The sequence below is a fragment of the Calliopsis andreniformis genome, chromosome 9, assembly GCF_051401765.1.
Source record: "Calliopsis andreniformis isolate RMS-2024a chromosome 9, iyCalAndr_principal, whole genome shotgun sequence".
NCBI classification, from domain to species: Eukaryota; Metazoa; Arthropoda; class Insecta; order Hymenoptera; family Andrenidae; genus Calliopsis; species Calliopsis andreniformis.
In genome coordinates, this window is record NC_135070.1 from 16979179 (window position 1) to 17267536 (window position 288358).

Here is a 288358-nt window from a genome sequence, read left to right on the forward strand (position 1 = left end):
CTTAAAGAGCTGAGCGTGGTTTCATCTCCTTCTTCTTTAATGATAGCGGCCGCTTTGTAATATTATACTTACACTAGAAAAGGAGATGGTCGTTGAAATGCTACTGATTTATAGAAAAGTAAATTAGAAAAGAGTTTGTAACTGGATTCGTAAGCGTTAAGATTCACATCCAGTCGCGTCGAATGGACGACAAAAGCTCTGGCGGCGATTTAAACGCCCGTACTCTTGGGTATTTTCGGGGCGTTGGACACTCTTCGGTTCGAATTTTAGAAAAACACGCGTACGTCAGAATGTGTGTGCGCACTGCGGAGCGAGAATGAAAAATGGACTTTAAAATCGAATAGCTGCTGTCATATTATAAATTGAATTTCGGCTTCGCAGCGTGTACTGCTCGAATTTTTTTTTCATTTTTTGTTGCTCCTTCCCACCAGTCGTCGGTTTTCTCTTTTTCGACCCCCTCTTCCTCTCGTCGAATTTAGCGTTTTTCTCCTATTTTTTATTTTTATTCCAACGTTGACTGAAGCCATATCGAATATTTTTGACGAATTGATAATGAATGCCATGGAAAAGAACGAGCTTCTCCGAGGTTGGTGCGCGGGAAGCTGTTCGAATGCGGCGATTTTTCGTTTCTGTCGATGCATCCAGTTGAATTTATTGCGATTATTCGGGGGGAATTTAGATACACAGGAATGCGTGCTCGAAGGGTTGTAATTGAAGTATTGAATGCTCGTAACAACGTGGAGGAAACGTGACGGCCCTTATGTATAGCGATACTTATTGTTACTTGCATATTGATAACTTAAATGCCAGAGTTTAGAGTAGGAATATTTTATGTACACATATATCATTTAAAGATAAGTTCTGAAATGATGAGGTTAGACTAAAACTGGTCACAGAACTGGACATAAGGTTATATAGGATACTTCCTCTGTATTACTTGCTCTAGATTTATCATCTAAAATGTCGACAGGCAATTAAGAGTCACGCTATGTAATTACAGTGAGTCTCGAATCACGTTCTAATAAACTACCAGTATGTATTTTGTGCAGGGATTGAATTAGAATCATACGGTGTGTCAGATAAAGGTTTATTTATTGCAGCTTCATTAGTGACGCAGGCATAATCGGTTTGATAAGCCTTTTAGCTTGTTCAGTTTTCTAAATAAGACACAGATAGTATTAATTAGTGTAACTTTCAAACGAAACGCTTGTCGATACAGTGCCTGTATTAAATGCAAAAAAGATACAGCTTCTACCTTGTCTGACTATAGACTATCCGTTTCTGCTTTGAATCCGTCCTGATACATTTTTCTATCAAATTATTTTATTTGCGATACGAAAAATTCCTTCGCGCAAGAGAATTTCAACAAAAAGATTCAAGCAAATAACGCAAATAAATTGGTTAAACTTTTTATAACGTAATTTTACATTTTCAATCCAAGAATTTTATTAAATTGGAATCGTGATGCATTGCTACGAAACTATCGCGTGTCTACGCGTAATTAATTCTTGTTACCGCCATGAGTTCAAATAATTCAGCGCGATGGAGTCGATAAAAAAGCAACAGATTTAAGGAATCGCAGCAATTGTAACTTTCCAAAGTGCAAATAACGGACGGTTCGTTTCCTCGTTCCACAGGTCAAGGAGGTGCACACATAATCTTAGCGTGTCTGCGATACCAAATAAGAGGGCAATCATTCTCGGCAACCCGCGATGTACTTTAATCCGAACGGCATACATTAGTGCGCGGTATGCTTGGTAAATTATGTTAATTAAATTTCTGCACGTGATAGTATCGGACCGAACGAACGTTCCACGATATATCGTAACCGGAACGAATGGGACACCGATCCTAAGCAGCAAAATAATTACTCGAGGAACTCGGCATCTCCTGGATTAGTTACGCGGCTTTACCCTCCTGCAAGTACGTTTAATGTTCGCGTGTTTTGCAAAATTACATATATTGGCCTTTCTGCGGCTTGTTAAGTCACTGCACTACTTCCATTTTCGGTATTTAATTAATTTAATACGTTATCCAACGTTGGCGTTACTATCGACCTATCTAATTCTTTATTAATGACAGCTAATTACACTTTTAATGAACTTAGTCGAGCTTGAAGACGTTTGAATTAGGTAAAATAAAGTTGCTTAATTCAGAAATAAAGCTTGTAATTTAAGGCAGCAACTAAAGCAAAGGTTTTAATTTCAATGCATGACGTGCAGAAGTTTTTTAGAATACCATGAACTCCTTTCGCTCAATAATGTTGCCCTTATGCCGGCTTCGTTCCAGTTTCTTACACCTCTTCTTATAGAAGGAGTTTCAAAACACTGGGTCTACTTGTTTACTGAACTGTATTGCAAGGGATGAAGTTCATGAAACCCTAAATTCACCAACAATTTTTTCTTCATTTTCGTATACTCTATTATTCACTGCACTCTTGACTCACAATTTTGGTACACCCTGTACAATTGAAACTTTCCTTCATCCGTCTAAGAGGAGACAAATCGATCTAGACTTTAAATGATTTATAGTCGAAACGCATTTAATTAGCAGAAGGACACCCGCGTGGTCAACGTAGAATTTACGATCGCTTCCTCTAGAATATCGTGGCCGTTATCGAGCATCAGCCGGCCTGATTATGCTAAGCACCAAAATCGATAGCATTAGGACGCGAACGTTCTCCCGGTCCCCTGTGGCAACGAGCTTCTCGCCGGTCGATTCGAACCCTTTTCGTTGGCGCGCAATCACGGCGACATAATCAGTATGCAAAGTCCAGGCTGCGGGTCCGGTGATTCGACGAACTCGCAGCAACGCGAAACGTTTTGAAGGGAAAACGTTTCGCGCGGCGTGCATACGTTCGATTTCCTGCCGGTCCGTACGCCAGAATCCTGATGTTCGGGCGCATTTGTAAAAGCCAGTCCGAAGAGAACTGAGAAATGACCAATTTATCATTTCGTTCGCGCGGCCGGTGCACGGTAACCGATGCGCATAAATTGCATCCCGAAATTCCGGCGTAACGCCTCGCCCCGTAATCCGACAATATGTGGAATCGACCCGGGAATAGATCATAATGGAATTTTAATAGCATTTTTACCGTCTTCCGCGCTGTATCGAATCGCTCCCGCGAGTATTCCGTGCCTCCTTCAAAGTCTGTGCTCGAGAAAATTTTGCTACACCATATTTCCTAAGGTATTGACAGGTGCTTGATTAAGACTCTGAGTTTCAGCGGTGGCTTGTAAGTAAGTTGGGTTTCTGATTGGTTTGAGGAGGAACGATGCAATTTTTTACCTCCTAGATCTTTGTGCGTTCTAAGACATGAGGCAAGCTTGAGAATCTTTGGACAAAATTTCTGCCACGCGAAGGAAGCGAGGGTAGCGTGAATGTAGAATAAATAATATATGCCGAAGGGTAACGAATGATCTCGAAAGCACCCTTGTTCAAGTAATTCTGGTATAAAGTCCCCCTTCGACTTATCCTCGTGAGCAATAGGAACCTTGGAATGCTTGAAAGAAGATCGTTCTTCATTCTGAAGTGCTTCTCCCTATATCTTCTTTCCTCTACCTCGGTCAGTCTTACATTCGGCTTAGAAATACAATACACAACACTTCTACTTCTTGATACCACATAGAAGCTACCATAATATCCTCACTCAACAATCTTAGGAGGGCATCCCTCTCTCGGCAACTTTTTCACCGATAAAATCTTGAATTCTCCTCGAGAGCCAACACTGGATGACCGCTTTACGACCCACTCTATCCAACCCTCTCGAACAACGTTTTACCCATCAGACCGGCCGTTTCCAGGGTCGGCTATGCGTTTCCTGTCGTTAGAGATCTTAACGTTCTAATCAAGCATCCTAATGTAGCCACAAATTATTACAACCTCTCGTTGTGTCCTCGACAGTCGTTGAAGATCAGCGGCAAGCAGCCAGGTAGCTCGAGAGGGAACCGGACATAGCGAGGGACATTTGCATCCAAGTGGCGTCCGTTAGCAATCCTAGCCCAATAATCCCTGTTCCACGTCGTCTATCGGCAGACGCTATCGGCTAATGACAAAACTACAGGCTCTGGACAGCGGCGCATCGAGCCTGTGCCGTTGCTGCTACTGCCTGCTGTACGTCGGTATCAAGTTGTTGCCGGTCCAGTTCAGTTGGACCCTCGCTCTCTCTGGCCGAATGATAATTTGCAAGCCCTCTTCCCTTCAGCTCCGTCCACCTCCGCAGCGTCGACCACCTCTTCCAGGACCCCCTTCGTCCTCTCCGTTCCATTGCTACACCCCCCCTAGAACCCGTTCTGTCGCCCCTCTACGTTCGTGTCCACCCTTTGATTACGTCATACCCCTCGCGTCGCCTGCCCCCAATCCTCTAATTATATTCACTCGCCGCCGCTCCGACTCTCCGGCTCCAGGGGGTCCAATTCCGTTCACCTTTCATTACGAACTGGCTACGATTCCAGCGATCGAACCAGCCACGCTGTTTTTTTCGTCCTTCCTTTCGTTCTATCTCTCGGCAGCGTTCACTTGTATGCAAGCCAGCCGCCTGTCCGTCTCCGTCCCACGCTCCCGCGCGCTCTGTCTCCGTTCTATGCCTGGACTCCCTGGATCTCTGTTACCGGCCGGTGCATGTGCAGCCCGCGACTGGAATGGTGCCTCGGAATTTCCGCGTGCGTGCTGGATGTCCCCGCGCGAGAGGGGCGGGATTAAGTTCCCCGATAATTCGGCCGCGGTGTCGACTTGACTGACCGGGGCCGATCGGATCTGGGAAGCGTTGCCTCGCATACGGGATGCTCGTGGTTTCTCGTTCCGTGAAAGTCTTGCGAGCCTTTTTGCTTGCTGGCTCGTTACAGTTCCGTGGGAAACGCCGAGACGGATGTTAGGGTAGAGTGTTTTATAAAATAGATTGCTGGAGACATGTATATAGTATTGATATTGGTTATTTATATGAGATGAAATGCGATAGCATTGAAGTTTGTAGAATTGAGGCAAATTTAAATTGCCTTCAACTGTACGTAAGATGTCTAGTCAGTGGCGACGTGGGGTTTGATAGAAGCAAGGGAAGATCAAGAGAGGTATTTGTTTCCTTCTATCTTCTACGTCCTATTTTAAGCAATCCTCGAGCAATCTCAGCCTGTGTAATCTAAACTCCAATAATCCTTTGCAAGAGTCGTGTACGTGGGAGTAGTTGGAGTTTCTTTGCCAGAAACTAAAGATAGGTTTGCGCGTCTTTCTTGAGAAATAGAATCATTAACATTTTCCATGACGGTTAGCTCGGAATTAGAGTGCACAGTTGGAAGATTGTCAAAACGCCCATCGCGTTTAAGTGGCCTGGTTCAAAGCATGGTAGTTCTACAGCGGATGGGCCACTTTCCAGAGCAGCGGCGTCGTTCTTCTGGCAATAAGACATTCGGAGATTTAGGGTGGCGAAGTGTTGCATGTTCCTCAGCGCTTAGACATAGTAATATTCAAAAGAGTAGGCGTTCCCACGGTGGCTGCGGCGTTTCTCAGCATTGGTCGTGCTGGACGTGTTGATTATAAACTAATGGGCTTTGAAATATAGAGATATTATACGCGACGGCCACTAGTTATTACTTCATAATTTCGGGAAAATTATTAAGGAAGGAAGTGGCTGTCTGCTCGCATAAGAAAGCTTAGCTATGTTATCTCTGGAAGATTTAGGGGGATCGCGCGCCACGAATAAGCCGCTTTATGCATAAGAGCGCTTCGAACACACACTACACCGGTCTGAATGACCCGACGTTAAATTCCTACACCACTGAATGTTTCATAATGAATTTACATAAGTACGACGGAGCTATTTCGGTAACGATATATTGATTTCGCTCGGTACCCATTCATTTCAATCTTACGTCACCGATATCAATTCAGTCGGGATGTATTAAGCAATTTCCTATCGGTATGCATGCACCATGTTCATATGGGTCCTGGACGTATTAAGTATTTTCAAAATAGTAGTACACAATTGTTGCAAAATATTCTCTAGCGAAAAATTACTTTAATTATGTTCAGATATTCACGGAACATTTTTTACTTAATTTATAGAGAAATAAAAAGTTGTGAAACAATGTGTATTGCATATGCAATAGTTGTCTATACTCTTCTTCCTCAAAAGACTCTTCTAAATTTGTTTAGAACAGAGGTAATTACGCACCAAAAGAAGGTGTAGAAATTTCGTCTAGATACTTAGGAAAATGTTCTGCAGGAGCCCACTATGTCAGAGACAAACAGCCGATAGTCGAACGATAGGAGCATCCCTGAAAGTTCTGAATTATCGTCGTCGGAAAGTTCGAAGAATTCACGCTTAATTTTGAAGCTACCGAAAAGCGACTTCGTAACCGAAACTATGCTCAAATTTTCTTATAATTTATGCGGGTACACACCCAACCACTGCCAAGACACGAATCGCAAGAGTTACGATGCAATCCATTATAAGGCCGCTATCGATACTCTTTTCCTTTCTCCTTTTCTTTTACAACAGCGGTCGCGTTATCGTTTAATGAGTATTTCAATCGACTCGCGTCGCATTTGCCTCCGACCTTCGATACATTGGTGTATAATTAAAACCTGGTAAAATACAATTAGACCGCAGGAACGAATATTTTCATAAAAAATGTCTCGTCTGAATGGCGAACGGCCGGTAACGAGACGCGGAAACATGGTAATTTAATTAATAATTCAATTTCATTGAGACTCTAATTAAAAAGATTGATACATGGTTAAATCGCCATTTACCCGGTACCGTGCAAAAACGCGCGTGCGTGCGTTGCCTTTTCTAAATTGAAATAATGCGTTCTTTGTATAAACTGCCAGCCACCGCAACCAGACGGGGTAGTAATTAGTCGCTGCATGATGTTCGCCTGCCACTGAAAACTTCGACGTTTTTCGGGATAAAATTTATCGCTGATGAGAGTACTAGAGGGGGTGGCGTACGTTAGGTGGACGCTGGAGGGATGGATCCATCGTCGTTCGGCTTCGAAAATGATTTTCCTCTCGTCCATTGTCGAGCCACTGTTATCACTTTTCGTGATAATACGAGTGAAAACGATTATTTGGCGCATATGATGGAGCATAATCGATGCATTTTGTCAGGCGCAAGCCGCCGTACGAACACGATCCGTGGTGTCACCATAAAACTAACTGGCTGACCAACTAACCGCGCGTATAAATATGCAATTAGCGACGATTGTAGGCAATTTTCGCGGGATTTACGGTGAACCAAGTGATACCTGGCCACGTTTAGCATGGCTAATAGGTCGAGCATGATTGGCGTAATAAATAAGTAATTATCGACCGTTTACGCAGAATTATTTAATCAATGTAGAAGGAGTCCTTCCTTTCGATCGCGTTCCCTTTGCGATTTCCATATAATCGTCGTTCCCTTACCTCCCCTTTAGATACCACATGTATATTAATATTCCGAATGCACTGAAGATGCCGAAATATTTTAATCATGGCTAATTGGCGAGTAATAATGGCGTTCCATGGCGGCCAGGGTAACCGGCTGCCTCGAGTTCCTTCGAATCCTCTCTCGCTGAAGGAGCCAAGGAGAAGCTCCAACTGTTGTCCACGATTCCACCATTGAATTCGGACTATCCTGACTCCTCGGGTGTCTGGACACTTCTGGCATTTCCACTGTCGCGTAATAATTTCAATGCTTTGATTATACGCCTCGCTTCGCGCACTAATAACTGCAGAGACGTGGCCGCAATATTTAGTACTCCATCTTGTATGCGTTACCTCGCTTATCGTCTTACCTCAGAGACTTTAAGTGAGTGTTTTTGACTCATTACTGCTTCAGAAAATATAGTGGGAAAACTTGAGCCTGAATACGCATAAGGAGAAATAGGGGATGTTGCTTCTTTTAACCCAAGCTTGAATACTTATTTCAATATTTGAAAATTTAAAAATTAAAAAATTAAAAAATTTGAAAATTTGAAAATTTGAAAATTTGGAAATTTAAAAATTTGAAAATTCGAAAATTTGAAACTTGATATTTTAGACAAAACTCCACAAGAAAAGAGTGTTGACATATTCAGCATCTCTTTGCAGTAAGGATGAACAACTCCGAGGAAAACGAAGTAGAATGTAGGGATGAAAGTTGACCACTGAGATTGAATAATTGTTCGATTTACAACGCTTGACCAAACCCAGGAACATAATACTATGTGACGCGAGTGCGTGGAAAATATTTATGCAAAAGTATCCCGTTACCACCGCCGAGGTCGTTTCAATCCTTGTAATGGAGGTCCAGTGGTCGAATTTAATTCGAATACGGTATAGCGGCTAGGGTGACGGTCTGGCCAGGAACAGAACCAGAAGAGGGTTGCTAAATATTCAGGCATTACGGCTCTGCATAAATTCATTTCATTATAGCGCCACCAAACATTGCTTTTGATGCTTTCCCCTCCATCCCCTCGCAACTAAGCCACCCCTGCGCTTCGGCCCTCCGTAGTATCGTTCGCAACCGCCCACGGCGCTCTCTACGCTGCATTCCGCTTTCTCACCCCCTTTTCTTCTCACTCCATTCTTCCCGATCTCACCCTTTCTCGCAGTAAGTACCGTCAGGTCCATTCGACGTCCGTTCCGTTGAACGATTCCGGACGAGCTGGCACGAGAGATCGAAAATAATTTCGTCGATATCGTATTCATTTCGCCCCCTCTCTCAACCTTATCCATTCCTTCTTCACGCTTTTGGTTCTTTGTGCTTGGATAATCTTTGCTAGCCCATTCGATGCGGTTCACCCAACTTGATGAATTAGGTGATTCTTCGTGTGATTTGGTCGGTCCCTCGTAATGGTACCAAGGAAGGGGAAGACAAGAGAAAGTAGTTAAAAATGGTTTTCAACAGAATTGATAGGAAAAGGTAAATTCACAATATTTCTGATATTCGTAACTCCAATTTTCGAGTACTCTGTATATTTCTTGAGTCACTGCTGAAGCTTAGGGTTGAAAAAGAGTTAAAGGTTAAAGAAATAGCTTCACCGATGAAGCTATGATCAGGAGACGAGGGATTTTCGATGAAGTTTAATACTTGAAAGAGAGGGAACCGTCAGTGCATCGAGCGCTGCGACCCGTTTCGGTTATAGTGACTAAATTACTGTTCGCTGTCTCCTCTTTTTTCCTTGCACCCGTCGGGCGTAGAGGCGCCATTATTCTGCTCGTAGAGACGCTCGATCTGGGCTCATCGAACTCACGATACGTCAGTGGCACGCAGAGAAACGCGGGGCACCGTGGACGTAGTATGTAAAGCGGCAGGCTGGCCTCTCTCATGCATATGGAGCGTTTCATTATATTAAACCCTTTCAATGTATAATTTACTTTTGCGTGAGTCATTTGAGATCCGGCCTGTGCACCGCCATAGGTGGACAGAGGGTCTCTGTAACATCGCCAGAGCCTGAAGATAGCGTCCAACAGGACCGATAGAACGCTCGGTATACATTATCCTTCACGTGCGATTTTCACGGAAGTTTTGCTTCCTTCACACCTTTATTGCGACAAGGCTTTTTTGCATACTAGTTAGCGCGCGTCCGCGTGCACATAAAAACGCGCACCCACAGACCGTATCCACGTTTCTTTTCACATACAAAATTATCGCGTTGGACAGCTCATCTGATAGACTTTGATTTTAATTATTCTCAAATGGTAATTTTATGCTTGAGCTTCGCGGGACTAGCTGAAGGAAAATTGAAGAGCGTCTGTGCCATGCTATTAAAATGAAGTTATTAAAGTCATACAGGAGCGCGACTAGCAGACCATACACGAGAGACATTTACTTGCTACGTTAAACCATTCTATTCTTTTGTATTAACATTGTAGTGTTTCATGCTTCTTTCTCCTTTTTCCAAGAGCAATGAACTCTGCTGTAAAATACGATCCTTGTTACATAAGGGGTACATAACTCACGTTACTAATAACTCATCAAGACTTAAAGAGAAGCTAAAGAATAAAATAAGGAGAATACTTCACTTCATCTACATAAAAAGCACAAGTGAAACTTTAAGTCTCCAACTAAGATAGATCCTGACCTAAAAAAGGTAGCCCTTATTTCTTTTTAACTTGTCCCAATTTGAGGACATTACAAACTTTTTCTTTTTATCATTGAGAGCATTTATACACGATTATCCTCTTAATGTGATTAACCCCCTTCTCTGTCTCGAGTCAGTCAAACGCGAACACTTCGCGCATAGAAATATGTGTTATTATTCCAGAAACTTGTTAATAAGTCAATCCCGTATTTTCTTCGCGCGATTATGAGTCTAATTAACAGCGGCCTTCGTTCATTATGCAAATGACCGTAACAACGCATGAGCGAGCGCGTAATTCTCAGCGAGGGGCCCCACTTAAAACGTAATATAACAAAGTGAAGTGCAATTAGCAGGGACGCAAAGGTATTGTTAATTAGCGCGCCGACTTCTGGCTCCTTTATTATTTAACCACGTATCCAGTTACCTTGCCAGCCACAAAGGAACAAATAGACGGACTTTGTCTACTCCATCCGCGGAAGGCGCAACGCTTCCCGCGCAAACATCGCAACAGGGCAATATCTCTTATTTCTATTGTAATTATGTTTTACAGCGAAATCAAATTTCCACGGGCGGCCCCTACTTATCATTAAACGCCCACTTTCCAAACCTTCTGTTGAAAGAGAGTCTCTTTGCACGCGAAAAAGAGATAATTTGCAATTCGTAGGTCACGCGGAAAATTTCCCTTCGGTTGCCAAGTAGCATTTCGTTCAATTATACGACATTCGTCAGATTTTCCGCGGATGCAACGTCTGTAGGGCATCAACAGTACGATCACAGGAAATTATTGAAATATGCATGAGTCGGATTGTAAAAGCCGCTGGATTAAAACCGGCAGGAATTAAAATGAAATGTAACGTGTAATTGTGTTCCCGGAGTTCCCTTTTTTCCATTATTCTATACCGAGGAGACCGTATTAAAGCGGTTCGTCAGAGATCAAACGCCTTTAGGACGAATTTAAAACATCTCTGGACAATGAACGAACTTCAAAAAATTGTTACTTCGTCGGGGACGCGTGATACGTTCGAAGGACTTGAATGGAAGTTTATTTCTATGGTGGAAAATTGTCACTGGCAAAGACAGAAAGTGTGATTTTTTCTTCCAGAGAAACGCGGAAACGTTTAGCTTCGCGACGAGCCGTCGCGCTTCGACGGATAAAAGTTACATTAATTCTGGGGATGTTTCGCGGACGTTAAAAAATATGCAAACCACCCCTTTTTAGCCGTCAGAACGCGAGAGCCGTATTTCGGTTTCTGTCTGAGCAACGGTGCTCCTGAGTCCGCTGGGTGAATTGGACATTCACAGTAACACAATTAGACCAACAATCGATAGGAGCCGCTAGTGATGAATATGAACCTGTTCTCGCGTCGCTGAAGAACATTACGCGAAGAAAAGGGAGTTGAGCAATTTGTGACATTGAAATTTTCTGGAGAACGAAAGTACAAATATTGGAAAATATTCCTAGTCTTGTTGAGAAATACGTTTTATTAAATTGAGAAAACTGATGGTGGAAAAATATAGATATGATTTAAATGTTGGAAGTAAGGAAAAATGTATCATCCTAGTCTTCTATGCATTTTGATTTCCGTAACTTAATCTTTTTAGTTATTTACTACCATTCCTAGTAGAAAAATTTCTATTTAATATTATTCTTCGGACAGTTTAAGTTTCATTTAGTTTAAGTTTCAAATTTATACATTCCCAAATTATACCAGATGTAGCGCATCAGTTCATTATTCCATCCCTGTAATACAGGGAGAACGTTAAATAAAATATTTTTTCCCCGTTCATGAGATACAATAAATACCGTCATTCAGTGACGGGCGGTTTCATAAAGGAAAAGACTAGAAATTAATTAATGCGACATACGCTTGATCCGCGCGGATGTTTCCCTGTTCGAGCTCGGGAAACGTTTGAACTTTTCGCTAGGAGATACCCTGACCACCTACACAGTCGCCTTTCCCTTGTTCAGTATAGGATTTCGTCCCCCATCCACGACTCACTCTCCTACACCCTTCACCCTCGCGAGCCATCCCCTATCTCATTTGGCCTCATTGTGCCTTAGCATCCATTGTTTTTTAAATTACGAACCCCACTTCTGTCAAGCAGAACTCGATTTCATTTTTTGTTGGTACTGTCACTTGCCTGAAAACGCTTCTCTCGCGGTCCATTCGCGATGCCCCTCGCTCCGTCGTGTAACCTGTCTTTGCGCGGATTAGTTGAAACGTATGAACAAATAATCAACTAGCCCCACGGAAATGTCAGAGAAACGATACATCGAACTACATCGAACTATTAAAGAACGTTAATAAGTACAATTTGCACGAGGTCAGTAACGCACGACTGGTCATCGATATATAGAATCATTGTTTGCGGAACTGAAATTATTGCGGAACGCAATAGAATGGGAAATATTGCGTCAAATTTTTTAACTGGTGGTTAACGTTAAATTGATGATTGCGCGCTGTTTCCCGGAGGACCTTGATGTATGATTATGCTTTAAAGCGCGAGAGTGAATCGCTGTTGCGAGTGATTTTAGTGAAATGCTTGTGTCAAGTAATCATTAAACGTCAATAGCACCGATGTAACTGGGGTTTTCGGTGGGAAAGTAAATTAACGTTCGCGATTAATATTGGTGATGATGGCTACTGTAAATCTCTGAAATAGCTTCAAATGGGTCTTAGAAGCTTTTAAATTTTCGAACTTTTAAATTTTCAAATTTTTAAATTTTCGAACTTCTAAATTTTCAAATTTTTAAATTTTCGAACTTTTAAACTTTCAAATTTTTAAATTTTCAAACTTTCAAATTTAAAAATTTTTAAAGTATATAAGAAATTATTACTTGTATGGTTCCAAGGTGTATATTCGTGCGTTCAATTTAACGAGTTCTGTAAGCTACCATCGTCATTAAAAACTGGACTTTACACTTGAGGAATTTTCCTCATAACTTAACAACTAGTTTGGTTTCTAATGCCACTTGAGATCTAGGCTAATTTGGACTCTACGTATAGCACAGAATACTAATGTTTAGTCTCGCAAAAAATGAAATAAGACGACTACCCCTGACTAACGACTCCTGAGATTGCCTAGACTGAATTCACTCATGCCAATTGCAAACAAGTATCAAACTCATTCATTACCAGCAGTCATTCCCTCTTACCAGAAACCGATCCTTCAGCAAGTTGAAAAACACTCGAGTCACTCTAAACGCCCCAGCACGCATAAGCACAGGAATCGAGACTCAATGATCGCCGCAATAATCAGCAAAACTCATAAACCCCTCGCACCGCAAAGCCAGAGTATCACCGCATGATTTTCCCGCGCGGCCGACCATTGAATGATTCCCAGCTGGGGCGGACGGTGCAGCGCGCGCGGCCAGTTACAAAGCCGCATTCTTTCGAGAAGCACGTACTCGACCTTCCCATCGATAGCTGTCATCGATAACGCCCGAGCATGACACTTTCACGCGCGCGCGACCCATTTGCCAGCATAAATCATTGGAAACGAAAACATATCCCCGCGGCCACGCAAATTTGCCAACACCCGACCGCAGGTGAGAGGAACGGAGAACGAGTGAGAGAATGACACAGTCCTCTCGGGCGGGAATGCCACAGAGAGAACGATCACTGACGAGAGAGATAGGCGCAGGGGATGAAACGAGAGAGCGACTAGCGAGAGCGCGTAAACAAACGCGAAATCATGACACGGCCTCGGACCACGGGCTCCTGTGTGGGTCCCGTGTCGCGTGTACGCACGGTCACGGACACTAGCTCGCGGCGGCGTAGGCGGAGGGCGCGAGAGCGAGAGGCCAAACGGTAACAGAGTCGGGGAGTCAGCGAGAGGAGCGGGAGGACGGCAGCGGTGGCGAGGTGTCCTAGCGTGGATGACTCGTCATTGCCGTGGGGCGCGCGTGCCACGCACACCTTGCCGCGAGCTGACGCGTCTGTGCAGGGCCTACGCGAGCGTGTGTGACGCGAACCGGTAACAGCGATGCACTGCCCGTTTCGCGCTGATCTGTATATATCGCGGCGTACATAGCCCCCTCGGCCGATGCACGTACGCCCACGCACACACGCACGGTGGCCGGCCGGTGCTCTCTGGCAGTCATCGCCCACACCAGCACCACTCAATTACTCGCGGCACGCTGTGGAATCATTTACCCAATCATTTAGTTACATCAACGCAACGCAACGCGACTGCCCGCCACCACGGTCAGTTTCGCGGGCTTGCCGGCTGTTTCGAACGCGTGCCGCGGAGGGTGAAGGGGGCACACACGCGGGCTTTCCAGAGACCAGAGGAAACGTTAGAGGGACAGAGACGGCAGAGGGGACAGGTCGCATGCGGAGGCTATTGTGTTTCGCCACGCGGGACCCGGTGTGTATCGTTACCCTGTTGATTTCGCGTTATATCGTTATGATGACGATATAATAGCTTCGCTGATGTTCGTGCCGGATAGAATCACTTTGACGCGGCTTAGCGCTCGGACGCGGGACTGATGACTGCGTGGACTTGGGTTGCTGGGATAAGGACGAGTTCTTTGGGCTGTTTTCTTAGACTTAGGTTGGGGGTGATTTAGAAGATCGTTGGTATGGATTATCGAGGGACATGTGAATCGAGAGTATTGATGTCATCGACTGATTTATTCATCTGTTTAGGAAGGGATCTGGGTGCCTAGCATCAGGCTTACTTTCATTTGATGATGAAAAATAGTTGTATTCTACGTCTCTGAGAGGTAAAATCTTTGGCAAGTAGTTTCTTGATCTTGAATTGCTAAAATAGTAGAGGATAGTTATCTTTAGGAACATTATTCTACAGTTTTTCAAGCACAGAAATCTGGATGATGTAAATACAAACCTGAGAGTGAAGTAGAATATTTAGCAGAAATTTCAAGTGGCAGATTACACACAGATACGTTCTCTGTCTTCATTACCAACCTAAAATGCATTAAAAGCCCCGCTTAATATGAGCCGCACGATCCTAAGCATCGAAACACGTAAAACACAGGGAAAATAGCCGGCGAAAATGGTGAACAGGTCATAAGTAGATTAAATTCTACCTGAAGCAATCTTTCCAATTTTCAAGCACCGGTAGCCAGCGACGCGATTAAATATGAAAGGGGATTAAGCCCGGCTATGCAAGACGGTAAAGGAAAATCGTGACACGCTGGAACAGCGAAGTGTAGCATCAGCGGTTGTTCCATCACGCGGGGCCAATCGTAGCAAACTTCCATTCCCCGGCAAGTCCGGATACATCCTCGAAAAGAGGAAAAAAATCCATCGGTGTGGGTGGGGCTGGGACGGGTGGTATATTGCAGATCAATACAATTGCACGTTAGTGCTAATAAATAATAGGCGGTGGGAGCAGAAAAAAGCGCGCAATGCAGCAACGAACGCAACACACAAATAATACGCAATACATCAACCACGCTGGTAGGTAGGTACGTACGTGCCTTCTCTCGCTCCCACCCGACTTTCTCTGTCTCCCTTCCGCCTCCACCTACGCCAGTCCCCTTTTTTTCTGCCCCGCACCTATAACCGTGCAAGCACCACCCCCGGGGCACCGCCATTTCCGGACAAATAAACTCTAGTCGACGTAATTTTTACGCTAGCCGCCAAACGCGACGGAAAGCGAGGACTGCCAGCATTGTCCGATGAAACAACGAGAAATTACATCCCCTTCTTAACTGTTTCGAAAACTGTTCCCGCTCCGAGTGGTATCCTCTTGGAATCTTAGCATGTATACAGACTGAGGAATAGGATAAAAGAAGAATTACTTAGAACTGGATGAAGATCTATGATATTATTGTATACAAAAGACGATTGCGAAAGACGGATGGGGTGACTAGATTTATGATCGAAGTAGGCGTAAGAAGAAGAGGAAGACGAATGGGGTTTCGAGGAGGGGTCGAAAGACACGGAGATTCTAGAGTAGCAAATTAAGAAATGGACACTGTTCCCGAAGAACGAAGACAATGCTAGTAGTCCACGCGTCTCTCCCATTAATTAAGAGTGATTAATGTTATGCGGTCGAGGGCGAGGGGTCAGCGAGGAAAGGCTTGGCGACGGCGTGGCTGTCGAACATTAGTTAATTTTGAAAAATTGCGCTAAACACGCTCCCCGTGAATTGGCTTCTGGGGGGCTTTGGCAGGCCAATCGGGAAGAGACATGCACACGTAGGTGTGTACCCTCTCCACCTTTCACCCCCCGTGCAAACGCGACGACCAGGGGCTGCTGCCGGTAAACCCCTTTCGCGTCCCTAAAAAGCGTTTCCCCGCGTCCCCGTTTCAACCCCCGACTCTTCAGCCAGCAACGACCCCATCCCACCCACGCACACGTTAATGCCTGAAAAATGTACGGCAATTTTTTATTTTTTAATACGCTCCTTGTCGCTCTCACTCCTGCGTCGCCTCTGTTCCTCTCCCAGCAGCGAGGCACCGCTCGCTCGCTCGCACTCTTCCGGTCGAGCTATGCGTGATGTAGCGCCTCGTTCGGGTTCGGCTCGGTCGGTCTCGGCCTCGGCTTTTTTCGCTCTATCGATAATTTGTTTGGATAATTTCCAATGCTATTGATCTAGATGTACATCCTGCAGGATGTATACAATGCCTATATGGCGTCGCGCACAAAGCACGGATAGCACGAGCGAGAGGAGAAATAAAAGAGGGGCACGTAGAGGAAAGAGGAAATGGCAGAGGAGAGGGTTCAGCCTGATCGTGAGTTACTGACGTTTTAGTATTTATCCATCTACGAACTCGTTTTCCGCGTATCCGCTTAGGCGGTGGAAAGACCTGTACGCACGTTATACGGGGTGTATAGTAAACAATGGTACTCTTACATTTTTATTCTTGGAGTATATTGACAGTACCCTGGTTAAAAAGCAGTACCAGAGAAATTCTAGTAGTATTCACAAGATTCAGACTTCGAAGCATATTAAAATTTCTTCTTCACAATTTAGTTTAAAGAATACAACGTATAATATTTTTCTGGAAGATTTTCAGGTAGAATACATTTAGTATTTTTATTTATAAAATAAATAGCTGGCCATAGTTTGTACTAAAGGTAGTCTGGTTGATGACTACCAAATAGAAGACCTTATTTCCTGCTTCTTCACTTTTGTATTAGTTGCACCACAGTTTATTGAACACCTTGTACATAGAATGAGTGGGATCCTCGTGCAGGGATAACTCTGCACGGATGTTTTCGGCCGCTGCAACGTAATATTTCGTTAGCCGTAGGGCCGCGCGGATCAGGCGGGGGTGGCAACACACTTTGATGAATCGCCCTCGTCGCCGATACCGCAGATCGACAGATACGATGGCGGTACTGTCGTTGCACGGATTTCCGGTGACAGCCGATGAGAAAAAAGAAAGTCGATGGGGTCGACAGGTGCGCCGATCGCGGCTTCAAGGACTGGATGATCCTGTCACCGAGAGTCGTGTCGTCTGAGCATTTATGCATGCGTGAGAAAAGGCCATTCGATGGTCAATTTGCCAAAGCATCTTTCTCAAAATGTACACGTACTAATGTGATCAGTATAACTACTATTAGGTTCGTGGTTCTTCAATTATTTTCTGAGATACATTTTATGACACTGAGCCAATGAGGAAATACTACTAATTATTAATTAGTATGAATTAGTACATTATTCAACAATTTGTTTGGTCTGAGATACGTTATAAATGATATATCAGTGCATAACTGTATTTATAAGGTTCGTCTATTGGTCATTTCAGTGTGTCTGACTATGAAGGAATAATCTACTGACACCGTTCGTATCTTACTCCAGAATGTTCCAAGTTTCAAGATTTTCTCTTCTAATTATTAGATTCGATATCTGTCCCCGTTGTCCTTTAGTCGATTATACTTTGCATAATTTCCTACAATAGGAAAGTTTATTAAAAATACTTTTCAAGAATGTATTCTTCCTCGATCTAATCTGATGGACACTTCTTGCTTCTCAAAGTGGAAGGAGATGTACCAAAGTACGACGAGAAAAGAAAATGTTTGTGATCATAAAGACAATGCGAAAATAATCCTGGAAAAAGTAGCGGAACGGGATCAGAAGGATAAGAGGGTGGAATGAGGTGAGACTTGTGTTCTCTCTCTCTGGGTTTGGTTTTCACCTCACTTAACCCCTCATAGCGGTCGGCTCGGTGACCGAGGGCGTTTCGAGAGCCGCCGACTGCCGCGGATACGCCTGCCTTCGTACCTACGAGTCAACTTTTAATTAGCTTTTACGAATTACCGATGTAGCTGAGCTCGATTCACCGTTTCAGACTTCTTTGCCGGGCGAACAAAGAGAGAGCCTTGGGTGGCGGGCTAGACCTTCCCCTTCGCTCGACCGCGGTCTATCTTGGACAATGGCCAACTCGCTGATTACGGGGACCTTAATAAAAACGTCTCAATTAGTAAATAAGCGCGATTTTTAAATTTCTCTGAACTTCCTTTCGGACGGTGTCTCATGTTAATTGGCAGCCGTCGAGTAATATAGACAGTCTTCAAAAACCTTTCTAAGAGTCTCTTAGTTCGAGGATTAAATAAATAAATTTTTAGATGACCCAGCTACAAATTCTAAAGTTGAAAATTTGATTTACGAGGTGCGATCGAAATTGAGATTGCAAATGTAGTTACTAAATTACATCTGTCTGGAAGAATTTCTATTATATAATCAAGAATACTTTAGTAAAAGCATTAAAGAATCATTTGCATTGTTCTATCTTGTTATGTAAAATTCTGTTAGAGAGAGTAATTGGCTGAACCTGCAAACTTCATTTAATCGTTTATCGTCTGAACTAAGATTCGTTGAGTATCTGTCTCACGAGCAAATATAGCATTCCGTATATCTTATTTAAAGGAGGAATGAAAAAGCGCCAATAATAGTAAGTTTACTAAGTTGCAGAGAGAGGAACATATAATAGACGCCATTAACATCGTTAGCTGCCTATACATTCTTCTTCAAGGATAATTCATTTATAGTGTTTCTAAGATTTGGAATCAATTGTCCAACACTGTCCTATCCTACGTAAAATAGATGATGGATGTAACAAAAGGATGATGTATGTACAATTTTTATAGGTCATTAATTCTTCATTACCATTTAGGGTACCAACCTGTGGAATCTCTATTTTTATGTATAAATGCATGGTGTGAAGATTTTGAAAATAATTCGAGGCAGACCAATCAATCGTCATTTCGAGTCTGCAGCACCCGTGCCCCATATTCTTCAGATTCTATCGAATATTTCGTCGCGATTTCGCGGGCACAGAAACGGTGGAGCTTCCCAGAGGAGGCTCGCGCGTTGACCGTTCCCCGAGCTTCCCCTAATGAACATTCGGCAGCGGGAACAATCGTCGGTCGGTCCTCTAATCACCTTTTTCACATGGGTAAAATTCGAAGTAACCCAAATATCTCGCAGCCAGAGCGCAGCTCTCATTCCCAATCTCGCGAAAGCCGTCGAATTCGTTTAACGAGAACGGCCGGAGTGGTGGAGGCCTGTCGTCGAAAAAATCGTCGCCACACCCACACCAACACCCCCGCCCGCCACCCCGCACGTGCCCCACTACTTCACCGCCTCGTGCACCTCTTCGTCCTCCGGCTGAAACGTTGCGGAGGGGCACGCTAGCCATCAAGGTGCTCGATATTCCGCGCATTTCGGTATTTCCCAATTAATAGGAAAGCGAGCGCGCCCGCGCGCACGTGCTTTCGCGATCGCCCCTACACGCCCAGAGAGAAAGCACCGAAAAGACGGAACACCCCTGCCCGTCGCTGCATAAACATATCTCGCATATTTCTCACCCGAATAAATATGTTTCACGCAAGACACGCGCGAGCAGACGCGCACGCACGCTCGACCACGCGCTGACGCGACTCTATATATTCGGCACAACGGATACATATGTACACTTATACTATCGCGCACGCGTACTCCGACAAAGCTTCTAACGCGGACAAAAAAATCGCGAAATAGAGGAGTACGTCCGAACGTTCGACGGGGAGAGAGCGAGATGCCGCGAAGGGAAAGGCGCGATTGGGGAGGCGGTGGCGAGCGGGACATTGCGAGAAAGAGAGAGAAAACGATAGGATGGAATCAGCAGTCTGCGAGTAACAATGGGGGGTTCAATTGAAAAAATAATTTAATGTGTCCTTTTAATTAAACAGAGAGGAGTGGGACAGGCGAGTGAGGATCGGATCAGAGGAGGAGGAGGAGGAGAGGGAGGGAGGGTGGGAGGGTCGGGTGGGTGGACGGGGGGACGAGATGTCGTAGAGGACACCAAAGAGGGGTGGGTGTGTGTGAGTTTGTCTCTGTGTTGCGTACATGTGTGTATGCGTGGAGGAGCAGGCTGCACACAGTAGGAGGAGGCAGAGGCCGGAGGAGGCGGAGGAGGAAGAGGTGGAGGCGCGGCTCGGATGGACGCGGAAATTTAAAACCTGATCAATTGATAGGACGGAATGAAAAAAGTAGGGTTGTGGGGTTGCGCGGGTAGCGGTGTGTGCCGGAGGAGTGGGTGCCACGGCGCATCGACAGTGGTGAGGCGGGTGAGGCCGTAGGACGTTGGTAGGTGGTTGAGGGTGAGCGGGGGTGCGGCCGGGTACACGGGGGTACGCGGTGGCCCACGGCCGCGAGGGACGCGAGGGGGGAGGGCGAGCTGTGAGAGAGGCGGGTAGATGGGATTGCCGGGCATTATTCTGAAACGCGAATTTGTTCATTTGTTTCTTCCCTCTGTATGCGCCGCGGCGTGTGTGCATCCTTTTATCGACTGAAATCCAGGCTTCGAATTACCGTGCAAATGATTTTTTTTTCGAGTGCGCACTCGCGCACCCCCTGCCCACCCCTGGCCCGCCTCGCCTCGCCTCGCCTCGCCTCGCCTCTCTCCTACGCCGCTACTCCTTCCCTTTTCCGGTTCTGCTCGTCTCTGTCGCTCGTTGTTCCTCTGACTACTCTCCCGATGCTCTATCGTATAGCGCTGCCCCGCAACATCCGCGCAACTGACTCAAAAGGAATTTAAAACCCGCTGCTGGGCCCCGTTGCCACTGCCGGCAACTGTGATGACGCGTTGCCCGACAAACAAAAAGAGATTTCAGAATATTCTGGTGATCTGATCGTCTGAACTGCTTGTGTTACCCGAGACAACACTCCTGAAATACCGCGAACAGGCCCTTCGGTTTTTTCAACGGGTCTGCGTCTCTACGTGGTTGTCTGGCCACTGTAATGGTACTACTAGTGTCTTTTTATTGCTTCACAAATGCAGAGTAAGATCAGTGTTCTCTTACCGACTTTAGAGAGCCCGGGAAGTGTGTCTGACTTAAGGGGTTATTCTACTGCCGGTGTGTATTAGCCAGATCAGGCGTAACGGGGTCAGTAGAATAAGCCAGTAGAATAAGGTGAGTCAGACATACCGTCTGCAGTATTCTAGACAATATTTCCACAATTAATAACTCGAGAACGAAGTTTTCAACGCAGTTTTGATATTCTTCATCTTCACTTTTTTCAGATTAAACCTAGTTTCACTAATTTAGTAACAATAATCTCATTTAAATAAATCTAGCTATCGTGATTCTTGCTTTTTATGAAGTAAATCTTCCAATTCTAACCCAACCTTGGTCATAAGAGTCCCTAAGGGTATTTCAAATCCAAGCGAAACGTAGATCATCGTCATTTCCAATCCTCTAACCTTTACCGAAGATTGCCAGTCCTAGTTTATTGCTTATTCGGTCCCTATCTCGTTAAACGGCATTTCCATCTTTGGAAGTTGCTCCGGTCGTGGATGCTTAAATATTCCATGGTTGAAACGCGGGGCCACTCTGTATGGCGGAGTCCAGCGACGATGAATTGCTACGATGTCGTTAACGACGCGATCGCGAAGAGTGCAGCCGCTTCAGGCGGCCACCGTCCCCGAATGGACATTATTACGAGACGAACTGAAGCATAGATAAACTTCCGGCGCACGAGAGATCTAGAAGCAGCGCGCGGCAATATGAAACTCCTCGATCTAATATGGCTTGAGGCGGCGACGAAGCGTGACGTCACATCCGTCCCGTCCACCCGGTCATCTTGAATATTGAGTCGACCGCCGACGGACCGGAAGTTATGAGATTCGGATTTCGACCCCCCGATGTCCCGATCCGCGCGTTTATATATCCCGTTGACTTCGTTTCGGCTCGATGAACGTTTCTGGACCGACCGACATTCTCTTCCCCGCCGCACCCTGGACACCAGCAAATGTTGCATTTCATCGAATTTCGTCGGATCGTGGGATGCAATTTAATTATGCGGCAAGACACTGTGGCTTGCTGGAATAAACCGATCGTGAGTAGCACAGACGCTCCGAAAGGTGGAGTATTTCGAGGATACAGAGTGCAGGGGGAGCTAACTAAGACAGGAGGTAGGGTTGAACGAGAGTACTGGTATCAAGGGAAAGACTCAGTGTTCATTATTTTGTGAAAGTGTGAAGTTGCTTAATACTTGGACCTCTCTTTTGAGTTACCTAGTACATTGAAAGTATTTTTACTATTCTCTTTAAACAATTTCAAGCTGGTATCAATATTTGTATAGAATTACCACTCAAACAAGGAGGTTATTTACAGGTATCATAGAATAACGTAATATTTCACCACTAATAGTATGTCTAAAATTATCAGAAATAGATGGACTTTTATCAAACTGTAGGATATATTGCTGCCCTTCATAGTTTGTTAGGGCGCTGCATATCGAATGCAATATAAACAGGACGAATTTGAAGTCTCATATTTATTAATTGGGATTTTGTAAATATAAATGGTTACGCGTTAAAGTTAAATTAAATGCAAAAAATTTACATTCAGACTTTTTTTCTGAATACATTTTTCAATCTCGTGTGTAGCTGACAAAAATTTGGTAATTTTCAGTATTTTAACTGGAATTCTTTGTCAATTTCGAAAAACTCTCGCCTGAAAGAAGAAAAGTTTTACACGTTTCGGGTCGTGTACGCAGGATGGGTCGGGGGGTTTGTAACCAACCTAATCAAACCTAGCTGATTGCAAACATCGTGCCGATTGGAAAGGCAATCAACTGAGTAACGTTAACTAAGTGTAACTTTGCTCGTTACTATGGCAAGGGAAAACTGAAACTAGCCTCCTGAGCACAGAGTTACCGTAGGGACATTAGGGATCCCGTAAATATTTTTGCGAATTAGCAAATTCGTCAATCACAATTTTCTCAAAAATTTGTGGCAAGCCCATAAATCCAATTGCACGATTCTGCTACAGAAGACAGAAAACCATCATCGAATTTTTACACTTTCCCCTTCCCGTAGGAATAATACTTGAATCATTACGGTAGCTCCCCCAAACGAGGACGCAATTTTCATGCTAATTTCAGGGACTCTTTAACGCCGCATTGGCCGATGTATTTAATAAGAATCGTATAACTGGAACACGGCGCATTAGTAATAACCTCATCGTGAACTGCTATCGGAGCGAAACAATCGATAATTCATTTGTTGCGTCAATTAAAAATGTAATTTAAAAATATATTAAAGGGGGTAAAGGCCGTGGGACAAGAAGGGGACAGGCGAAAGGTATGCGGTCGAATGCAAATGAATTATTAAAAATTTAATCAATCGAATCGCCTGTGCCTTGCCTCCCATCTACGACGTAATGATTATTCATGCTGAGACGGTTTCGCGGCCGGGCGAATATTTATAATTTGTTTATTTAAATTGCTTGGCCGTGCTCTCGCCGCCAGCGCGGCCTGTCCTCACGAAATTGCGTTATTAAGTTTACCGTTTCGTATAAATCGCGTTTTCAGCCGGAGATTATTGGAAAGCCCGACAGCGTTCCCGAGACTTTGCGGGCTTTTGTGTCGTCTGGCCGACGTTTCGTCGTTGTTCCTTCTGACCGGTGTTTGCGACCAACGTAGAAAAAGACGCTGACAGAAGGTCGACTCTACGGTTCACTCATTCCATCATATTTTTGCGTAATCAATTCAACAAACAGCGGGCTGCGAGGAGAAATGTTTAGCGCCTGAATAGACGTTTCTTGGGCAATCTGAATATTTCACTTGTTGAACAAATTTAGCATACATTTTTACTAGGTTCTCTACTCTAAGCATTTCACAGGTTTTAAATACCAAGAGTATTACATTCAAGGAATTCACAGTTCAACTCCAAATTTCACTAAATACGAAAACCATAGTACACTTAGAGTACATTTGACTAATTGCCAATTAGACCACCTAGCCAGAGAACATTGTCCATACGCGCAAGATAATTAAACAAAACATATTCGGGGACTTTATCAACTGAGATGAATCAAAATTGTATCGAGATTCAATTTCTCTGAGCATCGAGCACCCGATGACCAAATCGCTCTAATTTCTCCCGCGAACAAGCTCTATAATTTAACACAAATTTACGCTCGACTAAAGTTCCCGGAGAGCAATCGAACTGAACGTCAGCCAAGCTCTTTGAGAATCAATGTAGAAGCTACAGAGATGATCGTGGCCACACATAAACGTAGCCTGAATTGTCTGGAAGCCTTCCTTTAACGAAGCTGTCGTCCCTCCGTAATAGAACTCGAGTATTTCGTCCAGCGCCACTAATAAGTGGGAGGGCTGTACGATTCCTCGAGAAAGGCCAATGGTAGGGTTTGATGTTCCTTTCGAAGGGACCCTTACGAATTCGAGAACGTCTCATTTTGCGACCCCTTGAAGGCCTTCCTCCGTCCTGCCCGGGAGCTCACGGCTGACCAGCTGCATCTTCAACTACTTCGCCTCATATCCCGAGGTAATATCGATCGATCGGCTCATTTGAATGTTGACCGCTTCAGTCGATGTAAAATTCAAAGTATCCTCATAGGCATTTTTATGTACAGCCTCCCTTGGTACCTTCGACCCTCTTTTCGTCTCGTTCTTCTGGGATACTCGCGATGAAAACGCAGCCTAATGTATTTATGCAGGAATATGCGCATTCTCCATACATGAGAATTTTCTTGGCTCCTTTTCTTTCGCGCCGTGTTTTCGTGTGGGTGTTCGTGCATAGAAGATTAGGTACTTTCAAGCTGAGTCTTCGAGTTGAGTAGCTTTTTGGGTAATTGGAAGGCATGTTTTGAAGCATTTTAATTTTTAGTGGAATCTGGATTTCCTTTTTACGGAATTTAGGTATTCCTTAAATGATAGGTTTAGTATAAGTCTGATTTCATTTTATCCAGAGAGTTTTGGAATAAGAAAAATAGAATGAGTGAGGAAGGATATGGAATGTTTATTGGTATAAATATTGCCTTTTGACGCGATATAAGGGAAGCGCAGGTGCGGCAGCTCAAAGTCTTACCTCTTGCCCATGCAGGAGTAAAATTTTCTTGCAAATTACAGCCTCGTAAAGTTGCCGGCTTGCGCAAAAGGGTATTCATTACCTGTTCCGACAAATACTATGCAGACATATGGCTTGTTCAATGCGAGAGTAATGATTATACCAAAGATTATGCTTATCTTCAATACTTCGTATGGAATGAAGATTGTAGTAAGCTTAAAAAGCACGACTATTATTGAACTCTAAAGTAATTTTATACATTGTCAGACATAGGACAATAATCTCTTCTCTTTTCCTTCATCTACATCGGGTAAAAACTCGAATTGACATTTCAATTCCTACAAAAATAGTTCACAAAATAATTCTATTAAACAAGAACGTAACTTACAAAATTCATGGGTTTACTTTTTACATCATTAATTTCCGGAAATTAAGAGAAGTCACACGACGAGGTAATGAAATTGTAGCGCAAACAGCATTAGGAATGACTATCCTCTTTCGTAATTCCCAAAATTTGAAACGTTAATGGAGAATAATTAGCGTAACAGCGTCATTAAACAGGATTTAATTAAAGTGGATCGATTCCCTTTAAATTTTTCATGTAGACGGCGACAGTAGGAAACGTAAATAGTTCGTGAGCTTTTTAATCATTTTCTCTCCTCGTCCAGGATACAAAGTTCACCGCGCGTCCATGTTGCTCGAAGGGAACAAAAACATTGCGCGCGGTACAACGCTGTCAAAATATACGTTCCTCGCGCCCCTGTCCCAGTCGGGTCCCACATTACGCGAACGTTAAATATTATTTTTAGGGGGACACATTTATTTGCGAATAAAAAATAGAGCTGTCTCGTGAATAAAGTGGAAGCTCGCGAAGCGTATTTCGCTGAAGCGCCTGTTGCTAAATATCCACGCAGTCTCTCGCTTCCCCTGGTATTTCGTCTGTACTTACGCACACAATAACGCCCACGTATACGCGTGTGCGTGTGTGTGTGCGTGTACATGCGTCTGTCATAATTACTCGGTAAACAGTAACCATTTTTGAGAATATAGAGGAACAACCTTTTTATGGAACGCAGACACAACGATGATAAAACGCGACACTGCGATTAACATTTTAAACAATAACGCGTAACTGGAGACAGTTAATATTCAGCGAGCATTGTGGCGAACAGTTTTGCGATGTAACGCGACAGAAACACGCTTTTTTATGTGAACATGTTTTTGGGTTTAGTAGGATTGCCTGTCGTCATTATGTTAAAAGTTGTTGAATAGCGTACCAAGTATTTTATTAATTCTATTACCACAAATGACGCTTTTAATGTTGGGAATATGATACCTCATAATCTCATGTTATACGAATAATAAGTACCCCGAAATTTGATGACTAATATAAACTCCCTTACTAAGAGAAATTCAGGGAGTCACGATTCCAGTCCAGCTCGAAAACCACGAGCGTTTGCATGGTTTGAAAGACGCGGCGAAGCGGTCGGGGGTGCTGTTTTGCGGCGTTTATTTAGGAGTTTTGGGTAGTAACAAAGGAACGCGAAATCAAAGAAAAAGACCACAGGAAAGGGAAAAAATCAAATTTTTTTCGGTGGAGCGACCAGTATAACCGAGTGCATTTACAGATATGTAGGATAAACGCGTATAGTGGCGTAACGATGCGCGCGCGTTCCAACCCCGTACACCGCCGCGAGCCACCCTTTTCGCCGCGTGTATGTATACGTGTACGGGCATCGAGACTACGTAACCACGTTAGCGAAGAGAATCTGGCCGCGGGGTACTTTTTAAAAATTCGTGATTTTAAAATTCGCGTTGGCAAACAGCCCCCTCCCCCTCCTCGCGGCCGGCCGAATCGGAGAGTTGCCACCCCTAGACCACCTATGCACCCTCTCCCTGACGGCTCTCTCCACCTGCATCCCAATCTGCGCCCCCTCGTCACTGTTTCTACTCTTTTAGCCTGCACTCACGCTCCCGACGGCGCCAATGGATGACAAAACATAAGCTCGAAGCCTGGATTCAATCAGAAATGGCGACGCCCCGCGCGGCACATATACGCGATGCCTCGGTTTTTTTTATTTTCTATTTTTTTTTTTTTTTTTGCTTCCTTTGTCGCGGCGAACGTTTCTGTCGGCTTTTCCGAGGGTCGACGGCTCGATAAATAACCATAAGAACGCAGAGACTCACTTTGTAGGCGATATGAAGCGATCATACGTACGCTCTTTTCCGCCGTTGCTGCTCTCTGCTTCTCCTTTTTTTTCTCGCTTTCTCTTTTTATGGGGTACCGGATAATTAAGCGATTGCCCGCCAATTCCGCCGCCCCCGATGCTCTTTGACGGGGGAAAGCCTTTTAAGATCGCTTTTTGGACGCGCGGCTTTGGTACGGCGAGTTTAGCTTGCGGCTGCAGGGATTAGGGACCGGAAGGTGGCAACTGTTGATACACCAGAGCGGAAACGCGGCAACGATCGTCCCCTCTCGCGGCAACGCGCGTTGTTTCTACATTGTTGTATTAAAATGATTATCTTCGACACGCGCGCGGCATTCGATGACGCGGGTATGTACACCTCGCTGACCCATTTATCGCGGGCCGCGTGCCATTCCCCTCCTGCCTGCTCCATTTCACGCGGGAATCATTTCCACTTGTTGTGAATGCCGAATTTGTGAAGATGTTACTTTTGTTTCTGTGACATTGTGATTTTCATTTTTCGAAAATTTCTAGACTTACAGGACGTCCTAAATAGTCAGATCGAAATGCTTTTCTAGAATAGTTGAAAGGAGAAACAAACTGGGCTGAGATAAAACAGAATGGTTTTAAAACGATGTCTCCATTTACCTACGACTTTTTACTCACTTTTGTGCATTCGCGTATTTTTACAAGGTACCTTGTATATTTCATATTTTTATACTGTAGGATAATCTGTCAAATATAAATTTTATATTTCTCACTAAAAATAACAGTTACTACAGCTGTATTGGAGTCTAACGCGCGTCTGACCACAGACTGTCTGTTTCTACTTATTCGCTTAAATTTCCCTCATGTCATACTTCAGTTTAGTTATGCTCGTCTACACTGTATATTTATGAAAATTTCGAAGCGCGATAACCGTCAAAGATGAAAGCAACTCGAGGCAGAGGGGAAAAACCGTGGCCGCGTTGTAAGTACTAAGTGGCATTTTAATGTCGTTACAGAGCATCCTGAGCGCGAGAATTCGCGGCGGTCGAGATTAAAACTGGCTAACGAGGGAGCGAGGCCACAATGGTGATTGCAAATAATAAAATCTATTTTGCCGGTTTATTAAATCCGAGTGCGGAATAAAAGTGTTCGCGGATTATTGAATTATTCCCGCGGTCCCGCAGCGCACGTGAAGACCTCTCCGCCGCGACGCTCGTCCGCGAGCGAGAAGACTAACAACTTTTGCATCGACCAAGGCATCGCTTATGAAATTTCGCGGCGGATATTACAACGAATGTTAATGGAATTGCCGGAATGATTTCACGATGTTCCGCCGGGACGATTCGACCAAGGGAGTGTTATTTAAAAATTTCACGAGAACTGAGAGGCGGAAATGGTGTATCGCATTAGCGATGTCTGGTCAGTTTGCAAGTCCGCGCGCTTTTTTAATGGAATGTTGAACGTGACGAAGTATATTCGTCCTCTTAATTGATTGTTCGTTTTAACGCTAGCCTCTGGCCATATTTTTAACCTTTCATTTAGAATTCCCAGGGCACTTATTTTTAAATACTAAATTTCTTTCTCGTTTCTCAACAGTCCAACCATTCGATCAATAATTATTTGACACGAATTTTTTTCTACAAAGTAATTATCGCCTAATTTTAGGGAACAAACTATTGGTAAAAGGCTCCAGTTTATCACAAACCGGAAGTATTTCAAGAAATCAAGCCCATTGACGCGAAAATAAAAGTGCAGCAACGTTGAAACGTCGCAGAATGACGCACCGCTTAGCCGCTGATATTTTCCCGCGCGTGATACCCGTCGCACGAAACAGCCTCATTCATCCGGTCCATTAACCTTGAGTGCGAGCATATTTTTGGACGAATTCCGAAAACACGAACGCGCCGCTTGCCACCCAAAATGAGGGCCCACTGGAGGTCATTCACACGGCGCATTTTGTTAATTGAAATCGTTTCATCGATCACGAACAACAGACAGGCCCTTAAAGTGGCTGGGGTGAGGTTTCGCTAACTGGCTGACCGAAGGAGGGGATGCAAAGTCCACGGGGATGAAAGCGTAGGGGGAGGATTTGAGCTCGTGACAAATGCTCCTACGTCACGAATCGTTTTCCTAGGCGTCGTATAAATTAATAATTACCCTGTGTCGCCATTACTGGGATTAATGCTGTCCGATATTATGCTGGCTGTTTTACCGATAATTCATCGGCCACGTTGATACACCTCGATCAGAAAAATCGGATGGCTACCGCCTGGGCAAGTTTTGTCCAGATCAATTCCCTCCGTTTTAGTAATGTAGACCGCTTGACGATAGATTTTTAAAAGAATTTCCTTCAGGAAATGCGTACTAGCTTGATTAGTTTGTATCCTGGTTGTAAAACTCTGTCGCATATTGCATTGCGTCGTTGGTTATTTAATATTCGTGCAGCGGCAAGTGTCAATAAAATAACGATCTCCCATCAGGGTGTCACGAGAGATGAGATAAATATGGGTATTTGAGCGCGGCAGATAATGCAAACAAACCCACGGTGAGTTATGCTTCCCGCTCTATATACGGTTTGTCCGCAATTGCGATACGCTGCGCGTTAAATTTGCTTTGAATTACCGCCGATAGTGCGACGCAACCTGGATTATTATTAGTCCGTGATTCCCGTACGGTCCATTACCGTGACCTTGCAACCCCACCGTGCTCCGATCCTTCCCGACGATAACCCCTGGCCGCAAAAGCGAAGGAAAATAACCAACCACCTGCTCACCCCTTTCCGTTCACGCCTATCGGGTTTTCCTTGGTCAAAGGGAACACTCGTACGAGTTTCGTTTCATCGACTCTTTTGTATAGACGATAGCAAAGAGCAGAAATCTCGTTCCTCGTTTTTATTCCTATTTATTTTGTAAGCAAATGGTGGGAATTTTTATATTTGCGTTCGAATTTAAACTATACCTACTGTTGTTCGAACAAGATTTTCTCCATTATTTTATTGTTCTGTTATTGAAGAGAGTATCTTTCTCGCTAGCTCTCTATTTTTTTATACCGATAGTGTAATTTCAATACTTGACAATTTTTGCATGTTGTCTATTTGTTTTTGTTATTAATCATTTTAAAGCTAGTATTGCATTATACGAAATTACGGTGATTATTTTGAGCTAATCTAGCTGCACCTTGTATACTCTATAGTTCTTCTTAGCCTAGATAGTTGCTTTTGTGCAATGAAGCTTGCAGAGAGTAACCAGATAAGATCATAGTAGCTATCACAGCCTCTTACAATTGGTGCTGATCAACACTGTAGTATATCTCTGCACTGTCATCTCTTGGTAAACATATTTATCATCTCTCCAGTGACACCAATAGCTCTAGAGGTCTGCAGATCAGATTTACACCACATTTTTAACTATCTCCCACTTGAATAAATTGTAATTACACATAGTAGCAACTGCAGTACATTCATTGCAAATCGACTATCTGTAACATTAGTTTTGCTCATTGTCCACACTTCGAGCAGCAATCTTCTTCCTCGCCCCGAATGGAATGCGATAAATTCATACAATCGCGAGCGTGTCACGACGAACGCAGCGATCGAGCGATGTCTTAGCGGTGGGGAAGAAGGATAATCTTACGATCCACGATGTCAAGTGATTACAGCTATTTTGTGCCACTTGTACTTATTAGGGGTGATACGCTGGTTCAGCCGGCCATTATGAGTGCCATCTGAATCTCGGCCTCTTGAATGCCTCCATTTACCATTAAGCACATTACTATTATCCTATCACGCGCCCGCTCGCTCGGCCAAAGGGACTTCTTTGGTTTGTCCGTGATGCACGAAGCCATTTGTGCAAAGTGGCCGTTCATTACTAAATTATGCCGGTTTTATAGCATTACATTAAACCACGGCCTCGGTCCGCCTGTTTCGACCGACCTTCGAAAAAAGTCCCTCCGCGAGGGATCGACGCTGGCTACGCAACTCGCCACTCGCTCTGTACGTATTTTTCTCTCGTTCTGTTTCTTCTTTTCTGGACCAGGAACACACGATGCCTCCCTCAGACCGAAAGGAATCGAAAGGTTGCGCGTTTCGCCTGGCATCGCGAGCTTACGCGACGAACTTGTAACTGCTACACTGTTGCAGACACTGGTGGTCGTAATGCGCGCATAATTAATGATAATAATGCGGTTGGCGTGCGGGCTACACTGCTCGGGCCGCTTTTTGTTAGCGCGCGAGCGCGCGCCATCGTCCCGTAATGAACCACCGAAGATGTCAGAACCAGTTCTGTATCTCCTTTCGGTTGCAACACTTTCGGGCGTAACGACGTGCCCGTTACGATACTGATGCCGAGCGTTTACCTGCAGTTTAGCTCCGTAATGAATACTATTATCGTCGGTTTCTTCTGTCGAGAAATATTTTATATGAATGTAGATTGCCCCTCGAACGACCGACGGGGACGGCCGACAGCCGCAAAAAGCGGTCGGTGATGGTCCTCCCTGCCGTCCCTAAATACGCGCATCTTCGATTAACAATCCCGTATGACGTTTATATGCTCGCCCTCCAGAGAAGCCAACAGGCTTTTTCCGCTGAAGGAATTGCTTCTATTGCTCGTCGTTCGATGTCTCTCGCAGTTATCGGCACCTTTTTCTAACGTTATGTTTATTGAGGTCGTTAGCCCGTGAATTAAGTTCTTACGGCTTTTTTTAGTGCAGTGATTTCGTATCCCTCGTAAGTTCTTCTTAAGAGGAATGTATGAGAGTGGATTGCTGGCTCTAATATCGAAGATTGCCGAGTCACAAAGTTTTACAGGAAACTGTTTATTTCTAGTGCAATGGCATCGTCTATGGAGCTGGATGTCGTTAATTCAGCACAGTTGCCAATACAACTTTTATTTGCAAGATCGACGGGGAGGCTGATTGCAATCAGGCAAACGTGACCGAAAAATCCGCGGTGTTCGCATGAAGACCTAGTTTTCGACATCGCTGGCGTGGCGGTTGTCTGTGTCATCCCTTCTGATGGCTTTATATATTGCATAATAAACATGGTTCGATCGCATTCGCCTGGTGGCTCACTCTCTGATAGATATTAGATTCAATATTATGTGCTTTGAGACAACATGAAATATATTGATGAATCGTATCGCTTCAATGGTCAGAGGTACCTTGACTTCTCAATAAGGTTGGTCTGTAATATAGTGCCATTTGGAAGTCAAAGAACCGTAACCAAATATCTCCCATACCTCTCACGCATGTAATTTAAGTACAAAGTCAAATTTTCGTCAATAACTACGAACAATCATACCGTAGGCTGGCAGTAATATCGACAGGATCCCTGTAGGGACTTCCTGTACAGCAAAACGGTCAAAGCGTATTTGTATACGAGCTGCTGGACGACGATAACCGAACCTAGGGTATCGCAGTGTCTGAAACGCGGGGGCGAGGGGTGTTTCAGCGGCTTTTAATAATATTTCCGAATTTTTTTCACTCGTCCCGCGACTCATAGGCGATTCCCTGTGTGATATTTTTCTCTCCCTCCCTTCGGGGCTCGCTAATCCCAAAGTATTGCGCTCTTTTTGAAAGCGATTTGTGAAATATAAATAAACGGCAGCGCGTCGAAATGACTTTTACCTCCGTCATGCATTCGATCCAGCATTTTTGATTCGGTTTTTTCCCCGTCGGCAGCACGCGGATGGACTGTCTTTGGCGCGAGTCGCAAGCGCTATGTGCTTAGCTGAAATGGAGGAGACGGACGCAGCGCAAGGGGGATGGAAATGAAATGTCAAAAAGAGTAATAACGAATGCTATCGATGCGATACACAGGGGATAGATAGTTTTTCGTTCTTTAGATACGGAATCGACGAGTAATATTTTGTTCGACATTTTACATTTCCTTTTTGTGTTTTTTCGATCGACCTTCCGTAATTATTTTGTTCAGGAGCGAATGGAAATACAATGCAAAGGGAGCCAAAGGTGCGAGTAAAATTCTGATTACACTCACCGAAAAAATAAATTGTTTCCATGAAAATCCATTATCTTCTAATGATTCTATTTATCAATAAATTTATAAAACCCTCCATAAATAAAATCGTTCCATAGAAAAATTTGCCGTTATGAATAGCAGAGTTAGTGTAAGGGATTAAAAAGGAATTAATTCGAAATGCATTATCGGCCACGTTGACCTGTCAAATTACGTTGCTCTCGCCATAGAAACCCTTCAACAATATGCTACATCGATATATACATATATTGCAACGCGAGTGCATCCGATCGACCGCGCTTTTCCCACGGGAGAAATATCGCGGATTATTATTTAGTCAGTTTATCGCGCAAATTAGTCATGCGAATAGGGATTCATTAGAGCAGTCGCTTAATTATCGCAGCTATCGACGTTACACAGACGATGCTGAAGTGAGAAATGCGCGATACAGCGCGCACGTTCTAGGCGAATCTGATTTCTATCCGATTGTTTCCTTTTCGTGCCACCACTGATATCATGTTTCTCCCCATATGTAAATATTAATTTTCACTGGTTAATTTAGTCAATTGGAATATGTGCTATTTTATTAGTTATTTTAGATTGCACCAGATTCTTTTTGACTGCTGTTATGTTGACATCGCTGACATGGAACAACTTCAATTTTGATGTACCTATTTTCGTGAAAACACTATTTCATGCAAATTAGATAATTTTATACCTCTCAGCGAGTATAAAAAATTAGTTACCAAATATCCAAATTCTGAATGTTTCGACCTTAAAAACTACAGGACTTCCAAACGCGTTCAATTCTTGAAAAACCTGGAATGAAATAGAAGTTTTAGAGTTGAAAAAGAAGAGACTGCTCATCTTGCACACTCTCATTATAAATTAAGTACATCATGCCCCTATCTACAGCTGGCAATTCGTGCCGTCTTTAAGTATGAAGAGTGTCTCGAGATCGATCGTCCCCGATATCTTGGCAGCGGCAATTTCAAAGTTTCTGCGGGCCGGGAGGGTTCGACCTAATTAATTTCCACGGTTAATCCCCGAAATTAGACGGGTCCTCGCGAGCGGTGATTCGCTAATGATTCAAGGCTCTCACCAAGCGTGGATCCTGCTGAAAGTTTTTTTTTTTATCTCCGTGGTCGTTGCCGCGAATCTCCGCATTAGCCGCGAGGGGGATCGAGATAGTTTCGAGGCGCAAGATAGCGCGATCTCATTTGCATGAGAAAGGCGAATGGAAACTTTTTTCCCGCGGACTTCAACTTTAATTCTTAATGAAAATGAGACCCTCATGAAGTCACTAGGCTGGCACAAGATGAGATGAGAGCGAGAAGCGCGCGGTTGCTCGGCGAGGGAGGGAATCCGACGCTCTGTGGGGTGGTCGACAACCGAGCCGAGGGGTAGGAGAGGACGCTGACTATGAACAATGAACACGAGAGGGCCGTTGCAGCGCCTTTGGCCACGCGGCCCACGGCCATGCACTTAACGTCGTAGCTATGGAATTGTCACTGTCTTCGCGATGCATCTCGTGTCCTGTAACTTGACTCTCTTTCAGATTCAGAAAGGCGATACAAAGTCTGCTTTGATAAAAATCTGTCTGTGGGAGATATGGAATTCATGAAGGGGGTGGTTACTGGACCTTTTCATAAGATTTTTATTTTTAATAAATCGTCACAATCGGCATATTTTCCTCTGTTTGAGTCTTTGAGAATTTCTTCTGCTGTTACATAATAATAAAACTTTATTATATTCTACTTTTTATCTCACTTTTGAAGGTATTCTTCTTTCCCTAATATAAAATAAAAATCGTAAAATTGACAGTTCTAAAAATATTGCCAGAATATTAAATAAATGTACCGAATAAAAAAATTATAACTTGTAAGGTATGAAATGAATTTTACAACAATTGTTTTCTGCAGGTAGAAAACAGCCAAGCAGGATCGTGGAGGATCTTATTATTCGTCGGACAAAATTTTACCAGCTGAATGCAGAAGAATCTGGACGAGTATATGTACTCAGTAAGTATATGCAAGCCTTTATCTTGCGGAAGAGCCCTTAGAACCTTACCGCGGGCGTCATACTTGGCGAGTGTACGCTCTCTTTCGAATGCAATATTGCTTTACCCGGTAGGCAGTCGGGACGCTCGACTGCCAGGCTCGAAACAATAGTAATCGCACTCGACTTCATACTTAACCGAACACGGTTGCGGCACTGCTAGGGGGTACGTCTCAAAATCAGGAGCATAATCGTTACCCGTGCAACGCGTGCAATTAAGCAAGCTCACGTCCCTCTGACCTATGGAACTTTCTCTTCAAATTGTTACATTTGACATAGTTTCATTCATTTTTTAAAAAATGCAAAATTCTACACGATCTTATCCTAATCAACGCAATATACTTACCTTTTACTTACGTGCAGTGAAAAGATAGTCCACATTAGACACAATTAAATTTTTAACTGCTGATAGAGTACTATCAGGCACCTTCTCTTAGCCCCAAGCCACAATGTTAAAAAATTGACTCGAACATGTAGAATTGTCACCCATGACATATTAAAAGCAGTTCAGTTGCAACAACTAGACAACTTTAACAAGGTGGGCGTTCATTTTAAAAGAACTTACCCTTGAAAAGAGGGGACGTTCCCATCGGTCTTAAAAGTTGCGTGCCATGCAAGGTTCAGTAACGCGCGGGCGATCAATCGATCGGCCCAAATCGACTGCAACGATGCGTTTCACGGTCGAGGTGCAAGCACTGTTAAAAAATCTTCTCCGAGAAAATCCCTTCTGTTACCCTCTCCACGGTGCTCCCCCCGACGAGGCTCCTTCTCCCCCGCCTCCTTTTCCGCCGGCTGCTTCTCCTGAGTTAACAATGGGCGAGGCTCACGTGCGCGAGGAATCAAGTGTTCTCACACACTGGCGCAGTCCACTAGACCGAGGGCGCATGCATAATACAATGACCCTGCTAAGTACTATTTTAAAACAATGCTGAAATTGCTTTAGGGGATAAAAATGAACGAGGTAGCTAGGTGTATTTTTCTCCCCCACTTCTTTGACAAGGGTGCACGTACACGCTGGCCCATACACGGGGTAGTTACCGTCGCCCCTTTTGCGCGCCCCCTCTCCCCCTCTTCTCGCCCCCTTCCTGCTGTGCCTGCACATAGGCACAGCTTCCACGTACAAAGCTCTAAGCCTTTGAGTCGCAGTCTCACCGGCGCACAATAAGGCGTCCCACTTTTTTGTTTTTACATTCACTTCGAGAGAAAGGAAGGCAGAGAAACGGACGGAGACAGAGAGAGAGGGAGATCGTCGGACAAGGGGAGGTGAAACTGACTAAGGCAGGGAAAGAGAGAGCCGGAGATGTAAAGTAAGTACGGCTATGGGGAAACTATGTGTTCTGCTAGTTTTCTTGCGCAGTTTTCATCTTTTTAGGGAAGATAAGGTCACACGGGACAGCTGTTTACGATTTTTTTATGAGTTTTACAGTTTTTAAGTTTGTTCTGGCTGAAATATGAAATTGACTTTATCCCATTTGGTGTAGGGTGTATGTTATATGAAAAATTTGTATTATTAATAAATAGATATGCTCTTACAGAAGGTAATGGAACCGAGAAAGTGAGTAGAAAAATTAGAATCCATATTGGCTTCAAGGTAAAGTAAAAATTGAACGATCCATAATTAAAAATACTTCTCTTACTTTCTAATATAATTAAAGAAGAGACCTAGTTTTTACACATTTTTTTACTATAGAAGTTTCATCTTCAACTGAATGAATTAATATCTACTAGGGTAGTTTAGATACACAAACAGTACCATTGAAACTAATTCTTTTCATTCAAACTCCCGTGTAAAGACCAAGTAGAGTTAACCCCGTCGCTAGACAGACAATTCACATGCAAAACAAAATAATATTCTACGCCTCCGGTTTTTTCTTACGCAATTAATGTCTCTTGCGCCAACCCCACGGTTCACTCGCTATATACACTCGCTATTATACGGTCGCAAAAAACTAATGACAAAACATAGCATTCAAAGTTCACCGTACTACCTTCCTCACTCGCGTCGAACGAAAACTCTGTGCAAGCCCCCGCGTTTCATCTCCACCTTTCTCTTTCCTTTCGACGCACTGGCCAAAGTTAGTTCTCCGCGGTTGAATTTATGATTATCGTGTCGTGGGAACTTGACCCTCGTGTCCACCGCGTTATCGATCTTCGAAATTGCCGTTTCGTCTCGGCGGTTATGGCCGTATCGCGAAAGGGTGCACCGCGAACGAATGGCCACTCTAGCTACGCGCTCGGATACTTGGGGTTCTTAGACTCCCGGTTACTTTGACATTTCTAATTACCGACCTTTGTTTCCAGCAAGCTCACTTGTCTGTGCTTTGTGTGCCGCCGACTACTGACATTAAAAGGCGACTTCGACGTGGAGGGGGTCGAGCACCGCCAGGTCCAACTCGAATTAGTAATCGTCTAAGGATGCCAGGAACCACCCTGTATGTGAGTTCATATTTTTTAGTATCGCTTCTTTTATGCACGTCAATTAGAACATGTACATTGAATCGGGTGCAGAACTGGTTGATCTTCCCAGTGACTGCGTTTGCGACAAAAACAGAACGCAAGAAGTTGCATTGACTGACAGCTCAAAGATGTAGAACCAAATTTAGGAAGATTCTTTCTGCTTTCTGCATATCGTAAGGGAGGGTATACATTTGTGAATGTAAACAGTTTCAGAGAAAGTTAATTCTTGAGAGACGCGTTTATTTATTGTCGTTTACACAGGAAACCTTTGAGCCCTTAGTTTGTCCACCCATCGATCCCTCATTAATACGATTCGTCGGTCAGAATTTTATTAAGTCGATATTAATAGGTTTTTAGATTCGTTTATGAGCGCCACTCTGATAATAGCGTTATTTTTATTGTAAATGAAACGAAAAGCAGGGAACAGAGGCGGCGAACGAGCGTCCGACCTGTGTCTTGCGCGCTCCCTTTCATCGTCTCTAATACAATTTTTCAATGTCGTTACTGGGGAACGTTTGAAGGTAAGTGGAGGCTTTCAGGGTAAACTAAAATTTCGGTGTTTTTTACAGATGACAATGCGGTAAAATTAAGTTGATTACTTTCGGAGGTTTGGCCGACGAATCGTTGCCAGATACTTAGCTGAGGGTCTTTTGTACAGGAAAGTGGCTTGCGTTATAGAATTTTATTCGCATTTCGGCCCTTCAATTTACAATTATTACAAAGACATTTTGAGATTGAAGGAGAGTATTTTAATATACAATTTCAGAAATTGTCAGACATTGCCAGGTATTATATTGCAATTTGTCAAAAACGTTTTCTAAAATTATACACACAAGTAGGAAACATTCTGTCAGAATAGCATTCATAGAAACAATTTTTTACCTTCATAAAGAGAAACAATTGTACTGTCCACGTTTCAATTCGTACATCTATCCTATATATGATGAAACACTCCAAAGTATTGTATTCGGCTCGTTATATCCATTTTCTGCAACACAATAACAAATCTCACACTATTATTCTGAAAAGTGAACAAAGGTGAAGTTCTCCATTGACTATCAACCGAAATTCGGATCAAAGCGATCAGTACACAGTCGGTCCAGATAATCGACTACTGATTCGGAAGCGGTGATCGCCGGCGCGGTGAGTTATTTATAATCGCGGCTCGGATTTGCAGATTAGAAACACGTGCATTTCCAAAATTAGCGTCACCCTGTAGGCATAATGTAGATAGCCGTCCTCGCGTGAAACCAATAATCGCGTGGCACACGGTTGGATATAGATTAGAAGGGTGAGTCGGCATAGCTAATACACGCGTTAATAAGAGCCCCGTGTTCCACGCTCCGCGCTCTGTGTATAAGCGGCAGCCATGTAATTTCTAACCGCATTTCCCTGTGTTCGCTTCAAACCTGTACGTACACGAGCGAACGAAGGTGGCTGGAAGTTACGAGACCGTATACTGTGTGTCCCGATGCAGAAGAGTTCCAGCTGATCCGAGGTTCCCGTTTCCCCGTGTCTGGAATTATTAGAATTACCTGTAGATCGATCACCCCTTCCAAGCAATATACAAATTTCAAAGTATACTAGGCTGTAGTTAATGAATACTGATAATAAATCCAGTAAATGAAGAGATAATAGAAGAATTATTTAATCTCCAAGTGGTTAGTGATTCCAGAGCAGTTCCTCGTAAACTACTGTATTATTTGAAGCGTTGGAGAATAAGTTTCTCCTTAATGTGTTGATTGAGATGTATAAGGTTCTTTGGAGTCGGCACGCAGGGTCCTCACCCAGGATCGAGAGGACGATACGGACGGACTTGACTTCCGGTCGCGTTCCATGAAATGTTCCGCTCTTTAACCGGCATCGGGCAGCGTATCACCCGTTACAATTCGACTAGACGAGTACTTATACGGCCACAGAACGGCACACGGTAGCCATGCACATTCGCAGGAGGCAGAGGGTGGTGGCTGTCCGTAGCCCGCAGCCTGTAGTCACGTAATTAGGTGATTAAAATTAGATCTCGCATCAGCCAGAAACTCAATTAGCAATTAAACGTGGCATTTTCTCTAATTACGATACGTTCTCACTAATTACAGTAGCTAACCTTCCCCTGCCACGTTCTGCATCTCTCGCGACTCGTACCCTCTCCCCCCTCCGCCCCCCTCGCTCCCTCTCTGTCTATCCCCTAATTCTCTCGGCAATCTACGCAGCTTGTTCTCTTTACGCCGATGCCATTCCCTCTTCCTCTTATCCTCCGTCGAACCGTAGCATCGTAGAGCACTCGGGGAAACGAACCGCATCTGACTCGATGCACGCGTCGACCTATCGAAAGTATCGATGCCAATTGCCTGCCAGGGTCTGCCTGCTGCCTGGCTTCCAACCCTCCGACGACCATCGACGCACTCGTTTATCGAATTACGACAGGAGGAACGCGTTTTCTCTAACTCTTTCGCGAGCCATTGCAATCCCCTGGCTTACCTTCCACTTCGTTTCTGGCGAGGGCTGATCGCGGTTCAGGAACGAGCTCGTGAACGAACGCTTGAGGGTTGGTGTCGCTTTGAGCGTGCAAGAGGATTGAGTTGTCGTCTGCTGTGTGTCTTGCGTTTTCATTTTCTGCCGCGTTTTAACAGTGTTTATGAACTTAGTTGGCTGGATAAGGGAAGAGGAAACTGGAATTATTATATTAACTTGATTTTAACTTTAGAGGGATTAACGTAGTTTGTGGCGTGAGAAGGCGAGAGTATGTCTAAAAATGATATAAAATTCTGAGGTACGTGTTCTGGTTTTCAGGAAATTCATTTTGGATGTTGTCAGAGTCGGAATAAAATGAAAGTATATCTTGATGAAACGCTTATTATCATTTTATTTGGTTTACTAACCATTTTTTATATTACCGAGGTAATATAAATTAGAAGGAGGAAATATGAATCACGGTACTCGGTTGACAATTGGATACTGCAGTTTACGAATTTTAGGTATGTAACACTCGATGCACGGTTGGTTTCTGAGATCACTTCTCACGCAACCATCCGTGGCGTCGTAAATTCTTGCCTCGAAAATTTCCGAGAACGTACCGATCCGACGATAAACTAGACCGGATGGATTCATCCATTAGCATAATGCAGAGAATGTCTGCATTACAGTTTTCGGTTGAACTAACAACTACCCTGTGATTAAACACAATAATAATTATTATTCTGGGAAGGAGCGTTCAAAGCAAACACATGCAGATACGAGCATTAACTTTATGAAGTACAAACCTGGTATGCAAAATTTATTGTTCAAAGAAAGTAATGATTACGTCGTCGAGGTTCAGCAAACTCCGAGATTCCAGGACGTCTTGGTTAGTGACCATCTACTCGTCGAAAAGCTTTCTCGGATGTAGACCAACGTTTCTCCTGAAAATCGTGCAACGTACCGCGACGGTGTCAACAGATGAAAGCGTTTATTATCAGTGGGCTAACAGAAACGCGATGCCAGCGGGCACGGTCACGGGTGCCGATTATTTTAATCACCATGGAATTACCGTCGCATTCACCTGTCCCAATGAATAATCATATCGAATTACACACGAACGGCTCTCAATCGTAGATACGATTATACAGCGTAGGTACCTACGTTACGTAACACCAGCCGACTTAATTATTGAACGGGAGTCAGGCGCGACTATTGGGTTTGGTAATTTGCCACTTACACGGATTGTCGTATATGCATCGAGAGACAGGGCACGCATGTACGTGCCCCGAGATTGTTATTTCGGATATCTGATGATGAACGCGAATCTGATTCTCGTAAGCACGTGTTGTCGGCAGCGGCTTGAATCATTGCCATTGTCGATTAAATGGATGACGTTACGCTCCTACGAAGCGATCACTCCTATTCTTGACACCACTCTTTAGCCGACTGTAATTAATCCTGCCACGCAGTTATGAAATTTTGTTTGCTGATTCGCCGGTTGGCTGGTCTTCTGGGTTTGTAGACTGATAGTCCTGAGCAAATCATTGTAGCTTCTTCTTAAGTAAGTTTTTCTCATTATTCACTCAACTTTCTATCAGTTCATCATACAGAGACACCTCCAATATAATGACATAGACACATACTTACTGATTAAGTAGTTACAGTTCTTGTACTTGATTTTGTTATTTTTATTGACTAATTTGTCTACCCATAAACATGTTAGAAATTGTTTATAAGTATTAGGAAGATGAAATTCTGTAAGCTGGAGATCCGAATAAATATTCGTACTCCGTATTTGAACAAATGAGTCGATTTTCAGAAATGAAGAACAAACACGCGCACCGCGATTCAAGCTTCGGCTGACTGGCACCAGAATTCACAAAGCAGAGCATTGTTAGCCCGTTAATAAATTACGGTAATCCGGTTAGTTAGAAGGGGAAAGAATCACTTTGATAGCACGTTACAAAAGATACTAATGACGCGGTGCCAATCGATAAAGTTAGCCTAGCATGACGCTCATCCTGAAAGCCTCTCTCGGACTGTTGAGATATATGATTAAAGCAATATTTGGACTTACGTAATTACGGTTCATTACCGACTCTCCCCAAAACACTGGACTCAATAATTATATTCGAACGAATTACGAACGAATTACGGTCCCGGTTCCAGTAGCTGAGTTGGAATAAAGTTACCGATCAATAGGCACTGGTACGTTGGCTGCGCTTATACGTACAAACTGATCGCTCTGAAGTTCACTAATCACGTGCAGTAAAGTGAATATTACGTTAATCTTAACATAATTTTCCTGATAGCGTCAAAGTAGATGAGTCCTCAGACGTCAGTAATTACTTCTATATCTACTTAAATTCCCTTTTCTTCAAATTCTCAAATTTAGAATTAGTACCTAATTCTTAGCCTGTTTCACCCAAGATCCAAGATCGCGTAGTACCCATACGAGATTTTTTTTAATATCAAGAACATATGTATTGTACAGTTTCTTAAAATTCACTGGATAACGTATTCCATAAATGTAAAAGGAATACAATGTTTCTCCACATTTCCTTAGCCCCATTCCAAGCAGTTCATTCATTCATTAAAATGGCATTTTCGCAGCAACACATACTTATTCAAGAAGTATCACATTACGAACGTAACGACACGTCCCAGTATCGACGACAACATCGAATCAGCGCAACAATAAGACCTTATGAATAATAAACCTCTCGACGGGTCACGCTTCCTCGGCCCCAGTCGCGATTATTTTGTAGCGGCGCACAAATTAAACTTCCGGCCATTAGAGGATTGATCCAGCTCGGAATGGAATGTAATATCACGGAAGGTGGCGAGCTAGGAAGACGCGATGGGGGTGTCGGGGTAAGGCCGAGAGCGCGCCACGGTGCAGGATCTTAATTATAATTCTTGGCCGCGAAGTTCCGACGAAAGCCTCGTAAATGAGGTCGGCGCCCGTCTGACACAAACGATATCGTGCACGAGACCGCGAAAAACCTGACATAGGCCTCCACCACCGAGCAGTGCTCGCCCCCCATGTATAGGCGTAGGTGTGGCGCCGCGAGGAATTGGGGATGAAAGGAGGGGTGGGACTAGGCCACGCGGATAGTCGGTATATTCGAGCAGCATGGGGAGCAGAAGAGGGAGAGGAAGGTATCGCGAAGCACACAGGTACGAAAAGGTGGCGCGAGAGCAAACCTCCCCATTGCTATTCAAAACGTAAAAACCATTTAAAAATGTAATACCCGGGCAGCCTGGGGAAAAAATGCGCGCGTGATCCAACGTGTGACTTTGTAAGTAAAATATACTGCCCGGCTGGGGAAGCCTCGGTCAAATAATCGTGATTTATCGGCGTAAGGAATTTTCGTCGGGCGAAAAAAATGCTTTTTCCGAAGCGATCCTCCCCCTGGCTGTCGCGCTGTAGCATTGGAAAGGGTAATGAGGGGTGTCACGCGATTGGAGCGATACGATGTTGAAATTTAGTTGTGGTGCATTGTAACTTCTTTCTGTGATACGCTTGCTGCTATTCGCATGTTGCACGAACAAATACAGATATCTGTAAATTTTCTACTTTCTGCTTAATAATATTAGTGATGGATTAGTCTTTATGATACAATTCGGAACAATGTATGTTCTATTGATTCCATTGTATGTCCGTCTCTTTAAACTTTTACGAGAATAAAATCGAATCACGAAAGTCTACAGTACCATATCTTCTCATCGTCACGCTGTGCCAGAAATCCATTGAAAAATCGTTATCCAGTTTCGGTCGAGTGAAGATTGAGACTGGCGAAAGAATCTGTGTCTGTCGAATTAAAATCATAAGTGACCGCAACCGCATATTCACCTCATAAACGTTCCTCGTGTAAAAAACGTGATATCCCTGGAAAAGAATTACTCTTTCCTAGCATGAAATGCGACGGCGGCGGCAGATCCCGCAAGTGGAAGTGCGGTATAACGTTAATTGAATATATCGGATTCCTCGAGAATATCGTGGTTGCGGCGATAGAAAATGGATGGAGAAATAATTGTCGGGAACCGTTCGGGAACGTGTCACACTGGTAAAGCTTCGTTTTTACTGCAATTATATTTGTTGAATTTGATACGAATTCGATCGAAAGCGGTAATCAATTTCCAGAAGTGTCTCGATACCTTTCCTTCGGGGATGGACATTCCGCAAGGCAATTTTGTGTGTAACGACTAATCCTAAATTGAAAATTTCAGAAATATTATTTGACTGTGGTAAAGTAATGTATTGAAGTTGTAAAACTGTAGGATCACGGTTAAATGGATCTAGGGCAGCTAAAAGGATAAAGATAAGTTTGAGGATTCTCTGAGCTCGAGGTATAAAAACTAGATAATTGCAAACATTTTGACTTTTTATGAAAGTTATTACACTGAATTTATAAACATCATCACTTCAGTAAATTGATCTTCCGGTAAAACGTTTACTTAAATTTTAATCAAATATTACCCACTCGGTTCGTACTATTGGTTGAAATCTAGTAAAGTCTTGAACAGTATTCAGAAATATCACTCTAAATCATTTTCTATATCCTTTTAATGAATTAGTTAATTACGTTATCTCTTGAAGAGATGATACGGAAAATTGCAGAAGTCTGTAACCGGGGATTAAACGTGTTCATCGCGAATCACGATGCACTTGAAGCTATACTTAGACCAGAGGCATAATCGTTTAACAGTCTCAGCAATTTACCTACCTGGTACGAACGTTCGTGTCTCTGAGAGTGCATCGATTCAAAATCGGCCGTAACACCGGCTAAGGGGAAATTTTTGTTCGGTGAGCAGGCATAATTTGTTTCGTTGCGCGCTTAAGGACGTTTTAATCGCCGTGATTACCGGCAGCTGCTTTAAATGCGTCTCATTATGAATTTAAGTAAGGCCGTGGTAAATTACGAGGTTCATAACTTTCCAGATTATTTCGCTGGCTGCGATACTGTACTCCATCAATTTTCATTTTAATGCTTTTTCCACGGAGTTAATGTACTCTGGTTGTTTTTAACGCGTGAATCGATTCACCATTGAACTCGTCGTAACTTGATAGTGTATATCTTACGATTTCTTAATCGCTCTGTACCGTATTTAAATTTCTTCAGTATTTTCCGTTTCCTTAGGAAATGGAAATTTTTACATTCGTCTACTAAAGTATACTTGATTTCCGAATGCCATAATTTTTCTATTGCCTTTGTAAATATCACATTTACGGTCAATAGCAGTAAGTAGATACCACTACGATTCCTCCTAAATTAAAGCAACACAGGAATGAGGAAGTTTTAATATTAGTACACAGATACACATTTCGCTTCGCTAAAAGATCGATAAATATTTCATGTAAAAACTTGATTCAGATTCCTTCATAAAAATTGACCAAATGGCCCGTAACGATTCCAAGCCACTACTATGACCATCGGAGCCCCAATAAACTTCTTTCGCTAAGATACGGAAACTCGACAAAGGGGGATGGTTTCCGCGCGAAACAGCGGGAGACGGAATAAATTCGAAATCGTGGAGGGTCTAAAAAGCGAGAGAAAATATTTTTCGTTATTGATCGATCAGCGCGCGTTGGTTCAATTGATAGGAATATTTTTCTTCGATTAAAATCTGAAGAGGTTTTTAATCGTGGAGGCGAAACACTCGTCGAAAAACAACAGGGCTACGTAACGAATAATATTTAATTTATTTGAATCAACGCGTTTAGAGATAGTGACGGAACAAGAGATGCTTCGTTTACAGATAAACATCAGGAGGGTTGACGGGGGTAGCGAAGGAAAAAGAAAAATCTCGCGCACGATCTGCATTCAGAATCTTGTTGAGGTCGATCGATAAGAATCGACCAGTCAGATATTACAAGCGCTACGTCGGCGGACGTGAAACGGCGATTCGAGAAGGAAACTGAGAGAGAGGCTCATCGCACGTTTTTCCCCTGTATTATACGGACGTTTTACACGGGACCACGGTAATTTCGCGGGACGATTCGCGCGTCGAAAGTTATTCGTTTGATTCGTTACCGACGAAACGAGTGCTCGCTCTCGCCCCATCGTGTTCGCTGAAATGCAAAACGTTTTCGTATCACTACGCCCGGAGTCGAGATACATTTTTTTCAAAGCAAGTCCCGCACCGTATCAGGCGGTGAGGGCGGTGAGGGCGAGCAAGCGGGGAGGGAGGGCTGTGGGGCAGAGAGCAGAGAGAGCCCCCATATGAAACCGTTATCTGCACCGATTCAGCAATATTTTTACATTTACTACCCCCTCCCGATCCTCCCACTTTTTACACCCATACCCCTTAATCTGAAACCCGCAACCTAACGAATGTACGAGTACAGCGCGGCTTACATTGACTGTCGCAGTTTTCCCGCGGTACACAGACCGAAAACCCGAACACTTTAGATTCCGTTTGTTATTATTACGAATTCGAATTGCCCCTCCGTTCGCGTATGGATTTTTTTCGCTCTGCCTCGTCCCTCCGCCCCTCTCCCTGTCCCTCTTCGACGTCCGTCTCTCTCTGTCTTCGACTCCTCGTCGCAGCTGGATTCCGTAATAATCCTTTTCGATAGATCTGCTGCTACGGGCGCGCTGGTTCGGGATCATCCGAGTAATGTCACCAGATATTTATGGCCGCGTTCATTCGCATGCCAGAGAAAAAAAAATCGTTATTTTCGAGATCCGTAGTAAATAAAATTGCAGATTAATTCGGGGTAAAATACTACGCGGAGGAACGCTGCATCGCGTTGTTATCGTTGGGATACAGGGAAAAAAGGAGGGAGGAGATGGGAGGAGCGGCGGAAGAGGGTGGGAAAACAGAAACTGTTGTACGTTGGTATGGTTATCGCAAAAAAAGGGGAAGGAACGGGGGAGGGAGAGGAGAGGAAAGTCGGAGGCGGAAAAGTGACGCAGACGAGGCACGATTTCGTTCGGGCGAGGAGAAGAAAGTCATCGAATCGGACTTATCAAACGGCGGATGGATCGAGCCTACAACGGTGGAACTGATTTTCGCGGTTCACGTAACGAGCACGGTCGAGCTGTTGAATCGAGGGTTCACGCGCAGTTGAACCGCTGAGTGGTCGTGAGTCACCTTAGAATACGACAGTGGTGCTTCGAAAGGGGTGAAACGTACGGAGCGAGGCAGCGCGCCGTCCGCCTGAAAAGAGAGGAAAAAATGGAGGAAAAAAGTCGCTCGAAATTGAAGATCGCGAGGATCGCGAGGGAGAGAGTCATTTCAGCGTCAATTGGACGACTGGATTTTATTTCACGAATGCGTTGACTTTTACAATGCGTGTAATCGTTCGAGTGGGTCTCGATTCGCTATCGACATCCGCGCTCGATACTTTTCACAAATATTTAGACTGGACAATTTTGCGATACGCTCGTTATGATAATTTCTGTTTGCCATCAACGAGGGCTCATTGATTATTGAAAGAACTACCGAGGGTGAGAGCCGCTGTCACTACGCAACGAACCCAGACCAGCGCAGCCCTCGTATAATTCCACCCTTACAATTATCCCCGGCATTAAAAACACGATGTTAATTTCTCTGCGCAGAACTTGGGGAACCCCTTCGATTCAATCGATTTGTAATTCTGCGCCTAAGCGTTGCCATCTTGCTCGATACGGTACCACGATGAATTCGTTATATTCAACCCCTTGCCACGTTCTACGGGAAACGTTCTCTCGTTTTCAAATCTTTCCACTTCAGTTTCTTCTCTTCCACTTAAACGAACTATTTCGCCCACTAATTTCCTCTAAATTTATGCGATGAGACTGAATCGTGAAATAGTTCTTACACCCATACGTAGCTAGTGAACCGTAATAAGTGGTATGATTTCAAAGAGGGTGAATTTTCATGAGAAAATAACCAGAAACGTGCATCAAAATTCGATTAATTCAGTTTACCTTTTTCATTTGAAAAACATTTTCAATATTTATTAAAAAACACACAGTTGTAATCAAACACAATAAATTTCCCTAAAAACGAGTACCCACAAGAGAAGCTCTTATCCCACATTTTTAATTTACTATTTCACACAGAATGATGTTTCTCTCACTACCAATCACCAGGTCTTCAATATTTTAATCATCAAAACATCTGTCACCAGCGACAATCGAGTTACATTCAATTCCAGGGAACATCAGCAGGGAGCGTCACGCAGGTTTATTTCGTCGCGAAAGAAAACAGTTTTCCCTAGGAGAATATGCAACTAATCATCCAGCGGCGAGACGTTTCGCCGCTCGTTTCCCCTATTGTCTGAAATTTCGGGGCGACTCAGCCCACTGTCTCGAGGGCGTCTTTACGCTCGGGCACCCCTTCTTCTCGCCGTTCCCGCAGTCTCGTCGCGGCGGGGTTTGCAAATGTCATGAAAAAAAAGTTTAGATTCGCGCGTCTTGACCGTCGTTCGCTCTCGTTTCACAAGGGCATCTCCCCTTCGCCCCGTGCGTGCCCAAGTGGTCCAGACGCATAATGCAGACGCACAGGAGGGCGACTCAGGGTGGCGAGGGGCGAGGGGGCGGTATAATTAGGGACTTGAAGGGGCGGCTACCAGGGGAGAGGAAGTAGAAGAGGCTGACAGATGTGGGAGCATTGTTTTATGGGGTGAACCCTCCCCCCGCTACCCTTTTCCCCACTCTTCCTTTGCGCCTGTGTCTTCTGACTACACCCCACAGCGCGTGGCGTGCTGTGATTTAAAATAGGAGCGACGATTTCGTGGATTCGACTACGAACGCGATATTTCCACGGCTCGATGGGTCATGATCCTGCTACCGTGTGAATATTTCCTGGCTACCTCCGCCGAGAGGACCTCGTTTCATGTTTAGCGATCACTGAATCGTTTATGCTCTTTTCTGCGTTTGAGATTCACTTTGTTTGGACGCTGGGGCGAGTATGAGCTGTTTCGTTGAGGGGTGACGAGAGGATGGCCGTCCTTCTTATTTGTGGCAGACGATTTTTTTGCTCTATATCTTTTTAAAAACTTCATTGGAAATGTAGGGAATATATGAAATTGTATAAAATAATGAGTGATAGCTTCTTAACATAACAGATGATCTATGAAAATTTTTCAGGTGGGAATGGGTATTCGAAGTGTGATAGATCACTTGAAAAGCAAACTGGGGAAACTTTATTCCTCATATTCGACTTACCTTTCTACATTTCTATCACGATTTTCCCTGCATTCTGCATAGTGACGGGAACTCTCGGCTTTTCAATCAAGCGCAGTAAAGCTCTCACAAAATGTAACTTCACTCTTTCTAAAATTTTCCGAGGATTAAAAGATTTACCCTCGAAAGTTCACCCTTTAAATTATGAATCGATGAAATTTCATATTCCTCATTTTTTTACATTTTTTATTTATAAGCAGCCTTAGTATTCCACCATTTAATATTCAAATAAGACAGTAGAGTGAATCAATCATTTCTCTGAAAAATTCTGTCTATCTAGACCTTCTGTTCAATCCCGAATCATTTTAACAATTATTATCGTATCTCTTTTTATCAATCAGTAAGACTGGCACACTTTCAGCACCATCGAGATTCCGTCTGAATTCGAAACAATGCTTTCCACCAAACTTTTACTGCGAAGGACTTTTCAGTTTATACGCCAGATGAGTCACGTCTTTGAATTTTAATTTCTCTCAAAAATCTGAGTAATCACGAGAGAGGCCGGCGAACATGTGCAGTCACACCTCTCATTAGGTTTTTGACAGCCCTTCATACGAGGATCAACCCACCCTGTGCATCCACCCGAGTTCCCAACCCCCCCACGGTCGTCCCTACAACGCTTCTTTGTTCTTTGTCTCACTGAATGCTAGCAACCCCTCTGCTGTGCGGCTTAAATCAGTCGAATGTCGAATATGAGCACGGAAATTCACGAGTCGAGCGGCAATTAAAATATTCTTTACGGTCGGCCGTGTGTCTAGCCATCGTTTATTCCCACAACGATAATGAACGATCAATACGAAATTCTAGGATTCTTGTCGAGACCGATTAAAAAATTTCCAGCTGTGCATGCAGGCTTTATGCTCGAAAACGAGGAGAGCATGACGTCAGTGGCTCCTTCTTCACCGAGAATTTTGGAAATGATCATTTCTAATTACTATGTACTGTACCTCAGATATGATAGAAATGAGAATAATTCATTTTTTTCTGAGGCTCGATTCTGAGTAACTGAGGAGGGTTTGTATCGAGCCCCATCTCTGTCAATAATTTCGATTCATAAATATTCCAGTGTCGGTCGATTTATCATCGAGGGCTGATAGCCTCTCATTTACTAGCTGCAATTAGCTATCATCGTCCACCATCGACTATTAATAAAGAAGAGGGAACGATCTAATGTGTCCCCTGTGTAGTGTCTATAATGCGATGCAGGTACTCGTCACCCAGGTGTACTCACCAGCATGCAGGTAGCTGGAAAATAGCCTGAGACAGAGCCAGTTCTCCGATGATCGAGAAACACTTGCCTGCTACCCGTATCGTTGGTTTAAACGTTTCCAGCGAATACTCTGAGGCTTCGGTAGCTGAGACCTGTCACAGGATGATGACGCCTTGACACCTATCATTATTGTCACACCTATTAGAGATATTACACGGGCAGTTGTTTGGTGTTCTTCGATGAACGTGATTGATGATGTTGAGATTCTTGAGAGATACCAGCTTAATTGGACACAAAGTAACTCGCATAGCCGTGGCTATTTTTCTTAATCATGTAGAAATTGAAAGTGAAATAGCAAGTAGAAACTAAGATAACAGACTCGAAATCGAATACAGAATGATGATCGAAATCAGTGGTGAGGGAAAAGAGCAAGAGTGGGACAGAAAGAGGGAGAAGGTCGCAGAATGAAGCAAGTGCCACGCCGCGAGAAGCGAGTGCGTAGCTTAATTTCCTGCTAAATTACTACTTTAATAGGAAAGATGAACGCCGTTGATGAGGAGGGTGAGCCGGAATATAAATAGGGAGTACTCTCCCTATCCTTGTCTATCTGGCCACCCCTATCCTTTTCCTCTGTCTCCCGACGTCCCCAGTCAGTCGCCCCCGCCCCTCCTCCCTTTAGCAACCCCTTAACGTGAGGCATCATCGTCGCTCGGTTAACAGCGTGACAGCAGAGACGGAGGATGATGATTCACGGGCGTGACGATTTCACAAAGAGTTTTTCCCTCGAAAGCTGGCCAATTTCATGTGACTTCACGACGAGACGCTGTCGCGTGATTATAAAGCGGGCAAATTAAGGGGTCCTCGTGGATGGAAGTGCGCTCTCGGATTCTACGGGCCTCGTTGACTTTCCCATTCAGGGAGAACGGAAGAATTGCGAATTGATCGATCGATAATTGAGTTATGAGGGGTGCTGTTCCAACAGGGGAGGTAGATGGTTCCCTTCGGGTTAAATATTAATTTTTTTCGAATATGATTAGTGAGCACGCATACTATTCAGGCGAGGTATGTTCTCCGAACTGTTTCACAATTTGTGTAATTGAGTTTCGGTAGGTTTATCAAAGTAATTAGAAGCCTGGGTTTCTAAAAAGTATATGCTAAGTTTCAGCACTCTAGAATGTCAGATTAATCATTAATTCATTACATCGCAAGATCTACTAATTACGAAAACTTGAATTAAAAGTTTCGAAATATCCCCAGCTCCTTGATCACGTAATAGGTATGAATATTCGATATAATTAGCATTTGTCACAGAGCCTCCACGTGGAGCAGTCGAGGACAACGATGTCTGCTAAAATTCAGAACGAGGAGGTGAGGGGATCGAACGCTAAAGACACGGGGAGTCCTTCCCATTAATAACCAAGCAGCGCGGCTCGCAATTAAAGTTCGATATGGCGATAAATGAGAAGAGGAGAAAGGGCTCGGGGTCCCGGGCAAGAAATTCGCATAATAATTATCGATCGTCCGTTAATCTCTTCTTTGTTCCCCTCCTCATCACCCCCGCATTTCAACAGAGGAAAACGAGCCGCCACAAAGCGGATCGCTTTAGTCGTCTTATACATCTCGTGGAAGTTAACAAACATTGTGTTCCTTATCTCTCCTCGGCACAATTAATGCGAGGAACCCTTTGCCCTCCCCCCCTCCCTTCCTTCTCGCGGCCCCGCCACCCCCGCCAGCCACTTTCTTCCTCCTCTTCTTCTTCGTTTCAGCCGCCATCCACTACCACCTTTCGAGACGCCTTTGGTGCCTTCCTTAACGCAGTATTACTTATGTAGATGAGCCTCGCAATTCCTATACATTATTTGCAAAGAGCTCGACCCCGAAGGGCGGTGAAACGAACGCGAGCGCGAAGAGGGGAGGGTAACGGAACAGAGAGGGTGAAAGGATCTCGAACTTTCGAGATTGCAGGGCGGTACTGTGCAAATTTCGAATCGCGTTGCCGGAGAACAAAGGGAAAGGAGAACGTATTGAATCGTGGTCGGTTCCTTTTTGCGAGACGTGTGATGTTAAATGCCTTCTTGGATGACAGAGATTCTGAAGACTTCTTGAAAAAAAAGGAATCTTGGAGAAACTTGTTCTTTGTATCTCAGAATAATGGTTTATCGTTAGTGATTATTGCTGCTTTTTTTTACTGTCTTTGCAGATGGAAAATTCTCAGGTTCCTTCTTGAGGCTTTGCTTGATTTATGTCCATAGCCAGATGAAAGTTGGAAATGGATACTGCTGTAGAGATGCATAAATAACTATAATGATAGACTTGTCAAGGTGGCACTATTGAGCTATTCTGGAGAATTCCACTTACAATTTCTTCTTATCCAATGATAGCTACTCTCTGCAGATTATATACAATTATTGTCATAACTCGCATGTGCAACTTTTGTATGCATTTCCTTCACTTTTACTTGCAAATGAACCTCCGTCTATTCAGGCGTGTCTTCAAGATAATGTCACACGTTACGGTTCAATTTTATTAAAGACATGTTGGGGTTTAGAACTTCTACCAAAACTGCAGACCATCTTCTCCAGTATTGTTTTATTTAAATTTCACATTTCTTTGATAAACTGCTCACTATTGTGAATTGCAGGATCTAGTAAGCCCACTATTCTTTTCTTCTTTTCTATTTTATAACTATGTTTTGCAAGACTTAGCTTTCACATTATCCGGGATGAACATATTCAGATTTCTCCTCTGCAGTGACTACAATAGATAAAGTTCGAACGTTTTCATTATAGTCCCTCTATCGCACAGTGGATGCGTTCTCTGACCAGTTGCCACTTCGCCGCGAGCCTTCTTATTGTAAACTCGTGTCGTTTGCCTCGGATCGGTCGTAATCGCGCGAAAGGCCTTAATGGAAACACGGCGGCTATGCGGTGCGGGTCATTTAATCCGCAACGACGCGCTCGGTGGACAAAATGACTACGCGAACATTTCGTTTCCCTGTTCTTCAAGCAAAATCTTATCCGCCCCGTTTACGTTCGATTATCGCGGGCGTTCGTTACGCGTGTAATTGCAGTATATTCACAAACGGGTAAATATTATCGCTACCCCCTTCAGGCGTTGACTTTTTAGCCGCAGCCTGGAGCCTCGAAGGGAAATAATCGCGAGATAAAGGCGTTTGCATAAACTGGCCGCGGTGGTCTCGGGTTAAAAGAAGAAGCTAAACACCACGGGTCATTTACTCCGTTGCGTTACATAAGGGGATGAAAAACGACTGGCCAGAGGAGAATGGTACAAAGTTTTCCTTGGCAAAATTAAATATCTCGCGCTGTGTTTAACTATGTTAACCATGTAAATTAAGGAGAGTAACAACCCTCGCGCCGAGCCTCGGTGTTGCTTGAACCACTGTTATACTCTCGATCCTTAACGCTTGCCTCGTACTTCGAAATACTTTTTAACGTAACGAGCAAGGTGAATTTCGTAGGAAGGATAAGTGAAACACGCTTTGTTCAGCTGGACCTGAACTGAGGTTCTTGGGTTCCTTTATCTTGGGAAGAATTGCCATGGTGAATAAATTTCATGGGACTGGTGGTTGTTGGCTGCAGTTATTCAGAGACAGAAATTAAGCACTTGTTGAGTACCTAATAAAACTGGTATGCGGATCTAAGAATGTAATGAAATTAGATTGACCTTACATAAAATTCTGAACTATAGAATCAAGTTAGAATCATTGCCAGGGGATAATAAATTAAAAACTTTACTCCGTTTGCGCTCTAATAGGGGATTTAAGATATAATCGTAGAGGTTCAGAGGCAATTGCCATAACAAAAGAAAATCATAACGAAAAAGAGCAAACCAGACTCTTTTCGCTCCATCTTCAGTTTTATTTGTCCTGAAGTTTCACTAAGGATGCTTTTGGTCTGCGAATACACACGAGGTATTCGGAGAAAGGCTGACTGCACGCTGCGACATTAAGTGCAAGAATATCACTACTAAAATCGGTCGTAAACCAAAATATACCGCCTCTGGGCATCGTGCTGCAAACTAAATTTACATTTCGATATACGGCTCGATAAAAATGTCATGCCCGTGGCCCGTTGTCACAGTAAGGTTCCCAGTCAGAGATTCAGCTGTATATTAAGAACCCTTCAAACCTTTTACGAGTAGTCGTGATTCCATGTAATAAGGATGTATCTGCTGCAAACGTGACGTAGTTGCATCTTGAAAGTCGCTTATCGGCAGTACCATATTTGTCTCTTAGGGACATCAGGAAGGACAACTTCTATGAAGCCCAGCAGAATCTTTCTCTGATAGCCTCGAAACCTACTTCTCAAAAAACGAAACAGTTTTATCCTAAAAAAAAAAATACTCGATCAACTCTCTCGCGGGACGAACGCGTTTAAGAAGATTTATCTTCACAGCATAAACGCGACCATTTTCCCTTCGGTTGTAAAAATTGTCGGGCCATTACTAATCGTCCCGTGTAATTATTTCATGGCGGTAACTGGTAGCGCGGCGGGCAGCATTGCCAGAGGATTCGTCGTAAAAACCTCGGTGCATCATTCATCCAAATTTACTTTGCAACGCGGCTAAATAATAAATAATGCACTTTGTCACGCTGCCTCGTAACTTCCTCCATTTTTAAAGTCGCGCTTCATAACTATTGGATACCACCGTGGGCCGTTGCATACTTGCCGTTTCCCCTTGAGTATTCTACTTGCAGCGAGGGGCCGATTACTGGGGTGTTGGTCAGCCGACGATACACCAGCCAAGTCGTTCGCTTTAATTTCGCGTAACTGGGCTAGCATCGGCCAGCCACGGAGGTGTCCAGGTCAAAGGGAAGACGCGAGGTGCATAAGGGGCGCGACGTCCAACGGCAGGAAGTTGTTCGTCACGTCGGTTCTTATTGAAACATTCACAAAAGGGCGATCGTAGCTTTATCTGCAGTTTGATTGTAGATTATTGATGTTCCTCCCCGTGTTCGTTCATCCAGGCAAGCGAGGGCCGTCGCCCGTAAAAAAAAGCCCCGAAAAATCGACGGCAAAGGGTGGACCACCCACGCCACCCCCCGCCTGGCCCCCTACCACCAGCATCACCGTTTCCCTCCGCCCTGGCCAGTCGAATGCATGTCTCTCCCTGCACTCTCTCTCGTTGCACGTAAAAAAAATATCTACGTCCTCCCGGTACGGCAGCTCGAACCGCTCGCTTGCTCGCCCGCGCGCGCGCCGGCTTTTTTTCACGCGTGTGCGTGAGTGTGTGTCCCGCGTACACGGGCAGAGTGACGACGACGGTGGAAGCGTGAGAAAGGGGGGCAGAAAGAGAGGGAGCCATGATGCACGAGCGCGCTGGGTTGCCCGTGTGCGCGTGTTCCGATGTCGATGGACGTGGACGCGTAGACACGTACGCGCGGACGTAGACAGCAGCGACGAGCACGTAGGACGTAGCCCCCGGCGTTGTTTTCGCGTATGTAATCTCGATTCACAATGATTTCACATACTTTTGCCATTAGAGCCGATTCACAAGTGAGCAAACAATGCGTCCCATTCTTCCGATCGCTACAAAAGGGTTTTTGGCACACTTTCGCGCGCGCTCGAGCATACGCGTCTGCAGAGAGGGACGACCAGGGAGGAGGAGAGACCGAGAGGAAGGGAGAAACGTGACGCGAGGTTGGACGAGGTGGAAGAGAGAAAGTCCGAGCGAAAGAGGCGCTGGGGAGACGGAGAGGGGGTGAAAAAAGGGGTGGTTACCCACCCGTCTGAATTGCATCGTCGATGCACCGGCGCATCGGATTTCCATGCGATTCTTCCCGACAATCGCCGCTCCTCTCCTCGCTGGCAAACGAAAACCTCTGCCTTGCGCGCGCCCCGTTACGAGGAAAGTTTGGCACACGCTCGCCGAAGCTTATCTTGTCACGGGGCGATTAGCGAATCGCAGATAACGGATAGGCCGTGCTGACCACCGTTGGGGAAAGGCTTCCACCCTCGGACAAGAGGACGTTTCGAGTCGACGATTATACCTTTACTCCTTTTTTCTTCATCCTTTTTTTTTTTCTATCGTGTGCCAACGCGATCGTCGCCCGATAGAATTCTGATACCGATAGGAATAAACGGTTTCGAAAAAAATATTTGTTGTCTTTCCAGACAACAAGTACATGGGCACCCATAGGCTCGTGGCTGTTCGCGGGGGATATGTAGCCACGCTGTAACATAGAAATCAAAATGTAGAAACACGCGCACCACTTGAATATGAACTGAATTGGATATCGAGAGCCCTCCCCGAGAACGGGTGCGGAGCTGATCAAATATTTTTTTTTTTCCTCCTGTACTTGACGAAAACACGCATCTGCGCCGGACTAATCGTTAGTAGTGGATCCTGAGCACCCGTGGGCGGAGAGAATAGACGCCGTTGGATAGGTAGTCGTTCATCGTTATGCCCGTTTGCCATTTCAAAAATGTATATCCTCGCGAAACGACGCGGAGCTGGGCCCCCTTCCACAGGGCTAGACGATAAATCCCAATACTCGGGAATTTGTAGAAGTCGTTCCGTCGATATCCATTAGATATTCTCGGTTGCCATCGTTAATTCGCGACTCCTCGAAAGGTACGCCTCCGAGAAGATGGGAGGAGAATCTATTTTCGTGACACTGGTGAGGGAAATTGCTCGTAGATAACTGGAGAATTTCAGTTCGAGAATCTTTGGAAACATTCAGTAGAGGAGTGATAGGTTTGATAGTATTTGAGGCTTCGATTTGATGGAGTGGTCCATCACACTTTATTAATGGAACCAGTGGAGGATTGTATTCGAGATTCTTCAAACTTGAGCTTTGAAAATTGCTAATTGTATTTTCTGTATTCCACACGACATGAATTTCTATCTCTCTTCTACAGCAATGTAAAATTTTACTTTGCATCTCCTTTTCTTAATTTTATTAATTACTCATATTTAGGAAACTCCTAATTACTTACATAAAATCCTACTCAGTCTGATCAGAAAACATTAGTTTTTCGAATAAAATTTTCCCAACGCCATCATAAAATTTTTCTGAAGAATGTCCTCTGTTTAAGTCTCGCCCCATTATTCGAGAAATCTCGGTCATCGAAAAGCGTCGAATGTGTGAAACGATAAAGGTAAGCCGAACAATAGGAGACGGTCAGTTCAGCTGTCGTAGGCCGTTCGAAATCCTAAAATCCTGCCTTGAAGGGTCGTTAGGTTAACGCGGTGACATCAGAGGTAGCCGAACGCTGGGCCGTAATATATCGAATGATGAATCCGCGCATCGCAAACCCATAAAAACCCGTCAGCCCCGGACAGATACGAGATACGCCCTATTACTGTCCACCAACACCCAAGCGCCCCAGCGCCGTCCAGTTCGCAACGGCTAACTAAATTACCAGTTACATTTTTTACTGTCCGATCCCTGGGCGTTTTTTACCATCGTATCGAACGCAATGAAATGCTTCCCTAGGTCGTCACGGCGGCGGCGGTGGTGCACTGAAAGGCACCGACGCGCTCCGAAAATGTTGCGCGCGTGCTTTTTTCCCGGGCTGCTCCCGGTCAAAAACGATAGATTCCGGCTGGAAAAAATAAATACGTTCACGTAACGGGCGTAAATGCGCCAAAAAAATAACGGTGCACGTCGTACAGGCGTGTGTTTTCGAAAATTTTCCGCGGTGCACTCCGACCCCACTGGCCCGCGGGCTGAAACATATTTTTATAGGGCGCAGAAAGGTTTACTAATGTCATATAATACCACCGTCGCGATCGAACACCGCCCTCGGCGTTCTCCACGGTTTCCACCGCCATACTGGCGCTCGCGCGACAGCGACATCAACGACGGAATAATTATCAGCAAAGCATTTAATTGATGGAATTAGATCTAGCTGGCCAGTATTAATGCCGACGAACTCTGCTACCACACGTGCTCGGCTCTACTTACGGGTAATCATTGCACGTTATTAAGAGAATGTCTCTTAAGTGAGTCAAATTGAAGGAAGAGCTATTTAGAAGCTTATTACTAAGAAACCAGTTTTCAGTTTCACCCCTTCGGATATATTACCTATATATAGTGTCTTCTATCATAGCTACCTCAAAAAGGTCAAAACTCGGTCTTTCAATGTGTCGTAGGTAGGTATTCTTTCCCCTCAGCTTGTTATCTTTCCATTAACATCGTTCCTTCGATGCATGTCGAACCGACAGATCCCTGGAACGCCCAAAACCGCGCAGGAAAAATTTATTAACTGTGAATCGTAGCGTGCGTGCGCGCACGAGGTCGCTGCGGCAGCGGCGGGTGATTTTATTTTACGAAGAATTTTATTAGGCGCTCGCAAAATCAGCAATAACTAATATTTTACTATTGCCCGGCCCGCGGACCAAGGGGTGTATAAAATAAAATGTTGCGCGCGTTTATGCAACGGTCGAGCCACTCGTTTCGGAAGTGAGACGGTGTAAATTTTACAGTGCGCGGACGATAAACGTGTGCACCAGATGAAACATGGTCCCGACCATTTTTCTTCGCCATCCATTTGCGCGTAAGTCACTGTATGTGCTCACTTTTTTTTAACTGGATCGTTATCCTCGGATCATAATCGTTTTCGATCCCTCTAGGTATCTGTAAACGTCCCCTGCGCTCGTATTCGAAACGTTCGTCGAAAAGAAACTTTGGCTGGTGAATCAGTGCAATTATTGGATTTACCAGACAGTTGGGAAGGTCTTGCGATTCCCGTCAGTGAAAAAAGTGTGTCTACGATAGTTATACATAGGTCGTATGTAGAGCTGAGTATAAATTCCATAATTTTTTGCTACGATTTGTTTTGCTCGTACAAGTTGTTCAAGTCCTCTATGGAGGGACCCTTTTCACTTAGAGTGAAGCAGTATCTTAATACCTTTTTTCACTTACGTGGGAGTAATCTTGTGCAGAAGAAAAAGCAGGATAAAAACAATTATGCAAGTCGCAGTATTCTCTTCCTAAGAATTTATTAAGAAACTCTGAACAAGAATGATAATTCCTTCACAGAAGGCTCTTAAATGATGGGAAAATATTAGTAAGAGAAAAACGAGTAGAGCTTCCTGACAGACCCAACATTAAGACTCAAAAATACTGCACGCACAGACCCTCCTCTCCTTCGCTTTCTGCAAGGAGGCGCCTCCTTCTTCGGAGCGAAACTTTGTTGCGGCCCGCCATAGAAAACGACAATTTAATTCTGGAGGAAGGCGGCAATTATGTATCGCGATAAAAAATTATGCCCCCGAAGCCGCGGCGTGTCATAAAAAATGCAACGGACTAAACGCTCGTTTCGTGCTTATGCCAACTTCCCGGAAGGAGTAAACCGTGCAGTTAACCTAATTTATGCCAATATCTGGCCGCTTTCGAAGAGGTTAAAGGTACTGCATCTTGAGAACCATCAAGTCGTAACGGATAGTCCGTATTCGTGGCTAAGTTACGACCTTGTAGGGCCGACTTCATCCCTCGTAAAAATGCCTGGACAGCCTTCCGAAACGAGGGAGTGCGCATAATTATCCGATGCGTCCCTCACTCGCGCTGGGCCCCTCTTAACTTTACTGTCCCTTTGGACCTGCACGCCTGTCGAAACTTTCGCTGAAATTACGCGCAAGTCGAATCGTGAGCGATTATGCACGGATATTATTCTCCTTCCCGTCATCTGTTTGAAGTTTTGTTGCCTCTATGGCGAATCTCATGTGCTGCTTTTTGCCTCGAAACAATTGGTGGTGGATCACCTCTTTTGACAGTGGAGAAATGTGAGGTGCATTTTATGAGCGAAAGAAGTAGCGCCTGAGATGCTTCGTGAAGTTAATGTTGCCCCGTGTGGGTTTCAATTTTGTAGGTAATTTCTTTTAGGTAGTTCTGTAATCTATGAGCATACGTTAGGAACTTTAACTTTTCTTGGAAATACATTCTACAGGGCTTCCTAATTACATTTGAGTTCTTGAGTTACTGACCCATAACTGAGCATTAAGGTCACTTTGCAAACTCATTTCGTCAATTATTTGAAGTATTATATATGCTTTTTAACGATAATCCTTGATCCTTTAATTAAAGCAATCCATCGCACAATGTTACCCTGATGCAGCAAGCTATTTCTCGTAGATGGTATCAGACGTATCGATATTCTTGTTTATGACGACGGTAAAGCGTAACACTAAAGTATCAATTTGCCAAAGAATCTATATTAAAACACGCTCCAAGTAAATTTATACGTTCATAAACAGTCATCTTTCTGACCCGAGAGCCGCTTACGACCAACGATTATGTCGATATCGATCAACTTAAAAGGTGCACCAAGATGCACTCGTCCTTATGACTCAATTAGAGTCGCGCAAGGTGCAGAATTCCCAAGACAACCGGAAGAAAGAGGCCTCGGGCCGACACCTGCTGACTGGAGGCCAATGTAGAATTCTTTTTGCAACGTACAGTCGTCAAGAAATCACAGCATCGTAAATCATTGACTTAATCTACTTTGACCTGAAATAACTTACAAATATGGTTAAGGTTTCTACAGTTCTACTTTGAAGTTCTTCAAATTCGATGACTCTAATTTCGTGAAGGTTACCAGTGATCCTAGGAGAGAAGCTGAACAAACGTAATCCCATGATTAGCGAAGACCCACCATTAGGTGGGCAATTTCAAATTGATCCTCGCGTAATCGATGCAAACTGCAAGTCGATCGTCGAAAGGATACCCCGACCACGATAAAGATTAACTCTTCAAGCACCGTCGCGCGCACGTAATCAGCAAGGCGGGCATAACCGTACGGAGTTATCAAATTGATCAAGCCAAAATAATCTGTGCGAGCGACCAGCCCCGGTTATGCGCCATAAACGCAGTGTATGAGCAATACCGCGTGCCACCTAACCATGTACACCAACGTATAAACCAGCGTCCACGAGGCGGGCGTTCGTGGGATCCGCCAACACAACCGTGAAGAACATAACATAACCCGGTGTCACGCGCAGGACTTTACAACTCTGCCATCTCGTCGTTGGTCCTCGCCTCCCTTCTCTCCGCATCGACTAGTCCCTTCGCTACATCGCCCTTACACCGTTCTTCAAATCGCTCTCTCCTCGTCCATGCCTATGGACCACCCCTTTTGGCTGCTCAATTACTCTTGAAAACTTTGTTGCGTGCTTTTTATCGAGATGGAAAAAACGTACTACTTTTGAAAGGATTTATTTGCATAGAAGTTATCTCTGACACGTCTTAGAAATCATCACTATGATTGCTTGAATATTGAAAATTGACATGGAGTTTATTGAGAAATTACTTACCTAGTTTATCTACTTGACTACAAGAAGATTTGAGTAAGTACTAGATGTGCCCTAGAGATCCTCGGCACATACGTTAAGGAAGCTACGAGGAGAACTCTAAAGTTACTTTTGTGAATGGAGATTGCTTCCCATGAAATGCATGCAGAGGTAGACTGAGTGTTTGAAACTGCAAACTGTCGAGTTAGAACATAGATACTAGTAACTCAAGACTAAAAGGAGCCGAAGAATCCTAGGAAGCTTCACAAGACGTGGATGGACGAGAAAGGTGGATGTTAAAAAGGTAAGAGTTCATCGAAGTCTCTGGGAGTGTCAGGATGATGGCCAGAAATAGAGGTTAGAGGAAAAGAAGACAGCGGCCACTCGCGGAACTGTTGGCCATGGTAACGTCGAAGAGGTAGTGAACATCCGCTGGGTGCTGGCAGATATTACTATAATGCAACTCTGGACATAAACGCGTTTACGACGCGCTGCGTTGTCATTACGCGGCCCCTGCATCGTTCGCCAGTGGCTTTAACTTTATCGGCACCACCACCGACACCGACGCTGCAATCATTGTTACCACTACCCTAAAGCGACCGACGGCTACCAACCACCTTCCCCATCGAAGAAACCCTTTTTCAAACGCCTCGTGTCCCCACACCTTCTCGCCCTTAGGAAACACCTGTCTGTTGAGGTTTACGGGCCTCTCGTAAAAATTAATTACCTGTAATTAGAAAAATCGGGACTGTGCCACGCGGGGAGATAAAGGACCCAGGATTTGGTAGGGCGACGTTCGCAGTAACTTTAACTTTTTGGAGTACCTGTAACAACCAGGGGACGTTTTATGACTCCAATGTGAAACAGAGATTACTTGCTATATTTTTACTTGGTTATCTTTGCGTTTGTATAGAGGATGTCTCTTGTGGATAGTGGACTTTTACAAAGTTTTATTTAGCTTCCATCTAAGATATCCAACACTAGAATCTCTCTACTTGAAAGTTCCCATGCATTCCTATTTCATGTGATTAGAAAATTCGGTTAAGGAAGTATACAACTTCTCTCCACTGGAGGAGGAACTCAGATTGCCTACATAGTAGCTGGTTGTTGCAAAGGAGGCCGGACAACGTATTCATATAAAACAAGCCATGCGAGAGGGCACGAAACGACCAGAAGAAGACGAAGTATCTGAATATGTATTCGCGCGTGCGTTATATCCATCCATACACGTCCATAGTACTGTCCTACACGCGTTCACCGGGGTGTTGCGGCAAGGAAGGGTTTAACGATTCGCGTAGCTGCGTCGATTTACGACCCCTAAAACACATCGAATGCGCTTTATATGTATGTAAATTAGGTCAGCCGCTTTTGCTTCGCCCGGAGCCCAATCTTCGCCGCCCGATGCATCGAGTAAAATTGAGCTGAAGGCAAAATTACGACGTTTTCGAAACTTGCACGGCCATCTGTGAAGCTCTGGACCGGTGTTGCTGAAATTTCGAAGCATTGCACGTTCACAGTAAATCATCTCTTCGAAAATAGATCCAGACTCTTCTGGATTCGTCAGAAGATCAAGCTTTAATACTCCTTATGATTTTTGCAACATGACCTTACCGAGAATCTTTCCAGGTACTCTCCATAGTTTAAATTGCAATTTAGTGTTTGCTTAAAGTAGTAATCAGCGTACAAACTGTTGTACCTATAGCAGTAACGATTTCACGAGTCACGAACTAATTATCATTCCTCTCGCCGATCACCTTCGCACTTGTTTGCCTTGTTGAAGTCGACCAACGGCCTTGAGTCACGAGCGAAGGGGGCACCGGCCGACGTGTCGTTTCTTTTGCGGAACCGCGGCGTTTAGTCGGCGATAAATCGTAACAATGCAACGACGAGCGGCGAATTTTGATTTGCGAGCATCAGATTGTCAGTAATTTCGGTAATAACTTACTCTCACGGTCTCTCAGGAGCACGGATAGCAACGGCTAAAGATGCCAGAGATTGGATGTAACCGCTTTCGGAGCAGTTTCTCTCGTGGCAACTTCATAAAAGAGCCCCCCGCGTTCAGACGATTCCCTATAAAACAGTATATCTCAATTCTCAGGGCACTGACTCTCGCACTTGTAACGGTCTCTGCGAATATAACTGGTGTTCCTGAGAACTATTCAGAGCTCTGCTGGAGCTGGGTTCTGCGGTAATCTTTGGAATCATGGGAAGATGAAAGGGAAAAAACAAAACGGAGTAAAGGGATTGTGACTGAAATATGGAGTGTACCTTGGGAAGCTGGAGTACTTTGTGTCAATTCTATTTCAATGTATGTAGACTCTCTAAAATAGATTGGAGATTATGTATTCTGATAAGAAATACGCCAGGATTTATATAGATTATGTAGAAGATGTAAAAACTGAGTTAAATATTCTGATAAAATTAGAAGCTATAACCCATTATCTTTTCACTATTTCTTTATTGTACCAACTTTTCACAGCATCAAAAAGAAGAAATTGAAATTTAGAGAACGAGAGTAAAAAGCTTCAGAAGAATTCCAAAAATTGTATATATTTATTAAGCCAGATGCAGAATCTTCTTAAAATCAGTAAAAGAACAGTACTCTGTATCTAATGTAGGACAATTCCGACGATACAGTTCAATAAGCAGCGAAACGCATAATTGCTGATCTGCATAATTACCCAAACACCGCTCCACGTTAAACTCCAAAATGGAAACAGTGTGGAACACTTAGGTGTCGAGGGTCGAGGTTGGTACAGCGGAGGGAAACAGTCGGGCGAACTTTATGATCACCCAGTACAACTTGAACCGGAATAGCACGTTCTAAAGGCTCGGGCTGCCTACGTAGGTTGCAGTTTGAACTATAAAACGACGTAAATTATGGCCGCGGATTGCAATATTATGAGGCTATATACGCACGTTTAATGATCGAAGCTACCGGGCAGGGAAGCGCGGCTAAATATTGTCCGGAAATGGTGCGAAGGCATAAGCCGACTCGTCTTCGACTAACTGGCAAGTATTGTCCGATACCATTCGCGACGGTACGGATGCCAAGCTTTCCGTCCCTAGAAATCCTAAGAATCCATGAGAAAGAACCTGGAAATGGCTGCTGAAAGACCTACTATGCTTTAGGCTTGAAGATATTCAAAATTCCCCCTAGATAAGGAATCTGGAAAACTGCGATAGAGCTGGCTATAAAAAGTATCTGAAAATTAAGTTCTCAAACTCCCTGTAATCATCTTCACTATCTCTTGATCGTATTTTATAAGTAATCCTCTAATTTCCATGATCCTTTGCTTTGCGAAGACAATTATCAGGGAACCGTGGGACGTTTCGCTGGATCCCAAGAAAGCTGAAGATGCTCTTTAAATACAAAGACAAGAGAGTCGTTTGGAATCCATTCAAACGAGAGCGAAGCGTTCCTTGTTACCGGATCACGGCGGGAACTGTAGTCTTGCGATACAAGGCGTAATCTTTACGGGGGACACGAAGATGCGGGTGAAATATCAAGTTCGTCTTATGAGACACGGTGTCACGTTTAGGCTGTATCCAAGTTAAATTGCGCGAGCCTCGCTCGGTACGTGTAAATTGTAAATCCATTTTCGCTACTTTTGTACATAAAAGCAGTGCTCGCCGTCACCCCTGGGATTGCATCCACTGAGATCAGTAATCGTAAATCTTGAGGGATAGCTGACGATAATAATTGTTAATTACGGGGCGGGATGTAAGAACGAGCGGTTTCATTTAAATACAGTATAAGTAAGCAACAGACGGGGGAAGGAGGCTCGCACACCGTCGCTAACGAATCTAAACGCCGGAAGGGACGAGATCTGTTTTATTATCGAAGCATAAATTCTGCAATAAACAACGACATAGGACAAGATAGTATATTACAGGATCGTAAAAGGCGAGAAGAGGGACGGTAACTATCTTAGTACTGACGTGGCTCATTGTTTTGTTACATTTTGAAGGAAAAAAGAGGATTAGGATGATTTGCATAGAACCAGGAGTCCAAGATATTTCTCGCGAAAGAAAATGAATTAACAAGTTTATCGGTATTCGAAGCACCGTTTAAAGGACTCGAAAAAACTGAAAATTTACGGTCCTTTTTTTGCAAATTGGATCACTTACAGTCAGCTCCTGGCAAGCAAGGATTCCACCAAATTTATAAATGAATTCGTTACTCTGTTGACTCTTTATTATCCCCGTCATTCAAAATTCACCAAAAATTGACTCTACTCCGTTTCGTGCCCTCGAAAAAAGACGGTATCATCATCGACAAAAGACGGTAAAAGACATCGTGCAGCAACACCACAAAACAGGAGCATTGTTGCTTCTTCCGGCGGAGTATAAAAAGTCCCCGTGCCAGACGGGTGCAGTACCACAGAATATCGGGAAGCAGTTATTATCCTAACAATGCTACGCGAAATTATCGATCAATGGGAAGTTGATACAAAGAGATACTCCCTTAGATTATTTTGTTGCGAGTATCCTTCCCCGAACAGGACAATATTCATCCTCGAAATATCACCTTCATCAACCACCTGCTCCCTCAACCTTGCGTCTTCTTACTCGATCTGAATACCCCCGCAACAAACGAATATTTGGACCATTCCATTTGGTAAAGGGATCACGCGACAGTAAAGGGTATATTCCTTTTTCACCGCCTCGATACGTTTTCGTTTTTCTATTTGACGCGATCATCGCTGGCTCCCACAGCTGGCCTCCATGCGTACGAAGAATAGGGCGCGTGTGGAAGAAAGGAACAATGTTGCAATAATTGTTGCAAGGGGAATTCCATACCCCTTGTGCATCCCTCTACTTGTTATTATCTTGGTCCTACTCCTGAGTTCATTCTCTCCACCTTTCTATTCTCCAACTCAATCTTTTCATTGTCTTCTTGCTTTTCATCGGACCCGTCCATCGACACTTGCGGAGCAACGATCACGCGAGGGCTGAATCGTCGCTCTCGCATTAATTAGCCCCTTGCAAATCGCCACGAAGCCGCGTGTTGCACCACGGACCCGACGAAACAGAGTTTCGAACGCCACGGTCCTGGGCTTTACACTTCTGAGAAGATGCTCGTAAAGACTGCTTGGCTTTCGCTGGCTCTGTTATTAGCTGTGTAGCTGCGACTTGAAGCGGGCAACAGGCGAGGGAACCTGACGGGCCCGGGGATATAATCGCGCCTCGCCACTCACAGCCTTTCACCCAATACCACTAATCTTCTGTAGTCGACTACTATGCGAGAAAAGATGCGAGGCTCGGCACGGAATTAAAAGGGCTCGCCGTTTAGAACTATGTTGCTGGCGGGATTGAGTGATTGAGCCTTGAACACGCTGCATTCTCAGTTAAACCGCAGAGGAATTTGGAGAAGTTGCTTGCCCTCCGAGAAAAAAATTCTTTGAATTAAGTAATTTAGAATGGCCGATAATAATACAAATGAAGAACTTTTTTCTGTCAGGTATTGAGGATTTGTTAGAGATTCATAACTTAAGACACTGATTACAACACCAAAGAGTAATCAACCTCACACATCGTCTCCCTCATTTACGAAGAACCTATTTCTCGACGACTCTGATCCACCTGTCTGACCAAAAACTGACCTCAATTCACTTGCCTGAAAAACAGAAGAAAGTTCGAGCAGAGGCGACGAAGTCACGACGAATAATTACCATTCGATTGGAGGGGGATGGGTAAAGACAGAAGTTAACGTTGGATCTGCGGCGGCACGCCACCGAGGAAAGTAGAAAAGGTCCCGATGGTCGCGCGCGCAAAGGCAATCCCGTCGGGACAGAGAAGTTTTACGCGGAGATTATCAGGAAGCGGAGCGGACGCCCATGAATACGGAGATCCACCGATAAAAGGACGAGGTGGAGAAAAAAGGAGGAAGGTGAGAGGCAGGTAGCAGGAAGGCGGCAAGAGGGAGCAGGACTGGCGCGAGAAGTGAAAAGGGGGATGGAGGAGGGAGTCGGGAAAGAGTTGGTAACCCAGTGCTGCTAGGAGAGTACCGGAGCAATGTAGTCGACCACGAATGAGCGTACCAACGGATGGAGAGGCAACACTTTGTAGTTTTAATCGATCCGGTGGGACGGGGGAGAAAGACGGAGCACCCCTGGAGTAGAGGGTGAGCCGGCATGTGCGGCAAAGGAGAGCGAGGGAGGCCGTGGTCGAGAGGAGCGAAGAAGAGGGAGAAGGAGGTAGGAAGTATCGGCGCAAGAAGGACGAGCGTCGGTGGTCAGGCGCGAGCGAGGGGTGCTCGAAGCGGAAGAGGGATGGAAGGAACACGGGGAGAGAGTAGAGACCCACATCCTGCCCGACTCCTACAACTTCAACCACCAGCTGGCTACACCTCCTGCCTCCAACGGGGGCCGAGTTATATGTGAAAAGCACGTGGACCTTCGAGAGGAAGAAGGACAACCGGATTCATTCATTTCCTCGTATATTTCGTGACGAAAGACCCCTCCTTTCTTTCGTCAATGTCGCCAGGCTTTCCTATGCTGACCAAGTTAAAAATGGTTTGCGTTTCATAAGCGCTGTTTGGAATCCTTTCTTAGGGAAATTGAATTATTATCTTAATGATTCAATAGGGTTTCCCTATAATAATGGAATGGATATAACCTCAAGAGATCTTAAGTGGAAAAACAGAGGGTGAAAATTCTTCGATTGGTTTCACAAATTTATATGGTACAAAATCTAGGGAATTTTGTATAGTCTTGGAACTCTTGAGATCTTGAAAGCCTTGAACATCTTCAAACTTTAACTTTAACAAAAATGATTAAACTTTTGTCAAGTAGTGGAGACATCTATCTGACCAAGAAAAACAGTTGCTCATCTGTAATCGAAAGACACCTAAGAACCAGATGCGATCGAACCCCAAAGACCACTACCATTCCAATCAAATCGAAATCCCTTCGTTAGCAAAGTCCCCTAATCAACGTTTTAACATTCTGAGCGATCGATAAGAACACTGCTGGAGGAAATTAGTGGCGCGCAAATGAGTACAATAATTTACTGTCAGCTAGCGTGACGACGATGGGAGACAGTCAGTCGCTGGTGGAACCGTAAACAAGTGGCATCTTCGACTGATGTTTCAACCAAACAGAATATATCCGTGGCAGAGGACGCGCCTCTAAGGGTCGAATCACGACAGAATATTGTCGAGGTCGATGCTGGAGAAATTGAGGGGAGAACATTAAAACACCGAGGGTGCGGACAGTAATAGTGGCGCCGACGAGGGTGGCTTGTCGTTCGAAAGGGGTAAAATTTGGACTTAATAAACGTTCCCTGCGAGCAGCGACACACAGTTACATTTAGTCACTGCTTAAGAATATTTTCACGCGCATTAACGACAGGGGTATCTTTCAACGAACAAGAGATAAGGTTTACAAGCAGATTGAATCTGGAGTTAGATTTCTGCGATTTAGAAAGCAGAGGCCTCGGCGTCCGCGGCGGAAATAATTAACATCTAAGTTCCCGCGAGGCATGCACTCATAGTCAAAGATAAGATGCAAAAACCATCGGGTAATATATTCTGGCGTGAACTCAGCGAGCCACTTCGCGCGGCTGTGCAAAAAGATCCTGAAAGATTTACATTCTATGGAAGCGGTAATGCTTTAGATTCGTCGAGCAGATTGACGCATTTTAATATGTATTGCGCCGCGTATTTCTTTCCAACTTCGCTCGTTCTCCACGTACCAATGAAAATTCAGGCTCTGCGTTATTTCATTCGTCAAAACCGCGGAAAAGGCAAACGAGGCGATTCGGATCGCATTTTTGATATCGCTCGTGATGAAGCTCTACGTTCCTATTCGAACGAATCACACTTTCCCATCGGTCATATTTCTCTTCCCCAATTTTAACTCGGTAGATGTCAAAAGGATGTAATTTCACCCAAGAAGCTCAATGTGATCACAAAGTATTCAAAAGTCCATAATTTCTTGATGCACCTGTCACCTGGTCCCCAATGTTCCAAACGTGTCCATTCGTCTTATATGTCGCTTAAGGTGATATTCGTGGATGTTGTCGTCGATCGGATCGAAGTCCCTGACAGAACGAAACGAAAATGGCGCGATATCGATGCGTTGCGTTGCAATTACCAGCCAGGGGTTCATCGCGCCCCTGAAGATAAATGAGACAGTGGATCAACGTCGACGAACTCCGACTTCTGTGCACGACGATTCATCAAAATTAATGACTGTGAGCCTACTGAACCAGCCATGTAATTGGAGTGCATCTGTGAGTTGCAACTGATATGGTGTTCGGTTAAGGAGTAAGGACTGTGATGATAATTTGGTGAAAATTATCGGGTGTTGCCCAGGGAATTGTGAAAGTTAGCGATTTGCATAAATATTTGCATTATTGATGAGATATGCGTCGTTTATCTTCAAATTCTATACTTGGGGAGAAAGGATCAGAGGGTAATTTAGAGAATTCGAATGGTAAAGGAACTTCTCAAGAAATGAAAAATTTCTTGTTGGATGTTGATTGAGAGGGTAGATTAGTGGATTCTTCGAAGTGAAGATTACATTTATAAGTACTTGTAGAATTTGAATGGTCTCTCATGAGAGAGCTAGAAGAGGGTAGAAAAGGTAGAAATGGGATAATTGGAAGACATTCTTTCTTTAACAATTTTAGAAGTCTGCATCGAATTACATGGTAACAACTCTGAGAAATGAAAACCAAGAAGTGATACTTTATCTCTGAAGACAGGATTCATGGTCTACCTTCTACTTTACCGTAATCTCATAAATCTGTCCAACTTGAGTTTCTGTAACACAGACTTAGTCTACATACAAACTATTTCTTATACTCTTAACAATTCTCAAAACTACCAAGAAATAAGCATATTCAGACTTCGTAGAACTGAAGAATCACTCCACAAAAAATCACTATGAACGGAACACCCGAAACCATGGCGATATATCCCTCAAAATCCACCAAACCCAAGTGTACTTCTAGTACACGTACCTTCACACTCTCCATTCTTCAGCATCAGGAATAACAGGCTTCCACAGAAAGAGGTCTCTAAAGCACTGACTCCAAGCTCCCAAGAAAAATCACCATAACTGTCCCAAGAAGCAGTCCAGAGCCAGCAACGACCTCCAACCCCCTACTTACCATCTCACAGCCCTAGAGACAAAGTACCAAACGAAGCCCTCGAAGGGTCTTCCCATTCGCTTGGCCAGTCCTTAAAATCACATCTCACGTAGCGTCGGCTTCAGCCTTGGCGTCCTTCCGAAGGAAGATCGGTGGATCGCTCCTTCTGAGGCATCCCTGGCGAAGTACTCTTCAACCCCGTCGGGCTGATTTGCATCACGGTTACGAGCTCGTTCGGGCTCTCGTGCTGGTTCTATTACAGGGCGAGGGAGAGAGGGCCAGGATGGAAAAAGGGGGACAGAGGCGCGGGTGCCTCTCGCGCGCGTTTCCACCCCCAAAAGCAGCCTCGCAGGAGGGCAGCTCGGACACTCATAACAATCATAACAACGGGGATCCCGCGAGTAACTCGCGGCCCACCTCCGCGCATCGGGACCGCCTCCAGCACCGCCCACAATGCCCCTTCCAGTCGCAACGAGCATTGGCTGGCGGCTAGGCGGGAGAGAATCCACCGGCGGGTCGCCTTCCCTCGACTCAACACCGGGGCCACTACGCAGCCAGACTGCGGACCGTCAGGATTCAGGTCCAAGTTTTCGCGCCGAGCTTCGACCGCGCAACGTGCACACCACGCTGCCAGGGACACGAGGTCACGGGACCCCCCAGCCGTGATTCTGAACTCAGTGGAATCGATCGACCGCCCCTTGGATCATCCCTGCGTCTCACCACAGAGGACATCCAGCTCGTTGCAGTTGATCCTGAAGGATTTGGGAGGATTTGATCAGGAGGAGGACACCTAGCCATCCGAGTGGACCCGTCCGAGTGGTCAGGAAGTAGAAGACGCTTGGAAGTAAAGAAAGGGTGTGTGTACCCACGGTGATCAGCCAGTGTATTACTCGAGAGTGATCAGGGAATCAGAGCGTAGAGGTGCGTGCGCCGACTTTGTTCGTCACGTGGACCGAGAGCAACCGTGTTTGTGTTCCAATCTACTGACACTGTCTTTCGATAGTGAACCGTCGGGACACGTCCGTGATTCAGTGGAATAAGTGCGCACCGGCTGTCTGACCACCGCGTTCATAGACTACTGTGACGTCGTGCGACTGACCAGTGACTGTCTGTTGGGGTACTGTCTAGCAGCAACATCTACTTAACTTCGTCTCGGTTCTTGGTGCGCTGCCGTGTTGTATCACGTGTTCAGCAAGGAGACTGTCGAAAATATATTACTGCGAGGGCCACGTGCGGGAGGCATTAAACGTGGCAGGTGCTCGGGACAGGTGGTGCCAAGTTAATTGCACGGCAATAAGCGTAGACGTTCCGCGAAAGATTGATCAACGCGAGGACTGTTGGGTAAGAAGGAACGTCTCGGTCGTATGCAACCGCTCAACGACCAGCTAGTGATGATACAAGGACTCGGACTTTAATAAGCTCCTAATTATCGCTCCAAGTACCTGGTGTAATTACGACACGCACGTGACCGATGTCGTTGTGTTGTCCGACGTCAAATTGCACGATAACCACAGGTTGTGCGCGCACCGCTGACAAATAGAATAATTAAAATCGCATTAAAAGAAGACTCCCCGTGCCGTGCGCGTTATCTCGACGACGAGCGGACATCGAAGCGCATTTGGACAGTTGGGACCGACGAGAGGAAGAAGGTTTCGGTGGACACATCGTTTGGAGACAGTTTGCGCCAGATCGTTGCACTACTTCCGGGTGCTCGGAGGAATCGAGCGACGCTCTATCGGGCAGCGAGCAATTAACTGTTTGCTTCTTAATCGCTCCTAATTACTCGCAATTACCAGCTGTAATTAAGTAGGCTGATGTCACCGGCGGTTGATGTATTTGTGAATCGTTTGTCCGTTGACGTCGGCCCACCGCCGCCATTCAGACTGTTCGTTGTTGTTCGTTGTTGGAAAATTACCGGTGGGTCGTGAAAGAAGGACGAGACACGTGTGAAAGGGTGTCCGAAACGAGCGGAGAGAGACCGCGGTCGACTTGTGCCAGCTGAGAACACTCGACGGCGTCTGCGATACCTGGGATTGAGATTTCGTTCGATCAAGCAGCTGGCAACCTTCAGAATAAATCATAACAGTCGGCAGAACCTGCGCCAGGACGACGTCCCACGTACAACAGTCACAAGTCACCTCAGGTGAGTGTCGTTGGACATTCTTGTCTTCCTAATTGAGTGAGTCGTCTACATATGTTTATCCGATAGTCGATCTTAAAATCAATCGAAGTAGAAGTTGTAAAAATCGCGAATACATTTCCCACGAACAAGGGGTTTCATTATCGACCGACGAGTTCATTGAAAGACGTTGATAAGGGTCTGATTTTATCGTAGCATCAGAAGCCTCTCCTCGGAGAAGGCTAAAGACTTATCGACGAAGCGTTAAAATGTTTCCGTCAAAACTCCGGCTGAAAACTCCAAGCATGTATTTATATCCCGGCTAGCAATTGCGAGGCTCGCGAGCGATAATCGTTACTCCGATACCATTAAGTTAATCTCAGTAATTAAGAAAGTTACTCCGGGGCCAGGCCACGCGGGAATGTCGGCTAGCGAGGGATTGAAACCGACGTCGGATTCTACGCCGTTCGCCTGAAGCTTGGCGATAATTCCCCGCGGCTACTTAGCTGTGTTCCAATAATTAGGGTGATAATTATGCGCGATCGTATGTACGTGTTTCTACGTCGACTGTGACCTGAAAATGCTAATTGGAGGATAGGTGGAGCAGGTAAATGCAGCTCAGTCGCGGGGAGAGGTTTCTTAGCCTTCATTTGTACGTTATCCTGAAATCGATTTCCTTGTGCTGAAGATAATAATTTGCATTTGCGTTATTCTTTTTTGTGGGCGTATCGTAATTAGTAGGTTCTTTGAAATTAATAATAAGTAATGTCAGGGATCAAGTTCATACCAAATTATTTAGGGTAGGATAATTAAAATTAGTTAAGGGCATGTAAGATGATATTACTGTAGGTAGTGATCAAATCGTGAAGGATGTATTATAATAAGTAGGAAGAGTGCGTATTTCTTCAAGTCTCTCATTCGATATTTTTAGTCCTAAAAAGTGAATTCTATTTGATATAAAATTTTATCTCAAATTTCTCTTCTACTATTTTTCTTTCTCTTCACGACAAGTACATCGGTAAATAAGTTACCTTATATAACAGTTTTTCCCCCAAAATCTCCAAAACTCAACCAGAAAAAGGAATTTAGTCTGACAAGAAAATGACGAAACTACTAACCCTTCAGTAGCAGATATTCTTAAACCTCCGCTCAGAATAACAAATGAAAGAACTATCGAAAAATCTTGGCTTCTCTTAATACGTAGCAAATTGACTAATTCCTTATCTTTATGCTTGAATCAATCTAACGCGCAAAACTTGACAAAACAAATGACCAAATTCCTCCCGAAAAATTCTTAAAGAAAAGATCCACAATCTCACCAAACACAAATACAAAGCACATCAATCCCATTCGAATATCAAAATCTCACTCACACTAAACTTTTCGCATCACCATACCACTGAAAATAACTTCGGCCCCTCGACAAGGAGCCACAGCTATCAGTTATATCTAAATCGTGCACGAAAATCCCTTTCGACCGCGTCCACGCAACGGGTAGCGCGTGGAGCGCGCGCACTCGTCATGAATCCAATTAAACGAGCGGCGCACACGCATCCCGGATATATTTTCGATGAAATGACACCGTCATTGAAGCTAGCTGGCGGTGTCGGCGCCCCGTACCATGTGATCAGAGAGGTAAACAGGAGCACGTGTTGGCAGCGTGACTACGAGTGACGCTGTGGAGTTGAGGGTGGATAGCAGAGGGAGGAGGTGAACGAGGGAGTGTGCGGGGGTGGGTCGGTAGAGGGGTAGGGTGTTGAGGGTAGAAAATCAGTGCGAGCAAGCCGGAGGGTAGTAGGAGAGAGTTCTTTGCTTGCCGCCTAGGGACCATGGTGAGTCGGTGTAAGAGAGGGTTGGAGGATGGTCGGAAGAGGGAGAGTGGCCGTTTTACTCGACTCGAAAGCGGAAGGGAGAAAGAGAGAGGTAAAGTGGCGGTTGATGGAGAGTCGAAGACGGAAAATCCCAAAGGAAGCACTCGAGTCGCGATATCGTTGGGACAGTCGCTGGCGGGAAGGAAAACGGGAAGCTGACTCTTCTTAGTTGCGCTGAGATCCTGCTCGACCTGCTTAAATTGATATTTCAACGCTAGAAATTTCGGAAACTTGGGGAGTGGAATTTTTTACTCCCGTGGGTGTAATAATGTTAAACTTTGCTACCTGGCATCAATAATAAAGTTAGTCATCTTAACATCTGTTCAGTTTTGTGGTAGCTTGTTATTTAATTTTACATAACTGAAACCTATTTTATCGCACAGATAATAGAGCAGCAATGATATAATATCGGCAAGGATACGTCTATTTAGGTAGTTATCTAACAGCGCCCTTTTGTACTGAATAAGTAATTGATGAGGGACACATGAAGTATTCGTGAGCCGTAGAGGAAACATGGATATTGTCGAGGTCAAGAAAAGTAATCGATAGCTTCCCCTTCTTAAATCCTTGCACATTTCTCCTCGTTCCTCCGCGTTTATCCTCTGTCTCTGTTCTCCTTTTCCCTCGGCTCGTCAACCCCCGTTTGCAGCCCCATTCAGGCTCCCTCTTACCCGATTCAACCCCTGCCGACGATCCGGCGCGCGATAACATTTCGCTCGACAACTTACCCACTTCCAGCTCGCTTTGTAGCCTTGCTTCTCTATTTTCCATCCGGCGCCCTCCATCGATTATCGACTCACGATTCACCACCGCCTAAGCAAGTTACGCTGCCGTCTTCGGAGCGTCAAATGTGAATCGAGTGTTTCCCACCCTTTCCCCCCCGTGCTCCACGCGATATCGCGCGCTTAATCGACGACACACGTGTCCCCCTCGTTTGATTAACAGACAACTCGATTTTCTGTGTTCATTTCGCCTTAGTAGCAATTTTTGACCGTCGACTGATCCTACAGATGTCTGAAATATAATTGTTTTGAACTGGCTGAACGGCAATGAAATCTGCGATTCATAACACAGAAATTGTGATGAATTGATTTTATTAATTTTATAACTGATTTTTCTGCTTCAGACGTTTTTTGTAGAATTCAAGTTTCAATTTTGTATGAGGTTGATGAGATGAAATATTTTAGTCCTTTTTGCTCAATTCTTCCTTTTTCTACAGTATCTCAATTTATCGAACAACTGTAGAATGTAGATGAAAATGACTTTTTTTGAATGCCTTCTGCTTAAGTAGAAAACCATCTCTCGACTTCGTTCACACAATTGTTTATCATTGCCTCAAAAACAGTTTATCCCAGCTTCACTTAAAACGACAAACTCTTCCACTAGAACAACTGAATAGAACAATCTAAACTTGAGCCTATGACCTGTGAATTAGCTTTCTGGAGCAGTCTCCAGGGCAGAGAAGGAAAACGGGGAGCCCTTTATCTGTGGATGTCTTTTCGCCTTTGAACCGCGTCCCCAGTTTGTATTCGCAATTGGTCGACGTGACGCCCCGTAGCGCGAGACGATGCGTGCGGTGTCATTAATTCTAATAATTCATAAAGAAGCACGCACGTGCGTAACGGGGCGAGTAAGCTTACGGTCTGGCCGAGGGACACAGAGTGATGCCACGGCACGAGTGTTTTTGTACGCCCGATGCTCCCAATAGACCTAATTTGCGTGTAAAAGCACTCTGGAGATTTCTCTGCCTCGTCGCCCTATTGAGGACTTCTTCTCGTACGATTGTCGGCTAGGAGGGTCCCGGGAAGAATTTAAATTCCTCGAAGAATGGTTCGATGCTCCTCTCACATTTTATGCCTTCTCCTCTATTCTTCTTCCTTATTCTACCTCTCTGGCTAGGATAACTGAACTGCCTTAAGCAAGTAGCTGATGCTCGACTTATCTTTGTCTGTTCTTTTTAGCGCTTAAAAAGCTGTCATCGCCTTGAAGAAATTAATCAATTTTTTGAATTTGCCAAGTTCAGTTTCTTTAAAGAAAAAGGTAGGCTAAAGGAACGCTAAAATGCAAATTAGTATAAAGCAATCGGTACACAGTGTGCACTTAGTCACCAATCAAGCACTCACCCTTTGAATGTACTTGGACTGAAAGTAACCATCATGAGTGGGACGAAGAAACAATTTTATTATTCAGATTGGAACACGTCCTAGGTTGTTCGATTGATGAGTACAAGCGCCGTTCAAGTAGGACGGTTAATCTCGTTGCACGGGGGAGAGAAAAAGGGTCCAATGAACCGACCAGTGCGTTTTTGGGCCAGATGTTAATTCCAACGACTCAGCGTGAGCCGCGAAGGCGGTTTAGTACGTAAATACATCTTCAGCAGGGGGTACCATTATAATGGGTATGTGCGGTTGAAGTTCTATTTGTGGTAATTCGGAGTTTAATGCACTCCATGGCTCTGATTTAGCCCGCGGGCTGACACTTTTTTTGTCCGGCGCAACCCCAACGACGCTGGCGCCGTAAAACATGAAATATTCTTCCTGCGCCTCTGTGGATCGCCTCATGCTCGTCTCTGTATCGTGATTTCCATCTACCCCACGGATTTGACACCATTTTAATAGGCACTATCTGTTTTCCTGTTAATAGGATTATTTTAGACTTGATGGTCATTTTTTGCCTAAAATCAACTTAATTTATCAATAAATAGCCTAGTCAGTAAAATAGGTGTGACGACATATAGGTACATGAGTAGTAAAATATTCCAGCATGTCATTTTCTCAAAATTCAGAAAATTGTTTATCGGTAACTAACGATTTAAAAAATTCCAATATAAAAGTAAACATATTTTGGCTAGAAGTCAAAAGTTCAATCTTCGCTTTAATTGTCCCCAACACCAGAAGCTAAAGGTGGTGGCGTCTGCTATCGCGGAATGTGCAACCATGAATGTAACGAGGATCTGAAATCACGGCATCTTGGACAGTATAGGAACGGCGATTCGGATTCCCCTTTGGTGCCAATTTATGGACACTCGTGCGATCAGAGGTCCAGTTGCTTTCACGCACACTCGTCCGCGGCGGCTGTGTATCCTCGACGAGGCGTTCGCACAGTCGCATTAACGGACCGCTGTTCGGTTTAATCCTTGCGTTTCGTGACTCGGGACAAAGCCCCTCGGATTTCTGACGGAATGGTATCGCACGAAACGACCATTACCTCGGCCGGCACTTAGCCGGCGCGCTTACGTACGTACGCGCGTTAAAGATTAATTCGAATCACTTCGATACCGCTACGGTCCTCCATTCGGGGCCAGGAACTTGTCCTGACGACGTTTAATCGAATCGTTGCTGCCTCAGACCCGTTCTCGGCTGTTAATGGAAGGTGGACAGTGCCAGAAGGAATGGATCTCTTCATTCTTCTTGTGTTTTATAACGCATACCCTTCTACAGCGAAGGGGTAGTTGAGAGCTTGAAGAATTAGATGGTAGTTTCAATAGTAGTTCGAACTGTTGACGGAAAACTGAGAGGTTAAAGGTTCATGACTTGATTTCAGTACCAAAACAAAAAATGGTGAATTAGTTCTTCATTTCTGCCACCCTCGGATCCAACAAATCGGTTGGCTTCGACTCTCTACTCCCCAAAGCATGTTCAAACTTCTTTTCTGCACTCGGTCTCTTAGCATTTATGGAGACCGTTGCAGGCGCCACAAAGCCGCGATTATGCATTGCCATTAGCCCGCTCGATTGATTACGGGATCGTGAAAAAAGGACTCTGCAAGGACAATGTCGCGATGGGCGGTTGCCAACTGGTCCCGCTGGGATCACATTATTGGCTGTGTTTCAAGTAGGAGGGTTACCCATACTGCCTTCTTCCACTTTCGCCCTCTCGCTTACATCTTTTGCTTTTCTACTAACCCCTCGTAGACGGCCTTGCACCTTCGTCTAACGACTCCAGCAACCCTTAGCAAAATTTTGGCAGCTGATGTTGCTGTCCTTATAAATTGAAATTTCTGAACGTCTCATTAATTCCTATAAAAACATAATATTAGCAATTCCATCTTCTAAGAACACTATACAGATAAATAGACTTTTTTCCCCTATGTTAAGATTACTCTAACGAAGAGAAGTAATTATCACGATTAGAGTAGTATCCAGCCAGGTGCCGTACCTCTTTTTACGTACTATGTAATCAGCTAGTACCTTTCAGGAGTTCTCAAACTAACTCCACTCTAATAAACAATTGCTACCAGAGTAGCACGCTTCTAGAGACTGTTACCCATTTTATGCACCGTTTCAGTACTCCGTGTCAGTTGCACTTCCAGGAAGCGTAGATCTCTATTGTCGTTGGCGGCACGGTATACCAGGAAATCGAACCGGCGCGTGAAGCGGGCCAACGTCTCGAGACGAAGCAAGGGGGTAGTCCTCGCGGCATGCGCGGCCATATGGCGATTATCCGCGTCCGGTTATTTATAGTGTTGGTTGGCGGGCGTCACAGGAGCGACTCTCGTCCGCCAGAAACGGAGCGCGTTTTCGCGGTGAATTGGACCGAGCCTAAAATTCTAAAACCGCGCCGTAGTCTTGCCGGCTACGAATCGCTCTCATAAATCGTGGCAGCGGACTTTGGCTGGTTTACACGCACCTCGGTGTTGCCCGAAGCGGTTGGTCGAAGCGCGGGAGCGAGACGCTGGCAGCGGGAGCGAGCGGGAGCGAGCGGGAGAAGGCGAGCCGAGGCTACATAGAAGCTAGCTGCTGGCCAGAGGCGCACGGTTGTTTCTAAACCCACCTTATCTACTAGCCCCTATAATAAGCTGCGATCTGAGACCGTATATCCCACCCACAAGCACGCGCTCACGCAGACAGGCGCAGAGGCTTGCAGAGAAGAAGCCAGTTGAGTATAGACACGTCCGTACGTACACAAACCGAGTGGGAAGGGCAGTCCAAGGAGCTACCCGCAATTCCCCGGACGCTTATACGCGGTGTTGTAGGCCACGGAGCGCTTGCAATTACAAGCTGGTCAACATATAATTATCCTCAATGACCATAAATTACCCGATTTTTATGCGCAACATTCTTAATTACCCTTTGAATTAACATCAATCAACCCCCTTAATTGTACGCTGCTGCTGCCGGCGTCGCTGACGCTGCGCTGCCTCTCTCGCTCATCCTCCTCCTCCTCCTCCTCCTCCTTCCCTAACTTCTCCTCGATCCCTGTTGACCAGGGCAGGATGGCTGGGACGATGATAATGCGAAAACACGATACTCGCCCTGGAGCGAGACCCAGAAATATCGCAAAAGGAAGAAGGAGGTAAGAGTGGACGAGGCGAAAGTCGAGGGACACACGGGAGTCCGGACTAAGTCGCCTCGAGGGTGGCTTTCAGTGGTTAAACGTCCGATCGTGGGACGAGTCGAGGAGAGGGAAGCTCGCATCAGGCTCGTGACGGCTCGTCGCATAATGCACGCGTTTTAATTGCCTCCCTAGACACTCGAGCCGTTCTCGTATCAATGGTTCCGCGGTGTTTTAATTGCATATTCGATTACGTGGACTTTCATCGGGTGATTCCATCGGCAATTATCGCTGGAGGAGACACGCCGGGATGCACCCAGTGAAAGCAGACGCCCATTGCTCGATGAGGAGCTCCCCATAATAGCTTGCTGAGAAAATTGACCGGTGGACCTCTGTTTCGAGCACCATGATCGGGCATTTTGTCGAGGGTCATCTTGGGGACTCGGAAGATACTTCAGGAAACACTGAACCGTGAAAGAAGGACATAAATCACCTGGAAATCTGTCTTGGAATCTATCGATTAGAATTAACCACGAGAAGTGAACCTTTTGGGTGGTCTAAGTATACGTGGGCCTCTGGCTGAACCTGATTACCAATGACTCGCCCCTAAACACTGTATGCTATAAAGACAGCTGTCTTGGAGTTTATAGCCCAGTGGTCCAAAATACTTCTCTACTTAACTTATACAAGCGTACAAGTCGACGCTGATCATCATCCAGTATGAAAAATATTCGGTGCAAAATGATGATGAATCCCCTCCTAAATGCAGAGTCCAATGATCACCGGCAATCGAAAGTAGCAATTTTCAAATATTAAGGCTCAATGACACTTGAAAGATCGCGGTTGTAATCATTGCTGACTTCTTCGTCCCGATGGAAGGACCCTCCTTCACGTTTCACGTATCACGAGATCGAGAGACTGATGCGATACGCTAATGAAACCGCACTCTCATTAAACCGTCCAAATCGACGATACTAATTGGCTAGCTTTCGGAATACCGGGCATTATACCTCAGGACGCGATATAATAATCGTTGCGGACGAATTCGGCTCGGACAGCCGGTGGTTAAAGCGTCTAGTAATTTCACGGACGCGGCCCTAGAGCGATTAATATGATTCCGACGGAAATTAACGACTGCGAACGGGGAAAAAGTTAGGCTTGTTGGAGGCCTCCAAGTGGCCATCGTCAATGAGCGATCCTTCGAAATGAGAAGATCGTTTAAGACGCTAGTAATTTTTATTTCTTCAAGGCAAATGCGCTGAACGTTCTTTCTCCCTTTTCTATCTCTTTTTTGGTAATACTTTCTGCACGGAGGTTGTGGTTCAAAAATTTCTTTCTCCTGGCGAACGAGAGTACTGATGGGTGGTTGAACTTTAGTATTTAGATAGATTTGGGTTGAAATTAGGATTTCTAGAGGTGGTGGGGAACTGTAGTTTTTGCAAAATTAATCTATTTATGAAATAATAGTGATACCGTTGTTCTGTATAAATTAGAAACCATAGAAAATTGAAGTAGGTAATCGGTAGACTCTCCCTTCTTGAACTGTCATCGGCAACTTTCCAGCATCAAGTTTAATTGCACACTACAAGAATCCAAAGCACAAAATTATTACCTTCTTACTGAAATTGAATTAATTGCTTCATAACACGAAGCCAAAATCGTGATTCAGAAGATCCCCAAACGAAGGTTGTCAATATATCAATCTCCATCAAATTTCGAAACGCATCTTCGCAAATTTCTCACGAAAGATTGCACACGCAACAATCTTCTCCTCGCTCGATCATCCAGCCACATTTTCCCTGATCAATCATCTAACTAACAGTTCTCGGAAACTCTGAAATGACGCAAGGTAGGCGACACGGCAGAAAAGCAGGCAATTACGTGTTACGTGCCGTGTAACACGGTGTCAAGAGGCAGTGTTCAAAGCCCGTGAGCGTGTCTCGTTGCGATCCAAGCGGCAGCAAGCTGGAGGCCTCTTCGGCTGCTCCTTTCTGCCGTGAACGGTCCAGTGTTTTTAAAAACCGGGCGAGAAATATTTGCGCCGCGACGGCCATTATATAAAACGCCTTTTACGAGGAACAAAGTAGCTGCCGGTGGGCAGAAGGCGCGCTCACGGCCCTTTGACAATAATTTGTCCAGAATAACCGGCTCGTTTCTCTCTACCACCCTGGGCTTCCGCTCGATGATCCATCCAGCCGTTCGTCATAGGCGCACCGCTTTTAAAAAAGTGAACCGCTGGACTCGGGCCAGCGCAAAAATAGAAGCAGATGTTGTTAGTTGCGTTCAGCAAGTACACGAGCCGCGGCTTCGACGATGGATCCCCCGGCGGCGTTCTGGGCTGAGGAACGCGCGGAGGACGAGGCGGGAAACGATCGGAGAGAGCGGTGGCCCCGTCGAGGCGACGCTGATTTCATTGCCCTTGAATTCTTACTAACGGCCCGTTTAGATTAAAAATAATTAGCCAGATAAATGCGAGGTGCCTGTAGGTGCCGCGCGATTTTATTCTGGAGCCTGCGTGACGTTGAGGATCTCTCCCCCCTTTCGTCTCCTCTTCGACGCCTACCCCGGCCAAATGTTTTTGCTTTGAAGTCGGAAGATGAACGGGCCTCCTCCTAATTTCCACTGTCTGCATTCTTAGCGGCTGCACGTACCATGCTCCGATACGGCTGGCGAGAATCCCCGCGTTTAATTAGTATCGCGTTTATGCGTGTCGTTGAGCCCTTTCAAGTCCCTCGTTCTGGGGGGTGCTTTCGTGTCGTATCGATCGTGGTGTATTGGGTTTTCTTAAGGGGAGATTTTGGGGGAAATTTTTGGGTGATAGTGATCTATTGATGTGTATGGTCGACGTGGCGCGGTAGGTGGGGGATAGAGGGAAATAAGCCAATTGAGTCGATAGTGGAATTAGGGGTTCATTTGTGGATAGTATGTGTTTAGGGTATGTCTAGTTTACCTTTTGCGAAAGCTCTAGGCGGTCTTAGGTATTGCGTAATATACTTATTCAGACTGTTTTAATTTTTCTTTGTTATACTACGATGACTAGTACTATTGTGTTTTTTGTTGTGCGATTAAAATCAAATGAGCTGGATGTACGTACTACCGCAAGTTGTTTACATCCGTAGGTATATCTAATCTTATGCCGTCTTGTAGTTTCCAGTATGCCACAAATGTCCACTATTAAATTTACATTTATTTATTAACTATCTCATAGGCTTCTCCTTTCAATTCAACTTCTACTTCATTATGAAAATTAGAAGTAAGATATTCTAAAGTTAAACCATACAGATATAAAAATTTCTCATACTTACCATTTTAGTACACACAAGTTCAAACTAATTTCTCGATTCACGATCGCTGAAAGAAATGATTGAACGTATCAAAGCGTCAGCGTGTTCCACGTCACCACTCCGGTCTATCTGCAAATTATATTCCCGACATTACGGGATTGCGTCGGGCAGACGAGCGAGAGCGCGCGGCGACTTCAACTATTAGATCGGTCCTCAGAGAGTTTTGGTCGATTCGCAGATTACGAGTCCCCGGGATGCAAGGCTGACATGGCGGAGGGTTCGGCCGAGGAGGAACAGAGCAGTACCGCTGCGCCCGCTTCCCCGCCAGCTGATCTTCGCACTCTGAACACCCAATTGTCCCCGCCTTATCACCACCAACCCCATCTCCAGCCTCGTCTTCACCATCTACAGTCCAACATGTTGGCGACCGCCATACCGCCCAGGCACAGCCTCGGCATGCTGTCTCATCAGGTGAAAACGGATGCCGAGTTGGACGCTCCCTGCGACCTGCCATTGAATCTCAAGAGCGAGGTAAGTCCATGAATCTCTATGAACTACTGCGCGCTGATCGATCACCATTCGTTCCTAATCAGACGGGAACAGTCGCTTTATCGATTCACGAAATGTTGATTAAAGGAGAAATTGATTAATTATACAGTAGAACCTGGATTGATAGAGTATCAATTATTCGTGGTGATTTTTATTAAAAATTGAGGTCATTTGATGTCATGGCTACGAGAGAGTAGAATAGCAGTTGAGATTTCAACTGTAATTTAATAGGAGTCTACTGAAAATAATAAAATAAGGTATCAAGAGAGTGTTTGAAGTTTGACACTCGCGTTAAGCTGGTTAATCGAGGTTCTACTTCACTTGAGCCCCTTGAGGATTAGATCTGACATGAAGTTGAGGGGATAGACTAAATTTTGTTAAGACTTGGGTTCAAAGGAGAATGAGGGACATTGTAACTAGTAGGGTCTGAAAGTAGACATTTTCCTATTGAAGGATTCCAATCTTATTCACTTAAAATTCGAAACTTTTTTAAAACACTAAAAAATAGTACTTACCTTTAAGATTTTAATCACTTTCCTGAGCTAGTCTAATATCCACGGGGTCTTCTAAATATTTTGAGCTAACAAAAGTATTTATATCTCCCAGTTACAATGTCCCTCAGCATCCCCTTCGCATTCGTCCCCATTGGTTTGATCAGTTTGACGACCCGCATTAGAACTCGTCCCGAGTACCGCGCACAGGATTCTCTACGAGATCCGTGGGTCGTCCCAGATGATTAATAAGAAAGACCCTCTGCGTCGAAACGATCGTCACACTCGTTACTAACGGTTTTGTGTGTCAATGACAACCAATTGTCCGCTTAAGTAGCTGCCGCGCCGCGTCCCAACCTAAATCGGCCAATGGTCTCTCTGACCTGTATACGATTAACGTACAAAACAAAGCGTGTCGAACGACTTCCATGTGGCTGATGGGGTCAATGCACGGGTGGTTATTCTTTCTGAGAAGATTGCATAACGCGTGACTGCTCCAATCGGAAATCTAAAGCCAGAGCCAAGGTGTCCAGCGACGCTAATAACAACCCAAGGAGCTAATGTAAATACGAGTTTCTCATTTAAGATTTTCAGAGAATGTCGCAACTCTCGGTTGCATAATTACACACGGTTGCGAGCACGATTTCTGTTTGAAAACCTTACCACTCGTAAATCACGCGATTTTACCCGATTACGAGTACTTTCTATGACTGGTATCGCGAACGAAAAGGAGACAAAGGCGTTATCGGGGACACGCGAGTGGCTGTTGTGCCAGCCTAATCTCCATACTTGGTACTAGTTGGTACACAGTTCGTTCGTGCATTAAGCAACTAGGAGAGCACTATAGCAGCCTCGTGTTGTTACCAGAAAGTGCCAGAAAAGGCTGCTCCCGTTAGAAGATCGAGAGTCGTGGGAAAACCGTATGGATAGAATGTCAAAGTTTCTAACGGAGCTACAGCTAGGTCTACGCGCTAGCTGGCTCGCTCGCGCTAACGCGTACACGACATTTGCCTGAGCGCGTTTGCACGAAAGACTTCCGCGTTCCAGCTACAGAGTAAAGTCTAATCACAGTTTGCAACCCGCCCCTCCAACTGCGAACGCCCGCGTCGATCGTTTGTCAGTTCTTAATCTGAATCACAAGATCAACTTGCTGGATCGCCTGTAATCTGGCGTTACGACTTTTCCCTTGGATTCTTATTTATTAGGCATAATAATTGTTTATTATGATCCTCGGAACCATTCTAGATTCTATTTTCTATCGCGGAACGGAGTTGTCCGAGTGTAATGCGCGGAATTAATATTTATGGGAGGTTATCCCGCGGAATCTTTCGTTCAGATCGTAAAGGAGGAATTATCTGGCCAGTAGGCTGGCATCTAGTCCCGTTAATCATGATTTGGAGTCACTACGCGTGCACTATGAGTGAAAATCTTAATGTTCTGTTTGCTGCTATGGTTCAGTTTGGGGGTGATTTCTGCGGAACAGTTCTAATATCTGATTGAAGAAGGCTGGGAAGTCTTTTCTTATTGTTAGGATGCAAATAATCAGTATCTTAATTTCTTAAATACAGTATAATACTCAAAACACTATCTCGAATCGGTCCAGCTTATCCACTATTTATAATATAAAAATTTCATTTTTGGGAAATAGTCTAACTTATAAAAAAATCGATTTAGAGTCTACATAGCACTAAACCTCCAAACGGTTCGCCTCCCTCTTCCGTGAGAGGTAGTCTAGGCTCGCCATCGATGGTGAGCGAGCTAAACACCGTGTGGCAGCAATTTTTGCGAAATTCCCGCGAAATAATAGAACGAAATAGGCAGGTACAGTGACCAGCGTAACGGCCTTAATGCCGCTGTAATCTCTAATCGGCGGTGCATTCATTCGCGCGCGAGCACGAGTTGGGTGTATTATTGAAGTTCGACAAAAGCAGTTTTCCGCGGACAGCTGTTGATTCGCGCGGCGAAAGAACCGACAATTCGTCGTGCAACAATGCACGCAACAATGATGCCAATTAGCCGGCGAAAGAGAATAATAGTGCAGCAGAGGATGGTCGAGGCGGCAGCCTCAGACTGGAGTCTCGAAAACAGCAGTCTCATCCGCGTTAGTCCGCTGTCCCTGTCCATCCATTACACTATTATCCCCTCAGCAAACACACAGGATCCATCCTGGACTGCTACGCGTGGACTTAATGCCCTGTGCTCGCCGAGTCTGAGGAGAGGGAGCATGCAATTTACGCGCAAAAGAACTAGGATGTATCGTAGCAGCCTGGGCTTGGTCCGTGCAAAAAGAAATGCCTCTGCTTAACAGGGTACAGCATACATAATAATGTCGTCCCCGGTTACGCTTAGAGTGGGTGGTGAAATATGAAGAGCGCGAGGAAAAATTGCGATCGTCCAGGCACGGGCGACGATCTTCTTATTTATCGGTATTAACATGTCAAAGCTGCTTAGCGTTCATCCCTTCTTGGCGTCCCTTTGCAGGTGCTTAAAGAGGCGATCAGAATTTTCAGAATCTCTGCTTCCGCTGAATATTTAGATGAAACTTTAACCCCTGATGGAGTGAAGAAGAAAACTCAAAGTGATCCTTTTACTTGAATTATTTACTTCTGTAGACTTCAGAATTTTTTAATAGTTCAACATTTATTTTGTTAATATTCTTCAGTGTCTTTAATTCGTAGAAAATGCCTGTTTAGTAGGGATTACTATCATTCTTTCGAATTCTAGAATACACGGTAGACATTCTTATCAAGAACATGTTATGTTCGGATAATATACAATATCAACAGAGGCCATTCACGTACTAGAGCGTTCAAGTAACGGAGGTTCCACTGTACTTCATTCCACTGAAATTACTTGAACCCACGTGATCAGTTCGCGATCTTCACAAGAAAAGTTTACCCACGCAGAATTCCAATCCCTGCAACTCTTCTATCCAATGATCATAAATTATTAGACCTTTGAGCGGCGCATTCTTAACGATCCTCCTCAATGCCATTAGCCGTTCCTCTTAATTGCGGAATATCTTCTTCGCGCGAGAATAATGGGTATTCAGCGGTGCTAATAAGTACACAGGAATACAAAGATACGTTCTTCAAGGATTTTGTCGGAGACACGAGATCGTTCGTGACTAAACCAGACTCAGCATGAAAAAGACTTCGGGCAGTAAAACTCGCCAAAAGTCAGGCGCATAACCCGACAAACTATTTACTGCTATCGGTCACGGTTCTTTCACGGCCGTTAAAAATCTCATACTTTGTTACATTTGCAATCCAGCAAAGGATGTAATTGCAGTGTTTTATTATTAGGCTTCACTTAGATTGGACTGCCAGATAGGGAGACTTCATGGTCATTGATTTCGCTGCCAATTACGGTCGCAAAGCAGGGCTACAATTTTACTATTAGATCATCACATGAATAATACTACCTTGTCTTTTGGATCAGAAAAGTAGAAAATAGGTTCATCAATTATCCAAGGTATCAGAGATAGATCTGGTAAGTAGTTATCTCAATAATTAAGTAACTCCAGAAATGAACTTCTGAAAAACAGAATATTTAGATACATTATATGTATAAAAGATGATCTACCACTGTTCTAGGATCCTCTATCTCATACAGTTTTTCCCAGACTCAAGTCCTTGAAGAATACTCTAATGATCGGAAATCAATCACAAGCGTATTTTCCCCATCCCTAAAAATATAGAAGGACCGCACGAGCAAAGTTTCATAATAAAACGTCTATCGCAACTATCGCCTCGAAATCCAATTTCTAGGCTCTCTCGTGAGCCCAGCAACGAGGGTGCGCGTTGAACGAGCCCCGTATAAATACAGCCGCGGTCCATCGAGTGCCTTTGACGCTCCCAAGAACTGCAGCAATCGGCCGATCGTCGATAGGTATCCGCGCATCCGAATTCGTTAAACAGTGGATAGATGCATCGTCACGAATATTCCGGTGATTCTCTAGCAGATCTCGACGAGAACCGTACGAGGAGGCTCGCTCTCGCGAACAGTCGCTCGGCTCTGCCAGGAAGCCAACAGCCTACGTGCAGCCACTCGACTGCAACTGCCGCAGAGCGTCGACTTCGACGCGGATTCTTGGGAGCAGCTCGATGGATCGATAGGTTGCCGGTGGCCACGCGGCGGGCCTTAAGGCGCATTCCACCTTGACGGTCACGCGGCTGGACCGTAAATGCATCTGTCAAGAAAGTGATTGAAGGCAAACGAGGGGTGCCAGCGCAGCAAACCGGCCCGTTCGGATCTCATTACCTCGGTGGTTCGTTTCACCGACTCAATCGGGTTTCGATCGAATTTCACAATTACTACGACAGCTGTTGCGCTGGACCAAGATTGCTGCCTGGCATATTCGATGCTTTCGCGGGAATCCGTCTCGACCTATGAAAAGAAGAAGGAACTGTGCAGAGAATAGTGGTGAGCTGATCGAAGGGGTGGCGTGGAAGGGTTACCACGTTCGTCTTCGTAAAAGGGAAATTGATAGAGGAAAGTTTGAGAGATGTGTTTTATTATATAATGAATGCGCCGTTTAACCTCTTGCATTCAACTTGCCACGAACTGACGTTACTCTCAATTATAAAGTGAAGCGTACAATTTGCGAATGTTCTATGGGATGACACGTCTAGGGATAGCAAGATGTGCATTCAGATACTATGGTAATTTCTTTGCAAGCAAAACTTATAGGTTGTACCTGTTTCTTCTGTCACTCTGGGGGAAAAATTACTACAACCGTGAACTGTTAATCGTAATTTGATCGACGAGGAGAAATCGTCCTCCCAAGCACCTGCTTTCTCGTACCTAATATAGTATTCACCAGAATACACCTTAATTGATACCTTCTCTCTATCAAACCTAACTCAAACGCGACAGTCTCCATTTAGTTCCGCAATTTCCATCGTTCCGTTTTTCCACAAAATTCTGCCGCTTGGCAAATACCCTGAAACTCGAAATCGTATAGTCAGAAATCAATTCCTTCCCCGCTATCCTGCCGGTTCAAAAAATTCATAAAGCACCCGCCGCGGAACGTACGTCGTTTTATGGATTGGAAAATCTCCGATTTTATGACGCACAATCATACTTGCCACTCCGCGAAAGGTTTACTCAGCTAATAGAAAAAAACGAGGAAGGAGGGAGGTTCGCCGGACAAGCGCCGTCCGTAAAAGCAAGGCAGGCAGCGAACGACGTCGACGAAAACCTACAAAATAAAAAAGTCGTGGGGGAGAAACAGAGCGAGCGAGAGAAAGAGAGCACGGGGGTTGGAGGAAAGGGGGCGTCGAGGGTGAGAGAGAGTGAGAGGGAGGAGGTGGAAGAGGAGGAGAAGGGTGATATCCCGTCGCACGGACGGCTCGTCTATTTCTCCCGCTTGCTATTCGCGGAGTGATGGAATGTTTATCAATAGATTAATCTCGGAGATCGGCGTGCGGCTCCGCACAATCGCTGGAGCGGACTCCTCGATTGCGATTAAACATAAAAGTATTATTTCAATCTGGCCCCTCCGCGTTTGCCGTACATCCAGACACGCCCGGCTATATATACGTCCCCGGCGAGCATACATCCCGATAGATCGGGCATTTTTCCATTAGATTGGAACTTGATTAAATTGAAAATCTGTCAATTTAGGAAAAAGCATCCGACAGCTTATATTGACGGTGGACATTATACGCCAGTGGCCAGGCAACGAGGCAGAACTCGTTGGCCTGACAACTCGCGCAGATAAAAACCCATCGTCGCGGGAGAACCGACCGACCTACCGATTCTGCCCTGCCTCTACTCGGCCACGGGCCGGTTCCTGCTTTTTGCTTCCTTTTTACGCCCTTGTAAAATTAATTGCCGACGCTCTTTGAGAGCGACGCCTCCCGTCGCGGCGCGCCGCACCGATCCCCGGAAATTTGCTCACGGTGTGTGTCACTCTTCAATCTCCACCTGACGAGTCGAACGACGTCGCTGCTCCAGGGAACGATTTTTCCCCTGAATAATTCGATCTCGGTCGACTCGATTATCTGCGATCGATCGTGATAACGATAGTGTACTCTGTCGGTTGTTCTAGATTTGCAGTGTGTCAGTCATTCTTTGGAGCAATAGCCCCAACTGGTCCTAATTTTCAGGACGATTTGTAGAACTGAAAATTTGAGAGCTTTCAAACAATTGCTTGCTTTCGAAGAAGATGCTTCTAGTTTTAGAAGTCTAGCTTCTCTGGAGCCTAGAGTTATGGTTGTTAGGTTACCTCTAAAAAAGTAAATTAAGAGTAGCAATTTCTATGCTTTCGAAGCTTCTGATCACCGCAATCATCCTCGAATTGGTTCATTAATGTTGCACAGCCTCACGAGCTGACCTCGTTACAGCGATAATTATTCTTTCGTGAAAGCAGGCATACGCTGCTGGTTGCACTTCAGCGTTTTTCCATTCGTCACATTTGATACCGTCTTTTTGAGCATAGCCAATCAACCCTCGGAATTAATCTCCGTTGATCACGCCCATATCGCAGATCAGGGCAGTGGAAGCTCTCGATTCGTACATATCAGTCGATAACGAGCTGGTTGTAACGCCACGTCGCAATTATACCAGCGCATTAGGTGCGCGTCCATATTTTTCAGCAAACGGGATCTTGTATGAGTGCCGATTACAGCCAATTAGCATTGTCGTGTAGAAGTTAAGCATCCGACTACAAGATTTTCCGCCACTTTGCTCGGATCACCCATGGCACCAGTCGCCACGGATGGAAGCATTTAATTTGGTATAATCAGCCGAGCGTGTGTTCGTGGGCTACGTACATACTTAACCACAGATCGTTTCTTAACGAGATTCTAAGAATCCACTTAGAAAATACTTATTAAAACCATGATTCCCCTCGGGTGTATCCGACTGCGCGCTGGGAGCGCCCAATCAATTACACGTTCGTACGGCTTCCCAACATCATCATGAGAATCATTTCGGTACATAGTAACAGAGTTCCAAAATTATTTACTCTGTTTCCTTCTGTAGTAATTTTTTGCGGTACAGTTTTCGCCCTTATCGTACATCTTTTATCGCAGCCTCCTTTGTTTATTCTAATTCCGCTTGTATATCTGCGGCGGAAAAGAAGCTCATTCGGGCAGGGCTTAGCCCAGGTGGTAGTCGAGATAATTCGACGATTAGGTAGAACATAAGCCGGATAACATTATCTCGACTGATTTAAAACAGTATCTTGCGAGGAGGTACGCTAAGCACCACGGGAAACGTGATTGCAATTCGCCGTTGCGGCCGTATATGGCGCCATTGTCCGAACCAGTTCGATGTTCGCCGCGCAATCGAGAACGTATTACGCTCACGATAAGGCGTCGCGATTGCGGCAGATATATTTAATTGAAAATGCGGAGACCGCCCTAACGATAGTGCCACGTAGAAATTCCACGCAAAGCCGGGGTCATTATTAAGTAATTTAAACGCCATGATTATTATGCGTGGCTTTCCTTATGATAAGTAGAGGATCGCGTGTCCTGAGCAGCCACGTGGTTTTAGTTCACAATTTTCTAAATTTTCTTCGACATTTAGAGTCATTCGTGAGTAAACAGGAAGCCATTGATTTTTAATTTGATAGAAAATTAAGGTGGTACGATGTTCCAGAAAGGGTAAAGGTAGTTCAGATTTCACATAGTATCTCCCATAAGGAAGAATAATTAGCTGCATGGTACACCTCAACATTCCCATGCCACTTCCCCGACTACTGAATTCACTCACACGGCACGGCAAAACACTATCTAAATTGTCACGATCTTACTCTGATAACACGTTACGTAATCCACATCAGATCCTAGTACACCTCATAATACCGCATTCGTACCAATTATTTCGACTTCAACCCAGTCTTATTACTCTTTCGCCACACTGTGGTAAGTGCTCAAGAAAGTTGTTCTTGCTGACTGTCGCGACTAAATCTCCCCGTCTCGTGAGTATACTCTTATGTCGGGTTGACTAAAGACAATCATGGAACAGGAAGAACCGCGGATAAGTCACGGCGCAATCGCGCACCGCGACACACGGCCTTTTAAAGTAGGAAACTCGACGGAAACTAGCGGCCACACAGTACCTAGAACTCTCCGGTGCGGTGCCAAATAACAATGTTGAATCTCATAAACAAGGAGACAAGACAAATACCCGGCTGGACGGTGGTCCAAGGGCGCGGAGTGGACAGAGTCCGTTCCACCCAGCCACCCCCACGGGGATGGGAGACTCTGCTGGTAATTTCACGGTGTCTTGCATCTCTGAGCCACCCCCTCTGGCACTCTCCCTTCTCGCAGCACTCGCCGTCCGAAGCCGCGCGATACGTTTGCCATGCTCGTGCGCCAGTCCCACATTATGATCGACGTTCGGCGCATTAATCGAATATGATCTAGCTGCTGCGACGCGTTCCTCGGATGCCTCTTCCTTTTCGGTTCAGACGTCTTCATCTCGCGTTCGATATATTCGCTTCGGCGCTCGCTGGGGTCGGTCAGTGGAAACGTTGCGATGCTTCGGACACTTGTTGTCCGAATATGGAAGTCTGTTGTGAGTTATGGACTAAATTAAACTGTTTTGTTCCATGCTTGCTTCTGGGGAGGTGGAAATTAATTGTTAATGAATAAATTAGGTTGCAAGATGTGTCGTATTTTTGTATTGAGTTGTCAATATGTGAAGAGAATGGAGGAAAAGTGGTTCATAATGTAAATTCAGGTATAAACGTTTTTTATAATAATTTTATGCAATCTCATTCTTGTGAAATGCAGAAATATTTCAAATCTTAGATAAAAAGTTGAAAAAAGGGTTTTCTAAAAACAATTGAAGTTTCGTAAACGCGATAGGAATAATTAAGGAACGTTACGTAATGGAATTGTGATTCGACCAGCTTCGTACAAAGCAACACGATGTCTTCGTCCACAGGCGGACGATGTCTGGAAGGGTCACCGGGATTTGCGCGAATGGCCGACGACTTAATTGATCGAGGGCCATAAGCGAATTAGGGATGACCAATGTTCCACGTGCGGAGCTCAGGACTAGAGCTGGGGGAAGACGCCGAGTTAATTCAATTCGAGGAAGGCTGAAGGGGTTTCGGGACGTCTCTCGCGAGACGTAAATTTGCGTACGACCATACCTCTCCCTTGCACCGTCTCCCTTGCACCGTCTCCCTTATCCCCAAGGCCGGATGGACACTCCAGCAAATTGCAAATCGGTGACTTGGATCCCTTCTTTCGTCCTGCCCACTGTCTTCTTCTCCTTTTTTCGACCGCTTCCGAGTGTCCGCGAATCATAAATCAAATCACCCTGAGTGAGATTAGATTTCTGTTTGGCCGTGTTCGAGTTTGGGTCCCGTGGATTCGACGAGGATAAGGACTTTGTGCTGCGGTACCGTAGAACCTTCCCTCCTCCACCCTTTTCTCGTCATAGCTTCCCATCCGCCCTCCCCGTCGTGGCACGGTGTTGCTGGCTAGCGATAGTGGTGGTGGTGGTGCACTACGAGGTCCAACATTAGTTAACGATTAATCAAGGCGCTTGTAGCTCAACATATATCATTAAACTAGTTAGCGAAGTAGGGTCGGCCAAGTGTGCTGACCACTGGCTACCACCACCCACCCGGTCGACCTCCCTTCAACCTGACCAACCCCCTTGACCGAGCCCCATCTTGTTTCCGCGGCCGATCCAACCCTCTGGCGACGTGCTCACGTACCGAACTGAACTCTTAGAGACTCCTGAGTTGAACCCCGTCCCTGATGTTTAGCCCGTTCCTACTGCCTGCCAATTGCTCGTTAAACCTCGGCAACGAGCAGGAGTTTCACGGAGTTGGGAACGAATTCGGGTCCAACACGATAATCCCCCAACGATGCGTTATCCTTTTCCATAATGAATCGTATCGATGAGGTTTCGCTATCCCTCGGCACCCTGTAAAACCGTCTCCACTAGAGACGTCACGACTATCGTCTGACGACGTTACGGTGAAGCCTTTCGTTTCTACCGGGTAGCAGTGTTTGCGTTAACCCTTGTAAATTGTAGAGAAATTCAGCCCAGGTCGAGGTAGTAAGAGAGAAATTCAACGTAGCATAAACTGACCAGTGCATCAGATGCACACGTAAATATTCTCGTATTCCAGGGAACTGAGACCCGGGGATCACCCTTTCCAGGTTGACCCCTCGTCCTTCCACTTCGATTGGACTCACTCTCGCGTCTCACCTTCGCCCACCTCCCTCTTTCCTCTCTCTCCCTTCTCTCGGCCGGTCGTGATACTTGCACACAGGCGATCTCACGCCCCTATCCCTCCGTCTCTTCTAGTTTTAACCATCGAGAGACGGCCGCATAGCCTCCTGTGCGCCCGCGGGCGCCCCTTATAAATCCTGCAGGACTCCTGCAGGCACTAATGTACGACTGTTTGCGGGTATAACTTGGCCCCGACACGAAGGATAGGGGATGGTGTTTCCAGTACATGCTAAGCCGGGGCTAAAGGCTCGCTAGACCGAGCCATTCCTCACTGCCCTACAGACTTACACCTCCACCCCCACCCCCAGTGTGCTTGTCTTTGCTTCTTATCCCTAAGCAAATGTGGTCACCGGCGAGGAGGGCGCCGGGATTTATTGATGGATTTACGACCTTGATGTTTAGATCTTAGAGTAAGACGAATGGAATCTTGAAATCGTGAGTGTCATTCGTGTTTAATCTTCGTTTGCGTCGTCCTCCCGTCGCCCATGGCCGAGTTGTTTGTTCTTCTTTTGCGTATCGACATCGGGCTCCGACGAGAATTTTCAATTAATTCTAATTGTGACCGGTGACTGTGGACTTTTGACTCGCTCTTACGCTTCTGTTCGTCCAAGCGATCACAGTCAGTTAATTAAACAGATGTAACTAGACTAGACAAGAGAGAATCGATATGGGAAACTGAGTTAACAATTTTTGGCGACTTGAGAACCGTTCGTGGGGTAGCTCTCGGGCGTTGAACTTAATGACGCTGTAGGGGCTACCGTCTTTAGATTATCGACATTTCGAGATGAAGCAGAAGCCCGAAGGGACTGGACACATTAATACCGTCGCAGGGAATCACTTGGCGAAGTTATTTGACCACCACTGTTCATCCTGGGAGATGGTATTAAATCCCTCCCCCTTTCCTACCGCCCACCCTCTGGACCTACCTTCAGTGGTTCGGACAGACTTGTAGCAAGGACCAGAGCTAGCTAGGCACCAGTGTCCGGCGGTGTCGTCGGCAAACGTTTGCTCGACAAACAAACTCAACTCCCGTCCCAGCTTCACCATTGCGCGACTCTGTTTTACTATATAAATGAGATGGTCACCCTAAGTACGAGGTTGAAAGGGATGATACTGTACGTGTGTGCCACGCCGCCACCCAGTCCCTTTTCCACCTTGATGACCGCAAGCACCGATCCTTCATCTCTGGTCCTCAACCTCGCTCGAAGGGTTGAAACTGAGGAGTAAGAAATTGCTCCGTTGATTGCGAACCACTCCACAACAAATTTCTGTTTATCACTGCGGGGTCAGCTTATGAAGAAAATTCTATGCTGGTTTTCTTGTAGTATTCATTCAGCCTTCGAGAAGATAGGAGTATTAGAAGTAATTGATGATTTGATAGGAAAAAATTGAAAAAAAAAAAAAGAATTTATCAGAGGTACTCCAGTTTGCAGAATTAAATTTAATTAAATCATTACTCCAGATGGCAGCGAAGTTCTCTTCTATCTCTTCCAACTGTTCCAAGGACCAACGAAATCGGGTAGTTCGTTAGAAAGTCACGGATCGTTCCACAATCTAAGAATAACATAATCCTCCAGTGTGCTCGCCGAAGCTACTTCGTATTAATGTTTGCCCCGATATCTGTAAACAGGCATTACTTGTATCTCCGCACGGAGGTGTATCTATCTGCTCGGTGAGCTTGCCGTGGGTTTGAACATTAGCTGGCCACAGGGATTAGGAAGTTCCTTCGGCTGGCTCACCGTGCACAGTGTTTGCGCTACCCTATCGGTATATCGCGGAAGGAAAAGAGAAATTCGTGGCTCGATGGTTCCCAGTCCGTGTTGATTCGAACGTTTCCATCCTCGAATTACGAAATCACCGATGATCGCACATCCCCCCCTCAAATTCGAAAAATGAACTGTACCTCTAAAATTGAACTTATCAAACACAGATCCTCCGCTCTATTCCCAGCTAAACTCTAATCTATAATCGCAAAACAAACGGTAATTTATCAAGGGAGGGGAGGAATTCGACGCGAGAGGTAACGCATGGCGTTGAACGGCCCATGAAATATGCAATACTCTGATCTTGCGGGTCGTGGCGGGCTTATCTGGCAGCGGGAGCCCTAAATCGTGACATTTTTAGCGTATGTCATCGGCGAGCCCTGCAATCATCTATATTACGCTGTTTGCTCAGATACGCGCGTAGGGTGGGATTAAAAAGGCCGGTTTGCAAGGATTCATTGTGGACGATAACGCGCTGGTGAACGATGACACACTGGCATTACCCGTAGATGACAGAGGCGGCCGGTTTCATTCACACGGCCGCACAGCACGCGTGCGTGTACGTACGTGGACGGTGGTTAACTGACGCGGAATATTTACATTGTGTGGCGGTGCAATTAAGCCTCGTATCCGGCATCAAGCGTAGGAAATTCCGTGCGGACTAACACCTTGCTCCCTGCTTTCATGCTGCCTGTTCCTGTCCTTGTGACAAGCCGACTGTTTCGTGCTCGACGGAAACTTCCAGGGACATCCTTTCCCCCTCGGTTCCTTCACTTTTTACGCTACTTGCTTTCTCCGATTCTTATATCTTCCCTACGTAAAATTATTCTATCTAGATATTCCGCCTTACAAATTAGTGTTTTCGTCAAGGTTTGTAAATTCTGAAGAGTTCAGTTTTGTAACATTGTATTCCGTCTGTTCAGTTACCGTTAAGCAGGGTATAAAGATAGAAGCACACGCATAGAATCATGGAAGCGCAGTGGGAAACGAACTTCGATCGTTGAATATCGATCAGCACTTTCTAGAGAGGGTATAACTGTTTCTACTGCTCGTAAGGGAATTCCAGGCTTGCGTCGGATGGGAAACGCTCGAGGAAACGTTTCAGAGAATCGTTAACGTGCTCTTGACTCGAACACGCCTTACGAATGATTGTCCTCTGGGGTCCTGAACACCATTGCACGTGAGGATTTTTCACTTCTTTTCCTGCCATTTACTCGAGACAGAGGAAATGGCTTGTCCACACCTAGCGATCACAATGTTTTCAGATTCTCCGTCAACAAAAAGTCTCTTTTAAAGCTGCTCTATATTTGATCACAGTTCCACGTTAATTATACCTGTCGTCCCATTATCTGAGTACTTAATATTTCTCAACTACAATGCACCCCAATTCTAAGGACTGACCATTAAACGTTATCCACGTTTTCTTGAATTATCGGTGTTCACCTAGGACAAGTAATCAATTCTCGTTCCTTCGATGACGTTGGTCACAAGACAACGACGATCCGTCAGACAATAGCGACGATAGTATGGGAGTGGAACGATATCACGGGCAAAGTCTCTATCTAGGAGGTTCTATCTTTTATTAGCATCCCGTGGAAGCTATTTCGTGGCCCTTTCTCTATCGGCCAACCTATCCAAGGCAGTTTCTCTCGAGTCCCGAGCGTTCCGCAGCCCCGAGCCAGAGTACCAGAAGTGCGTATTTACGAGCGTTCCCGTCCATAAAGCAACCTCGCGCCTGATTTTGATACATTCTCCACTCCCAGCACTATCTCACGCGCGAATACGACCCTACGTAGCCCATACACTTGGGATTTATGGTGATGCCACGGAAGTGCCGCGATAGAGTTTTGTTTCCTGCACGTTCGCGGGATTTTTTTCGTTGCTGCTCCCGTTCGCCAGCTGACGCTATTCTGATTGGCTTCTCAACGAGGTCGTTTCAATATAATTGCGAATTATGTTCGACATTTACGTTAACGATAGGCACGCAGCAAGAGGGGAGAGGGGATATGAAATCTATGGCTTTTGATGTGGTAGAAGAGATAGTCTTTGATACTATCTTGGGAGGCGGAGGCTGAGCAGAGGACACCAGACGTGCGAACGTCCTTGATTACGCAACAACTAATTCTCTTTCTATTGTTTTCTGAATATTCCATTCGCAGAAGTGTAGAGGTAGTGCAAAAAAACGTGGACGTAATTTTAGGAGTCGATTCGCTTATATAACTTTCAAATTTTCGTGTTTCTAAATATAGAAATTTTACTTGCTCCAATTTGTGGGACAGTGTCACCCCTAAAGACTTAAAGAATATAACTATAACTGGACACTCCAGTATTTAGTCTCTAAAGGTATTCACGGTTTCGTCATTCAGAGAAGCGGAAGCGCGTGGAGGAAGAATAGTACCGTCGACTAGGTAGGATGAAATTAAAGCGGAAGAAGATAGCGCGAGCGCGCGTCTGGAGGGGAAATATATTATTAAAATATACATTTAAGCGTCGGAGGAATAATGACGTGAGAGGTCGATTATGCGGGAATAAATGTGTACGGGGAACGTGGCGAAGGGCGATACTGATATTGGGTGTACACTGGGCAAGGGACATTCGTTGGGACCTGCGCGGATATATAAGCGTCTCTGCATATCGTAATCACAATATTATGCTGAAATTGGGAGGGCCGAGTTTCCCATTTCTATTTTAATGGCTTCGGGGATTTCAAACGGGTCTGAGCCAAGCGTCGCGTAATAACTTGTATCACCGTCCCCCTCCTGACCCCTCTATCTGCCGAAAAAAAATATCGAAAGGCCCTGGGACTCGGGCTTTACGATTCTCGTTTTTCATTCGGAGAATTTTATTAAACCCCTCGCTCGCGGCGTGAGATGAAACATTAAGCAAAGTACTTGGCGTTTCAGACTTGTGAGTGCGAAGTTGACCGAGAGAGGAAGAAAATTGCTTCATGAACGAAGGGCTTGGAATTATCTTCTCTTCGAAATCGAGGCTTATCAACCACGTAGATACAAGGCATTTCATAATAATGTCTGGTTTTCTCTTTAGTTTTGATTACATTACAGGGATTGAGTAATAGAAATAAAAGGTATTTTCACCACAGAAAAACAATCGTTCATCGTGGCAGGTTCATTCTGTGAAAATTTGTGAACTGCTTTTTTCGAGAGTTCTTCGCCCGTTTCACGTGAAAGTTTGCCACTAAAGGCTGGCAACGGGAACTCACAACATTAGCATAATGTATATCGCAATTACAGTCATAATTGCCCAAGTTGTTGGCAACTTATTTCAATCTGAGCCCACCCTTCGCCACCCTCGGGGGAAATGAGGCGTCTATTTGACGACAGACTTTCCACAGCGTACTTTATATTATAAAATATGTACTGGGGGATTACTGCAATTTCCAGAGGTAGGAAGAGAGTCATAGATCATTACAATTGTGATATATCGCGATCGTTAGAATTCGGTAAAAAATATTAACACTCCGCAAAGTAAAGCATTCCATAAAATTTCTAAACCCTTAAAAGGACGCGTCACAATTCAATTTATAATATTTTCAATTTCCTAATATTCAGAATTTTCCAGTAACAAATTTACAGTAATACAATGATTCAATAACTGTTCAGCTCATCTCGAAGTTACTGCTGAAAGTGCTTCACTCGCAGTCCAAAGCTTCAGTAGAGGGACAAGAAGGGGAGGAAGAAAGAAGGTGAATGAAGAGGTCTGCCAGGATTCAATGCCTGCGAGTTATCGATCGAATTATGCCGCGGCTAATTGGAAATTAAATACATTAGGTGTCGATGGTCTTAGATACAGAGTGGCGGTGTCGTTGCCGGCTGTTTTACGGGAAAGAAAGTTCGCTTGAGGAGAGGGGGAGGATCGAAAGTTTACCTCGGCCTCGATGGACCAGGGGCGCTGAGGGGTTGGAGGTCTGTGAGAATGACTCCAGGAGAAGTTAGATCCATGAGAAAGGAGTCTGTAAAGTTGCTGGAACTTTTTAGCAAGAATTAATCACCGGAAGATGGTGACTGGTCCTTATTAAATTGCGACCTCGCCATTTATTTCGATGCGGTTAGCCCTAACGATTCAATTCGCGCCGGCTGGCATTATGCGAGTAAATTATACGGAATGACGTCTCCTGTTACTTAATCGCGGCTAATTCCCCGGGGAAAATTTCGCGCATCCGTGAAAATTTTGTTACACGAATTCCACGGGGTAGTTAAAACTTTACAGAATATCAAAATTCTAACATCCTTTGACCATAGCATGTCTTCCAATTAAAACAAACAAGAATTGTTACTAATGATTTTCGTAAGGAACACTAAACTTACTTTCACGATTTAGAAAATAAAAATTGCTCAAGTCCAAGCATAATTCTGACAATCAGAACATAACTAAAAACTACCTTTGCATTCTGTAAAATTTAAGCGTTTTCTAATTTATCATCAACTTCAGCATCAATATGATTAATTAATAACTAGCATGCTGCATCATTGACAAATTTTTCGAGCATTTCATCAAGCTCAGCCTCTCTACTCCGAGTGCTGCTCACGATTCTCGTCCGCGCGGGTTTCCAGGCCGCGTTCAAAAATTAATTAACATAATATGCGCGAGTTACCCGCGAATTTCGATCGATTTCTCGCCCATGGCGTTCCCATTTCGCATCGAAGTCGTTGAAGCGGCTGACCGGAAGCGGCTCGAAATACGGTGTCGTTTATGATGCTATTTTTATGCCGCGCTACGTTCACCCGCCTTAATTCGCCCGCATAAAACCGCTCTCGATGTCGAATTTAATTTCTCCCCTCCTGGGACGTCTCCTCCGAGAGGGAGCACTCGAAAACAAAAAAACGAGGAAGAAGGACAAGAGGGTGAGAGGGGAAGAGTAACGGCTGCAGAGGGATAGAGTACGAAAGCCAACAGCGATCGCGCGCGTTCGAAGAATGCGCGCGAACCATTCCCTGGTTGAATTGAATTAATCCGGCGCGAAATTAAATACACGCATTCTCATAATTACCCAGCACTCGTGGAAATTCTCGTCACGCGTGTATCGCGAATCCCCGCGGCCGCCAGGACCGCTGGCTGTGCACTTTTTACCCCGAAAAATATTTTTATCCCCGGCCAAAATAAATTATCCGCCGCCGTTAATGAATATGCACAAGTAAAATCGCCTGGTGGACGTTTCGCGATCGAACGGTGTTCCCCTGGAAAAATTCGACGCGACGTTGAAAACGACCGCCAGGGGCTTTTTATTGAGACCCGGGATAACGCTCTACAAGGTTTTTAATTTACAAAGGATTTCAACGTGTCCATGGGTCTCTGTGAGTTGAAACTGGGAAGGTCTGCGAGGGGTACTGTGCTTCTCGCTGGGTGCTTGAGTGGAAAGTAATTATTAATGATGAAAAGAGAAGGAATAATTTTATTTGGTACTAGGACTCGGCAACTACCTCGATACCATGTACTTTTCTTAGAGATTTACACTGATATCGCTTACCTGAACTATTACCAGAACCTCTAACACTTGACAAGCAGTCTAAACAGTCACAGGAAACTTATCGACACGCAATCAGCAAATTTCATCTACACTGGCTCTCCCACATCGAAGAACCATGCATGCACTCACAAGAAAACACCACACCACTCTCAACTTCCCTTCACTTTGTCACTAACTTTTGCTCCAATCCCTTTCCCTTTCGATTTCACGTTTTCTTCGGTGTGATGTAGCTTTCCTGCACATTTTTGTTGAAAAACTCAAAAATTGTTCACGATTGATCCTGATATGGATCTTATAGAAATAAGGACTGTTCTAAAGTAAATGTTACAACATTTGTTATTAAATATATAGTAATATATTTTGTAATAGAAAATATATCGTTTTAAGTTTCATTTTTGCTCAAATCTCAAAGAAGTGATATGTCGAGGTGTTCACCGTGCAGCCACTGCACTAGAATAGTCATTCCACTGGAAATGGATTAATCAGTCAATCTTCCATTCTATTTCCCTTTCCAAACTGTGTCAGTCTCTAAATAACTTCTATAAAAAGGTGTCTGCTGATTGAGGATTAAGGGAAGAAGTCAATTTTATCTTACTCACCTGTTAGAAGCTCGTAGCACCTAGCTTCAATTTCGAAACAAGCTCTTAATTTTCTATCTTAAATGAACTCCGAAAGAACATCAGTGACAGCCTTGACAGACGGCAATTGAATTATCTGGATTTACAGCTTATCGTTGTCAGCTAAGGTTTCATCGTCTAATACTACTAATCAGAATAAGTGGTCAGACTAGCAGGCTAACTTTATTTTTTTCGCTTGGATTTTATGTACTCTTGTAACCTCGCTAAAACATTTACACTAGTTTATATTTCCTAAATATAATGTACACAATTAGGAATTAACATTCTCCATATTACGTTTCTGATGATATAAATTCTACGCTGTTGTTAGTCGCTTTACTAGCCACTAGGGTATATTCTCATAAAAAAAGTCGTAAAATATGAAAAAATTTTCAAAGCCCCATAAAAACTACCATTTCCATGCAGTAACCTTTTGCAAAACATCCATCACTGTAGTTATCGTCCTGACAAACCAGTCCGTCCACAAACGTCCGTTTCTCCTTGCGTCGCACAAGACAAGGGAATATCGAGCGGCGGTAGGAGCCTTCGCGATGATGTCCAGACACCTCATTACGTCGCTATTGACCTGGATCCTTTATTGCCCCTCGAACGCGCAGACGTAATCCGCGAGCACGCGGTGGGAGCGACTAGCGCTCATTATAGCGCGGAAAATAATCATTATGCCTATTGACCGGAGCGCAGGGCAATTTTATATTTTCTACGTACGGAGTCGTCGGTGAATACGTCTCTGATGACGATTAGTGGCCCCCGGCATCCTTAATGACCACTCACACGTTCGACCCCACGTCCGTCCGTGGGCTGTTGTGCCTACGCTCGCATGCACGGTGACACGCTGGATGATATCTAGATCGTTCTAGCCAGCTGAATATCATATTTCGAGCGGAGAACGTTTAATTAGGCGTCACGCGAGTCATCGCGCGAAACGATGGATATTGTTCTATTCTTTTCGACCTGCTAGAACGTTCTTTACGTGGAACATTCGCCTGGGGACTAGCATGGTCAGTTGAACAGCGTAGTATGCGAAACATTGTTTCATTATTTTCGAAATCATAATGAAATTTACTATAAATAATAGAAACATTCATGACTCATGTATGTGAGCGTTTGAAAACAGTTCTGGCAAGTTGACGTTTCTGCAGAAAGTATAAAATAGAAGTCAATGCAATGTTTGATAAAGCTAAATTAGGAGCACTGCTTTTCTGGAAACTAAGCTTCGATAAATTTCAATCTTCTGAATATTTCATTACTGAAGTTAAATGAATCTCACTACCGAGGTGAATATTTTTAAAATTAGATATACTAATCTAATATGTTAGTCTAAAAATATCGACGTTCTGTTACATGCTGCTTTACTGGTATAAGTATAGCTTTTGAACTATTCGCGGGACCAAGTTTTTCTTACTCAAAAATAAAATGGAATGTAGCTCCAGTCGCTCTGGAGCCGCAGACGAAAAGAGTGGCAGGGGTCAGAGAAATTGGCCCAACTAGTGATTAGTTGTTCTCGGTATTCTTAATGATAGATCAACTGGCAGCGTATACTTACTCGCTGATTCCCGTTTCCACTGCTGAGATGGATGGGCTTCAATGAAACAGTTCTTCGAGAAAGATGCTATCAAGCTATTAAGTAGGAAATTAAAAACTGAATAAACATGATAATTGCTATAAATATAGACACAACTAATTCCATCTCTCCAGAAATTAACACCCCCAATACTCCAGAAAAAAGTTCCCGCAACAAAGCAGCCCTTTAATAACAGCCACGCGCAGCACTCCACAAATTAAACACAATTCAGTGGATAATAAAGCAGCTTCCATGCAAAGCAATTCATCCGACGATTACGGTGCATAATGACAAACAACAACCCTCTCTGAAACGGAATAACTAGAAACCGAGTAACAGCATAAAAATCACGGTAATTGATACGCGGAGGAGCAGGGTCCGAGAAAAAAGTCGGCATGGAATCTTCGCCTTTATCGCGAAAGAACTAAAAGAGCCGGAATAGTCGAAATGAAGAGGGCAGGGGGTCGAAACGAGAGCGATTAAGGGGAAAAAAAGAGCCGCTGATGAAGCTCGAAATTCTATTAAGCGGAAACTCAGGTAATACAGGGAGGCCGCGTAACCTTGAATTCCAAGCACGAAGGAGATCAAGGGAGTAGTAAGGGGGGAAGGGAAACACGAATCACCTTTACTTCGATCTCGAAAGGCCTACTCGAGATCCCCGTAATCGCGGTTAAAAGCCGAGAACAGGGTGGAGAGCGGAACGAGCGAGTCGTGGGGTTGGAAAGAGCGCGCGGGCGAAAAAGAGAGCGGGACGGAGGCAGTGGGGCAGAGCGGGAGCGAGGAGAAAGTGGAAAACCGAATAATCGTCCAGCGTCGACCCCGGTGTCGGTTAGGAGCCGACGAAAAAGAGGAGATGAAATGGACCGTCCGACTGACAGGAATTTACATCCTCTCGTGCGCAATCTGCGTGAGTGAATTGTGTCGTGTTACCGTCCGGAGAATTAGATCCGGAAAATCCGTAATAATTACTCGAGCGACGCTCGCCGAAGCATCCTCTTCCCTCCGACTTTGCCCGCCTACTACGCCCCCGTTCTCGCCCTGCCACCCCCTTTCGCGCTGTCTCCGTCCGACAGGTCGTGTCAGTCGGTCTCCGTTCCTGCTTTTCTCTCTTTTCCCGGATCCTCCGCAACAGGGGCCCGTCTCTCTATCTCCCTTCCCCTGTTCCACATCGGTCTGCCTTCATCCGCTGGCTCCCCGTCGCGGCTCACTCGACGGCGTGGAACACAAAAATAAATAATGATTCACAGCGCGGCATCACCCTGGAAAGAAGCGTCCCTCTCTGACCCCCGACGAAACGCGCCCTGTCAGAGGAACGGCCACGGCAACAGACTCGGCTTAATGTATGCGCATATATGGATACGCGCGCGACGTCGCCTGTTTGAGAGCCACCGCGTATGAAACGCAATCTGCTTTCGGATCTCACCCTCGCGTCGTGTTTTACGCCAAGCTTCACGCTGCCGTAATTCGTGATTATTAACTCGGAGCGTTTAGTCGCTCGAACAGGAGGCCTTTATCAATTTTCCTGGGAAGTATGTTGGCTGAGAAGCAAAGGAGGATCGATGGTGATCCTGGCGGAGACGTTGCGTGTTTCTGCGTCTCGCATTCCAAGAAGTCGTTAGGGATCCGGGGGTAATAGGCGCGCTAAATTCGTTTGCTCTTCCTGGAACAACGGACCAGTTTAGCCCGCGGCAGCCGTTAATGTAGCTGCTTAGAGACAGTCGTAATTAGCGCGCTTAATGCCTAATGATTTATACGCGGCGTTCTTGCGATTTGGGTTAAACGGTGTAGCACGTGTACGCGTTGGACTGTGACTAACCCCCGCGCGAATACATTCGCCAGCTGTGACGTTATAGACAGGGTCTGGTATCAACGTGACGATACGATCGTGTTTTAGACGGTGGTATCTTGTGCCGTTTATGGTCCATGCGTCTGCCTTTGTACGTGCCATTTGGATCTTTGAAGCTCTGTGGGGTAACTATGGATCTTCCTGTAGATTATTAAGTTATTTAGAGCAGCTAATTTTTAGATACTTTCTTCTATTTTTCAACTCTCTCAGATATTCCCGATAGCCATGTTATCTCATCGATTAATACTAATTAGTAATCATTAGGTACACTTAAATATCCATGTATAAAATAGTCGAAGGTATTTCTGTTTCAGATCGGTATTTCGCTTCAAATTATTATAGTTCTGATTAACGTTTGGCAGCAGTCAAAGTCAACTAACAATCACGACTAAAACGTCCGTAAACAGTATCAGACTCGTGGATTCGAACCAACCCATCTCACCGCGTAGATCCTCTCTTGCTCGTTCGATTATAATCACGTAATTGGATTACGAGAATCCAATGACGTGGTTCATCGAATATCCAGGCGATCGTTTAGGAAAAGGCCAGCGAGGGAACGCGTCGAAAAACGTGTGTTTCCGGTGGCGAACTGGTGTATAAATAGTTGGTCGATTCGCGAATCCGGTAATCGTGGAAGAACTTGCCATTTTGAGAGAGTGACTGCGGGGAGTGTGATGACTGGTACGGTCGATTGGTTCGCACGAAATTCGAGTTAATGGAGCGCGCGCGAGTAATCAGGCTGGAATTCGAGTTCATCACTTTCTCGATGACTCGGGTCATCGATCATCGGTTCGTGTCACCAATCGAAAATAATAATTTCTTCGTCAACAGCCGGACCGCTGTTTTCCCAGTACTTGCATGTTTGCTGTTTGTTCGTTAATTGATTGTCGATCTTGTTACTGACTATTTATCGCGGTCGCGGTTCATCGTAGGAGTGTTGTTAACATCATCGATCACTCTTCGTGATCCAATATTCTTAACTATCGTTGTATATCGATAGCAATCAACGAGTGTCGGTTACAATCGGTGTATATATATGGGCAGTCGTTGATCGGTATTGATAGTGGATGATATATGCTTGCAGAAATCGATACGCCTATCGATAACGATCAATAGATATCGACACGCTTCGGAACGCATCGACAACCGATCGATGGCTTTTGATATTTTAATTTTCTACTTTGTTTTTTGGTTCGCATTATGTATGCTTTATTTTTTTCTTTCCTCTTTTTTATTTTTTAATATAATACTCTATCTAATATGGCTTTTTGTACAAAATTCATTCACGCAATTTTCCGATAATTGCAATTTCTAACGAAGGCCTATCGCGAAACGCATAAAACGCGACGATCGCGATTAATAAATCGCGACTTGTTGATACCTTATCGATAACCGTCAGCATCGTCCCTAAGCAATCATTGTCCATCGATCAGCCGGCAAAGCACGGCCGCTTTCATCCCCCAGTTTCGCCATTTTAATATCACGGCCCCGGGGACGCGACGCGAGCGCACTTTTAATTGGCAATTATCGATTATAAACCACTTAATACGACGTCGCGTCACCGAGATACCGTGTCCCCTTTCGCGGACCGCCTCGACTTTGATTTCAATTTTAATTCTGCCGCCATTCACGCGACTTCTCGGTAATGATTCCGGCGAATTGCATGTCCGTTGGAACTCTGACTCTCTCGTCACGTGGATAGCGAAGCCATCCTCGATAGGACATACGACCTCTGCATATGGAGACGGAACGAACGGTCGCTCGCGCGTGTCCCCGAGCTAAAGGGAAAGACCGTTCCGGGCGGGTAGACAACGACGTGAAGGGCTTTTTTCCTGTCGGACAATAAAATTAATTTCGTTCGATTCAGATTAACTTCGTTTGTAATCACGCGAAAAATAAACACGCACGAGCAAAGATAATTCCTATCGCTTCCTCTCTCGCGCCGCCACCCTTCCACGATCGACCCCCTTTTTTCGGCGCAAGCAGTCTAGCCACCCCACCACAATCCCCACCCATTTGTCCGTCCGTCCGTCCATCCGGAATGGTGGCGAACGTACGGCGGTCGCTTTACTTTTTCAACAGATATATATTTTCTGTGTCCGGCCGCAGCGGACCGCTCGCGGACCGAAATGCAGCGTATAAAAAAAAAGAGGGACGAGAGGGCGGGAGGGTGGCGGCGGGACGGCGGGGGCGAGGTGGTCGTGGGGAGGGGGTAGAGGAAAAAGGAAAAAACGGACGCGGATGAACTATTAAAAGGCACGTTCGGTCGGGGCCGATCGTGGTCGGGGGTTTTCATTAAAATTCTTTCGATCTTTTAACATTTCCAATCGGTGTTTGTCGGAATATCGAGTTCTCGCGCGCGCACGCGCCCGCCCGCTCGCGCAGCCCCTGGTGAAAATGTAAAAGGCCGCGCGTCCTGCCGCGATGCACCGCTGACAGGGCGCGCGCGCCCGCGCTTATAAGCGTCTAGCCGTGTCGAATCGAAATACCTTCGCCGCGATTTCCTATTGTTCGTCGCTTTTCGACAGGAAGAGCCCCGCTGGCCGGCTCGTGGACGGGGTCGATGGGAAAAATTTTCGAGCGGCGGCCAGCGTTTGCACGATTTTTCAATTAACGACGGAAAAAATGATCGAGCTTCGTCTTGCACAAATATCCGATAATATTTTCATTGTAGCCGTTCGAAACACGAAAGATCGTTCGTTTTAATTAATTCCGCACGCGCCTGGCTATATCGACTTCCGGTCCTTCCGGCCCACCCCGACGATTCGCGAAAACTTGACCCCCTCTCTTTGAAAATCGATGAAAGTCGCGCTATTGAATCCCCGCCCCTGGAGCGTGTCAGAGGATCTCGCCGAGGAGTCCTCGCGATCGCTCAAGGAGGGAGCGCGAAACCGAGCGTGAACGAGCCGTCGAGGAGGCACGGAAACGCGTTTTGTTTCGCCAGCAAATACTCGTTCGTGCGTATCGTGCCTTCCTGCGGCCTACTCTCCCCCCTGCGATCACTCTCCTCTCCTCTCCTCGCCTATCCCTCTCTGTCTGTCTCTTCGGGAGAACGGAGCACACGCTCCAGCTCGACCACGTGTGTTACTCGTACGATCTCGCGTATACGACGAAGAGTGGCCAGCCTTTCATTTCCCACCCCACTTGGAGAGCGGCCGCCGACCAATCGGACCTCACCCCGCGTAAAAACATTGAACTGCAACGCGCCGCGGACAGAGGGGTGCGCGAAGGACGCGTCACGGACGACGGGGGCTGGGAGAAAAAATCGTTGGAAATTAAAACAGCGAAGCAGACAAATAATCAGATTTCCTGCGTATATTATTAATGATGGCGCGGTGGCGGAGGCGGGACGAGGGGATTGCGATCGACTGGCTGCAGCCACCCCTGGGAGGCATCCCCTGATCGAGTCACCCCTGCTACGAACAACTTATTATGTTTAGTTGGGATTGTTATGCTTAGTATTCGAGGAGGGAGAATCTTGGGAATCTGGGAATGGGTCAAACTTTGGTAGTCAATATTTTTTGAAGCACTGATCATTATCAACAGGAATATGTATTTATCAATAATTATTAGTACAGAGGAGGAATTCACTTCCCTAGATAGCAGAATTTAGCACCACCTATAAATCAAGCCTCAAAACATGCAATTTCTCTTCTAGCATCACCTCTTACTATCACAACTAGTACAGTGCCTAGTATAACTAACACACGTCAACCTATTATCCACCAGGCACACCTACTATTTTACGGATTTATCCTCTCACCAATTAAAATTGCAGATTCAACCTCCCACTGTCCCCCCAAACGTCCACCGAGCCCAAACGACCACGCACATCAGCGCAGGTCTTCGATAAGTAGAATGAGTCCTGATAGAGTTAGCCCAACTTGAAGTAAAATATTGTCAGGATTGAGCGCGTTGAGGGTGTGGTGTCCATGTGTCGCGAGCAAAAGCATCAGCCGAGAGGGTGGCCAGTGGTCGAGGAGGTTCGCTGGGGCGCATGGGGGCTGGCTGCTGTCCGAAGCAGAGAATTTATAATGCGAAAAAAAGCGCGACTGGGCACCGCAGCGCCGGTTGTTTAAGCGGCGTCTCGCACCGCGGAGGAGACGCCGACGGGCAAATGGTGTGCGTAACGCGGACTCGGAATTTATATTTCGAAAAATCGCCGCGGTCGGCCGCGTGAATGGAGACACGTGACTTTTTGATAGCTCGACTCTCCGCCACCGTCCTGTTCCACCGCTCTTTTTTCGCAGTCCGTAAATTATTTTCTGAGAATCGCTGCTCGCTTTTCCCCGTCACCGCGCCTGTTGGCATTGTTCCGCTTGCTGTCGTGGTTTGCCCTGCAAGCGTGCTCTTTTTTGGAAGGGAAATTCGGACGATCTTGGCAGTCCATGTTTTTAAAATTTTTCTCCCTTTTTGGATTATCGCTCGAAGATGTTATGAGAATCTGGGATTTTCGACTGGACAGCTTTATTTTAGGTGGCTCTGCATCGAGATAATGACCATGGGTAAAGAAACAGGAATTTAGTTTTTCAGTAGATGATGTATATCATGGCCAGACCTATAGTAAATGGTAGAACAGTATTCTCAGGAGAAATATAAAAGCTATTGAGTTTTAGGTATTCTATGAATTTGTGTTCAACAGGAGCAGTTATAAATCGTACGAGTTTGAGGCTGATTGTTCAGGAACTTATAAAAATTGCAAACGAAAATCGGGTTCGGCGACATCATCAGAATAGGGGGCGCGATATCGATTATCAAGTGTAACAGGATTTTTTTCACTGGTCACCGGTTAAAGTGCATTCGGCCAATTATCCGAGCCGATCGAAATTTAAATTTTCAACGCTCGACGTGTTCCGTTCCCCGTGGCAGACGTGAACGCGAAGTTAATTCCGACATCCTTAATCGAGTTCGATTGCATCTAAATAGAGAGCGTGAACGAACTTCCGGCAGTGGAAAATCCGGGTCAAATGTGTAAACAGGCGTGACAGACAATACAGGCGGGACGGATACGAGTCTCGTAGTTCCCCGAATCGAATCGTTACTCGAACGAACACCGCAAGCACGATGCTGGACAAATACCTTCGTCGAGGTCCTTCAGGAATCTCTGGAGTTTCGGCGGGTAGCGGTGGAATCCTTCGATACTCTAATTGGTGCATTCACGCTGGTGTTGGCCCTGTATTCCGCTCGCAATCTGTATGTACCAATTCGATTTTCGGCCCCTCGTCCCTGGACCTGTGAACGTCGTGCTCGTGACTCCACGGAACCAATTTGAATTATGCCGATAATCATGCGCGTATCTTCACGATCGAAATTCTTCGTTACTCCTAGTCAAGATAATTAAAGGTGAAATTGCTTATCGGGCACGCTTGGCATTTCCCTCGACACGAATGTCTTCGTGCATTGCAACTCTGTAGGTACGTATGCTGAGTACGTTTATATCAAAATTCTCACCTTTGCTTTTATTAACTAACATTGACTTCTAGAAATCTCTGACTCCATTCATTTTTTCCTTAAAAGTAACGTGAAACAGTCTATAGTGATTGTCATCTCTATTCGACAAGATAATGGTTCGTCCAGACGATCGGTTAGATTAAAAACGATCATCTTCAGACCCAGCACACCTCGCCCTCGTTTGTATCCATCGAGGATCTTGTCGTACCGAGAGCGTTCTTCCTCTTTCCTTTCCGGAGGGTAGGTATATCGAGCACCAATCACCACGCATAATCTGCGTGCTCATTATTACTAGGACTGCAAGGGGACGAGCATGCATGTCCCTGTACCCACGTTCATTATGGAGACGATATGGAGCATTGTTTGCAGAACGAGAGGGTGAGCGCCACGACGACCCTCCTCGACGTCTCCAACCCCCGCTGACGGCCCCCTTAACACGATACCCGCTCTCTTTCCTCTCACTCTCACTCTCTGCCACGTCCTCTCTTGGTCTCTTTCGCCGTGTCTCGCTGACGAGTCTCGAGCATTCTTCTTTTCTCGTGCACTCGCGCTTCCTGAGCACCGCGCCGTTCTGCGGCGACACGCGTACAACTAAACTACTTATCTCGAATCGAGCGTGCGTTTTTTATTCGTGCCGCCGGAAAGATTTCCATGCCACGTCCAACTCGCCCCTCGTTCAGCCCCGTCACCGTAGACGCGATGGGCGGCCGCCGTCACCGTCGACAAAAGGCTCGCAAATTGCTCGAAGTAATTAGAACACGTGCGCGGATACTTATTCCGAGGGCGATGCCATCGAGCTTGCATCGCGATCGACCTCCAACCTACGCTCGTCATCTGAAGGGGGAATGAGGATAGATAAATCGGTGATCAGATTTTTGAATAATGTTCTTCAACTCTGTACTTTTTAGTGACTGTGATTCAGATCTTCGCTTCCATATTTAGCCTTACTCAGATAGTACAATTTTTCTATTTTTACGAATGATACTATTGTGAAACTATTTCGCATAGCCAATTTTATAATTTATTCTTCGGTTTGTCTCTCGCATGACAGAAGTGGAATGAAGCTATCTGCACAGCCACTCCATCGATATCAATTCCTAGGATTCAAAGATCCTCAGACAGAACAGGGCAGGATGGATACCCGCAGCGATTGCAATTGACGGGTATCGCTAATTTCACCAGTGTGGTCTACGAGTTTGCAGTCCACCACTGCCACGATGGCGAGTGGCTGCTAGCGACAATAATGAACGGCTGGCGACTGTACCGCGACGCAATCTGCACATACTTAACGGAAGAAAATACATATTCATAACCAGATCTGGGTGTGCGCGTTCTCCGTCGCGCACAGAATCCGCTTCCCTCTTCCGCTGTTTGCGTTCTCGAGCCGAGCGCAACGTGGAAAATCGGCAGGTTTAGACTATAATCTACCCGCACATAACCATCAGACGAGGAATAACGAGGAAGGTATGCATGTTGAATATCACGATCGATAGTGCAATTTTTCTCCAGTGTCAGTCTGATGTTTAATTTGTCAGAAGGGAGACTTCTGGCAGGGTGAATCTTATTACTCTTTCCATTAACGAATTATTTCAAAGTACTCAAGCTACCCTTTTAATTACACATAAATTTCAAAGAACGTTATCATGCAAGCACTTTACTCCGTGCTTTAAATACAAATTTTTTCATAATAATTTGCATTAGATTTCAAGCTGGAAGTTCAATATTCTTCCTACAAATAGAAATAATATTATCTAACTTTCTTCAGATATCTGAATGAGCAGTATTCCACGTTTAGGGGGTATTCCCAAGTATCAAAGGAGACCAGGAAAATATAGCACACGATAGAAAAGCAATTTTTCTTCGATGGAAAGTGGAAGGCGTCGCTTATGAAGTGCCAAAATTCAAAAGGGTGGTGTTACTCGATTCCAAACGGTTGCCCTCGGTGTAGCGAGTCCCTTGTGTGCCAAGTAACCCTTCCGCGAGCAGGATCCCTCGGAGGGCGAAGTAAATGGGAGGGCAAAAGAGGTGGAGAAGTGCGTGTGCTCGGAGTCCTCTTGTTTGTAATTATTCATGAACAAAGGCCCTGATAATTGCGCTGCTTGATTGCACACTCGCGTACCGATGAGCGGCAAAGACTTCTGCAACGTATGGAAATGTACGACCGTGTGTTTTTATTGTCGTCGCGCGTGCTCCTCTTTCAGAATAATTCCCGAAACCCGCCCGAGGGTTCCACCAACGCGTTCCCTCGTTTATAGACGAAATCCGTCTCTCCTCGTTTTCACCTTTGACGGCGGACCTCGGCTCGATATCCCATCGCGAACTGTATTTCATAACGCGGCCATATTAATAAATTAGCAGGAAGCATTTACATTTACATGTGCATTACCATCCACTTTCCTTTCTATAACTCTTCTAGTTTTTTAGAAAGTGCATCGCATCGATGGAATGCTTGGGTCATTCAATACTTATGGTCGCCCTACTCTTGCAAACGGACAGGATGGTAAATGGAATAGAAAATGGGAATGAAGCGTTTTAATGTTGCAGGCAACGACAGGCCAATTAATACAATCCATAAAAGGAAATGAAGTAATTAGCATAATTATAGGTTTGCAATATGTAATCGTTCTACTGATGATTCTGACTTTTAGATAGTTGACTAGTAATCTATTACATGGCTATATATATATATAAGCTGGACTACAAACTTTCCTGCACGACTATTATATTAATGCAATACTAGTTATCGCAATAATTGCAAGTTCTTTCCGCTTCACAGTATTATTGGTTGGGCTAGCGATGCAATTATAGCAATAGTACAAATATTCTTCAACCAAATAACAGAAAAAAGTAATGGAAAAAATGCAACATAGTAGTTTTCACAATCGTTCAACGTTCTGAATACATGCAAACGAGCCTGTGAGTCGCTGCATATCTCTAAAGTAACAACATGAAAAACATCAAATTCCTCAGGCCACAGCAATCTGCCGCGTACAAGAATAAAACTCTGCATTAATCTCCATGTCTTTCACATTTATCAAAGCCAGAATAACAAGGATAGCAAGTTCAAATAATCCATCTTTCAAAATCTTCGCCCCAATTACACGTCAATAATTTTCACGCAAATAGGCACTAGCTCCCTCGATTTCAATTTCACATTCCTTTCCCCCACGTTTTCAAATCTTTCATTTACTTCCATCCTCATTACTCCCCTCAATGACACCAGGGTCATTACGAGCGCAATTTATGAATGGAATATTAGCGCGCATAGCGAGGGAGAATCGAGGCAAATCTAGCGAGGATAATACGACGTTGCGAGCATGGCTCGACGATGGCACGTTTAACCCAGTGACTCGGCTGGTCGTCAGCGACGAACGACGGCGTCGGGACGCAGGAAGAAAGGAGCGTCGCGACGCTAGAAATAGGCGGTCGAGCTTTCGCTCTCGACGGCGGAGGCGCCGCTCCAACAAGAAGAAAACGCGCAACTTGGCGGCCAAGTTCAAGTCGGTGCCATTCAGCGGGCGAATGCCTGGGACTCTTGAAAGTGTGATCCCGATTTGCATTGCGTGCCTCTGCCAGCGCGAGAATCTCGTTCTCGTCGATACTGTCTCGTTCGTTCGAAAATAATCGTCAATTACCGCTCTTTGCATTTCTGCGTTCTAAATATTTCTATTGCTTTGGACAGTTCCTATTGGCTAAGGTATCTAACGTCTTTCGCGATTCAAATGTAAAGAGACTATAGTTACTTATCGCATTAGCGAATAGCAGTTATTCACGGCGTCCCACTTAGAACATTCACCGAAAGAAACGACAGAAATCGCGTTCTAGCTACCGAGTCGTATCGCAACTTTAAATTACGCCGTTTTACAACTCGTTTCATAACTAGCATCAATTATTCCGGGCGAAGCGGGTGACAAGGAGAGTTCCAAACGAGTGGTTTCCCGTACCATGAAAACTCACACGTCCGACTGTCCTGCATTCTGCTCTTTCAGCCAGCATCGTTACACCCTTTCACCCTTTTAATCTCTTTCCTTTTGCCACCTTCCGTCTCTTCATTCTACAGTCTCTCTCACGCCCCCACCTCGCGCTCTGTCGTTCCCTCGTGACCAAACAATTTATACCATTTTTTTCTGGCCTTGCCAGAGGCGAGGAGTGTCCTTTTTTGGCCGTTTCGAACGGTCGAGCGAACGGGGACAGAGGGTGTTATGCTCGAAATTCCTTGAACAATCAGCACGGTAAATTCCCGCGCATATTTAATCGACCTCCGCGAGTGTGGAACTCCGATAAAAATACGTGTAACGTCGGGTCACGTCGTCGTCGCTATTGTCTCCCGCCAGGCTCTCGTTCACCCCCTTTTTTAACTGAGTAACCGCGGTGCTGCCGTGCGAAAATCAGTTGGACGTAAAACAAAACGGTCAGACTGACCGTACTTGCTCGGCAGGGGATGGAATACACCACGGCTGTTATTATTTTCGCGCCCCTTCGAGGGAGCGATGAAGATCGATCTCTGCCCCAAAATCGCCGTTAGTCAGGAGAAATTGATAAAAACGAATTTATCGAAGCTTTTCAAGTTCATAGACGCTCTTTTATTCATTCTTTCTTAATAAATTTGGATTATCAATGGCATTTTTTTGGAAATGTTTTTTTTTATGTGAAATTCATAGAAAAATTATTAGAGTATTAGTTAAAATTTTTAGAAATTTTCCCTATCATTATCAGAATACAATATATTAAGTAAGCTGATAATTATAAGTAGACAGTCTTTGTTTATATAACTTCATCGCAAAATCAGGTGACGTCTCGTTGATACGAAGTAACGAAACAGGTTCTTGAAGAAGTGGCGCGGAAAATGAACACCGGACATACTCTCTATCATATCGCAGAATTCATCGAGCTTACCTTCTCTTTCTCCTTTTTTTCTGGCACTCGACGAACGAGTGCTTCTGGATTCAACGGTGCGAGCGACGAAATCAACGCTCATCTGTTTGCATAGACAACTCTCGGATAACCAGTTAGTTTCAAAATTGTTGGACGACAGACATTATTCCCTGACTGTCCAACAAAATTGAAAATCGCTTCTCCATCTCTCGACACTCCTACACAGATGCACATCGAACAGTGAGAAACTGTTTTTCTGGTGTTGCTTATTAATAGATTCTATTAATACTCTTCCAAATTTTATACGACTTCGCATAATATTAAGAATTCTACTTCAAATCTTCTCAAGATTTCTCAGAAATCTTCTTCCCAAAATCACAGTTAGAATTCAAAGCTCTAAGAAATAAAACAGCGTAAAATTCTTAAATAAATGTAGTAAACATTTAACAGTTCCCATTGGTATTCTTGACAGCGGGACCGACAGAATTAATTTGCAGATAACCAGCAATACGTTCTTCAATCGAAATATTCCATGGAAAAGAGTGTATGAAAAATAATCGTTATGATCGTAACCGAAGCTCGAGCACGCTATTCCTCCTCTTTTTCCGTTTATCAGACGCCATAGACGCAAGCATAATAAGCGTTGATTCCGGCTCAGAAATTGCTGTCCCTCCAGTTCCACGTTTTCCTAGTAAGCTACGATCGCTGCGCCAGACTGTTCGCCTGGTTCGCCTAACGAAATACGTATTTTTATTTAAATTACCGATGGACAGCAATATTTTCGATATTATTAACCTCTCTCCAGATTGGAATGCACGGGGACGCGCACCACCTCTCCCGAACAAATGCGCCTGTGTTTTTCTCCCCCCCTTCGCTTTTTAAACGCCGCACACACGTGCACATGCACGCTTCCGGTGTACGCTTTCAGACGCAGAGAAAAATGGAAGCTGGCATAAAGCGAAATCGAATACGAGGTGACCCTAGAAACAGATCTCCATTCTGCGCGAAGAAGGGCTAAGTGTAAGAAAAAAAGGTAAGTTTGAAAAAAGAGTAACTTTTCGAGTGAGTACCCAGACACATAACTTAAGATATGGTTCAGGAACTTTACATCTTCTTGATGCAGAGATATACTTACAAACCACAGCTGAACTATATTTTGCAAGAAGTTATGTTTGTGCATATACATTCACATTTATTTAAAGAGTCCGAGCCTCCTCTTTTATTCCGGGCGGATATCTCACTCGGCATATGTTCAGTTCCATTTAAAAATAACCTCGGCGCATCTCTAGAAAAAAGTACGACCGCAGGAAGTCGCGAACTCGCTGTACCCTCTCCCCGATTTCGCTATCTTCGCGTTGAAAAAAAGGCAGGAGCCCAGTTTCCAGGATCACCCTGTACACGTGTGCCTGGCGGCCTCGGTGTACGTTCTCAGGCACGGAGAAAAATGGTGGCGGGTAGGGATAACACGATATCATATATATCCAGGGTAAACGCGGCGGCATCTCGCCGTATGGCGAGGGTGAGACCTATGGCTCGAACGAATGGACGAGCGAACGGTTTCGCATCGGTTCGGCTCGGTCGTCCCTCGTATAAATCAGCTATGCTTATCGGTCTTTCATCGAGCCGGAGGTGAACTCATTTCGTTCTCTCTAAATACGAACTTTTTTTCGGGGCAAAAACCTATTTCGATTAAAATGGCGCGCGCGTTTCGCATTTTGCCGGATTATAAAAGGTTGCCCTCACCCCCAGGTCCCCCTTTCCTTTCCCCTCTGTCCGGACACGCCGCGTTTCTATCCACTGACCGCTCTTCGAATTCACCCCTTCGTGCCCCCTCTGTCCTCCCCCTCATCGTCGACGATTCCCTTTTCTCTTCGTCTCTTTCTTTTTTTTTTTTCGTGATTTGGCTTCAATCGAACACCGCCTATCCGAACGACGACTCGAAATTTTTGCGCCGCTCTCTTTCGGTTCTTTCTTCGTCGGTCAGACAAACGGCCGTGTTTCGCTCTCGATTCTCGTCGGCGCCCGATTTTCGATGGGCTTTGGGCTTGTCCTGGTGATTCGCGATGCTGCTCGCAATTATTGCAACGATGCACGTGTGTCTGCGGCGGGGGCGACTGTTCCGTGGCTTTCTAGGCGCAAACGAATTTTTGGAAGAGAACATTGCAGCGTGGGTGGTGATTTATTGATACTGTGGTTGGAGAGGTACGAGATTATCAGCGTAGAAGAATTTCTCTAATATTACACGCGTGTCAATTGAGTAGCCTATGGAAGATGAAAGTGTTATACGTGTAAGGGATGACTTTTAGAATTTCCTACAAAGTATTCTTCTCCCTTTATCACAGTACCCCCACAGAATTCTGCATAAATCTTCTCTCCCTCCTTCGTGCTTCCCCACAGGCTGCCGCTTCCGAAATTACAGAAACAAATGAAATTATCGATCGCGACTATCGTTCAAATAATCGGGAGTAACAGAGTGGGGCCATAATACGAAAAAAATTGGGCAAAGCCTCCAACCACTGCCACTACCACTCACTTCGCAGTTTTATTTCAACGTCGCCCGCTTGGATTTTTTTGCCCGGCCACCGTGGTTTTTAATTCGTTTTATCTTACGCATTATAAATCGTAATTTGTTGCCGTTTTTTTTTCCACCCCCGTCCGGCCGCCCTCCCATCGTTCGTTGTCGATGTAAAAAATCGAATCGGAAATTTCGCCGGGCGGCGAATTTTTGCTCGCCGCGCCGCCGTTAGAGACGCATCGGTCGGCTGGGCGCAGCCTCGCGATAGAGATAATAGAGCGACGTAAATCCAGTTATATTTTCGAATACACGGTGACAGGAGGGCCGTGTGAAGTGAGCGCGAGCGCGTCGAAAAAATTGCGCGTTCGCTAACGAATCGTGATTCTCGGCCCCGAACGCCGTTTCTGTCCTTCCGCGAAATTAGGCGGCATTAACGATCCTACCTGCAATTAATTGCGAGCCGTCGTGTCCGCTGGCACAAACGAGGACGCGCCTTCGCTGTTTACCCAACGCATCAATCTCGAACTGCTCCGCGCCTGAGGGGAAATATTCGCGAGATCGCTCCGCGATTCGATTTCTCGTCGAGAGGGATCTGTTCTTGGATCGGAACGATGTGTTTCTTTTTCGAGCTATTCTGGGGGTGAGAAATAAGTTTCTGTTTAAATTGGCTGCTGGATGTGGTTGTTTGAGAATTTTTTTTTATCGTTAAATAGTAATGGATATTTTTGGCAGTGTTTGGTGGGGTTTGGCATATTGTGTGGTAAATTGTATAACTTTGAAATTCTCTAGTGTAAAATGATTTTCAAGATTTATAAAAGGTCGAACATCTTTATCACTAACAAAATTATAATTACTTTTATGGTAGAATATTACCATTAAACATATGACAACAATTTCAATAAATTTTTTATAATAGATACTATCGTAGTTCCAGTGGCAATTGTAATCGTGTTGATAAATATTGTTTTTCAACTAGTGAAGTACAAATGGGCCATGAACGTGCAGGTAATTCGAGAGGAGGTAATTAGATCTTAACTGTTCCGTCTCAATCGACTTGGCAGCGAGATGATAATGGAAGAAATGAAATTGGACTGGACGATTGATTGAAACGGGGAAATGAGAGACGGAAAGGTGTCCGTAGATGAATGCAAAAGAAGAACTCGGACGATGATGTGGAATGACTCAGCTCGGATCGCCTATCGAGTCGGCGATACCATCGTCTTATATTGTAGATTGCTTCAGCCGTGAAAACGATCGAACTGAGCAGAAATATTCTTTATTCGAGCATTTATAGTAATCACTTCTGTTCGTGTAGTTACGTAGCCGTTATATTATTTTGCATACGATACTCTGGTTATTCGTCTTTTATTCATTCTCCAAATAAGGTTCGTTCATTTAATTTTTAGTAAAGGATGATACGATGATTGCTACGTCACTGGATAGTACCTATTAATTAACGTAATTATGAATAATGGAGAAAGGGGCCATAAAATGAATGTAAAAATTATTTTAAAGGTCTGCATTCAGACTGAAATGACTAATAATTAGTGCACATAAATTTAATTCAAGGAAATAAGGTCTATTCATACTTTTCTTTAATTTTGTTAGAACATACGTTTAAGCAAATAACTTATGAAACCTCTTAGTTAGTCTTCATTACACTATATTTCCTTCCTTTTACGCACTTTGATGACGATCATGACTCCAATAAAAATTTGCAAGTTACAACCCTCTCGATTACATCGTTAACGCCCATTTGAGACGCAAAACACCATCAGTAGATCTTGCTACTGATCGCACGGCGAGAAGGACCGTCGTCGTTGTTATTTCAGTAGAATAGAACGAGTTGCCAACAAAATGGGTTATTCCGAGCCGTTGATTTTCTCCTGGCAGGACGAACGAAACGCGGGGAGAATATCATTATAAAACGCCAAGTCACGAAACCGGCCATTCCGGCGTCCTATTAAAATATTAAAACACCTCGTCCAGCCCCTGGCGAGTCCTGGCGGCGTGGGGTGTGAAAAAAATAAATCTACCTTGTCATGCACAGCCCCTCTCCGTGACTCTCGTTGTCTCTGCGACGCGGTGTTTCAGGAACAGGTACGAACGGCCCTTGAACACGTCCTATCGATCGAAGGGAACAATTCGTCACGCGCCATTCTAAGAACCGAATTACTAGCCGAGCTTCGATCGAACCTCTCAAACTTTCTTAAACTTCTATAGCCATCCCTCCAAAATTCGGCCCTATTTCAACACCCCTCATTCCAAGAAGCTACAACTAATCTCTTCCATGAAAGAAAGTTGTACAATCTAAAAAGAGTAATTTCCTTCCTCACAGAATAACGCGAAAAAACGCAACACGCTGACAAAAAAGCGATTGCATTGACATTGTCACATCCTAAAATGAATAGATGGTGGAGCACTGTTAGGAACTAGGTACAAGCGTCGAACAGGGAAAAAAGGAAGAGCAAATAAGTCGAGGTGGTAGTTCGAGGCCGTCACCACTTCTACGCTATTCCGACCTGGCTGGACTTGTCCGGCCGCTCATCAGTCAGAGTCATTACCGGGATAATTAATTACATTTGCCCCCTCGTCTCTTCAGCCCCTCGACGTCCACATCCCGCCTCTCCTGTTGGCCGCCCCTCGACCCTGATACGACCAGTGGGCGAATCAATGGAAAAATATAGGATTAGACGGGCACAGGTTGACGATGTCGCGACGACGGGACATGCTGTCGTTGGGGTAGGAAAGGGGCAGTGAGAAAGGGTAAGTAGTCGAGTTTTCCTCCCTCTGTTCCTCAGGGGAAAAAAATAAGAATCGTTCCAGTTGAAGTCTCGTCTGCTGAATCTGTCCAGCCCTCGGAGGCTGAGGAAGGGGGGAGGATCTCGAAGGCTCCTCCGTCTCCCGGCGAGAAGGCGCGGCACGAAGATCTGTTGAAAACTCGACTCCTTCTTTAATTAATTATGCAAATGGCCGCCGGGCACCACGCTTAAACTTTTCGTTCGAGACCTCCGCGGTAGCTCGAGCCACGGCGTTAATTATACACCGAATAATAACAATTATTACAATTATCTTGAGCCGCTCTGCCTGCCTGCTAGCCGCCTCGCAAACTGGAGTACATCTACTAGACACGAATATGCTTATAACTGCTCTGCTTTTAGAGAGACCCAGTGGCATTTCATGAGGGTGTTATTGCAACGCAAGTCTATCTCGATTTTTAGGTGAATTCTATTTTGGGAGTGGTAGTGGGAAATTGATTACTAATTTGAAAAATTTAGTGATTGGAATTGACTCCTCTATGCCTGCACCTAGATGCAGGAAATCAAATTTCTTAGTACTTACGATGAAAATTATTTTCAAGTAGCATATTTACTATAAGAAATAATCTGAAATGAGTTTTGTCGTGGGTTGAAAGTCTCTTCACTATTAACTCCCAATTTCCTCCTTCGAACTTGCAACAAAATCGATCCGTGTTCCATGTACCCTACTCCTTAAACACGTTTGCTCTGACGTGGCCACAGAGCTAGCGTTCATAAATAATGTTTCAGGCTAATACTCCCAAAGACTAATACGTTCCCAAAATTCGAACAAACTTAGTACCCACCGCGATATCCCACCATAATGGAGCAAAACTGCGGAGAGGTACTGTCCTTAAGCCAAATCCTATCGCTAAAGCGTGCCTATTATACCAGCGATTTTCGCGCAGCCGATTCAGCATAGCAGGAATTTCGCAAAATTCAATTCCACCGAGCGGGAAAAAAAGTCAGGGAGGAAGGGAGACGAATAAACGACAGGAGAGCGAAAATAATGACCGCCTTCTTTTTAAGTATAATGAAAAAAGCAATTAACGCGTGATAGAGTCAGCGCGCGCAGGGAACCGAGCGGTAACGAGGCTAACATCGATTTTTATCGTCAGCCGGTGTGTGAAATATTCAAAAATTAGTGGCTCTGTTTCTCTCTGTCCGCGGCTCTGTCACCTCCCCCTTTCACCGCGCTGCCCCTTGCGGTCCACGGCGCGCGGTTCGATGAATTAGTCCGGCTAATTTACGGAAATGCACTCGCGTCGTGGCGTGGCGCGCGTGAATGGACAAGGACGTAAGAATAAAACGCGTGACGTTTCTCTCTGCGCGTTATCGTGCACGCTTACGCAATATCCCAGGCCGCAAATAAAAATAAGCAACGACTCTATGGTCGAGCGTGGAGACAGACGGAGAGGGAAAACGGTTCGCTCTGATACAGTTTTATGGGTTATGTCATAGACGTTCGCTCAAGGGTCAGCGTCAGCTGCATTCGTAATGCGAAATTATGTTCACGCAACCAGCCGATTAGGATCTCTACCCGCGTACGATCGGCTGCTTTTGTTCGGGTACCGGGAAGTAAACGGGTATTCCGAGAAATGCCTGCGCTCCTTTTAATGAGGTTTTTAATTTGTGCTGGATAGCACGGTTCGCTTTCCTCAAAACGTGGCTTTCTGTATTTGTTTCTCTTCCCTTTGCTCTCTGCGCTGCTGCAGCGGATCACGGATACGGAAAGCTTGGTATCCGTCTGCTGATGATTTTTATTGGTTGCTGAAGAAATTTGAGGATTCTTTTGAATTTAATTGTATGGAGTCGGTGGAGGTCGGAGTAAATTGAAGTTTGCGAAATTTGTGTGGGTAAGTGTAGACATTTCTACGGGAGACAATGAAGTGGTAGAATTTAGGGAATTGTTTATTCTGAATAATTTTTGTGTGAAAGAATTTTTGAATATTTTATGTAGAAAGCAGTAGCGAGGTGTATCCGATCTCGTGACACGCGCGAGTAGAGAAAGAAGGAGGGGAAAGTAGTAGTGGAGAGAGCGCAAGGGGAACGGGATCGTTTGTTATCAGACGTCTAGCAATACAACCAGGAATTCTATCCCTAACTTCTGATAAGAATTTAAACTTCTATAGTATTTCAGTAACTTCTTTATGAAGAATTCTTGCGCTAATGGTCAATTTATTTCGTGTATGTTTGAAAATTAAAAAATTAAAAGTTTAAAAATTTGAAAATTTAAAAGTTTGAAGCGCAGTCATGGTTTTGTTGACTTCTATGCAGTTTTCTTCCAAATGCGCTCAATACAACTTGATAAATGTATAATACTTTAGAGAAAGCACTACTGGCTGCATTGAAATCAGCAAAGTTGCAGGGCACTGAACATGGTCAGATGCATAAGTTGATGGCGATCTAGAAACTTCAGCGTACTGTTGTCGAACCGATGATTCCAAAATCGCTTAAAACTGAACATTCATGAATAATCATCACAGCAACAAATATTATTTTAAGATAATGCAAGTTGATGCTTGAGACTACAACCCAAGAGAAACAGTTACAAAATAGAAGACTAGATAAGGGGAACAGGGCAGTCTGTTGTTAGTCACAGCTTCGCTTCCTTCCAACTTTCCCTACGTTAACTATTAAGAGAATTATTTTGAACAAATGTTATTTATAGCAACATCCGCTTTAAATTTGCAGAAATATTTACTTGAAACTCTCTCAACTATTTTAAATATTCAACAGTGCATGGTAAAACACTTTCTTTCCTAAATGTAATACAAATTGCAAACGGGGATAACGCATTATTAATACTGTTACGAAAAGGACTCGTAATGTGAGTCACTCAAACGTCCTGCATATTTAACCCAAGATGTCTACATCAGATAACCCCTTCTCAAGAATTCAGTCCTCGAGCGCAATATTGCAAAATTTAAGGACGGCGAGCATCGTAAAGAGGCGTTAATGCGATGTTCCCAGTTACATTCGTTACGAGTAATTACGTTCACGCGAGCCACCTATAATCTCACGTGTAATCGAAGCTATCTCGGTGTTCCCAGAATAAACAAAACTTCCTGAAACTCATGTTCGCCCCGAGCTGGGTCGCCTGCTTTCGCGCTCGCGCCTCGACTCGAAGCTACACGTTTCATTTATATGCAATAATTTAACCTTTTTATAATTGAATTAAGAGTAGCGTTTCTTAACACGCCACGCGGCCGTTCCGCGCAACAAATTGCGACTTTACGTAATAGATAAGGAACAGCCGGTCGTTTCACTTAGAATTATTGCAAATAACCGGGGCGGTCGTGATGTAATGAGCTAAAATATAATTGGCCGGAAGATCGGCGTCCGTGGCGTAACGTTACACTGCCTGGCCGCGTTCTCGCTTTCTGTGTTCTATCCACATAAGCGCGAAAATAACCGTAATCAGTCGCCACCGCGCGCCACATAATCCCACCGCATTACAAGTGAACATAATTTATTTACTACGCTCCAATTAGCCGTACAGCTCACCTCATAGAGTATCGAATTTTACTTGTTGCGTTTAATCACTGCTTGGTATTGCCCGCGGGACGGCGACGCGCTAAATTTAATCGTTTATTATTGCGTTAACGCGCTCGCGATACCTTTATCGTCTTGACGAAAAATTTCATCAGCGTCCTGTTGAGAATAAGATCCCAAGGATTCTGTGCAAGAAGGGAGCTTCATATTACAGGAATACTTGGACAGTGGCAAGTTGAAGGTAGAGAGTAAATTCTATTTGCCTTCGAGAACAGTGTTTATTACGGTAGCCATGATACAGGTGGGATATTAAAATGTTAATTATTATTTCCAAGGGAATTTCATGGAAATATTTTTCTCTGAGAAATCTCTGACGAAAGATATTCTGTTGTGCCGTTTCTGCTGAATTAATTTCTCCTTTTTCGATTGTATCGTCAATTTATACCCATTCTAAATATTTGTGTACAATAATAACAGGTTCAGTTGACATTTGAGCCAAATAGTGCTCAGCGATGCGATGAAACATTCACAGAATGCCGGAAAAATCCTCTCTGCCACAATAATTGCGCGTTCGAAACAAAACGCTCAGCAAAGGTCTTGGAACCAGCGAGTACTCATTTCCTTTCTCATTTAGGTCTGTAAAAACCGCTCATGATATCGCGTTACTAATTAGTAAATGAAACAGGTCGAGATAATGCGCGATGCCACTGCGAAAATATTGCACAATACATTATGGCTGGCAATCTCTGTTGGTGAGCCAGCCTGACTGGAACTTTTTTGCGAAAATTTTTAATCATATTAGTCCCGTATAATGACTTTATCTGGATCGTATTTTCCATCGACGTTCACAGGACTTCGACTTCGTTGGATGTTAACGCGATAGCGATATAATTAAATTTAATTTAAAAAGCATTGGTGCGGCATTGCAAAATTCCATGACGAACTAAAATTTTAATAAACGACGCGCATAATAGTCTACAATAATATCAGGGAATAATGATTTATATTGTGTTATACATAAAGACTACACAAACTTACGAAATTCACTGAAAATTTGTTGTGAAAAGTTAATCAGAGGTTCCAGAAAGTGGGATTTAAGTTCTCCGATTTCAATCGGAAAATACAGAAAAAATTATCCACAAATTTTAAGGAGTGCATATACATTATCTACAGAAGATTCATCGACGCACTTCGAGTGCAGACATCGCTGCGGGCGAAATAAAACAAACTTTTCCCCTCCGAATGGATCGATGGAAATTTGCATATCAGCAGCGAGGTAACAGTGCGGTTGTTGTCGGCTAATAGACCGAATGACAGCAGTCTGCAACTTTCATAATTTTTTCAAAAGGAAACAAATTCGACTCAACAGTATCAATCGTTCGGCTAATGCCAGCAGGAGGGTAGAAAATTGCAACCGATACTGTGCCCATGTCGTCCGTCCGATTGGAACCAAATTTGGCACGAAATCATGTCTCCGTGGCGCTACCAGCGGCGGCTCATTCAAAAATTTATACCACGCGCCCTGTAAACCTTCCACCGTTCCATTTCCATCGTTGCTCTTTGCTCCGCGCGAGTCCTCCAGGTACAGACCTTTAACTATTATCGAGTAATTGAACTATGGCATTATAAATTAGTTCTACATGACAAACATTAAAAATTCCTGATGTAAGGAATTTCTCCTAAAATTTCACTCTATTTAATTCTAGTTCCCCAACACTCTAATTTCCATAGCATAAACGAAAACCTCGAGCATTCACCGCAACACGATAAAATTAATTCTAGTTCCACGCGGAACAGCGCACCGACACTCAGCATTATTTTATCTCCGTCAAAGCGGCTGGGCATAGGAACGCAAATACGTTGGCACGCGCGATAATCGTCGCGGTGCGTCAAATTAACCGCTAAATGATGTCACCGGAAACCGCGCATTTTACGTGAGCATGGGCCACCGCCGAGCTCGAACGCTCGGAACAGTCGCCTCGGAATCGATCAAGTCCTCTAGAGCCGAGGATAACCGAACAAACGATCGACGTTAGGCCAGTTGGACCCTGAAACGCGCGGCGCCGAGCATCGTTTCGCGCGGCGGCGTATGAAGCACGTCTGGGGTCGAGGTGGGCGGGTGGTCAGAGTCGAATTTGTTTCCGAACAATTTTCAGTGTTCCAGCGTCATTCGAAGGGGTTGGTCGGCAGGAATAATATATACCCGAGGTTTCGCTGGCTTGTCGGGTCGTGGAGCCGTTCAAAGGGCAAGGGGCGAAGAGAAACAGAGGGCTCGGAGGAACGGAGACAGTCGAAGCGATAGAGAAAGAGAAGAAGGGTCTGGGGGAAGGGGGAGTGAACGAGCAACGAGGGGGTGAGCATGGGGAGAGGGGTGACGGCGATACTTTTTTCGGGTGTAATTTTTTATCAGCACCGGCAACCAAGCGCTTTGACCAATCCCTCAACCCCCTCCGACCCCTATATAGCACGCCTCTCGGCATCCCCTACCCCTCTACACACCTGTACGTACCCCGGCTATGCGCCCCTTGAACCCCCCCTGGAGCCACTCTCTACCTCGCCGCCCTCCTCCGCGGCTACCCCCTCGCCCCCACCTGTCGACCAATCTCGCCACCGTATCGGTGCTCAATCACATTTGCGATGCATTTTTTTTCCTTCCTCTTTTTTCATAAAGCTGGATTATAATTGCATCGCGAGTTCGAGTTGCGGGATAGCCGGGCGAAAAAATGGAACATTGCCGGGGTATGGGGGTTGGTGAGGCGGGCTGGGTGGACCGCGGAGGATGAGGAGGCAGCTGGGTCAGACAGAGAGGGACGCGTAGGAGAGGGAGAGCGAAAGGAACGGCGGGGCGAGGTGGGGCTGGGGGAGGGCTCGACGGACGATCGGTTCGGGAGCGGGTGGAAAAAGGGGGCGGAAAGGGGGATCGAACAGGAGGAAAAAACCGATGAGGTTTCGGGGCCGCTTGATTGGTAGCCGAACGTACACCTACTCGCTATCAACGAATCCGACTATTCGTGTCCTCATCTTCACCCCTTGCGTTATACCCCAACACCCTCTCCCCCCGCGGATCCTGTACCGTCGATACCCCTCTTGATCGTATTCGACGCCCCTGGTCTATGCTGTTCTACAGAGCAATGCTCGGAACTGGCCGCGGCATAGACTCTTGATCACGATCGTGTAACGAAATCTGGAACGCGTCGTTATCGCATTAGAATGGTACCTGCTGATGCGACTCGTGCCACGCTGGATATCGGAGGTGAACGGGGAACGCTTTCGTCAGGCCTGGGGGAAATGCAACCCCCTGGCTGCGGTGAGGATCGAGTAAGTGGAGTGAGACTGAAATTGGTATTCCTTTGTGCTGCGAGAGGGAGATTGCTCTTAATATGAAAGGTTCAATGTGTTAGGGTGGGGAAGAAGGTGCGTTTGTCGCGGATTATATAAAATATTTGTTACTTTACGTCTGCAGTACTGCCTTCTGGTATTGACTGTTTGGTATTTGTACTTCATGCTTAATTATCGTTTAATGAATTTAATGTTTTCGTTGCTGTATGTAGAAGTAATAACGATGCACATTGTTTGTACTAGTTTATTCGAAAAAAGTCACGCTTCGTTGTAGGTCAACATTGCAAGTAAATCCTTTTATGAAAATGGTATTTATAAATTGGTAATAGGGTAGGAAGGGGTAGTTAAAGAATCAGAGTAAAAAGTGTGTTAAATTTATTTCGAAAAAGCGGTAGGGTTTACTGACCCATTATGTATCTCTGCAAAATATTAGAAAGGAACTTAAAGCATTTTTCAACCAATTAATACCTCAGGTATCCTAAATTTTGTAATCTAAGTAGCAATATTAAGCCACGTTTTATTGAATGAGGATCCCAAATTAGTCAAGACTCAGAATAACGAGGGTCCTGAGAGTCCAAAGATCCAATACCGTATTTCTTCATAGAGCCACACCTCATTAATTACATTTTCATACCAAATACGTATAGAATGGTTCCAGGAATCCAGTCCCATCTATTCACGGTTCGAACTAACGCGCCGATTAAAAGCTCCCGAATATCACCTATGGATAATAATCGTGTATTAATGGTAGTCATAAGTCAACAATGCGCGCTTTTAACACACTTTTGTATCGCAAGCATAGTATTTCTTTGCAGTATAATTATCGTTGCGTGAATGGCGCCGCGCAATTTACAGAGAGCAAACGTAATTGATCGCCGATGGAGAGCAAGCGAAACGAAACATCACGATTCAGACAAATTAGCAAAAAAAAAAAAAAATACGGGGAAAGAAAACAAAGAATATCTATTAATTTATTCTTAATTCTGTGCGTCCAATTACTTTCACCGGCATTGTATAACTAATTACAAGCTTCTGTCTCTCTTCCATGGCGCGTCGATGCAATCCCATTTTTCCGACGGTCGTTTTGTAACTTCTTATACAAATTTATTATACCATAATTACATGAATATTTTATTCCCCCGAAGACGGGACCAGCCACTCGTGCCTCTCACTAATTAAAGCCATTCTTCGCATCTGCTTAAGCTATCCCCGATAAACTCCGTTACAGAATCTCGCAACACGAGACCAGCCAATAGAAGGGGTGCTCGAGTGGGGCGGTATTTCGCGGACCACCCCCTCCCTTTGGCGATAAATTTATCGCGAGAGAAGGCGACGCGGGATAATTAAACAAGCGAAAGAAGAGGAAGAATGAACGTGGGGGTGGTTACGGGGTGGGCAGAAGTCGTCCAATTAAATCGACGCGATAAGGGGTGAAGGTATCTGGAGCAGGGGTGGGATCTTCGAAATCGACTAGTTCAACAGCGTGACGGTGCACAGCCAGCGAACGATCCCTGGAGCCTAAACAACAAAGATCATGCAGGCGATGATCGGGCGGCGATATCGCGCCGTACATCCGAGTGGCACGGGTGTTTTATCTGGCGCAGGGCGAGGGGAGAGATGGGAGAAGGACGTCCTTTGGACGACGTGCAGGCCGTCGATAAATAGCGAATGCGATAAAATGCCGCGAATTTAAAATACGCCCAGGATTTTACAGCGGGGACCAAAGGACAAAGCCGCTCTCGTTGTTTCGACAATACCCGCTCGTCGAAACGGGGGTGGCGACGGGCGACAGAGAGAAAATGCGAGGGCTGGGAAGGGAAAAAAACAGGGAGGATCGGTAAAGAGTGGAAGCGAGAGGTGTATCGAGGAGAGGACCGAGCGAGACGAGGTGAGGGCGAGGAGGTGGTGCGGAGGAGGCGCAGCGAGGGCCGATTCTTCGGGCAACACACGTTCGCCCACACGTTCACGCAGCAGCATCACGCGCCGGCAGGCGTCGCTGGTTTTAAAAATGGGGGATTTTTTCACATTTATCAGTGCACGCTCAGATCTGGCTTCCGTATCAATGTCCGAACACACGTGAACACCCAGACAATCGAGCGTTTCACACGAATACATTGTCCTGATCGGATTGTATGGATTTTTTTCCGGGACACACACCGCCACCCTCCACCCTCCCCCTACCTTTTCCTCTTCTACCATCCCCCTACGGCTCTCCACCTCTCTCGCCCTCCTCCTCCCCCTCCCTCCCGCCCCGCCGCCGGATCTCTACCTGTCTACACGCCACCCCCGTACAATACCACCCCATCAGCTATTCCGCCACCCACGCGACAACCGTAATTTTAAGCTGAAAGGACCGATTTTTGTGCATCTCGATGCTGTTTGCTGCGTCGTCGGCTTCCAACCCGCCCTACGACTGCCGATATCAACCCCCTTTTTTCTACCCGTCTCCCTCTCCCCTTTGCTGCTCGCGACCGAGCCGCGCCGACGTTCCAACAATCGTTTTGTGCGTTCATAATGTTTTGATTCCTCGCACTGCCTTGCCTGGGATAATTGTTATCGATGGCGCATTTTTATTGAGCAGCTTAGCTGGCGGGGATTCTCCGCGGGCATTGTGAATCACTGGACGTTATCTTTGGACGCTGGTTATCCTTTGATTCATGATAGATGCAAATTTGTATGGAGCGAGGTTTTTTTTAAGGTTTCTGAATTTTCAGAGAATTTTTTGGGTGTGAACTATTCTTCGGAGTACCGTTCTTTAAGATGCTAGTGTTTTAGTAGTGGTGGGCGAGCTTCTATGGAATGCACTAATGTGTTTCATTTAGGTGTCTCTAGGTGAAGTCATCTGATCAATTTATTAAGAACTGATGGGGGACTGAACTTGACGCCACCTTAATTTTTCCATTCAGAAGAATAAGCTGTCGCCGTGAAAGCGCTACAGCGCTATATTCCTCGCGGTGTCGCGGTCGCAAAACATCGATATCGAGCACGAAACCGCGGGGGCGCACAAAATATAACCGATCACCACAATTATCAAGCCGAAACGTCCGAAATACACTTCCAATGCCCGCCGCCCATCCCCCACGACTCCCTTCGTCGCGTATATCCGCAACGATTCCCGAGGCTGTGGTTAAAGCCACCCCCGACATCTGCGGAATCAAAAAGCTCTTCGATGAATAGAAGACGATCAGTCGTGTCTGCTCGCATGCTCGAATAAATAAATAGGGATCCGCCATTATCTGGAGAACCAGCCCTCGACGCTGCTGGACTCCTACCACACGCCGAACGGGTCAATGGAATTCATAACGTTTGCGCGGATAAAAAAGCTGGCTGGCCCAGTGCAGGAGGGTGGGGCCACATCGGAACATTACTCATGCCTCGGCGTTCGCGCAATTTTTAGCTCTGAAATAAATCATCATTATTGCGGCCGGAGGGATGCGCATTATGGGGGCCACGGGGGTAGATTATCGTAGGTGGAGACCACCTACACACCCTACTGCTCCGCGACCACCCCCCGTCAACCAACCCTTGTTACCCTGGCGAGGCTAAACGTCGATGAAACGAACACGTGAAAAAGAGTTTCGGCTTCGTGGAAGCTATGGACATCCAGACTGATATGGGCTGATGGAATTAATGGGAAACATAGGGACTTATTTCTAATGACTCGGTCTAAGGTACTAAGGTAATCTTATCGATTACCAAAATTCAAACGCCATGAGTAATTAACGTTTCCAGAATTATGTGTTTTTCATCGAGGCTTTGGTCTAAAAAAGACACTATTCGAACTTAAAGAAGACTGTTCTAGCGACCCGTCATCGTTATAAATCTTCTTCGAATCTTTGTCGGGGGTCGTCGGTGCACGGTACAGTCGTCGATTAAGAATTAGATAATTAATTACAGGCGGACATGATGTAGCGATGCCGCGACGATATTATCGGTGCATATATTTGGCTACAGGTTAGGACGTACCAGGCGGGGTGCGAGTGTTGAGTTGATGTTTGCCAGCTGATTGATGATGTAACATCATCCCGCTCGCCCTCCCACCGATTTCCGCCCTTTCAGCCACCCCAACTGCCCCTGCCGCCCTTCGCCGTGCCTCTCACTTTCTGTCCTTCCGCGTTGCGTGCGCGAATATCTGATGCTGAACTGGCCGATATATCGACTGCGTTAAATAGATTTCGGTGTTCTAATCCGAAATTAGTTAATTAATTTATCGATCGGCGTGATACAGCCGATCGAGGCTCCGATTACGTCGAACCGCATGTTTTACGGTCAAATTTGAAATTCGCTGGCCCCTGCTTATCAGTGGCCTATGCATATCGATCGCTAATTATGTGATAAATGATGAAGAAGGTGACTAATGGTCACTGTTTATCTCCGATGAATGCCAACTCGATGCTTATAATTAGAATAGACTAAAAGAAGTACTGGAATCGAGAATTTCGTGTAATTTGCGATGTAATTAGATGGAGCAAATAAGGATGCTGAGGCTTGGATGAGGCTTAGATATACGAGCAGGTAATTTGTCAATTATCTTACATTCTGCTTTCGATGGTATCGATCGACGATATCTGCTGCATCGCCTTCGAAAAAGAATCCAGATTTACGGGAACGCGTGGAACGTATGAATATTAATCAGCCCTCGATTATGCCGTTCTGATCGTTCTGTGTATCGCTTCGACGATGGCTCGATAACTAATAACCCCGCGATCGTTCCCCCTCAAAGGAGGATTATTATAAATTGGAACGAAAGTTTCGTGTCAAGGCGAAACGATGAGAAATGGGTGAAGGCTGGCGAACTCGTTACTTCCAGCCTCGTGGATTCCTAAAAAAATAGGAAATCCTAGTTAAAGGGGGTGCTGCAATCGTATCAGTTCGATAATCGAGGAACGGACACAGAATGAAAGGAGCGATTGATCTGGAACGAAATTGTAATTTAAAAAGGTATGAAAATGGCTGCTGCAACTACGACGATCATTTTTCGATGGACTTTTTTACAAGGAAATAAATTTAAAGTAATTATGGCAAAAATTCTGCGTACAGAATTCGTGAACGCGTGTAAAGAATTTTCACATAAATACCAACATTTTTTCAGAGTTTAATTTTTTTTTCAGCCGACTAAGTAATTAAAATCCTAGAAAATTGAGTACTCAAACTATTGCCGAATCGGTATAAAATCCTAACTCTTCGTGCACTTGAGCATTTCTCTTCAATTTTAAGTGGCTCTCAACATTTTAGCGAAGGGTAGAATTTTTTGCTAGAAATTATTGCGTTTGTGTTATACTTCTAGCAATATTGATAGAACTAAGTGCGGATCTAATAGGCGCACGCTCTGAGTACTTTCCAAACCGATTTTTACGTAAATGAAAATGGGTAGAACGATTTTTATTAAAATACTTTGTGGTCTATTTTTTATTTCCCTCTTTGTTGCCCACTATTCTACACTGGAGTAATATTTGAAATAAAATTCGGAAGGCCTGCACGCCAAAAGAACGAATCAGACAATTTCAGCTTCAAAATTAATTCTGATACACATGTCAAATGAGCTTCAATTGCTAAAAATGGCAAAAAGTGAGGTACCTTTCATCATCTATTCACATTCTCGATAGATCACAAGTTCTCATATCCTCAATCATCCATAAATTCCAAACCATCCCTGCCCATTACATCACTGAACGTTCCAATCAGGGCACAATCACAGGCAAGCAAAAATCGACACAAATCGAGTCGCAAATTCGTCTCGAAGGCTTGGACGAGTCGACGGTTAGAGAAAGAGTGGGTTAAGGTTGCGCGGCTCATTAGCGGAGTTAAGCGCGGCGCGATGCGCGTCGTGACGAACGTCGCCGGTGCTCTGGCAATCGTCAGTAATTGTGACGATCGATCTTGATCGAAATGCTCATTTCCTGTTTGGCCTGACCAGTGGATGAGCGTTCGCTCGCTCCCTCGCGCGCGCTCGGGGGTTGATGGCAGCCGGGGGATGGAGGGGGTCGAAGGCTGACTAGCCGGCGCATCATTAACGTGATTAATGTTGAAATAAATCAGGAGCTTCGAAACGGTAGTCGATAAATCCAATAATTGCGGTATAATCATAAGTAAACAGGTAACGTGGCTCGCGCGTTAGCATATCGCTGCTGGCGATCGGTCGGTTAACGCGCGCTCGTGGGCGCACGTACCATTACATATGCATTGACTTTTGATTCTCGCTAGTGACTTTTCGTGTTTAGCCGTGGACAGTGTGAATCCCCTCGCAGTATCGATCCTCGATCTAAATACGAACGGTGCGAGTCGCCGCGGTCCCGCGCGTCCAAGAAGCGCAATTATTCAGAGTAAATGAGTTATTAATTACACGCGGGGTTTAATTATATGCTGATGCATGATTTATGGCTCGCAGAGACGAATCCCTTCGCTTTCCTTTCACAGAGGGCTGAACAACGCGCCGCGAGAGATCGATGAAGTCGAGTCCTCTCGTGCGTCGACCGCGAGATAAGGCTGATTTTTCAGCGACGGTTTATGGGTGGATTGCGCGGAAGAGGCGAAATAAGAACGGTGATTGGTGATCATAAATTGTCGACAGCGAGAGGAAAAAAGGAGACGGGGTCTGTTAAGAGGCGAGACGACCGCCGCGTTTTAATTAATACGAGAATTATAATAACCGAAGTGGTTCCGCAGATGTTTACGACACTGGAGTGATCAACCTCGCTGAACCGGAAGCCGATGCCACTGATGGCTCTTTCATTATTTCGATTAAAGGGGGCTTGTCGAGACAGCGATCTGTAAAATTTTTGGCACGTAATTAGTACGTATGATGGCTCGTAATGAACTCTTGTAATGACGCGGATAACTGATCTTATCGATGATTTACAACACACCTGTAAATAAGACTTGAAAAGGATCGCACTATGCAGTCGAATGTTAATGCATTAAGCCTATAATGTTCTGTGATATTTTCTCACAGCCAAGAGAAAATTTATGTTACTGAAAGATGAGGCTGAAAGACATCAGAGTAGTTCTCTTTTATTAATTCATCAAAAATCAGCTATTGTTCTATCCTATATAATAAGGGTATGCCAGTATTCACTGAAATAGTTCCCCTATTTATAACAATCCAGTCTCATTCAAAAAAAGACTAACGCTATTTAGCTACTCAAAGCCTACTAAATCAACCTGAAAATCTATCACAGCTACAGACCTATTAAATTCAATATTCAGAACCTCCAGCAACCCCAACACGCCTACCTTCAACGTAGACCGAGACCACCAGTACCAGGCACCTCCTAAGTATCCAGTATCCCTGTCAGAGACGAAGGTGATCGAGAGCAGGTCGATCGATCGACGCTTTCCTCCTTTTCCCCGCGCTGGTGGTTGCGTGGCGCACAACAGGGTACAAGCGTGGAAATTCAACGGCGCAGCGAGGAACCGTGTCGGCTTTAACACGCGCCGCGGACAATCGCTGGCCGATAGATACATAATAAGCGTGGCGTTGTACGCGTCCGTCTAAGGCCGCGGCAGGGCTAATGAAGCCTGGGCTAGTTAGGCGCGATGTTAATTAAATGATATGATCATTAGTCATTATAACGTCATTGTGTTGCCAGCGACTTGACACTCGGTGTTGTTGGCTCTTGCTCCTGGGACCAGCTGGTACACGGGCATGCGGAACATGTACTGCACGCGCGAGCATGCCACGCCCGATACCGCGACGTTTCTATGAATACGCCGTGTCCGAATGGCCTGCGAATAATCATGTTCGCGAACTGGGATAATTAGAACCACGCGATGTCATGGGGGCCATTCCGAATAGGCGTGATAAGGAGGAAAAACTGGCAATATTGAATCTTTGATGCGTAATTTTGTACGTAGTGTTCGGTAGGAATGTCTTTCAACATTTCATAATGTTTAGTAATGAGTGTTGAAGGTGAGAAGATTAATAGAAAATAATATGTTACATTCAAAGCACGGGAATCCATTTTTTCTTCCAGCTAAATCAAAATTTTAGAGCTAAGATCAGATGAAAGAGAGATACGGGGTGTCTGTCTATGACGGTGCGTATTCTACTTAGACATGCTACTCTACAGCATAACTAGTTTCTTCTTCATTTTTATAAGGATATGCTCTTTAGGGTTTCCAATGAATTTGTTACAATCGTAACAGAGGTATCTAAATTCAGCTTCCACTTACCACTTATAAAAAATTCTTTGCATTTGCATATTATCTCTCTCGATTGCAACCGAACGTTTCAAAAGATAATTCAACTAATTAAAATGTAATCTCAACTACTTCCTACGCCAACTTGAATCCCTGATAATCACGTATGAATGACCGACTAAAAGTCGAGAAAGTTGTATATCCGCTTTGCTTTCTAATGCTTTTATGAATGTAACAGACGTACGATTGACGCCGTCTTTAAAACTCGTAATTACCTTATTTTATCCTTTAATTCGGTACCAGAAAATTCTTTTAACAAAATAAGGTTCAGTAACCTCTTCCTGCCAGTCGGTGCCTTTTAACTTCGAAATGGGATCTTATTATATAAATACATCCCGTGCAACGTACACAGACACTTACTGGCGCGCGTATGAGTGGCCCATAGTTGGATCGAATCGAGCGGTTTCGCGGTTTACGCGAACGGCGAAGTTTCGGGTCTCGACTGGGAAATACGGCTCGCAACCGGAAAAACATTTGGTTGCAGCCGCCACGTCGTCCCGGAGATTTAATGATGCTTGGTAAAACGACACGGTGATTTGTGCGATTCCTTAGAAGGACGGAAACTCGAGGACTATTCACGTCAATTTCCTCATGTCCTCGTTTCTCTAATACCAACGATTCAGATAATTGAATCTTCCAAGAAATATAAAAATTGTAAAAAATATCGCTACCGCTAAGTATCTGAAAAATATAAAAAATGTAGTCACTACAAAGTCTGAGCTATATGAAAGTGAATGAAGTTTTTAAGAAGTGACAGTACAGCCAAGAATTTAACATTTCACCTCTTTTTCTAGTGATTAAATAAAGCCCATAATGCAGGACTAATTATTCATCAGTAGTTGAAACCTCAGAGTTCAGACGACGAGTAGAAAGGTCCAAATTCAACACAGCCTGACTGACAGAAAATATTTAATTAACAAGCCCGGGTATATTATACTCCCCATCGATTTCTCGCACTGAGAATTTTCCCGTAAACAGTCCTCCCTGGTCGTGGATATTCATCCAGAAATGAAAATGCTGCAGGGTGTATAATGCACGTTGTAATTAGATTTATCTTCCGGACGTATCTAAAAAGTTGACCGCGCTGTACAAGCGTCGCGTCGCCAGAACGACGCAAGCGGCGGAACGAATCGCGTTCCTCTCGTGCAAACAGTATCGCAGGATAATAACGTCATTGTTGAAAAGTCTTCCTTTTTCCTTCCTTTTTCCTCCCCCTAAATTACGATCCAAGGTACGGCATTTCGTTCGCGCTTTAAGTGGCCGTTAAATACGTGAACGCAGAGGAGTGGCAATTGACGACTCGAGGCTTAACAGGCGACAGTCTCTCTTCTCGCTCCTCTTTTTCTATCACCATTGGCCCGCGAGCCGCTTAATTTCAATCGAGACACCGAGAAATGCTAATTAGATTGTATTTATAGCGCGGTTTAAAGCGCGGGCATAACCGAGCGTGGATCGGTGTGAACCGCGTACCAGCCAACGCATCGCTACGTCGCATTTCGCGTTAATGGCCACAATTAGGTGTTTTAATTAGCGCCTCCACTCGCAGTGGCAGCTGCAGCCTGCCAAATTAGGGCTGCCACGAAACAATAACTGCCGATTGAAGAACCTAATTAACGGAGGTTCTCCGCTCGAATCCGAGCCGCGCTCACATAGCCGCTTATAAATTAATAATTGCCCATGATCTTGACAGATACGATCACCGTTGCTCTTCGACTGACACCGGATGGGTAACCCTCGCAATTAAACCTCGTGCCGCGTTACTGCGTCCTTTGCATATCCCGCGGCATCGCCTGCGGGGAAACGTCTTACAATCATATTCGTATTCAGACTCTGCTTTCAAGCGTTGTTTTTCATCTTCGATACCAGATTCCAAACCGAAGTATCCTCTTAAGAGCTCGGATATTTATTTTCCACCAGACTGTTCTTAAATTGTACACCGCGTTCTAAATCTAGGTACCGCTGTAGTCTTATCGTCGGCGCACCGGATAACAAGCATCTCAGACAATTAAGTCTCGGTTAATCAAGGCGCTACGGTAAGAGTACGTGTTGTCCAGGCGTTGCATTCTTAGCACTGGTTCAAAGAAGAGAGGCACAAGTTGAATCGCAGGAATTGTTGGTGTAGTTAATTCAGGAGGCTCAGAGGGCCAGGTACGAAATTTAATTTGAAGTTCTTCATCCGTAGACCATTCTCTCGCGGCCCAAGTGTAGAATGAATACCCCCTTTTCTCAGCCTTCTACTGCTCCTGGTCTCGCATGTAGATAACGCTGCTCGTAAAACGACCGTTCCGAACTGGCTCGGTTAAAATGCTCGCAGAGGAAATGAGATCGCCGGTTAACCGTAATTTTTTCCTCATCAAGCGACAAACGATCCGATGGGTCAAGCGAACGGGAAACTAATTTAACTGTTTACTTTGCTGACGGTAGGTACGTGCTTAATGTTTATTATCGCGTTACATTGTAAGCGCGGTTAATGCGTTCATGATGATGTCACGCACACTGAAAGTCAAATAAATTATCGGTCGAAACGCGGGAGGGAGGAGAGCGGCGGAACCGTGAGCACACACCGCACTCTTTCATTAATTTCTCTAGCGTTTCAACTCTTGCGGGGCCTCTCATGAGGGAAGTTATATTTAAATACGCGCCTGTGTAGGGACCGGGAAAGGGATGAGCACGTGAAAAAGGACTACAGACGGAGCGCAAGTAACACGAAATATATTCTATCCGTACGTCACACGTAACCGCTGCTCCAACTTCAGAAATGCACTATACTGCCACTTTTCCTCTCTCGTTGCTTTTCTCTTCTTACCATTTGCTGTACACCTCCTCTCGGATTCTGTTGTGAGAAACAGCTTTCAATAGATTACCTTTGACGCTAGAATTACTATTTTTAAGAAGGTAGTAATGCTTTTATTTTCTTTTAAATTTGTTTTCTGCGCTGGTCTGACCACTTTGAAGGGAAATAATTAAGTAGATAGCTCTTGCGATAGTGTCTCTTATCTAGGTACTTAAATACACGAGATAATTAGACGAAATGAATGACAGGTTAATAGAAGAGTCCTATCCTTCCTAGAAAGTTACTTCTCAGAAACAGATTCAGTTAATTGAGGTTAGTAGTTGTTAATTAATAGTCTAGTTCAATTGATGGCACAGTAGTTCAAGAAGCCATAGACTCAAACTCGAATCCCACATGCACAGGGTGCCTGCCTCTTCACTGACATAGACAGCCGCGAATATTATACATTTTTCTACTCCTATACATTTTACTGCAGAAAGGAACCGTATTACTCGATCTAAATAACACGGAAGCCTGAAATTTTCCAAAGTAGACAAGTAGTACCACCACGAAAAATTCCCTCTTATTTCTCAGAATTAAGAACTTCCCCATAATCAAGCGGAACATAAAAAATCTCTGAATGGACCAAGCGCCAGATCATCGAAACGAGTCCCCGATTGTTCGACTTCCGCGAGCCAATCCGCCGACGCGAATACATATTATCTCGTTTGGGGAGGACGACTTCAGCTAATCCTCGAGTGCATCTGCTCTCTTCCGTAATACGTCTGCTGGATGCGTTCGTCCTCCCCCTTTCTCGTCGAATCGCCTCGCGATCTCCCCGCCGCTGTAATTTAATATACGCACCGAAAATGGAGACAGTAATGACTCGTATGGTTTCCAGCTTAAAATTAAATGCGACTATCCGAGTTAGTAAAATTCCTAATTCGCGTCCGTCCCGGATTCTCCTCTCCGTACGCTGTACGGAAGCACGTAACATTTTTCGTGTGATCTTCCGGGGCTTCGTTTCCTCTGGTACCAGTCAAGCGGCCGGAAAGGTGCAACTGGACGCGTTCCAAATTAAATTTTGGCCAGGGAAATGAAAAAGAAGCAGACGGGCCGCCGTATGCTCGCTCGGCCCGAGATGGCTCGCCTCCTCCTCCCGTCTCCTCTTCATACTAGCTCCCCTATCTGGCTTATTTTCGCTGGCAGGGTGGAAAACGTGAATGATTCTTAAATAAATCCTTTCTGCTCTGACTGGATGACGTCTTCGCTGAAATTTACACGGCTGTCGTTTCTAGGCTCTCGCTGCGTCTGGGGATTTTAACGCTGATCGCTGCATGTGTAGCATATCCTTTTTAGTTCTCTGTCAGTCGTTGGTAAGGGGAAATTTGGAAGAGTTTTTCTGATATCTGAAGAGATACATGTTTTATTCTTATTTTTTTCAAAGTGTAACGCAGACTAGGTTTAATTTTATTACTTCCTGTTAATTTTGTTATTATTTACTAAAAACGGAGTTGTGTGTATGGTGAGAAAAAGTTTGTTAGAATAAGTAGATCATGATTGTTTGAACATTTCGTATAAGTGGACCATGCACTGGAGTAACTTAGCTTTCAGTTGAAAGTTGCAGGTGGCTTCAGCAGGGGTCTAAGTACTCAGAGATACCGAAGACTTTCCTGTAGCTCTCCCACTGCCTCAACGTTGTAGTACACAACGTAATCTAATATATCTCTCCAGCCACCTTAGTTGCCCACTCGCAGAACGTATCTAAAGCTACCTTTATCTCTGCCTGGAATATCATTTCATTATGACCGCTAATGAGTACTGTACAAATGCTCACTAATGTGTATCCACCTAACAAAGGATATTAAAAAAAAAAAAATAATACATGCGCATTTGATCCCCAGTTTCGCCGTTAGATAAGATCAACGCACGCAACATCAGGAATGTAAACCTCGACCACTATCGAGCCTGTCACTGCCTCTGAATAATACCTTCACACGAGTCTCGTTCGGAACCGAGGTTTATCTACATTAGATCTACATTCTGTCGCGCCTGGTACGCAGGCCAACAAAATCGCCTCTACCTGCTCGTTTAAAAAACACGGGAATGTTGCGGATTAATCGTGTCATCTCAAACGAGCGGTCAAAAGTTACGCGACCACCTGAGTTGCTCATCCTACAGATCATAAATTATGCATCGACGCGACCAACTTGTCCATCGCTGCGTCAATCACGGTGTCCACCGTTTTCGTGACGCTGGAAAGACAGTAGAGGCAGGTGGCAGCCGTCGTGCTCCCTCTGAAGGATCATTTTCCTCAAGACAGCCGGATCGAGCGACTAACCGTAATTTCCTAAGCAGTCTGTCATTCAGCCAGGACCAAGGGAAGTCGGGGGACCCGCGAGTTTTTCCTCATCCCGAGGAAGAATTAGAGAGAGTGCACGGGCGGAAAGGTGGCAGTCGTTGCTGCTGGACATACGCGGGGCCGTTTAATTAATGTGGCTTATTAGCATATAAACTCGTGCGTCCCGTGAATGTAACCAGCCCCGCGGCGTTCAGCAGATCGTTGCGACGGTCGTGGAGACGTAGTCGTTCACGGGCGGTCGTAGACCCACTCGCTATGGGGAGTGGCCAGAGAGATGCAAAATGTCGTGGCGAGCGTACTCGGGGCAGTGGGCATTACGAAGCCCCTGGAGCACTGTATCCGGCAGCCGCTAGTTACATTGTCTAAGGTTTCAATAACCTAATGAACCCCAATGCTCAGACCAAACCGACCGAACTCGCTCCTGGCTGAGGGAGAGACGACCTGCTCAGAGACTTGGCTAATTAAATACAAATTAGAGCCAAGAATTGCGTCCGCAGAGGCGATTCAAGGAGGATCGTGCTTGTCCAGGTTTCTTTGAAGCTGTTCGCCTGAGATATGAACACCGGAACGCTGTGTGCTCCTGGCGAGTTGACTCTGCCGGAATTGATGCTCGTCTGAAGCAATATTCTCGAGTCCTTCAGATTGTACAGCGTTGGGAGACTGTTTCGTGTGGAGATCTTGTGGAAAAGAAATTATTGTGGCAGGGGAATCAATGGAAGAGACTAAGAACTGGGAGAAGGGATTACAGGTACTTACAAGCATCGGTTACATTTTTCAGATATACCGCAAATAGAAATTGAGAAAATTGATATTAGGTACTCTGTTTGGTATTCTTCGACTAAAGTGATTACTGCAATGGGAATTGGAACAACGTTGCCTGAAATCGTATACTAACTCATTGCGTGAAGCAGGAGTAATTAAATCGATGATACTCCTTGGTCGTTGGATGACTGGAATTAAAAGATACACCGAAAGTACTGCAAATGCAAAAGATGAACACCCACGCGCTGAATATAAAGCGAGTCATTAATAGAGTGATTAAATTAAAATATCCTCCTTACCCTTCTCTGCTTTTTTTTTCGCCTCCGTGACGATCCCTCCTAAAAATCGGTTCGCGCACGCACGCCCGATCGCAATTGACCAGGCGTACATTAAGATAAAACGCATTACCAGGATATTTACGGTTCCGACGATTAAATTCGAGCGCCTCGTGATCCCTGCTACCCGCGAAAATTTATTTAAACGAGTCGATGAAACGCTCGCGGCCGTCGGGAGTCGAGCAGACACAATTAAGTCAGAGATTTCATCGTCATCCGCAAATTAAAAGCGCTCGTTCCACGATCCCGTGCGTGGGTGTTATTAAGATCGTCAGTCGGAAGAATTCGAGGCTTCATCTCGGTCATGCCTTTAAAACAGAGATTTCACGCAGTAGCTGATTGCTGGACTTTACGAGACGCCCCGAGTTCACTACTGGTACTCAAACTTGCAAATGGGCTCACGGCTTATAAAGTACCAGTGTTTCCTCTCACTTGTCACCTTCTTTGATAATTTTAGAGCTGCCACTGATGAGAAGGTTTACAGCAGCTCGAGTCACTTATCTCATTAATTTATAATCTACTAATTTTAAAATTTCAAATCGAGGTCTACGGTTCCTTCAACGCTATCTATAAATTCTAGCGAAATTCATTAGTAGACTTGCAAAATTCAACTTTTGTCTATAAAAACTTAGAAGCTACTATTCTAGAAGTCACATGTATCTTTATCTCTCATAAATTCCAAATTCAACTCCTACGACTGCATCTATCTCTAAGAAGCTGCTATTTCAGTAATCACAGATATCTTCATCTTCCACCTTTCTAAAATACATCTTCCCCAAAGTAACAGATCACCCGAAATCTTAGCCTCTCCCTGTCACAGTCGATTCCCAGCCCCTGGAATGGACATACGACCGCGATACCCGTGAACGAGCATCCATCCGCAGGTTTCGCGTATCCTGCTGCAGGGATACACATAATTAAGTCACCCATTGGGCTCAGGCACGAATTGAGTGGTAGCACGGGGCGCGATGGCTGGCTGAGCCCAGAGCACCCACGTACCGAATGTAAGACGGATCATTAGTAGAGCGATTAAATTAAAATATTTGATTGCCAAAAGGGGGCCTGGTGGCGGGCGGTAGTCGCGATCCGCCAGCAACGCGGTGGCTCCTGTATCGCGCTCTGGCGTTCTCTCTTGCCGAATTTGAAATGCTAAACAGCAAATACGCCTAATGAACACGTATGCCTGTCCGTGTCGGTGGGTATGTTTGTACCAACGGCGACATTACTGCCGGCGTATTTACGTTGGCAAGGCCCCCGCGGATAATAGATTCATCCTTCACGCTTCTTAATTAGGAGTTAAGTTTTATTGGCCTCTGGCTCGCACACACTCCGCACGCTTTTCGCGGCCGTGTGCGTCACGCACACGAGGTCCGCGCGAGGAGTGTTCAGCCTGGCCGCGCGGTGATGTCGACTCGTTGATGTTCCACCCGACTGACCTTTTCGCGAAGCGCGTGAAGCCGAGCGCTGCTATATTGCCTCTTGCTCTTGAAACGTGACTATGAATGGAGGAACTTAGTATGTGCTGGGAGCCTTGAGGAAGAGGGGCGTTTCAGGTTCACAGAAACGTTGAAAATTTCCTGGTAGGGGAAAGGAAGAGTCTATTAAGAGATGATAAAGTGGAGAGATGTATTTTAAGTGTTGTAACGTTTAAATACTTCTTGGCACTTTGACACCTCTCGGCTTGGAATTAAAAGTGTTCATTTTGTAATCTGAGATGTTTGAAATTTACATATGGATATTAAACACGTATGAGTTCTAAATATGCCTTCCAGTAGAATTGTAGAAGTGCTTCTAGAATAGTAACAATACCTATAAACATTTAAGGGAAGTATCGGAATATATACTGAATAATAAATGAATGTATAGTTAGAGTTGATTAGACAGGGAATTGTGAATACATTAGAAGTGTCAACCAGCAGACGTCTGTAATCAATACTTCGACAACAATGAAAAATTCAGAAATATTATTACCTCTAACCTGTAATCCATTCAAAATTAAACAATTCCAATAGAAACTAATTCCTGCACCTCCGATCTTTTAAAATTTGATGAACTCGCTAGCTATCAATCGCAGTCGATTGCATCTCACGTTCTTCGAACAAAGATTACCAAAATGTCCCCTGTATAGTTATTACCAGATGCTCCATAACGAATGTTCAACTTCCGAACACAGACATCTCGGTTCGTCTTAACGCCGCCAGACAAACGGGGGTGGTATCGTCCAAGTAATTGCTTTCTCGTAACGCCTTTCAATGAAACGTATAATAACACAAGGAACCAGGTGAAAAATCGAAACCCATTCGGTAGACGTTATCGTCGGATCCCCTTGCTCCCGGCGTGCGGTTCCTTTGCATTCCGTTCGCCTCGTTCGGCGTTTCGTTTTTGCAGGAAGCATCAATATTTATATTGCATAATGCATCCGTAATTGCCGCGTGTACGCTCTATTTGTTCCGATTTTGTAATGCCATGAAAATGTATGAAGCGATAGCTATTATTAGAAGCGGGGATGCAGAACTCTGCCGGGTGCCCGGCCTGGTTAACTAGGTGTAGACAGGTGGGGGACAGAAAGTAAATGAACCGGGGAATGAGATTGCAGAATTATCAAAGAACTTTCTTGCGTGCGAACTTCTCTTCTCTCCTCCGCTTCTCCTTCGTCTTCCTCTTTTTCTCGCTTCGTTTTTTCATTCGGCGCCCGGCCACCGATGAATCGCTCCTGATGAATGAGAACGCCTCTATCCCCGATGCTGGTCGCGATACGCTATCGAGCACGTCAAGGGATCAGAAAGGACGATTGCGCCCGTCCAAAAGCATTGTAGCACGGTACGTAACGATATTCCCCTTTTTCCACTGCACTTCGTGCGCCTTGTGATTTTATAAAATGAATCCTTTACGTTTGACAACGGTCTTTACGCTTTATTGAAGCCCTGAGAGGCGCGGATATTTAGACACATCCGTTTGGGCGTGTATACCTTGTGAGAAATGATTGGCTTGGTGTGAGAGAATCGCGAATCATCTTTGGTATCGTGTGCTTCAAATAATTGGTCTGAGCTTTATTTAAACGATAATTGGTTATTTTATCGAAAGCAGACACTGTCACATACTCGTATCATTTATGCTTCAATCTCCCTTTATATCGAATAAGTAGCAATCAGTTTTCCATTCAAAAAACTCTCTCCCGAAGTAGCATACAGCAGCCTCCAAGTCTCCACCTCTAAAACAGTCTCAAAGACATTAGCCAGCGACTCTATTGATTCCACACCCTTTACAAGCCCGTTCATAGCTAAAGGTCTCGAGTAACGAACGGTTGATTCAAAGCCAACCGACGTCGACGCATCAAGCGGTACGTGTCTTTTCTTCGCAAATCCCTCCGGGTACTTCGCATTGTATCGTCCAAGAGGAACAGGGGTTCGCTCTTCAGCGGTAACACGCGTCAAAGAATCATCCCCCTTTCAACGAATCATTTCGCGTCGGTGCTTCCTCGAGTGCATCCTGTGTTTCTTCGACGTTCCAGCAGGGCAGATCGGTCTGCCCAGGAAAAACTCTCGGCCAAGAGCTGTCCAAGGCTGGCCAGCAAGTAGATCCAGGCAGGTGTCGGACGTCTGTCAGCCAGCGGAGGCGTTCTCGATTTATCGACAACCTGTACCGACGGTGTTGTTAAGACCTCGTGGAAATGGCTCAGAGTACAGATCCATATTACGAGGGACCGGCAGACAAGATGACCGCTTGCTCGCCAACCCAAGATCTGCGCGAGAGGGTTCCGACGGAGGGTGAGTGGTCAGCCGGCGAAGCTGGAATAAGTTATCTGCAACTAGCAACCCTTCGGCTAAGTGGACGGTTCTCAAGCGGCAGCATCTCACTCCATTGTCCCGTCATCGAAGAGACGCCGAGGCTCCTGTTAGAATAGCTGGTCAATGATGAGACTATCAGCTGCGACCAGTTGCATAATCCGAAGAAAAAGTGAGAATGATTCCTTTATACTCCTTCGATGATTAAGAGCTGTTTTAGAAGCTGTTTGATAAGGGATAGTAAAGATATAGGATGATGGTGGTCGGTGTTGATCGTGGGAGGATTAAATGTGTTAAAAACTGTGTCAATTTTTGATTGGATCCTCGGTGAATATATCCAGCAGCTCGGCGTTTCACTGCAACGAGTAAAGGGTTCTGGTTGGGAACCTATTTTCCCAAGAGGGTGGAATAAGGTGGAAGGAGAGGCTGAGGAGGGAGTCGTTGTGTCCAGTGTCTCGGCGTGCGGCCGCTGGGGTGGTTGTGGCCAGTCACGAGGGCGTATGGGATGGGGTTAGGTCCCTCTTGTACACGAGGCGAGGTTCGGACTTGAGAGATCAATAAACGACCCTCCAACCTGGACACTCGGCCCATCCCTCATTCTACCACCGCCAAGCTACCTTCTCTGCTAGCTACTCCATCTAAAGTCTGTTGCAATTGCCTTTTTTCTACTTCCTCTGCCTTTCTGGTATCAACGAAAATTCGAACTCTCCTCTTTTCACTTGAAAATGATAAAACTTTTGTAAATTTATAATTTTAAATTCACTGCTCTGAATAATCAAGCGAGCTCTTACTAAATCTAGACGATATTAACACTTGAAATCACATTCGAATATCTTTTAAAAAAAAATTTATAGGGAAAAAGATCGTTGTATTATATTACTAATACTTATCAATGAAATACTTCCACGTCCCAAGGAATAATTAATGGCGCGACTAATTGACCACAGGCACACGCGAATGAACGAGATCAGCTTCGCAGAGAGATCACCGCGATAGGTACACGATACTCTGCGTGCTGTAATTTTCGGTGGGTTACGATGGTGGCGCACGTAAGGCCTTGAACAGAGGGTCTAGACAAGGGACAACGGTATATCTTTTCCTCGATGGAGGGCTGAAGGATCGCATCGGTGTACTTTGTTTCGTATTAATTTGCATAAGGGTGGCTAATGTAAGCAGAGACTGCTGTAGGGTGCGCGTCGCCTTCGGCCAAGCATAATGCAGGACTCTACTCTCAGATCGCGAGTAGATGTTTCTTAAGCGATGTACGCTAAACACGGCATAATTGAGCGAATTAATTTTCTGCCAAGGCGCGACCGCCTCGAAATAAATACAAGCCTGAGAGCCTCAACCGGGGCAGCACTTTGAATATATTCAGACGTCTTATCTCGTCAAGTTTAAACCCGAAACCGCCTGGAGCTGAACGTTTTCCATGAAGGTGTTTCCCCTGGTTAAGTTAAATTTTCATAGAATAAGGCAATATATTCCTTGGCAGATTTCGTTTTTTAGAAAATTAATATATTATGAATTTGTACTCCTAATCTTGTTTCACAATTGAACACTGTATTAAAAATTAAGTAATCTTGCAGACAAAATGTCATTCTCAAAGAAAGCGAAATAATTGTAGTCCTCTTTCTCTTTTCTAAAAAAATGTCGCTGCAAGAAAGCAATAAAATCGCACAGGCATAAAGTTAGAATACTGAGCTCGCAATAGTTCCAATTTCAAAAGGTAGGAATAATTTCAGAGCGGAGAATCGATGTAATTGTAAGAAGCCTCGAATTGGCCGGCCTTGAACCATTTTCAAACTGTATCCAGGACGAACAAAGCCGAGTTTCCGTGCTTTTGCGCAACTTCTGTCGACGATTCGAACGAAATACGAAATCGCGCGGGATCACGGAATCAGCGCCGCTTTCGTTCCCCTCCTTGCAATAGACCGCTCGTTGGTATTTCCCGTTTCAGTCTCTCTAACGCAGTTTCGTGGCTGAAGAGAGTCTGAGGCCACGAACGGGCTGCCGCGGGACGAGGGCGGGGGTGGAAAAGGGAAAAAGAAGAGGACGGAAGCCACGGCGGTAACCGAGAGCTTCAGACTTTTACGGTAATGCGGCGTCGATTCGAGTGGGGTTTTCTGCTGGCAGCAACTGGTGGCTGAAAAAAAACTACCCCCTCGACGAGTTTCTTCGAAATCTTCGCGTTCGCTTTTTATCGGTTTACGATTACGCGTTGACAACAGCTATCCGAAACTCTCCTCTACATCCGACTGGCCTCGTTTTATTCTGCTACGTTTTGTCGTGGAAAATTGGCAAACTATTTTGCGGTTCTTTTTCGACTCAGTATCTGAATTTTTATTTTACCTCGTTTTAAGGTGCTCCATTTCTGTCGACCATAAATGTGAACTCTTTTTAGGTTTCTGTATGACGTAAAATGATTGATGGCTTCAAGTATTTAGTGTCCGTAGTAAGTGAATGAAGCAGGTTTTAAACAGACATTATTTCCTCTACTAGTGTAGCTAGTAATCAATTACTATTAATTATCACTGAATTGTAAATCGCGTCACATTTGATTGAGAAAATGATGACACTGTTTTAACGGAAAAGCTTTAGAAAACAAATTTCATTTAAGAATTGAACGTTATAGGAGTAATTGATTTTAATTACGTTAATGCAATATTTTCTATGACTTTATTAAGACTGCATTTTCATTATCAGGTGCGCTTCTTCTAGAATAAACTATGTTTTAATTAGTAAAATGTATGACCGAAACAGACAATCACACACTATTCAATGTAAACTTTGCTAGCCGTGCCATTTATTCAAAGCAAAATTCAAGGTTTCCCTCATGCTTCGTCTACTATATATTCAATAAAAATGCGCACAGAAATACCCAAAAAATGAAGAACAATAAATGTCAGAAAATGAATTCATTCAAGCGTTGTCAACGTTTCCGCCGCTGGACGTCCATTAATCTAGATTCCATCATCAAGCATCGTCGCGTTCTCCTTCACGGTCGTTACGCCGATGCGTTAAACCATAACAGGAGTTTTTTCGTGTCCGCGGGCGTTCCTCGTTACGCCCCCGAACCTCGATGTGTATCGAGGTCGAAGAGGTCGAAGAGGGAACAGGAAGCGGACGGCAGAAGCGAGTTTGGGACTTTTATGGCCCGTGCGTCCGTCCTCTTCGCCTTTCCCTCTTTCCTTCCCTCCTCTCTCTCTGTACCATTAGGATCGAGAGGCGTTTGCGAATGCCGCGAGCAACTGGTGGTGGAAAAACACCCTCGTTCGCTCTCTCGCCACCCCCTTAGCACCCTCCTCCAGCACAGTGCGCCACCAAAGCTCTCTTCCGCTTCCTTTCCGCCTCATCCCCCAACGATCCCTCGGCGTATCGTTTCTCCTACGAGGCAGAGAGCGCGTTGCCCGACGACTCAAAGCGATCCTTCGAGATTTATGAACACATAAACGCCCCGGGCCACGCGGGACCTTCGTACGTGGCGCGCGAGTGTGCGTGGGTGTACGTGCACGCTCGCACACAGCGGAGGAGGGATCGGGGGTGGGCTGGGAAGGAAGGTTAAACGTCCCATCGACAACTTGAGCGTCGCTGGAAAGGGAAAAAAGGAATCCGTGCGAACACTTTCACTGTGGACGACACCGTTCGCTCCCTCGGGTCTTCTCTCCCCGACCTCGTCGATTCAAACGTCGTTACCCATTTACTCCCACGCTCGGCTATTCCACTTTATTGTTTCCCGGTTTATCCCGCCGTCTCGTTTCAGCTTTCTTCGGTTAACCGCATTCCGTACCCATTGTGCAAGCGACACCTCTATATCTCATATCGTGGCTTTCTAACACCCTCGCGTGGCAGTTTGCGACGATGCTTGGCCCAGTGGCGACTTGTCCTGTGATTATTGTCTTCCGGCGAATGGACTTCTGGGGAATTTCGGGAGATTCTTATTTCGTGTTGATATGAATTTGAATTTGTATCTGGATTCTTTTAAGAAGTCGTTTGAATAGAACGTTAGTTATGTTTTTTAACATCTTAGGATCTGATCGCTACAGTCTCTCAGCAGTCCAATAGAAGAAGGGGCTTGAACCCAAAGAAGCAGATCGATAAATGGATTCTTTTCTTTCAGACGTTCCAGACAGAACTTAATTCTGGAGTGTTCATTAGCCTTCGCAATATTCACGGTTTAATCCCTCAGATCAGTAGGCCAATGCCTAAGCTATCATTAAGACTCGAATAATTCTAGTTAACAGCTAGCATGGCCGGGAATAATCTCGATTTGCATTTCGTTGTTTGCTTGGCGCGGACCTGTCCACGTGAGAATAAACATTCTGGGAGGGACAGTAGCCTCTACGACCATGTTTCTCAATCGTTGCTTCTATGTCTATCGAATATGCAAACATCACTCAAAGTCTCCCTAAAATCATAAACTTTCCTCGCAATTAACAAATCCAGGTCCTGCCGCAACAGTCAGCCCTATCCTCGGTAGCTCAGCAGTCTTCAAAGGCTTCATTAACATTTTCAATGGTCAGCCCATCGCGGCGGCAGAACTCCAGACAACCGTAGGTAAAGTAATTACCGAATTCGACCAGGCCAGGCTCGGCCAACCGGAAACGAGGACGATCTCGTCTGTCCGGGTATCGATCAACCGGGGCGTATCCTCCTGAAGCCTTAAAACAACGACCTGTCTAATTTGCCTGTCCATTCGAAATTGCTTTTTTTCGAGGCGGCCTTGGACCAGGTCCCTTCTGGACGATGGTCAATCGGTCGAGTCGACCGGGTGGCTTCTTGCAGACTCTCGCCCCGAGTTTCCAGACTCTGGGGCCAGTTACAGAGCTGGCCGGGCAAATACAGGCTATGCATAACAATCGATCTCCCAGGAAACTATGGGGGTGGTTAGCGAACGGGCGGATAAAGCAGGGTAGCTCTCGTCGTAAGGGGGTGAGGCGGGCACGGGGGCGCAGGCCGGCACAAGATGAGGGAAGTCTGAGATAGCCACTGGCCAACACCCCATCTGCTGCCCCTTTCGAAACCAGGTTATCTGTTCAACCCCCGTTAGAGTCGAATGAGAATCGCCTAGGAGCTGGAAACTACGTTGCGCATCCCTCCGTGTGATCGGGACAATTGTTAATGCTTGAAAGACTCCCGAAATTATGCGAACCCTGTCGGTTTTCTCCGCTGCCCCGAGGGTGTTGCGGCATTTCGATCACCGCGGAAGAAACTTCGGAAATGAGACTACTGATTTGACAGTACCCTTGTTATCGATTTCGTGGCGATTTTATTTTAAGAGGAATGGGACCTTCCACGTCAGGCATCCAAATTGTGGGAACTATCAATGGATCTATTCTATTTCTCGAATGTTAATTTCTGAAACTGTTTGATGTCATTTAAATAAATACAATACGAGGTAGATATAGGAAACAGGAGTGGAGTGGTATTGAAAAGAACTAATTCACAATATTGATTATTCCGTCCTATGACCAAATTTCATTTACTGGGTACTTTGGGATCCCTTCCTGGAAGAATGTTATATCTAAAATGACGATCGTCCCGATGAATTCATCGGGAACAAAACACAAAATGTATTACAATCGAGGAACGATAATTGAGTTACTTATTATATTTCATCACAGTATATACATATTATTATTAATAAATTATTATTAAGGAAGAAGTAACATGCTACAAATACAACTTACGTGGCGCAGGATTGAAAATATAAATTGCCTCAGTCAGTATGATCGTTCCGTTAATCACAAACGAAAACAGGACTCTGACAGCAACGTTGCCACGAAATAAAAGTCCCATTATGAAATGAATACAAATTTTTATGGAAATCAATGCTGCTTTTCAACATAATACGGATAAGTAAACACGTGAAAACGCGCGCATGCGATTCCTGCGTAACACATTAAATTATCAGTCTTTTTCGATACTCCAACCTGGGATAAAGGAAGAAAAAAAACGCGATATTATATTCGAGAGCAAATTTATAATATTTATGTTCGCCCTCTGACATCGCTTCTCTCTACTCCAATGAAAAAAGTTCATTTCGCGAAATACGTGTCCACTTACACATTTTAATTAAGTCAGGTATTTTTATATAAACGGGATATTAACTTCAGTATAATGTTTTCATTATTTTAAAAAATTAATCCACTGGATAATGGACGACGGGAACAAATAGAGGTGCTTCAGAAGGATATCAAAGCTTCCTGTTGGCAGAATTTTGGAGGTGCATCGAATACATGAAAGGTAGTAGGAACAATGAAATAATCTTCCCAACTCACTCAAACCCATTTATTTCAGTAATCAAATAGCCCTTGACTTTAGCCTAGTACCATCATTTCTTTATTTAATCTTTCTGATCTAACCACCTTCTGGTGTCTAGAACAATCCTCCTAAAGCACTTGCGCGAACTTCTACCCTTTAAGAGAACATCTACCTTCGACCACTAGAGTTTGCTTCGTACAATAGATTACGAGATAATACGCAAGACCAAAGATAAACTTAAGCTTCTATCGATAGTGGAAGCCATCCAATCCCATGCTCGGTATTCTACAGATTGTCAAGCAGTGGCGATAAACCCTTTTTTCCTCGGAGGAGTGTAGCGTCATAGAGAGCACGGTGTTTCGCGAGGCACGTCCGAGACCGGAGACGAGTGAAGCCATCGGTCAACCAGCATTACGGAATTTGCATGTTATTTACTCGCGAGCCACCGAGTACATTTGTTTGGATTATCCCTGGAAATAAACCAGTGCCCGTTCCCTCGCGTTCTGCCCCCTCGACGACCCGACATCGTGGAGTGCAAGCTCCCAGGAAAGTAGACAAATGGCCCTAGTTTGTCCACTTTATGCCCGTCTACATCATTCGAGAAACGTCACTATCGCATCTTTGCAGAGGCTATCCAGCCACGTGCTGGGCGATTCCCTCATTTTTACGGGGGAACGAACACTCCGCCAGCGGTGTCCTGACGCTGCACTCGTGCGCGAGATACGAATATGACGTTAAATATCTGCCCATTTCTGGGTCAATGTAAAGTGTAATTATAGAGGCTTTACGAAAGATGGTAATAAGCGACTGGCTCCGTTTTGGTTCCTTGCATATTAAGAATTCTTTCGCACTTCTAAATTTATATCTCCATATTTATCTACTTACTTATTCCAATATAATTAGAGTGACCAGGTCACCTCCGGTAAAAGAAATTGACGTTCTCGTATCCTATAAATAATTCTGCGTCCCAAATATCAGATCGTAAACTAAAATTAATTTTTCTTGACCTGAATAAATTTTCATTGCTCTTAGTGCAGTCGCGAGGATTTCAAAATAGGAGCACAAGAATAACGTAAACCATCGTAAGCCTCGATCACATCTGTCCGTGGTCTTCAAGATGGTAACCTTTCCTCGCGAACGCGATTAAAATCAAATCATACTCGATGATTTGCAGCTTCGACGTAATTATGGATCATTACGAGCAGCATTGTTTCCTTCGAAACGCAGCCACATATACGCGGATTCGCGCGAGAGGCGACGACAGATCGCGGCGAACGAGCCCGAGTAATTACAAAAATGAAACGAACGGGTGAAATTTACCGAGCGTTTTATCCGGCGCGACGTCGGGGATGATTAACAATAATGCAAAGCAACGGTGTTTTTAATAAAAAGCACCGACCGAAATTGGAAGCACCGACGGCGTAACGACAGTGAAAGAGAGGGAGGGTGGGGGAGGTCGAACAAATTTAAAGGCACAATTGCGCGAAGATAAACGCGCTTTGGCAAATATCCATTTTTTCCGGGGCTCGCCTGCCTTCGTCGCTGAGTCTCTTCCCAGGGATAGACGAATGGAGCCATCCAGATATGTAGATCCGATTCAATTAAAGAGGAAACGGTCCCCGTATGGATCGCATACTCGCGGCCGATCCACGGAAAGAGGGACAGGGATTTGAACACGTGAGTTATTCCCTGGCAAATCCCGCTAAACCTATACGATAAACCGGCGACGGAGAGTTTTTCGAATTCCCATCGAGTCGTTCGGATACCAGACGACGTTCCCCTGGCTCTCTTAATCGGTACACGGTGGAATGCCTCTGAGAGCGAACGGTGCAGCAGCGGCTAAGTAATCGTTGCACAATGACGAATCGCATAAACTCGAAGATCGCGGGGACCCTTCGGTTCGATTAGTTACGTTCGCCCACCGTAATTCTCCGCCGGCAATTTCGTTATGAACTTTGACCTTAGCGTGTCTTTCCTCGCGGCTGAATTATTGCGGAGTGTTTGGGGAATACGGGAGATTCAATGAGGAAGTAAATTGTTGGGCAATGTTTTAATGCACTGGCAAAAATGGCGGAAGGATTCTGAATTATAATGTAGGTAGGTTTGATCAGGTGGTTTTTCTTGGCTGTTTTCGTGGTGGGAAGAAAGTAAATTGAAGTTGTAGTGGAAAGAATTTATTTATAGGGAAACCTCGATTATTATTATATTTTAGTGTTACAGAAAAAAAGCAACTATGATGTGAACAAAATAGTAACATGTGATGGTAACATATTCTATGTTGGACTATCGAGTTCTCTGTTTCTATTTGTTAACGAACTGTCATCAATCTCTACATATATCTCTATTTCAATAAACTACACAAATTCCATAAAACTCCATGGTATGGACACGTCTGATTAAAAAACAGCGCAGGCTTCTAACCAAACAGACTAAATTAATCAATTCCATTGTCTACACTACCAGAAAAACTAATTCAAAATTTTGGGAGTGTACAGCAAGTACACACAAAAAAAGGTAAATCTATTCAATCAGATATTATAAGTACCGAGTTCAAATCTTTGAGATGGATTTTCCCTGACCAACTACATTCTTCTATTCCTCTCCAGAGCTTCCTTTCCCTAACCCACCATTCTAATCGAGTTCCCTTCGTTCCATCCGAAGATTTCGAAAACTCGCTGAAACCCAGGAAATTTTTCGCCATTCCACGTCGCAATGTTTCGAGCGATGCGATCCCGAGTTTCTTGCGCCCCGATGGAAGACCTGAGAAACGCGAGAGGAACTTCGGAACGATTCGCAGTTAGGACACAGAGCCAGTGTATCGATCACGGTAAAAGCTCTGGACGTTCTCAAAACTTACAGGAATTCCGTCAATTACAGCCCCGTCTTTTGGAATTCCCACTGTGTCTCCGGGATACGAAACGACGTACCGTGACTCTCCTAATCGGTATTCATTGGAATCCGTTCCGATCCCAGATGCGCACGTACACACGCGCGTATAATATAAATATACACGTAGGTGAGCCCTGTGCCCCGTCGATGGTCGCCGTCTTCGCTTCGGCCACGTCCCCACGCGATATTCGCAAATTTATGGCAATTCCGTCAATTAAGTCGAGTGAAGCGGAGTCATAACATAAATATGTAAACGGCCACGACCAGCCTCTCTTCAAGCGGCCATATAAGCTGTGCTTGTCCATCAATGTCTCCGCGAAAGAGGTCCAACATGCTCGTAAATGCATACCCAACGAAATGCAACGGTCAGTGGCTATCATACATCCGTACGTGCAGATCTGCGCATCGCATAACTCGTTCCCTCCCCCTCCGACGTCTTCGCGGACGCGCGCCTGCATCTCGACGGTTTATCGTTTGCAGAAACGCGAACGGGGAGATCCTTCTCTCTCTGCGCACGGATTCTTCTCTCGCATATTTTTCGCTCGATTTAGTGCGGATCTTACGAACCCCGAGGCTTCGATAAAGTTTTCGAATGCAACGAGCAGGACGATTGCCTCGGTCCCTCGATTTTTGTCTTGTTCCAAGGAACTCTTTGATGGAGGATGATCGTTAGCTGCTTCAAGGCTAGAGGATCTTGAGAGTGATGGATTTTAGATAAAAAGTAGGAAAAAAAAGAAGATACTTGTTTTTGACTATTATATGTAAAGTGGTAAGTGTAAGATATAAAAGAGTAAGCTGAAAAGTATAAGAAACTGCTTAATATTATAATAATTGTTTCTTTGAGTGACAGTGAAACGAAGTCTTTGGTTACTTTTTCATTATCAGCGCAATATGTGCAAACGGTTCTACACCTGTGTGCGTCTACTTAAACGTGGTACATCAGAAAAACAGTAAATACAAAAGATTTCAATGGCTTGTATCACGAGAAGGGGACTACAGATAAATTAACTTAGCTAATCAGAATTTCTGAATACGATTGTAAATCGTGGCGAAAGGGATGAAGTCGAAGGGTGACCTCCATGAAGATCGTTACTTCAAATACAGTAGTATCTCTGGCAAACTGGACGGTTCAACCCTTTCGTTCCGTTGGCGTGCCCGATTTAAACTTCTTAAACGATTTCTTAATTCGCCATCCCGTTCGAGAGTTCTCCCTTCGAATATTTTCCTCGGCGTGCCTCCCCTCCGCGAGCCTTTCGTTTCACCCTCATTCTCTGAGCGTCTCTTAATTTCACGAAACCCTTGCCGCGCTCTCTCCAAGGCGAATGTAATTAATGTTTAGCATCCGCGTTATTTGTTTAGTTTCATTTCATTATCTTCGAAGGCGTCGACTACGACGATTTTATGCAAATAGAGGCGAGAGACGAAGTTCCACCACCCCTTCTCTCCACTATTCCCTCGTCCACCCTCTATTCGGGGTTCTGGCTTTCTCGAACACGTTTCTTATTGTTCCAGCGCCTCGTTCCTCCACCTTTATTATAGTCCCTCTTTATCCTTTTTCCCCTTACCACTTTCCCTCTGTTTCTTCTTATGGAAGCATCTTATTGGCGTTGTTGTTGTCGTTGTTACTGTTGTTATCATTATTACGATCGTGACGAAGATTCGCATTATCATTTTCCCAAGTCGCTTCGGTGCTCGACGAATAAATATCATTCATAATTCATTCCACTTCTTCGGCGTTCATTAATCCTCTGATTAAATGTATCTCATTATTTAAGGAAGACCCGACCAGCCGTTTTATAAAAGCGGCTGAAGTTCCATTACCAGGCGCGGGTGAAATTCACGAGGCGAGCTTTCCCTCTGTCTCTTATTGTTTTGAATTTATATAGTAACGAGAGTCCCGGGCTAATCGAAGCCACCCTCCACGCGATCCGCTACCGTCTTCGACCTTATTTTCGCTTGTTAATTAGAATTCACGACTATGCACGCGAACGTTTCTGTGGGCGGAGTGCCTGCTAAGTTTAATTGTAGAGGACGACTAAAAAAATCCTTCCTCCTTCATTGCAGAATCACTACTAGGTATAAATACCTTATTGAAAAATAAATGTACCACCTTTATACTGCATTCATTGGTACTTCTTAGGGCCTCGAAATTTTTTAAAGCTCTAGAAATTAGCAATTCTTCAACTCAGGTACCCATACTTCTCTGCCTGCCCGATTGCTCTGCTCGATAAATTTCGAAATATTTCGTACAGCTAATCGAGGAGGAGAAGATAAAGCGATTTGCTCGGCGGTTTCGCAGAAGCTGGAAAGGTCACCTGATGCGTGACTTTAAATTGAAACACGCGCGGGGGAATACGTGGCCATGGTAGGGATTACGCGGTGGTTACACAGAGTGAAACGCTTTAACACGCACACGCGTCTCGGTTCGCGCGAATTTACGCGTGCGCACGCTCCTCGCAGCCAGTTAATGAGACACATTCACAAAGTTTGCCCTACGCCGAGACGAGCCGATTGTACGCCGAGAATTAGCTTTTCAATACGGACCAGTCCCGTCACGGACGAACTTGCCGCTCCAAAGTTCGGCTGAATTTAAATACGGCGTCTGGATAAGTTGCGCGCGACATGCTCCGAGTCGTTCGCCTGTCCTTTTACTCATTATTTTGCGCCTTAGTCTCAGGATCAATATTCACTTGTAGAAAGAAAATATTAAATATTTCTGAAGAAGAGAATATTTAATTTTACAGCAGGTTGGCATTTAAATTCGAATATTAGAAAATAGTGCTTACATATTTTCACAGAAAGTATTCCTGTAAGCATTGAAATCTCTGTCTCCACAAAGAAGTGGATGGGTCACTTTAAAACAGCTCCCCCTAAATATTAGTCACCCTTAATTTTTAGTTAAAGAAAAGGGAATACCACCTGTAACGAGTTCATTTCCATCATGCCATTTTCCCCGATTTCCCAATTACCAGACAACGAATCGTAATGGCACAGTTTCTGCGAAACCGCGTTTCTCCCCTGAATTCCCATGCTCGCGGCCGCATTCCTGCGTTTTAAAACCTCGGCGCCGGAAACAAAAGGCAAGTTGCAGCGACGCGCAAGTTGCCCCCCACGTGGCGGAAGCGAATGGGGAAAAAAAGGAAGAGGAGAAAGGGGAAGAAAGTAGAGAAAAAAAAGAGGATGAGAGGGAGAAGGAGGAAGGGATTCGCTGAACCAGGGGCTCCAACGAGCTAACGCTTTTATTATCCGTCGCTTTAATTTAAGCGGCTCTAGTCGCTCCGTCACGGATCCAGGTGTGAATTAAGCGCAGAATAAGCGAGCACCGCGGCGTATCCACTTTCGGCGCCCACAGCGATGCGCGGAATAATTAAATGTGTGTTTTGATAAACGCAAACGAAACCGTCCACCCTCCGCGCCGCGCAAGAAACACGCAATTCCCGTCTGTTCTCGAACCCTTCGACCAACGAAATTTCACGGTCGTCGGGGGATGGGAAAAGGGACGCGGCAAAGAACGCCCGTTTTTCAGGGCCACTGATGATCATTGAGCAAACATTTTTCCTGCGTTTCACCGCTATCTCTTTTCTCTCCGCGGGAAATTATGGAAGGTGCTTCGGTGTAAATCGATGCTCGTCCAACGCGGCTACGTTCGCTTCCATTTTTCCGAAATAAAGATGATTCATTGTTATTGAATCGATTTGTAAATGAAGGACTGCCTGCGTGGGGGCTATAGGGTAATATTTCGCCGGATACGGTGTGTTTAATGTTTTCATTCGCGACTTTTTCCTGGCGCAATTTGTCGACAGGGGATGCGCAATTTTCACCGAAAAAATTTGGAAACAGGTAGTCTCCAATAATTGTTTTATTAAATGAAAGTTAGAATACAAGATCGTATATGGAATTCAAATTTAGCTTTCACTATTAACGTTGCTCGATTCCTACAGTCTTCAATTATTATTCAAAAATCAATATAGACTTTGGTGATCGCTTTACTGGGATTATATTCCTCTTCAAACGGTGTAAGAAAATGTCCCTCCACCGTGTCCCAATATTTTACCCAAGTATCAAAATGTTGTTAAGACCGTAAGAACACAGCATGCTGCGCGAATTCAAACATGCTCGAAGCGTTGACTTCGTCAAAGCTCGAGCAACGGTACTTCCAAGAAGTATCTATCGCGAGTGATTTTTGAGAGTCAGCCCGCGCAGCTACTTTCGACGCCGATGGCAACGCGCGGCATAATTAAATATGTGTTTTGATAAACGCTACGCAACTCTTGCAACCGGGGCGAGCGGCAAGAAACGGTCGACGAGCCACCCGCTTGTTCGCCAAACTTTCCTAGAAGTGTCTACACAGCGTCGCTTCTCGATCCTCTTCCCTCCTCCGCCCTTTGTGCTCGTTCCCTCCTTGTCCCAGCGTACGTGTCTCTGTTATCGTTTCCTCGTCTTACTTCCTGTCCGTGTCTGTCGCCTTGCTTACTCACCCTGGAACAGCCAGACCAGGCGATAGAGGATTTGTGTTAGGGGGCCGCAGTGGCGCTGCTCTGGAAACTGCTGATTCGAAATTAACGAAAATTAATTGGCAACGTCGCGATATTAATTCCCGAGATTAATTCCCCAGGACGTAGTGCTAATTGATATCTCCCGGTGCCAGGAGCGAGCGAGAGCCAGAGAGGGTGAGTGAGAAGGAGAGATGAGGGGAGAGATCCGCAGCTTACAACGCAGCTGCACCTGGACCGTTCGAATCTTGATACGAGCATGAGTTATCCTTTTTCGATGCAAAAATTGAGGCATTTCGTTCCGTGGGTTGAGGAGACTGGTAAACAGCCATGGGAATCGATTTCAGATCGAGATCTTGATATTTTACTTTGTGAACCGATGAAAAAGTGGAGTGTGAATTTTTGGCGGATAATGGTGTGCAGGTGCTTTATATTATTAAGGATTTTGTGGTTCTGACTGTTTTTACTTAATGGGATTTTAAAATGTTGTCCTTGGGCTCTTTGAAGTAGGATAGGAATACTAAGGGAATTTGGACGTTCGTAGTCAGACGCGCAGCCTAGATTCTACTGCATGATTCTTAACGCATTGTTGTCTTTTTAAGAGTTTGTTTGACCATACGCTAAGAACTACAAATAATTTACTTTACTTGTAGTTAGTTAATATAAATTAGTTCAGTGCACATAGTACATTAACACGGCCTGCGTTCCCATAGTTAGTGAAAGCAAAACTTTCGACGAACATGTTCTGCAATTTCAATTTAAAGATGAAGGAACAGATAACTAAAATTATATGTAATATCATTCTTACTTTTCTTAACTAGATAGTGCAAGTCATATTTTAACACTAATTGGAGCTGTATTTTTTAATTTGAATCAGTGTCAATTAACAGTAGACATAATATTCTTAAAAATATATCATACCAGTAATTTGAATCGCTTTGCTAGCCCAACTATTAAACTCACTTTTTATAGGCTTATCAAGGATCTGAAATTCCACCGCGACATGGACCGTATTCAAACACACGATCTTCTACTGAATAAATTTACCAATCGCTGCAGGCGACAATGATCGCGTATGTGAAGCGATTTTTATCTCCTTCAGATCTGTCTGACCTAATATATCCGATCTAACTCGTAAAGCCAAGCTAAATAGATTCGAAATTGCCGCGAAAATAAGCGTGCTCCGACCACGTAAACACGATTCCAAACGAAATCGTAATGGAACTCGTCGCAGGAACGCTAATGAAGATGAACCGAGGCGACGATCGTCCCGTGATCCTATCGACGCGAATCGTCGCCAGCTTCAGTGTTTATAGTCGGATAAACCACGAGGACTGGCCGACAATTAAAGTCGAAAAGTTGGAGACGGGGGACGTTTTACGTTCGCGCAAGACGGTCGACGGGAGCTCGTAAAACCTAATATAATTAAACATAAAAATATCCCCCGGCCGGTAGCCCGACCGGCTAGCTGGCTGAACGAGGCAAAGCGAATAAAAAGTGCTCTTTATTACAATGAGCTTTAATTAACGCGCGCGCGCTACCCGCGATGACTGCTCGCTCGCGTAGAGCGGCCACTTTCTCAACTTTAATTTACAGCGTCTGAAAGCGCACCCGCGCGTTCGTTACATCGTTGCCATAAAGCATAGACACATAATTATGCGGCACGGGGTGAACGAACGCGGTACGGCGATTCGTCTAGGGTGAATTAAATCCTTTGTGAAACGATGTTCACTGCGACTGCGCGCCGCGGTGGTAATTATGAATTCGTAAATGATGGGTTCGCGTGCTGATCTCTTCCGATCAAGATACAAGAGCTTAGGGGATTCGAGACGTTCGAGAATTTTGGCAAGTTTGGGGACTTTAGGGTTTGGAACTTTTGCTCCGTGGATCCTCTGAATAGTCTCCGTCTATCGTTCTGGGATCCAGAAATCTAGGCTTCTTATATTTTGAAATGTATTTCAGTTTTTGTCTAGGAATAAGTGAATTGTTCTACGCGAGAATGGATATGTGAATCTTCCAAGGTATGATGCGGTTAGGATTCATGTTGAAATACGAAAGAATGCCGTATACTTGTAAAATTTATTTTCCTACCTTATAACTCTAGGGATCAGAGATCTATAAGAAAAGCAAACTAGAAGTTGATGATCGTATAGCAATCGGTAGATTTTGAAGTAATAAATTGTGCGCTAGCTGGTCGATGCCTCGCCGTCAGGTTATGCGCGAAAGTTGAAATTTATGCCTCGGTTGTTTATGATCGTCGAGTGATAAGGGATCTACGGACGCATGACAAATGATCCCGTAATGAAAAGTGAAAGATACTGCGCGTAGTGGGTACGGGCTGCATAAATTTCAATGATTTAATGCGTCGCGCGTGCTGCGCGTATCCTCATTGAATAGAGATCGATAAAACTTTGCTCGGATCGATCCTCACCGCGAAAAGTCATCGATCCTCTGCCGTCCGATCATTTATCGTCCCCCTACGCACTGGGTCAAACGTAACCGCAGCATTATCGAGCACCGATATCTCGTTCGAACTCCCCGTGTCTATAATTGTCGCGACTAGGCTCCAAAAACGTCCCGAATTCATTGTTAGCTGACCTTCGAACACAGTTACACGAACGGAAGGAAACCTCTAATTTCTTTTGTGCCATGTTCCATGAAAAGTGGACGTTGCGCAAGTGTTTACGTAAGAAAATGTAATAACGTTCGAAACGTTCTATTCATGAAACAATGGTAAAAGTAATATTCCTGGCAGACCCATAATCCCATAAAAGGAGGGCTGTCATCTCTAATTATCTGATTGATACGGGTGGGTCTATCTAAAACCTTCAGATACAAGAATAACCGTGTCGATGATGTACAAGGACTCTGAAAGGAGTCCTATTTATACTAACGTCTTATTAAATAGAATTATATTATCTGGTAGAATTTCATGGGCTTCCAGGAATATTACTGTAGGCACTCGTAACATGATTCAAGAATATATCTCAGTACCCCCTTTAGACACTTCAGGCTCGCTCATCAGATTCTCTCCATCGACAACCCTCAACAGCTGACTGTAACTTTCTTTCCACTAGAAGCAAATTCGACGTTTCCAAAAACTGACCATCTGAATTAACAGATTCTACATTGAATAGTCATGGAAAGGATAGATAAAACCGCGAGGGATGGTATTGAGGGGTGCATCGGTTTCGTCGCACGTCGTCTCGAAATGGCGATAATCCTGGGTCTGGCCGAGTGACACTGTAATCGTTAGCGAAACGATGTAGTTCGTACGGCAGCAATGACCACGTCGTAGCACGGAAATCGTCGTCAGGGCGGTCGATCGATGGCGAATAACGCTGGAAACGCTGGCTAGGCTCCGGTAGGTTAGGTAGGGTGCTTAGGTGTTACAATGATTATCCGAGAGGGACAGCGAAAGGTAATTATGCCCGATAGAATCGGCGGGCGGGAGCGAGACGGTCGTATACTTTGCGCCAGCGATGAAAGAGAGACGGTGAAACGCGCCGCGCCGCCGCCGACCGAGAAAGACGGCGAATCCTCGTAATTACCTCGAAGTGAGCTGCTTTCGGCTCACCCGAGCCTTCGAAACTTCGGGAATAAATAGTGTTCCGTATTACTGATCCGACTTTAGGAGGTCAACGGAGGGATCGCCGCGACCGGGAAACTGTTACGTTCGATCGACCGCCTCCATTTTCACTGGGACGTATTAATTTCCCCTGCGCGACGATTAGTCCCTTCCGCGTGACGCGTCAACCTCTGCTCCGCCTGCCAGAACAACCCTCGAAACTCTCTTACGTCTTCTTGATCTTTCGCTGCTCGATCACGCGTTTAACCTTTGCTTGACGTGACGGGGTCATCAGGACTCCACTCATTCATCATCCAATGGAGTTATTATTGACAATCCACGTAGCTAGGGAGCAGTTGAACTGTGGCTGAAAAAATTATCCATAAAAATACTACTGCATTGGTTAGAGTGTTAGAGATTGACTCCATGCCTTTTAATAACGACTGACATTTCATGTTTCAAATACTACAGTAGACGCTAATATAGTATCTAGTTCATCAAAAGAAGATTTGAAGAGTCTAGGAATAACTATTATTAATTTATTTATTCATCTTTCATTAATTATATATCTACTAATTAGAGAAATCCTTAATACAGCTTTTTCTCTTATTTTCACTAACTCTGAGGTATGTAGGCGAAGTCTATCTTCAGGAGCTACTACTGTCTATTATACCTAGAATTTCAAAATGTAATCCCAAACCATCATGTACAGTAGGCTCGCCAGCACTTCGAGCAATGTCTCTGGAACGATCTAAATCCATCACAGTAGCAGGAATCCTGTCGCGAGTAAAAGGTGACCTGGTTTTCCTATTCTTCGAGGGTTAATCAATTTCAGCAATGTCCACTTTTCCCCTCCGGCAGCTCCTTTGCTCGCTCTCCCCTCTTTACCGCAAAGCTCGCGGAGCACGGCGTACCGTTTGATTTTCTTCGTAAAATCGCTTCTCCGTGCCGCATACTGTGCATACCAGTGGCGATAAACGAGAAAGAGAAATCGCTACGTTAACGGTATGTTGTGGCAACGATATCTGGGGGACAAAAGTTTCTCTCTACTTTTGGACGAAGACATCAGGCATCAACGTAGACGAAAGATGGAAAGGTTCGTTTGTGCTCGGTGTTAAGGGAATGTTAACGATTGCAAATGATTGAAGCGAAATGGTTGTCGCGGCAGCACGGATAATGGGATTCTTTACGAGGCGATTATTGACCCGTTTTCGTAGTCGTAGAAAACCAATGACAGACCAGAGAGCGCCGCTTCGACGCGGACTATAAAAGGCGCCGAACTTCCCTCTCTCTCCCGCCCAACCTACAGCGCCCCTTCTCACCCCCGTCTGTCGTCGGTTAAGATTTAATCCGTTAATCTATTCCCGTAATAAGGAGCCCGTAATGAGTCGAAGCAGACGTTCGTACAGGGTGCTCCTGGGATGTTTGATTAAACTTTACTAATTGCGGGGTGAAGAAATGTTGCTGGGACATGCATTTTTTGGGTCTATGGAATATTAATGGAAGGTAGAATATTGAAAAATTAATACCTGTGGCTGGAAATAATTTTTAAACCATAATTAATATGAGAGTCGTAACATTTGGTTCATGTTAATTTTGTCAGAATGCAGTCTCAAAATTTTTATGAAAAATTTGTACGACATACATAAGTCTCATGCACCACTGTCCCAGTTTAGCTGATACGCCCTCCATAATGAATCTGATCAGTCATCTCTGGCAAATATTGCAGAGGGAATGTTAAACAGCCGCAACTGGAAACCCAGGCATTCGCTGATTCAGGTTTATACAATGTTCTTTCGTCAGTACAATCAACGGAGTATGCTGTTCGAGTTTGATCAAACACTTCGGGAGCACCCTGTATCGTCCGCAGAAGGGGTCTCGTAACGCGGTGGCGAGGTTCAGCAGAAGGGACAGGGAAAGAGAGCGAGGGAGAGGAGAGGTGCAGGAAGTAGGGTGATAGAATTGGTGGGGGTGGAGGTAGGGTATGGTAGGGGGTTAATTAAGCCGTCCTAATATAACTTCTCCTCGGCCCTGCCGAGTTATCGAGTATTATTCCGCAAATGTGTCGACCTCAAAGACAATGCCATTCCGGGAAAATTTATTTGTGTCGCTGTACAGTGCCATCTCTACCGCCTCGAAACAAACCCGACGAAACTTCTGCCAGCCCGCGCAACTTAATTAAACCGACCATGGCCTCGGTCCTGCACGAAGTGTCGAGATCTTTTTTCCTTCGCGCAAGCCTCTCCTACGACTCGCCGCGACAGCTTTCGTCCATCCTTCACCTGTGATTCGCTCTTACAATAATATTTCAAACATTTCCCTCTTTCTATTTCCGACTACTGTAATTGTTGTGAATAAGGGGAACACGTCTGTTTTGGAGTAGATAAAGACAGTGGTCACACAGTGGTTATTCTACTTACTGTAGGCACTAAGCGATTAAGACACAGGTTGATTTTAATAACTCTTTTCCTGTGTATATTTTCGACTAATTTTTTTTATCTAGAATCATCGTTTTTTACTTGTTTAATAATTGACGTAGCCTATGTAAGCCTAGCTATCATCGAATCTAGTTTCAACCTAACCTATACTTATTCCTGAAACTCGAGTTGCAACAAGCCCCTCAAATCTTTGGACCAATCGTGATACTCGATCCAGAGACCTCAAAATCTGGAAACGACTATTGTAGATTCCCTCATTGGAAGCATCATGGACGTTACCTACTGATTTGTAATCGTGTACTCGACCTGGATCGAATTACACCATGAACCAGCGATCTTGGTGTCCAGAACCGTCGGTATTGTTGCTTCGTCGGCCATCACGGCCAGTAATTATGTGCTGACGTTTTCCTCGGTAACGTCCAAGTCAGCCGGCGTGAAGACGCTTCCCAGAAGTCATCAGATGCGGACGATCGCTCAGCACATGTTAAGAGATCCACTTGTCGCGCGTCAGGGAGGAGGGGAATAAATTATTATTACCCTGGTAAATCCGGTCAATCTCGTGGACGGACTCCGCTGTGCGTGACGATGACGACGAATGCCGCCAATCGTCGCAATGGAGATGCATGGGAGTGCGCTAATCCACACAGAATGTTCCGACACGCTTGACATTTCCTCTAATAATGGCGTCTCCATTCGTTGAACCGCAAGTTCAAGTTGACTCGATCGGGGACGGCGTGTGCTGGCTTCGTTCTTGGTTAAAGACAGAATGAATAGAATTTATGCGAGGAACTGGTAATATACTTTTGTGGATGTAATTGTCAAGTTGTGCCTAAAAAGAAACTACATTATCTTATCTGACGAAATATTCAGAAAGTGCTTATTACTCTGTAATTGTGAAGAACGTCAGCGGCTACCAAGAATAAGCATATGAGTATAATGGATTAACAGGCTGCTAATGAGCTGCTAACTGTGGAACAGACTTCGCCATTGCACAGTGGTTTATGCAACACTTAAGAAGGTAAAGTATGCCAGAAGGTTTGAAGAATTTAGAAGGAAACTCTATGAATACAAGATTAGCTAAACCTGAAGAAAGGTTATCATTGAAACTTAAGAAATTGAAAAGGAAACAGAGGATTCGTGGAAACTGAGATTAAGCATTCGAGTCGTTCCCTCCTCATCAGGGAACATTTAATTCATAATGACAGCAGCATCGCGTCACAGGAAGCCCGAGCACGTAATTCGCATAAGGAATAACATCATAGCATAGAGGCTGATTATACACGGCGACCGATTTCCTCGCAGTCCTTGAGTTACACAATCCGGAGCCAAGTAAGATCATTAGCAGATGCCTCGGTGTTAATGAGCGTAATTCTAGATGTTCCAGCGATACTGGCAGCGCTCTCGCGGTTCTCTCCTAAGACGATTATTCTCGCTGTGTTCTGCTCGCCGACGATCAACCAACACTCCGGTCATAAGTAGCTACCGGTCAATATAGTTCGCGAGGAAAAAGGTTAATCGGTACCGAGGTTTGTCCATTATCATCGTCAAGGCTGTGAAACGTGACTATCAATGTCGAATCAATTTTCCTTTAGCGTTCAAGGCGACCACGGGCATAAGACGAATCAACTTGCTGCCGGTTTTCATTGCATCGTAACAGTTATATTATTTTAATTCTGTCTTCTATTAGAACGATCTTCATTGAAAGCAGGCGTTCTGAAGCTGTTACTTTGGATAACGGATATTATAGTTTTCTTATTGACATATTTTCTACTCTAAAGAGGATATTAAGACTGAGATATCATTAATACTACCAAATGGCTTGCATTCTTCTTGCAACTGAATTATTCTAAGCTGCTAAAGAATGAGTGATCCAGAGTCGCAAGAGGAAAGAACAGAGGATTCTTTTGCGTAAAAAACTTGAATTAAATGACTTGAAGAATTTGTATTCCCCTCGTCCACAAGTAATTACTCTAATCATTAGATAAACTACATTGAAAGGAGGTAGCAAACTATTTATACATTTAGAAACTAAATGTACATTCCAAATTCCAAGTTCCATTATTGAGGACATGAATTGTGGTTACTGTGACACTTCTCCAATTTTCATCACAAGACACCTAACCTTACCGGACGGCGTTCCTATTCAATATTAAATACTATGCTGAAAATAAACTCTGAAGCCATGGAGCAGCAGAGAAGATGTTAATCGTCGACTAGTGCAGCCGAGAATCGCATTAACTAACCCCGCCGATGCTAAACGCGAGCTAATCTCCATCTCTTTGATTTTTGGCAAAGCCGAAGAACGTCATCGCGCCTTCAGTGCCTTTCACGCCTCGCGGCAGTTTCGTCACTCATCCTACGCGCGTCGACGTCGCCGTTTTCCGTCGGATTTCGAGGCGTGAAAGCGAAAACTCGCGCGACACTTTGCGCTGTCGTCGACGCGATCTAATAAAGTCCCTTCCCTTGGAGGCAGGCTAACATTATTCCGCTCTTTGACTAGGTTTTCCACCTAGGCAGCCCGTCTCGTAGGGTGACGCGTGCACACGCGATTCCGCGGAACGCCAGTCCAAAGGCTAACGTTCGCCTTTCGCGCGCAGCTTTCGTGCGACCCGCTTTTAATTTCCCGCCTGCACGAGACCCGATCGTCACCTGCGAGCGACGACAGTGACCTTCCATGGAGACACAGGGATCTCTAATACGGTTGCTTTACACTTTTGCCGCGAATTTGCTCGATTAAGATCCTTTAAAAACTTTGAATCAAGACAGAAGCAAAATCAGAGAAGACATGTTGAATAAAAATTGAAATATGGGGAAGATGATCAGTAACCATGATATAACCTTTGGAAGTTTAGGACTTTCGAATACAGTGACGTCGTTGATTAGTTCTAATTATTGATCACTGGCGAGCGTAGTCTAATTCGCACACGAGCACAGGAAAGTGAGAGAGGGACTCGAGGGGGAGGAACGGAGGAGGAACGGGGGGTTGGCGTGGGGTGGCAGAGAACGTAGGCCAGAATGACACTCTTGGTAATCCCCCCGGCCCTTCCCTGTCGTTTGCAACCAACGATCGTAGGGGTGCCGCGATGCCTCACGGTACTATCGATCATTCGGCAGGCCTCATAATTAGCAATTAACTATATCCATTAGTCGGTGATATAATTACCATGTGCTCCTACTACCGACGCTTAACCCGCCGTCTGCACGGCACAGCGGACGTTGCGAGGGGCTGATTTTCGCGGCATTAGCAGGTACATCACGATAATTATACGATCGATTATTCTAGGAGGGCAGCGGGGGCAAGGGACGTCGGGGGCAGGACGAAAATTGCTCCCTTCGTCCCCAGCGAAGTGTCTAGTAAACTTGCCTGGCTTCGACTCGAATCGATCCATCTTATTTTCGATAATTCAAGGTCCCCCACCAACCGAGGACACAGGCACGTACGTGCTCGAATTCTCGCTGGACGACGACCCGCGACCCTAGCCTGTCCTAAAACTACAAATGGGCGAACTTTTCCGACGCTCATGTCAGTCACGATTATCACGCAGTACGTAAGTCCGACAGCGGGGCCACTTTTGATTGCATTTAATGACTCGCAGATTACGACTCCAAGGCTAGAGCAAGACAACGGGCGTCGGTGGGAATCGATAGTTCGAGAAGTTATTAACCCGTTGTTTTCGCTCGTCCCACACGGCCCTGGTGTGTCTTCTTTCGCCGGTGCGCCCGTGGAAAATGAAATTTAATCGGCGAAGGAGTTAGGCGGTCGGCGAGGACGCGCGTGCGGGCGAATTAGCCGCACGAGACGCGAGAGTTCACACACGCGGTCGGCGGTGAAAGTTTCAGCTTCGGTAATTATTATCGTGGGATTGGTGTAACCGTTGATTATGGCTATTATAAACTGTCGGGCAAATATAAGAAGGTAGGGCTAGCGCGGCCGCGCGTACACGCGGTTAGGTAGTTGGAATTAGCGGGCTAGGATCGGCCTAGAACTATCTTGGATACCGCTGATTGCGGAATTAGAATTTATATGGATCGCAGCACGCGAGCCAGTGGCTCTCACCGGCTGTCCTGGAAATCAGCCCCGTGATACGAACGATCTGTTTTCGGACCGCGCTCGGTTTACGATTAATTCTAAAAGCTCTCGATATACCACTTAATTCGGGCAACAATATCAGCGATTAACGTCCAGCAATAATGCGGCGCCTACATCGCCCCGCCTCCGGCGCCCAGCTTGCCAATTCACTCGAAACCCCTAACCTCCTCCTGTACCCCCTTCTGCCACCCTGCCATTCCGTCGTTCTCTATCCCCCCTGCTATCTCTGTCCTCTCTTTTGCCATCCGCTTTGCCCGACGCACGCAATGAAATTACTACGCGTTCCATGAAAATAATCTAATTGAATAACGCGTCGTTATCATTTTTGCGTAATAACGATGAGGGCAGAACTCGATCATGATTTCGCTCGCGAATATGCCGATGTTTGGTGACACGATAATCGGCGAATGCACCCGACGACGACGCATACGGGTCGATTGTCATCGGAGAGAATTCGAGCTGCGAGGAGTCTTGCTTGGGGAGTTCTGGTCTTGATGTTTTATTTCATGCTGTGAGGGTCACGATAACATGTTGTATAAAGTAAAATATTTCTATAATTATTTGGGGGTAGTATTGTTATAGCGATTGTTGAGGATTCTAAATTGGTTTCTATGAGACAAAGGGAACTGCTTTGGAATTATTAGTGGTGTTATTATTATACCTGACGTGTGTTCTAATTTTCCTTAGCGACTTAGAGGGATGCGATTAATAATAAATGTAACTGTTCGGGAGGTCTCAATTTTAGAAAGTTCCCCAATACTTATTGACCTTCACATTTTGAGTATGACCTTACCTAAGAATACTTTAGAGGGTTCTACCCACTTAAGAAGGGGGGTTGAATTCAAGATAGTTCTACCATTGCCCAAGAATCTCTAGAGAAATATCTTCTCTACAAGAATCTGTACATTCTTTCATAATCCTTTCTTAAATCGCGTGGATGTTCTATATGCACAATAATGCCCCGTCCAGAGAGTTCAGGGGTCGCAATCTCTTGGACAATCCTCGATCCTAGCCAGCTGATTAGATATCAGCCCAGCCTGAATAATATTTGTCGTCGACTTTCTTCGCGGGTGAGATCTGCGCCACGTTCGATTCTCCTATGCATATGTAAAAGCCGTGCCCGGCACTCGAATTGATGAAATTCCCAACATTAATTGTATCACAATGGTAATTGAATCTGCGGAGCGCCGTCTATTTGAACAATAGTTGGTTATATTATGTAGATTTGCCCCCGTACCCCGCCATCCACGCTTGCCCCCTCTTCGTGTTCATCCGCTTCTCTCACCCCCTCCCTGCCCCCCTTTCCTTGTTCTCCTCCAGCACCCCCGTCTTCCCGTTACCTTCACCATTCTGAACCCCCCTCCTTCCACGACAACGGTTGCCGCAGCACCCGGCTGGCTGTTTAAACACAGACGATATCAGAACTACCAGAACTAACGTACGGAGTTAGCACGGGTTAGGTGCCTCGACTACGGCCGCCATTATCATAATTGCACGTGGAGTTCCTTCGACGAAACTCGGCTGACCTGTCGCAATGAGAACAGACAATGATCTCTTCGGTGACCTGGAATCAGCGCGGCTTCTGATCTTTCTCCAGCCTCGGTATTGAAACCTTGAAAGAGGGCAATTTTAGGAAAGATTCTTCCGTCTTTGGCTATTTTAAATAGACGCGGTATTCTGTCTTATGAAGTCTCGGAGATGAATATAGAATCTTATATAGAAGCCCTCCGATTGTGACTTGTTGGTTGCGAAATTGGAGTCAAGTGAAATCTCAGTAATAGATTTATTGTGAAGGTTTCAATGCGTATTCAGACTTCCGTTTCATTCAGCTCTCCAAATCGGGTAGTATCGATAACCATCAGAACTGGTTTCAGTGTCCCTCGTATCCCTCTCATAAGCAGACATCGCCACCCTCAGTTTACGGTTAAACCTCAGCAAACCCTTATTTGAGGTTTCAAGTAACCCAGTATAGACTCCACTCCTCGAATCGTGAAGCAGTTGGTCGACTCCTGGCATGAGAACCACTGACCCAGCGGATTCCTTTATCACGGGGAATAAAGTTGCGAAGGCTTTCGCAGCGGTCGTTCCTTCCATCGGAGAAGGGGTATTCGCTCGTAAAAGTGATACGCCTCTGTTACGCTCGCGGAACGTCACATTTTACAATCAAACACAGATTAAGATCGCGTGGAGTAGTCGAGTACACGGTCCTCGAATCATCTCGGTATGGCTTCTAAACGTCGTTTTCTTCCTCGGAAAGTTTACTCGCGCCGAAAGGAAACTGTGAACCGGCTCGTAACGGTGCAGGATAACTGCTGGAAGATAAGAGGCATCCCGTGCAAATTGCAAATGATATGCACGCGTCGCGCACTCACAGGTTGACACCTTCGCTAATCGGCCACGTTGGGACTATCAGGGACGATTCGACCCTGCGCCATGATATGCCCTAGCTGACGGCGGAGGGACGAACCTGTGACGATATTAGGGACGTGTTAGGTTTGTCGAGGGATCCCTCCGGGGACAACAAAAGGACCACACGCACCCGGACCTGTCGATGGACAACGTTATATTGCGCTGAAATTGCGCTCACCCGCTGGCTCGTCTGCACCTTTGCTCATCTCTTTCGATTCTTCCAGTGGGGAATTAAAAACATATCCTTTGATTGTGACTCTTCAATTTCGATCACATCAGTTTGCATTGATCGAGGGGGCTGTGAAAAGGTAGCTACAAGTCCTTAATGCTAACTTGTCAAGAAATTTATTCATATGGAAATTTATCAGAGATTTTTTTACTATGCAGGTATTATATTATGTTTCATAGTATAATTGAATACTTTTAACTAGGATTGTTTATGGAGTAAATCTTCTGCGATGACCCCTTTCGTGAAACAAGAGTTTTCTAATCTTCCATCTCCCATAGTGATTCATCAGCGGCTCTAAGCTGTTTCTGTAGCGAGGGCAGGTAGCGTTTCTTCGTCCCTGGCGTCATTTAATCCCAAACAGATTAGGATTCATATTTTATGCTGGCGGGGGGCGAGAGAATGATTAAAAGGCTAGGCTTAGGTATGTTCGAGTGTCTACAGGCAGGCATTAGCGGTGGCAAGGTATACGTAACAGGACCATCGAATCCGAATTTCGAGAATTCCGGTAGCTTCTAACGGCCATCCTAGCATCGCCCGAACTCGTGTTAGGCTGGGGCCAGTCGACGTACGATCGCCCGATGTGCACGGACTTTGCTCCGGTGGCGATGGTGTTCTCCCACTGCTGAGTTGGTAGCCCTGCCTGGCTGTGCCTGCCTGCCACCACCTCATTTGAATTTCTAATTAGGAAACCTCCATGCAATTATTGGATTAATGTAAATTACGAGAGCTGGCTCGGTCTCCGCCACCGCTACCGCTACCGCCGCACAAGGGTGGAGCTGTCTCTCTTCCTCCCCCCTCCCCCTAACCCTTCGCTCTGTCTCACTTCAACTGTCTCTTTTCGACTCGGTCTAACTCTCTCCCGCGCTCTCTCCGCCTTTCTCTGACAGTTTCTTGCTCTTTCTCCCTCTCCCTCCATCGCGTTCAACCCCTTATCGTTCCCCCTTGTGCCTTCACCGTCCGCGCCGGTCCCTCTTTCGCTGCCACTCTTCTCCTCTGCCTCTCGCCACCGTGCCCGCCCTTTCAGCGGGGGTTGGGGATAATTAAAATCCGTTGATTAATATGTAAATTTAATAAGATTACTGTTCTAGGAATGCCCGGTGCAGACAAGCGGCTGTACCGCGACTCCTTGTATCGAGGAACGGGGGTGTGTCTGCTGTAGCGTTTGATTGTCATTCGGGCGGACGAGTGGCGAGTTCTTGTCGAGCTTTTTTCCGACCTTGCGGCGCCCTCCTGTTTCCAGTAAACAGGAAACGTTACTCCGATTTCTTTCGCGATCCTTCCCTCTCGGTGTGCTCAGATCAAATATTCCCTTGGGGTGGGTAATCGAAAACTTAATGGCCAAATCTAGATAAGTAAATACAATAATAACCAAAAATAGAAACTCAAAATACGTACGCTAATAATAAAATAGAAGAGGAAATCCTCCACAGAAAAAGAATTTTTTACATTACCGAAGAAAGTACTAGGTCTCACACGATCATACCATCAATTCAGCAAAAAATCGCCACTTTGCTCACGATAATCCTTAAACTCTAACCAACGCGCGGCATCACGAAAATAGAGACAAAGAGTTTGGAGGGAGGCTGCGAAAGGGGGCCGAAAGGACTCGACGTCGGCAGGCAATTTTTGTCCCTGCGTAAGCTAAAAATACAATTTGAAAAATCCAACAATACCAGCCAATTCGCGGGGAAATGCGCCAGTCACCCGAACGCCGTCGGTATTGTTCGCCGGCTGGACACAATGCGCCCGATTGGCGCTGCCGAATTTTTACAACATTCGCGACTTTTTCCGCGCCCGCCCCTCCCTCCTAGCTTCGTCCTGGCGGCAGGCCACCCAGGCAAACCACCTTTTTTGTTTCCTTTCCGCTCCTTTTTTTCGACTACGACGGTTTGCCGCACGCGCGCACCGCTCGCGCGTCAAAACCGAGCGTAATCGTCGGCCGCGTTACGCCGCGACGCGATTTGCATACAGGAGCCGAAAAGTGCCGGCGTCCGCGCTGATTTCGCGCTAGCGAGCAGCGCTTTTTTCCGAGCCCCAGCCTCGCCGCCGAGCCCTGTTGGCCAGGATAATCCGCAAAAACCGGTGGATCTCTGGGAACTTGACGAGTCCTAGCCATGGAGCTCTGCCGACACGCGTGTACGCGCGTCTCCGGGTCCAGGTGGTGCGGCTTGCGGTCTTTTTGCCTCCTCCTGCGTTTATTAACCCCTCCTGTCCGCTGCTGGATCCTAGCGTGTCGCGAATCAAGCGGTCGTGAGAATTTTTAATTGTACCGCAAGGTGGATGGAAATGGCTGTGATTAGGGGGATTGTGAGACGAGGAACTTATAACGAGAGAAGCTCAGTTAATAGATTTTCCATGGGAGCTAGTGGTTATGCATGTAATAGTCAATGCAAAGTGGAGAAGGTTGATCTGGTTTAATTCTGTTAAGAGTGGAGAAATTAAGAGTGTCTGGATGCAATAGTGTGTGATAGTGGTTAGTTACTGTAAGAATGCTACAGAATTTTGAGGACGAGGTCCAATACTCCAGGACTAAGACGAGAAACAAATTATGTAGATTTCCATCAGGTGGATGAAACACATGATACAACGAAAGTTCATAAACTTGTCCGAGGATGCTCGGGTGAGTCAGATTTCCAACTAGCTTGATACAGGAATGTGTCTGGGTCTTCAGTTGCGTTCGCGAATTTGCCCACCGGGCAACAGGGAGATTCATTATCTTTAATTAAACAGAACAATAATACCCTTATTAATTGATTAATTAAACATCGCGTATAAATTACGTTGTTCCATCAACGGCGCCGTCAGTTAATCCACCCTTCGACCCTTTGGACGGCAGCCGCTTATTACGCCGACTTTTGTGCCAGGAGTTTTGCCACGGATGGCGGGGGTGGTGGGGTGACGCAGCGGGGGAAGGAAAAAAAATTCGTTCGCTTGTGTCATTGTGTTTGTCCGGTCGGCCGTGATCGCGACGCGGGTTTTATCAATACGCCGTTTTCGGCGGGATAATAGCCTGACTTTTTGCCTGTGCAGCGCGCGTCCCAGGACTTCTCATCGATCGTAAATTTAATGAAGTTGTATCAGCCATCGTCCCGTTCCCCCGGCTTTTTTTTGCAATTTTAGTAATTAATTTCTCGATTTAGCGTCGACGTCAGTGTCGTCGAGCACGCTCGCCATTGCCACGTACCTCTGGGCGAATTTAAAATTGCGTATTGCGGTCGCTGCAATCTCCGCGCCTTGTACCACCGATCTGTTCCATCGGTTCTGATCCCCCCCTTTGTGACGAGTTCAACAATTTCAGCGTTGAACTCGGGAAAGAAGTTTCTTAGTTCGTCTATCTCGCGAGAAGTGATCGATATTTGTGGCAGGGATTGTGTTTCCCTCATAAGGAGAGGTTCTAAGTGATCCTTTGGAAAGAATAAACACTCCTTATAATACAATCGCACCTCCACCTTTTGCATCGGAGCGTAACGTTACGACTATGTAACGTAACGAGTACGAATGCAACGTAAACACGAAATTTAAAGAAAGACCGTGCATTCGAAACGTTCCAAGGTAATTTTCAAACGTACGATGAGGGCGCGAAGTGCATAAACTTCCTGTGACGCACGCAGGCTAGAGGGTGGGGTGAGAGGGAAGGCTAAAAACCGCGCGCAAGTTGCCACGATATAAAACGCCTTTGTCTTGCAAAAACCCCCGCAGACGTATATCATGCGAGGCCAGGCCGCACCGGGCATTGTTTCACTCTCGCATAATTACCGCGAGTCACGTTTTTAAAGTTGAATTTCACCTAAATAAAGCTTAATGTTATTATCGCGGCCAACGGCGAGCCGCTGCCGCCATTATGAGCTGGTTACAGTCTCGAATGTCATTGTACCCGCGTGATCGTTTTCGCGATATTAAGGCGAAACGACGTTTTTCCACTGTTTTTCACGTCGCCGCGCTGCGCAACGATCGACGTTAATTAGATGCACGGCACCGCTAGAATAGCGAGGCCCGGTTTATGGCGTGTTACTGGCGCTAACTTTATGAGTTCCATAACCCCTTGGCTTCCGTACGTTCCAATAGTAAGAATGGTAATGGTACTGGTAATAGTGATAGTGACTTTATGGGGGTGCTATGGATACTCTCGGGCAACCTGATGTAACCGTGTGTTGTGTAATATTCATGAAGTCCTCTTTCTGTGAATATCAGGTGTTTCTGACGAGTGAGGTTGTATTTTTAAATTCTAATTCTGAAAAATTATATTCAAGTAGAGTTTTCAACCATACTGAATATTTCATATTCAGTCACCTTTTTTGAAGAAAAATTGCAACAGTCCTCACATTAAAATGGGCCAAAACCTCAACAGTAGGAATCCAAGATAAATTCTCCCTTCAGTCCCTCAGTTCAACAACCAAATCCACAGTCACCCCTCTGTATCACAGTGTATCGCATATAATTCAATTTCTGAAACAAGAATTGCAAAAATGAAGTCGTTTCATACACCACGTTCTGTCATTATCTTAAATAATAATAAGCATATTAAAAGTCACCTTTGCTTGTACAGTTTGCGCCATGTGTAACAGAGGGACATGAAAGGGCATTTTTTTTAATATCACGTGTAATAGCCGAGTCGCTCAAAGGGCCAGCTAACGGCCACAATGGGACCGCCGTTAAAAATCTAACGGCAAAGGAAACACTGAAGCCGGCTGGGCAAAGTGGTCGCGCGCAGCGATAGTTTTAATACTATTAATTCTACGTGGAATTACTTTGCCCAGTGAAAAGTAATGAGGGGACCGTAAAGCGTGAGCGTAACGAGGCGAGAAACGGCGCGAAACGCGCGTACTCGCCTCGTCCCCTGCGCCGCGTTTCGCCTTATTGTTATCAAAATTTGTTTTCCTCCACCCGATGCTGAGGGCCGACTTTGCCGTTTGACTCTCATAATTACGGGATTTGAGTGTTAGTCTATTGGAACGCGTCCGCGGAAGGAGCCGCAAAGAACGTGTCAGAAATTACGCGACCGTTCCTTCTCCCACGCGTTTACGAAACCGTGTCGGTGAATTTAATTAAAACGATGTCCATACAAAGTTTTTTCTTCGGCCTGACTGTGAGCCAGCGTTAATTAATTACAGAATATAAACACAAGTTCCGATGCCACTTTTTACGTCGGGTTACTTATTGCGCTGCGACCTCCTGGAGGAGTGCTTAATAAGACGTGATTGGATGAATTTTCGAGCTGCTCGGGGAAAGGAAAACTGAAAAAAAAGGCTGCGTGAACGGAGGTTAATGAAAAATTGGATAAGAAAGTTACATAATCATGAATTTCTTGAGTACCTAGGTTTCTTAGCATTTCGTTTGAAACGATCCTCGAGCTACGTGGATCGTTGGATCGATATGTAATCTGGTGTCTACAGAGTTTGCTATTACGTGTTCAGCAATTTCGCAATCACTACTTGAAACGATAACGCGTTTCACACTAACAGCTGCTTCATCCTTGGACGTGTCGCTATTGTTAAGCAATATCCCTAATGCGGTGTCGATTCGTAAATACACACACATACAAGTCCATTGCGACACTGTTGCGTATGACGACTATCGAGGACCGTGTATAATCGGCCGCTACAGGGCTGCGACATAAACGTTGCTTGCGTCGCATCGCTCGATGAACTGTAATTACGCGGTATGCGTTTGCCGCTGATTCACCCTCATCGTACTATGATTAAAAAATATCGTTTCGTGTTGGGGTAGTACCTATTCAGTGGCGCACTCGATGACTCTGTGGTGACGTTTTAAGAGTTGAATAGGGAAGGTTAACTTTGCTGAGGGTTGCAAAATTTGCGACATTTGTGGTAGGAAGATTTCAAGGAGATTTAGCAATTCAAAAATTTAAAAATTCAAAAATTCAAAAATTCAAATATTCAAAAATTCAAGAATTCAAGAATTCAAAAATTCAAAAAATCAAAATTTAATTGGAACAGACCTATAAAAACTCGTAAATAACCCTTATAACACTCGAGAGACACTTCAGCTCGCTGAAAAGTCGTTCATACTAACCTGCAACAACTAGTAGATTAAGACAACCTCTGTCAGACCCAGACGAGTGGGATGCATGGTCGTCCAAGGATCTCAGTTAACGATGGCGCTGTTAATGAACTAATTTCCGCGACGCTGAGGCCTTCGACAACCTCGTCGGGCTCAATTTGCGCAGGGGTGCAAGAGAAAAATTAGACCCGCGACTCATTCGTAGACACAGGCACGGCAAATTTGTTTATCGGCCAGCCGAGCAGCCAGGGGCATTAATACGCGGCCCGTCAGCGATAACCATTCTCAATATCCATAATTATTATCAGCGGCGGGAGTCGTTGGCAGCCCCGCCGAGCCACGTGACTCGTTCCCGTCGAAATAAAATGACAACGTTCATTTGCAAATGCGCGAAAGTGCATTATTTTTATTGGGTTTGTTAGTAGCCGAATCGGCCAGCACGTCGACTCGCTATACTTGTTTCCTGTGGATCGTGAGCGCGAGTGCGCGAGTTTATACACTCAGTATGCGTGTACCCCTACGGTAGAAACGAGAAAGGGGATGAAACGCGTCGGTTTCGTTCTACAACCCTGCACGATTCTGGCTAAAAGGTATGTGACAGATTCGTTTGGGGTTGTACAGATTGTCAATGGATTTTTTTGTTGTACTCACGATGAAGAAAAATCGTGTCGACGTTTGACAGCGTTTCTCGATTTTCGACAGGGATACATCGGGGAATTTGTCTTAATTTAGGGAACCAGGGATTTGGTCGCTCCATTCGGCGCAAACACGCTCTTCGAAATTAATGGAGAACAATCGGGATTGACTTTTGGATAAGGCTCGTATTACAGGAGGAGTTGTAGGTATCTACATATATTGCTTAGCCTGCTAGAATTTCGAACTGCGTGTCATAAGACTTGCAAGTGGAATTGGCTTAACTGGGAACATGCAATGGATGTTAAGGGTTGCAGAAGTAAATAGGAACTTAGTCAATGTGTGGGTCAAGGTGTGGAAAGTTTCTGCGGGCGACATGAGTAGTAGGTATAAGTCATAGCATTCAGAGATACAGATCATTTGCACAAAATTCTCAGAAACATTTTTTTAAATAAGAAAGTAAAAAAATATCCCCAAAAAATGCTAACCTCTTTTTATTTCCTAAATATCGCTTTTTATCTCAATTTTTTAGTCTCACTCTCTTACGAGATTTAATGTATAAAGTGTATCTAGAAATATAGTTAGCACAGTCAACCACTCGTTCTCGTATCTTCCTATAAATATATCAGAATGAAAACGCATAGAGGCGAATCAGCAGTCCTCAGAATGAATCGACGCGGTCTCCAGTCGAAATCTTGTCCATTTTCGTTCGGCGGTTTATATCCGCGGCCAATCGGTTTTAATAAACTCCACGTAAACGGTTGGCCCCTACCCTTTGTGGAGGAAGTTTCCAGGAGAGCGCGCCGATTTTTAAATATAGTGTGCCCGTAGGTTTGGGCATCAATGAGAGTCGGGTCATCCAGGGAACCACCGTCAAAGCTTTTCGCAAGCGTTCTCTCGCCGCTTGCCTCGCTGATCCACGAAAAAGGCTCGCCATCCGTGGAATCTTTTGTTTATAATTTTTTTGATCATTACCCCGACAGCCTACTAATTCTGCCCAACGGGTGCATTCAAAATTTATCGACGGCGCGACAAAACGCACCCTTCCGATATCTTTTTTTTCCTCTCTCCTCCACCCTCTTCTTTATCTCTCTTTATCTGTCTCTTTTACGGCGTCATCGTGCCTCTCGCGACCCTTTCTTCCTTTCTCTCCCTTTCTCTTCCGCTCTCTGTCGCGTTTCCCCCTGGCCCGTGAGCTCGCTCGCTTTCAAGCGTTCCGCTCCCTATTGGACAACGTTCAAAGGGTATTCAGAGTCGAAGGTCCGGAAATGGTTCAGCGAAAAAACAGGCAGACGGAGTTAGGCACTTGTTTGTCCGTGGGATCCATCCGGGGCACCGTGATTTTCCAAAAAAAATGCAAGCCCATTCGTCGAACGTCCGCACAGCACCTCCTTTGCCCACTCTCAGCTAATTACACGCTTGTCGCGTCGAAGTTTGAAGCATCATTGGAGGTGCATGTTTGCTGTTAAGTGTTAAATGTTAGGGAAAGTACACACCCTTTCGGCATTAAGGTTAATCTGTAAGCGATATAATTTCCTGCTTTAAAATGTGGCACAAATTAGTGTCTTAGATGTTTCAGTTATTTTCCCAGCCTTCTCAATGACCAGAAATCTGTACATAGAAAAGAGTTAATTCGCCGCTGCACTAGCAACCCCAAAGTGGCAAAAAAATAAAACATTGGCTACTGTACCAGAGAGGAAAGCCGCAACGAACTAGAAAGGGTTGGCTGTCCTTTGATCCCTCCTCCCCTGTTCCACGGCACCGCGCATAATTATCACCGTTTAACCGTTCCATAATCGAAAATGCCGCTGCGTCATAGCATTTTGTTCCGCGGCCGCGTTTGAGAGGTAATAAACTCGACGCATTTGTCAAAGAAAAGCGACACGCGAAGCGCCGTTAATGAGACGCGCTTACACGTCGTGCGATCCCGATCTCGCGAGGGGTGTGTTTGAAAAAACGGAGAAGTGGCCTCGAGGTGGTGGAAAAGGGTAACAGTCTGCATTCAGAGATCGCGGTTGGGGCGGGCGAAAGCTCGGCTGCGGGTAGAAATAACGTGTTTAGACGCAGGCATTTTTATCGCGCTGCACCCACCCCCTCGCCCAGCCTCCCTCGCCTCCTCTTCCCGAAGCTTTTGTTGTTTCCAATGCTTTATGTGAATTGCACTGTAAAATCTCATTATAGTCGTGTGCAATGCGTCCATTATATCCCGTGCCAGGAACAGTTTCCCCCCGTCCCAATTTTTCCCCGCGCCCGCTCACCTTTTTTTCTCTTTCTCTGTTTCCCTCTCTTTCCTCCCCCCATTCGCAACGAAACATTTCCTAAATTTATTCGTTTGCGCGACGTGCCACGGTCTAATTTGTTTCAGGCCTGAGAACAACGTTCGCCGAGCAGAGCTGGACGCTAATTACCCTTACGATCCAGCCAATCGGTGACCGATTTCATCTCGATTTTGCCAGCTAATGTGGCGCGTTTTTCCGTTCCGATCTTCCGCCATTTTGCTCTTTTTCGCGGACCACTGGGGCTAGTCGTTTATTTGTTATCAAACCATAGTGCCATATCTTTAATGTGTGGGGATGCTACAGTGAAGAGCTGAATACGATTAGCTTGGAACTAGTAAAATGAGATGGTTTTAATACTACTTATATTAAAACTGGTTCTTCAATTCTTGATTTCTTTACATTAAGATTTGTCATCTTCGAAGACTTTTAAGTGGATTTTGAGGAACTTTTAGTTACTGATGTTATAAGTCGACAATCTGGATATAACAAATTTCTTATAAAGACGAAGCTTAACGCAAACTAAAATATCTTGAAAGTATCTGAAACGGATCTGCTCTCAATTCTAATTCTCCTCCACAAAGAGAAACTGCAGCTGTTGATGTAGATCACCTAACGATCGACATACTCTCGCAACAGCGTCAGAGTAAGCAAGTGGAGCCAGCATTGGCGATACAAATCACGATACATCATCGAGTCATTATTAAGCAGCAAGAAAGTCGGCTGAATAAAAGTAGAGGGACAAACCGTTAAGCTCAGACGGGGCAAAGCGACTGGGAGGTTAATGGCGCGTCGTTGCGTATTCCAGCGGTGTTTGTTTCCTCGCAGTTGGCAATAAACTAAGATAAATGAATGTCCGTAGGCTAGGCCACTATTATTCCTTCGCTCGCTGCTTACATTAAGTTGCCCCGCATTAACGGCGATACGGAATGTATCGCGCCCATTACAAGCTCGAACTCCCGATCGAACGTTCATCCCCGTGTACGAAACACCTAGAAGCAGCTGTTTTCTTCAGGAACTCGAAATTTAGGATCGCGATCAAGGGGAAAAAGGAAACCGAAACGGGATATAAATTAGTCGATGGTGGTACACTCAGTAATTAGCAAGAAATCCCGTTTGAAAAGATTTGGTATCCACGGTGCAAATGAAAGGACTTCAAGAACACTTCAGTCCAGAATTTATAAACTTCAAACTGATACAGAATTGCACAGACTAGTTTGGGTTATGAATGATCAGCAACCAATGATCGTTACACGTGGCCCGACTCTAATTGCAAATTCGATGACAGACATATTGAAATATTTCAAAACTCCTAAGTATGAAAATTTGCTAGTACTACTAATTGAAGCTATAGAATCGGTTTGAAGTCAGACTTCCTACTCTATCACAATTCCAAAAACACAAATATGGAAGAAGAAACTCCTTCATAAACCTCAAATATTTCCTCCAATGATGCGATAACGTGGCTCGAAATTATGGCAGCATTGCAAGCAAGTCCGAATAACCTCAGTCGTTGAGTTCTTCAGGAGGTGACGTTGGTAACCGCGGTAGACGTTACGATTCGTTCGAAGTCGCAAAACGCGAAGCCGCAAGGAGAGCTTCTTGAGGGCACAGTGGCAGCCTCAGAGCAGTAATGTCGTCGCAAAATCCACTGTGAGTACGCCTCAAATTCCGGCAGAGGAGGCTCAGCTCGTAAAGCACAGGAAGATGCATGCCGGGATATTAAGGCCATTATCGCCGTTGCATATTCATGCCGTATTATAATGAAAATACAGTTTATTACCGAAGATTAACAGCTTCTTACGACGACGTGCGCTCGCTACCGTTTGGCGGCTACGCTTCGCCTCGTTTTAGTAACCCCCTTGCCAAAACCATTCGAAGGAGACAGGAGCGCTCGGTTTATAACATTCTTGCCCCTGTCGACTTCGCTGGACTCCAGATCTTAGCACATCTACACCGACGTAACAGTCTAGCTTGGAACAGTGAACCGTATCCAACTTGCTATTTTGACATTTAAATAGAGGTTAGTACACCCATTCGTTTAGAGCACAGATTTCTATCCGCAAAATATTCGTCAGCGCTCGTGGGTCTTCGTTTATCCACCATGCATAAGTTATCAATCCTGTGAATTGCTTGCCAAGTGACGCGACAGGAAGAGCTGGCTGAAGCTTGCGGAGGAGTACATAAGAGGAAGTGGGGTTAGGGTTCAGGAATAGTGAATGAAATTTCTAATTATTTCGTAGTGATAAAGAACTCTTATTCTGAAGAATTTATTTACAATTGTGGAAATAGGATCAGGTACTCAGCCTTGGAAAATCTCAGAATCCCTTAGTCATCATGGATTCCTTCTCCAACCCCGAAAAAAAGAAATCACGTGTCGCCTCTAGTCTCTCCTACAACTCTGACGTCCACTACCCATCAGACTAGCCCAAACAACCTCCCTCGTTCCTGCCAGCCCTCGCAGCCCGTAATTCCTCTCCGTTATAGACGAGGAACAGGAGGCGCTACAGAGTTTCCGTTTACGTACCGTAAATAAGTAAATAATTCATTCTCTGACTCGCTTGGCAAGTGGCACGAGGAGCGAGCGTGTTCTGAAGGAGGTCGGCGGCTCTAGAGGGGAAAGCAAGGGTGCAGGACGTGGCTGAGGGGCTAAGGGAAAGGGAGAAAGACTAGAAGCGCCGCTGAAGACGACGATGGGTGGGCGTGAAGGGAGGGAAGGAAGGGATGAAATCTGCATAATATCGGTAATGCTCAAAATGCGAGTCGCGTAGCTACCTTGCCTTGCTTACCCCGCGCTCGCGCGCCGCTCCACAGTCGCGTCAACTAAAACTTAATTATAATTAATTAATGCGACTGCTAACTGCGGCGGCCGGACAAGTATTGACCCGACAAGCCACGCTCGACCGTTTCTCATTCACTTCCGCGAGCTGCTCGATCTGCCCGTGTTCCTTTCGCCTGCACGCCGCGACGAGGGGGATCGTGGCGTTCGGTGTCATCAGCCGCCTGACGCGGCAGATTTCGCGTCTTAATTCCGCATTCGGACGCCGCCAGCCTCGGTCACCGCCGCCCTCCGTCGCCCCCCGCCGCCCCATCGCTCCTGTTCTGCTCTCCTCGGCGTCAGGCGCGGGGGAGACGGAACAGGCAACGGGGACATAACATTTCCGTGTCGTAGGCGGTGCTAAGTCTATGGCTCCGTACACTGCGTAATTAGAAACCTTTGTGCAAAATGAATACTGTTAATTAACGTAGCTAAAAAGACATTATACCCGGGGGGTGGTAAACTAAATATGGCCTCCGGCGAGCGTATTACACCGTTCACGGTGTAAATAAGCGATTTGCCGCCACCACCGCCGCCTGCTCCACGCTTTCTTGCTACCGTTAAATCATAATGAATTGTATTCGCGGCAAGAGTTTCTCAACCTACCGCCAGCCTCGAGTTACTGCGTTTCCACCTCGCGGCTACGACGATCCTGTCGAAAGTGTGACACGGGCTGTGATTCTCCGGAGACGCTGAGATCTCTAGGGGTGAGGGGAGGTAGCTTCGGGGCATCGCTAGTTTAGAAGTAAGCAGAGGTTTGTCAAGAAGGTCGATTAATTGGGGCGTACGTAATTCTCATTAAAGTGAGATGAAGTGTCGAGATATTGTAGAGTCAGAAAATAATCTTGAAGGTGATACTGCTAATTTCACGTGGGTGATGTTTGAAGTAAAATTAAAGTCTGGAGATTGTGGAAGCCATGCAATTGGACTTCTTCGGTCGATTAACTTCGCTCCGATTGCCCCACTTATTGGTAGGCATGCATGCATGCAACGAACTTCAACAGACAAAATAAGATACCTACCTCTATATCCTTCATAATTAACTTGTGAGCCGAGATAGGTTGATGGAACGTTTTATTGCCCGGTAAAAGCGTCGATTGTAGGAGCCTGAAAGTACTGGAGAGTTAAAATGTATCAAAAAATATCTAACACAATTCGTTGCGCGGAGGGTCGTAGGAATTCTCGCTACAATAACTCATGATATTTCATGACGACGTAAAAACGGGATCACCGAGGTCATATTGAAAGACGGCGAGCGTAAATGGTCGATATTAATTGCGCCTTGACTCATTAATTCGTTCGCATTATCTCAACTCCGCGGGCAAGGGATCGCCCGAGACCGAGGCTCCGTTCGCTTTTACGCGTCTCGACTCGAGTTCGGCGAGCAATTACAATATGAAAGGCGTATAAATCAACGGGTTTAATTAACGCGTTGTTATTATGATTATGACACCGCTGCGAGATTATAATATTCTGAAATGCTTGTAAGGAATGCGGTACTACTATTCCAAGCCATTTTTCAATCGCAGAATGTTCTTTTGACTTTCTAAAACTAATGAGATATTGTAAATCCATCTTTAATAAAACATAAAGGAAGAAAATACTTACAATGAAATACGCAAGTAATAAGTTATCTAGCTTTCATTGATATTTTGTGAAAATGTAGCAGTGATTGCAATTACATTGAAAGCGTTAATTTTGTAAGAAGAAACTCCGCCATACAGTGTAATTTTAATATAAATTGACAAGTGATACTAAAAATTGCCCAGCTCTGTACATTGTGACAGAAAGTTCAAACCAAGCCACACTTCGTTCCTACATCTACTTATACGTCCAGCCAAGTAGAGTATGAAGTAGAATATTCCGTCAACGTCAGACAGTACACAAAAGTGAAGGATACAAGACAAGCCTCAACTTATAGAAAATATAGACCTAAATCAAGCCTAATCAAATCTAACCCTGACCCCATTCAAATCCACCCCTGACACAGTAAACACTCTGCTTAATTTCAAACACAATACCATGGTTCCATTAACTCATTACACTCCTACAATTACTCGTCTCTCAGAATTCGCGGAAAGTCCCACCATATCATCCGTTCCAGTGTAAAGGCTCAAAGGCACACCAAATTCGCGAAGAATGAGTCGAGGAGAAACAAAAAGGGAGCAAAGGTCGTCGAAACATAGCGTGGACCCTCGATGGTGATGGAAGGGCGCCCGGAAACAGGGGCCGTACCCTTTCCTCGTTCCCTTGGCTGCGATACAGTCTGTAAAAGCACGATTTCTCTATTACCGTCAGTTAATAGGGTTTTTAAAAGTCAAGTGCAGCTCGCATCCCCGAGCCGCGACGAGGGTGTGGGAGGGCGTAGGTGGAGGAATTGGGATCGCAGGAAGCCCGGGGGTATGAGGGGGATTCAAAGGTCGGCCAATAAGCCAGCCCAGCAAGTGCGCATTGGGACTCTCGCGAGTCCTCCCAGTTCCCAGCTGCCAGTTGGTTGCAGAAAACATCGCTAACTCGATACTCATAATCAAGTAATCACAGATGATGCGGGAACATCGAGTGGCGCGTTTCACCTATCAGCTATTACCCTCCTCGATACACACGGCGCCTTTTAGTCAGGGACTCTCAGCGGCGGTACGCGCGCGCCAGAGGGGGTGGCTGTTCCGCGAGCGGAAGCACAAGAGGGCTGCGCTTCAACATCTCCTCGACGGATGGGGTAAAGGGGATCAATCGACGCGGGAAGGGGGAGGGTCACGTACGACGACGCGGACGAAGGCAACTGAGCGACCCTGCGATATTTTTTAATTAATCGAATTATTGAACTGTATCGCAATTGAATTGAATTAAGTGTCGGTGCTGCACCCGCGGAGCCTGGAAGCGCGCAATTTTCTGTCATTATTGCAGCTACCCCTCGCCTGTCTCCACCCTGTGCCCTCCCCCCTTGCAGTCTGCCGTTGTCTCGCTCCGCGTGTCTCTTCTCGATACATCTTCCTTCCCTCTTTCCCGCGTCTTCTACCGCGCTCCCCGCCATTCTCTCTTACCTTCCGTCGTCGCAACCCCTTTCGAGTCAGTCTATCGGCGCCCACCCCCCGACACACGCACTCTCACGCATCCGACCGATACGGCCGCGTCACGCGCGTTTATATCGTGGCTGCACCACGTGGCCCTCACTAATTACCTATCCAGCTGTACCGCGCGCGAGTAAACGACGGAAAGGGTTGAGAGAGCCGTAAGGATTTTTTTTGCAGGACCAGGGCAAATATCGATAAAGTATACGTTGCTGTCTCGCTGAAGGGGATAATTAAAAAGAGTGGGTGTCTTCAATGGAGCTGGGGAATGCTCTTTTGGGATGTTGTGTTCTTAAGAAGCGATAAAGCGAGCAGAGTTGTAGGCCTCTTTGGTATTTTTTCTTTTTAAGCAGACTTAGGTTGAAACGAATTTAGCGTTGTGAAATGTTCTACAGGTCTGATAAGAGAGATTGATAGGTGGTACTCATGTCAATGTTAATCTTTAGAAATTTCTATGTAAAATTCTGTGAAAGTAGTATGTCTGAAAAATCTGAAAGCATATTACTGGTGGAACAGGTACAGTAACGCTATTATTCGAGTTTACGCTTAATACAAATAATCATTTTCGTTCAATGGTTATGGACACGCTTACCAATGCTTTAATCTCAACAGATGCCGGCTTATATTTGACGTACTTCAATTAACCTTATTACCATGCCTCGTTATGCTGTCGAATGTCAAACACGTTCGCGTTATGTGGATCTGTGGTGACCATGACATCAGAATAAGCCAGCTGTTTGACGATTATTATTTCAGCCAGTGTCGAGTGCTATTTGGATCCCGTGCCGCTTTTGACGATATTTGAACATATGTTAAAGAATCACTTTACCAACCTAGTGTATACCCTATGCTACTATTCGAACCCTGTAATTAGATAAGTTCGTTAAATCGCGGTAATTTTAGATACCGCCACTCCAATAATTAAAGCATTCATTAGAACACGAACTCCATAGCAAAATGGAACCCCAATTGTAAAATCAGTTTTCAACACAACCCAAAATTTCATGGATTAGCAAACTTCGACAGACCCTACAAATCTACCTACACACAAAAGCCAACAAAGCCCCCAAAATTTCAGGCGAATCGATACGATTTTAATTCCCCGCGGTTCCCCGTTTTAATCGTCGCATCAGGCGGGTCGGTTTCAAAAATTCGCGGCCCCATCGAATCGAGGTATCGCGGTTCTCGAATCGAGTTCAGTGCCCCCCGCGGCCCTCCTCGGTGCCGTGGCCGCCAATCGAACGCGGCAGACCACAATAATTCAAACGAGACGAGACCGAAACGTTTCGAAAACCGCGGAACGAATCGTCTCAGCGGGACGCGATTTAGAACACCTCTACGCGGCAGCGACGACGACCAGTCGAAAGGAGGAAAGGGTAGAGACGCAGGAAGAGTGAAAGGAAACGGCGGAGGGAAACGCGAAGTTGAATGGAGAGAAAGAGAGAGGGGGGTCCGGGCCAAGGGGCGCGGAAGGACGACGGGGAAGGGGTGGTCTAACCAAACTTAATTGAATCCCAGTCCGAATGTATAATATGTAGACTGCCTGCATAATGTCGTGAGCCGGCAGTGATTCTCAACGGTCCACGTGGCTGAGGCGACCGTCAGCGACGTCGGGGCTATTCGCCGCGGCAAACGACGAATTTTGAGAACCGTCCGCGGAATTAGATATACAATAATGTAAGCAGAGCCCCGTTGCGGTGTAAGGGTTGGTGGTAAGGTCATGTATATTCATACATCGGTCGACCCACCTCCGATTCTCTCGCCCAACTGCCCCCGCCCTCACCCCTTTCTCTCTCTCTCTCTGCCGGAGCGTGCACCTCTCTCACCCTTTCGGCTGTTTCGCCTTCAACCGCCCCCGTTGCCAGCAAAGACCGAGCCAAACAACGACGCCGCGAATAGATTTACGTCACGTCCGCGGTGTTTACGAGTCACGAGTATTAAGATGTTGCTCGGGAAGAATAATCGGGGGCTTCTGGATGGATTGATCGCGTAAAGTGTGGTGCATCGTGTAGGGAGAGGGTCAAGGTTGTGGATGAATAATATTCTGGGGCTGGTCTGCAGTTACTATAATAGTATGCCAGTAGATATCTTCTTCTTGTTTTAGTGAATGCGTTGAGTAGGTTAGGGTTTGCTGAGGGTAGGAGGGATATTAAATGGGGAGAAGAGGAAGAATTCATTTGGCAATGGAACTGTGAGGTTCGTTGAGGTATCTATATATTCACTCGAATGTGAATATTCTACACTGCGTCTACAAATTTTTAGTGCCTAGTTAAAGTATTCTAAAAGCAATTTCACATCAATTATAGTAATATTGTACTTCCAGTGCCCTATCCAGCGTCGAATTAATTTCATTTTTTTCAACACTCCTGTGATCTCAATGACAGCAAGCAGTCTTCCTCAACCGATCACGCGAATAGAGGAAACCCGAAGCAGAGTTGAAACGCGAATCATTATTTAAAACTTCGCTATCCGCAGTGTTCGCCGACAGTAGAAGTAGAACCGAGAAAGTTGTCCTAACTTCGTTTTGATTCTCCCCAATCAGACGAGCAAACACCGCTTCGCGGGCGAAAGTTACACGAAGCGCAATTACGAAGTAGATGACGGCTGGTTGCCGCGCATTATAACGGTGGACAGGGATTCTTACGATTTCTCGAATCGGCGTGTCCGAATAGTCGTTAGAACGCGTTTCCTCGGAAACGATATCTGGATATAATGAAGGATCCATTTACAAGTAAGATTCAGCCTGCGACTTCATTACCCACGATTCTACCACGGACGCCCCGCGGCATTCGTAATGAGCGATGGTCATTCATTTTAATATCCATTAAATGCAAATACCGCCCCGGCACAAACGTTTACTCCTATTTCGAATTATTTCGCTGACTCGCCGTAATTAAGCTTTTCGAAGGGACTCGGGGAAACATTACCTACGGAGGAGTCGTTACTGGTAACGATGCCCCTTCCCGCCCCCCCTCGGCCCTCTTTCACTCGCTACCCTTTTCCTAGGCGAACACGGCCACATCGTAACGTCACTCACCATGACGATTTTCGTGCGCGATAACTGGAATTTTAAATTTAAGACACAGTAGAACGAAGGAAAAGTGAAGTACAGGAAAGGGTCGAAAAAAAAAGAAGCAGAACGGTGGAAAAGAAAAGAAACGATCGTCTTATCGTCTTCCCTAGCCGTAAAATATTCATAAATTCCCGCGTTAATAACGCTGCTTTTATAATCATTTTAATAAAACTGATACTCGGCCGCGTTGACATAAAGTTTCGTCGGGCGATTTCCATATCGCGCTCAAGTACCCACCGAGACGGAAAGATACTTCGTTGAATTTTACAAATTATAATTAGAATGAGCCCGTAATTACTCTTGGAAAAAGAGAAACTCGATCTCTTGTATTTAATTCTCGTCATAAAGAGTCGGCGCTGCCGTGTGGCTTGTATTCTTCGTGCGAACCAGAGATAATACTTCATTATGAAATAAGTCGAAAATAGACATTTTCAGGAAAACCTTTATTTTCGTAAAAATTCATTTCGAAAATATGTGGAAGCCAAGCATGCTTAACTACTGAGCTCTGAAATTTTATGCCTCCGACTCTCTTACACTCAGGATCTCTTATATAAAAACTTCATTCAACATGGTTGCATCAATTTTTGGTAAAAAATTTCCATTGAACAGGTATGAAATTGCCATCCCAAACAGGGGAAATAGAAATAACAAAATTCATACCTTTTAGCTGGTTTATTTAATCAATGTAATTTTCATTCTGTACACAGTATCCACTAGTTTCCCATTCGTCTAATAATCCTACCTGCACTTATGACGTAACGTGGACGCGAGCGCAGCGCATGCCAGGCAACATTTTTTTCCCCGACAAATTAAAACCCGCCATGGAATCGATTTTCGTCCAGCAATTGTCGGTAGAATTTTTATTCGACGTGACCGAGCAGCCCCAAAACGCGATGCGCCGCGTTGCAGGCTGCATTAGAATGCAGTGGCGTGTGGCAGGGGAGATTTTTCGGGCTCGCGTGTACCGCAAGAGTAAGACGCGAGCCGCGGATGCTCGAGACATAAGCCACCGACAGAGCGTCGGTCGTTATACACTCAACATTCTGCAATCTACCCTTTCTATCGGCCCTAATTTATGTTGAGTAAGGTAGTAGGAGCCCACCCTCGGCTTGCTTCGCTAGGAAGCCTCGGTAATGTTTCAAGTGGCTTGTCTGTTGTTAATTTAACCCGGTGGAGGCTTGACGGGGGTCTGCCTACCCGACGCCATGCTCTACTCGTTACGATAAATCGGTCATTATCTGTACATGGCTGCTACAGTCGTGCAAGCGCTGCGTCTACTTCGTCTAGTTTTTAATTTCGAATGGGCTAAAATTCGGATTTCACGTGGGTTCTGGTGATTATCGTTAAGAGGATACGTCGGCGCTGATAAGGGGCTGCTCTGAGTAACAGAGGTGGAGATTAGGGAAAGTTCTAAGGTGAGAATTACGTACCGAGTTTTGTAAGTAGGTTCACTAAAGGAATAGTAGTATTATATATCAGAAGGAAATCGATTTTTCGATATTTTTCGTATACCTAGCAAGGTAAAAAGAATTACAAGAATTCGCGTGAACTAAATTGCAAGGACTAGAATAAATCTGCCCTTTTTCGACTGTGAGTCTACGTTCGCAGGACGCGACCTCCCGACCATCGATGCCGTAATTTCCAGCAGAGCAAATCGCGCGTCGCGCTGGCGAACAGAACGGTCGTAAACATATACGGACCAGGACGAACCCTTTTCCGCGTATCCTGTACACCCTTTCGCGCCCAGGCCAGGCCGACTCGGGTGGAACATTAATATCGCGAAATGAAGCTCATTTGCATATAAATAAGGCGGTGGTGGGGCAGGCCGGCGCTGCAAGGGAGACCAGGATGAACCACCCTTTTCCTCCGTCGCCCCCTCTTCGCTTCACCCTTCCCGTCTGTCTGTCGGTCTCTCTTCCACCGGCGAGAAACCCCACCCTGGACTAATTACACTTACAGACAAAGCAGCCTGTGCCGAGGGGTCGACTCTCTCTCGTTCGTCCGTCTTTATCCAACACCCTTGTCCCTCGACCGCGTGTCCTCGTCCTTCCCAAACGCGCCCCCTTCCCCTACTCTCGATAACAACGGTTCGCAATGACCACGTGATAATTGCAACCCCCGTGGAGCACGTCCCCGTTAGGATACCCCTGGTCGTCGAGGAAATTCATCGTTTCCTCGCGCCGCTCCGCTCTGGATGGCCACGGATAATCCTTAATCCCGATCAATGGAGTATTCGTGACGGGGTACGCGGTGAGTTAAAAGTGTCTTAGTGGGTCTGTTACGTCGTGATACGGACTTTGTTAATGGGGCTTTCTTTTCCTTTTTCGTTTCCCTTTTCTCGCGCCTCTCTGCTCCTGCGGTCGCACAGTCGTTCTTTGACTTTCCATCGTTCCTCTTCTCTGCTGTTCATGGTCGTCGCTTTTTTGGTTTCGAATCCTCGGACGTATGCGAGAGGGGATATCTGTGGATAGATTATTCTTGGCTTGACTTTGAATTTATGAAATGTGTTTCAGAGGATGGAACAGTTTGCAGTCCAATTACTTTACAGTAGTTTTCATAGCAAAATTCAGAGTATGTAGAAGCTGAAATATGTTGATTTTATAAAGTATATACAGCTCAGTGATTCTTACGCAGCAACTCAAATCTCTTTCAATGTATAAAAAAATCATTTTCCGCTGATATTTGAAAAATTCTATAAATCATCGGATTCCAAAAAGAGAATTCTATCAGACATTCTGAAGAACCCTCCAGCTTTTCGATGCCCATAAATTAATACCATTCGAGCCACCCCGCGCGCAATATCAAACAGACAAAACAGCAGATCGCCGAATAGCTCAAAGCTAAATTGCATTCACGACATTAAACCATCCGAACAGAAATCCATTAACGAGTCGAGTCAAACTCCACCGCAGAAAATTCTTATCGCGGCGTCGTACCGAAAAACCGAAAAAACGCCCGTTGGAAGCCTTTTAAAGCGCGAAGAGCGGGTGGGGGACGAGCGCGGGGTCCAGGAGAGGAGGGGAACCTGGACGAGGGGTTCGAAGGGGGGGGGGGACGGTAGCGAGGGCAGTGAAAAAAGAGAATCGATCGAAACGAAAGATAGGCGGGAATAAAACGTGGGTGGAAACCGGTCCGGACGTGTGGCGGCCTGGCGTATAGAAAGAAACATAAAAACGCGTATTACCGATTCCGGAATACGGCCATTAGTCTGAAGTCAGCGCGGCTATCGTTTATTAAGCGCAAACAGATATTAATGTATTTTTACACGGCCGTGCCGCCGTTTTCGTTGCGCCGACGCCGCCACCGCCGCCGACGCCGCCGACGCCACCGACGCCAGGCACCGTTGGCGCGGTCCGCGGGGTCGAAGCCAAATCCAATTACTTTTATTCGGGCGAAATGAGTGCAGCTAAGTCATTAATACTAATCAATGGAGCCGGGACTCGTGTTGGTCGGTGTGCACGTTGCCGGTGCCCACTGCTCGTTCGCCATCGCCTGCTCTCGCGCGCGCGTTCCACACGAATTACCCATAACTCAAACGCCTCGAAATGACTTTATTGCAAAAAACTTGCGCTTTTGCGCGGGCCCCGCGAGCCGCTTCTCGTCGTATCCGCATTGTTAAAGGCTCCCGTGCCGATAAGTAATGTTTATTGTTGCATTTCCAACGACCGTGTATCCCAATCCTGCCCTGCCACCCCTCGCCCCGCCCCGCTCCCGCCAACCCCCGTGCTCGCTCGCAACGCCGCCCTTTTTTCTGGTCGCCGCGGCGTTTTTTTTTTTTTTTTGTTACCCATCGCGCCACCCTGCGTACTCGTCCACCCCCGCCCTCTGATCCGATCCGGTCCCTCTCGGCCGGAGAGAACGAGGCAGCACGGTTTTTCGCATTAGCGAGATGGCCCGTGAGGGCCGGCTAACGATTTTTTACTGCTTGGAACCGGGCGACCAGCGATCCTTCCCCGCGAAATTTAAAGCGTTGTCATTTTGCTTGGCCGGCTGTTGACGTCCGTGCTCGCCGTTTCGATTGCTGTCGGTCGATAACGTTGGGGTTGTTGCCGCGTTACGACTTATACCGTGTCGAGGAAGATTATGCAATTAGGGGCGAGCGTTGGGAAATCGTGAAAATAGTCCAGTTGAATTTTCAAGTTTAGGATTTCGTTCGTTAGTGGTATTAGGGTTCGCGAGATTAATGGGAATTAGAAGAGCTTAGAATCTTTCAAATATTCCATTTGTATATAGCTGTGTGAAATTATCGTTCTGTGAAATGAAGTTTTTAAGTAGTACAGTTTTTTATAAAGCTAAATAACGATCGTTGCTTGGAGACTTTTTAGAAGTTGAGGTGTTTTTATAAGTAATAAGTTCCACATGATTTGCTATTGAAACTTCTGCTTTGAAATATTGAAAATCAGTTAATTATATTTATAGGAACAGTATTTTAAGGCAGAGAAGTGTCTTGCAGGAGCTACTGTCAGTCAAAAGACTGCTACTCGATAAAATTAGTAATAATCGATTCTAGTATGAACAGATACTACGCGTATACAGGGATGCTGGAAATAATAATTTGGACACAGTAGCCTCGTTCCCGAAATACTGGGAACTTTTTTCACGCCCCCTGTCTGCGTGTACAGATACTTGACGCGAGTAGTTTATTTCGGGGTAATTAGAATGAGGGGCAAACTTGTTAACGAAATCGTAAATTCCTGCCAAAATACGAAAACGGATGGACAACAATTAGAAACAGTAACGAAGTCAATGAGAGGACGACGTGAATTATGCGGCGGAGGTGGCAGTTTTAGCCTCGAGAATTTAACGAAGTGTTTTACGCGCATTTTATTAATCCTAATTTACTTGAAGTACATTTCCGAGTAGCCCTTGTTTCCATTTAGAGCAATAATTACGAAAAATATTTTTGATAGTCTAATATAGACTGGTGGTTGGAGAAATGTTTTAGGGTGGTAGAGAAATAAGAGTCACGTTTTCTATTAAACAAATTTCTCCAAATAAATCAATGATAACACAGTGATAATTAGTGTCAGTGATTGAAGCTGTATGCAAATATGGGATTTTAGTCTACAGCATATTTAAATTGGAAGTATCATTATAAAATTTAATGTAGTACAGCTATACGATATTTGAGTATCGGTTTCAGCACCAACAGTGTTTCATCCTTTTAAAACCAGACGGGAGATGAAAAAAATGTTGAATCATAAATGAATGGAGTCATTATAATTGCAGTATACCAATTAAAGGTTGATATATTTTTCAATCTCGTCAAATAGTACCACTCAGGACCAGGAAAATTTAGTTCTTCGGAGGAAAAACGACATTTCCGTGGCACGATTCGCGAAGCAAACGACGCGAATATTCCCGTTTGCGTGGGAGGAGGTCGGGCGGCTGATTAATTTATGCGAAATGCCGAAAGCCCGTAAACATACGTTTCTACGGCTTACTATATATCGGGGCGCACTTTTACAAGCAAAATGGCCGGGTCTGTGCATTCAACTAATCCCCCTCGCCTCGTCCATTTAATATGGGGGTAGCGGCCATACCGACGGTATAGCCGTTTACGAATTTGCGTGGAAAAAAAAATTGAACTACCGCCGTGGCTCCTGCGCCTCCTATTTTCGTTCGTTACCTATCGACCGGGCTTTATCTATTTTTTATGCAATGAAACGCCCCGAACCAATGGCGGCCACGGCGCGCGCGCTCTATTGTACGACTTTGACGAAAATTCGAAATTACAGCGCGCGGCCACGGGACGGGGGATCCCTTTTATATAGAAAAATGGCCGAACGCGTTCGAATCATTTGATAACGTCCACCTTTCCGGGATTCCAGTGATGCTCGTTATTTTTCCTTCCCCTCTGCGATATTCCCGCGCGACCCTCTTTTCGATAGGCCATCGACACTTTCGGACCATGAAATTTTCGTCCGCCAGTTTATTCTGATTTTGCTCGGAACTGCGCCGCGATATTATCTGTCCACTTTCGATACCACGTCCAACATTTTATGAATACACTTTGATTTTCTTTTACGAGTCATCTAAGCCATCGAGGTGTTATCTTCGAAGAGTGCAAATCATTAAGTACACTCTTAGAAATTCATTAGAACAGGTGAAGCAGAGACGTCCACGTGAATACACTCGAAGAGATCGAATTTCCCATTTGTGACCATTAGAGGGTGGCATGGTTCCCAAAAACTTTCATAGTCATCATCTTCGTTCTTAACTTCGTTTGCAGTGATCCTAGTTTTCCACTGAATAAGTCGCCTTCTAAATTAAGCATATCCACCTCTAAGGTCCTCAGAGGCAGATATCGTTCAGACTCCCTCAACAGACTCATCCAAATGATCTCGTCAGAGTGAAAATGATCTCTTGGCGGCGCTACAATGAGCGAGATTATACTGGTTAGCTCAGTAACTCTGGTCGGATTTATTCATGTGGCTTGGGCCACCTGGGGAGCTCCTTTTTCGCGAATTAGCCGGGGTATCGAAGCTCTAACACGCTTAATCTGTATCCAACTATGGCGATACACGTTCCGGCATATTTCCATGCCATTATGCAAAGGGGTAACATTACTTCGTACAACCGCCGCCCGTCGATGCATGCACACAGGGAAGTCGCGGTGTCGGAGGATCGTATACGTACTCCATCGATTTATTATAATTTAGATTGTCTTCTAAGAAACCGAGTGCCGTACGTGCGCGTACGCAGCGTCACACATACACACGCAGAGGGGGGACGCGCCTTAATGCGCTGCTGTTCGTTAATTATTCCTCCGGCATTCCCCGTAAATATGCATGAATTATATATCGCGTCGGCACGAAAGCGCGGCTATACCAGGACGAATGATTAATACGCGCCGCTCTTTTTTTCCTGGGCGTTCGTTCCCGTTTGGCTCGCGTTTTCACGCCCGAACGCGAGAATCGAACGGAGGAGTCGCGATTGTACCGTTACCATGCTAACTCCTTCGCTGTTCACACCTACAAACTGCTGGCTTTCCTTGCATAATTAATGATACGTGTACGGTCTGTAGAATAGTTACGATTATATTGGTCTTCTACGACGTCTGAGATTAAAATAAGCAAAGGGATTTGCTTTGCAATTCTTAGAGTTACCATAGTTTGAAAGGATTGCTTGGCTTGTACTGGAATTTTCAAATTTTCAAATTTTAAATTTTCAAATCCTCAAATTTTTAAATATTCAAATTTTCTAATTATTCAATTCTTTATACTTAAATATTTTTTATGTATCAATTACCGAGCATCAAATTGTTCTAACGAATTCAAATTTCCAACAGCTTCTTCAAACAAAATCCCACGCAATACTTTGCATTCATGAACCCAGGGTTTAATTTCACCACCCAATCTTTATATTCATTCCATTTCATATCTCTACATTCACGGTATCATCGATATGGTCTATACAAGCCTTCATTATCCCGTACACAGTAAAAAATATTTGACAGCCGGATTGCCGACCCATTGCTTATCGAGCTAATTGAACCCATACACCTATACGCTTCCACTAATTCGACCACCATCAGCAGTAGAAAAATCCTGCAGCGCAAATTATTTATGCTTATACATCTCTTCGATTATATCAAGCTTCCTCGATCACATTCTACCTCGCTTGAAACCGTATTATCGCAAATTTCGTTAACGAGCTTCGCGCGGCGAAAGAATCAGTCAACGCTGTGTGGCCAGCGCGCATCATAGGATATTATAAACGCTGCTGATCGAGGACCCGAAAATTTCATTAGCTCCGCGACACCGCGGAGGCATTTTCGCGATCGCGGTTATGACCGCCGCTGATTTTTCCCTATTCGTCGATGATTTGTCGCACGGCCGGTTTCATTGGCCCCTTTTTTTCTTGTGCAGCTTGGAGCAGCGGTGTGTCTACCCGCCATTATTTCGTAGCGGAGCGTTTTAACGTCGGCCAGTTGGACCGTGAATGATTATTAATCAATTTTCAGCGTTAAACGTGCCGCCGCAATAAAAAGCGCGGACTACGTTAACGAACCGCGCACGTATAATTGAGCATTTTGGCGAGAATGGTTGCGAGCCTGTGCTAAAACCTTTGCGTGCCCGTTCGATTGATTTCGGTCTGGGTAAAGGAAAAAAAAGCGCGAGAGGGACTCGCACACCCTCTATTTTTTAATGGCTGGAAAGAGACGCGTCACGGCCTCCGTTTCGAGCGAACCGCCGAGTCGCTTAGAATGCTAGATTAGTGTACCGAAACGGGGCTTTGTGCGCTCGAAGGCGTAGTGTGACTCGTGAAGAGGAAGGTAATGTCGGCACAGGTTCATGGAAACCTAGCTTAAATCGGAAGTCACGGATCTTGATCATCTGAAAATTCCAGCATACAGATGATGATTATGCACTTTTCCAAGAATTATTTCTTCAGATACTGTTGCACTTGTAACTATACCGCAGCTCTGAGTACAGTTGACAGGAAACAGTGATATCTAATACTGAAGTTCATTGCTGAACAAAGATTAACAATATCTGTAAACTGGGATAAATATTACAGTAATAAAAGTGGAAGGTCCCCGTCTGTAGCCAGACTACTCTCATCTGGCTACTCGATGTCGCTCCCCCACTGGTGTAACAGCCTATAAAATAAGAATAACGTTTCAGTTTCTTCTACAATCTTCTTCTCAATGATTTTATCTCTCATGATCTGTTCATTATCAAAAAAATAGATTTGCTATACTTGCAAACCTAGGAAACTTCCATAAAATGCTTGAAATTTTCCCTCACGATGGGGGTACATAACGCAAATTAATTCCATTTCACGTCCCTCAAATCGATAATTCTGAAAGTTGAACGTATTCTGAAGGTCATCGAGTATCATCGAAAGTTACGATACTTGTCGAAGTCTCGTGGGATAAGGCCAGTAGCTGTGTTCACTGAAATCCTTAAACGGATAGAAAGTTGAAACTTTTGAGGGGGTGAGAGACTTGTCTGACCTTCGCATAACAGTTAGTCGCAGTATCAAGCGAACTTTCTATGTCGTTTGCTCTTCACACATTGTATCGACGTTTGATACAGTACTATAGCGATTATTACAGTTATTTCGAAGCCACGCAGCAAATAAAACCCTATGCAACGATTGATTGAAGTTTCTGTTGATTTCTTCAATACAACATGTACGTCATTAGTTTTCACGTCATTAAAAATGAAACCGTGGGCTGGAAATTTACTTTAGCAAAGAAATTGAAGGCATTTTGTCAATACTCTATAATTATTAGCAATTATTGTCGGTATAAAATACAAGGTTTCGAGTGCAGCACAATAAATGCAGTAAAATATAATCATTTTCGCCGCTGCTGGCATTTTTCGCCTCTTCAATTACAATTAATCGTATTTTTTCCACTCCTCTTTTAGAGTTCCGAGCATTAATAATAGAGCTTTCGTTTCATGGTGCATCGTGTTTTTATCGCGCTTTGTACTGCAGATTTGTAGTATAATAAGTCAGACCTCCGACAAGCAACGCGTGTAACAATCTTTGTGCTGCGACGGCACGAATTACGCAAAATTTCACACCTGATTTATGAATTCGTTCTTGTGTTTGTTGCAGGAGAGCGACAGGAGTAGCACTGGCAGTCCTGAACCGGCGGCTACCACTGGCATGCTCCATGAACACCAGATGATGATGGATGAGATGAAGAACGCTTCGCGGAAGAGGCGACGCACTCCGTCACCTGAGAATCTGTACCAAGCGAAGCGGGCGGTAGTGACGCAAGCACATCTCAACGGGACAAGTAAGCAGGATTACCTACTTATGCTTAATAAATTCCACCCCTAGTTCCTTGTGAGAAGTAGAAATATTTGAAGCAGTTATGATCGAGTTTGCATTTTCCTCAGAAATTAAATTGCAGGATTGGACTTTTACGATATTTCCAATATTACTTACTTCTAGTGTTATTAAAAGCTTTAATTAAAATAGAACTGTGATGAGCTCATGCAGTAACAGAATTCACAGTTGAACATTTTATTTCCTACCCAATCAATCAATTGACGGTAAATAATGCTCGCATTAACATGTCAAATACTTTTGTCTCCCCAACAGTGGCTGGCATGGTGACTCTACAGGGTCTCCAAAACCTAGCGAGTCTGCAAAACCTCCCGCAAGTCGCGTCACTGGCCGCAGGCCTCCAGGGAATGGCAGCGGGGCTGACTAACAATCAGCTCATCAACACGCCCTTGAATCTCACTGTCAGCTCATCCGGTAGGCTTTCCAATTGCCAATTCAAATGGAAATGCGTGTCATAAGTAGGCTGACAGAATAATGCAAAACTTGACGCTCCCCTTCGGTGTCTCATTTAAGCTTCTTTCCACTCGTCTCTGATTAGATCCTGTTTCGTTAAATAGTGTTAAGTTTGCAAAATTCTCGAAGAAGTTACAGTTGGCAGAGTCGAAGGATTCGCTTTTGAGGACAAGTAGCCACTGATCCCACATTTAAACACACAAATTTCGATCCTCAGGTGGCACAGTACCGACAGCTTCGAGTACGACAGCTGCGTCTCATCTCCTGCAGCCAAGTTCTGCGCCAATGGCGACATTACCTCAGCTATTATCTCAGCCGCAACCGGTCGCGATGCCTCAATTCATCCTAACGTCCGGTCAATTGGTTCAAGGCATTCAAGGGGCTCAGCTTCTTATCCCTACGTCGCAAGGTAAGTCTTCAGTTTCTTACGCGCTCACGCCCTTCAACTTCCATAGCGTGATTGACACCCATTGAAACTTCGTTCTCATTCAGAACGAGAGCCGCCACGTATGAACGTGTCACGTAAATCGATCGGCGCTGCCTTTAGAATGACTAAGATCCACGGTGTCTGTAAACAGCCCACGCGGACTGTTGTCCTGTGCAGAGGACTCGACAATGGGCATAAATCAGGCTGTTTTTCAACGCCACAAAGCATTCGGATCCTCGAAACATTTGAGACTGATCGTGAAGCCTCACGGTTGAAATTTAATTAAACGGCAGAGAGATAAAAGCTACTTCGGGCGGGTAGCTATCAGCAAACCAAGAAATCTCCAACAATAACCCTCCGCTAAGTACCTTCGAATTTCGTGGGGATTGTAATTCGGTCCGAGTGGTCTCGTTCGTGAAATCTGCACGATGTGCCGGTGCATAATGTTGTGCAATCAAGATGTGCCGATATATAATATAATATCGACTATCTCTGACCAGCTCGGACTAAGGCTCTCGCCCGTCGTCCATACTTAGTGGTCCTAGACTAGCCCGGCGAGCAGAGGGCAAACTCTGCAACTAATTTCAATGTATAATTAACGTCTCACTACCCCTTTCCAGACCCACGAATAACCACCCCCTTGCCTCCTCGGGACCGCCCCTCCTACTCTAACCCTGGTACGCTCTGGCTGGACATCACAGCTCCGCGGATTCGGCCGCTATTATATCGATTGCGGTTCGCGCTAACTTCGTTTCTACCAACTTGGGTTCCTATTCTGGCAATTGAGAGGAACAGAGAGAGACGCTGGCACCGGGGGGTGGGACGAGGGGCGAGAAGGGACGGGCTCCGGGTGGCAAGGAGAACTTTGGGAGTCCGCCTAAGTGGATTGAAGTTCGTGGATATGGACCAGTCGTGGTGGGATGACGAGTTACGTGGTGGCAAATAATGTTTGCACTGCTTTTCGGCTCAATCAATGCTAACTGACTAACGCTCGATTGATTCCTGATAAACATCGGGCGCAAAGAAATAGTCGACCCGATTGATCGGTCGTCCAGGAAAGGTTTCCGCGCACGGAACTTCCGACAGGGTTTATTCGAGGCGCATTCACTGTTGATATTCTCGCCAGATCCTGCTTCAATTATGCACGGAATAGAAAACGTTTAAATATATGACCGGTTGACGGCCCTGTTCCAACATGCTGAACTTATGCGCCAGTTCGAAAGGGGGAGTCAAGTTAAATCGAGAATGAACGACAGTTTGGTAGCTGTGCAAAAACCTGGCATACGGAGGGCACACTCTGGCGGATCCAGCGTGAATAATTTTGCAACCGGGGCACGATTGAAAGCAATAGTGACTGAATGTTTCATGACGTTCAACGGGTCATAAAAATTCGGATCTCTTGCGACGAAAATAATACATCACTGAGTACTTTAAAAGCCTGCTTAAGAATAAGCTTTCGAGTGATTAGTAGATGAAGGTTATTTCGGGACAGTATCGAAGAATCTTGAGAGGGATTCGGGTCAATCGTGAATTTCCCCTTGAATGGGGATCAATTGGAAACCGAAATATACTTGAAGCGTGCAGGGGCTTTCGGAAACATTGAAACGGATGGAAAATTAAGCATTTCAATCTCGTCCTATCTTCGCTGGACAGGACAACGAATTTCCTCGGCCCCGTTTTTCTAGAATGCAAAGAGCCTGTACGTTCGTTTGATTGATAGATGAAAACGTTTAGGGACGTAATAGTTTAAATGGTCTTGAAATAGAATTTTATGGACCCGCTTTCAAAATTCATTTCACTAGATGAAAGACACCGCAAAAGAGTCTCGAAGTGACGCGCAGGGTCGCGAGCGGAACGAAAGAATTGTCGGCGGTATATTATCGTCAAATATCGCTTAAACTGAACGTTAATCGGATTGTCAGTTGACCTTACCTCAGAACGCGAAACTTTTATGGCTGTTCGGAATACGGGATTTGCTTAGCTTAGCTATAGGTACCAACACGGGTACGTACTCATGATCAGTAATCATATTAAGCGCGTGTACAGGGTAATCAGATTAGCGGAGCTGGAGGTAATCCCGAAACTATTCTAAGTATGATTAGGCGTCCTTCTCGCAGCCTAGTCCAGTGCCAGTACCTGTACCCACTATTAAGATGACGATAATAGTTTGCCAACTACGCTGGCCTGCGAGGTTACCTGCCCTATGGGTTGCCTAATAATCCCTCTATGAGACTCTGATAACTTTACTACCCTTCCTGGATCAACGACGCGTGGACTACGTTCATAATGGAAATGAAGTATCTATTGATTCGAGACACGTTCATAGGAAGACCCGAGGGGATATAATTATCAACACTCTCTCACTGATTATCATCGCTATTTTATCAAAATCAGTTTTGCCTCTCAGTTAAACTTTTCTTTCGTTGTCACTTCAGGAATCGCCACGCAGACCATCCTGACTATACCAGTTAGCCATGTGACCAACAATCAAATGGTGAACCTGGCGTTGAGCAACGGACAGGTGGTCTCCACGACCCTGGCGAACCTCCAGTCCATCGCTCAGAACATGTTGAACACACCGACCAGCAATGGTGAGTGTACAGGTACGTTGAACATCAATTTCTATTCAATTAATTTCTTCGTGGTGTATCTTGTAAGCGGTATAACTAGCGAATCACCTATTTTCATCCTTTCTCGCACTCTCCGCTACACCATACTAGAAGCAGAGTGTTAGAAGGCCATTCCACTTGCGAGTGAATCTTTGACAGCCCTGCTCTCGAGCTACATTTCGTTCTGCCCCCAAGTGGATTACATTTCCCTTTTCCATGCCGCAGTTCCAACAAGTCCGAGCTTGGCATCAGGATTAGGATTGAATCCTGCCGCCTTGCCACACCTTCTGAGCAACAGCTCGGCCAGCCAGCAACTTCTAAACGCGATGCAGCCTCAGCAACTGCTGCAAGCCGCGCAGGCGGCCCAGGCACAGGCGGCTCAGGCTGTCCAGGCGGCTCAGGTCTCGCAGCAACCACTTCTGACGACGTCACCTCAGCAGCACGGCCATCGACACAGCTCTCACATGAATCACTACACGGTACGTGAACCGTTGATTACGAAACGGAATAATTTACATCTCGGCTGGCTTAATCGTACGCGTCGGGTCACTTTTGAGGGGCTCCCTCGCGGTCCTGTTTATGAAATACAACTTATATACCTATCTACCTTTGCGATACTCGGATTATGACTGCCACGTCTACGGTGAATCTTATTAACCGCGTGCTATATAATTAATCATCGTCGAATGTCTAATCGCTGGATCGTTTCCATCGAACATCTTCGCGTTCGTCATCGCCTGAAAGATTGATCAACCTGTGTCTGGAGGACTTTATTACACCCCTCGGACTAAATCAAACATGACATCGAGTTACGTACGGGTTAAGGACGTACACAGAATTTAACCATCCTCTTGCATGTTAAATGGCTCATCTCTCAGGGGATTGACTCCTCTTTTCGTCAGACTGCATTCCGAGAGGACAATCAATCCATCCGATATTTTGTTCCTTTACTCCAATTATTATTTGCTAATACATGGACAGGTCAGCTCCATCCCAGCATTCTTTTCCCTCGAGAAACTCCGATCCGCCTCGGTTTCGTCAATAACTAACACTCCTCCGCTCCGATGTCCTCCCTTACAATTCGATAGCCACGGTACGCCACATCCCTCCCGCTCCCCGTGTTCCGTAACAATACAAACGACTCTCGAACCGCGGACGATATACGAGCAAAACCGCGGACCCCTCTGTGAAGGTGGAAGGGCTTAACCGTCGCAAGATCAGCCGAACAACCAGAATAATTCCCCGATAGCAAGCAATCTCGTTAAGAAAGTATTCCGCGGCGGCGGCGTTTCTTCCACTAATTAGACTCTAAAGTGTCTCGATCGCAGACCCCCGAGTCTCATTATTAAGTGCATAATTGGCGTGGAAGAAGGGCATTGTCGTTCGTTGGTTGAGCTACTAATCCGTTACTACCGTCCGTGTCTCTCACAGCCGACGGAGAAGCATCACAGGGAAAGGCCTGAGCAATCGTCGCCTTTGAACGAGTCCGTGGTATCCGCGGCCTCGGCTCTCAACAGACTAGCCGCTAGCAATGGGGAAATCACCATCACGACGACGCAGGGGCCCAGTGTGGTCGGTGTAAAAGCGTCGCCCAGCAGCATGCACAGTCCCAAGGAAGAGGAGGACGATCTGCTGAACGATTCACCTAGTAAGATCATTCACTTTTTTTATAATCTTCTTTTCGGCTGAGATAGACTTGGTTCGTGGAACTTTGTGACTTGTGATTGTTTGTTTCGGAGCAATACGATTGGAGGATTAGTTCTAAGCCTGTATGTCTGAACTGTGCTGTCTTATTTCACTGGAAAACTGTGAGACGTTGCATTACGATTTTTGTACATAGGACTTTGTAATTTTATTTAACTTCAGATAATTGGAAGTAAGAGAATTTCTTATTGCATAAATTATTCACTCTGTGAAACAATATCAGTCGAAATTTAAGAACTTTTTGCAGCAGTTCTGATGCAATTATGATTCTCTGATATGATATAATTCTTGAAGTAGTATTCCTGTGTCTTTTAATGTCCACAAGGATTTCTATAATCCACTCATAATTTTACCTATTTTTCCCGCCCCGCTGCTTTGAATTATGTCCCCCTTCCCTTCGACGATTTAACATTTAACTCACGGTCAAAGTCGATAAATAATAATGTTCGAGATTCTGGCCGCGCCGCGGAGCATTTAATAATCTTAATAGGATATCGTACAATGCTCAGCTCATTACGGTGTATTAGATCGTTCCTTGCTGCCTTCTGGGAAGCCATAAAGATACTGACGGTGCACGTAACCTCCAGCCGGCAGACAATAATTTGAATAATTCAGAAACGTTGCTTAGATTGGCACTTCGTCGGTGGAATAGTCATTAGACTTATTGAATTCAATGATTCTCAACTCCATATTACCAGTTACATATTCGACGTTACATTGAGTTTACTTCGAACACAGGAATATAGAACTTGCTGTAATTTATTTTATAGAGATCTAATCATGTCACAGCTCAATTCGTTCGAACCATTCCAACTATCTTTCGTTGTCACACATGGTTCGCAACCTTCTTTATCGTACCAATTGAAGAAAATATTAGCACATTCCGTTCCGTGAACGACACACGCGAGAAAGCCAAGGAGCATCGCGTTTTTGCATTGCTCGAGGGGAAACTGCGACGTGCGCGCGTTTGCGTTCGATCGGAAATTAATGATCGCAGGAACAGAGTGCCGCGGAAGAAGGATTTGCAGTTTATTGCACGGCGTAGAAACCCGGCGGACTGGTCGAGATTGTGGGGCATGTGGGCACCTCTATTGCGTGCGTGTACATTCGGGGTGACAGATTTACGAGAGAAATCGGTGTAGCTCAAGCTGCTTTAACGAAGCCGCCTGATGTCATTAGGCAGCTTCTCGCCAGAACTTCGAAACGTTCCGATTAATCGATTCGAACTCGACTGGGACTGTCCAATTCTCCTCAAAATATATCGGCCGAATTACACCCCCAAAGCTCGGCTCTCTGTGGAAAAGCGTCATTGTACTGCGGGGTAGTTGGCAACTTCGATTCTCTTGGAAATTCTAATCTCGCCAATTCAGTATTAGAAATTTCCACTATATTGTAGCCTTTAGGTGAATACGAGCCACTTTATCTAGATATTTAGCTCTTTAAATAGACACAGAGGTCTTAGTAGAATACTATATTAACTGAATCCTAGAAACGTTAAGATAAAAAGTAATTGCATCAAAGGAAGTGTTAAAAATTCCTCAAAGTCGTCACGCCAAAATTCTTTAACCATAAGACGAACTCAAACTACAGACGTGGAATAGATCACTGTCTGAGGCTCTGAGAAGTTCGACGAAAGTCAAGCGAGAAATTCCCAAACTTTAATTGCAGATCAACCAACTATCAACGAGGCTACGAACAACATAGTCAATGGTATCAATCTGGACGAGATCAAGGAGTTCGCGAAGGCGTTCAAGCAACGTAGAGTAATGCTGGGTCTGACGCAGACCCAAGTGGGTCAGGCTCTGAGCGTGACAGAGGGGCCAGCTTACAGCCAGAGTGCCATATGCAGGTGAGTTTTCGCACAATCGTCGTGTCGTTTAACTCACAATTGTCAAACGGGCGTCGCTGATGAGAACTGAAGCGAAACGATATAGGCTACGATACGACAGTGTGCCAGGTCACTGGAAGTGGCGTGGAAAAGGGATTGAATCATGGTGAATCATGATTTTGCTCAGGGAAAGTCGAGATTCGAGGGAAACCTTCGACAAAAGGTTATTAAACGATGGGCCAGGGCCTCTCGTCCTGTTATCGCGAAGGAGTTAGCTATTTAGAGGATTTATCCTGTTTGTCATACTGTGCGTACCTTAGTCGGGTTGAGGAGTAGCACTCTTCGAGGATAGATTCTGACAAAATGTTACTGATCTTTCATGTGATTCTGCTTAATAAGAAATGTGTAATTTAACCTGCCACGATGGTTCCTAAAACGAAGTGCAGCGAAGTCTATCTATAGAAGATGTGTTTTCACGAAAATTGCACTGTGTCGAAGTCTGCACGTTTGCCGAGAGATAAAGAACGGAACCACCGTGGTAACGCCGGTGGCGAGTAGAAACGATGTTTCTACACCCTAGAATTTTGATCGTAACGACTAATTTAAGCATTGGTGATTGTTCCCCAGTGCCCTGGCTACCCAGATGTACGCTGCCTCGCAGATTGCCTCACAGCAACAAGCTATGTACGTTCACCCCTCATGCTACTTAATTTACCTAAAGATCTAAAACTTTTAAAATCCACTGGATGAACAGCAGTTATACCCAAGCATGTGAATCAGAACACTTTTGGTCGACGTGCGGCTCCCGTCGCCAAACGAACGCACAGTAGCTCCAGACCAGTGTTTCATGAATCGAACGACAAGAATTATTAGTAACACGTTTTCGAATCATTTCTTTCGCATTTACTCTGTATCATCTGTTCTTTTCTGTCCAATCGGCCCCTGGTCTTCTTTGCTTGTCTTTCATTCCTCCAAACCAGCCAAGATTTCACGCGATTCAACTTGCGGGGCATATTTGGGTATAGCTGCAAGCACTATCACTAATTCCTAACTCCGTTCTCGGCAAAAAAAGAGAAGGAAATGCAAAAGGAGCACTTTTGAAATTATTAACGGGCTATTTCTTCGAGCCAGGGCATTGGCAAACTTGGGCATGATGTCGCCAACGCGCGAAAACTCGTGACTTATCGCAAGTTCGACGTGCGTTGAGTGTTCTAATTTCACTTTCGTTTCGGTGTGTCTCTGTTCAATTTTCTTCGCGACGTTCTCGCGGAGTACTAGCTTTCGGAGCGCGTTGGCAACATCATACACGGCATCACCAAAACCTTTAAGCATGCACGCATTGTCAATGTCCTGTTTTTGAATCAATGCATGCCTCTTAGTGCTCCTTTAGTTGAACAAATACGTAAAGACGATCGTTTGTCGTGAGCGTTTGTGCAATTATTATAATACCACGAAGCATCCAGTTTGAATTATAAATTAATCAAGCAAAAAATGATAGGTAAAGGTATAGTTTCTCAGAATTGATCTTGTTGCAAGTATTCTGATAAATGTCTTTACGTGTTTGGCGCGCAACTTTTTGTTTTTCTTCCACGAATTTGTTTTTCTCTATATTATTGAGGAAGAAGTACCATAACTTGTTGTTGGCTCTAGGTTCGAAAAGTTGGACATCACACCAAAGAGTGCGCAAAAAATAAAGCCGGTCCTCGAAAAGTGGATGACAAAAGCTGAAGAGAGGTGAGTCATGCATTCTTGATTCTAGTTTTTAAAACTCCAATGACAAATTTGTGTGGACAAAACTTCATTTTGCAGACCTGATAGCTTGAAATATTATAAATTCGAAGTGTACATAAACTATTTTACTTAAACAGTAGAACTCTTCAGAGTAAAAAACAATGTCAAGTCTGTAATCTGTTTCTCCACTTACGCCTAGTCATTTCGACTCTGAAATTGTTCAAGTTTTAAATTATTCATGCTTATTTATTTCAACTCCCAATCCCGTTACCAATTATCTCGAATACTCAAGTCCAGTTTCGAAGATGTCTCCATGTATCTTCCAAGATAAAAATACTTAACTGCTCTTGATGAAATCTCACCCTAACCACCACTACGAACTACGCGATTAAAGAACTATCTAAAGCTTCAACCCAATCCTCTAGTACCATTTACTATCATTCAACTCAACAGCAACTCCTTGAACGAAAGGAAGCAAATGAAAAGTTCTCGTAGTCCTGTGATTGCATTCTAGATTAACGTCTGATCGTCGCGTCCCCTGGCACACGATTATTCCGCAATCGTCCGACAGGATCTCCGAAGCGGTGTCCGAGAGCGTGTGAACGCGTGCGTGCTAATTGGTAATTCGCTAATTGAATCCACCTGATTAATTGCAGATCCGCGTCTAATAAATACGCGGAATGTTAATTAGAATGGGGGAAACCGTTAACGGGATCGCGGCGGTCGTGCTCGCGCCGTTGCCGCAGGTAGCAGCGGGTTTCATTCGTGTCGCGAAAGAAGTCGCCTATCGGCTTCCTTCTTCGTGCCTGTGTCAGTCTCGCCTCGTGTACCGACACACGCACACCAACTCCCCTCAATTTTACCACGAACGTTGTATCAGGATCTGTAATTAGCGAAACTCAAACTTTGATTCATCCTTAAGCCGAGCTGCCCGATACAAGCTGGCTCATAATGAACGATACGCGTGTTCCGATTTATTGGACTGCCGGGAGGGACTGTTGCGGCTTTTTCTTTACTGTGCTTAGTCGATACCTTGACTCCTGTACGGGAAATATTTCGATTATTGGAATATTGTCGCCTTAAGACTTACTTAGAAAGGGTAAGTTAATAGGGTGTTCTGGTGGTATTGAAAATGTAGAAATTGAAAATATTGTACTTTTGGTATTTAAATATTCTTGCAAGTGTACTAGTAAAAGGAGGCTGTGTACACCGATCGCAAAGTGTTAAAAGTAACTCGATACCTTCTTTCATTTAACTTTTATTTTCTCAGCGAACTGGCAAATTAAATTTCCCACCTCCTCGTATTTAATTTACGAACGACATAGTTTTCCGAATAAAATAAATGTAAATCAATATTTATCGCATCGAATTCCAATCACTTACATGTTTAAATTAACATTTACCGGGGAACGATCATGACTTAATTGATGGCGCGATCTAAGAGCGTCGATCGCGCTGAATTTTACGAGCCGTCGATACCTAACACGGTTTATGGTTTCGATTTCACCTGTGATATGCCGTTTTATTGCCAGCAAAAGCGCGGAAAGTATATAACTATGTATGGAAAAAGCGCACACATGGGTGCGCGTATGTAGGCTAGTGTATCGACGTGTACGCAGCGTGTATTCCGACCGTGAACCGGATGATTCGATGACAGGAGCACGCGGTCATTTCTCTTTCCGCGGCCGAGCTGGCCAACAATGACCCATTCCGCATTCCCGCGGCGTAGCATCAACAGATTTTCACGAAACGAACAAAATGATTTGTTGACTGTGCATTAACACCTTCGCTTCCAAATAACGTATCATACTTGCTGATATTATTGCTCAATGATGATTCCGTTTTATCCATTCTACTTAGACAAGTACGACGATGCCTTCCTGTCACGAATAGAAAGCGAGAGTTGGCACACTTTTTTATACTTCTAGTGAAGCTGCAGTTGCTCGCTTTTTTAAATAATACAGGATGATAACAAATTGAATTATTTATTTATCTTCCATTTCGTGTTATAGTCTGAGTATCAGGTTTTAAGAAATTTCTTACAGTCTGTTAAGATTCTGTGCTTCGAAGCTTGGTAACTTAAGCTAATAAATTGTTGCTGTTCAAAAATTCATAAACAATATTTGCCACTTGAGCTGTTCAAAATCAATACAGTCAGAGAAAGACAGCACTGCATACATACGAATCCCAATACGTCAATCACTCGCAATGATTCCTCGCAGCATTCTTCACCGAGTGCCCCCGCGACCTCGCGAAGCTCCCCGCGATCTCGAAGGAATGCGCCAGTCTCCCCCTCGAAGGGGATCAACGTAAGTAGAAGAATCACCGCCCGATGTAAGGCGCATCGGGCACGTAACCGGCTCAACTATTATCCAGTCGACTCGATGACGGTTAAGCACGGTCATTTCTCTTTCAACAGAGCGCAAGCAACAATGACCCATCCCGCATTCTCGCGGCGTACAGCTAAACGCGACCGTGCTGGCCGCGTCCGGGAAAAATGAAAGCGGCTAGTTTATGCGGTGCACGTGCACGATTTATCTGCCGAGTAATTAAACTGTGGACTAATTAAAATCAGGTTTCTGATGTACCCCTCCTGCTTCGTCCCCTCCCACCTGCTCGCCCCCCAGTCGCCGCCGTCTCCGCTCGCTCTTTGCCCACGATCCCTGTCGTTCCTTCTCCATCCTCTCCCTGCACTTTTCTTACTTTTACTCTTACACCCACACGTTCGTGCGAGCGCTAATACTCGCGATTCCCTCGTAAAGCCTTGCCAGGAATCTCCCCTTCTCCCTCGCGTCTTCGTTTCCCCCTGTTCCTCTCGGTTTCTGTCCCTTCTTTCGCCTCCCCTATTTACCTTCTCTTCTGATTCTGTTATCTGTTCGCGTTCGTTGCTCCTTTTCGTCTGTTCCTGAGAATGACTCCTTAGGTGGCTGTTCCTTCGGTTACTCCAGTTGATTCTTTTTTACTTTCGGAGTTGTGGTATTTTTGTTGTTCGTTTTGCGTGTGGGAGTGGGGTATTTATACGTGTCGATAGTTACTGGATTAGTTGACTTATTCCATTGATCGTATGAAGGACTTAGGTGGAAATGGCGTGACGGAACCAGCCGGCTGAGTGACTAAGCGTGCTTTCAGCGTATCTAGCCCGGTTTCGTTCTTATCCCCTCGCGCCTAAGCTGATCTGTTCCTATGAAGTGTTATTATTTACATATTTATACGAATCACTGTTGTCGGCGGCTAACATGGGTGTGTTACGTAAATGGCTCGGGCGGAGATAATTATCTGGCCCTTTTAACTGAGTCAGAGCTGTGATACGATTCCACGGGTACCGTAATGGAGTCCAGGGCGTTGGCAGTCTGGGAGAAATTTGAGTTATTCATTTTTAAACCGCTAAGTGGGTCATTCTTCAATCAGAAACCTATCTGTGTATTTAAATATAACTGAAGATAAGTTAACTTGTCCCACTAATGCTTGATATTCCATATAACACTGTTCTATAATTGTCACAGTAGTAAATGTAGAACCATTAAGTATTCATGGAGTTGAGAAGTAGAAATCGATGTATATGGTCGATGAGAGAAATTTACATGCATATTTTACGTGCAGAAGTTTTAACAGACATTATTCTAGTGTTATTAGAGCCTTATTGATTTGATAATGCAAACTAGATCAGGATATATAATAGCTGTAATAATAACAAATTGGTTAACTATTCAAAATTCCGATGAAACTTTCTGCTTGAGCTATTACATAAATGACTAATTCCTTATATTAAAGGAATGAATCTCCTTCTAATTGTAATCAGAAAACATTCGCCATCCATTACATTGTAAAATTCTCTGGCTGATTGTAAACTGCACGGTCTTCTAAATCATCAGAGACAGACTTCTTCCTATCCACGGCGACGTTTAATTTCTCCGTTCGTAATTCCTCCCCCCGCCCACCCTCGCCCCTTTGGTTCTCTCGAATTGCCTTTTCGCCGCGCGAGCCTCGCGGATTAAACCTCGCGAACACGTTTAGCGGCGTCCTTATCCGTCGTTAGCCGCGCTTGTCCCCTTCTCTCCTTTCGTTTGGCTTCTCACCTATGCCTGAATACGTGCTCGAGCGAACCCTCGACGCGTTTGGCCCCGTCTCCCCTTTCTTCGCCCCCATCCACTGGCTTTTCTCACCTGCGCTGGGGCGTACGCGCGATAATAGCATTTCCTTCTTCAGTCGACGGTTTATTAAAATTATTGAAAGTGCAGTCCGTGGTAAATTGGCTCAAGGGAAGCAATTACGATATTTATAATCGCTTTTGTATCATCCAGCGCACGCTTCGCTTTTGCCTCGCCTTTCATTCCACCGCGTGTCTTCGACCCTCTGAACGCCTTCGCCCACCACCTTTGATGCACCTTGAGGACTCGAATTTGCATCGGTCCAGCAAGGAACCCACGATACACGAAATCCCTTTGACTCCATTGTCGCGAGCCGATTAGTCGCTCCGTTTGCTTTTGTTCGACGCTTGGATTTACATTTCGTGGATTGCTCGAATATAATTGTCATTTAATCGAACAGTACTTAATATTAGTATCATGGAATTTTCGAAAATTCAGATAATTTTGTGCTTCTTTAAATGTAGAACAGTCCGAAACCTGGTCACAAGGTTTCCTGTTGTAAGCTTATGTCGCAGGAGGGGATGAATGAAATTAATTCATTCGTACCTCGGAGGAGTGAATATATTTTCCTCTTGCTGGGACATAAATTGAAGATGAGACAACTGAAGATCGTTTCTTGCACCGTAGAAAGCTTCATGCAACATTTATTATTGCTCTTATTATTTCTTCATAAGCAATCTCAGCTCCTTCCTCATCTCCATGTCTCATAATTAATTAATATCCACAGTCTTCTAAATCAACACAAAAGGAATGCAAACCAAGGAAAATAACGAAATTCTCTCCGAAAATCGAGCCAATCGCTGACCAAATTTCCTATCGTCCTTCGCCTGGCATTAAATAACGTCGAAACGAATCTTCGATCGCGAAAACGAATCGCTTCGCGCACCCTCCTCCAATTTCTCTTTCCCTCCCCGTGCGAATTCCACCCCCTGTCGGCCGAATGCATCGGTTCTTCGCGCTCGCCTGGGTTCTCCATTAGCATATTGTTTTCGCGGATTCGACGAAATATCACCGCGCGATGCTAATGGCTTGGCCTGCACTTTTTTCGGCGGGGCTCGACAGTTGGTCATACGGAGTTAAATTAAAAACATAAATCCCACCGCGGCATCCACCCCCTCCACCCGTCGGGACTGGTGACCCTTCTCTCCGCCCCTACATCCCCCTGTACGCCACTCTGGCTCGTTTACCCGCGATTCCCGGCGGAAGTTCTCCTGTTTACGGGTACGATGCTTTTTCGAAGCGACGCTTCGATCGCTAATTTCATTTCTGCCCGTCGACGTCGCGATGCCCCCCTCTTCGCCCCATTCTCATTCCCATTCGAGAAAGTTCGACGTGCACAGATGAGAGGGAGCCGATCGGTCAAGGAAATTAATTGTCTCGAAAGCGGTGCTTCTGTGTCCGTTTTTCCAGCTTTTTCCCCTTATTTTTCATCCCATCCTTTTTTTTTTCGGAAGAAAGATGCGGTGGAATCGGTCAGCAAATTCGTCGAGATGAACGTTGCACCGTTCTGTTTACGATGGCGCTTCCGATTTCACGGCGCTTTTACGCGGAGAAAGTTTGTTGAGTTAACAAACGAGCAGGGGTGTTTTGTTTTAATATTTGATTAGAGCGCGATCGACGTGCTGCCACTAACGCGTAGGGTAAACTGAGTTGTCCTGGCGGAGCCTGAATTTTTGTTCTCTTCTTTCCATCTGGTTTATTTTTCAGTGGGTTGGTAGTTTAACGAAACTGTGATAAATATTCTAGTGTTTTCTGAGTGGAGGTTGATTAAAATCTTGCGTTGATAAAAAGAGTTGAAATTCGGGTAAACCTGAGCGAAAATAGAGTGTCTCTTTTTGCAGCTACAAGGGTGGGGTGAATCATTTGACGGACTTCATTGGGGTGGAACCCAGCAAGAAACGGAAACGACGAACTTCGTTCACCCCACAGGCTCTGGAGCTTCTGAACGCCCACTTTGATAGGAACACTCACCCTAACGGTAAGCTTTTTGCTGTTTTTCCCTCGCTAATTGTGGTAGCGCATTTCTGGTGATGCATACTGCACTCCCAATGCGTGCAAATCTGTCATTGCTGTTATGGTAATAGGAAAACTTTCATTTATTTCCAGGGAATGAAATCACAACTCTAGCGCATCGTCTCGGTTATGACAGAGAGGTGATAAGGATTTGGTTTTGTAACAAGAGGCAAGCCTTGAAGAACACAGTTAGAATGATGTCAAAAAGTGCCGTATAAAATGACGTCGCCTTCATAAGATCCTTTTCCAACCAGTGAACGAACAAAGCTTTATGGACTCGAAGTTGTGTAGAACAAAGAGATTCTCGATCGCAGAACTGAAAGGCGAATCGATGGATTCGACACGAAGAGGATTCACTCTGAGAAGAAAAAGCTGATCCTCAGCGAGGTGTTATTCAAATGTTTCAGCTGATCAGCGCGTTAGATAGAACACTTTAAAAATTCAAGTCACCGAATGGGTTGAATTTTTGAAAACGCGCTGTGGCAGATCGATGTAAAGATCAATGTGATTGCAGGCGTATACGAGACCTATCTGTAAATAATTTTAATCTACGAATATGTGATGTACAGGAGCCGGGCGTCGAGCACTGATAACAGTGTATCATTTTGTTTGGTAGCGTTAAACATTGCGGAATCTGAGAACAACTTTATCGGTAGGTGAATATACAGATTCGTTCTTTATCAACGATTGATAAATACCAACATGTGGTAAGTGAGTATCGGCAGTTGGTACACAAAGTGCTACCAACTGACGATAACACAGAGCCAAAAATTTCATAGGCTTTCGAAGAAATACCTACGGCGGCACAATATTCAAATTGAACGATTAATTTCGTCAACTGCAGACGAACAGAAGTATTAATCAAACGACAATTATCGTGTCACGCCTCGGCTCGTGAATGTAGGATAAGTAATTCCGCAAGTAACCGCACAGATAATACTAGTTCGTAAAACGATCGAAGCTTCCAGCTACTGAAAATCGTCTGAGGAGCGATTGGACGAAGCACAAAGGCGAACCGTGTAGAAAGCATCGTCGCCCAAGGTGAAACGATATTTTCTTCACGGTGGCTATATCCAGAAATAAGAAATAAAAGAGGAGGGACGGTGGTCCACTGCACACAGAAAGAACATAGTTGAAGCAACCAGACCAATACCATCAACAGTACCATTCACATACCATACACAGCAACAACACGATTCAGTTGTCCACGAAATAGCAACGGAGAAGTTTTACCGCCGATATCGTTTATAACGATCGTCCACTTTATTTTCAATTCTAACTCAAAACCAGAAACAAACAGTTCTTCTTACCGACTTCGTTAGAAGTGTTTCAACCCTATTGTTCTCTGGGTGTGCTCGTCTGTAAATTACATGTGTATTTAGTGATCGACTAAAAAAGGGAAAAGAAAAAAAACGAAGTAAAAGAGAAGCAAAAAGAAAGATAAAACGGTGAAAGCTAAATCCTATAGCGAGTAAATTAATAACGCAATAACGTCTTTTGAAAGTATATTACTATCGATGGTAACGATCATATCCTGATACTCCTAAAATTGTATTCGAATCAGGAAGAGATGGGACGTTAATGGCGATTCAAAGTCTGCAAACACTAGTCCGTAAATAATCTGCCATATACGAGGTATACGTATTAAACGTTCGCGCATCTTTTGTTCCTAAATGTTCGAGCCACTTACCTGTTTATCATTCAATCATGGCCAAGTACAACGCGTTCCGTCTGTCTACGCCCCGCTAGAATGAGCCTTGGATTAAAGGGGAATTTGTGACCGAGCTCTCAGTAGAATCTCGATTTTTCCTCTATCTAGAAACTGGAAGATCACAGCCCATTTCTACCCGAGACAAAAATCGAGTTTCCACAATTTCAATGTATCAAAGTCATCCTTTCTGTTCTGTGAAGAATGATAGATCGTTTAGCATGGTCCCCAAAGCACATACAGCAGGATTTCCCCCGAATCGCCTCCATTGCAATCATCTTCGACAGTATCTGACTCACAGAGACTGAAGCTATTAATACACGCCCCGTGTAATAAATGGTGCACATGTTGTACGCAGCAAGACTAAACAGTGATGCAGTTGATGGCGATACTAATTCGGTTGCAAATTCGCCGAGCTATAGTGCTGATGGGCGCCAATTATGGGAGGCAAGGGCGCGCATGTATCGAGGCAATGCCAAATATAAAGTGCGACGGCTGGGAACGTGTTGCACGTTTCCACGAAAAAATTCCATTGTTCACGCATCCAGAGGAATGCTTCGTTGGTGAATAGTATTGACCCCGAGATGATGTAATCGTCGATAGCGATAACGGCATTTCTTTGAATGTGTTCCGCTTGGACGAAGTTACTTCTTTCTTTCACGTAAAGGAAAATAGTCGTTTAAATAGTGGTGCGGCCGACATTCTCTCGGATTTTTCCTTCTTCTGTAATAAACGATACTCTAGGCGACACCCGTCACATAAATGGTACGACAGTTTCTTAAATATCACAGCTCGAATATACAATTATAGCAGCAGCGAAGTCCATTGGCTTTTCGGGGTAGTTTGCCCCCAGTATGGCTCACTGGGCATGACTATGAGCTCCTGCGCCAAACTCGCTCGAATATGTGCTGTGGTGGGGATAAATCGAGCACGATGGCGAAGAGAATTCGGCAAGTGAACGGCCACGGAGATTTGGTTGCTGCTATAAGCACGTATGATTGTGCGTAATGGAATGTACTCCGATACTACCCTCCCCGTTGTAATGGGCTATTCACTACACACGATTATTATTAACCACGAGATCATCCTTACCGAAGCGTAGCTAGGAGCCGAAGGTTAGCCTGTACATAAGTTAAGGAGACACCTAGGGGCTGTAACATTACGAAAAAGTGGAAAAAATGCAAAAAAGAAGGTAATGATACTTTTAATATCGTATAGCTATGAAATAGCTGGACGACGACCGTGCACGGATCGGGAGAGTTTACATAGTTAACGAGAAATAAATTTCTAAGGGGTAAACGCGTATCTTTTAAGGTATTTTAACTCTTTAAGGTAACCGATACGGTACGAGCGAAGTGATCTGTTCCTAACGAAACGCACGAAAGAGAAGGCGCAACAAGAAAGGGAAGGAGGGATGGGGGAGAAACGTTGTATTATATGGGAGAGGAAAATGGATGTTGGGGGTGGGGGTGGGGGTGGGGATGTGAAAGGGGGACGATTCAAAATTCAAAATTTTGATTGATGGTATGAGGGTTGGAGATGCGTATGTTGTCCTTTTTGATAGAGCGAGAGAAACAGGGAGGAAAGTATGACCACGTTTGTACAGAGATATTCCGGTTATTAAATTTTGTTATACGAGAAGAAGGGGGTCGAACAATGCTATGGAAAGAGAGAGAAAGCGAGAGAGAGAAAGAGAGAGAGAGAAAGAGTAAAGCGAGCGAGAGAGAGAGAGAGAAAACTTTACGAATCATGTGTATTTTCTTCGTGAAATTGATATTCAAATAGGTCATTTACGGAAATATAAACATGAGTACATTAAAAAAAAATGCAAAAAACGTGAATTGTATTCGTGAGTGTCATATTTCTAAGGAAGATAGATCCACGGGCGAATGTTTTATAGCAGTTTCCGGCCGAATCATTTTACCATTTCAGGCTGTCCAAAATAACACGGCGAGAAAAACTAGAATGGGAGAAACAGTCTTTGGGGAAACTATTGTAAAAATGTGTGCGAGAGCAAATCGTGAAATAAACTAAAAGTGCAAAAAGGAACGAGGATAAGACGAGGTGAAACACTAGGCAGATTTTCGAGCACGAACGAGAGGAAACTGCTCCTGAAACATTGCCCAGCGAAACCAAAGTTCCTACTACGTTTTATAAAGTATATTACTGAACTGCTGAGAACTTGAATTGTAAATAACGAGGGTTAAACTAGCACACGATCACAATACAATCCAACCAGCCACGACGGTGATGCAGGGTCAATTGATTCCACGTCGCGACTCGTTCGTCCGTCGATGTCCGACGAATCATCCTGGACACGCGCGATCATTGGACGCGATGGCGGTCCATCGGAGCCTTTGGTCAACAAGACGGGAGGCAATTGATCGTGGCAACGCGGCAAACGATCGGCGTACGAGAGTGCGCTCGATAAAGATGGACATGACACGTTCCACGTGACATTACATACGTACATGCATTACACACGTACACGTACACGTACACGAGTACCAGTCAAAAATGAAGGCAATTAAGCACTTTAAGTATACAATTAAATTAAGCAGCCGTAGCTTTAGCTTGAATGTTAGCACCTAGACGACACGATGTAACATTAAACTACGTATTTAAAAAGCGAGGAGAACAGAGGCGAAGTCTTAGCGGTTAAGCGAACTACCTGTGTAAAATCTAGTAGGTGTCCACAAGAATAAAATAAAAACATATATTGTGGTACAAATCACACACGATCATACCTTCAGGTCCCGACTGCGACTCTCCAGACACGGCTCTTTCTGTACATATGATTTTATATGTCTAATTTATGTATGATTTCTATGTATAGCGCAATTATATGTTATTTACACGATCCTACATTGAGTGCTTTCAAGTGCTCCTAAGATCATCGGTGATTTACTTTTCTTTAGTTCTTTCCCTTGACTTAAGAGGATATGTAAGGACTTGAGATCATTTCTTTAACATTTTTGTACAACTTTATACAACTGCTTGCACAATCTTGGAAGACATACAAGTTTCTAATTTATTCTGACAGCACCAACGCAGTGGTTTAAAAAATATACCACTTCTTAAGATCATTGTATTGGTTTGAGACAAGACTTACTAAAAACAGCACTATCACATGACTTTCAGAGCATCTTTGGACCATCAAGAGTAAAGTCTGAGTCAGAGCATGTAATAATATTCAACACTGATTAATCTAAAAACATCAGTTCGTCGAAGCAGTTCCTCTGCTCATTTTTGTTCGTAACATTACTGTTAGCTCTGCTCGTGACCAATCGAAAGCACCTTCTTACTCCTAGAAGTCCATTTTCACAGGTCCAGTTTAAGAGATCACACAAACACTTCCTTCTAATACTTATGGATCTCCAAAAAAAATTCAAGTCAATATAGAAACTTCAAAGTTTCGTTGTATCGTTTGTTTCACCGTCTCTGACCAACTGAAAGTCTGGTTTTGGTTCTGGGACTAGTTTATCAGTTTTTCCAGACCACTCGATGAATCCATAGCCGACCATTCCGAGGCACAGGATTCCTATCAAAACGTAAAGCTTCGTCGCTGTACACAGGTAAGGACTATACGCATAGGTGATCACAGAACCTGTGGACTCCCACAGCCGGAAGTTGGAGAATGCCGCTTCCTCTTTGCCTGGGAATAGAAGCCCTGATAGAGCTGCAAAATATGAAGAAGAAAGATTGGAACAGATTGCACAAATTTCATTTAATGACACACCAAGCAGAGGTCCAGCAAACTGTAAGCCAAACTTGAAATTTTGACATGCACTACCATTGCCTGACCTTTGCTTGACCATTCATCTTCTTTTGGACTGAATCGGTAATGTCGAGTGACACACGAAAATGGCAATTTTCATTTTCATGATCATACAATGGATAATAGGTCCACTCTATACGTTATCAGTGACTATACTTCGTTGGTGATAGGAGCAGAGTGTAACTTTCCCGACTGTTGGTATCAAACTAAAGTGGAATTCTTCTTACCAAGAGTAGGTACAAGTTTCAGCAACAATGAATTCCTAGTATTCCAACTATCGTATAGGAAAATCGTATAGAACTCACATCATCCAGGTACAAATTCAGTGTGTAGGTAGAAACCTATAATACGTACCATTAACTTGCACGAGCCACATAGCATCGCAGAGGCCCCATAAACCAGACATCAAGAAGAACATGAAGCTTTGTTCAGGCGTTGGTTTCCATCGTAGGAGAAAAATTAGGATCCCAAGGTGAAGAATGAAAGCAAATGCCATTAGAGCCTTCCTCCCAGTCAGTTTCATGATGGACCCAGCTCCTAACGCAGCTATAGCGTTCGTAACACCGAAACAAATCATCACGTAGCCGATGTTGCTTATTCCCCATGCGCAGGACACGAAAGACTATAAAAGAAATTGTTCAATTTAAGTAACAAATCCTGAGAAGCATAAAAGAAGAAGGAGACTATACGTACAGCATTATAGTCAGCGAATAAGAACGCTTGCTCAGCACCAATAAACATTATGATCGGCAGAATAAGTAGCTGACTCTTTTCTTTCAAGAGTTTCAACGTGACAGCGAGCAATTTCAACCCTGACAGCCCTGTCGCTGAGCCAGCTCTACCTCTGTTGTATCTGAAGATATTCCAAGAAAAATGATATAGTGACTATACCTTCAATCAATTATAACGTTACATAAACTGTACAGGATGACATTAGATATAAAGTGTGTACTGGATCAATGTCAATCTTTATCTAAAGCAGACGTCATATTCAAGGTTTCAAAGACCTTTTGTCGCGCGTTGATCTCAACTAATCGCCGTAGTTATCGGTCGTAATTCTTCAGACGTGAACAATAGCGTATTCCTGTCGCCGCTAAATGCGCCATCAATTCTGAAAACGCGAGTATACATATCTGTACGCGAGGACGATTTACGATAGGTGACACAATGCGTTTTGCTTCAGCTACAAATCGATCGCGTGGCATCCCAGCTTCCTATAACTTTCATATAACTCGACTTAGCCGCTCGCCGCCACACAATCCACTCTTTTTTACGTTACATAAAAGTCGACATATTGTATTTACCCGCGCGTTTCGGTACACTGAAATTTCATATACCGCATATCGGTTTCCGATATATCTCTGATGAGACTGATTTTCATAACTTAGATTTCCCACAATCGGATACTACAGACGTTCCCGAGAAGTTACGTGTTTGTATTCATAGCTTAAGCAATATTTGAAAGAAAAATTGGTCAAGACTTATCTTGTTTCAACTTATCATGATTTTCTATGTAGGTACAATTTATCTGGATCATCTGCTAATATGTCTTTCTATACCAATATTCAAATTTTGAACATAAAACGCTGCAATAAAGATACTTCGTTTCTTTTAAATTTGAATTCCTCTGAATAGTTAGTCTCTATCCAGTACACAAATAGAAAGATTTAGGACGATTATTCACAGATTAGTATTGGCAACTAATTTATCTAACGAAACATGGCTCGTTAGTTTCAAGTAATTAGTAGGCTTCCGTTTTCCCTCGAAACCTCACAGAATCCGACCAATTACTCCTATTACAACAAGTATCGAGAACTGGATCGTTACCTCGAAAGCGAATCAACTCCGAACGCGACAATTAAGGAGGCGACTATCATGCAGCACAAATAAATGCCGGAAATCAGATGAATCCTTTCCTCGGGCGGTCGTTCTAATTTCGGGCTTTCAGCACCGCCAGAAGTCGCGCCGCAGAAGTTGGCACCGCATGCTTCCGCTACGACGCTGCTGTTCAGCGTCGTTGTATTGGTTGGCACTGCGTCGACCCCATAGGATAAAACTGCAGATATGACCAAAAATGGTAAGGTCGAATTACATTAAACTGTCAGTGAAAAACGTTAAGAAAATGAGAATTATAACGCGACCACTTCTTACAGATGAAGCTCCGTAACCAGTTACAGGGTGTAAGAAATGTCCCTGAGTCTTATATTCTGGCGGGTCGTTCTAATAGCAGTGAAAAGTGAAAGAAGATGAGCAGAGTTAGCCTCAAGTTTAGCGAATTTCAGCGATGAATAAATTATCCATCTTGGCCTGAGGGATGTAGGACCTTCATAGGAATGACGGACAAGGGTGTCGTAAACCTGGAAGGTTCTAAGGAAGGTGATGGACTTCAATGACTAGAGGGTTGCGAAATTCGAGAGTGAAATTGGTAGAGGATAGTAAGTCTGGGCTGTGATTACGGTGGAGTCTCGGTATGATTAAACTAGAGCAGTTGATAGAACTACATAAGGTAGTAGATTCATGATTTCGTTCAGAAACATTTATGCTGTAGATTTAGCTTTATTTCTAGTCCATTCTGAGGCTGAGAATGATCAATTCGAAATATTAAGATTAAGGAAAGCCTATTGACAATCTGAACAGTTTTCTTTCGTGAGTCCTCTTCTTCCAACTACGTAAATCGGTGACCAAGATAGCCATCGAGCAAATGGAGGCTCAATAACCTAATACTATAATATTCTTCTCCCTCAGATCCCTTTTACTCCATAGATTTCCCAAACTGTTCTTTTTACGTTCTTTTATGCCTCTGATGAGACTGATTTTCATAACTTAGATTTCCCACAAACGGATACCACAGACGTTCCCGAGAAGTTACGTGCTATTACTTTAAGTCATGAAATCTCGATTCGAAATTGGTCACTAAAATTTCAAACTTGAAGAACATCCATCGCCTCAATAGAATTGCCACAGAGGAGGCGGGAGATCACCAACTCGATTCGCCAATCCGATTTCGAACCCCTCCTTCCCTGGAATTCAATTTTCCGACGGAGGAAATTACTGATTCGATTTCTATTGTACTCGCGAGTTAACGAGACGTCTGCAAAGTGCGGGAAGTTTGAAACTTAGCGAAACCTGCCTCGTAATCCCTCCGATCAATCGTTGTCCTCTATTTAGAATGACAATATCTAGAGCATCGCGAATCGCATTGTATCGGGAGAACGTTAAAAGTTTCAGATTCTCTACTCCCGAAGATAGACCCGTAAGTCTCATGAATAAACTAGAGGGGTGTCTTCTGACCAGAAGTACGCCGACGCAGAGTCGTTAAAATAAATTCCTGAGTGTGGGTTGCAATACTTTCTGAATCTCTTTATACCAACCATCATTTATTTCTTCCTTTTACGGTTGTAGGAACTTCAAGGTGGGATTCCGTGGATTTAAGCAACCCCGCTTCGCGTTGTATTATATGTATTTATTCGTAAGGATTTATTGCACGTCAAAAGTTGGATAGCTAATTTGGTAACGGAATGTATTATACAGTCTTGGGTGAAAGTTATAGAGGACGTTCCAGACATAAATCGTTTTATATAGGAAATTTTAGTATACCACCACAATGAAGTATAGAGGGTGTCGGATAGGGTGGAAATAACAATGACGCGTAAAATGTGCCTAGCTCGGGGACTCGGTAGAATCAGTAGAATGATGACGCTGCGTTTAACCTCGTGCCAGCAGTACAATAAGTTCCCGCGTCAGACACACTTTGTATGTTTTATCGAAGACTATACACAGGCCGAGTTGGAGTTACAGATTAAGTAAAGGTTTAGCAAGATATTTTAGCACGTAGCACATAGTACATAATTACATTATTTAATCCATTTTACTATTTTCTACTACTGTCTCATACTACTCACATTATTCTCAGATTATCCTCCAAATTAAGCAAAGAGCTTAGGGAGGATAATATTTTAAATTAGAGATCACATATTCCGCATCGTGAAACTGGAGTTCGGAATAACTCCCTTCTCGTTCCAGCGTGCTTTTCCCCGTGTTACCTTCGCCTTTAAATAAACGATTTTATCATGGTCGTAGGAAATGTTGCGAGACAAATGGGAATTATGCAATGACTGTGACGTATCGAATTCGTGGTTTGCGGGCCCGTACGCGACGCCGTTCAAAGAGACGAGCAGGATTAAGAGCCCTGGTGCCCAGGTAATTAATTAATTTTTGCGCTAAAACACCGGCCGTCAGATTTTTCATTTTCCCAGAAGGCTTTACGTCGCCTCGTTTCACGGAGCTCCGCCCCCCCCCCCCCCCCCCCCCCCACACACCCTCCACGACTGATTTAATCATCCACTCTGATAGAATTCACTCTGCTATCTCATTTTAAATTTCAAACGAAACCCACGGCATTGTTTCCTTACCACGGTAAATTACATCGTAGCTAGAGCTTTTGTCTCTAAAGCTAGAGATTTGGGAGAAGACAAAGTGCATGGTAACATAGATTTTGTGACCCAAGGGAAACAGAGGACTTATCACTTTTAGAGATCTGCGAGAAGACAAAGTGCATGGTAACATAAATTTTGAAGTTCGAGGGAGGTAGAGTAGTCATTATTACTTTTTCCTTAGGAGCTTTAGTAGAATGCTTATTAGCTTTTAGCTGATTTTCGAGGGATTTCTAGAATCTTAGGACTTAGGATAATTTCATTTTGTAAAGATTAATTAATTTCCTTTACCTGCAGAGGATATGAGATTGCCCCAGACTTGCGCCATTTGGTAGAACATGAAGAACACGCCGAAGAATTTCGTAACCAGAACATCTGTTGCTACATTCGAGAGGGTTGAATAAGCCTCTGCTGCGACTGTTAAATAAGTGCACTTAGCGCACCAAAGAGGACCTCCTCCGAAACCCACCATCAGGCCAGCTGGTATCATTGTGTAAAATTTTGGGTAAAACTGAGCTGCCATGAAAGGTACATAAGTCAAGATGGACAGAGATATCGTCCATTTACAACCCAGCCAGCTGCAATGACAGAAAGATTGTGTTACTAATAGCAAGTAGATTAGGCAACTTTAATTGTCTACTATTTAATACGTCCGCTTTTAATTGAGTTATAAATATGGATCGATACATGAGATTTGGAAATATAATGAAGCGCTATGTATACGAGAGCCAAACTTGCCAGGTGTCTTTTTGCACTTGTATAATTAGTAGTCTAATTATTTCTTAATGAACACTTTTAATGAAGGCGAAGTCCTTTGATAAAAATATATTGCTTTAATAATTTGCTTTTCAACTCAGAATTAACTTCACAGATATATGTTAACGGAATTAGAAAATTAGCATATTCACAAGCCTGTCTTACTTTAATATGCAGTTCCCAAACTTCCATAAAACCCATAAGATAACACAGAATAAATAATTTACCTAATAACCAAAGTAGGTAAGAAGATATTGCTGAATATCAAGCTCCCATATATCGCAGCCAAAGTGAATGTGCCCAAGGACTGGTCTGCATTGATAGAGCTTTGCAAGTTTGTGGCCCCCATGAACGCCGTGAAATGCACCATAAACGCCACGCCAATCACCAAAACGTTCCTCGTGATACGCCATCGCTCAGATGGTTTGAATCCACTGGTGTCTGTCCTCACTTTGACGAACTGTCCCGTTTTATCTACTTTGTCCACCGTCATGTTCTTCACCACGCGCAAGAACTTCGCACCAAAATTTTCTTTTATTTTTCAATGAAAGACACCTTCGACAATCGAGAAACTTCTCTGCGAGTCGACGTCGGAGATCGATTCGCGAAAAAGTACCTCTCGAGGCAAGGCTTCACACAAAAAGAGGAACAAGGTGTTCCATAATGAAACTTATCGGTCCCGCAATTGAAATATTGCCGCGATACCAGTCGACACGGAATAAGCAGCTTGTTCGCAAATGGACCTCCAGTAGTTCCGCTTCTAGCCTTTGAGGAATAATCTTCTTGAGGTCCTTCAGCAGTCCTTATAAAGGTGGAAGCAAGTATTGAGGCGAGCCCAACGACGGTTTTATAATTGCTGATCTAGTCGGAATGATGCCTGAGCTCCCGTCGTGAGCACTGTAACAAACAGGTTGGTATCAACGTTCAATCAATTGTGTGCGGTCGTCAAGGCGGGCTTATAGAAATGGTTAAGCGTTAATTACAACGAGGAATAGAAATTACAGTATTACGTTATTTAGGCTGGAAATATTATTTAGCAGATTTAACCATGCACTTCGTCCTACTTAGAGCAGTTAAAAGAAAGATCATTATCAGCTGCAGTACATTTGGTGCATGCTCATATTTCAGTCCACCTCTGTGCAAATACCTAATTAGCTAAGCACTCTAATCTCTCTCATTATTGATCATCAATTTTCGATTCAAATTTTATGCCTGAAATAACCTCCATTAATTAGCTTCTAATTTCAACTAGATTCGATAGATATTAGTCGAAATCCACAAAAAATAACCTTTTGGTTTTTGGAACAAGGGAAGAAATTTCGAATCCTCCATCAGACATTCACTCACTCATACCCTTAACTGAAAAGCATGAACCAGCATTGCCACTTAGGCCCAATTATCCTCCATTCTCACTCAATTACTGCCAAGCACTGTGCAACGCGAAGCACGCGATAACGAGTGCGGTGATTCCTAATTAGCCTTCTGGATCGGAGGCGATCCGATAATGCGTGTTCACGAGTATTTGACGTCCGACAATTCGCTCGCCAAGGCGAGTCAATCGTCGCTAGACCTTCACTGAGGTAAATTTTAACGGCCAATAATTCTCAGTGTTCCATTATGTCCCAATAATGACACACTGTGCGACTGAATGGGTTTGCCGTACGGATAAGCGGTCAGTTTACGTTCCATCGACGAGACAAATGTGGCCCAGACTCGTTGACCCATAGAGTGACGACGTACTCGAGAATGTACTGCATGAATGGCACGCGAACGAAACCAAAGTGGTGAATGACCGATCGAGGGTTACTGTTTTGTTTCATTATGTCATCTTGTCATTTAAGAGCGGTGCGTGTTGGGGAGTTTCGTGACGTATTGACAATTTTAAAGTATCTATGAAGAGAAAATTTATCGTTGAATGTTGCCTCACTGATAAATGAATGACGTTTCAGCAATTTATAAAATAGTAACAAAAGGATAAATGATTTTATAGTAAGTGGAGTTATTTTATTTGTCCAGATCAGAGATCTGCGCACTCTGTTTGAAAAGCTGAAGATTAGAGTATTTTATTTTGCAATTGATAAGAGGAGCTGTGGAAGAAACAGTGAACTGGTTAAGTACACAGTGACGATGGACCTTGGAGAATGTACTGTGGCGTGGAGGAGGGAATTCTTGGAAGAAGTGTGAAATCGTAAAATAATCATTGGTCTGAGAAGAGTCCACACATGTCCATACTCTATAATAAATCTACTACTCTTATCACGAGTCACTGAAGAATTGACTTAAGAGCAAGATGACACTATTCGGCATTAGAAAGTGATTAAGTCAACCATTATTCGGACAGTTGCCGAAATGATAAGTTAACTGGAAATAATGTGTTCACTTCAACGCCCCAGGCACTTTATAAGTAATTTCAAGAGTGTACTAACTTTCTGAACTTTATTAACTTTTCTCACGGATATTAACTTCACTTTGATTGTTCATAAAAATATTATGCGAATCTTAAGGTTAAGAGCGATATTAAATACTCTAGCCTCTAGATATTCGTATTAAGTTTCACTATCGAGATTTCATGGGTAAAATAAAAGCCTATAGGAATTATAAAATACAATGTCTTCCATTTCGGATAATATACTTTTTATTTCAGAAATGTTGTCCTGTGACAAATTCTAGCTGTTACTGTGGAATCCCCGCGATAAGCGCGGCAGAAAGGAATGCACGTGTTTCGGTATTGCAACATCCGCGCTCTTGAATATGCATGTTTATACAGAAACCTGAATGTTCCAGACAAGCTGCGCGATTTACGAGATGGAATGGCGATTCCAAGGTGAATCACGGATAAGAGCTTTGAAACTTGGCCAAATTTATGTTATGCAAAACATCTCTCTTTTTGACAGATAAGCACTTGGATTGACACAGATTTATTTTAGTAGTTTAGATACGTGTGAATTTGAATGTTACACGAGTGTCTGATCATTGGCATCATTTTCTACTCGTGTGTCAATACCAGGAACAATACATCTGCGTTTGAAAACCTAAATGCAACACAAAATTGATATGAAATATAACTCACAAAGCTGAATTTTTCCATGAAAATGTGAGAAGTAAAACAATGTTAAGATTTCTTCATTAAATACACGCGTCTGACCAATATATTCCATCTCCACTTGTCCATCTCCATACAATGGATACCTATACAAATTTCCCTTTCCAGCACCTCATAAAACATTCAATGAACTTAATGTATGTATTAAAACACTTAATTCTCCATATGAACCGTGGCACTCAGGAAAAAGAGGAGCCCATTCAACGCAAAACCACTGAGCAATATTTCTTCTCATTCAAACGTGACTAATGGCTAAGCAATTGGAAAATCAAAGCTCAGAAACAGTAATGTTTCAGACGATATCGCGGCTGCAGTGACAATATTAAATCCTCAGATGGAGAAAACGTGGAAAGAGAACGTGATCGATAGGCCTTCGAGGCATGATTCTCAATAAGAGGTAACGAATGTTTGGCATCAGATATAATCGACACGACTCGAGTCGAGACGTATATTGTCTCATTGACAGCAGATCCGATTCGTATAACGATATACGATTATTCCGGTAGGCATGAATAAGTTGTCCTTGAGGATTGGTATCCTTGCACCTTTCACGGGTCGATCGCGATACATTTTTAATTCTGTAAGTATACGCCTGTCGATAAGAAGAAAAGAAACACTGTCTAACTAGCACTCGATCTCGCAATTAAAGTGTTGCAACCGGTTACCATGAATCGTATGCGTAATCCACGCGAACGTTAGATAAGCGTTAGGTATTCAAACGCCTCAGATGCAGGAAAAAATGGTAAATATTCGATGCACGCGTTTCAACTCCGATTCCTGCGACTCGTTTGACCTTACGCGCCTCCCTCGATTCATGGTATTCACGTGCGCTTCGTTCCATGATGCAACTGGCTTTTAATCTCTCGAATAAGACGGCTGCAACAGAGTAATGATGATGAAGATTCGTTTCGTAATGAACTTTCAAAGCTTATGTCGGCAGTAATTTTTTAATGGAGTCTGTTTATCTGTGAGAGGAAATTTTCAGTAGTTCACGAAGCTTATAAAATATTGATATAAGTTCTTTAATTGACAGGTGCTGAGTCTGAATATTTTTGTAGAAGTTAGCCATTGAAGTAGTTTAAAAAGTTAAATTAACTTTGGGTACGTGTATTCCAGACTGTTTTTATCATTTTTGTTCAAATATTAATTGAAAATTCATTTTCCACGGGATTGAGTGAAGGAATTTATTTCATTCAGCGATTAAACAGCTCGTATTTGCACGTACATGTTAACAAATTATTTGATTGGCATACGTATACTGATAAATTGGAGGAATGCAAACAGGAATCACTCATAGCAAGAAATCAGAATTGTAAATGTAATAATCATTGCAGTGGGAAATATTCATTTAAAATTGTGAATTACTACGAGCTACTGTCATTTTCAGAAAACCTTGAAATGGTATATTTCTTTTTAACCTTCCTCTTTATTCTATCTTTAACACATAACAATTTCAGACGTTTAGGATCGCTGCTACGACATTAATTACGTGTTTCCCTCTTGAAGAACATATTTTACAGATGAACCAAAACGAATGGACGCGTATGAAACTGCTAGAAAATCTATGACCAGCAAACGAAGCAATTCTCCGAGAACACTTTAATTTCGCCGATTTACCAAGCGAAATCCAGCAGCCCCGCAGGGACAAGGGCGACGTTGGTAAATCACCGGACCCAAAGGAACCCTTCTAATTATCTTTGACTAACGATCAACGTCCTGAACCACTGTTTCAACATCACGCCGAGAAAAATGAACATCTGGCGTCGCGTGATGAGGGACAGGAAGGATCCCTTTCCTGCGAACAAAGACGCATTGTGTCTCGAGAAACAGAGAGGAATTAGCATAACCAGCTATTCCAGAGAAAACAGAGATGCTATTCGCCGTTTATTGGAAACTCTGTCCATGATTCGATTACGTCTGAGAAGAAGAATTTCGTACTAGTTCTGGCGCTTCCTAACTTATCTTCTTTGGGCCAATTTCAGCGCTTGGTTTCTGCACAGTTGCACAGTTATCGTGTTTATTTTCGCTTGGGTAGTATAGCTTCGGATGGAATAATAAGATTATGGCACATAACTACCTACTTCAAACATTTCATCGCTTGAACTGGAATAGTGACACAGTTTTGCTGGAGACCAAAAGCAAAATTGAAGATTAATTGAAATTAATCAAACAATGTGAGCACTGTCAACTTACTGTTACTTTGTAATTTTTTCTTTACAGGATTTACTATAACGCCTTCCTAAAATTTGTGTAATGTCGAGTGAAATAACCTTAAAAGTCTATTTCCTACGAGCTCGATAATATTTCAACCCATGTATGACACGGTATCCCAAAATGTCAAAACTTTCGACCACGCAGATATTACAGAAATGGTTCGCGCGTGTTTTCAACCGCATCAGATTTACGTTTTAATTCAAGGCAGTGCAGTTTCGAAAATCCGCAGGGTTTAATCAATAGGAAATGAAGATTTAACTTCGCGTAAAGTAAATTTCCTAGTGAGCCGGATATCCCCTCAATTTAAGCGCAACCAGTTCCAAATTTACGGCGACCGACTAGTGGAACTCGTATTATTTAATTGCAACAATTTCCAGGCAACTTCGCGCCCTCACTTTTGCTCGTAACAGTCTTCCAGTCACTTCCCCGTCGACTACTTCAGAGAGGATCGAACGTCTAAGTAAAGTTAATTGCTTTCGATTCGGGCTCGTTTGACGGCATCTAATTGCCCGGAAACTCCTCCAGGTGGCAATAATGATTGTTTGAACGTTTCGAGGGGCGAGTGTATGAAATTCTGTAATTTACTGTGGCTAATTTTTGTTCGCAGCTCCCAGCGGCAAGGCAAGGCCGGATCAATTCGAAAATTACAAACAAATATCGAAACGTCGGACGAGAGACAATATTCGTTCGGAGGAAATTTCTTCGTCGAATATTTCCCGAGCGACGAATTCATCTCGCTCTCAACGACGCCCTGACGGCAATTTTTCAATAATTTTCCCGCGGAGAATTCGAGGGACGTTATTGTGAAGCGGTGTCTATACGAGGGAATTTCTGAATGTATACAAAATCGTGGTCCATTTGAGACAGGAATACAGGCACGAAGGAAGCTGGATGTAGCATCGACTCCACTTTGTAATCATCATGCAATGGTCATTTAACGAGGAGGTTCTAATAACAAGTGTCGTAAATCTGGCTAGATCAGCGATTATTGTGTAATGAAGATAATAGCACGCAACTGTTAGACTCGAAATGTAATTATCGATCCTTGTCTCGGGATTAGTCATGAAAACAAATAACAAAGTGATTATTCTGTATGTTAACGTAATACTAGTGTTTCATAGAGAACGTATTATTTGTTAATATTGTAAAACTGTTTGTTCACACGTAGTTAAACTGTTAGAATCAGATTTTAACTTTTCGGTACGTTACATCCGAAATTTATTAATCCTGTAATTTTGTAATACAATAATAAAGCGACTACAGAGGAAACTTACTAATGGAAACTCATTTAACATAAACTACAAATCTCTTCAGAAGAATAATTCATTAATTCCCGAAGAATATATTAAAAGAAACTATTTCACAAAATAATCTCGAGTCCACGCAATGAAGCAACAATTACCGAAGCACTGATAAAATTTCTAATCGATCATAGAAAAATTCGCTAGCAGAGCACCTTACCTTCACAAAGTGGACATCCTCGACAACTGGTGAATTACACTGTGAGTGTAGCACAAGATTCCCTCCCTTTTGTTCCATGCACGATCGGCGAGATCGTTGGTAATCGGTCGACGAATGAAATAACACTGGATCGAACACGAAATCCCGCGGTCAAAGCATCGTATATAGCCCCACCAGCATCTTTTCACCGGTCGCGAGAGTGCGATGTATCGGGTGCAGCTATTTGAGTAGGGATTTCGATGCTTATCGAGGCAGAGAGAACGGCTATCTGGTATTCGAGGCACACGCTCGATTGTTACACCTCGGTATTGATCCCGTGGCTCGCAATTTTTGAGCGGTTTTTTGAGGGGATAATACACGGGAGCTGTTTCAAACAGGATAGCGTGCGATGGAGAAAGGGATTCGGGCCACTTTGTGCTGCCTCTCCTAAATAGGGATCAATTTCGACGAGCTGGTCTCATTGAAACAGAATCTCGGAGAGAGCGCGAGCTGGAAGACGCTTCTCGTTTCAGCGTTTACCCAAATAACTAACTACAGTGGTATGCTGAATGGCAGCAATAAAAATAATGGGAGCTTTGTTTTTGAGTTCGTTTGTATCACTGCTATATATTTCACGATAATAGTTTCATTCTTTTACGAGAACCCTCTATTTGCACATTTTTCTTCCTCGTTCATTTTTCTCGAATTCTTCTGAACAGTGTAGTCAATTTTTTTGTTAATTCTAATAGGTGTCTTTATTAAAAACTGTTGCAGTATTTTGTGATCAACCTCAGTCAACATATTAGAGCGACGCAGATTACAATTTCCATTTATCTAATAAATGTCGCAAGTCACCGAGCGTGGGAGTGTCTAAAAAAATATGCATAGCTATAAAATAAGATGACAATGATGTAGAAGGTCGTAATTACAGTGGAATGATATTACCTTCATGAATTTTTTCTTTTAAATTAAAATCCATGTTTCATGTATTAAGGCTTTCACGATTATTGATTCTCCATATCTCGAGACTGTCAATTTGTGTATTTCGGGGACGTTTGATGCTCGATAATTGTTTATTTTGCACACGTAAAAAGCAAATCGGGTTAATCGCATCCTGGAAATTTGTTTCTATCGTCATATGGGGCTATTTTCGTAACGAGGCAATCCGTGCAGAGCAATCGTGCACTCTTCATAATTTGTTTCCACAATCAATTAATTGCTAAACAGTAAAATAAAATATGAATGAAAAGTATCTTACGCCAGTAATCAAAATATGAAGCTTGTTGGGAAAATCAGAGAGGAAATTGTAGCTTCGAAAAACGGAACATTAAATATCGGAAACTCATTTTCTTTTCCATTTAATAAATCCCATTCTTACTAATTTATCATAAGTGAGTTAACATAAATGTTACTCCTATACGAGTAAAGTTGAAATAAAAGTTCAATGTTTTTTTATCATTGCGTATTCATTACGTTTTGCGTTAAAAATATAAAAGTATCTCAACAGCTCCCTACATGGTAGTAGTTAAACTATTAACTTTAGCGACAACGATGGGCAATTACATTTATCTGGTACTACGATCTCCCTAGTTCCGTTCACAAACGTAGACATCTGTATTGGTTTTCATATGAATACGGCTATGACGCAAGCCCCTCGTTAAAGAGATTTCTATCAGCAGTTTCTCATCTCATTAATTATCACATAAAATTACGCGTTATTTTAACTTTTATGGAAATCATTTTCAACGCAGGAAAATAATACTTCTGAATATCATAGCAATAACTTCTTTAATTAAATATCAACACAGATTTTTTTTAGTTTAACTCTGAGAGTCCAATGTTAACTTCATACATATAAAAATAATTCAAATATAATGTCTCTAAATAAATCATTATTCCAAATTTACATTCAAAACTATCAGTAGTAGTAGGTTCGTGCAAAACAGCATACGCTCCTGTACCAATTAATTAAGATTACTCATTATTGATTCGACATGCCGCGAGCAGGTAAATCGAACAAGGATTTCGGAACTCCACTAACCGTGTTCATTTATCGTCGGGATTAATTGCGGAAGCTTTTTTCCCTGGCTTAGTAAAAAATGTCCCTGTCGTATTCATAATTTTCTTAAGTGATTTCCACTTGATTTATAGGTATCCCTCACGCGAGGGCATTCAAAGGGCCGAATGCTCCTCCTAAAAAGAAAACGGATCTAAGCAGTGGGAAGCTAGAAATATTTCTGCCATTACCTAACATTAATACAATTGACAAAACTCTTCTCTAAAGTCGCCAGGAAACTTAACGTGACTAATTAGAATTTAGAAGAACTCGCAACGACAAATCCTTAAGTCAAGAAAAAGGAATTTTCTCCGAGTAATCTCAGCTACATAGTGGGGCTAGCTCACAGCAGGCAAGTTTTCTCTTGTTTCTCTGTTCATTTCACAGTTGAGCATTTTAATTTAGAAGCTACCGTTTGTGAATAGAATTCCACTACCGAAATAAAAGAATAAATGTGCTGAAAATGAAAACTAGATTCCTATTTTGTAATAGTTATTATTACACAATTTGTTCGCGATAATTGCCACGGTTATGATACTTCGAAGTACCCAGCGCAACAAGTACCCGTTAGCAGTCCCATTTATCTTTGCAAGGATACAAAGCGGACTGCGCCTTGAGAAAAATGCTCGAGCTCGTAAATTCTAATTAACTTCCTACGAAGTCATGGTTTATTAATTATTTGCCGTGTCCGTATGGAGTAGTACACACGAGCCTTTATCGCCATCCGCCGCCAATATTGTCGCTCTAAAGCATTGTAAATAATCGAGATAGCGGCGATGTTGTACCAACCTTTAATGCACAGGCTCGAAAGAAAAGTTTCGATGCCTAAAGACGCTAGATGGCTTCCTTTACTTATTCCCCTTCTTTGTACAGTAAATTTTCCTGAATATTAAATACCTTCGTGTGCTAAGTTCAGGTGTCTCCAACAGAACCGATGCACCCAGTCAACTTTAAAATGAACCGTCATGATTTTCACGCGCCAACGTTCAAATTCACATTGTAGAGATTAATTGACAAAGATATTTCAATGTTTGCCGAGTGGACGGGAATGATGGAACGATTTGTTCGCCTGGCGTTCATTAATTGCTGAATAGTGCAATTTATGAGGCTTTCGATGCGAGGTTAATATATCGTGGACCTCTTTTCAACACCTGACAGGATTTATTGGCGAAATTTTCGATCGTTGCTTGACGAGTTTGCCTGCAAATATTCACTCTGTACTCTATGAATGTTTGAGAAGCAATGTAGATCCTGTGTTAAACTCTTCACACTTAATTATTTCACGTGATTCGCACGCTAGTTGATTGATTGTACTAATTGCAATTCTATTAATATTATGTTTTCAGAAATCCCACGAAATATAGACAAAAATCACATATATTTAATAAAATAGGGAAGAACTTAATAAAAATGAAGGACAATATTCCAAGGGTGTATAAAACTCGTCTTAATCCCACAAAAAAAAACTAATAAAAATTATAGAGGATGTTAACACACTCAAATTCTAGAACTGATTCATTCATTTGATAAAAGTTCTACTTACGATAAATGCCATGATCCACAGGTGCTACAAGGTTAGTACTTTATATTCCAGAAACGGTTCCTCTCAAATTCAGCAACTATTGATTGAAGCACTGCAACCTCACAGTCAACCCGAAGTCCACATACGCTCCTTTCACCGAGTACCAGCTAATGAGTGATTTCTGAAACAGAAGTTCCGTTAGGTCCCCACCAGGATTTTATCGTACCTTGTGACAACTTACGTGTTTGCGTTTTCCGCATGTGCATGCATCCAATAAAGGTGAAATTCATGCCTCGCGATGCGCAGTACATAGAGGATTCAGTATTGTTCCAAGGCCGTATGTGTGATTGGATCCGTGACAAACTAGGCACGTTGCGTTTATTTAAACGTGTCTGTGCAAAAAATGTCGCATATCGAACGGGTTTATGGTTTCGGTTTCAACACAGTTCACTGTTCCCCAACCGAGGAGCGTAATTAAACAACGATTAATCGCCTTGATCCGCTAACGGTACGATCCGATACTCGAACAAACAAGAAATTTGCACAAACAAACGATTCTGGTAGGATGAACGATCGCCATGGCGCAGTAGGACACGAATTTTCATTAGCGGTAGCGGTGGGTGGACGCGGAGCATGAAAATTAAAATTAAACATAACGCCAGCCTGGGCACGGTCGGCGGTTCCGGTGGAAAAATTGAGGTTCTTGGTGATAAACAAGAGCTTGAGTCTCTGATACAACCTAGTGTTTGTATAAGGGACTCCTCTGTTATTTTTATCGACCAAATCAATAAAAATGGTAAAATTGCCAGCGTTTCGTTCGACGTACAGAGTTGCTTTGCTTCATTGGCGTATTTTGAAAAAGTAGGTAAATTAAAATTAATTTCTGTATAATGTGGGAGCATAATATTTGTTAAAAAGCGACCTAAAATGTATTTCATTACAATTTTTTGAGGTAAAAGTGTTTAGAACTTACCGTACGGTCGTATGGTTGACGCTCAGGCGCTATTGTTCATTCTGTGCGTAGTTATCGGAAAACTGAAGTCAATTTCTTCAAAGAAAAAGCTGTATTTCACTATTTTGATGTGTTCTTTTAAATTCAAAATCACATTTACGTTCCTGAATTCCCGAATCGTGCACATTCCACAAAAAATTTCAATATTTCAAACCACAGTGATAGATTAAAGCAAGGTTTTGCAACCATTTCGTACACTAGATAGTCCGTGACATATATTTTACGCGACAATAATGTTTTACATATGCAAATGTGCGTCCGAGAAATTTATTAAAAGACATAAAGTTACTCACACTTTTTTGTTTCACTTCACTTTCAATCGATGACAAATATGTGTCGAAGAAAACGGCGGTTTTTCGTAGCTTCTTTCTGAACAATGAAAGCACGTCTGTATTTGTTTATTATGAACGGGTAAGAAATTGAATTTGAATACGATGAAATGTTACACGTAGGAATTTAACGGCGATCACTAAGGTTAAATAAATTTAGTTTTTGCACAAGCTAAGTATAATCGTGGTCTTCAACAAACACGGCACAATCCATACGAGTGGCACACATACAAAAATCGATGCTGTATACTCTCACTTTGTTCACTAAGATAGTCTTAATTTGTTTAACAACTCAGGGAGATTATAAATGGAAAGTTCGCGAATATTTAAATTCATATCGTTGGGTTGCCGCTGTCGGTTTGTCTATTAGCCGCGGAGAGAACTGTTGGTCTGCGCAGGTATGCGCGCTGAATGAGTATACTTTCTTTAAAGGGTAGGCTTATTGCTCCTACTGACGCGTTTATTGGAAAATTTCAGGCTTCCGCGATTAACGGCTACTGTTTGGGTCTCCCACAAAGCATGAACGAGTGTTGTGACCTTTTGTTTCCGGTGTATGGTCTAGCTATGCTGAATTAATGGGGAACCTCACGGTTAATGGTTCTCTGAAATACTTTTGGCGTTTAAGAGTATTCGTGGTAAGGGAAAGTAACTATCAAGGGTAGAAAAAATTTAGAAAGTAGCGTGCTTCTGATTTTAACGTTTTAGTGGCAGGTAGTGTTCCTGTTAGCTCTCTTAATAAATTGAGGTTTGCTTTGTTTGAGGTACCGAATTCGTGGAAGGTTTAATGAAAGGCTCGATCACTTTAGTGTAGGTATTATAAACTATGTCAGAGAAACTACTTCGTGATTTCTGGTTCTTCTGATTATTACTTCTGTAATATCTTTCAATGTCAAGGCATAAAGTCTTATGATATCTTCCTACTGGCTATGAATCAAATAGGAATTCAGTTTCTACCTTCGTTCCCCAAAGATCTCCCATTAAATGGATACGGAAATGGAAAAGCTCTTCTAAGGAAACTTGCTATAGAACATTATGATACGTTGTGACAGAATGTCAGGTGGGAACGATACGATATTAGCTCTATAATCTAAAGAAAGAGCAAGGATATTAATTACAGATCATTGATTTACATTCTAGATTCATACGCTCTGGATTTTATATAATTAGAAAGTAGAATCCACCTTTGTATAATCAGTTTTACTTTATCCTACCTTATAGCTCGGTATTGATATGTTTCATTCTCTCACGAATGTCAAATTGTGAGAGTTGTATACAAAGCCAACGAACGTCGGGTCATTTTTGACCTGGAGTTCGCTGGCAGAGGGTTAATGTTTTTTGCTTTCCTTGTCCTGAGGTAAAGTAATTTCTTTTCTTAATCCTTGGGGTACGGAAGGATTCATGCTTTCGCCCAGGTCAATTATGACCCTTGCGCGCTCGCTTTCGTGGGTCTACAGTGACCTGGCCGTAGGAATGCGAGGATTGAAAAACACAACCCCGCGTTTTGCGACCCGACTGCCAGGTACAAAGTTTTCGTTAATAAGGTTTCCAGAAAATCCTTGATCGGCGCAAATAATTAGACTACGCTCGCGATCTGCGACGGAGTCACTGGTGGGGAATTGGGATTGGGGGGACGCCTCTTTTGTCAATCACCGGGCCCAATTCCCCACCAACGACTCCACCTTATTCCCTCCCTACTCCTTACTCACAGCCGATGAAAAATTTTCCAAGTCCCCTGATCATCAGTCACTCCTCAGCCTTTGATCAGATTGGAGCGATCCTCTCCAATTTGGTTGTTGTCTGAAGAGTGGCTCACCCCTCTCTGACCAGCTCCCACTGGTCATCTCCACCCTTGACCAGCTCCCACTGGTCATCCTTAACCCTTGACCAGCTCCCACTGGTCATCCTTAACCCTTGACCAGCTCCCACTGGTCATCTCTAACCCTTGACCAGCTCCCACTGGTCATCCTTAACCTTTGACCAGCTCCCACTGGTCATCCTTAACCTTTGACCAGCTCCCACTGGTCTTCTCTAACCCTTGACCAGCTCCCACTGGTCTTCTCTAACCCTTGACCAGCTCCCACTGGTCAGTCCCTCCTTCATCCAATCGAAGACTGAAGACTGAAGACTGAAGACTGAAGACTGAAAACTGAAAACTGAAGAATGAAGAATGAAGAATGAAGACATCGCAACATCAGGAACACCATTAGAGGTTAGTCTTTAAGCGTTTATACTTAAGAATCTAGGCTTAAATCTTCTGTAAAATTTGTGTAAAACTGCCAGCTAATCATTTCTTAGCTTTCTTTGTTTCAGAATGCTCCTTATCTCTGATGAGGTGGTTACCTCTGTTTCTGGTGGCAGAAACAAGTAACGTCCCTTGTCTCTGATGAGGAGGTCGCCGCTGTCTCTGATTGCAGAGACAAGTGACCGATCGTGGGATCGGTACCTATGGATCAGTCCATCCTCCGGCGGTCTGTACAGGAAAAGGTGATTTCGGGTGCTCAATGGTGTATGGTCCATGCTTATGGCATTTTCTCGTACACTTGAGAGTAGAAACCCTCCCCGGTTCATGCGGGTCGCCTCTCCTAACCAGTCGTCCAGTTAGCAGGTCTACTTCGGTAGCTCCTGTGAGGATGCAGGGAGAAATGGGCACTGTGTGTCCCGGTCTGTGGTGCCGTTTGCCTTTTCTGCCTGCAAGCCGATCGGGGTGGTAGGATTTGATCCATCGAATATCGATTCTGCGGTTGCGGTTTCGAGTTAGAGTCCAAACTTCCTCTTTTCTCTAATGATAAGTTGGTGGTTTTTAGGTGGTTGCCGAAGATATGAGAGAAGCATCCATATGGGCCACATGGTCCATATGGAGTGTTTTCAATCATCTCTTTGGTTAGCTACTAGGTAGGCTTGCGTTTTTTGTAAAGGGAAATCGATGAATTCATCGATTTCCCTCCATGGGTCTCCATTTGCAGCAACCTCCTCGTGGTGAGACCTGGGAAATCGGTAATTACCGAGCTAATGGCTGCAAAATATTATCACTTGTATTTATTATTTGCAGATAAAATTTCAAATACTTCACAGAGCTGCAGAAAGAGGTAAAACTAAAAATTGTTGAGTTTTTCAGCAGAAGCAAGCAGGAGAAGAACACGAACACGAAGGAAACATGAAACCGAAAGAGGAGCAGCTGGAAATATCAGTGTAGTACTTCCGAATATTGTGTTCTGCGATTCTACTGTGAAGATAATACGTGATTGTGCCTGGATAGATGGGAACGAGTCTTCTAAGTGTGTTAATAAGTTGTGATCGTGTTCGCCTTGATCGACTGTGTACAAGAAAAAGCGATAAAAGTTCAGTGACTATGCTAGAGTGTGAGTAACAAGAATTTGGAAGAAAGTGAAGTAAAGTGACTGTGCTAGTGCGTAAGTAACAAACATTTGGAACACAGTGAAGTGAAGTGTGGCATGGTGAGTCTTCTTTTGGATACGTGCGTGGTTCCTGCATGCGGAAAAGTTGATGAGAAAGAAACTGCTGAAATTCAAGTACCCTTGTTGAGGTAAGTGCAAAGTTAACAGTTCAAAATTTATGCCTGAATCGACGAAAGACGAAATAATAGCTCCTAAAAGAACGTCGTTAATAAAAAACGCTACATCGAGCTTTAAGTTTAGCGTCTCCCATTGATTAGTTACCAAACTTGCACTAATTATTGTTTTTTATGTCTACTACTATATGAGGGTGGAATCGAATAAAGGTAAATTTAATTTTTCCCTTTAAATATTTCAGGATTCTGGAAATTGAAATTTCATCTTCAAACATTTGCCCTGTGAAGTTTGAAACCACGAAGGAAATACAATTATATAGGTAAACTGATTCCTCGAATATTATATAATTTACGTAGCCATGTATCTACGCCTTTGTATAATTAACATTTGTTTCAGAATTTAAAAAAAAAGTGAATATTGAAATAATTTTGGCCGCTGTTCTGTACTCATAAAAAGTTGATAATTTCATGCAAAATTTACGGATATATTAAAAGTTAGAACGAAATATATTGTGCGACGTGATGGAAAAAAATAATTACACTCTAGTATCTATGCACAGTGGCGCGATCTACGGTTGAATTTAATCTTCCCGCTTTCCGTGGCGATCTTAACCCTGTTTCCTTGGGATTTACGGCGAACCGCGAATTTATTTTACAGAGAATCGTCCTGGGAACTGTAGCGACTCGGTGTCTTCGTTCTTTTGTCTGATATTCGCGCACAGAACGATTTAGTTCGAAATTAATGCCGCAAAGCCAAGAACGAAGCAATTCGTGGAAACAGAGGGGCCATTTCAGCGTCCTGGAAGGAACCGTTTTGCGACCGTGAGTCTGCCACTTGAAACATTTAATATTGTTATCTCCGTAGAATATTTATAATCGTTTGCACTTTAAAAAGGCATGGAGTAGTCTGTGCATATCGTTTCTTTGACTCTAAGGAAATGATTTTGGTAACGATTTGTTAAATAAGTTTGGTTCCATTTTCATTTTTATCTTCTTCTTTTATTTTAATTTTCAGGAATGCGATTCCAGACACTTCTATTCTTCTGATGGTGTATCCACAAGTAACAAAACAGCGTGCTGAATCTCATATTTCAAGAGGAATTGTCGTGTCAGTAAGAAATGGACCATATTCGCTGGAAATTTAACTCGAAATAAGTGACATCGTGGACAACTTTGTTGCGACTAAGGTACGTTTAACGAAGGACTAGCGTTTTCCCTTCTCCACATGGATTTCGAAGCCATTTGCATTTTAAGTGCCGTGAAACTATGGGCTAAACGTGTTTTCTTGAGTCAGAAACACGGTCTCTTCTAGTAAGAAAAATATATTGTCTATGTACATTCACGACGGTGTCTCCCGAAGAAATTTGCGACTGGCTTCGACCGTGCAAAGCAAAGAGGAAACACGCGAAGTAGCAACGTTCCTTCAACTCTCGATTTGCATAATGCCTCCTACATGCCCTTCGCACGTTGCCCTTCGATTTCCCATTATGTGACGTTCACCCTTCGTAACATTGCTGCTCCGTGGATGTACCTCTTCTTTGAGCCATCTTTTATGGAAACTTTTCTTTTCCTCCCGCGATAATGTTCATCTGAAATTTTAATTTAACGTCACTGCAACGTAAAGGTATGATAGTCCAAATTTTTCTGATAGAATGAGCATTCATTTTTCGTAAGAAAAGATACTACCCTTTCTGTTTGAAACAGATTCTAAAGAAAAGGGTTGCTGCTGTTGTATTCTTTTTATCAAAGAACATTTTTGTATCACTCTATGTATATGTATAGGTACTGTGATTCACAGGTTCGTTTAAATGGCGATAACCTAATTTCTAATTCCTTATCTTTGAATAAATCACATTCCTACTACCTAATAAATTTAAGTGAATCCATAAAGTTCAAGACGTGTCTCGTTTTTCTAGAGTGCTCCACGTTTCCTGTGGAAATCAGTTGATTTATCTGATAATTCGCCCGGTCTCGCTATCACGAGGCAACCGCTCTCCTTGCTCCTCTCTCGTACTTTATTTACTGCAACGAGCACACCCTTTTACCCTTTGCTACCGTGAATTCAGTCAGGAATCCGATATGGCCACATACGAGATCCTGAGATCTGATTTTTTTTAAAGGTACGCTGATCACATTACTCGTAGTGCTTTAAGAGAATCTATCCGTGATTTTCAGATTTGATGCTTGGGGATTACTTCCCTTCTCATTCTACTTTTTTGTGTCCGGTTTGAATGCTTACAAAGTAATCATACATATCTGAGTGAATGTTTCTCTGAATACTTGTTCTCTCAATGAAAATAATTTCAGATGTTTTAGTTTTTATGTTACAAAAGATTGTTTAATAAGTAAATTAGATTAATTGATAATAAAAACAACACAGCTGTCGTTCTCGGTGATGAAATGAACTCTATCTAAACTTATTCTCATTCGTTAATTATGTACCTGTATAAACGTCGACCTCCACACAAATGATCCGCGGTCAGAGGCAGGAATCTGCAACTTTCACGGCTTGGGATCATATGTATAGCTGCTATTGCTTGGAGCTCCCAGCTGCATATCAGAATCAGTGCGTAATTTCATCCCTGATGAAGTCTATTAAATTGACGATGAACACTGAGCTGTTTTCCCAAAAGTATACGGTTGGCTCTCGGAAACCCCAAATTGTAAAGACAGAACTTGGCTTAGGATAATGAAATTTCCATGTAATTTTGAGATAAATGTTCGTTGCATATAAATACGTAGACAAAACTGTTCTTTGATGCACTACAATACTTTATTTCATTTCAATTTTGCCTGGTAGTAGCTCTAGAAGAATATAGACTCCAATATTGAGTACCTCATGTAACTGCTATTTATCAAGCATGATATTAATGAAAACAGAACGATCCTTAGACTAGAGCAAGGTATTCTCCATAGTCGGAATAGTTCCTCTATTAGACTACAATATTTTAAGATGTTAGAACCCTCTCATAGGGGTCTTATAACACTTGACCTCCTGGGAAACAATCTGAGGCTAAGATAGTAAGATCATTGTACATGAATATTTAACAATTTATTAGAAGTAATAGAAATACCAGTTGAGATATTCATTTTGCTCTAAAGAAAGAACGAAGCCCCTTAGGCTCCTCGAGTTCATCAGCGACCTGAAACTGTGAGCGTATACTAAGAAAAATTTCAAGTGGATTCATTTGCTTTCCCCTCAGCGCGAGAGAAGAACTTCCTGAAAGTCTCGATAAATACTTCCTCAATTCAATCATCACCCACACTCCAGAATTTCCTAATGCCGAAACACTCTGAACGCTCTCCAATGGCATTTGTATTACCGCGAGAATTTTGGCCGACACTTTTCCCAGGGGTTCCGTCACGTCCTGTCGAGGCATTCGAACGCAACGTCGAGCGCTCGGATAAATCAATTTCTAATAAAATCACTTGGAAGGTGGCGCGTGATTGTTTTTATCGGGCACAAGGCCGCGAAGTCACCGGCAGTCCAACCATTAATTCAGACCGCTCAGGGAACGTACAATTTTTCCTCGCTCAACTGACAAGCCATCCTCCTCTCTCGCGCACACACCGATTCCGAAACGACCCAGGCATAATTTTCTGCGTAATTAAATGGAGAACCGATCACAGAGCCGCGGGATCGTGTTTCAATTTTATTTGCATTCATCTTCACTCTATCTCCTTCCTCGTTTTTTTCGGCACTAGAATTTATGAGGGTACTTGAATCTGTGAGCAAGGAAAGATTTGGAGAGAGATTTATGGACTCGTAAGCTTTAATTTAAATTTGCTTCCTGTATCATTCACTGGTTTATGAAAGTTTTTGTAGAAGCTGTAGTACTTTTTTCCTTGTAAAATCGTGATTAGCTTCAACTGAGACTGATGTAGATATGTGATCCCATGAGAATATTTAATTTTGAGTTTGAAGTGTTTATTACTTACACAGAACGTTCTACGCGCCTTAATTATTCGCCAGTAAAGGTAAATGGTACTGTAATAAACAGTTAATTTTCGTTTTTGAATTAACATACTATACAGTAAAATTTCATATTTTTAATAACACATTTTCCAATTATGCTTTTTCTCATATTTTATTCGTAAAGTGATAATGCTTGAATTCAAATTGCTCTTGCATTCCATCATCTGTTTATACGAAATCCTCTGGGAATTTACTGGCAAATATAATTCAGGGGTAGCAAAGGAACGCATGAAATGATGTATCAAAGAGAAGAAACAAATTCCTCTCGAGTGTTTGAAATTTCAAATAACTGCTTGTAGGGAAATTCCCCTGTGCTCGAAACATACTGATACTGACATAGTGACATATATCGACGTTCAGCAATTGCATCATGATAGGCATATAACTTGTGGATGTTTCTGCAAAGCATGCTTTACACTTCTGTGTGCTTTATCAGAGTAAACGGTTTTAATTATGCCAACGGTGCAACCAATATTTAATGTATCGCGTTAGCGTTTCACAGAGTGTACAATTCCAGTATACTGAAATCAATAGAAGAGTCAACGAGTATAAACGTGCTGAATACAAACATTCACTAATTACAAGCTTTGGAATACATTTACCACTTAGGAAATAAAATTTTAATAGAATGAAGAAGGACATAGGGAAAAACTAATTCCTAAGTCAAACATATCTCAATTGTGTCTAATTAATCAAATAAATTCACCTCTAATTCCTCAAAATATTAAATAAATTTTGATCCCATTTTTATCAAACACAATGCAGACCTAACATAAAAAGACTGCACAGTTCTGTATCGTGAGACTGTGGCGGTGAGATATATCTGCTTAAATCGCTAGCACAGAAACACAGGTGAAAGAATAAGCGAACATATTACAATCTCTACAACGAAACGTTAGGCAAAGGGATGAAATTTTCATGCATTTCAAGCAATTCGCTCGCATCGGCTTCACTTTCACATGCTCGCCCTTGAATCAAAAAATATTACAAGACATTCCACAAACAATAATCCTGATCTGATTTCGCGTCTACACTTTCTTGTTTCCCGCGCGATATCAGAGAATAAAAAATATTCTGCGCCGACCCGACGAAACGTCGAGACAATTTGTCGTTCGTGAAGGAGAAAATTCCTCGATGCAATTCTATTTTCTGGTATTTTTCAACCGACGCTTCGTTTGAGCCTCAAAGAACCGTTAACTGTGTTTTTTCGAACTGACACCACGACACGGCTGCGTAGATAATCGTTACTCCACGTTCTTAATTAATTATTATTCACGGCACAGAAATTTTACAGGGACCAATTATAACATTCTGACCCAGTTCACGGTTATAATTGCAGGTTTACTATCCAGTAAATTTTTGAGAGGAAACGCAGCAATGTGCGACTGGTACTGATTCACGAGCTTTTGAAATCGGTTTCTCTCAGTTCCAAACACGTCCAAAATCGCACAGTGCTGCAAGTTCGAAATTTGCTGCCTGACGTCCGAACTGCACCCACTTTTTTCTCTGGCGAGGAAAGTTTTGATAAAAGTGCACATCATTACTTATGTTCCATTAGACTGTCACCAAACGGAATAGAATATTTTAGAAAGTTTGAAACTCAGAGAGAGAAAATATTTTAAAGAAGAAAGTTCCAAAGTGAACCGTCTTTCAAGAATAATAAGCCATTTTCTACAATGAGGAACATTACATATTCAATTTAAATGATCCTGCAGAACTCATGAAAAGCAACGAAATTTATTTTTCATAATTACACTTTTTTCAAAGTCTTTACTAATACCAAAAATTGAAGTATTAATGCAGAAAGTGGAAAAATGAGTGATAGAAAATTAGGAAGACTTGGAAATGCTTTTTTTTATCTTTGATTTATTCCAAATACGTATCCATGGAAGCGTTAAATATTTTCTTACACTTTGTCCCCTTGTTGCAGATACTTCACCCACGATTTTCACCCTCGAATGGATTGAAGGAAGAAGAGCCGAAGGAATCCCCTGCTCCCTTCAAGAAAGTCCCCACTGACCAAACGTAAACGCTTTTATGAACGGTTTTCGCGGTGCTTACGACGTCCATTAACTTTTAAACGATAGCTCATGGGATCCCTGCGTTCTCAAAATACGTGTACGGAAAATGAAGGCGGGATTGGATTTCCCATTCGAGTCACGCGACACCCTTGGGTTTTTGCGGTTGGTTCCGCGGTTGAACGGTCGCTGGCTCGTCGATGAATTCATACGATGCATCATTATTCCGTGCCTCGTTAGGAAATCAGGGATTAGCGGGTGTTAATTATCGGCCTGGTCGATTGAAACGTCGAGGCGCAATGAGCGCTAGCGAGTCGTAGGTCGTTTAGGAGCCAGGCACGTTTTGTAGGCGCTACGTCGATCGAATTTCCACATGGCGTCGACACTCTTCAGATAATTGAACAGTCAATGAAAGGACATTCAAATAATCGAATGTTCGGGTGAGCAGTAATAGGATACTCAGGCATTTCGGTAGATAGTAATCCAATAATTGGATGTTTCGTTAATTAATGTAAATGTCGATAATCAGATAATAACTGAAATTCGATTGTTCTAAGGATTATTGTCTTCTTGCAAGGAGAATTCTATTAATTTATGAAATTTATTCAGGGAAGTCTGCTAACGAGATTTTCTTGTTGTTTTCAATGCAACTCCTCTTGAATTGAAAACTAAATCACAATCTTGTGTCTTTTTTACGTGAAAATATATTAGGTAATCTTCAATGTTGAATTTACCTATCTATAAAATTGCATCAACTATTTAGTAACAAATATAATGTTGTGTGAGTGATGAATGCGGCCATGATGCTAATTAAAATGCAAAATCACAATGAAACGAAGCGAGAGAAAATTGATCGTGAATGGTAGTACATGCAGGAAATACAAGGGAAGTTTTACAATAATTTGACGGGGGAATTTGCATTACAAAGCTCAATGAAAGGCGGCTTCAACTTTGTTGCAATAGACACTGACAACGGGCTGCTTTTATTTTTCCTGCAGGATGTAGCACCGCGAACGTGATTAAATATACATTGTATTTCGCGCTGAGCGCGTTTAAAAATTCACCGACAGTGAACTATGTTCAAAGAAGGAGGGCTCGGATTACATTTAGTCGAAGTTGTTTCTTTTCTGGAAATTCGGCTGCCTTTACAGAGCTGCAGGCGCCCGGAAAAAGGTATATATTTTTATATTTTCTTTTTCTTTATATTACCCTGTATCTTGATGAAATTTAAATTATGGAAGCAGTCAGTTTTTGTTCCTCGTAAGAAAATGAAAATAAAAGCAAAAATAAAATTTGCTATAGTCGCGTCATATTTCAGTAGAATACCTTATGAAGTAACGAATTTATTTAATATAAATGATTTTATTCATTCGAATTTTGCAGGACAGAAGAAATAATTAACAATTCAACCGCAAACGATCCATGAAACATGTCAGTGGGTACGTTACAGCCCCTGAGGGGATGGAAGAAAAGTTTGGAGCACCTACCCGTTCCGAAAACCTTGGACAAAATTCTGTACGAAATATTCGAATGGAGGTCGTTCTCGATGGCACCTGTTCTCGGCAGACTCACTGACCCTGCATTTGAAAGTTGAACACTCCTGCCGTGTGGGAAGCTTGTGGATGCAACATCAGCACCTACACGTAACTTTTTATTACCCTGTTAACTTTCTCGCTATGTCCCGATGCTCCAGCAGCGAAAATCAAACGTCACGCGAGTATATCGTGTCCCTTGTGCAATTATTTCACTTCACATAGCTGCTTCTTCTTTCTGTTTTTTTTTCTCATCCATATACACACTTACACGATATCTATCCACAGGGACGTTCACGAGCTCTACAGACAAGAAGTGGATGCGTGCTTTGGAGATTCTGCAGAGGATGGAAAATGTAATTTCAGAATTTCATGAGGGAAGTTAATGAGAAACGTATACCCTGTGTGAGTTATTCTAAACAAATTTGCAATTATTAAGGTCTTAATAATAATTTAATCGCACAGTGTCTGGTTCTGTTATAAAAGTATCTGAATTGTGTAAAATATAAACGTGTATCACTTGTATCGTTAGAGATTGAAGCATGTCTGACTATGCACGTACCACTATCACTGCCGCGGTAAAGACTCGCGAATGTAGCGTACCATTAAATTTATAGTCTCGTTAAAGGAATGAGACACGAATATTTGTTGAGGCTTAATGAGACAGGAATCACATTTGTTTAATCGAAAAAAAGTAGAAAGTATTTTCTTAATGATCGAAAAGGAAGCAGGTATGGGTAATTACTGAATGTTTAATGCTTTTTAAGTCCGGTGAATAAGGGGGTGTGGTAAATAAATTGGAGGAGATTTAGCAGGAAACCGACGATAAATTTCAGGAAATACAGTAACGTTACACACGTTTTCAGTCGTACCATGTGAATTTACTTCTGCTGCTTGGGTTTTACTGACCCAACAGGGAGGCAGCAAACAAAATACAAGATTAAGAGACCCAGAGGTTCTACCGCGTTCTATTTCAATCCATCTTATCCGTTCTAACGATTACAAAAGCGAACCAAAGAGAGACTCTTGAGTTCTATACACAGCCTTCTCGATTCTTCGACCAAGATAGGAATTTATGGTCTGCTATCCGACAGACTTCGCGCGGCGATACTTCACCTCGCGATGTGACCTTTTAACGATCTTTTCAATTGCGCAAGAAACAAGTGCGATTCTATGGATCCTCGATTCGTGGGTCAAGCTCTCTCCAAAGAGATTCCAGAGTTCAGCTGCCAAAGATTCGAGGATGAAAGCTAGAACTCCATTGAAAAGTATCTACTTTCATGCTCGAAGTTTCTCCTGAGAATCTGGTCTTCTCGGATTACTGTTCTATGGAATTTAGGATTCCTTTGTAGTGAATATATACGCTATAGTGATATAATATATGCTATAGCGAATAGCAGGCAATCACAGAACTATACCTTGCAATTATTTTATTTATTTGAAAAGTAGTGAGAAATAGGAAGTGTAAGAGAGTAATTAAAACTGGAGGATTAGTTAAATTTTGGCAGAATATCTCGTTAAAACGTAAAAGTTATTTAAATGTTGAAAAAAGAAAAATGTATCATCAAGTAGCAATTAAAATAAATTTTATCTCTGAATTTACTCAAAGAGAAATTCAAATAAAATGTTGAAGGCTGATTTCAGTTTACGTACTGTGTAAAGCATGTCTGACCATAGAGGGTATACTGTCACTGATATTAAATTTCTCTTGAACACCATTTTCAATTTTACAGCCATGTGATTTAATAAACATGCTTCTTCCTAAGCATTCACTGATTACTCAGGACTTCATTATCAATAATCATATTTGACTGGACATTTCGAAATGAGAGTCTCAATTAAATTAAATTCCATCAGAAGCAAGAAGGAATAACTTCGATTTCTGATAACCAATCCAATTACTCTCCTAAGTTTCTCCTTCGTATAGCACGACTGGTATTAGCAAATTACAACTCTGCAATTCCATGTTCTTCTTTTCTCATTTTCACGTTCATGCGGTGTTCAAAGCACTGCGTATTAGTTTATTTAGTCCCGATGCAAACTTTACCCTTTCATGAAATACAGAAGACAATTTGCCAACCTTTGTCCCATGTAAATAAATGTAATCCCAGAATGAATCGACTTCTGTTTAGTATTGTACCTTTGATGGTCGCTAAAGTACATTAATAACGACTATCATTGTTAACATTTCGGAGGATCTCGACCATGGCAGACGTTTATTATATCCACTTGAAATGTTACGCAACTGGTGTACATATAATACAATAAATTACAGGACAGACTAAAACGACGACAAAATTAAATTAAAAAAGTGTCAGGGAAACAAGCCTATAACATTTACCATCTTTTAAGATTCAAATAATATTTGTCGCGCAATTAATGAAAACTTTTGCATATTTCCAGGCACGCTGCATTCGAGTACTTGCAACCTCCACATTCTAGACGGCATTCCCACGTAAATAATAGTACGGAATGACGTCCACATAGTTTATCTCCAAATTTATCTCCGAAAGTCAGATAAATCAGTAAAAATTACCGATCCCATGGGTCGAATTGAACTCGTTAACTTAGGCGACTTCGACCTGCGTGCAGGCTCTGAACTTCTCGCGCCGTCCATAAACCGATTAATTACAGCGGGGCTCAGGGAGCAGGCAGAAACTGTGACGTTGGTTTTTAGTGGAACATTACGCCAGCGGGGGATTAATAAAAAACTGACCGATGCTTGAGCTCCAGCCGCAATTATCGCGAGGACGGGACTGGTTTTAATCTAATTTTAATTTTCCATTTGGTGACGCGAAGGCGGAAGGAAGTTGTAATGGAGTGTTACGAGCCGCTCGGATGTCGCGAAATTCGCGCGTCCGTTCCCAGCCAGAGGGAGTCGAGTGTCATGAAAACGGGGAAGTTGGACTGGTGAACAAAGTTGAGGAATTTCACAATGCATCGTCGACGGCGAATGCTAACGAAGTCAACTGCCCCTAAACGCTTCTGTGGCTGTTTTTGTTTCACACGAACGTTGCCTCCGCGGCACCGTTTAACGCTTTCTTTAGTACCAGGTTTGTCTACCCTTGCTTTCGATAAAAATAAGTATAATATAGACTAGATAAGTAGTCTAGGTAAACGACTGCAGAGTCTAATACAATACCTGACAAGTTCTATGTTTAGTTCTCTTTTTCCTGGAAAAATATTTGTATGACCAGCCATAGTATTTACGAGCTGTAATCCCCTTGATCCCTGCTACATCTGTTTTTCTTCTCAGAATTACTCTCATTTATTCTTCTTGCCCCACCCTTGAGACTAATACGAATCGTTGACGCATGTCTCTCTTGCATTCTATAAGCCCCTTGCTGGTAATAAGTCAAAAAACTGGAGTTAACGCAAATTATACACACAGCCTCACTTATTCACCATTTTTAATACCGTTCTCTCTAATCTATTACAATAATTATCCTGTAACCATAGAAAAATGCAAAGCAGTGGAATTCCCATTCCACCATCAGAACTGAACAGCCATTACAACCCAAAGCATCAATGAAAGCACTAATAAGATTGCTAATGTAGATGCTGCAGCTGGCAGCGATAGTTTCACCTATCCTCTCGAATTGCTGCAAATTTCTGGGTCACTACACTTTTCCGTCCCTCGTCCCCCTCCTTATGGCTCGATAAATAATCTGGGAAGTCAGGTTCGCGGCACAGGGACCCCAGTTTAATTTCTATCGGTGTTGCATGTCAGCCCAGCAAGCTGCGATAACGCGATAACGTTACGAGCGTGAACGCAGTCGAGAGGTCAGCGGTAACCGCTCGCTGATCCGTTACGGGCGCGTGCGGGCCCACCTTAACGAGATTATTTCCCTCGACTCGCGGTTAATTGAAACACAGCGTCGGTGAAAACTGGCGCGCATCACAGCCCGATTATGAGACTACTTTGCCGCGGCCGACTATTACTTCCGGCGGTTTCGTCGAATTTTCCGACGAGTTGATTAATGTATTTACCACTCTGCAGCGGGAAAACGGCGGGGCCATCATCGCCGCGCCGGAATTTCATGAATATTGATAACGGCGCCGAGATTGAAAACACTGGAGGAGAATAATCGTGGAGGTTGTAACGAATGATATGTTGCAGTTGCAGCCTCGTTTTTTAACCTCGCTTTTGCTGGGTGAGAAGTTTTTAATGAGGGTTGAGCACTGCTCTGTACGTATTGAATACGATATGCGGCTCCTGAGGGTTGGAAAATTCTGTGACTACTTGAAGCGCGCTGCGAAATTGCAAATTTATGTGTACCTCGGTAACTAGCAATTATACATACTTGGTCATAGTTTATTTAAATCACTTTGTGTGATTGTTGTTGGTATGTGTGGAAGAAATAGTTTATAGGAAATATCAATTTGTCTAACATAATCTTTCGATTAGTCTCGCAATTCCCACCACTAGAACTTCTATCACTGGTTCCCCACTTCATCAAGATGGTATAAATACCCCTGGATGACCCGAGTGTCTCACTGGAGCCGTAACCACTAGCGGATCAGGATGACTAGGATTAGCCCTTGGACTAGCCCTTGACCTAGCCCTTGGTCTAGCCCTTGGTCTAGCCCTTGTTCTTGCCCTTGGTCTAGCCTTTTCCAGAATAGCGAGTATATAGTACAATAGAATAGAATGAACACGTGGACAACAATTTCCTATGAAATAAACTTCTCCATAAAGTAATAAATTTCTTCTGTAAAAGCTTGAAGCTTACTATCACAATTCCTAATAAGATTTTATTAGCATATTTTAGAAAGGCAAACAATGAAATCCAAAGAGTAAACAGAAGTGAAGCTTACCTTCCAAACCAGAGAAACCGAACATGGTTTCTTCATCACAAAGACTTCATAATCCCAGAGGAACGCGTTAAATGTAGAACACTGTCAAACTCCTGTTTATAACTTTGCTTGCAATTAATTCCTGTGTTTAGAACTGACCAATGTACGGAGTTAAGTCGTATAAATAAAAGGACTCACTGACCCAAGCGAAGTCCTCGGCGGTAGCAAATTGGAACCCCTTTGTGATGCCGAAACTTCGTTAATTGAGGATTCATGAATTTGTTCTACACTGAAGGACTAGGAATACGTGCACGGATATTCCAGAAATTATTATTCTCAGTATTTAGCGTTGGGAAATAAATGTTTAATGTAGATAGCCTTGTTAAGAAAAATGTCCCGCGATTACTCAAATATAAATGTATTTTACTGTTACAGGGAAGTAACAGAAAGTTAAAAAACAAAAGGAAACTCAAGGAAATAAATTTCTATAATGAATCATTCAGGTACCACGGTAGAAAATACAAAGACTTTAAAAACTGGAGTATCGTAAAATCGAGAAATTTGTATATAGAATTTCATACTAATTATTTCGACTATCTCGGTAACTCCTAGTATTAAGTTTCAAGTGTAATATGATTATAGCAAAACTATACTGGAAGCTGTCTGTGCGAAGAAAAAGGTAGTCTGGGATATTATACTCAACAAAAGCTGATAATTTTATACTCGGTGTTCCTTCGCTGCATTCTGAACCAACCTAATCCGACTGTATTTAATTTCCTCGTCGTGAAAACCGAGAAAAACAATTTCAACTCCACATTTCGCAATTTCATTCAGCGGCAAGCCGAAATTTCTGAAATTCCGTTCGACCCGTCTATCCCCTAGATTGCAGTGAATTTCGCGTTACAACGCCATCAGAGCGGAAAGCTGAACATGTAACGAACGTTGACGATTCCCGTTGAGAGCACAGTGCTCGGAAAGATTGTTGGAAAGTTTTCGCGGTCTAGCAGACCACGAAAATTATGGCTAAGAGGCGGAGAATAAATCACGGGGGCGAATTTTCTATGCGCCAGGATGACACCCGTACGGATTTCGATAAGCAGAACAGTTTTTATGGAGCTCCACTAAATCAGTCTCCGCAGTTGAGTCGAGCAATGAGGCGCGCCATCATCGTCTGGAATCTCGCGTTTTCAACGCGGCTGACATTGTTTTGCGATAAGCAATGTTACCGCTGTTATGATCGCTGTATTTCTCTCTGTTACCAGTTTTTCTTTTTTTTTTATCGAGTGATAAACGAGATACTACCGTAGCGAGCGTAGAACTGGACGAGGAGCGATGCGTGTCGCAGTAAACGGACAAGCAGCGGGTAGATTTAATCGAGGCCTTGATATAGACGCCAGCTTATTTTCCTCATGAACGACTGAGCCCCATTGCATCACGGAAATTCGCGTTCTACGTTCTGCTAAACGACCAGGACGGACGTCACCGAATTTTTATGCGCTTTTCGCGTTTTTAACGCGGAGCTCTCCTTTTTTCTGTCGGTCTGATATGCCAGGGTTAAATGGGTTCCCCATCGCCAGCGGTTCTATGAGTTTATACGCCCGTTCTATTGACTCGATTTCTGAATTTCGAGCGGTATCGGGGGCTCCATTTATCTGGGGCGTGAAATCGAGATTTCAGAGGTGTGTTCTGAAATTTTTAATCGACCTATGGGCATTTGCGCTGTTCCGTATGCTCAAATGTGCTTTGGAGCGATCACTGTTGATAGTACAGTAGAGGGATATATGAAAGTATATGTACTTCGACTGGTTTAGAAAAGCATTGAGCTTTTAATAAAAAAGATTAATTCTTAAAACGCTTGGAGTATCTTGATATTCGCGTGATAAGGTCAAATAAAGTAGAATAGCTTTAAGATTATGTTAGATGTTAATGCAAAAGTCTCCTGAAATTTTGATAAATGGTTAAATACTAACATCATGTATTCAATAGCCCGTTTTATGCGGACTGACCCTGTTCTGTTCTGCTTGACTGACTACGCACCGCCCCTTTCTACTTGTCGAGCCAAAGGACGTCGTATTCTATTTGTACGTCTGGACACTGTCCCATTCTACTGTGCCAAGTTGATACAGTACCCCGTTATTCGTTTACCTTGTCAAGGAGCAATTAATTCATACTGATTAACCTAATATTTACCTTCAACACTACAAACTAATGAATATTCTAAAACGAAGAAGAAATAGGCCACGAGGCAAAATGGAGTTTCTGTTGAAAATGTATGAAAATGCTGAGTGGTTAAGCAAACAATACATTTTTCAGTTTAACTAAATTTATTTTTCTACGCAAAAAATATCCGCTTCTCGAGTAATAAGTATCTTAGTCCAATCCATCAAACTGTTTGCAAGCTTTAGAACGCTTTTCCAATGTTTGTTCTACTGAAAGCCATAAGGGTGTAAGTAGCATCCATTCTTTCTCTCGACTTGAGTATTATAGTATCAGTCGTAAACAACGATTTCATCTTACGAGTAACAACCCTACGCAGTGACAAATAGAAACCAATGAAACAAAGAGCTCTTACTACGACGTTAAATATGGGAAGGGCGAGAAATTGTAATGTAGAAAGTAAAAGAAATGCCGAATGTAAAAATGTAGTGACGTGAAATTTATTGCTATGAAGCGTAGACTTTTGAGGGCAAGACAAAAAGGAATTTTGTCCTGCAGGTTCTTTCAACAAGCCATTAATTAGGTGGAAAATGAAAATGGTTCTGCTTGATGCTACGTACGGTTTAATTTACGGCTAATACCTTGTTACGATGCCCTAATAAAAAATATGAAGCCTTGGAAGTATTTCATCGTCTTTCTATAAAGACGCCCGTTCAAGCAACGTACTTAGTTGACTTTAATTATAAAGTCTGACAGAAGGATTTTATTGAAGAATACTTCTTTTTCACTAATTTGAAACGACGCTTATTAAGCTTCTGCGCGTTAATGAGGATTGGAAAATCTTCTATAGACTAACGAAAAACCCATCCTCCTTTATAATAGTCACTCATGAACTTTTTCACATATTCTCGGTTAAACAGTATCATATGAACATTTAGGTAAGTAGATATGGGTATAACTTCTTAACGAAGTTGTAATACTGCAGTAGAGTTAAAATTTATATCAAAATTTATTTAAATACTTTGCTGCTATTATCCATCGGAAGCTAAAAGTATAATGGATATCGATTCCTTGCTAGGTAAATAAAATATGAAAATTTAATCAATATCAAGGAATTACTTTTTATCTAGACTCATAAAAAAATCTTAATCAAGTATAAACTCTGTCTAAATACCACCAACAAAAAATATGGAACTAACTTTTTAATCTGGAAAAATTGTCATCTTACTCAATAGCCAGCAATTCACTTCATCGTGAAATCATACCATACTTCCTATTTCTAGCTTCTCAATTTCTGCTTTTCATACTTCATCGCCACTTTCCTGCTTATCAATACTTCAACGCAACTTCAACAACTCATTTATACTTGACCACTTGAATATCTCGCTACTCTACCATTTCACAACTCTCATTCCCAAAATTGGTATTCGTGGAATCAAAATTGTAGCACGTAAATGTATAGCTCTGTATATCCCTGGTTAAAAATCGACAAAATCAGAGCACACTTAGGACCACAAAATTTGTTACCACCACTCGCTAATTTCTCGACTATTTCGCGAATGTGTCTAAGTTTTTTCGAATCCACCGCAACAGAGCCGAGCAAAATCCCGAGCGGCACGCTCTGATAAGAGAATGCGCGACGCGTGGGATGCTGGGAAGAGGGGTTGATGCGGTTCAAGCCGGCGCCCTCGCTCCACAAGTTCCTTCAGTGTACGCGCGTAGCTACATTCGGCTGGACCCTACCTCGATTCCTCCCCGAGGAGCGCGTCCGTTCTCGTCTCGATCTTCGAGATTTAAACCTGTGATCACTGTTTCTTCGAAACTCCAAAGTTTTCTCATCCCTCAGAAAGGATCTACTCCTTTTCTCCACCATTTTCTGAGACAAAAACATCGAACGAAAATGTAATAAAAAGATCATGGTGAAATTTTTTAAATTTCAACCAACTCGATGTATCGATAATCCTTGAACAGAATAATCAGAGTGCACTATCAAATGGCAAAGAGAAAAATCGACTCCCAAGATAGTCATTAGAGAACAATGCTCGAAACGCATCAGCTCCTCATAACACTACCGCTATTCGTGGACCATTTATAGACGTTTCGCATCTTCGAACAACTTTCCAGCCCCTTACGTGCACGTATCGAAACTTCATCCCGTTAAACGCTGGCATCGATCTAACGTCCCATGACACGGCCCATGAAGCTCAACGATCTGAGGAGCTCGATCATGAGAACTGCTTAAAAGGAGCTTCCTCCTTAGGAAAGACTTGGCAAACGGCGAATTCGGGACGAAAATTCATCCAACCGTTTAAAACAGCACCGACGTCTGCATTATACTGAAACTCGCGAGTGTTTTAACGAACGATGCACTTCGCCGTGAAATATCCCGGAATGAAATCTCCCAGCGTGACTGAAGAACGTCACTAGACTGTATACTCGCGCGTCAGCCGCATAAACTGTTAGAGCCTGTGATGGAACTGCTCCAGTGCGTCGAGGGAACAGCGACGACGTGCAGGAGGGAAACTTTCAACTGAAGGTGAGTGCTGTAACCCTTCTGAGTCACCTACAGCCTGTCCTGCTTGCTTTACGACGCAGTAATCCTTTAACGAGACCACCAGCCAGTTTCTGCAGGATCCTCGTAACCATGTCGAGTGCTCTCGATCCATTTTTCGTTTGACAGCGAAGCGCCGAACAGCGTGTCCTCCCTTCGAGAAAGGGCCGAGGATTCCTCTTGCGGTGTTCACTTTGGGACACCGATTCCTTTTGTTTCCCTCGGTTCCTCCCTTGCCCTCTCGACGGGTTTAATTAGCGGGAAATCTAATTGGTGGTTCACGCGAGTTCCACAGCACGAAACGACTTCATGCAACCGTGAAACAATTGTTTCATCGTGTTTTCCGCTAATTACTCGACTTACTCCTTTCGCTTGCTTCACCGCTTCCCTTCCTTTTTTCATCTGCCGCGGCTTTCAGACACCGAATTAAATAAAAAGGATGCCAGCTAGAGTTGCTTCTATATCCTCTGTCGCGGAAAAAGCATGCTCTGAGCATTTCCATCCGTTATTGGGGATGTTTTTGTGACATCGATGCTGACCGAGAACACGTGGTGCGGTGTATTTGTTCCACTAACACGGTGACTCCTGACAGCTTAACCCACTTCTGATGATGTGTGGGGCGAACCTCGAATGACGGTGCAATTCCTAATTCTGTAGCTAAGGTTGCTTTTTAGTGGTTGTATTAGAATTGTCAATTAGCTAGTTTAGAGTATTTTTGGTATCGATGACAAGAATGTATGCTAGATATTGTATTCGTGATCCTTGAGTTTAAGAATTGCTACTATACATAGACACTTTTGTTTCCTATAGTTGTTACTAATACAATATTATCTATAACATAATTGTAATTGTTAATTTTTATTGTCATCATGTTAGAAAACCTCAATTTACTTTATCTAGTATTAAAAAAACTTAAGTAGCCTTAAGATGACTAGGGAACCCTCAGAAGCAGCAATTTTTAAAATGAACCTCCAGCTAATTTTTAAAATCTTTAATGAAGTCACCCCATATAACAAAAATTTTTCACTATGAAAAATTTGTATTCTTTTAAAATCATCTTCGCTGCCAATAAGTTCCTTCATTTACGAAAAACTTTTCGTAAAAAACTTTTCTTAATCCATATCCAATATTATGTAAACATTCCATTACGACAAAATGATGGGAAACGAAATCATAGTAATAAAATTTCTTATATCAGATATTGGCGACAGCTCCAAAGTTTCCACATAGCATCTTCCATAATCGAGATTCAATCTAGCAGCGAACAGCTGTCGTAAAGAAAATGGCTAACAAGCCATTAACCGAACAAAAGCTTTCGATCGTGCTCGGTTAATGATCTGTCGCGTACACGCGATCCGGTTATACGAAGTGACGGTTAATGACTGTGTGGCGTCCGCATAATTGGCCGATCTCCATCGAACAAACGTGCAATCGGTTGTTCAGCGAAAATGCGAAATCCAATCCTTTCTTTGACAGAGGTTTAAACTCGGTTGAGACACTTTTTGAAATTCCCACGGATTATCGAACAGTATTTTAAACAGTTCGTGTCACTTTCTGTCCATATTGCTCCGTTTTCAGCGTACTGATTGAAATCCGTTTGCGAGGTAAACAACATGTTTCGAATAAAAAACCTATGGACGCTATACAAATTCCGCAAGAGCGAAAAATTGAAATGAACGGAAAAAAAATTGTGAAACCTATGAACCACAACGTGAACTAGTCGATAATAAGTACGAACTAGAAAAAATTAGATGTTTTTTGGCGTTTCATAGAGGTAAATTTTTCGATTTAATTAAACACTTTTTTTGTAGTATTGAGTACTTTAAATTACCTACCAAAAATCGGGAATAACATTTTAAATGTTCGAGATAGTCAACAACGATTCCCTAGGGAAACAGTTATACCTAAAGAAAAGAATATTCCCTTCAACTACCCTAACAATAATCCCCGTTTGTAACCACAAAAGTAGAATGAAGCATCGTTGTTCCCTTACTGAATTTCTTCTCCATATTCCTCGAAACGAGTACGAAAAACACGAACACATGGCGCCAAGTCGAATAATTTTCCCGCATGTATAGTTCCCAACAAGAGACATCAATCAATTTCGATTCATCGATCGCGCTTGCAATTTCGTCGGGTCAGGTGGCATGAACCAGCCGCGTGTCATGTAGAATTATCGTATAAGGTCGTCTGTATGCAGAGCGTCGCGCCGGCGACGCGTACGCTGCAGATAGAAAGATACTAAAAGGAAGTATATCCGATTTCTTTGTTTATCCTTTTATATGCAGCGTACGCGTCGCTGGCGCGACACTCTGTGAACGAATCGCTTAAAGTAGAGGCTTTTCAGGACCACGAGGGCATGAAACTTCTTGTCAATGCTCGAACGTCAACCAACACTTTACTATAACTATGAATAAAACATGAAGGGGGGAAGCTTATTTGGAATCGCGGTTCTTCCGCAATAGATTTACAAGTCCCATCCAGTAATGTTCCCGCGAACTGCGTGTGGTCGACTATCCTCGCGTACGCGAACGATCGGTAAATTATTATGTCGAATTCTAGCTAATTCATGACTGTGACGCAGCCGATTCGACAAACGATTTTGACTAGTCACCAGCAACGCTGTTATCAAATTGCCGCCATAAATCTTTCGATGTGGTGGCCAACCAAACCAGCAACGCGAAATAGTTCGCCGCTAATCACTCGTGATCCGAATGGTAGCTGATTCGATTGGCTACTTTGGCGGAGGAGAGGGGAAGGCGCAGGGATGAAACATAGTACGGTTCCAAGTATGTCGGAGAACGATGGAAAGCGGTTCTATTTGTGAAACAGATACGATTGTAATGGTATGCTTTGGTTACAAAGCTTTTGGAGTGTATGTAGATACTGCCACTTATAGAATTTTAAAGACTATGTGAGCTGAAATTTAGAAGCGATTCTAGGTTTCCTACAATGGTATTTGGAGTTCTAGAAAGGTGTGCTTGGATGAAGTTATGGTATGGAAATATCCAATTTTTCAGGCTCTGAAGGTGTAGCGTGTCTTCTCACTTCAAGCTTTCATGGTACATATGTAAAGATCAAGAATTCTAAGAGAATCTTCGGTCTTGTAACCTCTACTTTATATGTACCCAGGGTTGAAGTAAAAATGTAAAATCCAAGAGCTTCTTTGCAGAACACTGAATTAAAGTTACTTAATTTATTTGACTGTGTCAACCTATTTCCTCATTGCTTCCATTATTCACTCACTTCTACATCTAGACGACGTAGTATCTATTTCTCATCCCCATCACGAATGCACTTCATTTCTTGTTCATCTAAAAACGTACCATGATTAATTGATGATTTGACAAATCGCCGACATAAGCTAAAAACCCTCTGATCGTGACCGTCGACTTAAATTAATTTTGGAATATTGCAAACTAGACCAGTCCGTGCGTTATGCAGATGTAAGAAAATAGCGTGTGAAAGCACAACGTGGAACCAGTAGCTTCATTATGCACTGCGTTCTCAGCCACCCCCACCCCGTTGCCTCCTGTTAGCGAGTGTCTGACAAATTCTAAAGGCTCCAGACATGTTTCCATAAATCATGAATAACTGGCACGTCAGCAGAGCCATGGTATTTATTATGTGTACCCAATACATACGCATGGGTAGTGCTTCTGAAGAAACGTTGGTTTAGGTAGAGTATCTTCGAAAGAGGGTGCGATTAAACGATCTACTCTCCTACCGTTATCTAGAATTGATGACTGCCCATTGTTACTGTTTTATAATTCACGCTCCTACGAAAATACACTTCAAGTACATTTTCTGAAATATTAGATACTTATATTCAAAATTATATAATCTATTTCCTTCTTTGTAAATTGCCTACATCGATTCTCTTATACCTAAAGTATCTACTAACGCAATACTCCAACAAACAAGCGCACAGGAATACAGTAGCATCTTCAAATTTACGAAGCCAACGAAAAGAACACATTCGTACACAAGAGATCATATTCTCTAAAGCGCGGAACATCCACCTTCCTAGAGAACAAGTTTCGCTTGCGAACTAGTATACACAGAATGATAAAATATAAATACGAGTCCCTGGAGCGATGCACAAGATTGCACAATTTCCCGACGACTGGTAACACGCTAAACAACTGAATACACGTACAGGATCGGGCAATCAATAAAATCCCGTAAAATTCCGTAAACCTCCATTGTAAACTTCGCCAAGTATACGTATCTCTACGGTAACACAATATCCAAGTTGGACGCAGGGGAAGTCCTGTTACTTCGAGAGGGAACATATTTCCATTCTTTAACCAGGCGCGATCAGCGTTGAATGCCACCCTCTCACGGCATCGTATCTCGGCGTGAAAAAATTATATCGGTATCCTCGGTCGAGTAACTGACAACGTTATCAGCCCCGACATACATTTCCCGTTCTCCCCTTTTCGCGGATAACCAGGGCTCTCCGTCGTAAAACGCGGCGATAAATCACGCGGAGCGGTCGTTACGTTCATTAAACACTTACCGTCAAGAAAGAGAAAATCAAGACGTATCCTCCTCCGCCTCTTTTCCCCTCTGACAACTGGAAACCTAATTAATCACAAAGATATCGCCGAGGAACGAGCGATTTCACCGGCGTAATTAGTTGTCATAAAGGACAGGGACGAAATAAAAAACTGTAGCCCTGGGGGCTGGTGAAAGGCGCGTAGCCGAGGACAGCGAGAATAAGAAAGTCTCGGGCTGCCGCGGGTGGGCGGAACGAACGAGAAGTCGGCTGAAAAAGGAGGAAACGCAGACAGGGAGGGATGAAGAGACCGTGAAACGATGGAAGAAGAGGAGATGGGGAGTCGGCGGAATGATGAAAGGAGACGAGAACCTGGAGAAAGGAGAATAATGGGCGTGAGGGATGAAGAATGAAGGCGAAGAGCTACTAAGCACATCTTATTGCACTGCTGTGAGTGTTAAGACAATCAGAAAGATATTACCTTTTTCGCTATTGGTCGCCGAGATATTTGGTGCGATCGGCAGCTAGAAATTTCGTCTGCTATGAAATGAATTTAGTGGATCATTTCATGGTGTATGAACGTATTCCCATAAAATTTGACCATTGCTGACGTACTGCTTATACAGACTACAATATAGCATTATTAGTAAACATTGTCCTGTTATTGTTATATTGATTGATTGTTTGCTGTAATTCACTTCCTGGAGCGCAACGTTGAATATAGTTAAATAAATCGTTATAACACGAAGAAAAATGTTAGAAAAACATCCATTTTCTTTAGTGGAGAATAGAAGAGACAGAAAAGAGAGAAATAATTTTTTTGTACAAGGTCTGACAAATACACGGCTCGTACTACTTACTCCGCGTCTGACCAGACATTGAGTTATACTACTTGTCGCTGAATTTTACCTAGATTGAAAGATTTTCAAAGGCTTTCATCATGCGTAGGAGTTACTGAACCATTAATAAAGCTCAAGAGTGTGTTACTAGTCAACTGTATTGACACACCTAGTGCACAAACTCTGATAAATCGGAGGATACAATCAAGAGCATTGTTGTTTCCAATTTCAATTGAACAATGCTCTAACCAAAGAAACTTTATTCAAGCATTGATAGTTCACTAGTTAAAAACAGAAAAAACCAGTAACACTATTTCAATATGTGCTCGTTAAGCCCAGTTACACAACATTTCTCGAAACGTCCAGAATATAAGTGCACGTTTTACCTTTTAGTGGAAGGAGTGGCGGGAGATCGCTCGATCGCGCATTTTTTTCGAGAGAGAACGAAAGTAGAGCAGGCAATATACCGAGAGAACCTGAAAGGGAATTATCAGAAGGTAAATCGGTCGAGCACTGGATGGTGAAGTGAGAGGACGACGAAACTGGACGTTTATGATCCATACACAGAGGGTTAAGTAATAAAATAGGCGTAAGGGTAGAATTTATTAAATCGTCTTCGATATTTTTTTGTCCGCTTTCGATCGCAAAAGCTTAGTCAGCAATCTACAACAGTTTTCCCAAATAAAACGAACGAAGTTTCGATTTTCAACACACGAGGTCCGAATGGTAAAACTTCTTTCCATTAGACTGTCAATTACAATGCTTCTTCGTCCAATAAAGGGTAATAAAGATCGACGTTTAAATTGAACGCCCTATTTATTTCCAGCACGAATTCCTGTTCTATAGTCACTAAAGTTTATGTCACAGTAGTGAGCGTTTTTTCAAAGTTTTCTTTGGAAATCAACGATAACGGGACGCTAAGATTAGTCGGCAAGTTGATTTAAATCGACGCAACATGGCGAGGGCGGATATAAAAGTGAAGTCGTTCGACATTTTGAATACACTCTTGCTAAGTTATTTAATGAGGTCGCATCCCCCCACAAGAACCGACCGAAACGTCTTAAATTCTTCCAAGTTTTACGAACGAACACCAACTTTGAGCCCCGACGATCGTCACTTTATTTTTATTTCTATGTACCCATGTGTACCCTTCTCTTCTTCTTACTTAAGCAGATTCTGTTCGATTGAATGGAAGACCATCAGCAATTTCATTGTATTTCTCTTTTCATTACATTCGCAAAGAAAGGCGAAACTTATTAACACTGTTTATCACAGTACTTAACAATGTCAAATGTCTAAAAGTAAAACTTCATGAAGTATTTCAATTAAACTGTAGGTAGTACAATAAAACCTATCCAGTTATTGGAAAAGTTTTGTACCAAGTAGTAGTGTTGGAAAGATGCAACTCCAAGGGAGACCATAACTACGTGAAACGCGCCCTGACAACTATCATAATCCAGCAGAATTTCCGAGAAAACGTGTCACAGCAGAGTCTGAAACGTTTCTGACCCAAATAAACATATAGTTCTCCCTTGTGATCAGCCAGCAGGTCACACACAAAGTATACCGCATAGTTTTAACAATTATTACAAATTCCAACCGTGAATTTCTTTGCCAGTGGATCAGCACCACATAATGACAACCCTTCGTTAATTGAATTTCTACAGATTGCCCGCAATTAGGGAACGGACCTCGGAATTTTCTTCCTCTGAAGGGGAACGAGCATTTGTCATTATTGCGGTCTATAGTAATCGTTGCTACCGTTCCTCGCCCTAATTAGCGAGCCTCAACTGGAAGAGCTTCCTTAAAGGAACAGGGGAAAATGTACGATTCTGTCTGTCCTATTAATTGATACGATATTCTGTCTCTCAGGTTGATAATTCGAGAATGATGGATACTGTTACTTGTATCTTTACGCAAGGGGTAGATTATATAAATATTCAATTATTTCATTACTAAATTTCCCTCTTCGATTTTAGTAGAAACAAGAAAATAATTGGAATAGAACAAATATTATTATCAGTTTTATTTGATACGTATATTATCACCTGGTATATTTGAAAAAACAGTAGTACCTGTAACCTTAAGGAATAAGAGAAGAGCTACGAAAAGGCTTACAACAGAAACATGTTTCTCTGTCTTTAAACTTTTTTCTCACTAAAGCTTATCAAATTACGAATGCGAAAACCAATCGAAAGCTCGGCCGTTTCTGGCACGGGTGCCATTGCTCCTTCAAACTGAACTCGTTGTATTCCTGCACTTCCAATTCCACGAATTGCCTAGTAACTACCGGTCCTCTGATTGAATTCGTAGCCCACACGGTCTGTCCGCTTCAACTTTGCCAACGAATTCTCTCCGTGTTGCGGAACAAGTCCGAGTAGCCCGCCTGGCTGGAAATGGATAAACCCTCATCTTTTCGCGTGTTCGAAGCTTCGATTTTTTGGCAGCCGCAATTCGGAGCGATGACAAATTAATCTCCAAGGGTCAAAACGAAATGGCCAGGGGCAATGCTGGATAGCGATACGGCGCAAGGTTACGCTTTAATTAGAACTTTCTGACAATAAGAACGAGGGCATTGTAATCCTCCACCCCTTCCTATTCTTCTCCCTGGTCTGTCGCCTCGCCACGGGGGTTGCAACATCGCAGCAATTAATTTGGAAGAGTGATAGAGAAGGAAAAACGAGAGATCAATTGATGGATATGAAGAACTGGAACATGATCCTCGTTTTGTTGATGGACGAGACGCGTCACTTAAGCTTTTAGCTAATACGTCAAGGAAAATCAATCTGTATGATTAAGTATGATAGCCTGTTGAATCTCGAAGAATTTTCGTCAAAGATTTGTAGCGGATTTCACTTTTGTTCTACTTTAGAATGGCCAAAAATACCTACTTTCTAGGCTACCAGTAGTAGTTCCTAATTAATCCCTTGAAGCAATAACGAGAAACATGGTTTTACCATTTTCATTTCATTTAGGTGTTACAAGGTTTAATTAATTCCTAGAGTTAATGCAATGACTTTCAGAGAAGTCGGTAAGCTTAATCTGTAAAATAATACCAGATTTAAGAGCAAGAGTTTCTTCAAAATGTACGTAGAAATATGCAGGAAGATTCTTAAAAATTGGATAGAAAATATAGAGCAATTTTTATCTTAGCAATAGTACGATTATTTCGTTTCATTTTTCAATAGAAAAAATCCTTGCGATATAAATTGGTTATCGTTGTATGATTCTATGTGACAGACAAAAATATTCGATCATACGCGATCCCCATGAAGAGTAGTCAATTCCGAGGAATGTCTATTAACGGTTCACTGGTCAACTGGTGGTTGAAAGTTTTCACAAATGCGTCCAGGGGACCACCAGTCATGTTTCGAAATTGATCTGTCTCGAAGTTGAAACCGCAGAGACCATACGTCCATGAAAATTGCTTGTGTTATAGCACGTGTTCTGGTAAATATTTCTATCATATTTTCCTAGCAACGTATGCTGAAAGAGATGAAGGATCATCAATGAGAAATATTACTGTCATATTTTACAATATACAACTCATAACAGTGAATCAATACTGGACAGGCTATTTCCCAGATGCCACTATAGAGTTTTGAACAAGTCTGTAGAGGAATTTTTAATATCCGCCGTTAGTCGACTAAACACTCGCCTAGCGTTCACTTTACTGAAATGAAAATACCTCATAAACAGGAAGCCCTAAATTGTCTCTTCATTTTCCTAAAACTGTCTAGTTCCTCGGTAGACCATTATTAATGATCAAAATGGAGCGAATGTAATTTCCCCTGTTTATCAATTCTAGTGTTTATCCTACGTGTAGGCATTGTTGAATCCACCTAAGTAATCACTGCTTCGATATAATCAAGCTGCATCGGAAGTAATACCTCCATGCGTGGAACAGTAAATCATAGCAATGAAATGAAATACACACTTTCAACAATAACGTATTTCAGATATGGTTTCGCAAAGGAAAACTATAATTATTCCATGAAAGCTAGTTCCGATTACGAGAGAATGAAATAGTACGAACAAATCATGCGTTTCTGGATTAAACCCGATTTTCCTGGAATTAAAATCGAATCGAACTATCAATAGCTTCGAGAAGCTGTACTATTAGCGGGCGAATATAATACCAAAAATTAGTTTTGGTTCTAAACTTTCGAATTCTCCACATAAGGAGAATTTTCATAAAAAGATTGTTCCCATTTTCTTGTTGGGGGAATTTCATTGTGGAACGAGCTCGTGGAAAACTAGAATTGTAGTTTATAGGACACCCTGTACGATTCGTTGTACAGATTGTTAAAGGGAAGGGAATTGGAAAAGAGGACAGGAAGATGAGAGAATTGCACAAAATGCAACGGGTGCGACAATAGAAATTGCCTTTGCAGCATGTAAAAATAAAAACGACCGCGTTCCTTGCTGTTTGGTGGCAAAAAACACCGACTGTTCGTCTTAGCGTCGCGGAATCGCATTCTTCTCCTCATGCAATTGCGGATTTCATGGCACAGAGGAAATGCTAAACTGGAGAACCGGGTTTTTTGAAATTTGGTGGCAAGGCTTTTGTAAAATGAGGAGAAAGGTAGCAATTATAATTTCATATGAAATAATGGAGACTCTCTTTAAAGTATTTCGTAGTAGCTACTAACGAGTAGTTATTTCACGTTAATGGAAACGCTCTTTGCTTCTCACAGAAAGTAGTACAGGTCTCTAAATAATCAGACTTCCTTTTCCTATAGCATTCTATAAATTTCTTGATATAAAATTATTCATTGCAAGAACTTTGACATTTCTGCATTTTTTTAAAGCAAAATTTTTATTATCTGACTTTCCCTATTCAACACAGCGATTTACTAAATGTTCATCGTTTGGAATTGTTGTTACCTCAACCTTACTTTAGCAAGATAAGGCAATAAATGCCAGTAAACTCTACCGCAGATACCAGGATAAAGTGATACAAAGTGCAATTAGAAACAAAAGCGTCCTGCTGTCAAAAAAACGAAGATAATTCGATATGATTGTCTCTTTTTCCCACCAAGGAAGCAACATTTCAAATGTACAGAGGATTTATTGTGCCACTAAATAATAAGAGGTTGAACGTGTCTGGGCACAAAACCGCGACCCGTTTTTACACGAGCAATGCCAGAAGCACTGGACGCTGCGGTCGGTCGTTCTTTTGCCGCCAAAATAGAGGCGGTTACGTAACTGAGCACCATAAATCGAAAAGTCCCACCTACTTCTTTCCACATCGTGGCGTGCTCAAGCACTGCATTCATCCCCGTCACGGTAATTGATATTTCGAGCAATAATCACGTAATAATTACTCTCATTATCGTCGTTCCTATTCGACGCCCGTCCACTTGGCCCATTTCCCTTTCCTTCACGCCCGACGAAAGGCAGAAATTGCTTCCGCAAAAAGAAATCTCCGCGACGGCAGCAAGAGCGCCGTTAATCGCAAACAAAATTGCACCGTGAATTTCACTACCCTTTCCCTTGTAACGAAAAGATCCTCTAACTGTCGGAAGGTAATCCCCTTAAGCTCCGATTTTTTTTCTCCTGTTTCCCCTGAATGGAAGAATTTAAGAGTATCGCGTTAACTGGATCCCTATCTCGTTAATGAGTTTATTCAAACAATCGATCGGGGTCGTCTGTTTCGGAGCTTCTTCCGCGCAATTTGACCTCATCTTAAATTTACGTCCCGATTGCTATTTAAAGCCAACGTCGTTTACTCCTGACGAACGAACAGACTTCTTGATGAAAACATTGCCGAGTGAAGTTCACCGACGAGAGTGCATTTCCGATTCGCGTTGAAACTAGCATCGTTACACCTTAACAATCTCTAAGTTTTTTTATTTTTTCGCCTTGCCTTTTACGGTGATTCTCGATTTCTTCGAGGAAATAGGATGCGAGATACAAGCTGTAAAAGTCGGCATCGACCTAACATCGTAAAGAACCTTTTATGGAGCGAATCGGAACGTGTTCGAATCGGTTTCCCATAATAGTGGCTTTAGACTAGCCGATCAGGACTCGGTATCTTTCCATATTAATTTCTAGTATTGCTACAGGAGAGCCTCTGCGACTCTCAAACTCTAAAAGAAGATTGTGCAATTCCTGGAAATGTAATGTGTTCTCGGATTCGAAGAACGTCTAGAGCATTGGAAGTTGCGGATTTGAAAGTAAAGATGAACCTTTTTGTACAAAATTGTACCTATCTACGTATGAGCTCAATTATGAGCAGACGCTTCCAAGAATATATTAAATAGTCAATATATAAAGTTAATAAGTAATAATAACTAGCTAATAATACCTATCTAGTAAAGTCTTTTCAAGATTCTTGATTACATAACAAGTCCCTGTCAATAAAATGAAAGAAACTTTCGATTACAAGATGTCGACCTATTTTCCTCCTTTATGTTTGTAATTAACTTTCAAACGTTAAGCAACAAGCACTCAATATCACGAGCTCCTTTTCGTAGAACGTCAACGCTGTAAACGTCGATACCGAGAACAAGAGTATTGTTGTTTCTCGCATAAAGGAATATCAAATTCACGTGGTGTATCAAGTAATTTAAATAAAATTAGTTCTAAGTAGTTTAGACTCTTCCCCTTCCTAATCTATAAATTTTTCAAGACTACACGATTATATTCTCCTACCGCACTATATTTCAGAACCACAGTTGCCAGTGTACCAAATTATAAAAAGCACAAGCCTCATCATTAGGGTTTAAATATACATCGTACCGTTTTCTTGTACACAAATCAATAACTCAAACGATACATTGAAAAGGAAAGAATCCAATTTGTTTGACTAAAAGGAACATCAAGGAAATGCAAAACAACGAGTCTCAAGGAAAAACCACACCAGAAGAGAAGACTTTATACCCCAGAGATGCGATTTCCATAACGAAGATACTTTGCTCCTTACTAGCTGCAACAAGAAATACAACAGTCTGTAAAGACGTCCCTGAGACAACTTTAACGAAGTCGTCTATGTATTCTGCGTCCCCGCAAGAGAGAAAATCCACGACTTTCTATTTTCATTACGATCTCCTGAAGTACTCGTAGCCTACAGCGCGGTCAAGCCTCAGTGATCAAGATGGAATTACATGTACACCAGGGAAGCAGCGAAACAGGGACTACGCTTTGGTCATTCATGAATCTTCGGAGGAGCATTTTGCAGCTTTCCACTGCGAAATCTATTAAACGGAGGTCTCTCGAACGAGAACAGTCGCGAGATAGACTTCTGCGTGGGGCAGAGTTTCGTTCTAGATACATGGCCCGCAGCCCAGTCAGGATTTATACGATTGCGTACCGAAGATATTGCTAAAAAACGGGCGAAACGGTTTGATTTATTTAATGGAACGGCACACCGTCATCGTGGGTTGCCTCTTCTCAAACACGGTAATTCTTCCGTGACGCGTAATATATGGAGAGACGGGGTAATATCCTCGCTGCGCCATTGTTCTTGCTGAGGGCGATGCTTCAGATTCGACGGGGACGCTAGTCCTGGGGGAATTTATGTCAGCGAACGATGATTTGGTTAGTACGAAGTACGATAGGAAGCAAATGAAAGAATTAATATTAATGGGAGACGTCGAATGGCCACTTGAAGCTACCCCGATCCGAACTACCCTGGATATTCCATATTTGTACGAAAAAAGGAATCCCCTCGAAACTTCGTTCCGAGTATTCCGAATCTAGACCAGATCTTTCGACTCGGAATTCCTTTCAGCCGAAGCTCCGTGAACTCCCAAACGAAGTTCGTTTTCCATGACAAATCGAAGTACATTATTCCGGCAGCGGATAGGAAGAGGAATACCGAGAGGGAATCAAGTGACCCTAACAAACCCCGAGAGCTCAAACTTCGACCTGACTGGTTGAAAGCAGCACTTTTTTCCAGCTGTCGCGAGCAGTGATACGCCTGGACGGAACAATGCCTCGTTCACGACGAATCTAAATCTCTCCTGTTAGCGGAGGCACCTCGAACGAGGTTGGAACTTTCACCTCCGTCTTGAGGGGCCATGTGACGCGGTCGTCAAAGGTTCGAGCACACGAAACGCGGCTCGAGTTCACCGCGCGAGGAGGAAAGAGTGACCCACTGACGCGAGAGCAGTTTACGACAATGGAGGAGTAACCTGCAATTCTATCGTTGAAAAGCTTAAGGGAAACACTCGGGAAGCCATTACCGCCTCGACGAGGGACCGACACGGACTCCTTGGAGGCTCGCCAATTTTCATTTTCCCCTCACTCGAGTCGGGAAAGTTATCTTGATCCGTGAAGACACTCGCGACTTCATGGTCGACCGACCTTCTGTCTAGCCCCAATTCTCTACTTTCGAGCCGTAAAATTGAAGGGAATGGAGACAGGGATGCTGGGAAATCGCTCACTTCTTGTGTAACGAGCGACCGACCCTTCGAAGAGTTGACTCCAATTGCATTGGTCTATAGAGTTGGGAGTTCTCCTGGACCTTGGTCAAGCTTTAAAAGTCTGAAGATTGTTGAGGGCTTCTTGGGAAGTCACGCGAACTCCAGCTTGAGAAAGTTTGCAATTATCATTACATGCAACAAGTTGCTGAGAGGCGAATGTGTCTTGGCGATGGGAGAAACGCAGGTTTCTATTGGAAATTTTTATGCAATTTACAGGATATTCATTTTAGGATATCGGATAGGTCAATTAGAAATAGTAGGAATTTTTGAGGAATTGTTTATTAATGAAAATCAAATTCAAACTTATTATTCTTTGCTTCTACTTTACTATTGAATAAAGCTAAGGAAGTTAGAGATATATACCTATTGCTTTTTCAATTACCTATTATTTTATTTAATGAAGCAGGCAGACACCTTAGAAAACTCGGTCCCCTTAGATTCCATGAAGTTTCAGCATAAGTCGCACACATCTTCGTCAAGTTGTATAATGAAAGCCATGAATCTCAACGAATTTACCTAAAGGCTAACGTGACAATGCTTTTCACTATTATAAAACTCCTAGCACGTGCTTTTCCAATGCCGAAGGTACATTAGAGAAGTAGAGTAAAGCAAAAAGTGTGATTATGAGCTAACTTGGATGGCCCGAGTTCATCCATAAATATTAAATTCAACTTGGCCTTCACGCCTTGCGGTTCCCTTTATGAGCATCCCGGCGAAAAGAACTTCGCCTTATTAATTATATACAGCCAGGGAAGGAACAATAAAGTTTAATGCTCTTTCAAGATTTCATCACTCTTCGCTAATATCATTAGTAAAATTTATCCTCTTTTCCCCACTGACAACTGAGAAAATGAAACACCAAAAAAATTTCTACAGTCTTACCTATTCCTGCAGTTCTATGAAGTATTCCAAGTTCTACCTGTAAATTAGCTGATATCTTGTGTTAGCAATTCGCAGCCATTAGCTCAGTAATTACCGATTTCCCAGGTCTCACCACGGGGAGGTTGCTGCGAGTGGAGACCCACGAATGAAAATCGATGAACTCATCGAACTTCCTTTACAAAAAACGCAAGCCTACCTGGTGGCGAACAAGAGGGATGGTTGGAAACACTCCATATGGTCTAAATGGATGTCTCCTCCATCTCTTCTATCCCTACCTAAAAAAGGCCAACTTATCATCAGAGAAAAGGGGAAATTTTGACTCTAACGCAAAACTGCAATCATGAAAAATAGTGATCGTAGTAGCAATTTATGCCACAGGTATTGTTAACCTTTGGAAATCCGACTGTTTGAGACTAGTACAACGCCAATCTATGGCTACCCCGATCAAAAATGACCCGACGTTGGCTTGGCGAGAGTTAATAACAATTTCGTCCATTGTCTCGAGTAAATTATTATCACGACATGATGAAATATATACTGTAAGGCAATGAATAACGTCGAAAAGGGCAAAACCATGGTCGAGCGTGAGAGATGGCACGTATATGAACGATATAACCGAATGGGTTGAGCTTGGGTCTAATAATAGCTTTATGATAGGGCCTCGTGATAATAAAATATTATTTCTATGCTAAAATGAAAAATGAGAATATTCTGAATATTTCTGCGGATAGGTGAAGAGTTGTAAACTCGACCAACTATCAATTCTTTACTTTGAAAACGCGCTTTCGACACAAGAAACTTTTTTTAACATCCACATTTCCGACGAACCAACAGAACATTTCATAGCGCAATGCGATTTCAACGCGTACCTTTCGTTATTAAATCTCTTTTTGTCTCAAATAAACGAAACGCAAGATATGGAAGTGGAAAAAAGTACGTCGCGTATATTTCGATTTCAATGGACGTTTCCAGCCACGTTATAAATTCCTCTTCCGTCCGAGCAGCGCAAATGGTACCTGTGCGCATTCGTTTTTTGCCCAAAAATCGCGGCTTGTTTTTCCACGCTTGCCTGTCGACGGGACCGACAAAATTCGCGAATAATTATTAAAAGAGAACTGGGTGATAAAGCATCGAGGACGTTTCCGCGTTTATCGCCATCGGAAACATTAGTTTTGATAACCTTCAACACCGTCCACGAGAGTGATTAACGAGTACGTGCTTCGAACGCAGAAAAACTGGAGAGAAAATGGCTCCCAATTGAGTATACTTGCATACCTATGAATCACCATAAAATTAATATAATTAAGCATGGTTTGAAATTTTACAATTGGATGTTGACCCCTTAAAAACTATTTTCGCGAATTTTTTCGTATTTTTATGAATATTGCACTTGATGACAAACATATGAGTATACTTCACGAAAATTCTATGCTTTAATGCTGCTCCCACGGATCGCCTGATAAGAAACCATGCAATGTAATTCTCAGATCGATTTTGTGCGAACGTTTAAATATCCAAGGCAATTCCCTTGAATAATGGAGGTACAAGGAAATCGAGGGCATTAAATCCGCACTCGGAGGGAACTGGCTTGGAATCTACTTAAATACGCGCACGAAATTAATCTTCACATCGTATTACACAACATGACCCACTTCGTTCCTTGCGCTAATCTGAAAATATCGTGTCGCTTAACCCAGATTCCCTTTGTCTCCGCACAAGCTGCATTATTAATAACTTTCTCATCTACCGTAATCTTAGATATTCTACCGCGAGAGATTACTATCCAGCCGATTCTTCTATTCCCAGGCCGTCTGAACATGATGAACATCCACGACAGAACTTCTCATTAACTTTCCTCTGTCTCCCAACGCGTGCAGCATCGATCAAAAATATGGTATAATCTATCTCACTGCTGGATGCTGGGTTAGCACAAATGGATCAAGTTTGAGACAGACTATAAAAAGGGCATCAGCTATATCCCTTTATAGTTGTTATCCCATAGATACGAGTGAATATTTTCACATCTATCGCACAGCAATAGGTACTATAAGTCACTTAGGTTCGACAGAATGAGGCGAAGCATGGGATCATAGTCTGTTCAGAGTTTTCCAATGCTTGGAAACATCTGTATTAATATTAATGTGTTTTGTAGAGTCCATGAAACAGCGTACAATAGAGGGTAGTTTTGTAGAGGACACTGCTTGCAGCTACACGCCTCAAACTCAGCTCCAGGTCTCGGAAGCCTCAGAAATCCCAAGACTAGTGCATATCCTAGTCCCAAAAGTAGAAGGTCAGCTAAAGCTTGGTTTGTTCGAGTTATTGGAAATTCAATACGTTCACTCTAAGTATCTAGAGACACTTTATGGTATTGCGGTCCCACGACGCCACTCTTACTGACAACTCTCCAAGAACCTTTCACTGAACCAATATGTAAAACTCGAAGAATTTCACTTTAATCTACGCAATACATAAATTTCCTATTTCAATACCTTGCGTACCATGAACCATTTTAGTGTTTCTAAATAAAATACGTTCGCCTTCCGACGAATAAAGAATTTGCTCCGCCAATAGAGCAGACTTGTTTCCTAACCACATTAGGAAGTGCCGCCGACTCAATAACAGGAATGACCAAGCGGTAACAAGAATCGTTAAGAAACGATAAAGATCTTCGACAAGGTTTCCTGTCACACGCCCCTGTTTCCCTCGTAGAAGGAAGCGAGTTTCATCGAATAAGAACCACTAAACATATATCTTATAGGCTACTACGAACCGGACACGTGTGGGGTGCTTTTCCTGCTTGCGTTGGTCTCCTAGCTAAAGGTGGATGGGTCCATTTCTTAGCCGTTGAGCATGTGGGTCATAGCCAGAGCAGCACGATACCTTATCGAATAACCGTAACAGCGTTCCCGTGATTGCCGCGATATTCGATCGTTCTTCGATGCACGAAAAGTGGATGGGGAATCGGGTCGAGGGGGAGAACCGATGGAGATAAAGGATCAGGGATTGGGCAATCGGCGCGAGTCCCGCCAATATTCCAAGAAATTTCGACGGAATTACACCGTGGCTGAAAGTTCCACGGGGATAAACGGAAGATCTGTGGAGAAACGCGTTCGCTCGAGGATCCTCGATCTGTGTATTGCGCTTGCGATCGTGGGGGGATAAGTTATTTGATGATAACGCGGAGAATGTGTACGCGTGGAAGCGTCGAATTTTCAATTTTCAAGACTCCATTGTGCCTACGAGCACTCCACTCTCGTCTCGCGTTCCATCATATTTCAAGGCGTGGATATTATTCTGAACCACAAAGGGTTGTTTTCAATTGACGTTTTGTCTCATTACTCGTCAAATGCAGCGGCAAGATTCGAGGGTTATGCTTCACGTATCACTTCGTATGAATCACTGAATTAGTTGTGCAGGGGTTGGTAAAGGGAGCTTACAAATTCATATTTTGCGACAGTAAATGCGACAGTAACCTTTTCAAGCTGCGCCACGTTGAAGTTTCCTTTGATCAACAGCGCATAAATAAGCAAATAACGTATCAGGTATCAGAGTACGTCGATATTAGGTTGGTTTATCGTAAAAAATCCAAAATGGAATCTTCGATACTTTAAACGCGAGATATTCGATAGGCAGACGCTTGAAAATTCACTTACACTGCTTTTTACCACTAACTTTTCATCCTATATCTAAATTGCTTTCCAGCATCGAGCTTCATTTGCATCCCTTTGTACCTAACCTCCCCCGAAGCGTAATCACCGATACAGCGGAGGCACTTTTGCGTCCAGCAATTTCTAACCGGTTTATTTATACGAAGCTCGATTGCAATCCCTTCCGTGGGGCAAACTTTTCACGAAACTTCCACGAATATATCGAATAGCTCGCAACATCATTTCTGATTAATGAAGTCAATATAAATGGAAGTTCAATGAAATTAGAGTTGGATTAATTAAAAAGTAAATACGTTCGCTTTTTAAAAGCAGATTGAACTCGATTATGAAATTTTTTGAGAGTCCTTTTTCTTCTCACGGTATGCGAAAATATATTTTGCAACAGCCCTTCGCTAAAGTCCCTCATTTCTATTTCGCCCTCCAATTTGCTCTCAGCTGACTTTTCACGGAAATGTTCACTCTTACTCGTTTTACTCAGAGCACCCTATTAGATTAAACAGATTCTTATGAAAGTAACTGAGACTTTCGAGAATTCAGCATGAGAGATATTGTAGACGAAACTTGAGCTCACAATTAGAAAACTTTGAGAGAGTTGTAATTAAACTTTAGTGAAAGATTTTTAGCCGCTTCTATCATATCACAGATGGAAGAATTTTCATTACATTGTAACTCAAAAATCATTTAAACTTAAGAAATATTAGAGGTAGTATCAGAAGATTTAATCATCACGATATGGTTCCATTATCTAAAATCAAAATTCTGCAATGATCAAAGACAGCATACACCGAGGAAAATATTATAAAGTTGAAGAAAAAGTAATTCCTTGAGATAAGAATCTACTTCAATTTCGAAACTGGATATAATTCATCACGAAGTAGGGAATTGTGCGCTATAGTACCAAGAATCCATCCACTATTCTTCATTTTACTCGGTTATTCTTCCTGGATGGAAGCCACAGTTTTTATGGTCAAGCCTTTCGATACAGCAAACAGAACACGAATATATGGAGGATTCATAAAGGAAAAAAGTGACCTGGTTCGAAATTTGAACCAGGAAGTCACGTGCAAAATCGTTACCACCCACTGTGTTACTGATCCCTGCATTTTTCTCCAGTCTCATAATGTACAGTATATATAGGATGTTCATATTACAATAGATATCATCACTTCCTGATAATCTTCTATAAATTCAAAGGTGCTTCAGCTTCCTGTACTAATATTTTTATAATCTTATAGGACAAATCTAATAAATACATTAAAATGATCATTATGTGTCCATCGTTTTATTCTATGGTAGAATCTTAATGGATTTAAGAAAAAGTTCCGCGATATTGACCATCAAAAACACATCAAAGTTAATATACTCATCGTCCGAACGATTACCTAGAAAATTTCGTTTTCATGCACCATTATCGCCATCTATAACATTTCCAGCTGCCATGATATGACTTCTAATGCAGATTGTATATCGTCCAATCTACTTATACAACATTGCAGTTATTTCTGCTCTTATGTATTAATCACATCATTAAAATGAATCAATTTCACTTTGAATTTAAAATTGAAACACCTGAATTTATAACAAGACCATTTCATTAACATATAAATCTCCTCCTAATAGAGCCTTAAATACATGTAAATTACTATTTACGAATCACGGAAGTGATTGAAATACTTTCATTCCTCAAATCCGTTGCATCCAGGCGTTCTCCATTCAACACTAAAAGCATCTCCAAGAACATTACTTGAACGTATTGCTCAGTAAACGAAGGAATAGGAGAATCGGTGAGTTAGAAGGAAAAGGCGGAGTGACCGAAGTGAATATTGCGCGGATGGGTGGTGAAAAGCGAACCCGAAGAGACAGCAATGAAGAAAGTTGCTCCGGCAAATGGTATTTCTTAATTCCGCAAAGGGAACGTAAGAATGCACTTCCGCTTATTGGGCCTGCTTAAATATACAGGAATGCAGAGAAACTGCGGTCGAATTCCGTCGACCAATATTAGCCTTGCTTAAGTAATTAATTAATGAATTGACTCGCCTCGATTTCGATCCCCTAACCAGCATCGAGTAGAAGGATGTGTTCATGTAAAATTCAATTTGCGCCAGTTTGAGAAGCTAATTAGGTTCAATAGCTTTGATAGCAGTGCATGGAATCTCGTGTTTTAGTTTAATAGACCTTTTTAGCGCCTTGATTCCTACGTATTCATAAATGGGCGACAATTATAAAAACTTTTAGCTGAGATTATTACAGAAGATGAGCATTACATGATAGTACTAAAAATAATTTTAACCATAATCAGCAAAGTACTAACACATCGACATGAACGAAAATATTATTGAAACCCTACTTTCACTGACAAACTACTCGCATCTAACCAATATCAGATAATAAAGGATCAAATTAGCTTAATATTAATCGAAGAGGATTACCATCGATTGGTGCTAGATCTGGGATAGTGTTGGAAACCGCAGGCGATGGTCCTTCAAACGCAAACTGTTAACTCCGTCATAGTACCGAACAAGAAGTTCACGTTTGCCACAAGCTGATTCAGGCATTATCGTGTCCCAACCTATGCTCCCTTTGTTTTCTCCGTCTTCAACCGCTCCTTCCATTATCCAGACAGATCGAAGACAAAAACCACTTAGACTTTGATCCCTCGTTGAATAGAATACGAGTGTGTTCATACTTGGAGTCAGGTCGCATACGCTTTCGTTTGATAGTCGAAAAACATCGTTTCCGGCTTCCAAAAAGGTTAGCGTCGGATGCGTGCAGAATTCTATCGAGCTTTCAGAATCCCCCTAAGTAAGAGGAGGCTGTCAAAGCCACGTACATCAATGTTCACGCTCTTCTGACGTTATCCAGGAAGCTAGTGTTGCAAGCAGGCTGGTCACGAAGCATCTCTGAAGCGTGCGCGAATCGATTATTCGGGGACCGAAAGCTCAACTCATGCATTTTTGCGTGTCGCGTCTAAGCTGATCGCGAAACGTCCGTTTGATCCCTCATCGTTATTCTTCTGACGAAAAATAAAGGCCTCGCGCTTCTGTCAGGCTTTAATTGCGGACCATCGAGTCGAGAGTTTGTTTAATATTGAGCTGTACGATATTGAAAAGTTTCTAGCTTCGATTAATTCAGTGGCGAGATGAAACCTTCTTGAAAGTAAATTTAATATTTTAGCAGCGTCTGTTGGCTTCGCTACCTTCACATTTTATGAATTCTTCGGTGGGACACGTGTGGATACGTATGGGTTCAATTTCGTCAGTTTTATGTGTTTCGTGGTTTTCATACCGAGTGTCCATTTATGTAATGCAGAGCATAATTCTTGCATCGTTGCTACCTTCTCTTCCTGAAAAAAATATTTAAAAAATTTGAGAGCAGTGATTTTTGAATATTTGGAAAATTGTTTAAGTACTACATCTATAAGTATCACAGAAATAAAGTACGAAATAAAGAAATAAAATAAGAGTCCAAATACGCTCTATTAAAGCTTCAGACATCTTCTATGTAGAAGAGAATTACTCAATCATAAAATTGTATAAAAAAGAAAAGGTAGAAAAAGTCTACAAAGCACTCGTAAAAAAAAGAATCCTAGTCTCTCTGAAGCCACTAAAAAGAATCAACATTCTGTTCCCAAGATCAATGTTAACAAAGAACGAACTCGAAAGACTCTCCATAAGCTTCACTAATAAAAAGGGCTCTCCAAAAAAGCCGAGTGTCTCTGCCCTCCAATTTACAACCAGGGGAGCTAACTAGCCCGACAAAACGAGATTTATTTGTGAATCATCGCAATATTATACTCTTTAGCACTCGACACAGACTGCCTAGTAAGAATTACGTCCAAAGCAAGAGACGAAAGAATCTCTGTGCACTGGGCGAGGGCTTTCGTTGCCCTAATAAACCGAGCTTCCGCTTTAACGCTGCGCACATGTGTTTCAATCTCGTCGCGCCTCGAACAGAGACCGACGGAAGTTGCTGTCACGTCCCTGAACTCGTTTCTTCCATCTAATAACGTTCCAGGACCAGGGTGCAACTTCTGCACCGCTTTATTAATTCCTTGCCGCATTCTTTCGTTACGCGTGAAAAAAAAGGGAAAATAGAATCAACGCCCGGTCAGCTGAAGCATGCTAAGCTCTTGCAGCGTTTACACTACCGCGATTGTTCTTTTTTTTTCCTCTGTTGGACCACGTCCGCAGGCACAAGATAGAAAAACACATAACCGCATCGCTGCAACAGCCATGCTGCTCGTGCCGTTGTCCGTTCCGTTCAATTTAGGACGTTATGCTACGCTCCACGCGCGAAAATGGGGATGAACACCACCGTACCTTTTGCTAGTTTGCGGTTATTTGGAAAATATTGTGAAAATTCTGCGACGTAACAATTGTGATTAAAATAATTGTATTAACTTCTTTTTATTTTTCAGAAGTAGAACGAAATGATGGCACGAAGATGTTTGTAATTATACTAAAAAAATTTTAGTATGAGGGAAAATGTAGAATGTACGCGACACAGTGTTGTAATATTGAGAGGATGAAATAAATTTTTATTGACGTTTTATTTTTAAAATATATCCACAGACTACTTAATAGTGTTCTATGCCTTTTTTAATACAAATTTAGATAACAGGTGCAGAGGCTCCTATCTCTTGATGAAATAATCTACTTACATTAATTTAATGTAAACAATGTAAGGAACTTTAACAATGTTGAGCTTGTAAGGATGAACGTCTGCAGTTGCTACAGTGCTAACTGGAATCCTCTGTTCGTGGAAGATTAATTAATAGCTGCCTGTTGACTGATCCCAGATAAATTGACTATGAGAGAGCAAAAATTTTCGGTATTATCTTGTCTCTGAAACGAGATCCTTCTCATCTGTGGACGTAGGAGAAGAGAATCGCCCAAAGACATACCGGTAATAAATTCCAGACACCTTTAATTAAGCCTGACCCATTGACGGGAAATTAGCGCAACAAAGAGTTAATTATCCTCGGATCTAGGTACTTCCAGTCCCTTGAACAGAATCGATCTATCTCTGGAGTCAGGCCTTGTATTGGAATATTAATTAGCTAAAGTTTAAGTGGGCTTGTTTGAGACTACTGTATTAACCGCAACTAGTTGGACCGTATGGCTTAATTACCATGCCTAATTTGACGTTCAGTTTGACTACGTTAATAACAGTTCCATACAGTGCAACAAAAGGCAAAACAATTTAGTATCTAATTCAAAACCTCATTGAAATTGAACTTTGATCATTTTTCCATTTTGCAATACTATTATATTAAAGGCCAAGGTAGAGGAAAGGTGCTCTGTAGTTAAGATAGAATTAATTAACCCCGAAGGCCACTTGTTCTGCTCGAAATCACACCAAACGCCACTTCTACTTCTACATCGTGACAGATCTAGATTAAATCTCTCTGTTTGAGAGAGACAGAAAGAGCATGCAATTGCACTCTTCGAAAGAAAAGGAAAATAGAACACTGAGGCAATCGAATACTCTTTAGAGACTCCTGCTGGCTGTTTTTTCCTTTCTCTCTCATACTGCCACAGTTTCCAATTACAAAACGATGAATTCTAGAATGAATTCTTCACGCCTCGAAAGTTTGATTCTCGAAAATTCCGAGCAATTATTTAGAAGATTTCTTTCTGCTCACAGGAGGAAGTAAAAAATTGTAAGTAGAGGGTAAAATGAAGGATATCACTAACGGCGGCTCGGCAGATGGGAAAGGTACACTTTCTTTCATTAGCGTTCGCTTTAAATACAAGCATGGTAAATAAAGTGTAATTACGGTGAATACGTTCGCAATTAGAGCAGCTTAGGGATAATTCTGTGCAAAATATCTCAGAGAACGTGAAAATGCAAGTGCATTTAGAAAGTGTCTCTGTTAAATGAATATTCATATCGCCGCATTAAGCTATAAGGATATACAATGCTCATTTCCCAATTTTACGACAAAATAATAATGATAATAGCTACGAGCAAACTGGACCGGAACCTCCAATATCAACAGAGGTGTCCTAACTGAGCACATACATCATCCAGAACAATCGACTTCCTAATCCTCTTATCGTGAGTTCTTCCAGTTTCCGTCGCCCATCCGAAAATCCCTTTATCGGAACTGCTTTGTCTTCCCATTATCCTTAACAGTCGACATTCCACTGCATCCGACAGCTTCCCTGAAATTCTCGCAGATCATAAACATTTTCCTGAATTTGCACCGTGATCATAATGAAAAAAAAAAAAAAAAGACAGATATGAAATTACGTAAGAGATGATAATATTCTGGACTATTACTTTTTAAAGCTCCTACCAGCTCAATAATAGGGAAGCCTCTTCGTGGCTTTTAATCCGCCATGGCTGCATGCTGCGCGGTATTGAATATCGAGAGCGTTTCCAGCGTACTTCTCGAATTCTTCGACACGGCAAAGACTACCGCCTGCGGAAAAGGAAGACACCGAAGTCGGGTCGTCGGCATCGCGCTTCGCTTTATTACGTCAGGTTCGGTAATATACATAAGCCTGGAGAAGTGGCCGTAGGACATAAATTCTGAAGCGGCCGAAATTGGATCGGGCCCGAGAGAGTTAAGGGAGAATTAGCTCGGTTAATAGAAAACCTCGGACGAACCTTTGCAGACAGACCATCTGGGAGAGGGGTCGTAATAAAAAGGGACGGAGCCGTGCGTTTCTCGGGAAACGAGAGGGCGAAACAATAGTGCTTGGACCAACGAGCATTTTCGTCATCAGACCTTCGGGCTAACTTTGTTTGTCCCTTTGGAAGCAATTTTTTAGTGCTGGATTCTTTACTTCTCTGGAGGTTGGAACGATGAATCCTGTAGGAAGTTGTACTTTGTTTCTTCGGGGCTAGCCGAAGAACAAGCTACTGCGCAGAGAGGGAAAGAAGCCTTGCGGAACGATACTGGGAAAGAGGGGTAGTTCACTGGCTCTGGGTGCTTCTGCCTGTGTTGTTCTATAAATTAATGAGGAATCTCTTATTCCTTGTTTCGCTATTCTTGATTTAAAATTTTCTAACATCTTCCCTGAGAAAAAGAACAACGCTTTCACCTAAGTTATACAAAGTTAGAGGGTTCCCTAGGGAGTAACAGTAAGGCCAACATAAATTCAGTAGTAGTTGTGGAACTTATCACAAACTGCTGTTTCCAGATCCCTCCTAAGTGAATTTATTCCATAAAATATTAGCGTGGAGTTAAAAATTATCCTCTATAGATTACCAGAATCAACCCAGGTTTTTCGAAGAACTATGACTACCTTTAGATTAAATTCCGAACGAATCCACAGAGCTTTATTTTCGTGAAGTTAATTAACCCCCTCCCAGTCAGGTAGCTATTGGATATTACGAAACATTAGGAAGCACGAGGAAACAATCCCAGTCGATGACGTTAAAGTCGAACGTGTCGTGTTTTCAACCACGGATAGAATTCGAAGACTCGACGAAAGAAGAAAACCAAGTAGCTATGCGCAAAGTTGGTATTTTCCACGCTTCCTCTCTGTTACTTCCCTTTTCTTGGGCTAACGTTTCCAAATGCTACTGGAAAACGAAGGTATTTTCTGAGCTCGGAAAAGTTAGCTGTTCCAACGGGACAGACAGAAATATTCGTCACGTTCTACGCCGTGCGTTGCATCGTAACGCATATGAATGCAATCCTTTTCCGCGAAACAACATTGTTACGGTTCGCCAACTACGATTTCGATGCAGCTCTTTTGTGACTCTACGACCCGTAGACGAGAGGAAGCGTAGCAGTTCTCGACGCGTGAATTTTTCCTTCGTAAATACCTGTTTCTGACCATTGAGAAGTGGAGTACGAAGTGGATAAACTCTTTTTCTTGAACCGAATCATCTAATCTTTCCGCTGTGATTGGCCCAGTTTTCTTTCTTTTCATTGTGAGACACTTTGAAAACAATTCTCTGAAATAAAAATTGTATAGGAGAGGAAACAATGTAATCTATTATATCCAGTAACTCCACCCACTTTTTAACAATTTTCGAGGAACCGAATAAAAAAGTTTTGATATTGGAAATATTAAATTTTATTTTAAGGCATTACCACTCAAACGTATTATTGTAATATTTTCCTTTTTTCTGATTTTATTATCTTTTAACGTAAAAGGTTCTGAAGAACCTTCTACAGCAGGTCCACTTCTACTGTAGGATAACCATAATATTGCTATTGAGTCATAAAATACATGTTACGTTCTAGAAAATGTACAATAAAGCACCAATGATATTCATGTCGAATATAACTCGATTTCTGAGTTGTCGGGATGAAATATAATACTGAATATAATTTGACTTCTAAGAGCAGGGATTCAATATACTACGTAATAAATGAATTCCTACACTATAGAATGCAATTTTCCTCAGATTTCCTACTTATAACATTAAATTTATTAGGAGTAGTATTAGCTAGAAAATAAGTAACTTGAAGCACTTTGCCCCGAATTGGAGAAACTTTGAGGGCAAGCCTATTTCGAAGCGACGGAGTTCAGAAGGCGTTCCAAATCTCATTTTAACAATTCCACCTTACACCCCAAAGGTGTCCCATTTCTTGCCTCCTATAATCGAAATATCGACTGCCCGAAGCAGGTTACGGGAATTTGGGGATTTCTCCGGCTCGGAAGACGAGAACTATTCCAGACTTGTTGGCTTTTCACGCACCAGTAATTCAATGATAAGCCGATGCATCGACATATCGTAAGCACCCCCCTCGCGGTTTCACGAAGCTCGAATGATCTGTCCTTCATACCGATGAAATTCTGACGATGGTCTAAAAACGGGATGAGAAGCGCAGTCGGGATAACTTCGCTGGGAATTGAACCACGGGTCGGCGAACGAAAACAAAACCGACAGGGAAACGCATTTACAAATTGGCAAAGCGACCACGCGTTAAACGGCACGTAACGAATTAAGCCGCGCTCACGGTCCCATGTGATCATTTATACTGTTTGTTTTTATGTAATGACCGTACACGAAGATGGATTACGTGAAACAGGTTCTCGGTGAAATTAACGGATGAGTTGATGACACGTTTGAAAGAGCTTAAAAGAATGGATAAAAATCGGATAGATTTCTTTTCCGTGAGCGTATTAGCTTTCAAAAATATAACCAACCGGCTACTGTAATGCTTCAATGAGCCATGTCTGCTGCCTACATTTTGCTTTCGTCCTATATTTAGTATTTACTTACAATTATACATTAATGGGGATTCTTGTAGATATACATAAAATTACAAATATAAATAAAATATGACGTTATTATTTCAAGTTTAAATATCTGATATAAAGTACATATATGTGTGATGCGGTTATAGTAAAGTTTTCATGTTATTAAAATTAATCTCTTCTTATCAATGAAAAAATTGAATCGTTGAAATACGAGAAGTGACGTGTTAATTAATTGTTTATTGTTTAAAAGAGTAAAAATCTTACGCTATTTAGAAAAGCAATAATTTATATTCACTCTATCACAGTTTCATTCCCACTGTTTTTGTCGTTGAATATTGAAAAGATATATTATTGTCACGTTTGTCATTTATGTGGAAAAATATTGTCAAATTTCAAATATGGTGAAATAACAAAGGCCCCTCCTCTTTTATTCATGTATTTAATGGACGCATGAAACGATGTATCACTGCAGAGCTTGGTAGCATACAGATTAAACGGACTTCTCAGCTCGTTTTTCGCAACAAATTCGACGCAAATTGTTTTATAACGACCGATAGACAAATCAGTGCTTCTTTTTTTATCACGAATCAAATAAAGCGTTAATATTTCCATCATGCACCGCTCGTAACGACAGAAATGGATTTTACTGGATACCTCATATTTTCGTCAGTTAACACAAATAAAAGTGATACAGGGAACTGTATACCAATTTAATTACCAATATCGATTATTCTATAGCGGCTCTCAGACTTGAATATTCTTTTATAAAAATTCATATCAAAATATTTGTGTTTGAATTATTATTCGACATTTTATATTCACTTTTAGCTAGCGACATCCACCTTTTTCACTTCTTTGTTTCGAGGTCTAGAATAACTTTATAGCATTGTATTGTGTCGGTAGTTCTAAAAATCTACGAGTAGCATTTTACGTTGTATTAATTCAGAAGATAAGCGTTCTATAAAAATGAATTGATAACTGCTAGTTAAACTTGATGATACTCAAAAGTAATTTAGATTATGTTTCGTGTTAAAACATATATACATGATTTTAGTTACATACTGACTTAATGGAGATACATTAGCAATTGGCAGACTGCCAGCCCTCAGACGTTTCACTCCGAAATCTTCAAACTCGAATAAATCAAAAACAAAATTACAACTATAGTTCCTTCGCTTTGCATTTATGTATTAGTTCTCATACAAAGTGACCTCTTAAATTCTCTCCCACCTGTTGTTGAACGGCCTTTACACCGTAGCGTCATATACAGCTACACTGATTTTACTTTCGAGCATATTTACAGCTCCTATAAAAAGCATTACGGCTCATAGAGTCGTCCCCTGTAGACTGAGTGTATCGTGAAAACCCAATCGATGGATTAAACCGTAAATCTCTGCCTAGCATGGAGCCGAGAAATTGGCGCGTAAACAAAAGTAAAGGTGTAATTCGTTAAATAACGATTAACTTCGTAAAACTCGGGTTGCACCGTTTAAATCACCGGATATCGTCGAGCTCGGGGATGTAATTCCAAGCGAATCACGGTGTAAATCAATTACACGGTAAAGTTATTACGTTTTGGAATGGAGCACGATCCGCGTATAATTCTCAGGGACGATCATTCGATATAAAGAGACACGATCGACCTTTGTAAGCTTGTAAATCAGCAAAATGACCACGCTGCTGGACCGCCCACTGTAAATTACACTCAAACATCTACCGAACTTGCGTGCAATGCATATTCTATATTCGCGAAACGTAAGGAATTGGCCCTCTGTTTTGTCGTATTTAAATTCAACCGATACTGGGGACGGAACTACTGCCAGGGCGATATTTTATCGAGTGTCTATGACAGCGAATAGAATCAGGAGGGAATACAAATTATTTGCACCGCGGCAATGCAAATGTCGTAACAGCTGCGGCAAAAGGGAAAAGTTCCTCTTACAACGGTGAATTAATGGGAAATAAAGTGACGACTGAAGTCTCGTTACAACGGTTAAAACTGAGTTCCTTTCG

At 43.7% G+C, this 288358-nt stretch overlaps 2 protein-coding genes and 1 long non-coding RNA gene across 4 annotated transcripts; 2 read left to right on the forward strand and 1 right to left on the reverse strand.

The window, feature by feature from the left end:
• The first annotated feature begins 72017 nt into the window (after positions 1-72017).
• Positions 72018-216181, forward strand: Pdm3 (POU-domain protein pdm3). Of its 2 annotated transcripts, XM_076385408.1 has the most exons (13): positions 72018-73318; positions 83961-84253; positions 200796-200979; positions 201288-201446; positions 201703-201894; positions 204348-204515; positions 204747-205000; positions 205953-206169; positions 207894-208074; positions 208681-208737; positions 209704-209787; positions 215774-215910; positions 216039-216181. In XM_076385408.1, the coding sequence occupies exons 2-13, from the start codon at positions 83990-83992 to the stop codon at positions 216161-216163; spliced, it is 2022 nt and encodes a 673-aa protein (XP_076241523.1). In that variant the 5' UTR covers positions 72018-73318; positions 83961-83989; the 3' UTR covers positions 216164-216181. The 2 variants fall into 2 exon arrangements, with proteins under 2 accessions (XP_076241523.1, XP_076241524.1); XM_076385409.1 differs by lacking the exon at positions 208681-208737.
• A 4404-nt stretch (positions 216182-220585) lies between these two features.
• Positions 220586-227245, reverse strand: LOC143183021 (UNC93-like protein). Its single transcript, XM_076384395.1, has 6 exons — positions 226848-227245; positions 226156-226442; positions 223259-223487; positions 222125-222284; positions 221786-222053; positions 220586-221332 (listed from the first exon to the last, which is right to left on the reverse strand). Exons 1-6 carry the CDS (start codon positions 227111-227113, stop codon positions 221061-221063), a joined length of 1482 nt encoding a protein of 493 aa, XP_076240510.1. The 5' UTR covers positions 227114-227245; the 3' UTR covers positions 220586-221060.
• Positions 227246-231525: 4280 nt separating this feature from the next.
• Positions 231526-233204, forward strand: LOC143183707 (uncharacterized). Its single transcript, XR_013002642.1, has 3 exons — positions 231526-231897; positions 232315-232462; positions 232545-233204. It is a non-coding gene; the product is annotated as an uncharacterized LOC143183707 (long non-coding RNA).
• The last annotated feature ends 55154 nt before the right edge of the window (positions 233205-288358 follow it).

What these genes read in the sequence shown, in the direction of transcription:
- Pdm3 (XM_076385408.1), top strand. Translation starts at nt 83,990, where the DNA reads ATGGCGGAGGGTTCGGCCGAGGAGGAACAGAGCAGTACCGCTGCGCCC. An exon ending in CTCACATGAATCACTACACG is followed by an intron (nt 205,001 to 205,952) that starts GTACGTGAACCG and finishes TGTCTCTCACAG; the next exon opens with CCGACGGAGAAGCATCACAG. An exon ending in ATGACAAAAGCTGAAGAGAG is followed by an intron (nt 209,788 to 215,773) that starts GTGAGTCATGCA and finishes CTCTTTTTGCAG; the next exon opens with CTACAAGGGTGGGGTGAATC.
- LOC143183021 (XM_076384395.1), bottom strand. Translation starts at nt 227,113, where the DNA reads ATGACGGTGGACAAAGTAGATAAAACGGGACAGTTCGTCAAAGTGAGG. An exon ending in CAATCTCATATCCTCTGCAG is followed by an intron (nt 223,488 to 226,155) that starts GTAAAGGAAATT and finishes TCATATCTGCAG; the next exon opens with TTTTATCCTATGGGGTCGAC. An exon ending in TATTCGCTGACTATAATGCT is followed by an intron (nt 222,054 to 222,124) that starts GTACGTATAGTC and finishes TTTCTTTTATAG; the next exon opens with TCTTTCGTGTCCTGCGCATG.